Source organism: Pongo pygmaeus, chromosome 20 (genome assembly GCF_028885625.2).
Source record: "Pongo pygmaeus isolate AG05252 chromosome 20, NHGRI_mPonPyg2-v2.0_pri, whole genome shotgun sequence".
In the NCBI taxonomy this organism is placed as follows: Eukaryota; Metazoa; Chordata; class Mammalia; order Primates; family Hominidae; genus Pongo; species Pongo pygmaeus.
Window position 1 is genome coordinate 44,364,095 of NC_072393.2, and position 253,032 is coordinate 44,617,126.

A 253,032-nucleotide genomic window follows, 5' to 3' on the forward strand; every position below is an offset into this window, starting at 1 on the left:
AGAGACAGGGTTTCACCATGTTGGCCAGGCTGGTCTCGAACTCCTGACCTTAAGTGATCCGCCCACCTCGGCCTCCCAAAGTGCTGGGATTACAGGAGTGAGCCACCGTGCCCAGCCCACTTTTTTAATTTTTGTAGACAGGGTTTTGCCATGTTGCCCAGGTCTCAAACTCCTGGCCTTAAGTGATCTGCCTGCCTTGGCTTCCCAAAGTGCTGGGATTACAGGCATGGGCCACTACATCCAGCTATATATATCCTTTAACCCAGCAATTCCACTGGCAGGAATTTACCTCCTGATCAGTATCAGAGAAGTTGGCAAAGATATTTGTATAAAGATACGTGTTACAGCGCTGCTTGCAACGGCAAAAATAGACCTGGAAATTACCCTTTGAGACCAGGTTAAATCATGACACATCCACACAATGATACTCCAAGGGTAAAGACAAGTCACTCTGAAATCATACACAACACAAAGGTTTTGGGTTTTTTTCACACCCTGTTGCCCAGGCTGGGGTGCAATGACCCCATCACAGCTCACTGCAGCCTCACCCTACTGGGTTGGGGTGATCCACCTCAGCCTGCTAGGTAGCTGGGACTACTGGCATGCGCCACCATGCCCGGCTAATTTTTGTATTTTTAGTAGAGACGGGGTTTCACCATGATGGCAAGGCTGGAAACCTTTTTTTTTTTTTTTTGAGATAGGGTCTCACTCTGTCACCCAGGTTGGAGTGCAGTGATGTGATTTTTTCCTGCGGCGGGAGAAGTGGACTGAAGCCAATTGATTAGGGTGTTTAGCTGTTAACTAAATGTTTGTGGGTTTAAGTCCCATCGGTCTAGTCACTGCAGTGTTAACCTCCTAGGCTCAACTGACCCACCTGCCTCAGCCTCCCGAGTAGCTGGGACTACACGTGTTCCGCCAAACCCACCTCAACTTTTTTTGTGGTGACGTTTCACCATGCTGCCCAGGCTGGTCTTCAACTCCTGAGCTCAAAGTATCTGCCCCACCTTGGCCTCCCCAAAGGAATTATAGGTGTAATGACCCACTGCGCCCAATAGAGCTTGCTTGGGCAGGGCCCAGTAAGAATGCCACTAAGCCTGCTGGATTCTCCTCAAAGACTGAATTGCTAGCACCATTCTCAGTCTGCAGCCCACCCTGCTCCTCTTGGGTCTCTGTATGCCTCCAGAGGGCCTGTGACTGTGCTCAGGCCTGCCTGTGTCTTCAGGATAGAGAGGGAGGAAAGCAGACATGCTGGAATCCCAGCAAGTGCTGTGTTTATTTTCCAAACAATTTTATTGAAATGTGCCAAGAGTACATGGGCAGCACAAATGTATGAACAGGAAAAAAAAAAAAATCACATGTACAATAATTTTTTTAAAGTGAAGGTTAATCTTGGGAGATATCAGTTCCCCTCTCCCTCCCCCTGCAGACCTCCAGCGTTTCCATTAAGGTTAAGCCTCTACGAACCTAGCATTTAAAAAAAAAAAAAAAAAAAAAAAGGAATACAAGATCTTTTGCAAATAACAAAAACAAAAAACAAAAAATGGCATAAAGGAAAGAGAAATGTCTTCCTGCTCAGATGGGACTCTTCCTAGGCACCTAATTAGGAGGCGTGCTGAGCGGTGGAGAAACACAACTTCAGAGTGTAAGGGTATGGACCATCTGTAAAGGAGAGAGAAGTTTGGTTGGTTCCCGTCTTTGGAGGCTCCCCAAACCCAGGTCCCCTCAAGTTTGCACCTATCTCCCATTTTCTGCAGGTCAACTGCAGGGGTCTAAGGAGTGACTGCCCAATGTGAGGCTTCAAGATGAGCCAATTACCAATTATGTACGGAGTTTCTCCTTCTCTTCCTTCATTCCCATAGAGAATCCCATTCCTATCTCCTTCGCCAGCCCAAGGCTATGGGCCTCTCCCAGCAACTGGGTGGGCAAGTTTTACCTGCTGGATAGTGTTGCCTCTTTCCTAGGTAACAGAGTGGCTTTCCTACCTAAGCCAGTCTCTGATGCAAAGAGAGAATGAATGCCACCTCCCTGGAGGACAAGCCTGAGCAACTCCCAAGCTGGCAGAGTGAGTGGCAGCAGGTAGTCAGGCTGGCTCTCCCATGAGGAGAGGCTGCTCTCCTGGTGAGCAGGTCCCACCTGCCTGTGTCACCAACAGTGCGAAGATCCCCGGGGTCCTATCTCAAGGGCAGGAAGGACATCCCTGGCCTGAAGCCAGCCAACCCATTAGGTCACCAGGTTGATGCCTGCAGGACACACAGATACTCACTTGGGTTTTTCATCTGGTAATGGTTCAGGAAGCCCAGAGTCTCCAGGGCATCGCTCTTGGATTCCCACTCCAGCAGTCCAGAGGAGCTGCGCTCACCTGATTGCAAAGCAAGGGGAAAAGCAAAGGATTTAGACTGACCCAATAGGAACTAGGCAGCTGCCCACCAACCACCAAGCAACTAGGGGAAGGAGGTGGGCACACTCGACTCACTTTTGCCTGAGAATACTTTCACAGAAGATGGCCGCTTCACTCCCAGCTCATCGCAGATCTGCAAAAGAAACAGGTAGTAAATGAACTCTGAAACAAAAGGGCCGCCACACAGGATTCAAGCAGACCAGGCCCTGCATGACTCAGTACTTGAAGTTTTCAGGAGAAAAGGTCTGTAGATTTTATCACATACCCTAAGGCATCCCTGTGTCATAAAAATGCCAGCAACAATGCTCTTAAAAGTTGCCTGAGACTGGGAAGCTGCTTTTTCGTTCCCAACTTCAACAGCTATCTGGATATCTGCACCCTGGCTGTTTGCTGAACGCTGTTTGCTGAATGCAAGGTCAACATTTCAGACCACAGCCAGATCCACTTGAGTTCCTCCTCCCTTCCACTGCCTCAGTTCCCCCGACTGAGCTTTAAAGGGCCCCACCTTCTGATGATATCAGGGTGATGGCACCCGAAGCCTACGCCAATGCGGTTCTTGTGAAATTGGGCCCTCATCGCTGGGCCTGTGAAGCAGCTTTCCCAGCAAACGAGCAGTTGCCCTGCTTGCCAAAAACGTAAAAGGAAGGAATGCGGCAAACAGTGCTGCCAGAAACTTGGTGCCATTCTCACCCTGTCCAGTTTGAGAGCACGGACCCCTATCTGTCCTGGCCTCTGCTGTGTCCCTAGCACTCAACCCAGGGCCAGGCAGGAAAGGAGTTCAACAGCTATTTGCAGAAAAGACCGAAATGAATGGCCTACTCAGACGGCCGTGGCAAGGACCCGACTGCCTGCTCACAGCTCCACAGCACACACCTCAAAGAAGTTCTCCTCGGTCACCTCCAGCGGGGCGTTGAAGAAGTGCAGCACGTTGCTGGGGTGCTGGATGCGGTTCTTGGCTGCCTGCTCTGGGGTGGAGAAGCGATTGTTCCGGGATTCACTGAAGTCTTTGTAACTGCAAGACCCGTCTTCCAACCCGTATGACTGACCGGGCATGATGGCTGGCTGCTTGGAGACACTGCAGCAGGGAAGAAAGGGGAGTCTTTGTCATACCCAAAGTTGTCCCCCAAGCTTTCCCCTATGGCCTCCAGAGGCTCAGCTTGCCCTGTGTGCCTTGGGGCATCGCTCTACAGCTGAGGCAAGGCTGACCCACTTTCTCCTGTGGCGTCAGAGACACGTCTGGGAACACACCTGCCACATCCCATTTCTGTGTGAGTCAACACCTCGGCCTCACTGTGCTCCTCTGCTGGGCCCCGTTCCCCTCTTCTCTCCCCCCTGTACCTCTGCCGCCCTCCCTAGCCTGAGCACCTACCAGACATTCAGCTTCTGCCCAAACATGAAGTTGTTGTTGAGGTGAGTAATGGCCCGGTCCACAGCGTAGCCATCAGCCATCTCCACCATGGCGGCCCCCGGCTTGCTTTTCATGAATTTCACCTTGGGGAGAGTAGCTGCAGTCAGCACCTCTGTCCAGCTGCCAGGGTCCCCCTCTCCTGCCCCTCCCAAGTTCGTGATAATAACCCCTGCTCTGGCCTCCCATGTCCTCACAGTGAATCGGGACCACTAGAAAAACATGCCTGGCCCACACCAATTGCTCAACCCATACTGAGAAGCAGAGCCTGGACCATGTTTTTAACTGTGGGACATAACCCACCAGTAAGTCATTTAGTGAAGCATGACAGAAAACTGTGCAGGAATCAGAAATCAAATCAGCCATTTTCACCATTTTGTCTGTTACACACAGACATGTGTGATCTATGGATGGTTGTGTCTACGGTCACAAGGTAAAATACTCCTTCAGCTGGGTTACAACAGAGCAGTGCTAGCTCTGGAGCCAGGCGGTCTGGCTCTGAGTCCTGCTTCACATAAAGACTATGTGAACCCGGGAGGGTTATTTAAGCCCCCGTCCTCCACTTCCCCCGTCCATCTCATTAAGGATTAATGTGAGAAATTACACAGGTCACTACATGTAAAGCATCTTTAACAATGCCTGGTAACTAACAACACTTCACCTGTGTTGCGAACTACTCTAAGTAATGGGCCAAGTCAGGAGCTGCACAAAGGCCCCCAAGACCCAGACGGGTTTAATGTTAAGCAAAACGCCACCTGGTTTCAGGTAGACACTCAGCCACCACCAGCCCCAGTCAACTGTCCCATGGGAAGGCAGAAGGCCCAGTGTTGCCAGGTCTCAAGTTTTCAGGAGGAAATCCTTCAACGATGGTGTTTCACTATAATGGATTCATTTTTATGTTTTATAAATATGTTCATGTACTTTTATGTGATAAGGTCTTTTTTTTAAACATTGGTAATTCAAAAACAAAACACCCACATACAGTGAGGACCAAACAAAGCCCGTCTGCAAGCAGGCTGCCTGAGCTCACTGAGTCACTCACTTGGTGCCTGCCTGCCCAGCGCCACACCAGGCTCCCCCCTGGTTCTTCCCCGCGCTGACTGGCAAGATACGAGGCTCAGCAAGGAACCCAGTGGGTCCGGCGGCAGCTCACCTTCTCCACATTGCCATACAAGCAGAAGACATTGAAGACTCGGTCACAGTTCATCTTAGATTGATCCAAGCCATAGACCATGAGCACAGGGCTGTCGGCGTGAGGGCCATACTCGGGTGGTGGGGGAGGGGGTGGGGGGTGCCCATACTGGGGGCCGTAGCGACTTGGGCCCCGACGGTGACCCCCCACTGGTGGACCCATCCTTCTCCCTTCGTAGTGAGGTGGGGGGGGCCCGTAGCCCTCATCATGATAATGGCTGTGGTACCCACCGTGGGGCCCTCCTGGGGGGTGGGAAGGAAAGAGAGGGAGGACGGGTGAGAATTTGCACGGCGGGCGGCGGGCAGGGGCACATGAGCCACGGGAGTCCACGGAGGGGAACCCCCTGCCCTCACCATATTCTGCGGGGTGATCTCCCAGGAGAGGGGGCTGCCTCTGGCGTTTGTTGGGGTTGCTGCCAGGGTCACCTGTGGACAGAGAAAACAGTTAGGAGTCTCACTCAGAAATTGGGGTCTCTCCCTCCCTCCTGACTGCACAGGCTGATCTGAGCCCCCAGCTCCTGCAAACTGCAAGCCCTCCCTTCCTCAAGGGCTGTGGGGCCTCCTTTTGTGATCTGACCTACGACGGGCATGAAGCCCAAGCCTCAAAGCTGCTGCCCACTCTCCTTCCCCTGCTCACACCAAAGGGCTGGTCTTGTTTTGTGAAGGACAAGGCCAGGTTCTCTGTGCTCTCACCTGCCCTGGCCCTGGGAGAAAGCCCAGCTCCCAGGCCCTCTGGGGAATGTGCAGCTGCTACAGAAGCTGATATATTACGGGGGGCCAAAAGCAGCTTTCTAAACTGACTCCCAATGAAGGGAGAGTAGATTAAGAACAGGAAAATAACCCACGAGGGAAGCAAGCAAGCTTGACCCCCAAAGCCCCCCAAGGTTCTAGGAGCCCCAGACTGTCTCTGTTAGATCCCTTCTTTCTTAATCCTAGTCCCCCCTCCCTCCCAGTCCCGCCAGCCCAAGAGGGACTGACTGTAGGAGCTAACAAGCAGGGCAACAGCAGAATCAGTTCAAAGAAGCAATCATGTACAAGGCATCGACATTCCCACACCCAGCAATGGCGCAGATCCACCCCAACCCCAGCAGTTCATAATCACTGCCGTTAACTTAGCGCTTAAGTGGCAGGCACTGGGCTAAGCGCTTTACAGACATCACAGCTTCTCAAATTCCTCACAACAACCCTATGAGGTAGGTTCTGATATTTCACCCCATTTTACAGATAAGAAGACTGAGTCGTTAACTTTTAACTGAGCAGTTAAAAGACACTTTGGCCCAAAGTCACAAAGCAAGTCAGTGGCTGAGCCATATTTGAACCCACGTCTGGCTGACTCCAAAACCCAGGGCTCAAAACCACTGCCCTTTCCTGCCACCCGGCCTGGGTTTTGTTACCAGTCATTACAAAGATGGAAAAGGACTACTTACAGCAGAAGTACAGAGTACAATGTCCATTTGTCACAAAAAACAAATCTGTATTTTCTCTTACCATTGGACGCTTCAACAGTGAGTTAGCACAGTTCTGAAAGATGGCGTCCCATCAAACATACACTGCGACCCTGCATCACATGGTTTTACAGTCATAAATACAAGTCACGGTACACATCCGCTACAATTTTTTTAAAGAATTGTTTTAAAAGTCAATATTTTGATTAAATCAAAAATGGCTCACAGATGTTCTGTCCTCAGAAGATATCAGAAAAGTGGAAATAAAGGTGTATGAAGTGGGTAGTGTCCCTCCGTGTTGTCACCTCCTCACATATGTGCTGCAGTGCGGTGGTGCGGTGCTTCTGGCTGTGTAGCGCTCCGTGTGCGTGTCTCCTGGTATGAGGTGTGCCAGTGGCCCCACTACGCTCGCGCTTTTGGCCTTGGGAGCGCGCCTGGTTACCCAGCAGCAGGTAACTGTGTGCCTCTGAGCTGTTTGGCTGTCTGGTTTTAGGTCTGTTTTGTTTTTTTTGATTTTTTTTGTTGTGGTTAAAATTTTTTTTTTTTTTTTTTTGGTTTCTGATCTCCAGTTGGTGCAGATTATGTTGGCAGCCGGTGACTGCAGAAAAAATAAAAATATCAAAACAGAAAAAAAGAAGGCCCTCCCCAAACCAAATGACTTAAAAAACAAAACCCATATGGCGAGGAATGGAGAGAGGATCCTATTGTCTTGGAGGCCCATGGAATCTACTTCCGTCTATGAAACGTTCTCCGAAAAGAGCACCGCTCGCTGGCTGGCTGGGACAGCTCTGTTCTCTGTGTTTCCTACTTCTGTGTACATTCTCGGGTTCAAGTTTGCTTGGATTTTGACCTTTTTTTTAATGTTTAATAAAAAAAGCAGTGTCTGCTGCCATGTTGCGTCTCTTTCTCTCTTTGTCTCTGTATGCCTCTGTCTCTGTGCTTGTAGCTGTTCCTTGGAGCGCGGTGTGGTGTTCTTGATGTAGTGAGCTCAAGTCTGCGGCTGTTTCTGGGGACGTGGTGGAGGCTGCATGTTCTGTTCTCTCCAGGAAGAGCTAGTGGTTTTCTACCCTGTGTGTTGGTGAGCAATGTGCAGAGGCAGAGCCGCTGAAGTATGGTTCCTGAGGGGTGGCGAAGCACCGCCCTCACTCCAGGTCACCTCATCAGCCCTCGTTTTTTTTTGGGCCCCAGCCTTGGGGCTGCCAAAGCTGAGAGGCATCAAAACCAATGCACAGCCAGCCCCCTGCCACTAGCCCCTGCCGGTCTGCACATCTTCTATTTATGTTCCTTGGAGAAGAAATGGTTGTTGCCATGTTTCTGTTAGCAGTCATGTAATGCCATTGCCCGCTCTGGTACATTCACTTGGTCACCAATTTGCCTCTGACCTTTGGAGGGAGCAGCCAGGCCCACAGGGCCCACTGTGAGGATCCTGGGGAAGAGTCTAGCCCACCCTGCCCACTGCTTCCCAGATGCAAGGGCAAGCAAGACAGGCCTGCCTAGGAATGGGGGGCTCTGGCCTCTCAGGGCCTGTGCGATGTCAGCATCGAGCCTCCTCCCTCAGCCCATGGCCTGGTCCGACGTATCAGACCAAGACAGACACAGAGATGGATGGTCTTGCTGGGGGGCTGCCGCTGTTTCTCATAGGCAATCCTCCACCTCTCCCTGCTACCAAAGGCAAACCATTCTTGACAGACACTAGGAAGGGAGTTGTCCATTTGGGCCACCTGTAGAGATGTTGCGTCCCCTCTACAAATGATGTGAGGCATGTCCGCCCTGGTCCAATCCAGAGTGTCTCACCTCCACAGGGTCAGCTTGCTCAAAGGCTCACTGCAAGAGCCCGGGAGACCTCATTGCCCCCCACACTGTCACTCCCCCAAATCAGACCCTCTCAACAGCGCAGAACAAGAGGACAATTCCTGGCCCAGCAAGAATGGAGTGAGTGACCCTAACCAGACTCTCAAAGGAGCCACTGCTGGTTTCTAAGGCCGCCCCCACGCCTCATCCTCATTGAGGCCCTGCTCCCCGCCCGTCCAGGCTTCTGCTTTGCCTCTGTATCCTGAGCAGCATCGGAGGGCCCCAAGCAGCAGTGAAGACCCATGGAGGCCTCTCACTCCTCCATCCCACTAAGGTGTCCAAGAGCTGACCCCAAGGCCCTCCCATGTCCATGGGGGGCCCAATGGCATTACATAACCCTGAGCCCACGTCTATGAAGTGCGCTAGTCGAGTGAAGGCAAGGCGGGTATGTTTAGAACAAAGTGGCCGTCAAGATTACCTTGTCCACTGAGATTGGGGTTTGTGTAGTCCCAAGTATCCTGATCATTCTTGAACACATTCAAGCGTGTAGGCTGCAAGGACAAGACAAGACTTGAGGTCAGCCATGCCCCAGCTCACCTGGAAGCCGACAAGGGGCAGTCAGTCACCTCCCAGATGTACCTTTGCGTATTCGATCTTCAGAGTGCAACAGCCAGAATAGATATCAGCCCCATTGAGAGAGGCCTTGGCCCGCTGGGCACTTTGAACAGAGTCAAATGTGAGTCAAGTTAAGGAAAGTCCCATCACAGGAGATCTTTGAGAAGGGCTTCAAGTTACCCCAGAGAGGGATAATGACAAGGTAGTACCCCAAGACTGTGGTACAGGCGGAGGCTTTGGGATTAGCTCACTGCCCAGCCACTAGCCTCAGGTTGAGAGACCAAAACCGTGTTGACAGACTCAACGCTGCCCTGGGTGAGCAGTTATTGGCCAGAGTTCTCTCATAATCTGCACCCTGACCCATGGCCACCAGCAACCTCTTCTGCCACACCACTTTCTCCGTATCAGCCCTCTCACGCCCTTCGACTAAATCTGAAACATCAACTTGATTATAGCTCTGCCCTGAAAGTCCATCAGTGGCTTTTTCCTGCCCCTACCCCAAGCATCACATCGCTGTCTAGGATGCCCTAAAAGCTTCTTCCAATGTCTATTCCAAACCCGTCTGCTTGCCAGCTACTCTGCAATCCTCAGGTCTTTCAATTTCTCCATCCAACAGAAGCTCTTTCTGACTTAACAACCTTTGCAGAGGCTGTTTCCTCCACCTTGAGTATAAGCTCCTATTTGCTCACAGAAATAGGACATCACCTCCTCAGAAACCTTCACACATGCCCCGCCTTTTTTTTTTTTTTTGGATATGGAGTCTCGCTGTGTTGCCCAGGATGGAGTGCAGTGGCATAGTCTTGGCTCACTGCAATCTCTGCCTCCCAGGCTCAAGCGATTCTCCTGCCTCAGCCTCCAGAGTAGCTGGAATTACAGGTGTTCACCACCATGCCTGGCTAATTTTTGTATTACTAGAGACAGGGTTTCACCACGTTGGCCAGGCTGGTCTCGAACTCCTGACCTCAGGTGATCCACCCGCCTCGGCCTCCGAAAATGCTGGGATTGCGGGCATGAGCTACTGTGCCCGGCCCCACATCCCCTTTTAAATCAATTCCTTTTCCCAGGGGCACATTTTCTCAGGACCTCTTGAGACTATGTTCCCCAAACCTTTGTCACTCATATTTGGCTTAGAATAAACATCTTTAAAAATAAATTCCTAGCCAGGCACGGTGGCTCACGCCTGTAATCTGGGAGGCTGAGGCAGGTGGATTGCCTGAGGTCAGGAGTTCGAAACCAGCCTGGCCAACAAGGTAAAACCACATCTCTACTAAAAAATACAAAAAATTAGCTAGGCGTGGTGGCAGGCACCTATAATCCTACTAGGGAGGCTGAGGCAGGAGAACTGCTTGAACCCAGGAGGCAAAGGTTGCAGTGAGTTGAGATCGCACCACTGCACTCCAGCCCAGGCAACAAGGGCTAAACTCCATCTCAATAAATAAATAACTAACAAAAAGAAAAATAAATTCCTTTGTATCTCCTAACACACTGCTCTCTCCCCTAAGATCTGCACGTCCACACGATATGCCTGGTCCTTTAACTGCCTCCCCACTCAGTCACTGGGCTCTGTGAAGGCATCTGGCACATGGCAGCCACTCCCGTGGTCAGCAGACACATGCTGGCTCAAAGAATGGCCACTGTCAAGCCCTGCAAGAGTCCCTACCCTAAGGAACACCTGTTTTCCAGCAAAGGATATTCCACCATCGCCTGAACTCCATTCTTCCTGAAAATGACAATTCTCTGGACAGGGCCACAAGGATTACAGATAGTGTAAAGAACATCCTGCAAAAGCAAACACAGGCAAGATGAAGGGGCACTGGCAGGTCAGTCTGGCTTGCGGGAGGGAATAGGGGGAGAAAAGGAAGGGAGACCTCACAAGAAATGCCTGCTGGCACGCACCGTGGTGATCGAATAAATGGGGTTCAGGATGGTAAAGAGAAGCACACTGTTCACGCTCCGGGAGTCATCCGAGTCCCCGGGGCGGGAGATCTTCTGGCTGGTAGAGTAGTTGACAAAAGCTGGGTGACCAGCAATGTATATTTGGTTGTCGGCTGCGTAGTTCACTGCGTTGCAAGCCCCCAACACATCTTCAAACTCCACCAGTGCTTGTCTCTTTTTAGGCATTACCACCACATAGCTGGCAGAGAGAACACAAGTTTCAATCCTCTCAGGAAAATGGAGACAGGAGAAGGGTATCATTTGATTTTTTGAGAACTGACTCCTCCAGGGCCTCTGGACTCCTCTGCAACCCTATCATGGTTCCCCGACCTGAACACCCCGTGCCACAGGTAGTACCAAAGGCCAAAGAGGTCTAGCTCAGCCATCACATCCTCTGGGAAGCCTTCCTGACCTCTCCTCACCAGACTGTCAGATGCCGCCCACAGACAGCTTCTTGAGCTTACACTATCACAGTGCAAATCACTCTAGGAGGGCAACTTTCTAAGAGAAAGAATCCAGATACAGCTCACTACTGTATTTGCAGTATATAGCATGCACCAAATATTCAGTAACTACTTGCTGAATGAAAGAACACTGGCCAGGAGCAGTAGCTCATGCCTGTAACCCTAAAACTTGGGAGGGCTAGGTGGGCAGATTGCTTGGGCCCAGGAGTTTGAGACCAGCCTGGCCAACATGGCAAAACCTCACCTCTACAAAAAAATATAAAAATTAGGCCGGGTGCGGTGGCTCACTCCTGTAACCCTAGCACTTTGGGAGGCCGAGGCAGGTAGATCACGAGGTCAAGAAATTGAGACCATCCTGGCTAACACAGCAAAACCCCGTCTCTACTAAAAATACAAAAAATTAGCCGGGTGGGGTGGCCGGCGCCTGTGGTCTCAGCTACTCAGGAGGCTGAGGCAGGAGAATGGCATGAACCCAGGAGACAGAGCTTGCAGTGAGCTGAGATTGCCACTGCACTCCAGCCTGGGCGACAGAGCGAGACTCTGTCTCAAAAAAAAAAAAAGAAAAAAAAAAAACTATATATACATATATATATATACACACACATATACATATATAAATTAGCCAGGCATGGTGGCGCATGCCTATAGTCCCAGCTACTCAGCAGGCTGAGACAGAAGAACTGCCTGAGCCTGGGTGAGACTGCACCACTACACTCCAGCCTGGGCCACAGAGTGAGACCTTGCTCTGTCTGAAAAAGAGAACACTGACCAGAAACTACAAGGCAGAGGAAAAACGAAGGAAGGAAACGGGTCATGGAACTTGCTGTAATCTGACACAAAGTACAACGGCCAACCCAAAAGCAGAGGGGCCACAGAATCTAGACCAGGACGGCAACGAAATCACTGTTTCCAACCAGAAATCGTGGACACACAAGGACACCAAGGAGTCAATTTTGGAAGCCCAACACTTGGCCTCTGAGCCCAGTACCTGATGGGTCCAAACTCCTGCAAGGCCTCCACAAGGTCAGCTTCCACCACACCGTCAATCAGGCCCCTGATGTGGACAACTGGGGAGGCAGGGGTTTTGTGCGGGTCATCGTAGTTCTCCTGAGAAAGGAAGCAAAAACAAGAATTCTTTTCTTGCTGTACAAGATGACGCCCCACTGGCCTCTGCGCTGTTGCAGACCCAGTCAGATAAAACAGTTGGATGTCATCCATGAAGGATGCACAGGAAAGACTAGGGGCAGCAACTGAAGCCAATCAGCCCAGAAGGATTCTGGGTCAGCAGAACAGTGGTCCTGAGTGGGTGGTCACTTGCCCACTGGCTCTTGCTGTAGCTTCTGAGGAAGGCAGAATGGAGGGAGGACCACACAAGTCCCAAATCTTACGTTCTTCCAGGGACCCCCCCTTTTCCCACTGGTCCACTCGACCAAGGAAACATGGGAAAAGAGTAGCTGGAAAAGGAGACACACTGGCAGCAAGGGCTCTAACAGCTATCTGCTACAGTTTGAATGAGGACATCCCCTTTGCATGTGCCCCAAATTCCTTGCCCCTTAACTGGCTGAGCCACCATCACCTAGCTAAGCACACGTTCCCCACCACTCACACCCAGGTTCAGTCAGGGCAAAAAACAACACATGCCCCAGAAACTGGGGCAGCCAGGCCAGTCTTGACCCTTTCTAGTCTTGAATCACCCTCCCACCAAAATCTGCTTTGGAAATTACTGCCTAGATCAGACTAAGAAAAACCAGACAAGAAAGGTCTTTTATTTATTTTTTGAGATGGAGTCTCACTCTGTCACCCAGGCTGGAGTGCTATGGCGTGATCTTAGTCCACTGCAACCTCCGCCTCCCAGGTTCAAAAGATTCTCCTGCCTCAGCTTCCCGAGTAGCTGGAATTACAGGCCCTCGTCACCATACCTGGCTAATTTTTTTGTATTTTTAGTAGAGATGGAGTTTTGCCATGTTGGCCAGGCTGTTCTCGAACTCCTGACCTCAGGTATCTGCCTGCCTCAGCCTCCCAAAGTGCTGGGATTACAGGCATGAGCCCCCACTCCCGGATGGAAGGTCTTTTAGAAAGACCAGAAACTCCAACCCATACCTTTAAGAACCGACTGCTCCTTCCTAAGAGAAGTATCTTACACACACCGACAAAAGCCTCTGGTCATCAGGAGAAAGATGAACTCTTCCACCTCTCCTGGGCTCTGGGGCCGGCCCCCTGAGAATCACTGGGCAGAAGTGCGTGGAAGGGGGTAGAATCGGATTCTATTTCAGGAACGATCCACTCGAACCACAGGGGGAGGCACTCCCGCCAGGTTAGCAGCTCCCACAAATGGGAGTTCTAACTGCAGCCCTGCCCCTCACTAGCTGTGCCACCTACAGTAATTCACTTCATCTCTCTCCTGGCCCATTTCCTCCTTTCTAAATCGGGAATCCCAGTATCTCCCCCAACCTCACGGAGGAGCGTTAAGAATTTTCAATTAAGATGTCTTTAAAATGTGTGGGACAAGGCCAAGATTAAAACGCTAGCAACTCGTAATCCCTAAACCCTGGAAAACCCTGCAAATAGACGGCCCTGTAAGACTTCAAGATTTTGGAAAGAGTGGGGACTGGCCCCCACTCCAAAAGCAACGACTGGTGTTTTCGGAGGGAATGATTACAGGGGGGTCAAAATGCTTCCAGCATGGCCAAGGAAGTTTGGTTTATCAAATCCTCGGTACCCAGTGAAACCCCGGAAACTGTAAGCAAACTTCAAAGCTTCGCTCAACTCCTAAAAGGCTAAAAGTGCATTTCACAAGTCCTCTTCCCATTTTCAATGCCTACAAAAATGAGGGAGATACTCTGTTCTAGCATTTAGGCTCAAACACATCCATTTCTGTATAGAGACAAGACTGGGCCTTAGAGATTAAACTGCCATCGGACGGAATTCCCCACTCCAGAGGACAAGGCCGCCGCCCACCCGTTCCCGCTCACGAGGCGCTCCCCCAACCGCCCACGAGGCCGGGCGGGAACACTGCGCCTGCGCATGGGGCCAGCGAAGAAAATGATAAAGGGGAAAAAAACCGGCCGGGCCGCGTGCCCGGCCCCCACACGCCAGCCCGCCGCGCCTGCGCACTGGGCCGTTCGCCGCACGAGCTACTTCCTCTGCGCTCCCCCACACCCCGCTCCGGACCCCGCGCACGCGCAGGCGCCTGTCCTCGCGCAAACCCCGCCGTTTGCCCAACGGCCGCCCCTCCCCCACACCGTCAACGGCGCGATGGCCTGGGCGCGTGCGCAAAAGCCCCCCTCAAAAAATAAAATGCCCTCAAGCTGGGAAATTGTCCCCCACTTTCCGGCCTTCCCGGCGACTAGGGCCCTGGCCTCACCCCGCCGCCGCCGCCGCCGCCCGCCGCCCCGGCTCCTCCACCGCCACCGCCGCCGCCTCCGTGCTGGTCGCCGGCGTTGTCTGTCTTGAGCCGCTTAGGGGCCCGGCCGCCCTCACTGCCGCCGCCGTAGTAGCGGCCACCGCCGCCTCCGCCGCCCGCCGCCGCCATCTTCACCATCGCTCCCGACCGCCTCCGCTGCTCGTCCGGCTGCTGCCTCTGCTCCAGCCGCCGACGCCGCTTCTCCGCCCGGGGCAGCAGCCTCCGCGACATGGCGGCGCAGAACCCGCCTCCCCCCGCCTCTCATTGGGGGAGGGACACGCCCGTCACCCGCCGCCCCCACCCGATAGGGGGAGCCACTGGTCCCGCCGCGGGGGGAGGGTAGGCTTCCACACGGCTTGCGCGCTTATTGGACATTTCCCACGCCGTTCTGCGGGAGGGCCCGCCCTTGTTTGTTTGAGACACTCCTTATAGGTGGTCGCTTTCTGCCAGTCATTCCGTCGACCCCGCCGCCTTAAAATAAAATCCAATTTGATAGGTCGGATTTCTGGCGCCGCTGGCCTCCCTAAAAGCACCTGATAGGAGCGGCGCTCTAAACCTCCCAAGAATCCCCGCCTCCCTCCCACTTTCATTGGTCTCCTCGCTAATCCGTCAGCATGAGTCACAATGACTACCTCCCCAAGCCACTTCGCAAGGAGAGAAGGAAGCCCCGCCCTTTTTTGGTCTCTCTTCAGTGGTTAGTACAGATGCCCATTCTTCTGCGTCTCCACTGATTGGTCAATGGAGAGCGGAGCGCACCCTCTCACCAGATGGTAGGACTATTGATACGCTCTGATTGGATGAAATGGGGAGCCCCACTCCAGGGTAGGCGCTCTTTGGTGCAGTATACGAAACGAGCAAAGGCGAGAACGCATGCGCAAATACGCTTTCAGGCACCGCCCAGAGGCGGGGCCCCCCTCAAGAGAGTGACAGCCTGGAATACCCGGAGTATTTATGGAGCGACCGCTGTGTGTGCGCCGGAAGGCTCGACCAAGATTGACAGGAACTCCCAGGGTATCTCTGTCGCCATCACTATACTGTGTTCATCTGTACCTCTAGGAGGAATTCTTAAAATCCCAAATCTGAGCCTTTTCTTCAGTAGAAAACCACTCGCTGCTGCCGACTGTCTTCGGACCCTGTCCAGTTCTAAATTCAGCCGCAACCCCTTTCAGTTTCCCTTGGGAGAAGGCTCTTCCGCACACTCTCCATCTGTGCCCGTGCAGTCCCTTCCACCTGGAATAGTCCACTACCTCTCCTGCAGGAGCTAAGGGCCAAGTCATCTTGTCCGTGCGATCCAAATTCACAGGTCCCTGCCATCCCAGACCCCTAGGATTCCCCTCAAAGCCATAACTCGGGCCAGTGATTTTCATCTGACAGTTCGACCCCTCTGAGCACCACAGGAGGTCCTGGCCCCGACCCTGGAGAGGGTGGCCACCTACCAAGCGCCCAGTACAGCACCTGGCACAGTGCAAGCCCCTTGCACAGTGCAAGCCCCTTGCACAGGGGAGGCGTTCTTGTGATCTGTGCTTGCGTCGGGCCTTTCTTCCTCAAGGGCGGGGTAAGACCACCCGGCATTGCCCCAAGAGAATGTCGGAGGGTATCTCCAGACTCCAGCGAAGCCAACTGGCCGAGCCTAGGGGGTGGAGAGGAGCGCGCCCCAGTTATCACGCGCAGGCGGCGGGGTCAAACGGGGATTAACCCGGGATCCCGTCCTACGGAATTTAACGTTATGGGGCTGCCCGCGCAAGGTGTGCGGGGGAACACCTTAGCGAAGCTATTGGCAAGTGACGATGTCGCCAAAGGGGGGAAAAATAAAAGCGAAGCTAGCGTCGTGAGAAACGCGGCGGACGCCCCAAAAGTGCTCCAGGACCTTTCTGCCCGGCTGATGGGGGCTTTCGAGTTGAGGTCCGGGTGGAAACTAAGTTTCAAATGGAGGCCGTGTGTGGTGGCTCACACCTGTAATCCCAGCACTTGGGGAGGCCGAGGCGGAAGGCTCGCTTGAGCCCCGGAGTTCGAGGTTGCAGTGAGCCGTGATCGCGCCCCTGCACTCCAGCCTGGGCGACGGAGCGAGACCCTATCAGAAAAAATGGGGTCTATGGCAATACAAGAGGGGGACGGGCCTCGTGGCTCTGCCGGTGAGGGGAAATAAAGTTGGGGGAAGGGACCCTGCTGGGGACCTCGATCAGCTCCCCCGGAAGCTGACCGGGAAGATCCGACCACGCCGACGGAACAGAGACGGGGGCGGGGCCGCGTCTGAAGCACGTGACCCGCGTGACGGGAGGAGGCGGGGCCGGTCACGACGAAGGGCGGGGTCGCTCGGTCCCAACGTCAGAGGAATGCGGTGGGGGGAGGGGGAGAGAGGGGGCCCCTCCCCTCCCCGCCCCCGCGCCCGGCCCGGACGCCCCTCGCGCCGGCGCGCACGGCCGGAGCGCGGCGGAACGGTCTCCCCGGCGCTGCACGTTCCAGGCCGCCGGCCCGGCCTGGTGACCCGCACACCCCGCGCTCCCGGCCACCGCCCCGCCCCCACCCCGCTGCTCGGACCCCGACCCCCGGCCGCGCGCGGCGCCGCCCGCCAGTGCCCCGGTCACCCTCCCGCACCCCTCGCCCCCAGCCCCTACCAGCTCGGCGGCGAGCCTGACCGGCCGTCCCGGATCGAAAAGAGCAGACACTGGGAAGTTTTGGGAGAGGGAGGGGCGGGCCTTAAAGGGACCACGACCTTTTTTCAGCCCCGTGGGGGGAAGAAAAACTGGGGGCAGGGGGCGCGGGAGCGGGGACACAGCAGGAGACCGAGGGTCGCCTCGCGGGGGAATGGAGGAAACCAGGCGAGAAAGGAGCGGGAAGACCTTGGAGCCGCGGTGTTCGGGCTCGCGTCCCTTTTCCCCAAAAATCCATCCCCGCCCCCCGCAGACGGAAAGTCACGCAGTTGTTTGAGACTCGCGCATCTCTCCTCCTGGTCAGGCAAGTGTTGTGTTGGCTGAGGCAAGTGTTTGGGGTGTACCTTGCTCACATAAGGAAATGGGCTGAAGGGAGGCAAGTGACTAACCCAGGATGCCACAGCTTGCAAGTGGCATGGCGGGGCTGGTCTGACGCCGGAGCAGACGGATCATCACTGCACTGCAGGGCCTATTAGGGTGATGGGGTAGGCTGTAGAGATGGGGGGTTCAGAGCAGGGGACTGGAGCCACCCTACCGCGGTTCCAACGTGGAAGCTGCATTTACTGGCTCTGTGGCCTTAGGAAAGTAACTTAGCCTTCCTCATCCGTTAGGGGGATGGCAGTAGCAGCTTCGTCTGGGTGGTCATGAGGAATGCAAAGAATGGAAACAGGAGACCTTAGAGGCCTACCCCCATTTCACAGTTGAAGTAAAACTGTCCCAGAGAGTGGAAGAACCGCGAAAAATTACCACAGCTGGGCAGCCTCTGAAAGAGCAGGTCTCTCCCGTTCTTAATACACACAAAGCTTAATGTGACCCTTGCAGATCCTTGTAAACCCATGCCAGCCGGGCACGGTGGCTTCCCCTGTAATCCCAGCAGTTTGGGAGGCCGCGGTGGGCAGATGGTTTAAGTCCAGGAGCTCGTGACCAGCCTGGGCAACATGGTGAAACCTTCTCTCTACATAAAATACAAAAAATTAGCTGGGCATGGTGGCATGCAACTGTAGTCCCAGCTACTGGGGAGGCTGAGACAGAAGGATCACTTGAGCCCAAGAGGTGGAGGCTGACAAAGCGAGACCCTGTCTCAAAAACAAACAACACCCCAAAAAAATATGGCTGGGTGCCGTAGCTCACACCTGTAATCGTAGCACTTTGGGAGGCCGAGGCAGGAGAATCGCTTGAGGTCAGAGGTTCGAGACCAGCCTGGCTAACATGGCGAAACCCGGTCTCTACTTAAAATACAAAAATTAGGCTGGCGTGGTGGCAGGCGCCTGTAATCCCAGCTACTCAGAAGGCTGAGGCAGGAGAATTGCTTGAACCCAGGAGGTGGAGTTTGCAGTGAGCCGAGATTGTGCCACTGCACTCCAACCTGGGCAACAGAGTGAGACTCTGTCTCAAAAAACTAACATAAATAAAATAGGCCAGGCACGGTGGCTCACGCCTGTAACACTAGCACTTTGGGAGGCCGAGGCGGCTGGATCACGAGGTCAGGAGATCGAAACCATCCTGGCTAACACGGTGAAACCCCGTCTCTACTAAAAATACAAAAAAAAAAAAAATTAGCTGGGCGTGGTGGCGGGCGCCTGTAGTCCCAGCTACTGGGGAGGCTGAGGCAAGAGAATGACGTGAACCCAGGAGGCGGAGCTTGCAGTGAGCCGAGATCGGGCCACTGTACTCCAGCCTGGGCGGGAGAGCGAGACTCCATCTCAAAATAAATAAATAAATAAATAAATAAAAGAAAAAATAGTAATGCTGCTGTGACCATTCCTAGTGATATCTTCTTGTGTCCAAGTGTGCGTTTTAAGGGCATGTACGTAGGAGTGGGATTGCTGGGTCATGTAACATATTTTGATATATTGGGTAGTAACAAATTCTTTTTCAATGTATCTGTACCATATATTCCCACCAGCAGTATATGAGAAGGTCTCATTCTTTTTTTTTCTTTTGAGACAAGAGTTTCAGTTTGTCCCCCAAGCTGGAGTGCAGTGATGCATACACAGCTCACTGCAGCCTCGACCTCCTGGGCTCAAGTGATCCTCCCACTTCAGCCTCCTGAGTAGCTGAGACCACAAGCACATGCCATCATGCCCTAATTTTTTTTTTTTTTTTTTTGAGATGGAGTCTCACTTTGTTGCCCAGGCTGGAGTGCAGGGGTGTGATCTCCACTCACTGCAACCTCTGCCACCCAGGTTCAAGTGATTCTCCTGCTTCAACCTCCTGAGTAGCTGGAATTACAGGCACACGCCACCATGCCAGGCTAATTTTTGTATTTTTAGTAGAGATGGGGTTTCACCATGTTGTCCAGGCTGGTCTCAACTCCTGGCCTCAAGTCATCTGCCCACCTCGGCCTCCTAAAGTGCTGGCATTACAGGCATGAGCCACAGTGCCTAGCCACTCTAATTTTTTTTTTTTTTGTAGAGGCAGGGGTCTCACTATGTTGCCCAGGGTGATCTTGAACTCCTGGGCTCAAGCAATCCTCCCACCTCAGCCTCCCAAAGTGTTAGGATTATAGGTGTGAGCCATGACACCAAGCCTAGGTTTCTTCTGCTGTTCTTTTCCAAAACTTCTTAAATTTTGATACGTCTTTCTCTTTTTCCAATATAAGCACCGAGGCTCTGAATTTCCCTCTCCATTTTAATTTGGCTGCATTTTACAGAAAGGTGTTTTGGAACTTCCATTCTAATTTCTCTCAGACAGATGGCATTTTTAACTTATTTTGTTGTTGTGGATTGCTAAAATACTTGCAAGTTGGTACATTTTGCATTTTGAAAGATTTCACCAAATTATCCTCCATTAGCACTGTAACAATTTGAGTTCTCAGCATTTCTGTGTAAAAAAGGAATTTTCCCCACTATCTCAAAATACTGCACATTTTGTTTTACATTTGTCAATCTGAGGTAAAAACTGGTTTTAATTTTCATTTACTTTATGTTTACCTTATTGAATGAATCGTGTGTGTGTATGTGAGCGTATACCATATGTGTTCACATGGGAATTGGAACAGCTAGAGAAAAAACATCCCAGGGAGAAGAAACAGCAAATGCAAAAGCCCTGAAGTCAGCTGGGCATGGTGGCTTACGCCTGTAATCCCAGCACTTTGGGAGGCCGAGGCGGGCAGATCACGAGGTCAGGAGTTCAAGACCAGCCTGGCCAACATGGTGAAACCCCGTTTCTACTAAAAATACAAAAATCAGCTGGGCATCGTGGTGGTTGCCTGTAATCCCAGCTACTCAGGAGGCTGAGGCAGGAAAATCACTTGAGACTGGAAGGCTGAGGTTACAGTGAGCCGAGATCACATGCCACTGCACTCTAGCCTGGGCAACAAGAGTGAAATTCCGTCACACACACAAAAAAAAGCCCTGACATGAGAACTGAAGACCTTTGTGGCTGGGCAGAGGGAGTGACAGGGTGAGTCTGAGGGGGACAAGGTCAGAGGGGTGATGGGGGCATGTTATGTGGGGCCCGCTGAGACAGGCTGAGGATGAGGACTTTGGTCTTATTACTAAGTGAGAAAAGAACCACGAGAGGGTTAAAAACCAGAATGACAAGCTGAGCATGGTGGCTCAAGCCTGTAATCCCAGCACTCTGGGAACGTTAAGGCAGGAGGATCCCTCGAGGCCAGGAGTTTTAGATGAGCATGGCTAACATAGTGAGACACCATCTCTGCAAAAAAAAAAGTAAAAGGCCAGGTACAGTGGCTCATACCTGTAATCCCAGCACTTTGTGAGGCCAAGGCGAGTGGATCGCCTGAGGTCAGGAGTTCGAGACCATCCTGGCCAACATGGTGAAACCCCATCTCTACTAAAAATACAAAAATTAGCTGGGCATGATGGTGGGTGCCTATAATCCCAGCTACTTGGGAGGCTGAGGCAGAAGAATCACTTGAACCTAGGAGGCAGAGGTTGCAGTGAGTCAAGACTGTGCCATTGCACTCCAGCCTGGGCAACAAGAGTGAAACTCCATCTCACAAAAAAAAAAAAAAAGGAAAAAAATTAGCTGGGCATGGTGTAATGCCCCTAGTCCCAGGTCCTCAGGAGACTCAGGCAGGAGGATCACTTGAGCCCAGGAGTTTGAGGCTGCAGTGAGCTATGATTGCACCACTGCACTTTAGCCTGGGCAACAGAGTGATAACTTCTTTCCAAAAAACTCCACAAAAAACAAAAAACAAAAGAGTGATCAGGTCAGATTTTTTTTGGATTAAAAAATATAACATCTTTATTAAGCTATATTTCACATACCATAATATTAACTCTTTATTTATTTATTTATTTATTTATTTATTTGAGACACCATCTCACTTTGTTGCCCAGGCTGGAGTGCAGTGACGCGATCTCAGCTCACTGCAACCTCTGCCTCCTGGGTTCAAACGATTCTCCTGCCTCAGCCTCCCAAGTAGCTGGGATTATAGGCACCCACCACAATGCCCGGCTAATTTTTGTATTTTTAGTAGAGATGGGGTTTCTCCATGTTGGCCAGGCTGACCTCAAACTCCTGACCTCAGGTGATCCGCCCGCCTCAGCCTCCCAAAGTGCTGGGATTACAGGCATGAGCCATTGCACCCAGCCAAATATTAACTCTTTTAAAGTGTATGTATGATTGGCTGGGCTGGTGGCTCACACCTGTAATCCCAGCTATGTGGGAGGCCGAGGTGGGTGAATCACTTGAGGTCAGGAGTTTGAGACCAGCCTGGTCAACATGGCAAAATCACATCTCTACTAAAAATACAAAAATTAGCCAGACGTGGTGGCGCACGCCTGTAGTCCCAGCCACTCTGGAGGCTGAGGCACCAGAGTCACTTGAACCTGGGAGGAGGAGGATTTTTGTGTGTGTGTGTGTGTATGTTTGTGTGTGTGTATGATTGAGTGTTGAGTGTTTTTTAGTTGCTCACGTAGTCATACAACCATCATCACTGTCTGATTCTGGAATATTACCCTCAAAAGGAACTCCATACCCCTTTTTTGTTTTTCGAGACAGGGTCTTGCTGTGTCACCCAGGCTGGAGTGTAATGGCGTGATCTCGCCTCACTGCAACCTCCGCCTCCTGGTTCAAGCGATTCTCCTGCCTCAGCCTCTGGACTAGCTGGGATTACAGGCGCCCACCATCATACCCTGCTAATGTTTTGAATTTTTAGTAGAGACGGGGTTTTGCCACGTTGCCCAGGCTGGTCTCGAATTCCTGAGCTAAGGCAATCTGCCCACCTCAGACTCCCAAAGTGCTAGGATTACAGGCATGAGCCACCGCGCCCAGCCTCCATACCCTTTAGCAGTCACTCCCCTCAGCCCCTGGCAGCCACCAATTTACTTTGTGTCTCTGTGGATTTGTCTAGTCTGGACATTTCATATTGTAGCGTCCAGCCCTACGGGGCTTAGCAGGTGTTCTCCCCGTGTGTGGAGATGAGAGATTGTAATAAATAAAGACACAAGACAAAGAGATAAAGAGAAAACAGCTGGGCCCGGGAGACCACTACCATCAAGACGTGGAGACTGGTAGTGGCCCCGAACGGCTGGACGCGCTGGTATTTATTGCATACAAGACAAGGGGGGCAGGGTAAGGAGGGTGAATCCTCTAAGTGATTGATAAGGTGAAGCAAGTCACGTGATCGTAGGACGGGGGGGAGGGGGGCCCTTCCCTTTTAGGTAGCCGAAGCAGAGAGAGAAAGCAGCATACGTCAGCGTTTTCTTCTATGCACTTATAAGAAAGATCAAAGACTTTAAGACTTTCACTATTTCTTCTACTGCTATCTACTACGAACTTCAAAGAGGATCCAGGAGTACGGGAGGAACATGAAAGTGGACAAGGAGTGTGAGCATTGAAGCACAGCACCACAGGGAGGGGTTTAGGCCTCCGGATGACTGCAGGCAGGCCTGGGTAATATCCAGCCTTCCACAAAAAGCTGGTGGAGCAGAGTGTTCCCTGACTCCTCCAAGGAAAGGAGACTCCCTTTCGCGGTCTGTTAAGTAATGGGCGTCTTTCCAGACACTGGCATTACCGCTTGACCAAGGAGCCCTCAAGCGGCCCTTATGTGGGCGTGACAGAGGTCTCACCTCTTGCCTTCTAGGTCACTTCTCACAATGTCCCTTCAGCACCTGACCCTTTACCCGCCGGTTATTCCTAGGTTATATTAGTAATGCAACAAAGAGTAATATTAAAAGCTAATGATTAATAATGTTTATAATAATGATTGATAATTGTCCATGATCATCTCTATATCTAATTTGTATTATGACTATTCTTATTCTAACTATTTTTTTTTATTATACTGAAACAGTTTGTGCCTTCAGTCTCTTGCCTCGGCACCTAGGTAATCTTTCGCCCACATCATATATATGGAAAAATATAGTATGTAGCCTTTTGTGTCTGATTCTCTTAGCATGTTTTCAAGGTTCACCCATGTTTTTTAAATTAAATTAAATTTTTATTTTTGGGGGACGGAGTTTAGCTCTTGTCACCCAGGCTGGAGTGCAATGGTGCAATCTCGGCTCACTGCAACCTCTGCCTCCAAGGTTCAAGCGATTCTCCTGCCTCAGCCTCCCAAGTAGCTGGGACTACAGGCGCCCGCCACCATGCCCGGCTAATTTTTGTAATTTTAGTAGAGACTGGGTTTTGCCTTGTTGGCCAGGCTGGTCTCTTATCTCCTGACCTTACGATCCGCCCACCTCGGCCTCCCAAAGTGCTGAGATTACAGGCATGAGCCACTGTGCCCGACCTGCTTTCTTCTTTTTTGTTGTTAAGCCTCCTCCGGCTCCAAGCAGAAATAGCTTCAAGGTCTACTGCGCTTCAGATTGAAAACTCAGACACCCTCAGGGACCAGTGGGGAAAGCCACCCCTTAGAGGAAAGTTTCTCATTTGCATTACGCAGTCCTGACCCTTTCCCTACCTTTCCCTGCCCCCAGCTTCAATCAGGTCTAACTGATATGCAAGAAACCAGACCTTTAAAGTGTACAATTGATGAGTTTTAACTTACATATACACCTGGGAAACCATCACCACAAATCAAGATAGTGACCACAAGGTAAAAACAGTATTCATCATCCCCAGGAAGTGTTTTTGTTTTTTGTTTTTTGTTTTTTTTTTGAGATAGTCTTGCTCTGCTATCCAGGCTGAAGTCCAGTGGTGTGATTATAGCTCACTGTGGCTTACTCCCAAGTAGCTGGGACTACAGGTTCCTGCCACCCCATGGCCATTATATGTGTATATATATATATATACACTATAAATATATATAATATATATACTATATAATATATAGTGTATATATATACTATATAATATATATAGTGTATATATACTATATAATATATATAGTGTATATATATACTATATAATATATACTATATTATATATGTTATATGTATACTATATAATATATAGTATATATAACATATATATACTATATGTTATATATACTATAGTATATATAACATATACTATATATTATATAGTATATATATATTTTTTATATATATATATATAGTTGGGTTTTTTTTGTTTTTTTTGTTTTTTTGGTAGAGATGGGGTCTTGCTATGTTGCCTAGGCTGATCTCAAACTCCAGGCCTCGGGCAGTCCTCCTGCCTCAGCCTCCCAAAGTGCTGGGATTACAGAAGTGAGTTACCACACCCACAGAAGTTTTCTTTTCGTTTTTGAGATGGAATTTTGCTCTGTCGCCCAGGCTGGAGTGCAGTGGCATGATCTCAGCTCACTGCAGCCTCCACCTCCTGGGTTCAAACGATTCTCCTGCCTCGGCCTCCCTAGTAGCTGGGATTACAGACATGCACTACCACGCCCAGCTAATTTTTTTTTTTGAGTTGGAGTTTTGCTCTTGTTGCCCAGGCTGGAGTGCAATGTTTTGCCCAGCTCAGCAATGGTGTGATCTTGGCTCACCGCAACCTCCATCTCCCAGGTTCAAGCGATTCTCCTGTCTCAGCCTCCTGAGTAGCTGGGATTACAGGCATGTGCCGCCACACTTGGCTAAATTTTTTTGTATTTTTAGTAGAGATGGGGTTTCTCCATGTTGATCAGGCTGGTCTTGAACTCCCGACCTCAGGTGATCCGCCTGCCTTGGCCTCCCAAAGTGCTGGGATTGCAGGCATGAACCACCACGCCCAGCTGCTAATTTTTATATTTTTAGTGGAGACAGGGTTTCAACATGTTGCCCAGGCTGGTCTTGAATTCCTGACCTCAAGTGATCCACCTGCCTTGGCCTCCCAAAGTGCTGGGATGGGTGTGAACCACCACGCCTGCAGAAGTTTTCTTGAGCCTCCTTGTAAACCTTCTGTTTTTCACTGTCCCCCGCCCAGTGTTACAGACCACAGGTTCTTGGGATCTGAATGCAACTGAAATTGACTTGAGGCCAAAAGAGTTTTCCCAGACAAGACTTCATTGGAGTTTATGCCTGGGTATGAGGGAGACAGCACAAGAGAAAGGGAGCGAATTTGCTGGCTGACTCTTGGAAAAGAGCCAGTAGGGCTTTTTTATTAGGCAAAGCTCTGGAATTGACATTAGTGGGAGGATATACAGGCTGAGCTGGGCAAAACATGTGAGGAGTAGGGCACTCATGAGGACACTTGTCTGGCTGCGATGGTTATCTTGAGTAATGGGCCACATGGTGTTCTGGCAGGTGCAACAAGGCTGTAAATCAATTGTTCAGCTTTCCTTCCGGAGTTGGGACACGCACACCCTTGGTTACTTCCTAAGGCCAGTTCCTGAAATTCTTTTTTTTCTTTTGTTTGAGACAGAGTCTTGCTCTGTCGTGCCCAGGCCGGAGTGCAGTGGTGCTATGTTGGCTCACTGCAACCTCCTTCTCCCAGGTTCAAGTGATCCTCGTGACTCAACCTCCCGAGTAGCTGGGATTACAGGCGCCTGCCACCATGCCCAGCTAATTTTTGTATTTTTAGTAGAGATGGGTTTCACCATGTTGGCCACGCTAGTCTCGAACTTCTGACCTCAAGTGAGCCACCCGCCTCGGCCTCCCAAAGTGCTGGGATTACAGGCGTGAGCCACCGCGCCTGGTCTCGCTATTGATTCTTTTTGCTTCCACGGACAACTTTTTATTTCCTATCTTCCATCTGTGAGGGCATTCAGGACTTTTGGGCCTTTGTGTGTAAAGTCAACTCTGTGGAGCTGAGACCCTAGAGAATATGGCCAGAGAGAAATGTGAGCTGTACTCCATTTGCAGCTAGCAAAACTTTCCTTTCTTTGAGCTGTCCTTGGAGTGGTTCTAGATCTTGGGAGGACGGCTGTAGATGCCCTGCATCCTTGGTTAAGTCATAACCTTGGTTAAGGCTTATAGGTTTCACTTGGGAGAGTACCTGTGGTGAAGAAGTTCAAAAGCCAGGAATACCAGCTGTTTGTCCCAGCTAAAAGCTGATAATACGGCTGGGCACTGTGGCTCATGCCTGTAATCCCAGCACTTTGGGAGGCCAAGGAGGGTGGATCACCTGAGGTCTGGAGTTCGAGACCAGCCTGACCAATATGGTGAAACTCTGTCTCTACTAAAAATACAAAAATTAGCCGGACATGGTGGTGTCTGCCTGTAGTCCCAGCTACTTGGGAGGCTGAGACAAAAGAATTGTTTGAACCTAGGAGGTGGAGGTTGCAATGAGCTGAGATTGCACCACTGCACTCCAGCCTGGGCAACAGACAGAGACTCCATCTCAAAAATAAAACAAATAAATAAAATCTGGTAATAAGAAATTTAAAAGTATTTATTTTAAAGAGCTCTATAGTTAGAAGTCAGCTTAATCAAAAGCTAATATCCAAGTTTTTTTTTTTTTGAGACTGAGTCTTGCTTGTCACCCAGGCTGGAGCGCAGTGACACGATCTCGGCTAACTGCAGCCTCTGCCTCCTGGGTTCAATGAAGCCATTCTCCTGCCTCAGCCTCCCCAGTAGCTGGGATTACAAGTGTGCACCACCACGCCCAGCTAATTTTTGTATTTTTAGTGGAGATGGGGTTTCACCATGTTGGCCAGGCTGGTTTCGAACTCCTGACCTCGTGATCCGCCTGCCTCGGCCTCCCAAAGTGCTGGGATTACAGGCATGAGCCACCACGCCCGGCCCCAAGTTATATATATATATATATATTTAAAAGGGCTTTCTGACTTTTCTCTTTGAATCTTTTTTCGTGGACTAGAACTTTTTTTTCAAAAACAAAGATACCCTGTGTGCTTGGTATGACCACTTCTTTGTTCACTTCCTCCCTTTTTCTTTTTTTCTTCTTTCTTGAGGTGGGGTCTTGCTCTGTTGCCCAGGCTGGAGTGTAGTGGTGTGATCACAGCTCTGCAGCTTTGACCTCCTGGGCTCAAGCAATCACTCCACCTTGACCTCCCAAAGTGCTGGGATTACAGACATGAGCTTCTATGCCCGGCCCATTTCCTTTATTAAAAATTATTTTTCCATGATGTGAGTGAGAGCCCAAGGAGAGACTTCTGGCATGAAGCCCAGAGCTCCACAGCAAACAGGAGCTTGAGTTTGACCCTAAGACCTCAACCAGCGATACCCCAAACAGCTGCCATTTGAGTTTCACGTCCCATTTTTTTTTTTTTTTGCCACACATTCATGCATCACCTGCCCACTGCACTGCTTAATAATTTTCTTTAAATCAACCCACTTTTCTGTTTTTAATTCAACACATTTATTTAAACAGGAGATGTCATTTCACTCCAGGAAGTGGAAAACCAGTGTCAGTTGGCACACATAGACTCTAATAGTACAAATAAATCCAATGATTCAGCAACAACAAAGAAGTGCTAAAAGCATTGGGTGAAAGGTTGTTGGGGAACAGGTTGGTCACCAGGTCTCAAGGTGACACCCACAGATGATGCAAGAATTCAAAGGCTCACGCCTATAATCCCAGCACTTTGGGAGGCCGAGGCGGGTGGATCACTTGAGGTCAGGAGTTCAAAACCAGCCTGGGCAACATGACGAAACCCCATTTCTACAAAACATACTGAAAATTAGCCGGGCATGTTGGTGGTGTGCACCTGTAGTCCTAGTACTACTAAGCTGAGGTGGGAGGATCGTGGGAGGTGGAGATTGCAGTGAGCCTAGATCACACCACTGCACTCCAGCCTGGGCGACAGAGTGAGACCCTGTCTCAAAAACAAACCGACAAACAACAAAAAATAAAACAAAAAACAAGGGGAGAAGATGGCCATCTGCAAGCCAAGGAGAGAGTCCTCAGAAGGAAGTCTATAGTGCTGACACCTCGAACTGGAACTATTGTAACCGCCCAAGGGGTTCACGTTTCCTGCTGCCTAGACAGAGCCCATACATCAAAACAGGGGAATTGCAATAGAGAAAGAGTAATTCGCTGGACGCGGTGGCTGACGCATGTAATCCCAGCACTTTGGGAGGCCAAGGCGGGCGGATCGTGAGGTCAGGAGATCGAGACCATTCTGGCTAACATGGTGAAACCCCGTCTCTACTAAAAACACAAAAAATTAGCCTGGCGTGGCGGCACGCGCCTGTAGTCCCAGCTACTTGGGATGCTGAGGCAGGAGAATGGCGTGAACCCGGGAGGCGGAGCTTGCAGTGATGCAATGAGCTGAGGTCACGCCAGTGCACTAAAAAAAAAAAAAAAAAGTAATTCACGCAGAGGAGCCAGAGCCCGCTGTGCGGGAGACCGGAGTTGTATTATTACTCAAATTAGTCTCCCTGAGCATTCTAGGATCAGAGCTTTTAACAACAACTCGGTGGGTGGGGGGAAGCTAGTGAGCCAGGAGTGCTGATTGCTCAGGAATGAAATCATAGGGAGTCGAAGCTGTCTTCTTGAGCTGAGTCAGTTCCTGTATAGGGGGCCACAAGATGAGAAGAGCCAGTTTATTGATCTGGTGGTGCCCACTGATCCATCAAGTGCACGGTCTGCAAAATATTCCAAGCACTGATCTTAGGAGCAGTTTAGGGAGGGTCAGAATCTTGTAGCCTCCAGCTGCATGACTCCTAAACCATAATTTCTAATCTTATGACTAATGTTAGTCCTACAAAGGCAATCTAGTTCTCAGACAAGAAGGAGGTCTGCTGTTGGGCGCAGTGGCTCACGTCTGTAATCCCAGCACTTTGGGAGGCCGAGGCGGGCTGATCACAAGGTCAAGAGATCGAGATCATCCTGGCCAACATGGTGAAACCTTGTCTCTACTAAAAATACAAAAATTAGCCAGGTGTGGTGGCACATACCTGTAGTCCCAGCTACTCAGGAGGCTGAGGCAGGAGAATTGCTTGAACCCGGGAGGCGGAGGTTGCAGTGAGCCGAGATTGCGCCACTGCACTCCAGCTTGGGCGACAGAGCCAGACTCTGTCTCACAAAAAAAAAAAAAAGAGGGAGGTCTGCTTTGAGAAAGGGCTGTTTTCAACTTTGATTAAACTATAAACTGTTTCTCTCAAAGTTAGTTCAGCCTACATCTAGGAATGAACAAGGACAGCTTGGAGATTAGAAGCAGTTACGTTAGATCTCTTTCACTGTCTCAGTCATAATTTTGCAAACACAGTTTCACTGTGAGGAAATAAATTTCTGTTGTTTAAGCCACGCAGTCTGTTATCTTTTCTTTTTTTCTTTTTTGAGACAGAGTCTTGCTCTGTCACCCAGACTGGAGTGCAGTGGCACAATCTCAGCTCACTGCAACCTCCACCTCCCAGGTTCAAGCGATTCTCCTACCCCAGCCTCCTGAGTAGCTGGGATAACGGGTGTGCGTCACCATGTCTCAGCCTCCCAAGTAGCTGGGATTACAGGCACGTCACCATGCCCAGCTAATTTTTTTTTTTTTTTTTAGTAGAGACGGGGTTTCACCATGTTGGCCAGGCTGGTCTCGAACTCCTGACCTCGTGACCCGCCCGCCTCAGCCTCCCAAAGTGTTGGGATTACAAGCGTGAGCCACTGCACCCGGCCATCTGTGGTCTTTTTGATGGCAGCCCTAGCCGACTAGCCTATCTCCTTAGCTCAGTGGTCAAAGTTAGCATTACCAGTCAGGGCCCCTGATGGGATTCAGGTACCGAGAAGGACACAGCGTCCCTGTGGAGTATTCTTCCCCACAGCTGCAAGACCAGATTTTAATCATGAGGAAGCAGCAGACAAGGCCAGAAACTGGGACTGTCCACAGGACAACTGGCCAGGGCTCTTCAAACAGCCAGGGTCAGTCCAGCTGCTACACATGCGAAGTAAGGGGAAAAAAAGCCAACGTCAGGAGCCTCTCTGAACCTATTGTGGTTTGGAGGCTGTCCAGTTTATTTACAAATTGAAAAAAAGTTATATATATATAAATTATTATGTTATATTATTGTTTTATAATATTTATATTATTTTATAAATCAACATAGTTATGATTATAAATTAAATATTTTAATTTTTATATAAATTATTTTTTATTTTTGTAAATAATATATAAATCTATCTACATATAGATATATCTATATGTATAGATACAGATATAGATATCTAGATATATCTATACGTATAGATACAGATATAGATATCTAGATATATCTATACGTATAGATACAGATATAGATATATCTAGATATATCTATACGTATAGATATAGATATATCTAGATATATCGATATATATGATATATATGTATATATGATATATATACGTATAGATATGTCTATACGTATAGATATATCTATAGATATACGTATATACATATAGATATATCTATAGATATCTCAAACGTCAGGCCAGGCATGTGCCACTGTGCTCAGCTTGTTATATATATATAAATTATTATGTTATATATATATTATGTTATATATATTATGTTTTATATATAATGTATATAACATATGTATATATGTATATAAATATATATTATGTTATATATGTTATATATAAAAATTATTATGTTATATTATTTTATAATATTTATATCATTATTTTATAAATCAATATAGTTATAATGATTATAAATTAAATATTTTAATTTTTATATAAATTATTTTTTATTTTTGTAAATAATATATAAATCTATCTATATATAGATATATCTATACATATAGATAAAGATATAGATATATAGATATATCTGTACATACAGATATAGATATATAGATATATCTGTACGTACAGATATAGATATATAGATATATCTGTACGTACAGATATAGATAGATAGATCTATCTGTACGTACAGATATAGATAGATAGATCTATCTGTACGTACAGATATAGATAGATAGATCTATCTGTATGTACAGATATAGATAGATAGATCTATACGTACAGATATAGATATATAGGTAGATCTGTACGTACAGATATAGATATATAGGTAGATCTGTACGTACAGATATAGATATATAGGTAGATCTGTACGTACAGATATAGATATATAGGTAGATCTGTACGTACAGATATAGATATATAGGTAGATCTGTACGTACAGATATAGATATATAGGTAGATCTGTACGTACAGATATAGATATATAGGTAGATCTGTACGTACAGATATAGATATATAGGTAGATCTGTACGTACAGATATAGATATATAGGTAGATCTGTACGTACAGATATAGATATATAGGTAGATCTGTACGTACAGATATAGATATATAGGTAGATCTGTACGTACAGATATAGATATATAGGTAGATCTGTACGTACAGATATAGATATATAGGTAGATCTGTACGTACAGATATAGATATATAGGTAGATCTGTACGTACAGATATAGATATATAGGTAGATCTGTACGTACAGATATAGATATATAGGTAGATCTGTACGTACAGATATAGATATATAGGTAGATCTGTACATACAGATATATAGGTAGATCTGTACGTACAGATATAGATATATGTAGATAGATCTGTATGTATAGATATATCTATACCTGTATCTATATGTATAGATACAGATATAGATATATGTAGATAGATCTATATGTATAGATATAGATATATATATACATATATATAGATATACGTATATATGTATAGATATATCTCTAGATATCTCAAACGTCAGGCCAGGCATGTGCCACTGTGCTCAGCTTGAATTTTGTATCTTTTTATTGTATTTTATTCTATTTTTTTGAGACAGGGTCTTGCTCTGTCACCCAGGCTGGAGTGCAGTGGCATGAACACAGCTCATTGCAGCCTCAACCTCCACCTCTTAGGCTCAAGGGATCCTTCTGTCTCCGCCTCTTGAGTAGTTGGGACCACAGGTGCTCACCACCATGCCTGGCTATTTTTTTTTATTTTTGTAGAAACAAGGTCTTGCCATTTTATCCAGGCTGGTCTTGAACTCCTGGGTTCAAGAGATGCTCCCACTATAGCCGCTCAAAGTGCTGAGATGATAGGCGAGAGCCACCGCACACAGGCACACAGCCTGGATTAGATTGGATTTTATTTTTTATTTATTTATTTTTTGGATTAGATTTTAGATTGGGAAAAAACACAACAGCTATTTTGGGGAAACAATTGGAGATATCAGACTTTGGAGCATATATCAGATAACATGACTGAAACAATGTTAAAAAGACATACATACATATAACCTAAGCCTATAAAATTCATTGACAAGGCCAGGCACGGTGGCTCACACCTGTAATCCTTGCACTATGGGAGGCCGAGGCGGGTGGATCACCTGAGGTCAGGAGTTCGAAATTAGCCTGGCCAACGAGATGAAACCCTGTCTCTACTAAAAATTCAAAAAATTAGCTGGGCATGGTGGCGGGTGACAGAGCAAAACTTGGTCTCAAAAACAAAAAAACAAAAAACAAAAAAACAGGTATCAACAGGTATCTTTTGGGGATCTGTTTTCCAGCCTACTATAGAAACTTTGTTCATTGATTCATCCAGCAGGTTTGTTGTTGTTGTTTTGTTGGTTTTTTTTTTTTTGAGATGGAGTCTTGCTCTGTCGCCCAGGCTGGAGTGCAGTGGCGCGATCTCTGCTCACTGCAAGCTCTACCTCCTAGGTTCATGCCATTCTCCTGCCTCAGCCTCCGGAGTAGCTAGGACTACAGGTGCCTGCCACCACGCCCAGCTAATTTTTTTGTATTTTTAGTAGAGATGGGGTTTCACCATGTTAGCCAAGATGGTCTCGATCTCCTAACTTCATGATCCACCTGCCTCAGCCTCCCAAAGTGCTGGGATTACAGGCGTGAGCCACCACCCCTGGCCCATCCAGCAAGTATTTACTGAACTGTGTACCAGGCACTGGTCTAGGCACTCAGGAAGATGCAGGTATAAACAAAACAGAGATCCCCAACCTTCTCGAGCTGACATTCGAAGGCTGTGCTGTCCAAAATGGTAGCTAGAAACCTCATGTAGCTAGTGCATACTTGAAATGTGACTAGTCCAAACTGTGATGTGATTAAGTGTAAAATGCACAGTAAATTTCAAAGCTTTAGCATGCACACACACAAACATACGAAGTTTTAAATATCTCAGTAACTTTTTAATATGGATACATGTTGAAGTGATAATATTTGGGATACATTGTGTTAAATCAAATATATTATTATTAATGTTAACTTCACTTGTTTCTTTTTACTTTTTTTTTTTTTTTTTTTTTTTTTTTTGAGATGGAGTTTCACTCTTGTTGCCCAGGCTGGAGCGCAATGGCGTGATCTCGGCTCACTGCAATCTCCGCCTCCCGGGTTCAAGCCATTCTCCTGCCTTAGCCTCCGGAGTAGCTGGGATTACAGGCATGCACCACCACGCCCGGCTAAGTTTCTATTTTTAGTAGAGACAGGTTTCTCCGTGTTTGTCAGGCTGGTCTTGAACTCCCGACCTCAGGTGATCTGCCCGCCTCGGCCTCCCAAAATGCTGGGATTACAGGCGTAAGCGACCGCACCTGGCCTCACTTGTTTCTTTTTAGTTTTTTAAATTGTAGTTACTATGAACAATGAAATAAATAAATATATGGTTTGTTAGCAAGTGATACATTCTTTGGGAAAAAACGATCACAACTGGGCATGGTGGCTCACGCCTATAATCTCAGCACTTTGGGAGGCTGAGGTGGGAGGACTGCTTGAGGTTAGGAGTTTGAGACCAGCCTGGGCAACAAAGACAGACCTCATCTTTATAAAAAATTTTAAAAATTAGACAGGCATGGTGGTAGGTGCCTGTAGTCTCAGCTACTTGGTAGGCAGGGGGATTGCTTGAGCCAGGAGGTTGAGGCTGCAGTGAGCCGAGATCATGCCACTACACTCCAGCCTGGGGAACAGACAGAGATCTTCTTTCAAAACAAAACAAAACCCCCTGTTCCTCAAGCAAGATGCCAGACGTACCTGGGTCAGTCCAGACTCCTGATCCATGTGGTTTAGGAGCAGCAAGGAGGAGGGAGGGGGTCCCAGGAAAAGGGAACAGTCTACCTCTGGGCCTTTGCATTGGCTCATCCTGCTTCCCGGAATGCTCTTCCTAATATCCACTCTGCTCCTCCCCTCCTCTCCCCTCCTTCAGGCCTTTCTGCAGATGTCACCTCAGTGAGGCTTTCTCTGATACCCCTCTCTAAAACTGTAAAGCCTCCTGAGTAGCTGGTACCACAGGAGTACGCCACCACGCCCGGCTAATTTTTGTTTATTTTTTTTGGTAGAGATGGGGGTCCCACTGTTTTGCCCAGGCTGGACTGAAACTCCTGGGCTCAAGCAGTCCCCCCACCTTGGCCTCCCAAAATGTTGGGATTACAGGCGTGAACGGAGGGGTGTGCGGAGGGGTGTGAAACCCCTAGTTGTCACTGGTCCCTGGCACAGTCTCTTCTGCCCATGGCTCCTTAAAGGGCAGGTTGGCCTGTGGGGAGAGGTGGGAGCTGGGTCAGAAGGGCACCAGGTCTCACCCTCCCTTCTACTTGCACCCAGATGGGCAGTCACCTGGGCTCTGGGATGATCCTTTCTGTGCAGTGTCCGCCTGCGGTGCCACTGGTGCAGGGAGGCACGGGCCTCGGAGCTGAGCCCCCGGGGAGCGCGGTCTGTTTCGGGCTGGTAGTGGGCAATGTGGTGCAGTGCCCCAAACCACGTGGTCAGGTAGTACCCAGCTGGCGACAGAAAGGGAGGTCAGCTCCGCCCTCTCGGCTTCCCTGGTCGCCCCCAATCCGCCTGCAGTTTGCCTGCCGTCCCTCCTGCTGTGGGGGGAGGCTGTTTGGGATCCCGGAGGTACTGGATCGCTGGGTTCCAGCATTCTAGAGTTGGGGGCTCACCCTCTCCCCGCAGCTCATCTGGATCTAAGAGCTCCATAAGAAACTCCACGTCCAGCTGCGTCTCCCCAATGTCCGGGCTCCAGATGAGTTCCTCGGTCAGCGCCGGCAGGAAGGCGTCGGCCCCCAGGGGATCTGGGAAAACCCGAGGAAAGGTCCTGAGATGGATGGGGGCGCATAGACACCTTCCATTCGATCCCCAGGACCACGAGGGCTGGCTGCTCCTCCACCTTGTCAGGCATGACAGCGCCTCCTACCAGAATCCCCAGGACCGCATAGACTCCTCCCACCAGTGCTACCCTCTCCCTCGACGTGCGCCTGCATACTCGCCTCCCGCCTGGCTCCCCCAACACTCAAGGCTCTCCCCACCACGCTAGACGTTGACCCCTCCCTTACCTTGGTTCTCGCCCCGAGCCAGGCCCGCATAGACATCTCTGCACACCTCCAAGAGGAGCGCCACCTTGCGGCGCGGGGCGCAGGCAGCGTGGAGGTGCGCAAGGCGCTCGTGGATGCGGCTACGCAAGGCGGGGGCGGGGCTCTGCCCCTCCGGTCCCGGCCCCTGTGCCCCCGGAGGCCCCGCCCCCGCCCGCAGGGCTGTTTGTCGCCGCCGCAGCCGCCGCAGCTCCGGTGCTCGGAGTGTGCGGAGTCGTGTCCATAGGGCCGGCTTCAGGGGCGCCAGCACCGCCTGGCACACCGCCGTCTCCAGCGCGGGGCCTGCGGGGTGTGAGGGACGGGTGAGCACAGGACCGCCAAGTTGTCCCACGCGCTCCAACAACCCACCCTGGCCACAGCCACCCCTGCCTAGCTCTGGTCACCCGTAAGTGTAGACATGGTTGTGAACATGTGTGGAAGAGTGAGCCTGGGTGTGAACTTGCGCGCACACGTGGGCGATAGAACGCGTGGGATGTGTAGGAAGGGCGTGTGGGTGCAGAAGGAAACGTGTGCCCGCCGATGGAGAGGACGAAGTTGCACACTTGAACCCGTGGGGGCTCCCTTCCCGTCCTCCCATTACCTGGATCCTCGTCCTTCTTGGGGACCCCAGGACTCCTGCTTCCAAAGACAGCCCTGATGTAGGAGTCCTTTGCCAGGTGATCCTGGAGGTCAGTAAGGAGGTGCCGCACATCCTGAAGCAGCTCCGTGGCCGGGTCCCCAGACCCGTGGGGACCCCCAGAATCTGAGGCGATGCGCACCCGAAGGCTTCGGTACTGCCTGGCCACGTAGCTGCTTCGGGCCCTGACCAGAGACTGGACGTGAATGGTGAGCACGTCCTCAGGGCCTTCCTCTTCAGGGTCGTCCTCCCTTCCTTCCTCCTTCCCTTCAAGGTCTTCCTCCTCCTCTTCCAGGAGGCTGGCGAGAGACGGCCCAGGATGGTCCACTTCCGGGCTGAGCGGGCCTTTCACCCAGGAGACCCCGTGAGGCGCAGGGTTCCTGGGGGCTGGAAGTGAGGAGGGCGTTCGGTCCCCTAGAACAGGAGCAGCAGCTCCCTCCCCTCAGAGGCCCAGGGCCCCGCCCAGCTAACCTGGATCACGTCTCTGCGCAGCCTCTGGCTCTGTTTCTTGAGGGGTCTGCTCCCTCCCCCAGCCTCTGTGTGTCTCCAGGTAGAGCTGGTTCACAATGAAAAGCACCTTCCCTGGGGTGTCCTGTTGGACCCTGCCGATCTGCACAGGATCTGGGGCCAGCAGAAGTGAGAAGGTGTCCTAGGTATCCAAGGGACCAACCCTGGTCCCCTCAAGGCGCCAGGAGATTTACTTCCCAGCTTCATTGCTGGAGGTGCTGAGGCTTAGCTCCTGGCCCCTCCTCAGTCAGACCCAGGAGTCCAGGCCCCCAGTCCCCTTCTCACTTAGGCCCAGGCGTCCGGGACCCCCAGTTCCTTCCTCCTCCAATCCCCTCCTCTGTTAGGACCTAGGAATACAGGCCCCCATCCCCTCCTCCCTCTGGGACTACAAAGTCCAGGCCCTCAGCTCTCTCTAGTCTCCAGTTCTATATTCCCCTCAAACCCAGTAGTCTGGGCCCCAAAGCCCCATTCATTCCCTTGGAGCAAGGAAATTGGCAGGTTGGCTGTGCCCTCTTTAGAGAACCATGCCTCACCTGTGTGTTCATCTCTGGGCCCTAGAGTGGGAGGGGGCAAGAGCAGGGTTCTGGGCAGAACATCCCTGAGAATAAAGAGGTAGGAGCCGCAGTGTCAGTGGGGTGTCTTAGGGAAGGGTTCCCCTTAGTGCCTCAGTTGGGTGACCTGTACCTGCTGGCTGATAGAAAAGCCAGGAGATGGGGCAGGTCTGGCATGCAGAGGTTGGAGGATTCCAGGGACACACCTGTGGTGGGGGGAGGAAGAAGGAGAAAGTAAACTTGAGTGGTGGCAGTCTTCTGTCCCCTGGGACGCTCTTGCTCCCCCATTCCTTCAGAATCCCCCCAGGGACCTTCAGAACAGGGAAGTTCCCACTCCTTGGAGTCTCCATCTTTACTCCTGTGTACCACTTATGCCACCAACAAGGATTCATTCATTAGACAAACATTTACTGAGCCCTTAGTCATTTCCAGGCACTGGAGATAGAGGTATCAAAAGGCAGACAAGTTCACTGCCTTCCTGTAGCTTACCTTTTAGTGGGGGGCGGAGGGGGAAAAGGCAGAATATAAATGAGTAAACAGTCAGGGTATGGTGGCTCACGCCTCTAATTCCAGCATTTTGGGAAGTCGAGGTGGGCGGATCACCTGAGGTCAGGAGTTCGAGACTAGCCTGGCCAACATGGCGAAACCCCGTCTCTACTAAAAATACAAAAATTAGCTGGGCATGGTGGTGGGCGCCTGTAATCCCAGATACTTGGGAGCCTGAGGCAGGAGAATCGCTTAAACTGGGGAAGTGGAGGTTGAAGTGAGCTGAGATTGAGCCATTGCACTCCAGCCTGGGCGACAAAAGTGAGACTATCTCAATAAATAAATAGATAAATAAAAATTTAAAAAATGAGTAAACAAAGTGGATATTGTATTGAGTGCTATGAAGGAAATGGAGTGATTGAAAGTGACCAAGAGGCTAGGCATGGTGACTTACGCCTGTAATCCCATCACTTTGGGAGGCTGCGGTGGGCGGATCACTTGAGGTCAGGAGTTCAAGCCAGCCTGGCCAACATGGCAAAACCCATCTCTATTAAAAATGCAAAAAATTGGGAGGTGGGGGCCTAGGGGAGGGCTAGCATTAGAAGAAATACCTAATGTAGATGATGGGTTGATGGGTGCAGCAAACCACCGTGGCACCTGTATACCTATGTAACAAACCTGCACGTTCTGGACATGTATCCCAGAACTTAAAGTGTGATAAAAAAATAAATAAAAATAAAAAGAAGCAAAAAAATTAGTTGTGTGTAGTGGTGTGCACCTGTAATCCCAGCTACTTGGGAGGCTGAGGCATGAGAATTGCTTGAACCTGGGAGGTAGAGGTGGCAGTGAGTCGAGATTGGGCCACTGCACTCCAGCCTGAGTGACAGAGTGAGACTCTGTCTAAAAGAAAAAAGAAAAAGAAAGTGACCAAGGTGCCATCTTTTAACTATGATGGTCAAGAAAGGTTACATTTCTGCAGAGGCCTGGAGGATGGAGACTAAACCAGCCCCTCCAGGAAAAGCATTCATACAGGACGAACCCAAGCAGAGGTCCTGAAGCTGGAATGCACTTAGCATGCTAAAGACACACAGAGGGGAACAGTGTGTCTGGGGCAGAGTGAATGAGGGGCAATAGATAGACAGGCAGGAACTACATCACACAGCACCTTATAGATCATGACAAGGAGTTTGCATTTTGTATCTAAGGATGTTGCATGTTCTTTGCAGGATTTGGGGCAGGGGTGTATAACATCTGATTGATACTGAAAAATATCTTGGGCTCAGAATGGATTGCCAGAAGGAAAGGGAGACAGGATTGGAAATATTCATCAGATATTTTGGAAACAAAGCTGACAGGTATTTTTGTTTTGTTTTGTTTTGTTTTGTTGGCAGGGTTTCCCTCTGTTGCCAAGGCTGGAGGGCAGTGGTGTGATCTTGGCTCACTACAACCTTCGCCTCCTGGGTTCAAGCTATTCTTGTGCCTCGGCCTGCCAAGTAGCTGGGATTACAGTCGCGCTTCACCAAGCCTGGCTAATTTTTGTATACTTTGTAGAGACAGGGTTTTGCCATGTTGGCCAGGCTGGTCTCGAAATCCTGGCCTCAAGCGATCCACCAGCTTCAACCTACCAAAGTGCTGGGATTACAGGCGTGAGCCACTGCGTCGGTCCAGCTGACAGTTCTTAGTGATCAATTGACTGTGGGCTGGAACCTCAGGGGAGGTGCCTTACCTCTGGGAATCTTCTGGATCTGGTAGGTGTTGACTTCTCCTGGTAAAGGTCCTGTCCTCAACACCAGGACCTGGCTGGGGTCACGTCCCGTGACCAAGAAACTCTGGGGGATAGAGACAAAGGCCAGCGTGACAAAGGTGTGCGCAGATGTCTGTTACTTTTGCCTGACTAGCATCCATTTCCCTTATTTTGGGTTCCACACCCCAAATTTCCTTTAGGGAAACCCTCTCCCTACTTTCAGTCCTTGTGTGTTGGGCTGACTTCCCCCAAGCCCTGGGGGTGGGCCCATGACCTGATCTAGCCAATAGGATGAGGGTGCTCTCGGTCCACTGTTTGGTCCAGGGACAGGCATGTGACTCAAGCTCAGTGGATGGACATCTTCCACAGGATTTTTTTTTTCTTTTTTTGAGACGGAGTCTCGCCCTGTCGACCAGGCTGGAGTGCAGTGGCACAATCTCTGCCCACTGCAACCTCCGCCTCGTGGGTTCAAGCGATTCTCCTGCCTCAGCCTCCTGAGTAGCTGGGATTACGGGCGACTGCCACTACGCCCGGCTAAGTTTTTGTATTTTTAGCAGAGACAGAGTTTCACCACATTGGCCAGGCTAGTCTTGAACTCCTGACCTCAAGTGATCTGCTCTTCTCGGCCTCTCATAGTGCTAGGATAATAGGCGTGAGCCACTGCGTGCTGGAGCTCTTTTGGAAAGACTTCATTTGTTACACTGGTGTTGCTAAACTGGTGGGATACAGCTCTGAGCTGGGAAGGATGATACCCTCCTGAGGAGGAAGCTGTGGTAGCCCCCGTTTGCTGTCCTCTCCAAATCTATTCCACATTCCTTGCAGAATTCCTTGTTCACGGCATTAATATACCCAGCCATGAGTATGATTGATATATGGATCATGATTGATATAGGTGGTGGGTCTTAGCTCTGGTTGTATATGTCCCAAGAGAGCTGTTAAAAATATTGCTACAGCCGGGCACGGTGGCTCACGCCTGTAATCCCAGCACTTTGGGAGGCCAAGGCGGGTGGATCACCTGAGGGCAGGAGTTTGAGACCACCCTGGCCAATGTGGTGAATCCCAGTCTCTACTAAAAATACAAAAATTAGCCAGCTGTAATGGCAGGTGCCTGTAATTCCAGCTACTCGCGAGGCTGAGACAGGAGAATTGCTTGAACCCAGGAGGCAGAGGTTGCAGTGAGCCAATATCGTGCCACTGCACTCCAGCTTGGGTGACAGAGGGAGACTCCATCTAAAAAAATAATAATAAAAATAAAAAATTAAAAAATTAAAAATATTGCTACCTGGGCGCCATCCTTTTTTTTTTCTTTCTTTCTTTCTTTCTTTCTTTTTTTTTTTAATAGAGACTGGGCCTTGCTCTGTTGCCCAGGCTGGTCTTGAACTCCTAGGCTTAAGCGATCCTCCTACCTCAGCCTCCCAAAGTGCTGGGATTACAGGCGTGAGTCACCACACCCGGCCAGCCATCTATATTTTCTGAATCAGTTGTGAAAACTTTTATTTTGGCCAGGGACAGTGGCTCACACCTGTAATCCCAGCACTTTGGGAGGCTGAGGTGGGTGGATCACCTGACATCAGGAGTTCGAGACCAGCCTGGCCAACATGGTGAAACCCCATCTCTACTAAAAATACAAAAAATTAGCCGGGATTTGTGGCAGATGCCTGTAATCTCAGCTACTCAGGAGGCTGAGGCAGGAGAATCACTTGAACCTAGGAGGCGGAAGTTGCAGTGTGCCGAGATCATGCCATTGCACTCCAGCCTGGGCAACAAGAGTGAAACTCTCAAAATTAAAAAAGAAAAGAAAAGAAAAGAAAACCTTTATTTTTCCTGTAAAATAAACAGATGCAAGTGGTGCCTCCGTTCTTCCTGCCTGGAATGCACACGGGTGCTTGCGCCTGGGGCAGCCCCCGGGCAGCTGTGAGGGAAGTCCAAAAGAATTATAGCTATGCTGGCCTCGATGTCACTACGCTGCTGATCTAAAGCCAGCAGCCGCCTTTTTGGTTATGTTAGGAAGATAAATGCCTATTTGTTTAAGCCGCTGTAGGACAGGTGTTTGTTATATTCAGTCCCAAATATCCAAAACTCCCCGCAGTTGAAAGCAAAGCCAAGAAATTGGATGAAGAGGAATTTACAGGTGTTCTGAAGTTCAGGATCCAGACCTTCTGGAAATTACTTTTTTTTTTTTTTTTTTTTTTAGACAGGGTCTTGCTCCATCACCCAGGCTCAAGTGCAGTGGCGTGATCTCAGCTCACTGCAGCCTTGACCTCCTGAGCTCAAATGATCCTCCCACCTCAGCCTCCTGATAGCTAAGACTGCAGGCATGAGCCATTGCACCCGGCAATAAATAGCCTTTTTGGTTTGCCCAATTTGTGTCATGTTTGTCGCTAGTAGACAGCAGAGTCCTAATCTAGGGTGTCATGGGGGGTCAGAATGGGCCCCCAGCTGTGAGTACTCACCCCTAGTGGCCACAGCCCCACAAGGGCCTCCGCATCCTGGGTATCCAGCTCTGGCACATTCCACACCCCCCATGTCCTCTGCAGGCGAATAAGTGGCTCTAGGGTGCTGAGGACCCCTAGAGGGGTCCTGTCTGCTTTGTTCACCTGTGGTGGGACCAGCCTGGGATGGACAGTGTCCAGGGAGTCAGGGGTCAGAGGTGGGCAGTGGGACATTGAGGTGAGGTCAAAGGTACAGGAAGGGGCAGGCCCAGGGCAGAGGCTCAGAGATGTGATTCAGGATTCTGTAGTGAGGGAAGTATTGGATGGAAAGGGTTTCTGGATGTAGGGGAAGGAGGGCATAGCCTCAGCCCTAGTAGCCTCACCTCACCCCGTCTGTGGGGACTTCAGGTGCCTTGTCCTCTGGCTGGGCCATCCTCAGGTTGCAGGAAGCCAGTGAGTCATGACCTGGCCTCTAGCAGGGAGAAAGGTAAGACTCAAGGCTGCTCTAGCCCTCGGGTCGTGTTCAAGATATTTACAATCAATATGGCAGAGACCCTAACCAATCAGAATGGTCCCCAGAGGCCGCTTGCCGTGGAGGGGTTAATTCTTTATTTTATTTTTGAGACGAAGTCTCACTGTATTGCCCAGACTGGAGTGCAGTGGCACGATCTCAGCTCACTGCAACCTCCCCCTCCTGGGTTCAAGCGATTCTTGTGCCTCAGCCTCCCGAGTAGTTGGGATTACAGGCGTGCACCACCACGCCTGGGTAATTTTTGTATTTTTTAGTAGAGACAAGGTTTTGCCATGTTACCCAGGCTGGTCTCAAACTCCTGACCTCAAGTGATCCCCCCGCCTCAGCCTCCCAAAGTGCTGAGATTACAGGCATGAGCCACCACACCCTGCCGGCAGGGGTTAAATCTTTAGTACTGGATGGTGGGGAGTCTGGGGATCCCAGGAGAGAGGCCAGTGTGTCTTGCGGTGTGGGGAGAGGACTCAAAACAATAGCTCTTTACTAAAGTGGTAGGAAATATTTTAAGATTTTTAACAGCCATGGCACCTGTGTGAATCTGGGCCAGCCCTTGGCAAAACCCAGTCAGTGCCTGGAAAAGTTCTTGGCCCACAGTAGGCAGTCCATATATCTGCAAAGGTAATAACATCCCCTCTTCCTCCCTTCCCACACCATGGAAGGGCCACTGAATCTCTTCCCCCAGCATTTTATTATGAAAAATTTCAGACATAGAGAAAAGCTGAAAGAATTGTACAGGAAATATCCATATGCCCACTACCAAGATTCTGCCATGAACATTTTACTCATCTTGCTTTATCTCACATCTGTTCCTCTCTCTCTCCATCCACCCATCAGGCCCCAGCTCCTAACCAGGTACAGAGTCCTATGCAGGTTATCACTTAGGGTGGCACTTATCCCAGCAGCAGTCCCAGGGGCAGGAGACCTGGGTCTGGGGAGGATCTATCCTCCCTCCATCCCTCCCTCCCTCCCTCCCTTCCTTCCTTCCATCCATCCAGTATTTACTGAATACAGGCTGGAATTAGGTGCCTCTGCCCTGGAGAGAGGGTGATGAACAGGACAGGCTCCTCCCCTCAGGGCCTTCCATTCTTGTTTGGGGCAGGTGTAGCACATGGATAATAGGCAGCTAAACAAATACATTAGGCCATTGACCAGAAGCCCAGGGTGTTATTAGGAAGGAGGGAGGTGGGGAGGGAGGCGCAGGTGCCCTGCCCAGGCAAGAGCAGGAAGGAAGGGAAGGGAGGATAGGGGAGAGGGAAGCAGATGCCTGCTTGGGTACCGTGGCAGGGGAGGAGGCTGTGGGCAGTGCATGGCAGGGGTGGGTCAGGGCAGCTGCCTCATACCAAAGGGAGGCAGCGGGGGCTGAAGATGCCAGATGCTTGGTCCCCGGGGGCCCTACCTGTTCTCGGAGGAGAGGCCTGCAGTAGCAGGAAGTAGAGAGAGGAAGCTGAGCAGGCAGGGGGAAGAGGCGGGGCTGGGGTATCTGAAGTCAACTTTCCTCCCTCTTTCTGGGGCCTCGGCCTTCAGTGACGGGGCTTAGAGGAAGGGACACTGGCAGGCTGGAAGTCCAGGGGTCAGAGCCACGAGGGGCCCCCGTGAGGACCCTCTTGTTACCCCTCACTCTGGATCCCGGAGACTTTCTGGTTCCTTAATGGCCCAAGGTCTAACCCCCTCCCTTCAGAGATTTCCCTGGGTGCCCACAGAAACAGGAGGCCAGACAGGATTGTTAGTTGTTTTTGTTTTTAATTTGTCTCCAATAAGCAATGTCTTCTGCCCATCCAGCACAGGAAGCGAAAGCGGGTCCCACGTGAAGGGGGCCCACCACCCATTTTGGGAGCTGAAGGCAGAGACTCAGGAGCCCTCCCGGCTCAGACTCCCCCTATGCTGGGTGTGGGTTATTTTCAGAGGCCCACACCCACACTGGGGTAGGTTAGGTATGGTTTACTTAGCCACAGGCCCCTGGGGGCAGGAGACAGAGTAGGGGCCCGAAGCTCCCTGTCCTGGAAGAGTTAAAAGTTCTGGGGTAGCCCTGGCCCCGTGGGGGCAGTTAGAGATGAGGGAGGTTACTCCTTAACCCAGGAGTGGTTAGAAATAGTGGGGCTGGTAGAGATGCCTGTTTAAGCCTTGGCCTCTAGGAGGTGTTAGAGATTTGCTGGGGTTGGGGGGGCAGGGTTGCTGGAACCCCAGTTTTGGGGAGGGAGTGGTAAGAGACTGGGGGATGTTCTGAGCTCCCCAGACAAGAACTGCTGGTTAAGAGGGGGCCAGGCCTGGTTGAGGCTCAGCTGTCCCTGAGGAGCTCGGCATCCCGCCTGGGAGATACAGCTGTCACTGGGGTTTCTCCCTCTCTGTTGTCCTGGCCTCGTCCTTGGCAGGTGGCGGGGACTTCTTGGGGGAAGCTGAAGTGCTGGGGTTGGGGGCCCCCGCCCCCGACTGGGCATCTATGCTGGCGTGCTCCCTCCGGACAAGGTCCTCCAGCTCCTTCTGCAGGAGCAAAGGTCACAGAAGTCAAAGGTCACTGTGCATCATGGGGTCAGAGGACCCACAGGGTGGGGAGAGGTTCCAGGGACGGGGCTCAGGACAGGCTCGGGTTGCCCAGCTCCTCACCTTCCATCCGAGGAGCTCAGCAAGGGCCAGGCAGCCCTGGTCGCAGTCACCCAGCCAGGCCACGTCCCTGCGGCGCAGCAGGAGATCAGAGTTCCCAGGCGGGCTCGCCCCTGCCTGCTCCTCTCATCTGCCCTCGTGCCCTCCCTCCCACCTCACCCTGTCCCTTCCAGGCTGCCCCCAACCCCAGGCGGGGCCTCACCTGTAGGCCTTCTTGGAGTCAAAGTCCATGCCTCCTCCGAGGCCCATAATCATCCCCAGGAAAGGGTCCGACTGTCAGGGAGGGGGTGGGGCAGGGGCAGGGGCAGGGGCAGGGAAGGGAGAGCTAAGAGCACAGACCCTGGAGCCAGGTGGCCTGGGTTTGTATCCTAGCTCTGTGACTTTGGTTTTTTTTTTGTTTTTTGGTTTTTTTTGAGACAAAGTTTCGCTCTTGTTGCCCAGGCTGGAGTGCAATGATGCGATCTCGGCTCACTGCAGCCTCCACCTCCTGGGTTCAAGCGATTCTCCCACCTCAGCCTCCCGAGTAGCTTGGATTACAGGTGCCCGCCACCATGCCTGGCTAATTTTGTATTATTAGTAGAGACAGGGTTTCACCATGTTGGCCAGGTTGGTCTCGAACTCCTGACCTCAGGTGATCCACCCGCCTTGGCCTCTCAAATTGCTGGAATTATAGGTGTGAGCGATTGCGCCCAGCCAGCTCTGTGACTTTGGTCAAGTGACTTGTCCTCTCTGTGTCTTAGTTTCCTTATCTGTAGAATAGGGGTCATCACGAAACCGTGATGGGGTTGTGGCATCAGTGAGTTCACGCAGGCTAAGGCTTGGGACAGTGTCTGCCCACAGTGTGCGCTGCTTGCCTGGTGACCCTGCCTACTTCCCCTGAGGGGAACACCCAGGAGGGAGCACCTGCCCTAGAGTGAGGCTGCCCGGGAAAAAGAGACCTGAGAGACCCGGAGTGTGGACCCACCCCCCGTCCCCCGCACTGTCTCTCCTGACCCCCACACCCCCTCCCACCTCCTCAGTCCCTGGAAGCCTGGCCTTCCTATCTGGCTTCAGCTGGTTTGAGTTGGAATTCTATCACTTGCTCAAAAGGGCAGTGAATGTCCCAGAGGCCTGGAACCTGACCCCTCTGGATTCTAGAGCCCCAGGTTCTGAGCTGAGGAATGCAAAGTGCTGGGGTTCTGCAGTGGGGGTTCCCTCTGAGGAAAAGGGTGAGAGGGAAGGGGGAGCCTGTGAGGAGGGGGGTGTGAAGAAGGGCTCTTACCTGGCCAGCTTTCTCCTTGTTGATGAGCAGGCGAGGGGTGGAGAGGGGTGCCCTGTGGGGAGGGGGAGCTAAGGGGTCAGGGTCTGTCCTGGCCCTGGGTGCCCAGCTATCCTCCCAGCCACAGCCCCCAACCTACTTGCTGATGAGGGAGGCAAAGGGCTGCACCTGCAAGGAGGTGCCCATGATCAGGAGGAGGTCCACCTTCAGGAAGTCCTGCGGGGAGGGGTGTGAGCTTGGGAGCCTCTGCCCAGGCTGCACCACCACTCCCTCCCCAGCCCCCCAGCAGCAAACCTCCCTGCCGCCCTCCACAGCTGGGGAGGTGACCTTTTCCTGAGGCAGGGCCCAGGCTGCCCCCATGGGGCCCAGCACAGGTGGAGGCGGCAGTTGGGGAAGCAGGGAGGGCAGGGGGCCACTTACTGACTGCATACAGGAGAAGAAACGCGCTGGGAGGCTCTCGCCAAAAAAGACGATATCTGAGGTGGAGACAGATGGACGGACAGAGACAGTGACATGGGGAGGCAGAGAGGACAGGTGGGAGCAATGGCAGACCCGGAGGCTGTGGTGGGAGTTGGGAGCAGTGGGGACCGGCCAGGCGCACACACCCCATTCTCCCCAGGGTGGATCTGGGGCACTGTTCAGAGAGACAGAGGTGGCCAGATGTGTGGGGGTGTGGCCTTTGGGAAGGGGTCGGGGGAGGAGGGGACCCCCACCCAAATCCACCTGGGCAGGTCCCTGGCCCGAGGCTCACCAGGCTTCACAAGGCTCTGACAGTCCTCACACTTGGGCGTCACCTCAGAGAAGATCTTCTCTGGGTGTGGGGAAGGGGAAGAAAGAGAAGGCGGTAAGAGGATCTGGGCCGGAGTCTGGAGGTGCAGCACCCCCACCCCTCTTCCACTGTTAACATGAACACACCTCCGTCACTTGGAGTGTGATGGGTGTCTCCTGAGGTGTCCACTCTGCTCAGAAAAGACCTCTCTTCTTGTTGTTGCATTTTGTTTTGTTTGTCTTGTTTTGTTTTTTTGAGATAAGGTCTCACTCTGTTGCCCAGGCTGGAGTGCAGTGGCACGATCATGGCTTACTGTAGCCTCAACCTCCCAGCTTCAAGTGATCCTCCTGCCTCAGCCTCCTGAGTAGCTGGGATTACAGGTGCATGCCAGCACGCCTGGCTAAATTTTGTATTTTTTGTAGAGACAGGGTTTTGCCATGTTGCCCAGGCTGGTCTCAAACTCCTGGGCTCAAGCAAATCTGCCCACCTTGGCCTCTCAAAGTGCTGCGATTACAGGTGTGAGCCACTGCACTCGGCCTTATTGGTTTGTTTGTTTTTTTGAGACAGGGTCTCGCTCTGTTCCCCAGGCTGGAGTGTGGTGATGCAATCATAGTTGAGTGCAGTGGTGTGATCATGGCTTACTGCACCACCGACCTCCCAGGCTCAAGTGATCCTCCTGCCTTAGCCTCCTGAGTAGCTGGGCTCACAGGCATGCACCATCACACCTGGCTACATTTTATTTTTTGTAGAGATGGATCTCCTTATGTTGCCCAGGCTGTTCTCAAACTCCTGGGCTCAAGTGATCCACCCACCTCGACCTCCGAAAGTGTTGGGTTTACAGGCATGAGCCACTGTGCCTGGCCTTATCGCTTATTCATTTAGGAAGCTTGAAAGCATTTCTGGCCAGGTGTGGTGGCTCACACCTGTAATCCCAGCACTTTGGGAGGCTGAGGCGGGTGGATCATCTGAGGTCAGGAGTTTGAGACCAGCCTGGCCAACATGGTGAGACCCCGTCTCTACTAAAAATATAAAAATTATCCAGGGGTTGTAGCATGTGCCTGTAATCCCAGCTAGTCGGGAGGCCGAGGCAGGGAGAATTGCTTGAACCCTGGAGGCGGAGGTTGCAGTGAGCCGAGATTGCGCCACTACACTCCAGCCTGACTGACAGAGCAAGACTCCATCTCAAAAAAAAAAAAAAGAAAAACCAAAAAGAAAGCATTTCTGTCACTTGCAACCCACTGAATTCTAAGTCATTTGCTCAACTGTCCATTCATTCATTCAGCACACATTTAAAGAGCATTGTTTCAATGTCAGTAGTCGGTAATTTTCTTTACAATATTTCTGCATGGACAGCATGACACCGTGGATGCTGCCTGTGATGCTGCCGTCAATGACACATAATGGGGGGTAATGTGAATTGTACACTGCCCCCAGCTGCTTGCAGTTGGCCTATTCAGGAATCCTCAGCCCAGGGGCACTCAGCTGGCATTTTACCAGAACGGCCACACTCCAGAGGCCCTTCTGCAAATGCTGCAGCTGTCCTTATCTCACAGGGACACCAGAGGCTTTGTTAAATCAGCATAAAGAATGTCAGAAATGGCTTTCCATGAGTGGAATAAGTGACTTCTTGTTTTTTTGTTTTTGTTTTTGTTTTTTTTGAGACAGAGTTTTGCTCTTGTTGCCCAAGCTGGAGTGCAATGGTGCGAACTCGGCTCACTGCAACCTCTGCCTCCCAGGTTCAAGCGATTCTCCTGCCTCAGCCTCCCGAGTAGCTGGGATTACAGGCGCATGCCACCACACCAGGCTAATTTTTTTTTTTGTATTTCTAGTAGAAACGGGGTTTCACCATGTTAGCCAAGCTGGTCTTGAACTCCTGACCTCAGGTGATCCGCCTGCCTTGCCCTCCCAAAGTGCTGGGATTACAGGTGTGAGCCACCGTTCCTGGCCTACTATTGTCTATTAAAAACAGCCAAAGACAGGAAATCAGTCAGGCAGGTGGGCTGCAGTGAGCCATGATCACCCCACTGAACTCCTTGCGTGGGCGACAGAGTGAGACTCTGTCTCAAAAACAAACAAACAAACATACAAAACAAAAAAAACACCAAAGACTTGAGCAGGACAGAATGGGTGCCCACTGCATGGAGACACTGGTCCTGGTGCTGAGAGGAGGCCTGCCCTCAGGATGCCCTCCAACCTCACCTTTCATCCAGCTTAGCGGGTATTCGTGCCGGCAGCTGACGCTGACGCAGTGCGATGTGTAGAAGGTGCCATGGGCCTCCACCAAGTCCTCCTGTTCCAGCCCTGCTATTCGCTCCAGGGTATCTATGTTCTAGAGGGAGAGATGGAGGGAAGAGGGGTGAGGAGTGAGCCGCCCCTTGTAGGCCAGAAGACACAGTAGGGAGTTGAGGCCACGAGAAGCAGTGAGGTGGTTGGGACAGGCGGAGAAGGGAGGGAGGAGAAGCAAGTGGCAGGGTTTATCTGAAGACTCTTCTGTTCATCCCAATGGTGCCACTTAAAGGGTGACAGTCAAGGCTGCTTAAAGGCAGGGGCCAGGCTGGGCGTGGCGGCTCACACCTATAATCCCAGCACTTTGGGAGGCTGAGGTGGGAGGATCACTTGAGGCCAGGACTTGAAGACCTGCCTGAGCAACATAGCAAGACCCTGTCTCTACAAAAAATAAAAAAATGCAAAAAAAAAAAAAAAAAAAAAAAGGGCCCAAACCTAAATATCTATGAGGCCAGGCCCACAGCCACTCCACAGCCTGTGTGGCTTTTATTCTGCAAATTCAGGCCATTTGCTTCCATGGCCTGAAAAAAAAAAGTTTCAGAAAAACTTTCTGAAAAAAAAAAAGTTGTTTTATTAGAGCCAGATGCTTTATTTCCACCTGTCATTAATTACTGAAATTAACATACATTTACAATGTCTCTGTTATTAATGGAGCCCCCTCAGATGTGGCATCCTTGTGCAGTGCGCAGCCTACACAGCTGCATGTGGCAGCTCCGGGCAAGCATTAACATAAATGAATCAGGAGGGCTTACTAGGTGTTTTTTTTTTTTTTTTTTTTTGAGATGGAGTCTTGCTCTGTCACCCAGGCTGGAGTGCAGTGGCACAATCTCGGCTCACCGCAACCTCCGACTCCCAGGTTCAAGAGATTTTCCTGCCTCAGCCTCCCAAGTAGCTGGGATTACAGGCACGTGCCACCACGACCGGCTAATTTTTGTATTTTTAGTAGAGATGGGGTTTCACCATGTTGGCTAGGCTGGTCTCGAACTCCGGACCTCGTGATTTGCTTGCCTTGGCCTCCCAAAGTGCTGGGATTATAGACATGAGCCACGGCGCCTAGCCATGTTTTTTAATGTATTTGAGACAATGTCTCACTCTGTCGCCCAGGCTATAGTGCAGTGGTACAATCATAGCTCACTGCAGCCTCCAACTCCTGGCTCAAGCAATCCTCCCACCTCAGCCTCCATATCTGGCTGATTTTTAAAATTTTCTGTAGAGATGGGGTCTCACTGTGTTGCCCAGGCTGGTCTAGAGCTCCTGGGCTCAAGCGAGCCTCCTGCCTTAGCCTCCCAATGTGCTGGGATTACAGTGTGAGTCATCATGCCTGGCCCTTCCTTGGCTTTAATCACTATCTTCCCCTTTAGTAGCCAGGGTCCTTTCTTACTATGGCCTGTTTCATAGATGGCATATTCACCTGTATTCTTTTCTTTTTTTGGAGGCAGGGTCTTGCTCTGTCACTCAGGCTGGAGTGTAGTGGTCTGATCACAGCTCACTGTAGCCTTCACCTCCTGGGCTCAAGCCATCCTCCCACCTCAGCCCACTGAGTAGCTGGGACTACAGGCAAATGCCACCATGCCCGGCTAATTTTTTATCTTTTTAATTATTTTTGTAGAGATGGGGGGTGGGGTAGTCTCCCTATTTGCCCGGGCTGGTCTTGAACTCCTGGGCTCAAGTGATCCTCCCACTTCAGCCTCCCAAAGCGTTGGGATTACAGGCGTGAGACACCATGCCTGGCCACTGTTTTCTTTTCTTTTTTTTTTTTTTCCAGACGGAGTTTCACTCTTGTTGCCCAGGCTGGAGTACAATGGCGCGATCTCGGCTCACTGCAACCGCTGCCTCCTGGGTTCAAACAATTCTCCCTGCCTCCGCCTCTGAAGTAGCTGAGATTACAGGCACCCGCCACCATGCCTGGCTATTTTTTTTTTTTTTTTTTTTTTTGAGACGGAGTCTTGCTCTGTTGCCAGGCTGGAGTGCAGTGGCGCGATCTTGGCTCACTGCAAGCTCCACCTCCCGGGTTCAAATGATTCTCCTGCCTCAGCCTTCCAGGTAGCTGGGAACACAGGCGCGCGCCACTATGCCTAGCTAATTTTTGTATTTTTAGTAGAGATGGGGTTTCACCATGTTGGCCAGGATGGTCTCGATCTCCTGACCTCGTGATCCACCCACCTCAGCCTCCCAAAGTGCTGGGATTACAGGTGTGAGCCACCGCGCCCGGCCCCTGTTTTCTTTTAAGACAGTGATACTTTCCATATTAAACAGGTGGGAATGTTCTTTTCTGCACAGATATTTGTGTGCCCTCATTTTTCTTAAAACACCCACCCGCTTTGGAGCAGCTGTTGTTTGCCTGTGAGGAATGCTGCTAAAGCAGGTGCTGACAGAGGACACCGGCAGAGGTTACGCTGAGAGATGGCTCGTCACGTGTGGCCCAGGGCCAAACTGACAGCGTTTAACAGAGACTCCACGAACAACAGGAAGGGTTTGTTTCCCTTCAAGGGCAGAATGAATGTTCTAACTGCCTTCTGGGCTCCCTACCAGCAACCACCTTATCTCCAAAGCCTACAGACAAGAGTCACTGTCACTGTTCCCACACGCCCTGTAACTTTCCTCCCTTGCCCGCTATTCTAAATCTTGGTTTTGCCTTTGGTACTTGACTCAGTCTACCCACTGACTCCCTCACATGTGAGTGAGCAATTTGCAGATAACTGAACAGTAAGCAAATAACTGAACAGCGTGGAAAAGAACCACCGAAATACCTCTGCGTTCTGTGTTATTCTTTGACAACATGTTTTTTTTTTTCTTTTTTCTTTTGACAGGATTTTGCTCTACTGGTCCAGGCTGGACTACAGTAGCTTGATCATAGCTCACTGTAGCCTTGAAATCCTGGGCTTAAGCAATCCTCCTCTCTCAGGCTCCCAAGTAGCTGGGACTACAGTTGTGCACTACCATGCCTGGCTATTTTTTTTTTTTTTTTTTTTTTTTTTGAGATGGAGTCTCGCTCTGTTGCCCAGGCTGGAGTGCAATGGCACAATCTTGGCTCACTGGAACCTCTGCCTCCCAGGTTCAAGTGATTCTCCTGCCTCAGACTCTTGAGTAGCTGGGATTATAGGCACGCACCACCACACCCGGCTAATTTTTGTATTTTTAGTAGAGACAGGGTTTCAACATGTTGGCCAGGCTGGTCTTGAACTCCTGACTTCGTGATCCGCCCACCTCAGCCTTCCAAAGTGCTGGGATTATAGGCGTGAGCCACTGCACCCGGCCTCACTGAACTATCCTTAAGCTGAGAAGAGTAAAGTGGTGGTGAGGTGGGCTGGGGTACCCTACCCAGCTGTGACATTTACATTTAAACCTGAAAACAAAAGTGAAGTGCCTACAATAGAATCAGACTAAGCTTTTAAAAAGCATGAAGTGGGCCAGGCGCGGTGGCTTACGCCTGTAATCCCAGTACTTTGGGAGGCTGAGGTGCACGGATCACCTGAGGTCAGGAGTTCGAGACCAGCCTGGCCAATGTGGTGAAACCCTGTCTCTACTAAAAATACTAAAATTAGCCAGGTGTGGTGTCGGGCACCTGTAACTACTTGAGAGGCTGAGGCAGGAGAATCGCTTGAACCTGGGAGGCAGAGGTTGCACTGAGCGGAGATTGTGGCATTGCACGCCAGCCTAGGCGACAGAGCAAGACTCTGTCTCAAAAAAAAAAAAAAAAAAAAAGCATGAAGCTGCAATGTGGGTGTGGAGATGGAAAGGTCTTCCAGATAAGAGGTTAAGTTAAAAAAAAAAAAAAAAAGCCAAATACAGAACCTCTTGTATAGTATAAATATCATGAATATAATTTATTTATTTATTTATTTTGTGAGACAGGGTCTCACTCTGTCACCCAGGCTGGAGTGCAATGGCATGAGCTCGGTTCACAGCAACCTCTGCCTCCTGGGTTCAAGCAATTCTCATGTCTCTGCCTCCCAAGTAGCTGGGACCACAGGCGCATACCACCATGCCCAGCTAATATTTGTATTTTTTTGTAGAGACAGAGTTTCACCATGTTGGCCAGGTTGGTCTCGAATTCCTGACCTCAAGTGATCCACCTGCCTTGGCCTTAAAGTGCTGGGACCACAGGCGTGAGCCACTGTGCCCGGCCTAAATATCACGTATATAATTTAAAAGAACTATAAGCCTTTTTGCTGGGGACATTACAGCAACTCGAGTGAACAAGACAACTATCCAAATGTTTGAATGGATACTTGTATCTTAAAAGAAAATAGCATCATACATAGCTTCAAAAAGTGCTGCATCCTCACAATTCAAAAAGGAGCAAAGACTGTGTTCCCCAAAACTGGGTCAGTAGCAAAAAGCGGCTGAGATTGAAGAACAGGGTGACATGTTTGAATAAAGCGCTTTCATGAGACACGAGAGTGCAACATTTTTTTCCACCTTTATATAACATATTGCATACAATAAACCTTTTTTTTTTTTCTTTTGAGACAGGGTCTCACTCTGTTGCCCTGGCTAGAGGGCACTGGCATGATCTCGGCTTTCTGCAACCTCTGCCTCCCGGGTTCAAGCGATTCTCCTGCCCCAGCCTCCCGAGTAGCTGGGATTACAGACGCCCGCCACTACGCCCGGCTAATTTTTTGTATTTTTGGTAGAGACGGGGTTTCACCACGTTGGCCAGGCTGGTCTCAAAAACTCCTGACCTTGTGATTTGCCTGCCTTGGCCTCCCAAAGTGTTGGGATTACAGGCGTGAGCTACCGCACCTGGCCAAAAAATATGGAACGCTTCACGAATTTGCGTGTTATCCTTGCGCAGGGGCCATGCTAATCTTCTCTGTATCATTCCAGTTTTTAGTATATGTGCTGCCGAAGCAAGCACTATTTCTTTATTTTATTTTAATATTTTGTATTTTTTTAGAAACAGAGTTTTGCTCTGTTGTCCAGGCTAGAGTGCAGTGGCCTGATTATGGTTCATGGCAGCGTTGAACTCCTGGGCACAAGCCAACCTCCTGCCTCAGCCTCCCTAGCAGCTGGAACTACAGATGTTTGCTACCATATCTGGCTTACTTTTTTATTTTTTGTAGAGACAGGGTCTCGCCATGTTGCCCAGGCTGGTCTTGAACTCCTGGGCTCAAGCAATCTTCCCACCTCACACCCGGCCCATTTTTTTTTTTTAAACAGTATCACTCTCTGTCACGCAGGCTGGAATGCAGTGGTGTGATAACAGTTCACTGCAGCCTTGAACTCCCAGACTCAAGCAATCCTCCTACCTCAGCCTCCCAAGTAGCTGGAACTACAGGCATATACCACCATGCCCAGCTAACTTTTGTATTTTTGGTAAAGACAGGATTTCATCATGTTGCCCAGGATGGTCTCAAACTCCTGAGCTCAAAAGATCTGTGTGCCTCAGCTTCCCAAAGTGCTGGGATTACAGACGTGAGCCACCTTGTCCAGCCAGCAATATGCCATTTTCAATATGTATGTGTAGTTAAATCTATACATTAAATATTGCAAGTAGTGGAGAGATGCCTGGGTATTTCACGTTGACCCTGGAACATACTTATGTTGGTTTTGGTGTGGCAATGGCTCTCCATTGATGCACCATCACGGTTAAGGGCATGGGTTTTTGCTTCTGATGGACTTGGGCAGTGACCACGGTGAGCATCCTGACAGAGTACTTCATCCCAGGCCTCAGTTTGTCATCCTGTCTGGTGAGTTTAATCATCATCTAACAAATTAGCAACAAACTAACACAAGAACAGAGCTGGATCTTTCTGCTCACCAAGCAGATGGTGACCCTGCACGAATGCACAACCTTTTTGTGCCCCAGTTTCATCCTCTGTCCAGACTCCCGAGTCCGGCTGGCTGGCTGGTCAATCAGGCCTTTCAGCTTCCACAAGCCAATCCCTCATGTATCCCCAGCACCATTCCCTGCCCCCTCCCGTCATCTCAGAACAAAGCAGCCGGCACCAGGCTGCGAGCTCTCAGGTGGTCCTGGGCTCTTTCTCTCACAGCCACAGCCCCTCTATCAGGAAGTCCTGTTGCTCCATCTTCAAAACAGATCATAACCTGCCCACTTCTCCCCGCTGTGATGACTCCTGCCCTTGTCCAGCCTCCACCCTCTCCTGCTTGGACCATCGCGGCGGCCTCCTGTCTGGTCTCTGTAGCTCCCTCCTCACTGCCCCCACAGTCTGTCCCCAAGACCGCCAGAGGAGTCTGGGAACGCCTGAGTCAGGTCACGTCCCTCTCGTGCTCAGAACCTGCCCATGGCCCCATCTCACTCAGGGTAAAGGCCAAGTCCCTCCCTGCGGCCCACAAGGCCCTGTAGGAGCCATCCTCATCACTCATTCACATTCTGCTTCTCAGGATTCTCCGAACTGACCAAATACGGCTCGTAACTAGTGGAATACAGGCTTGCCTCAGCACCTGTACACTGGCCATCCCTTTCCCGGAACACACTCTTACCCCAAATAACCCCAAGGCACTCTCCCTTTCTTCCTACAGGTCTTTGCTTAAATGTCACCTTCTTAGAAAGGCCTCCCCTGACCAAGACACATATCTGCATGAATACTTGGGTCTTGAGAGAAAAATAGCATCATACATAGCTTCAAAAGTGCTGCATCCTCACAATTCAAAAAGGAGCAAAGATAGTGTGTTCCCGAAAACTGGATCAATGACAAAAAGTGGCTGAGATTGAAGAACATGGTGACATGTTTGAATAAACGTTGGTTTCATGAGACATGAGAGTGGAACATTTTTTTCCACCTTTATATAATATACTACATGTAATACACCTTTTTTTTTTCTTTTGAGTCAGGGTCTCTCTCTGTTGCCCAGGCTAGAGTGCAGTGGCGCAATCCCGGCTCACTGCAACCTCCACCTCTTGGGTTCAAGCGATCCTCCTGCCTCAGCCTTCCGAGTAGCTGGGACTGCAGGCGCAAGCCACCATGCCTGGCTAATTTTTGTATTTTTAGTAGACATGGGGTTCTGCCACATTGGCCAAGCTGGTCTGGAACTCCTGACCTCAAGTGATCTGCCCACCTCGGCCTCCCAAAGTGCTGAGATTACAGGTGTGAGCCACTGTACCCAGCCCAGTTTTTTTTAAAGACAGGATCTATGTCATCCAGGCTGGAATGCAGTGGCGTGATCACAGCTCACTGCAGCCTCGACCTCCTGGGCTCAAAAGATCCTCCCAGCTCAGCCTCCCAAGTAGCTGGAACTAAGGGTGTATGCCATCCTCTCCCAGCTAATGTTTGTATTTTTGGTAGAGACGGAATTGCACCATGTTGCCCAGGCTGGTCTCAAACTCCTGAGCTCAAGTGGTCTGCATGCCTCGGCCTCCCAAAGCACTGCGATTACAGCCGTGAGCCACTTTGTAATTTTCAATATGTAAATGTAAATCTATACATTAAATATCGCAAGTAGCAGAGAGATGCCTGCGTATTTCACGTTGATCCTGGAACATGCTTATGCTGGCTTTCGTGTGACGGTGACTCACTGTTGATGAACCATTAGAGCGGGTTTGTGGGCACGGGGTTTTGCTTCTGACAGACTTGGGCAGTGACCATCGTGAGCATCCTGACAGGGTACTTCATCCCAGGCCTCAGTTTCTCATCCTGTCTGGTGAGTTTAATCATCATCTAGATGCTGCTTCTCCAGCTGGGATCTTTCCACTCACCAAGCGGATGGTGACTCTGCACCAAGTCACAACCTTTTTGTTCGTCTGTCCAGACTCCCATGTCCAGCTGTCTCCCCGGTCTGTTGGATGTCTCAATCTCCACAAGCCTCCAACCAACTCCTCATCTGATCCTGGCACCGTTCCCCGCCCCCTTCCTGCCATCTCAGAAATAAGCCTGTGCTCGGACTGCAAGCCGTCAGGTGGTCCTGGGCTCTTTCTCTCACAGCCACAGACCCTCTATCAGCAAGACCTGTTCTCCATCTTCAAAATAGTCATAGGCCGGGCGCGGTGACTCACTACTGTAATCCCAGCACTTTGGGTGGCCAAGGTGGGTGGATCACTTGAAGCCAGGAGTTCAAGACCAGCCTGGCCAACATGGTGAAACCCCGTCTCTACTAAAAATACAAAAATTAGCTGGGTGTGGTGGCAGGAGCCTGTAATCCCAGCTACTTTGGAGGCTGAGATGGCAGGATCACTTGAGTCCTGGAGGTGGAGGCTGCAGTGAGCCAAGATGGCACCACTGCACTCCAGCCTGGGTGACAGAGCGAGACTCTGTCTCAAAAAAAAAAAAAAAAAAATAGTTGGGTGGTGGCCCCTGCCCTGGTCCAGCCTCCACCCTCTTCTGCTTGGACCATCATGGCCGCCTCCTGTCTGGTCTCTGTATCTCCTTCCTCACTGCCCAATAGTCTGTCCCCGACACTACCAGAGGAACCTGGGAACGCCTGAGTCAGGTCACATCCCTCCGGTGCTCAGAACCCGCCCATGGCTCCATCTCACTCAGGGTAAAGCCCAAGTCACTCCCTGTGGCCCGCAAGGCCCTGTAGGATCCATCTTTGTCACCTCCCTGACCTTGCCTCCTCCACTCTCTCCTGCAATCTCTTCATCGCTCATTCACATCCCGCTTCTTGGGACTCTCTTTTTTTTTTTTTTTTTTTTTGAGATGGAGTTTCGCTCTTGTTGCCCAGGCCGGACTGCAATGGTGCAATCTCGGCTCACTGCAACCTCCGTCTCCCGGGTTCAAGCGATTCTCCTGCTTCAGCTTCTTGAGTAGCTGAGATTACAGGCATGCACCACCATGCCCACCTAATTTTGTATTTTTAGTAGAGATGGGGTTTCGCCATGTTGGTCAGGCTGATCTCGAACTCCTGACCTCAGGTGATCTGCCCACCTTGGCCTCCCAAAGTGCTGGGATTACAGGCGTGAGCCATCATGCCCAGCTGGGACTCTATTAACTAGCCAAATACAGGCTCATAACTAGCGGAATACAGGCTCATCTCAGCACCTGTGCACTGACCATCCCTTTCCCGGAACACACTCTTCCCCCAGATAACCCCGAGGCACTCTCCCTCTCTTCCTACAGGTCTTTGCTTAAATGTCACCTTCTCAGAAAGGCCTCCCCTGACCAAGACATCTGTTTAAATGTTTGAATGGATACTTGTGTCTTGAGAGAAAACAGCGTCATATATAGCTTCAGAAGTGCTGCATTCTCACAATTCAAAAAGGAGCAAAGATAGCGTGTTCCCGAAAACTGGATCAGTGACAAAAGTGGCTGAGGTTGAAGAACAGGGTGACACGTTTGAATAAAATGGTTTCATGAGGGTGGGTGCGGTGGCTCATGCCTGTAATCCTAGCACTTTGGGAGGCTGAAGCGGGCAGATCACGAGGTCAAGAGATTGAGACCATCCTGGCCAACATGGTGAAAGCCCATCTCTACTAAAAATACAAAAAATTAGCCGGGCATGGTGGCAGGCGCCTGTAATCCCAGCTACTTGGGAGGCTGAGGCAGGAGAATTGCTTGAACCCGGGAAGTGGAGGTTGCAGTGAGCCGAGATTGTGCCATTGCATTCCAGCCTGGGCTACAAGAGCGAAACTTTGTCTTAAAAAAAAAAAAAAAATGGTTTCATGAAATATGAGAGGGGAACATTTTTTTCCACTTTTATATAATATATTGGTTTTTGTTTTGTTTTGTTTTGTTTGAGATGGAGTCTTGCTCTGTCACCCAGGATGGAGTACTGGAGTACAGTGGTGCGATCTCAGCTCACTGCAGCCTCTGCCTCCCAGGTTCAAGCGAACTTTGTGCCTCAGCCTCCTGAGTAGCTGGGATTACAGGCACCTGCCACCACACCCAGCTAATTTTTGTATTTTTAGTAGAGACAGGGTTTCGCCATGTTGTCCAGACTGGTCTTGAACTCCTGACGTTGACTTCGGCCTCCCAAAGTGCTGGGATTACAGACGTGAGCCACCGCGCCTGGCCTTTATATAATAGTTTGTATGCGGTGTCATTTTTTTTCCTTTTTTGAGATGGAGTCTGTCTCTGTCACCCAGGATGGAGTGCAGTGGGGCAATCTCGGCTCACTGCAACCTCCACCTCCCAGGTTCAAGCAACTCTCATGCCTCAGCCTCCCGATTAACTAGGACTACAGGCATGTGCCACCACGCCTGGCTAATTTTTGTATTTTTCATAGAGATGGGGTTTACAACAGCACCCCCATTCCCGAACACATACACCGTTTCTGACTCCCCTTCTGGCTTAACTGTGTTCCAGGGACCCATGACCATCTTATATGCTCAGTATATGGTGTCTCCATCTTGTCCATCATCTCCCTCCCTGCAGTAGGGAATCAACTCAGTGAACATTTACTTTGACAGAAGCTGACAAACAAGGGCCAGCAGGGTCTTGGGGTGAGTGTCATGACATCAACCACAGAAAGCACTTGGCTTCAAGCAAGCTGTTATCATATCTGAACCACGTCTTGGAATAATGGTGACTCTCTGGGCAGAAGGTTTATTCTGAGCCCAGAGTCTCCCTATGTTGCCCAGGCTGGTCTTGAACTCATGGGCTCAAGCGATCTCCCACTTTGGACTCCCAAAGTGCGGGGATCATAGGACTCCTCCTCTTGGAAGAAGGAGGGCTCCGCTGCCCTCTGCCTCCTACCAGCCCCAGGTGGGAATACCTCACCCACCTGAGAAATCTGAACCTAAAGCCAGTTGTTCCTCCCCCTGGCGGTAGCTTTCGGAGCTGCAGGTGCCAAACTGCCAGGTACAGGGAGAAAACACTAGAACACTTAATTTTCAAGGTTACCACTCTGTTTTGTTTTTTTGTTTTTTTGTTTTTTTTAATTGCGATAGAGTCTTGCTCTGTCACCCAGGCTGGAGTGCAGTGGCACAATCCTGACTCACTACAACCTCCGCCTCCCAGGTTCAAGCGATTCTCCTGCCTCAGCCTCCCGAGTAGCTGGGGTTACAGGCACCACCACACCTGGCTAATTTTTGTATTTTTAGTGGAGACGAGATTTCATGATGTTGGACAGGCTGGTCTTGAACTCCTGACCTCGTGATCTGCCCACCTCGGCGTCCCAAAGTGCTGGGATTACAGGCGTGAGCTACCATGTCCAGCCACCTGTTTTATAATTCGGGGTTCTGAGGTGTGATCTAGAGCTTGAATGAATACTGTTGTAGTGCATCATGTCATTTCTATACATATTCATAAAACAGGTAGAGGCAGCAACATTTTGTTGTTGTTTTGATTTGTTTTCTGTTTCTTTGAAACCAGATCTCCCAGGCTAGCGTACAGTGGCACCATCACAGCTCACTGCAGTCTTGACTTCCTGAACTCAAGCAATCCCCCTACCTCAGCCTCCTGAGTAGCTGGGGCTGCAGGCACATGCCACCCTGCCCAGCTAATTTTTGTATTTCTTGTAGAGACAAGGTCTCCCTATGTTGCCCAGGCTGGTCCCGAACGCCTGGGCTCAAGCGATCTCTCGCTTTGGCCTCCCAAAGTGCTGGGATTACAGGTGTGAGCCACTGTGCCCAGCCCATCAAGATTTTTTTACTGTTAGGGGTGTGAGAGTCTCCAAACCAGAAGCCAACAACGTGAGCCATCCTTGCTTGAATGCCCCAGGGAGAGGCCCTTGGCTAAGCACCTGACGTGTACGAGACATGTTTATAATTGGGCAAAGCACAAAAAAGTATAAAAAGGTGCCCCTTCCTTAAGGCACAACATCTACTTGTTGGACACGTGTCATAGTGTATGGATTTTGTTAGATGAAGTCACTTTGGAAACTCTCTCATAACCAATGTGAAATCTGGGGTGCCTATAGTGCACACAGAGTCCCTTCAGCCATAGGATCCTTCCACATCACACATGGGATGGCCCTGAGAGGAGGTCACTGCCACCGCACTGCAGACCTGAGAGGGCAAACCTGTTCTGGCCCCTGCTTGATGGAAGGGGAAACTGAGGCAGAGAAGACGTGACTCACGGCAGGTCATGCAGCAAGGAGGCAGTAGGCCAAGCCCTGGCCCTGCATTGCTGGAGTCCCCGCCTGAGCTCTTGGGCACACAGCTCTGCTCCTCCGCTGAGGACACCATGCCCGTTCCATCTACCCATCCTCTTCCCAGGATGCTCGCATCCGCCTACCTGCGTGTAGCAGCGCAGGAGTAGCCCCTTGTCCTTCAGCAGGCGCATGAAGTAGTGACAGATGGTCGGCTGCAGGGAAGAACGACAGCACTGCTGATGACCGTAGGGAACAGCCACAGGCCACTGCCACGTGCCAGGAACTGTTCTAGGCACTGCGACTGTTTTACCCCCAGGGAACCATCACAGCAGCTGTGTCAGGGAGAGACCACCCCTATCCCCAGATCACAGATGAGGAAACTGAAGGACAGGGAGGGGGATTGTGTTGCCAAAGTCACATGGTGGGTAAGCTGCAAAGCTGAGATTCGCATCCACGCAGCCTGGCTGCAAGGTCCCAGGCTCTCAACGGCATCATTAGTGCAGCTAAGCCTCGCAGCAGCCCTCTTCAGACAGTACCATCAGCTTCACTTCACAGGAGGCAAATCGGAGGCTCAAGGTCGTAAGATGAAGACATGAGGAACCAGGACTTGAACCGAGGCAGTCTGGGCCCAGCACCCATGTACTTAATGGCTACATACTATTTGTCTGCAGGGCCCTGGGGGGCTTCTCATGCGTGCCCTCCCCCAACCCTTCCTGTTTTGCCCCCTGAAAAAAAAGATCTCACCTTGAACTGCCCAGGATAGAGTTCCTTGGCGAGGGCAAAGAAGGGTTCCGGATGTTTCTGTAGGAGAGACAGCCAGAGGGCCAGATGCCCCAGGTAGGATGAGGGTTGGAGCCAGGTGACCCCATCCCCACCCCTCACAGATGCCCCTTCCTGGGGGAGCACAAACCTTGAAATAGCTGATCTCGAAGATGGCCTCTGGGTAGGGAAGATGGTACTTCTCTAGGTTGTCATAGAGGCCGGTGGATGGAGAGCGAAAGTCGGGGATGCCTGCAGCTAGGAAAGGGGGGTCAGGGAGCAGTTGGTCTATACCATACTAACCCTCCCAGGACAGGGTTCAGATAGGGCTCCTCCCTGGCCCTTGGGAGGGTCTCCCCAGTTCCTGGGGGTAGCTGCTGAGGGAGTAGGGTTACTTACATGTGGAGATTCCAGCTCCCACCAAACAGATGACTCTGCGACCTGGAGGAGAGGAACTTATGCACCATATGACACCGTTTGCTCAGTCCTACAATAGCACCACCCATCACAGCCCCTGACACCATTTACTCCATGCCAGGCCCTGGGGCAAGCATCTCAGATGCATGACGGGCCTTCCAATCATCTAGACAGGGATGGTGTTAACATCCCCATTTTATAAATGAGAAAACTGGGGCTCAGATAGGGGAAGAAGTCACACAATCAAATGTGGAAGAGCCGGCCAGTGGATAAAGAATCCAATGTTGGGCTGGGCATGGTGGCTCATGCCTGTAATCCCAGAACTTTGGGAGGCTGAGGCAGGCGGGTCATCTGAGGTCAAGAGTTTGAGACCAGCCTGGCCAACATGGCGAAACCTCATCTCTACTGAAAATACAAAATTAGCCAGGCGTGGTGGCACGTGCCTGTAATCCCAGCTACTTGGGAGGCTGAGGCAGGAGAATCACTTGAACCCAGGAGGCGGAGGTTGCAGTGAGCCGAGATCATGCCATTGCACTCTAGCCTGGGTGACAGAGCAAGACTCCATCTCAAAAAAAGGAAAAAAAAAAAAAAAAAAAAAAAGAGAATCCACTGTTGGAAATTACACCAACTTGGACTTGAGAAAAGGCCACTTGAGGATAAGAACTCTGGGCTGAGCAGAAATAGCTGGTGGCTGGTGAGAAGCCACCAGGCCATAGTACCCTGGCATCTGCCCATCAGCTGATAGACAGGCACAAGTGTGACATGCTGTGGATCAGAAGCCTCTGGGATACCCTGTCCAAGGGAGGACAGCAAAGGTGAACAGAGCACAAAGCCTGCCACAGCTTCAGCCCTGAGCTTCAGCTCTGAGATGCCATCAGGCCAGGCCTGGTTGAATCCAGTGGTGGCTACATGTGGTCTGGATTCAGGGGACCTGGGGTCAAATCCTGGCTCTGCCACTTGGCAGCTGTTTGACCCTACACTGAGTTGTGACCTTTTTGTGCCTCCTTTTCCTCCTCTGTCCAGATCACTTCCATAATGATCTTACAGGTATAATGTGAAGATCAAATAATAGGACACTTGTAAAGTGCTGAGCCCGGTGCCTGGCAAATAGTGAAGGCTCAATTAAGTGGTTAAAAAGACATTTTTAAGGCCGGGCCCGGTGGCTCACTCCTGTAATCCCAGCACTTTGGGAGGCCGAGGGGGGCAGATCACCTGAGGTCAGGAGTTCAAGACCAGCCTGGCTAACATGGTGAAACCCCGTCTCTACTAAAAGTACAAAAATTAGCCGGGCGTGGTGGCAGGTGCCTGTAGTCCCAGCTACTCGGGAGGCTGAGGCAGGAGAATCGCTTGAACCCGGGAGGCAGAGGCTGCAGTGAGCCAAGACAGTGCCACTGCACTCCAGCCTGGGTAACAGAGTGAGACTCTGTCTCAAAAAAATAATAATAATAAATGTTTAGAGCAGTGAGGTGAGGGTTGGAGCCTCACCTTTAAATTTTTGCAGAGAGGGGGTCTCGCTTATTGCCCAGGCTAGTCTTGACCTCCTGGCCTCAAGCGATCCTCCTGCTTTCAGCCTCCCAAAATGGTGGGATTATAGGCCTGAACCACCACTCCTGGCCTCAATTAATCGTTATTATTCATTACTCTCTCCTCCTGGGCACCCTCATGAGCCAATTACCCCAGAATCCAGGTGCAGGAGGACACAAGGAACAAATGCTTTGTAGCCACTGCCTGTGTTGTCTTTGGGGCCTGCCCAGGCTAAAAGATGGCTGCAGACAGCTGCTCACCTGCCGCAGGAGAGGGAGGCTCAGGGCAGCTGGCCTGGCTGCCCGAGGAGGGAGACAGTGGCAGCTGGAGGACAGGGACATGGGAGAAGATGTCCTCAACAAAAGGCTGCTCAGGAACCACAAAGGGTCGATTGTTCTAGTTGAGGACTGCCAAGGGCCTGGTTTCTCAGACTTTGGTGACCTCAACTCATGGCAAGAAATATAAATTTCAGGCCGAGAGGGGTGGTTCACGCCTCTAATCCTAGCACTTTGGGAGGCCGAGGAGGGTGGATTGCCTGAGCTCAGGTGTTCAAGACCAGCCTGGGCAACATGGTGAAACCCCGTCTCTACTAAAATACAAAAAATTAGCCAGTCGTGGTGGTGTGCGTCTGTAATCCCAGCCACTCGGGAGGCTGAGGCAGGAGAATTGCTGGAACCCGGGACGTGGAGGTTGCAGTGAGCTGAGATTGTGCCACTGCACTCCAGCCTGGGCAACACAGCAAGACTCCATCTCAAAAAAGAAAAAGAAATATATGTTTCGTGGTGACTCAGTAAGTGGACACCTATCCACCACGTCTGAAATAAGCCTCCTGTAGTAATAACCACGGCGCACCCTGCCAAAGCTCTTGCTATGTTCCAGGCCCCGCTCTAAGCATTTGCATTTTTATTTATTTTTTAAATTTCATTACTTTTTTTTTTTTTAGAGTCAGAGTCTCACTGTGTTGCCCAGGCTGCAGTGCAGTGGTGCCATCATAGCTCACTGCAGCCTCCAATTCCTGGGCTCAAACAATCCTCCCTTCTCAGCCTCCTGAGTAGCTGAGACTACAGGCAACGCTCCCACATCTATTTTTTTTTTTTTCTTGTAGAGATGGTGGGGGGGGGTCTCACTATGTTACCCAGGCTGGTCTTGAATGCCTGGCATTGAGTGACCCTCCCACGATGGCCTCCCAAAGTGCTGAGATTACATACGTGAGCCACTGCACCTGGTCCTATATTAATTTATTTAGCCCCCCCCAATAACCTTATGAGTTAGATACTATAATCATTATCCTCATTTTATGAAACAGGCCTGATAAATCAGAGTGCAGTAATTCACTCAGCAATGGAGAAGCGACCCAGGTCTGGCCAATCAGAGGCATGGGGGCAGGCATGTGACTCAACCTGGACCAATGGGAGCCAATCTCTGCTGCTGGGTTTGAACTACTGGGAAAAGGTGCTCTCTCGGTGGCAGCTGCTAGGCTAGTGGAACCTGCATTTGCAGCTGCCAGGAGTTACCGTTACCCCAACACAAGAAAAGCAGCATCAGAGAGAGTGATGATATTTAACAAAGTGGAAGCACCTGGACCCAGCCGTGCTTCAAGGTGGATTAGAGCCAACACACTGCTTTTTAGCTTAAGCCAGTTCCAGTTGGGTTTCTTGCTACTTGTAAAGAAAAGGTTTCAATAAATGGTTCAAGTGGCTGGGGATGGGAGGTCACTTGGGGCCAGGAGCCGGGCAAAGTGGCCCAATCCTGACAGGGGACTCACAGCGTTCGCTCTGCATGTACCGGGCCACCCCTTCCAAGGTCAGCTCGTCCAGCAGACGCTCCTTCTGGCTGCCCAGGCTGAGCGTCTGGGAGAATAAGTTCCGCAGGAAGTCCACTGACCGGAAAGAAGAGAGACAGCGGCAGGACGGGCATTCAGCCAGGGGGCATGGATGTCTCCAGCACCCTGGCCCCAGCCCTGGGGTCCCCGGCCTCCCCACATCTAAAGGCACGAGGCCTGGCCCAGCCAGGGGCCTCCAGGAGCCTGCTGTGGCACTGGTACCCAACCCATTGCTACATACTTTGAATGTCACTCCTGACGGAGTTGAGGAGGTATCACCCACACCCCTACCCTGAAATCTGCCCACCCCCCCCCCCCCCCCAGAACCCTGTTCCCTGTCCCTCAAGGAAGATACTCACTGTCTACTTCTCCACCAGCGGCTCCTCCCTCAGAGTCTGAATCTGAGTCCTGGAAGGGGTGGGGTGGAGTGGCCAGGCCCGAGAGGTGGGATTAGGGAGGGAGGAGAGGGGGTGATACCAGGTTTTGGGCAAAGGCTCTGGCGGGAAGGTGGCCTGAGGAAGTGCCGGGTGGTGGAGAGACTGCACTGGGGCTAGCTCGAGGGCTCTGGGACAGGCTGCCAGGGTTGGAGTCCTGGCCATGCCAGTCCCCAGGAGCACGACCTCATGTGAGTGGCTTCGCTTTTCTTTTCTTTTTTGAGACAGTGTCTCGCTCTGTTGCCCAGGCTGGAGTGCACTGGCGCAGTCACAGCTCGCTGTAGCCTCAACCTCCCAAGCTCAAGGGATCCTCCCACCTCAGCCTCCCAAGTAGCTGGGACTACAGGCGTGAGCCACCACGCCAGGCTAATCTTTTTGTTTGTTTTTTTGTAGAGACGAGGTCTCCCTGCATTGCCCAGGGTGGCCTTGAACTCCTGGGCTCAAGCAAGTCTCCTGCCTCGGCCTCCCAAAGTGCTGGGATTACAGGCACGAGCCACTGTGCCTGGCTGTGACTTTGATTTTCTAAGTCTGGGTGTCCCTCACCTTGGAAAGGGAGCTCGGGTGCTGGGCGCAGCACCAGGGGCAGGGGAAGTGCTCAGTAAGCGCTGGCTGTTGCTGTTATTATCACAGCCTGGGTTCTTCCCTTCGTTCCGGGGTCCCCTGGAGTGTGGGCCTGCTGTCCCTTCCCAGCAGCCCTGGGGGCCTCTGAATAATGTCCCAAGTCACTCTGGGAATGATTCCAATGCAAAGCCTCGGTGCTCACAGCAAGGACCTATGTGCCCCCTGCTTGAGGCCTCAGACACTCTGCCCACCTCTCCAGCGACCTCTGTCTCCTTCCTCGAAGCCTCCCCTCAGCCCAGCTCCAGACTGGCAGGTCTCTGGGACTCTGTCCAGGGCCTCTCTGCTTTCTCTTTCCACTTTCCTGGGGTTACCTGTCTCATCCATGCCAATGGCCTCTGCCTCGTCACTCATGATACCATCTCTCTGCCCCCAGATCCGGGGTTCCCTGGCTTCCTGGACACCTTGCCCTAGGTGCCCCCCAGCCTCTCACTCCTACTATGTCCCAAACGGACCCTGCCATCTCCTCCAAGCCCATCCTCCTCCCAGGCCTCATCTCAACGCGATCGTACTGTCCCCCCTGTCAGCCAGATGTTTCCTGCCCCCACCTCCCTCCTCACCCTCCTGCCACAGCCCTTCAGCTCCAGAGCATGTACGCTTAGCCTCCTAAGGGTCTGTCAACCAAGCCCCTTTCCCTCCCCAGGGCTCCACCTGGTCCAGCCTGTCCTCTCCTCCGGGGGTCCTGCCCCAGCCTCCTCCCCCAGCTTCCCAGCCTCAGTCTCCACCTCCCATCCGCCCTGCTGCCCTGCATGTGAGGCTGTCTGGGTCAGCTCGCCCCTCTCCACTTCAAACGCCCTTCTCTCTGGCTTGTCCAGTCTTCCCAGACATCTGTGGAATTGCCAGGATGTCCACAAGGGCAGGGACTTTGTCTGGGTGCCCAGCACTGAGAACAGGGTCTGGCTCCTGGCAGGAGCCCCAGGAGCTCCTCCACCTCGGAATGAATGCCTGCTTCAGGCTGGACCACGGCTGGGCTCTGCAATGGATTTCACCAAAATGCCGTTCTGACCAAGCCACCACCTCAGACAACTCCCTTCCCCGGACACTCACTGCTCTGCGTCCAAGCCTTTTTGAATAAGACCCTCCCTTCCAAACATATGACAATTTAAAAAATTGCTTTTTAACACTGTGCAACTCTGGCTGGGCATGGTGGCTCATGCCAGTAATCCCAACACTTTGGGAGGCTGAAGCAGGAAGATTGCTTGAGGCCAGGAGTTCAAGACCAGCCTGGGCAACACAGTGAGACTCTGTCTCTATTTAAAAAGAGAGGAGAAAGGCTGAGCACGGTGGCTCACGCCTGTAATCCCCACACTTTGGGAGGCTGAGGTGGGTGGATCACGAGGTCAGGAGATCGAGACCATCCTGGCTAACACGATGAAACCCCGTCTCTAATAAAAATACAAAAAATTAGCCAGGCATGGTGGCACGTGTCTGTAGTCCCAGCTATTCAGGAGGCTGAGGCAGGAGAATCGCTTGAACCTGGGAGGTGGAGGTTGCAGTCAGCGAGATCACCCCACTGCACTCCAGCCTGGGTGACAGAGCGAGGCTCCGTCTCCAGAGACAGAAAGAGAGAGAGAGAGAGAGTGAGAATGAGAGAGAGAGAGACAGGGAGAAAGAGAGATTGGACAACCTCTGCAAAAACCTTGACTATACTCGCGTATACTTCAACAACATATAACTTGGGGCACTCGCCTTGTAATTGCCCAAGCCCACCCTTATAAAGATAACCACTGTTAGCTAAGCTTAATGGAAATTACTCCAGTTTTCTCTGCATAAAACTAATTATTTTTACAGAAATAGGTCATAGTACAATACAACATCTTGAGTTTTCGGCAGAACAATATACTACAGACCCACCTAATTTAAAAAATAATTTTTTAAAAAAGAGACGGCATCTTGCTATGTTGCGCAGGCTGGTCTCAAAACTCCTGGGCTCAAGTGATCCTCCTGCCTCCCAAAGTGCTGGGATTACAGGTGTGAGCCACCGTGCCCGGCCTCACCTCATTTTTCAGAGCAGCTACATAGTATTGGATTGTATGGATGAACCATAGTTCATTTAACCCATCCACTGACAGCCATTTGGACTGTTTCCAGTTTTGCCCTGTGATAGACAATGCTGCATTTTACATCCTTACATCTCTCTCTTTGGGACTGAGGATCCTTTTTAACATTCAACCTTTTTCTCTGACAGTGGTCGTGCTTTGGGGGCCAGGCGAGTGAGTTGCCACAGCCTAACAGGAGGCTCTTATATCCTTAGCAAGGCTCCACTGTGCATTTGTGAGGTATTCTGATGCCCGCTTCTGCACCACCCCACGTCTGAAAGGCAATCTCGGGGGTGTGGGTAGGCTGGCACTCTTTCAGGCTGTACACAGTGAGGCTGTGTGGAAGGCCTGTGCCCAGCATGTGTCTGCAGCTTGGCCTAAGGGAGAGCTGGAGGTGCTGACGGGGGCCTTCAAGCTCCTATGAGACTGCCTGTCCACCTCTCCTGGCAGCCTCTGATAGGTGGTATGCCCAGTGCTGGGGGACTCAAACCCTTCCCTGCTCCTGTAGCCGAGGGACAGGGGATAAGTGACTTAACAACTCTGCCTCAAATTCTGCATCTGTAAAATGGCCGTGATAGGCGTTTCTCTTCACAGGGATGCCAGGAAGATGAAATGAGATGAGGCACGTTTGGCACTAAGCAGTGGGCCCAGCTTTAGTAAGCCGTCAGTAAATGCTAACCACGACTATAACAAGCTGACCACCACCAGCCACCCAATTACGGAACACATCACACTTCTTCATGCCCCCCAGGTCTTTGCACAAGCGATACCTGTTGTGTGGATCACCATTTCTCACCTTGTCTAAGAAAATTCTAAGTCACTCTTCACTTATGCTGTGTCTGTATCTTGGTCTGACAGCTAGACCAGCCTGTGGATTCCTCCAGGGAATGGCCTGGCTAGAATCTTCTTTGACCAAGAAAGTTTTCTCTGTGCTCCCACAGTGCCCTGAGTTTCTTTACTTTTCTTCCTTTTTTTTTTTTTTTTTTTGAGACCGTGTCTTGCTCTGTCGCCCCGGTTGGGGTGCAGTGGCACAGTCATGGCACACTACGGCCTTAACCTCCTGGGCTTAAGCAATCCTCCCCCAACTCAGCCTCCTGAGTAGCTGGCCATGCAGGCATGCACCACTACACATGGCTAATTTTTAAATTTTTTGTAGAGATGGGGGCCTCCCTGTGTTGCTGAGACTGGTCTGGAACTCCTGGGCTCAAGTGATCCTCCTACCTCAGCCTCCCAAAGTACTGGGATTACAAGCATGAGCCACTGTGTCTGGCCCTGAGTTACTTTCTTTCTTTTTTACTTTTTAGAGAAAGGGTCTTGCTCTTTCACCCCGGCTGGAGTGCAGTGATGCAATCATAGCTCACTGCAGCCTCAAACTCCTGGGCTCAAGCGATCCTCACGCCTCAGTCTCCTGAGTTATTGGAATTACAGGCATAAGCCACTGCATCTGGCCCCCTGAGTTACTTTCATCATCACACTGTCAGATCATTTTTTCCCATCACTTGTCCACGAGATCTGTGCGTTCCAAGACCAAATGGGACACCTGTCTCTTCCAGTCCCAGGACAAATGTGGTTCAGAAGGGATGGCAGGCCGTGGCAAGGAAGAAGGAAAGTTTGGGAGGACAGGCCTGGACTTGAGGCTGGAAACTCTTCTCTGACAATCCTCAGAATCTGCCTTTCCCCAGAAAGCTGCACTGGGTGGTGTGAGGGACTGGGGCAATGAGCCGAGGGCCCTGGGGTGACTGTCTTCCCTTTGCCACCTCCCCCCAGTGTGGGATGTGGAACAAGTCCATCTCTCTCCTCCCCTCCACCCTTTCCCCCATCTCACCTGAGCCTCCTGCACCTTCCCTGCCTGGGTCTCCAGAGGGTGAGAGGCTGGGGGAGGGGAGCAGAGGCGGTTACAGTGGGGAGAACGATTAAGGGGGGAATAAAGGGGTTCAAATGGTCAGTGAGGGGGCGAGAACACCCACCAACCTAGTTACACTGGGATGGGATGGTGGTAAAAATGGCACAGAGGGAGGGAGGGGACGGAGAAAAGATCTTATCCGCATGCAAAGTGATGCCGGGAGAGGTGATTAGTGAGGGGCAGAGAGGCTGGAGAGGAAGATTTAGGAGGAGAGGGAGAAAGTAGGGGCTTTTGCCCAGGCTGGTCTTGAACTCCTGGGCTCAAGCAATCCAACCACCTTGGCCTCCCAAAGTACTGGCATTACAAGCATGAGCCATTGTTTCTGGCCCTGACTTACTTTCTTTCTTTTTTACTTTTTAGAGAAAGGGTCTCGCTCATGTCACCCAGGTTGGAGTGCAATAGTGCGATCATAGCTCACTGCAGCCTCAAATTCCTGGGCTCAAGCGATCCTCCTCCTCCTCCCTAGGGGATTCAGGGCACGAAGGAACACTCAGGAGGAGTTAGGAAGGACACGACAGTGTGTGAGTGTGTGTGCGGGGAGGGTTAGATTTACAAGGCAGAGGGAAGTTTAGAAAGGAAGAGAGAAGGGAAGAGACGCTTTGGCTGGGAGGCAGATTTAGGAGGGAGGTGCAGTGGTGCAGTGGAGGCGGTAGGTTTAGGAGAGGCGCGGAACAAGGGGAAGCCATAGGAGGGGACAGCAGGGGTCCTTCAGCATCCTCTGGTTGCCTCTAACAATCAGGTACCCTTAGCAACCGGGACCGGGGCAACTTATGTTCTTTGCAGCGAGGGTCCTTAGCAACCAAGGTGCGAGAAACACGCGATCATTGGCAACTTGGCAAGTGGATGTGGTAAACGAACCCTGAACACACTGCGACCCAGAAACCCACCAGCCTAGCGATACAGATCGCTTAGCAACAGCCCTCAGAATCCCACTCCCCGAAGCGCTCCCTACTTCCCGCCCCACTGCAGCCGCCCTTGGGCCCCGGGGCCTGCAGCATTCAGCCAGGCCCCGGCGCGGCCCGACCCTCCTACCCGGATCCCCGACTCACGGTCTGGCTCTGCCATGGGCGCGGTGCTGAAGCCCTTGAGGCTGTCACCGATCGCTCTGTCCCGTCACCAACCACTGTGTCCCGTCACCGACTGCTCTGTCCTGTCACCGACTGCTCTGTCCCGTGACGGCACCAGAAATGGGAGTGGCCGTGATAGGCACAGAACTACAACTCCCAGCAGACACTGCGGCCGCAGACGCGCTTTCGTACAACACCCAGAGCGCCCCAGTTAGGTAAGAAAGCGCGCGAGGACGGGACTACGAGTCCCAGAAGGCGTGGCGTCAGCAGCCATGTTGGTAAAGGGCGCCCGGAAAATGTGGGAACGGCTAGAGAGTCGTAGTCCTCCTGAATATTCTGATTGGTCAGAATGCAGTACGAGGGCGGGGTGCGAGCGATTCAGCATATTATCATTGGATGAATCAGGGGGCGTGGTGGGGAATTTCCCGCAGGGCGGAAGCGCCAGAACTCCCGGCAAAGCCCAGCTACAGGCGCGCGACTGCGGGGGGCCCCTGAGGCGGTGGGGGCCATGGCTGGGGTCGCGTGCTTGGGAAAAGCTGCCGACGCAGATGAATGGTGCGACAGCGGCCTGGGCTCCCTGGGTCCGGACGCAGCGGCCCCCGGAGGACCTGGGTTGGGCGCGGAGTTGGGCCCGGGGCTGTCGTGGGCTCCCCTCGTCTTCGGCTACGTCACTGAGGATGGGGACACGTGAGTGAACCTTAGGCTGCCAAACGGAGCCCTAGGACCCGGCGTCAGATTCCCCATTAATCTCTGATCCTTGAGGCTTCCTAACCTCATACTCCTAAATCTGACTTCCGACGCTGAACTTCCTGACCTCTAACCCCCGAGTCCTAACTTTTAACAAAACCAATCTTCTATCTAGCTGTGATCCTAACCCAATCATTTCTTACTCTCTTTTCTTGAACTATGATTCTCAGCTCCTGGAATCCACATTGTATCCACTGATACCCAAACCTGACTCCAGTCCTGAGACTTCTGTTAGAACTGTGGCTTCTCCTGACTTCTAACCTCCAAATATGATCTTTGATTCTTAGTTCCCGATTTGAGCCCTAGAGTTTGATTTCCGAAATTAATACTTGGTCCCTGACTCTAAGATCCTGTCTTCTGAGCAGTGTTCTTCAAATCTTAAATTCAAAGAGAGAGAATGTAAGCTCTTCTATGTTGAATTCCTAATTAAAGTAAAAAAAAGGAAAATTAAAAAAAAGAATGTAAGCTCCATGAGACCAAGGATTCATCTGTTAAACAAATATTCTTTACACATTACCACGTTCCAGGCTCCGTTTAGGTGCTAGTGATAAAGGCAGTGAAGAAAACAGACAAAAACTTAAGCCCTTGTGGAGCATACATTTTAGTGGAGCTAAATAAACAGATTGATAAGACCGCAAGGAAGGAAAGAAACGGAAAGACAGGAAGAAACAAAGAAAGACACGCAGAAAGAAAGAAACATAGAAAGTAAGAGAAGGAAATAAAGTCAGAGGTAGTAAGTACTTTGGAGAAAAATAAAGCAGGAAAATGAGGCAATAGATAAACAAGATAAGAGCATTTCAAGGAGAAGGAACTGCAGTTGCAAAGGCCCAGATGAGGGACTGTACTGGGTTTTTTGTCTGTTGTGTTTACTGCTGTATGCCCAGTGATGCAAGCAGTGCCTGACCCAGGAGGCACTGAATAAATATTGATCTCAACCAGCTTTATAGTCTCCTTAATTTTCATTAAATTTCATTAATTGATTTTGGTTTCATTAATTTTTTTTTACTTTCTATTTAACTGGTCTCTGTTCTTTTTTTTTTTGCAACGGAGTCTCACTCTGTCGCCCAGGCTGGAGTGCAGTGGCACTGTGTCGGCTCACTGCAACCTCTGTCTCCTGGGTTCAAGCAATTCTCCTGCCTCAGCCTCCTGAGTAGCTGGGATTACAGGGGGGTGTCACCACGCCCAGATAATTTTTGTAATTTTTTGGTAGAGACAGGGTTTCACCATGTTGGCCAGGCTGGTCTCAAACTCCTGACCTCAAATAATCTGCCCACCTTGGCCTCCCAAAGTGCTGAGATTACAGGCATGAGCCACCACACCCAGCCTAATTCAGTATTTTTTTTCTTTTTTTCTTTCTTTTTTTTTGAGACTGGAGTCTTGCTCTGTCGCCGAAGCTGGAGTACAGTGGAATGCTCTCAGCTTGCTGAAACCTCTGCCTCCCGGGTTCAAGCAATTCTCATGTTTCAGCCTTCCACGTAGCTGGGATTACAGGCGTGCACGACCACATCCGGCTAATTTTTGTATTTTTAGCAGAGATGGGATTTCACCATGTTGGCCAGGCTGGTCTCAAACTCCTGACTTCAAGTGATCCACCCACCTCAGCCTCCCAAAGTTCTGGGATTACAGGTGTGAGCCACCACGCCTGGCCTAAAAATATTTGTATTTCTTTCTGTCTGTCTGTCTATCTATCTATCATATCTATCTATCTGTCTGTCTGTCTGTCTATCTATCTATCTATCTATCTATCTATCTATCTATCTCTATCTACCTGCCTGCCTGCCTGCCTACCTATCGACAGGGTCTTACTCTGTCACCCAGGCTGGATACAGTGTCTCAATCACAGCTCACTGCAGTCTTGAGCTCCTACCAAGCCATCCCCCTACCTCATCCTCCCAAGTAGCAAGGACTACAGGTTTGTCCCACCATGTCTGGGTAATTTATTTATATCTAAAGGGTATTTCTTGTAGACAGTGTATAATTGGGTTTTGCTTTCTTTGTAATAGAGGCGGGATCTTGCTATATTGCCCAGGCTCATCTTGAATGCCTGGGCTCAAGCAATCCACCTGCTTCAGCCTCCTAAAGTGCTAGGATTATGGGCATGAGCCACCACCCCTGGCCTTTGCTTTTTTATTCAATCTAACAATCTCTACCCTTTTTTTTTTTTTTTTTTTTTTGAGGCAGGGTCTTGCTCTGTCACCCAGGCTGGAGTGCAGTGGCATGATCATGGCTTACTGTAGCCACAACCTCCTGGCTCAAGTGATCCTTGCACCTCAGCCTCCTGAATAGCTGGGACCACAGGCACATGCCACCATGTCTGGCAAACTTTTAAATTTTTTTGTAGAGACAGGGTCCCCCTATGTTCTCAAACTCTTTTTTTTTTTTTGAGACAGAGTCTCGTTCTGTCACCCAGGCTGGAGTGTAGTGGCACTATCTCTGCTCGCTGAAACCTCTGATTCCTCCTGGGTTTAAGCAGTTCTACTGCCTCAGCCTCCCAAATTTGGGATTACAGGCGCGTGCCCCCACACCTGGCTAATTTTTGTATTTTTAGTAGCAACAGCAGTTTCACCATGTTGGCCAGGCTGGTCTCAAACTCCTGACCTCAGGTGATCCACCTGCTGTGGCCTCTCAGAGTGCTGGGATTACAGGTGTGAGCCACTGTGTGCAGCCGTGGTCTCAAACTCTTGAGCTCAAGCAATCTTCCCACCTTGGCCTCCCAAAGTGCTGGATTACAAGGATGAACCACTGTGCCCAGCCAGTCTCTGCCTTTTAATTAGTGTTTAGACCATTTACATTTAATTTGATATTGATATGATTGTGTAAATTTATCCCATGTCTATTATATATATTCTACTTACCTATGTTTTCTTTTTCCTCCCTCCTTTTTGCCTTTTATTGAGTATAGTTTTTGTTACTTTTTTTTTTTCAATCCTGCTCCTTCTGTATAGTGTTTTTCATTTTATTTCTTTTTTTTTTTTTGAGATGGAGTCTTGCTCTGTCACCCAGGCTGGAGTGCAGTGGTGCAATCTCGTCACTGCAAGCTCCGCCTCCCGGGTTCACGCCGTTCTCCTGCCTCAGCCTCCCGAGTAGCTGGGACTACAGGCACCTGCCACTGCGCCTGGCTAATTTTTTTTGTATTTTTAGTAGAGACGGGGTTTCACCGTGGTCTCGATCTCCTGACCTCGTGATCCGCCCGCCTCAGCCTCCCAAAGTGCTGGGATTACAGGCGTGAGCCACCGCGCCCAGCCTCATTTTATTTCTTTTGTTTGCTTATTAGATATTCCTCTTTTTGTTATGTTAGTGGTTGCTTTAAGGTGGGGGTTGGCAAACTATGGCCTCCAGGCAAAATTTAGCCAGCCATCTGCTTTTGTATGGTTGTGAGCTAAGAATGGTCTTTACATTTTTAAACAGTTTCTAACAATCAAAAGAATAATAATATTATATGGCAAGCGAAAGTGTATGAAATTCATATTTCAAGCTCCATAAATAAAGTTCTTTTGGAATGCAAGCAAGCTCATTCATTTACATATTGTCAGTGGCTGCTTTTGCACTGACACAGCAGAGTCGAGTAGTCAAAAGAAACCATATGACTGCTGGGCTCAGTGGCTCATGCCTGTAATCCCAGCACTTTGGGAGCCAAGGTGGACGGATCACGAGGTCAGGAGATCGATACCATCCTGGCTAACGTGGTGAAACTCTGTCTCTACTAAAAATACAAAAAATTAGCCGGCCGTGGTGGCGAGCGCCTGTAATCCCAGCTACTTTAGAGGCAGGAGAATCGCTTGAACCCGGGAGGCGGAGGTTGCAGTGAGCTGAGATCACGCCACTGCACTCCAGCCTGGGCAGCAGAACGAGACTCCATCTCAAAAAAACAAAACAAACAAAAAAAGAAAAACAAAAACAAAAAGAGAAACCATATGACCTACAAAGACTAAAATAGTTATCTGGCTCCTTACAGAAAAAGTTGGCTGACTCCTGCAGTAGGGTTGATAGTTTACAACTTTAAGTTGTCACGGGCTACCTTAAGGTGATATTATGCCATTTCACATAGAGTAAAAGAAATTTATTTTATTTTATTATTATTATTTGAGACGGAGTCTCACTGTGTCGCCCAGGCTAGAGTGCAGTGGCACGATCTCAGCTCACTGCAACCTCCATCTCTCAGGTTCAAATGATTGTCCTGCCTTAGCCTCCTGTGTAGGTGGGATTACAGGCACATGCCACCATGCCTGGCTACATTTTTTTTGTATTTTTTGTAGAGACGGGGTCTCATCATGTTGGCCAGGTTGGTCTCAAACTCCTGACCTCAAGTGATCTGCCCGCCTTGGCCTCCCAAAGTGCCGGGATTACAGGTGTGGGCCACCGTGCCCAGCATAATGAACTGTTTTAATATTCTTGTTTGCAAATTCTAACATCTGTGTCATTTCTGGGTCAGTTTCAATTGATTGATGGTTCCTATTATGGATCATGTTTTCCTGCTTCTTTACATGCCTGATAATCTTTGGTTAGGTGCCAGACATTGTGAATTTTACCTTGTTAGTCTGGAGAGTTCTGTATTCCTATAAATATTCTTGAGGCCAGGCGCAGTGGCTCACACCTGTAATCCCAGCACTTTGGGAGGCCAAGGCGGGTGGATCATGAGGTCAGGAGTTCAAGATCAGCCTGGCCAACATGGTGAAACCCTGTCTGTACTAAAAACTACAAAAATTAGCCAGATGTGGTGGCACATGCCTGTGGTTCCAGCTACTCGGGAGGCTGAGGCAGGAGAATCGCTTGAACCCAGGAGGTGGAGGTTGCAGTGAGCCACGATCGTGTCACTGCGCTCCAGCCTGGGCGACAGGGCAAGACTCTCTCTCAAAAAATAAAAATAAAAATAAATAAATAAATAAATATTCTTGAATATTATTCTGGGATGGAGTTAAATTACTCGGAAGTAGTTTGAGTCTTTCCAGTTTTGCTTTTATGATTTGTTAGGTGGGTGTTGAGCAGTGCCCCATCTACAGTTAATTATTCCCCACTATTGAGGCAAGACCTTCCTGAGTATCCTACCCAATAGCCTGTGATGATGTGTTTCCAGCCTGGCTGGTGGGAACCCTCACTATTCCTGGCCCTGTGTGAGTAATGAGCACTTTTCTGAAATCCTTTTGGATGGTTTTCCCATCCCCACAGACTCACAGGTATGGCTGATCCGTATTCTCCGGAATACACAAGAGAACCTCCTGCAGTTCCCCAGCAATCTCTCCTTTGGCAACTCTCTTTGTTTTGCTGTGACTCTAGCCACCCTGTCCTCCACAGACTCTTCCTCCATATCCATCTCCTGACCTCAGACAAGCTGATGGGCTCTGCTTGGATTCCCCTCTCTGCACCGTGGCTTTGAAACTCTCTCAAGACAATAAGCTGTGGCAGTCGAGTGTGGGGCCCACCTCGTGTTTCCTGTCTTTCAGGGGTCACTGTGATTCATTGCACGATGTCCAGTGTCTTCAACACTGTTGCTTCATATACCGTATTTCGTCTGACTCTTGTTTGTTTGTTTCACGTGGGAGTGAATTCTGGTCCATGTTACTTCATTTTGGGCAGAAGTGGAAATCCCACTGAATAAACATTGATTCCACGAATTTGCTGATGAAACTCTGACCTCTGACCTCCCAGATAGCTGACGGGGGTTCCAGAACTGTGGTCACAAGGCCTAGCATACAGTAGGCGCCCCATGTTTGTTGAATGAAGGAATGCAAGACGACTTGAACTTTGCCCTCTGACCCCGGTCTTTGTCCCCAGGGCACTGCACTTGGCTGTGATTCATCAGCATGAACCCTTCCTGGATTTTCTTCTAGGCTTCTCGGCCGGCACTGAGTACATGGACCTGCAAAACGACCTAGGCCAGGTGAGCCACGAGGGATGGTGTAGGGCTTGGGGTCCAGGGTTCCCAGTGTGACTCCCTACCGCCTGTCCTCTGCTTCTGCAGACAGCCCTGCACCTGGCAGCCATCCTGGGGGATGCATCCACGGTGGAGAAGCTGTATGCAGCAGGCGCCGGGCTGTGCGTGGCGGAGCGTAGGGGCCACACGGCGCTGCACCTGGCCTGTCGTGTGGGGGCACACGCCTGTGCCCGTGCCCTGCTTCAGCCCCGCCCCCGGCGCCCCAGGGAAGCCCCCGAAACCTACCTCGCTCAGGCCCCTGACCGTACTCCCGACACCGACCACACCCCTGTCGCCTTGTACCCCGATTCCGACTTGGAGAAGGAAGAAGAGAGTGAGGAGGACTGGAAGCTGCAGCTGGAGGCTGAAAACTACGAGGGTGAGGGTCGTCACCAGGGAAGGACTCAGCTCCTGGGCTAGGCGAGAGCACCTGGCCCTGGGCTCAGCTTCCCTCATTTGAGACTGAGCTCCTTGGGAAATCATGCCTAGGCTTCAGGAGCCCAGACATCTGGACCAGGGACCTCCACTCAGGGCCCAGATGATTGAGAATTGGATATGTATGACCCAGGACCCCCACCTGGAGGCCCCAGGTCACTTGGGATGCAGACCTGTCACCCACAGACCCAGAGCTGCCAGGATCCAGTTGTCGGGCCCTCGGGCTCCCCAGCTGCAGAGTGTATTGCAGCTGGGACCCCTACCCCACCCAGGACCAGGGAATGCAGAGCTTAGGCCCTCTGTGAAACTCTGGCACCCCAGGTTCCCAGCGATGGGCAGCAGGGTTCAGAGACAGCCCTCCTCAGCCTCATGGGAAGAAGGGCTCATCTGCCCACAGCCCTGACATCCAAGTTTCTGCTCCCCCGCCTATAAGCCCAGCCACCTGAGACCAGACCCCTCCTCAGATGGACTGACGTCATTCAGGACCCAGTGTTCAGGGCCTGCATCTCGCCCTCAGGTCACAGGCTTTTCAGCTACTTGGTACCTTTTTTTTTTTTTTTTTTTTGAGACAGTCTCACTCTGTTGCCCAGGTTGGAGTTCAGTGGCATGATCTTGGCTCACTGCAACCTCCACCTCCCAGGTTCAGGTGATTCTCCTGCCTCAGCCTCCCGAGTAGCTGGGATTACAGGGATTACAGGCACATGCCACCATGCCCAGCTTATTTTTGTATTTTTAGTAGAGAAGGGGTTTTACCATGTTGACCAGGCTGGTCTTGAACTCCTGGCCTCAGGTGATCTGCCTGCCATGGCCTCCCAAAGTGCTGGGATTATAGGTGTGAGCCACCGTGCCTGGGCAGGAACCTTAATTTAAGGTTTTTTTTTTTTTTTTTTTGACATGGAGTCTCACTCTGTTGCCCAGGCTGTAGGGCAGTGGCGCCATCTCAGCTCACTGCAAGCTCCGCCTCCCGGGTTCACGCCATTCTCCTGCCTCAGCCTCCCAAGTAGCTGGGACTACAGGCGCCCGCCACCACGCCCAGCTAATTTTTTCTATTTTTAGTAGAGACGGGGTTTCACCATGTTAGCCAGGATGGTCTCGATCTCCTGACCTCGTGATCCACCCGCCTCGGCCTCCCAAAGTGCTGGGATTACAGGCGTGAGCCACCGTGCCCGGCCAATTCAAGTTTTTTTTAAAGACGATCTCACTCTGTCACCCAGGCTGGAGTGCAGTGGCACCATCACAGTGCGCTGCAGCCTTGATCTGCACTTAAATGATCCTCTGGTCCCAGACTCCTGAGTAGGTGGGACTACGGGCGTGCACCACCACACTTGGCTAATTTTTTATTTATTGTTTATTCTTTTTTTTTTTTTTGAGATGGAGTCGCGCTCTGTTGCCCAGGCTGGAGTGCAGTGGCGTGATCTCAGCTCACTGTAACCTCCGCCTCCTGGTTTCAAGCGATTCTTCTGCTTCAGCCTCCTGAGTAGCTGGTACTACAGGCACGTGCCACCATGCCCAGCTATTTTTTTGTATTTTTAGTAGAGACAGTGTTTCACTGTGTTAGGATGGCTTCGATCTCCTGACCTTGTGATCTGCCCTCCTAGGCCTCCCAAAGTGCTGGGATTACAGGCGTGAGCCACCACACCCGGCCTATTCTTTTTTTTTTGAGACGGAGTTTTGTTCTTGTCACCCAGGCTGGAGTGCAAATGGTGCACAATCTCGGCTCACTGCAACCTCTGCCTCCCGGGTTCAAGCGATTCTCCTGCCTCAGCGTCCTCAGTAGCTGGGATTACAGGCATGTGCCACCAGGCCCAGCTAATTTTTGTATTTTTATTACAGACAGGGTTTCACCATGTTGGCCAGGCTGGTCTGCAACTCCTGACCTCAAATGATCTGCCTGCCTCAGCCTCCCAAAGTGCTGGGATTACAGGCGTGAGCCACTGTACCTGGCCTTTAGTTTTTATTTTTAGTAGAGACGAGGTCTTGCCATGTTGCCCAGGCTGCTTCTTGAACTCCTGGGCTCAAGTGATCCTCTTGCTTTGGCCTCCCAAAGTGCTGGGATTACAGGTGTGAACCAGCGTGCTAGCTCAGGTCCTTTGAGTGATAAGAGCAGAGACTTGGGTGTCCTCCTGGCCCCAAAATCCAGGCTCCCCATCCACAGACCCCAGGCTCTTTACCTACGGGCCCCAGGCTTCAAACAACTCAGGCACTAGCACTTGCCAGCAAGCTCAGGCCATCTGAGACAGGCATTTGGCACCCAGGTACCTCTTTGCCATACCCAAGAATTCAGGAACCAGCCCCCAAACCTGATCACCCTCATGCCACATGACCCACCCCCAGGATCAAAGCACGGGGGGGGACCCCTCCCCTCATCATCTGATGCCAATCATTCTGTCCCCAGGCCACACCCCACTCCACGTGGCCGTTATCCACAAAGATGTGGAGATGGTCCGGCTGCTCCGAGATGCTGGAGCTGACCTCGACAAACTGGTGAGCCCCAACCTCGGGGAAGGTGCCGTCAGCGGGAGGGGGCTTGTCCCCTCTTCAGGCCCTCTGACCTTTCTGTTGCACCCCCACAGGAGCCCACGTGCGGCCGGAGCCCCCTTCATTTGGCAGTGGAGGCCCAGGCGGCCGATGTGCTGGAGCTTCTCCTGAGGGCAGGCGCGAACCCTGCTGCCCGCATGTACGGTGGCCGCACCCCACTCGGCAGTGCCATGCTCCGGCCCAACCCCATCCTCGCCCGCCTCCTCCGTGCACACGGAGCCCCTGAGCCTGAGGGCGAGGACGAGAAATCCGGCCCCTGCAGCAGCAGTAGCGACAGCGACAGCGGAGACGAGGGCGTGAGTCAGGAGGAGAGACAGGGCAGCACAGCTGGGGGGTCAGGATAGACCGGCAGGCAAGAAGCCCAAGAAGATAATTAGGCACCGACCTTGGACTGCTGTTAGAGAACTCAGGCAGCAGCGCCAGTGACACGGGGCACTAGTCAGGAGAGACCTAGACAGGGGTGGTGGGAAGAGCTTGGGCAGAAGTGGCTGAAAAACTAAGGCAGTGGCAAAGGTAGAACTCAGGCAGGGGTGGAGAAAAGACCTTGGTCGCAGTGATTGGTGAACACAGGCGGGGGTGGGTGGCAGCGCCGGGGGTGATTTTAGGCAGCAAGAATTAGAGAACTCACACTGCGAAAAGAAAACCTTGGGTGGCAGTGATTTGAACACCGGCAGTGGTGGGGCAGGACCCGAGCCAGCGGTGGGGAGAGATATAGTCAAGAGAACCCAGCAATACAGATCCGTTCTTGGGCAAGGCGCGGTGCTGAATGATGGGTGTGGAGGAATTTGGGTAAAGGCAGAGGGAAGGGGTGGAGGAGGGCCAGCTCAGTTGCCGAAACTCTGGAGTGGCGGCTGGCTAGAAATTGGTCTGTAGAAGTGACCTTGAAAACGGAGTTCTGGCCAGGTGCGGTGGCTTACGCCTGTAATCCCAGCACTTTGGGAGGCCAAGGCGGGCAGATCACGAGGTCAGGAGTTCGAGACCAGCCTGGCCAACATGGCAAGACCCTGTCTCTACTAAAAATACAAAAATTAGCTGGGCATGATGGCGCATGCCTATAATTCCAGCTACTTGGGAGGCTGAGGTAGGAGAATTGCTTGAACCTGGGAGGTGGAGGTTGCAGTGAATCTAGATCACGCCACTACACTCCAGCCTGGGTGACAGAGTGAGACTCCATCTTAAAAAGAAAAAAAAAAAGAAAGAAAAGAAAATGGAGTTCTGAGAGCTAGGAAACTGGGAGGTTGAGCCAGGAGCAGGGGAATTTGGGCTTTGAGGCGAGACCTAATTCTTAGGGTGCTCTAAAAGGACATGGGTGGTGGGCAAACAGACAGCCGCCTGAGCCCCTCTGCCTGGCCCCCTTTGCCCCCAGGATGAATACGACGACATTGTGGTTCACAGCGGCCGCAGCCAAACCCGGCTGCCTCCCACCCCAGCCTCAAAACCTCTTCCTGACGACCCCGGCCCCATCTGATTCGTTTCATTGTTAATATAATTTCCAGTTTAATAAATAAAACCCTAGTTCTGACAACCAGAGACCAGATTGATCTTGTCTGCCCAGTCCTCCGGGTCCTTCTGGGGCCCGTCCCTGTCACATCAAGTGCTGTTCACGGAGGCAGGGTGCGTTTCTTTGTGCTTTATTCACTCAGAAGGGTTGGAGTGGGAGTGCATAGGTGTGGGGGTGCTTCCTGTGTCAGGGCTGAGCCCACCCCCCGGCCCAGCTCAGACTTGCCTCCTTGGGTGTGGTTCCAAGGCACGTCCGTCTCCTCCCCTGTTTGGGTAGGGGTGGCGTGGGGTGCTAGGTGAGGTGGAGGCTTCGGGGTCAACAGTCCTAAGCCACAGGGTGTGTCGGGAGGAAGGAGGGCCTGAGGCAGGGGTCAGCCCTCCCTCCTGAGCTGCTCCCCCAGCGTCTCTGTCACCTTCTTCAGTTCGTCTCTCAAGTGCTCCAGCTGCTCCACCTCCTTTTCCTGGTGGGGTCAGAAACGGGATGGTCAGCACCCACCTTCAAAGGCAGGCCACCTCGGTCACTGTGATTGTGGGCCATGTCGGTTCTCATAGTGGCATCCAGCAGCGGTCGTTCTGATCGTCGTGGACCGCGATGGTGACCATGCTGACTGCCATAACCCCGGAAGAGTGGTGCTGGCTAACGTGACCACAGCCAACAGCAGTGGCTTGGGACTGGCAAAGGTGCCTGGGATGAGCACCTTGTGATGGTGCTTTATTTTTATTTTTAAGATGGAGTCTCGCTCTGTCACCCAGGCTGGAGTACAGTGGCACGATCTCGGCTCACTGTAACCTCCACCTCCCGCGTTCAAGTGATTCTCCTGCCTCAGCCTCCCGAGTAGCTGGGATTACAGGCAGGCAACACCATGCCTGGCTGATTTTTTGTATTTTTAGTAGAGACAGGGTTTCACCATGTTGGCCAGGCTGGTCTCGAACTCCTGACCTCAGGTGATCCTCCCGCCTCAGCCTCCCAAAGTGCTGGGATTGCAGGTGTGAATCACCGCGCCCAGCCTTTTTTTTTTTTTTAAGATGGTTTTGCTCTGTTGCCCAGGCGGGACTGCTGTGGCACAATCATGGCTCAATGCAGCCTCAACCTCCCGGGTTCAAGCAATCCCACCACCTCAGCCTCCTGAGCGCTGGTACCACAGGCGTGCGCCACCATGCCTGGCTAATTTTTTAAATTATTTGTAGAGTCACGGTTTCACTATGTTGCCCAGGCTGGTCTCAAACTCCTGGCCTCAAGGGATTCTCCCGCCTTGGCCTCTGAAAGGATTGACCCTCCCTAGGATTACAGGTGTGAGCCACCATGCCCAGCCTGTTATGGCACTTTTGGTGCCACCAATCATGGTGACACCTTGTTTTCCATGACCCAGCAATGGTGTCTGTCTGTCACCTAGTGAAGTAGGCACAGCAGCCACTTTTCACAGTGGCCAACTTGCTAGTGATGGTGGCTTGCTTCTGTGCAATGGCGCCCTCTTGGTTGCTGTAGTCCATACAGTAGTATGGAAGTATGAGGTAGAGGCCTTGCACGGAAGTTGTTACCTAGTCGTGGTGTCAGTCTTGGCCACTGTGATCCACTAGTGGTGGATCTGGTGGTGCAGGGCCAACACCGGTGACTATTGAGTTTGTAACTCCACTGACCATCATCAACCCCGCCTCCAAACTGTTTTGGTGTTCCTCCTTCATCCCCCTACTCACCTCCCTCTCCGAAGCCTCCTCCTTCTCCTGCCTGGGCTCAGCCTCTGGCTGGTGGTGGTGGTGGTGGGGGTGGGGTGAGTCCTCGTGCCTCTCTCCTCCGCCTCTCTCGGCCCCCTGCCACAGGCTGTGGTCCCCACCCAGCACCCGCACCCCCTCCTCCTCTGCCTGGAACTGGGTCGTCTCTTTGTCACTGGCCTTCTCTGCCACCCGCTTCTGGAGGTCCCCTCCATTCTCTAGATGCCGCTGCCACAGGTCCTCAAAGGTCTCCACGGGCCCCCTCTTCCTCTCCTCCTTCTCCTCCTCGTCCTCCTTCTCCTCCTTCTCGTCCTCCTCCTGGTGGAGCTGGTGGTGCCCTTGCGTGCGGATGGCTTGTTCCTGGACCTCAGACTTGTGGGTCCTCTCTGCTACCTCCTCCTCTTCCTCATCCCTCACCTCCTGGCTGGACCTCGTCTTCCCAGCCTCCTGCTTCTTGAAATCCCCAAGCAGCAGGCCTTTCTCCTCGGTGGACGCACAGCCGTGGGGCTCTATCCCGCACAACTCTGGCAGAAAGGGAAAGGACACTGTCTAAGCATCCAATTGGGAAACTGAAGCCGGGCATGGAGGCTCACGCCTGTAATCTCAGCACTTTGGGAGGCTGCGGCGGCCGATCACCTGAGGTCAGGAGTTCGAATTGGGAAACTGAGGCCTTGAAGAGTTCTGGGCCCTGCCGAAGGTCTCACAGAGGGGCTGCCCAGACTGCAAGGGGAGGGTCTGATTTCATCCCACCCGGGAGGGGATGATCCCTGCCCCATCCGGTCCCTCTGCAGGGAGCCACAAGGGTGTTGCTGGTGGCCAGGCTCTGTCAGGTGTGAATGCTGGGCAGTGCCCTGCTGGTCCAGGCAAAAGGGCTTTGGGAATGAGGACCTCTTCCTCCAGGTAGCCTGGGCAGGAGAGCATGTGGGCACCTGGGCAGGACCCTGGGTGGGGTGGGATAGGGTCCCATGGGGCTCTGGAGGGCAAGTGGGGCCCGGGGCCTCCTTACCCTTGTGGAGAAGAGCAGTGCAGGATCCTCTCTGGACGTGGCCCACCGTCAGCACCTCTGTGACCACCTCTGCCAGACAGCGGGTCAGCTAGGGGGCAGGGGTGCCGGGTCAGAGGGGAGGTTGAAGGCAGGGGAGATGGGGAGGAGAGCAGCTGGTTTGAGGGCAATGAGGATCATGGGGCAGGCTGTGCAGGGAGGGCAGGGCCCCAGCTAGGTGAGGCAGGGCAAGGGCTCCACACTCCTCACCTCCTCCTTGGAGGGTCTCGGTGTCAGGGGAGCAGCGGTGGCTGTGGAGAAAGGAGATGGCACCAGGCTTCGCCGCCCTGGCTGCTGTCCCCGGTACCGACCCCAACTCCATGGGTGTCCCTGAGGTCCTCACACATCCCCTCCCCATCCCATCTGGCAGGTGTACTGTCCCCAGCTGGAGGCTCGGCCCCTGAAGCCTCCACTGGGTGCACTGCCCGCCCACTCCCACTGGAGTCCCTGCTCCCTGGTCCCTGGCGGGTCCCGCACTCACCTGCCCCCAGCAGGAGCAGCCGCAGCAGCAGCAGCAGCAGCAGCAGCTCAGAGGCTGGCCCTCGGGGCAGCATGGTGGGCGTCCAGCGGGTCCAAGGCGCTGTGCGGGCCAGGGTTGCAGCGCCTTATAACCCACGTGGGGACCCCGCAGGGGAGGAAATGATGTCACCGCCGCCCCCTCCCTGCCCGCGGCAGGGCGACATCTGCGTGGCGGCCGCCTGCCTGAGACCCTCAATTATTTATGAGGCCTCCGCCCTGCACACACTCCCCTCGAGGCTTCAGGCCAGGACCGCAGCGCAGAGGGTGGGGGCCTCCCTTTTTTTGTTTTTTTGAGACAGGGTCTGGCTCTGTCGCCCAGGCTGGAGTGCAGTGGCGCCATCACAGCTCACTGCAGGCTCCTGAACACAATTGATCCTCCCACCTCAGCCTCCTGAGTAGCTGGGACCACAGGCGTGCACCACCATATCTGGCTAATAATGTTTATTTTTTGTAGAGGCAGGGTCTCACTTTGTTGGCCAGGCTGGTCTCAAGACTCCTGGGCTCAAGTGATCCTCTCGTCTGGGCCTCCCAAAGTGCTGGGATTACAGGCCTGAGGGGGATCTCTTCCCAGAGCAGCAGGGTCTGGTACGCTTGCCCTCCATGCTGGCAGGTGGACCTCGGTGGGAACCCAGAGGCAGCCACTCACAGATGGACCTCAGGCAACTCCTTCCCTTCCTGGGCCCGTTTTCTCATCCAGAGAGTAGGTCTTTTTCTTTAAGAGACAGGGTCTTGTTAGTTGCCCAGGCTGGAGTGCAGTGGCGCAATCAACACTCACTGCAACCTCAAACTCTCACACTCAAGGGATCCTCCTGCCTCAGCCTCCAGATCAGTTGGGACTGCAGGCTTGCATTATCATGCCACAGTAATTTTTTTCATTTTTTGTAGAGAGGGGTTCTTGCTATGTTGCCTAGACTGATCTCAAACTCCTGACCTCAAATGATCCGCCCACCTGGGCCTCCCAAAGTGCTGGGATTACAGGCGTGGGTGAGCCACTATGCTTGGCTGAGAGTGGGTCTCATAAACCTGCTTCCTCAGAGGCTGCAGTTGGCTTCTGGCCTAAGCCCCAGCTCCACCACATGCCAGCTGTGCAGCCCAGGACAACCGCTTAACTTCTCTAAGACCTGTTTCCTCACTGTAAATAGGGTTGGTGACAACCTACTCTACAGTTGGACAGTGAGGATTAAATAGTTGTGTGTACGGTGTTTAGGGAAGTGCGTGGTACTGGGAACTGCACACGTCCAAGCATCTTCAGTCCAGTAATTTTTGTTGAGCATCTACTACATGCCAGGTCCTCTTTTAGACCTGAGGCTACAGCAGTGAGCCAATGGGTGGATACCTCTGTCCTCCTGGAGCTAGTATTTGACACACATCAATATATATTAAGGAAGGCAGAAATGCATCAAAAATATAGTATCTCAGGCCGGGCGTGGTGGCTCATGCCTGTAATCCCACCACTTTGGGAGGCCAAGGCGGGCACATTACCTGAGGTCAGGAGTTCAAGACCAACCTGGCCAACATGGTGAAACTCTGCCTCTACTAAAAATACAAAAAATTAGCCGGGCATGGTGGCACTTGCCTGTAATCCCAGCTATGCGGGAGGCTGAGGCAAAAGAATCTCTCAAGAGGTTGCAGTCAGCCAAGATCACACCACTGCACTTCAGCCTGGGACGGTGAGACTCCATCTCAAAAAAAAAAAAAAAAAAAAATATCTCAGATGTAGATACTGAGTGCTGGGGGGGGGTTTTACTGTGGTCACGGAAGACTTCTTGGAAGAGGTGACATTTGAGCTAAGGCCTGAGTGGTAAGATGGAGGCCAGCACACACCATCTAGGGGAAAGATAGCCAGAGAGGGAGACTCACTGATGCAAATGCACGAGTCAGGAAGGAGTTTGGAGAGTTTCAACATCAAGGCGGGTCGGGTGGACCGAGCAAGACAGAAAGATGGGCCGACGAGGAAGGTGGAGCGGTTCAGGTGGGGTCTTAGGGGCCTCGATGACCACTTTACCCTTTTACTCTGAGATGAAGCCACAGGAGACCTCTGAGTAGGGGTGGGACACCCAGCTGAGGCGCTCACAGGTCCCTCTGGCTGTGTGGCAAGGATGGAGAGCAGGGAGCCAGTGAAGAGGCTTCCAGGGTTAACCAAAGGGGAGGGATCGGGGAGCAGGGCCAAGGTGGGGTCAGGGAGGAGAGAACAGTAGGCAGAATCTGGAAATCTTTTTTGAGACGGAGTCTCACTCTGTCGCCCAGGCTGGAGCGTAGTGGTGTGATCTCAGCTCACTGCAACCTCTGCCTCCCGGGTTCAAGAATTCTGCCTCAGCCTCCCGAGTAGCTGGGATTACAGGCGCCCGCCAACATGCCCAGCTCTTTTTTTTTTAAAAGGAGTCTCGCACTGTAGCCCATGCTGGAGTGCAGTGGCGCGATCTCCACTCACCACAACCTCCGCCTCCCAGGCTCAAGCGATTCTCCTGCCTCAGCCTCCCGAGTAGCTGGGATTACAGGCATGCACTACCACGCCCAGCTAATTTTTGTATTTTTAGTAGAGATGGGGTTTCACCATGTTGCCCAGGCTGGTCTTGAACTGACCTCAGGTGATCTGCCTGCCTCAGCCTCCCAAAGTGCTGGGATTACAGGCGTGAGCCACTGTGCCTGGCCAGATTCTGGAAATATTCTGAAGGCGGTGTTGCCAGGGTTGCTAATGAAGTGGATGTGGATATGAGATAAAAGTCGAGGCTAACCTGAAGGGTTGTGGCCTGGGAAGCTGGGAAAACGTCCTGGGATGGGCATGCCTGAGGAGGAGCAGGTGCAGGCAAAGTGATCAGAGGACCAGGTGGCTTCCCTGAGTTTGGGATGCCCACTGGGCCCCTACCTGGAGCTGCAGAAGGGACAGCTGCATGGGGAGCTGGGGACTGAGGGGTGAGGCTGGGGCTGGGGTCAGCTCGAAGGAACCCTCAGAGGGTGACTCTGTTCTGGCTTGTCCCAGAGGAAGGGGAGAGAATTCAGCATCCTCTCAGCAACCCTGGTGGCCCCTAGGCCAGCCTCCATGTGCACTGGGGTGTGGCTAGGCACTTCCAGCCATGGTCTTTGCAGCCACAGACCCTTTGAGGACAGTGCCTCCAAGCGGCTGCCCAGCAGCTCCTAGAGAGCCGGGCATCTCCCTTGTTCACAGATCCACAGAGGCCTTCGTCCTGACCATTTATTGGGGACTTTTTGCTCAGCACTGTAGGAGGAAAGAAGGAAGGAGGGATGGAAGCCTCTTCCTCTGCTTCTCCTGTCCCTAGAACCGTAATGCCCAGATGTCCTGCTTCCCACTGGGACCCTCAATGATAACAGGGTCAGTGACTGACTCTGAGGCAGCAAGGACAGAGAAGAGGTGGACCCCGGGGTCCAGGGGCCCGGGCGTGAAGCTGACAGGAAGAACACAGATGTTAGGATGGGCTCAGGAACACAGGTCCCAGTGTCCGGGGTCTCCTGAGCTCCAGGAAGCAGTGACACCCCCGAGGGCTGCTGTGGGTGGGTTCTCAGCTTACAGCAGGCTGGCCAGGCAGCCCAGGCTTCCGGGGCTGGTTGGGGCCGATGTACTGGAGAGGCACGTGGGTAGGGGCTGTGATACGATCAGTGCCGAGGTAGGGCTGGAGGGCAGGGGGCACGAGCACTGAGCCATCCTGGGGACAGAGCAGACCTCAGGACATTGCGGATGCCCCAGCCCTCCCCGGCGCTGAGCTGCCTCTCTGGGTGGGCCCCTCGGCCCCTCACCTTTTGCTGGTTACTCTCCAGGAGTGCGATGAGGAGGCGGGGGACAGCACAGGCGGTGGCGTTCACCTGTGAGACAGCCATGCTCGGAACCAGGCGCCCACCCCAAGCTGAGCCTGGGGAGGAGCCAAGGTGGGTGGGTCTAGGGTGGCAGAGGCTGTGGGCGAGGGCACGTGAGCAGGAGGCTGTGCGGGCCTCACCGTGTGGGCAAACTGCAGCTCCCCAGTCTCGGTCTGGAACATGATGTGGAGGCGGCGGCTCTGGAAGTCTGTGCAGTTGGAAGCACTGGTGACCTGGCGTGGAGGAGCCGCAGGCTGAGCAGATCAGGGATGGGGAGCAGGCCCGTCCTCCTGCCCACCCCGTCCCCAGCGGCACAGGGCTCACCTCTCCAAAGTGGCCTCGGCCTGGCATCCAGGCCTCAATGTCAAACTTGCGGTAGGTGGGGAGGCCCAGTTCCTGGGTGGGCATATCTAGGACCCTGCAGTCAAGGACAAAGGTGTGGGGAAGGCCAGCGGGTGAGAGGAGCAGCAGGAGGAAGAAATGGAAATGATGGAAAAGAAGGCAGCCAAAAAGCAGGAGAAAGCCCAGGAGTTTGAGACCAGCCTGGGCAACATAGGGAGACCTCATCTACTCAAAAAAAAACAAACAAAAAAAAGGAGATGATAGTGCCAAAGAAGAGTTGTGAGGCCAGGGGTGGTGATGGAGAACGTGGCACATGGAGGGGGAGGCACAAAAGAGGTTGATGGGAGGGGAAAAAGGCACGTGGCAGGGTCCACCGGCTGTTCACGGTGGCCATTCGTACATCTGCACCTTCTAGGCACCCTTGTTTTTTTTTTTTTCTTTTTTTTTAAGACGGAGTCTGGCTCTGTTGCCCAGGCTGGAGAGCAGTGGTGTGATCTCGGCTCACCGCAACCTCCGCCTCCCAGGTTCAAGTGATTCTCCTGTCTCAGCCTCCTGAGTAGATGGGATTACAGGTGTGTGCCACCATGCCCAGCTAATTTTTATATTTTTAGTATAGATGGGGTTTCACCATGTTGGCCAGGCTGGTCTTGAACTCCTGACCTCAGGTGATCCGCCTGCCTCGGCCTCCCAAAGTGCTGGGATTATAGGTGTGAGCCACCGTGCCTGGCCTTTATTTATTTATTTTTTTAGAGACAAGGTCTCACTCTGTTGCCCCAAGCTAGAGTGCAGTGGCATGATCACAGCTCATTGTAGCCTCTACCTCCTGGGTTCAAGCAATTCTCCTGCCTCAGTCTCCCGAGTAGCTGGGACCACAGGTGTGAGCCACCATACCCGGCTAATTTTAAAAAATGTAAAGACGAGCGCTCGCTGTGTTGCCCAGGCTGGTCTTGAACTCCTGGCCTCAAGCAATCCTCCTGCCATGGCCTCCCAAAGTGCTGGAATTACAGGCGTGACCCACCACACCCGGCCTACGCTCCCAGTTTTTTACAATGGGTCACCCAGAAAAGAAGTCCACATTTCTCAGCCTCTCTTGAAAGCTGCGTGTGACTGACAGGGTGAGAGGAAGTGGGGCTCGCAACCTCTGGCTCCCCCTTTTCCCACCCTCACTCCCCACTGGGAGGTGAAAAAGCATCTTGGGCTGCACAGATGAGGCAGTGGCCCAGAGAAAGGAGGAGCAGCAGGAGGAAAGGGGCCCAGATCTCCACTCTGGCACACCGTGGGCTGTTCATGCTTCTGTTACAGTCCTGTGAGGGGCCACCGGCACACGGCAGACAGACTGGGATCCTGTATATGCTCCTGTAATCCTTGTACAGGAAAATGGGGGCAACGAGGGGGCTGGAGAGGTGGTTCCAGAGCGAAGAGCAGCTAGCCAGCCCCTCGTCCCTCCCGTACCCCACCCCTGCCATCCCTGGGCCCCCGGCCCCTCTCCGCACCGGAAGTGCAAGCCCAGCTCTGTCAAGATCTCCATCTGAAGGGACAGGAACTCCTCCAGCAGCTGTGAGCTCTGCTCCAGCCCAGGGCCTGTCACCCCAAACATCTCCACCTGGGACAGAGGGCACAGGAGTCAGGAGGCTCTGAGCTCTTGGGGTGACGCCCCACCCCAGCCCCGGTTAGTCCCAGCGACACCAGCCTTGGTGAAGTGGTGTACTCGGTACAGCCCCCAGGGTTCCTGTCCCGTGTTCGTCTCCGCCCGGTAGCAGGTGCTGGAGCAAACCATCCTGGCAGAGAGCAGGGAAAGTCGGGTCAAAGAGGGAAGAGTGATTGTCACAGGTAGGGTCAAGGTCTAAGGAAACCAGGTGTCACCTGACTGGCAGGTCCCTGAAGGCCACGGCGTGGTCCATGAAGTAGCCTGGGAGGAGAGAGCACAGGGTGAGACAGGGCTGCCAGTGACCAGAGGAAGCCTTTGGGAGAATAAGAGGCACTCCCTCTGGTGGATGCAACCCCAGGTCAAGGCCCAGGGCTGGATTGTCACTGTTCTGCTATGCAGTAAACAACCTACACAGCCGTACATGTTGGCCCTGGGGCTGCTGAGCTGCTCTGGGCAAGTGGTCACCCCCAGCGCTCCCTGGATGCTCCCAGTTGTCCTTCCACATCCTTCCTGCTCCTCCCCACCACCCACACAGGTCCTCACCTGCAAGCCCCACCTCCGCTGTTCCAGCCAGGTTGAGATCTTTGAAGCGAGCAGGGTCGATGTTGTAAATTTGGGATGGGTTGGCATTTGGTGTCATCCCACAGCCTTCCTGGGGGAGGAGGCCAGGCCACAGGGGTCAGGGGACAGGTAACCCTGGCCTCTCGTTTTACAGTCACAACCCCAGCTCCTCCCCTGAATACATCTGGAGCTGCCCTGGCCTCCCTGGTATAGCCTGGCCCCCTCAACCCAGCCCCAGGGCGGTCTCCTCAGGTTTCCCTGCCTCGGGCACCCACGGCAGGGCCTGACACCCAGGTGGGCGAGGGAAGCGGAGAGGCCTTACTCACAAACACTGCTCCGCGGAGAAGGTCTGGCACCGTCATGGGGGTGAAGCCCTGTTCAGGGGAGAGGATGAGTGAGCAGAGCTGGGACCCCTACCAGACCCCAAGCTCAGCCCCGAAGAAGGGGTGCTGCAGAGTGAGCCAGCGGCTTCCAAAGCCCCTTCCTCCTCAGATGAAACTGAGGCAGGGGCTGGTGCAGTGGCTCACACCTGTAATCCCAACACTTTGGGAGGCTAAGGTGGGCGGATCACTTGAGGCCAGGAGTCTGAGACCAGCCTGGCCAACATGGCAAAACCCCCTCTCCACTAAAAAGACAAAAATTAGCCGGCATGGAGATTGTGCTACTGCACTCCATTCTGGGCAACAGAGCGAAACTCCATCAAAAAGAAAAAAAAAAAATTAGCCAGCATGGTGGCATGTGCCTGTAATCCCAGCTGCTCAGCAGGCTGAGGCAGGAGAATTACTTGAACCTGGGAGGTGGAGGTTGCAGTGAGCCAAGATTGCGCCACTGTACTCCAGCCTGGGTGACAGAGTGAGACTCCGTCTCAAAAAACAAAAAAGTACAGATTTGGCCATACCCTCCCCTGCTTAAAAGCCTCCCATGGCTCCCTAGTACCCTCTGGAAATGTCTGAGTCCCTCACGGTGACCAGTGCTCCGTGCAAGCAGTCCTTGCCATGTTTCAATGGATGCTGTGATTCTCAAATGCTCCCTCTAGACCGCGAGCAGGCAGTGAGGTGCAATGATTACAAGCACAGGCTGTACGCCCAGCTCCAGACTGGCTGTGGGACGTTGGGCTATAGGTACCTCCCCTCTCTGGGCCTCAAGCCCTCTCTCTAAAGTGGGGATGATGACAGCACCCACTTCATAAAGTTGTCGTAAGGACTAAATGTGTCAATGATACACATGAAGCTCTGAGAGCAGTGACTAGGGCAGAGCAGAGGTCACCCCCATCCCCATTGGGCCTTCTGAGCTCAGCTTCGATGCCACCCCCTCCAGGCAGCCCTCCTATCTTGGCCCATACCCGGTGGAGAAGCTTGTTGAATGTGAAGTTGACCAGGCCGTGCTGCAGGAGGGCTCCAGCCCCACGCAGGTAATAGGAGCGGTGGCCAGACACGTGGGACAGGCGCCTGGGAGACAGACAGACAGGCGGGTGCACATGGGCCAGGCTGGCAGGCAATGTGGGGACGCAAACACCCAGGGGAAGAGGCCCGGCTGCTGGGTGGGGCTGGGGCATCAAAGATTCATGGTATTTCCACATCTCACGCTGAGGCCAATGAGGCAGGAGCCAGCTGTCGGGGTGCAGGCAGCTGGGAGAGGGGCGCGGGGAGCCAGGGGAGGGGCTCACTTCTGACGGATGATGTCGAGTTTCTCGCCAATTTCCAGGTGGCCCCGAGGTTGGAAGGAGAAAACTGGATGTGGGTGAAAAGTACCGGTGTAAGGCAGCGGGGAGAGAGGGATGGGGCCCAGATAGAAGCTTCCAGAGACAGCAGAGAGGAGGGACGGTGAGAGAAAGTAAACGAGGGGCAGGAGGAGAGAAGGGAGAAGAAGACACGGAAAGAGAGGGAAAGGGAAGAAGAGAGAGACAGGGAGGGAGGGAGAGAAAAGCAGAGACAGGGAGAGGAAATGAGAGGAGGCAGAGAGGGCAATAAGAGGGTGCGGGGTGGGGAAGGCAGAGTTAGAAACAGAGGAGAGAGGCCAGAGGAGAAGGAAACACCACGAGGAAGGGAGGAGGAGAATCAGAGAGAAGGAGGCACAGAGTTGGGGAGAAAAAGCCCTGGAGACAGGGACCAAAGCAGGGGGGTCAGAGAGAGAGACAGAGACAGAGACACACTCACACTCACACACATACATACACAAACAGAGATACACACAGAGGTACGCAGACACACACACAGATACAGACACATACAGATACACAGACACACAAAGACAGACACGCACACACAGATACACACAAATACACACAGATACACAGACACACAGATACAGACATAGAGATATGCAGATACACACACAGATGCAGACACACACAGACACACAGAGACAGACACATACACACAGACACAGAGAAAGACACACACACACAGATACACACAGATACAGACACAGACACACACACACAAACACAGATATACACACACAGAGATACACACACACAGATACAGACATACACACAGACACAGATACAGACACACACAAACACAGACACACAGATACAGACACACACAGATACACAGATACAGACACACATGACACACACACGTCACACAACACATACATACACGACACACACTCACACACATACGATACAATCACACAACACAGGGTGAGACTGCCCAATGGTGAAGGGGGAGAGAATGAAAACCCAAGGACTGCCTCGCAGAGACAGCTCGAGCCAGGCCAAGGCAGGAAGCTGGAGCCACCTCCTGTACCGCCAGGAGTTCTCCAGGCTCCAGACATGTTCCCAGACCCCAGGGGCCCCCACCCCGAGACCCCAGAACCCCCACAATGCAGGGCTTGTCAGCTCCTAGGCCTGGGGTGTGGCCCACCTGGCTTGTCTCCGACCACGTGGAGCACTCGAGCCTGGCTCTCATCCCCGACGGGCTGCAGGGACACAGCAGGAGTCATGGGAAGGTGGCACTAGGCGGGCCCCTGGCCTCCCTGCCACCGAGCATGGTGCTCACCACGTCTGGGTGGGTCTGGTTGGGCAGCTTCAGCGCCTGCAGGTAGAACTGCTCCTCAAGCTGGGCCTCCCTGGGGTACAGGTGAACAAGCTCCTTCCGGATCTCCCGGCCACGTGCCCGCAGACCCTGGTACTTGGGATCCTGGGGGCAGCACAGGTGGGGTCAGCGCGGGAGAGGGTCAGGACTCCCTCAACCAGTGAGACCTTGATCCTGACCGGCAGAGCCCCTGTGGCGGACATTCATGCCTCTTCTCCAGGCCCAGGATCTTGCATGTCTTTCAGAACTTCCCTTACCACCACATGGCAGGTTTGTGGGGAAAAGAATCAGGCCTGGCCAACTAGAATGTTCTATTGCCTTGGCCACAATGACTGGCTCAGAGACAGGCACCTGATGTCAGCTGAACTCATGCGAATCAGCCCCAGGACTTTAACTGGAGCTATCAGGGAAGTATGCTTGACTTTGCCTCCCACTTACACAAGGAGAGAAAGCTGGCCTGGGAATGGGAGGGACGTAGGACCAAATATGGAGCCAGCACCTGGATCCAGCCGCACCTGAAGCCAGTTTTAGTTTCATGCATCAATAGACCCTATTTTTTTTTTCTCTTAAACCTGTTTGAGTTGTTTTCTGTTACAATAGTAGAATCGTGACTGGCAGGGTATCCTCCCTGCCCGCCCCCAACCCTGGATAGGACATCCACTCTCCACAGTACCTGCTGCACTTCACCACTGTCCTGGTTTGCCTGGTAGAAAAGAGACAGGGTGGGTGATTAGGTTGATAAAGTCGAGGGTGGGGAAGAGAAAAAATGGTGAAAGGTCAAACAAGGCCAGAGGATCTTAGTCTCCTGCTCTGTCAGTGCCTAGCTGGGTCCCTCTGCAACTCTTGTGTTTCCGTTTCTCTATTGCTAACGCATAAGGAGGCAAGATAATTAACAGTAATCACAGCCGCAGCTCCGTGTAGGAAGTGCTGCCTCCACCCCAGGCTCTATGTACAGGGCTCTCCCATGCCATGATTTCTTTATAATCCACTTTAGGAGGTAGGCATTCATGTAAACCCTGTGATATGGTTTGGCTGTGTCTCCACCCAAATAATATCTCAAATTGTAATTCCACCTGTTGAGGAAGGGACCTGGTGGGAGGTGATCGGGTCCTGGGGGCGGTTTCCCCCATGCTGTTCTCCTGATAGTGAGTTCTCACGAGATCACTTTTAAACACTGGTTTAAAAGTGTTTGGCATTTACCCCCTCTGGCTGTCTCCAACCATGTGGAAGGGAAAGTGCCTTGCTTCCCCCTCTGCCATGATTGTAAGTTTCCTGAGGCCTCCCAGCCATGTGGAACTGTGAGTCAATTAAACCTCTTTTCTTTATAAATTACCCAGTCTCAGGTATTCTTTTTTTTTTTTTTTTTTTTTTGAGATGGAGTCTTGCTCTGTCGCCCAGGCTGGAGTGCAGTGGCGCTATCTCGGCTCACTGCAAGCTCCACCTCCTGGGTTCATGCCATTCTCCTGCCTCAGCCTCCTGAGTAGCTGGGACTAAAGGTGCCTGCCACCACGATCGGCTAATTTTTTTTTTGTACGTTTCGTAGAGACAAGGTTTCACCGTGTTAGCCAGGATGGTCTCGATCTCCTGACTTGGTGATCCGCCTTGGTCTCCCAAAGTGTTGGGATGCTGGGATTACAGGTGTGAGCCACCGCGCCCAGCCCAGTCTCAGGTATTCTTTATAGCAGTGTGAAAATGGGGTCAGGCGTGGTGGCTCACGCCTGTAATCCCAGCACTTTGGGAAGCTGAGGTGGGCAGATCACCTGAGGCCAGGAGTTGGAGACCGGCCTGGCCAACATGGAGAAACCTTGTCTCTAAAACCTTGTACTAAAAATACAAAAATTAGGCCGGGCACAGTGGCTTACGCCTGTAATCCCAGCACTTTGGGAGGCCGAGGCGGGCGGATCACGAGGTCAGGAGATCGAGACCATCCTGGCTAACATGGTCTCTACTAAAAATACAAAAAAAAAATTAGCTGGGCGCGGTGGCGGGCGCCTGTAGTCCCAGCTACTCAGGAGGCTGAGGCAGGGGAATGGCGTCAACCCGCAAGGCGGAGCTTGCAGTGAGCCGAGACAGCGCCACTGCAGTCCGGCCTAGGCGGAAGAGCAAGACTCCATCTCAAAAAAAAAATTAGCTGGGTGCGGTGGCACATGCCTGTAATCCCAGTGACTTGGGAGGCTGAGGCACGAGAATCCCTTGAACCTGGGAGGTGGAGGTTGCAGTGAGCCGAGATCGTGCCACTGTACTCCGGTCTGGGTGACACAGTGAGACTCTGTCTCAAAAAAAAAAGAAGAAAATGGACTAATATACCCTGTCTGTAGATTCGAAAATGGAGGCTCAGAGAGGTAAAGTCTATCAGTGTGCATTTGAGGGCCTGCAACCAAGGCCCCTTGACATTCTGAACCTTCCATGATCCTAAGCAGCTGAGGGAATCGAACAGCCTGGGTCTGAATGTTGGGCACCTACGTGCTGTGAGCCCTTGGGCAAATCTCTGCCCCCTCTGAGCCGCAGTATCCCCATCTGTGAAGTGGGATGGTAACAGGACCTCCCTGGGCAGGGCTATCGTGCAGCTTCCCTAAGAAGATGAGTTAGCACTCAAAGAACATTAAATGATCCATTGTGTTGCTTTCATTGGTTGTCCATGATGTAGACAGCTCGAGGCTGGCCACTCAGTAGGTGCTGGGAGATGTGATTCTTGGTGGCAGAGGCCTCCAGAGTGGTAAAAACCAACTGCCTGGGTGCGAACCTTGCCTCTCCCACTTCCTGGCTGTGAGACTTACGTACTTTTTCTGGTTGTTTTTTCTCGGAGACAGGGTCTCGCTCTGTCGCCCAGGCTGCAGTGTGATGGTGCGATCATAGCTAACTGCAGCCTCAAACTCTCGGACTCAAGCGATCTTCCTGCCTCAGCCCCAGAGTAGCTGGGACTACAGGTGCGTACCCCTACACCCGGCCATTTAGGCCCGTTTTAACCTCTTAGGGTCTCACTTTTTCCCAGCTGTAAAATTGGGTTTGTATTGTTCCTGTGTGACAAATGGCTGCGAGGATTAAGAGTATGGAAAGCACCTGGTATGGTGTGTAGCGATTTCTACATAAAGGTCTGCTGTTGTTTTTATGCCGTCTGTGGCAGACACTGTTGGTTGTCTAACCCTTGTCTAACCCAAGATACCTCCTTCCAGGCCAGGTGCAGTGGCTCACACCTGTAAGCCCAGCACTTTGGGAGGCCAAGGCGGGTGGATCACCTGAGGTCATGAGTTTGAGACCAGCTTGGCTAACATGGTGAAACCCCGTCTCTACTAAAAATACAAAATTAGCTGGGCGTGGTGGCACATGTCTGTAATCCCAGCTACCGGGGAGGCTGAGGCAGAAGAATCACTTGAACCCAGGAGGCCTAGGGTGCAGTGAGCCGAGATCATGCCACTGCACTCCAGCCTGGGTGACAGAGTGAGACTCGGTCCCAAAAAAATAAAAACAAAATAAAGATCCCTTCTTCCTCCTTCCCCACAGAACTCTAACTCAGTTCACCCTTCCCTGGTAGCCTGTAGTTCAGGGGAAGTGGGCCCAGGTGGAGGATGGCCTCTGATCAGCCTATGCCGGCTGCTGGAACTCCATTCCTTCGGCTGACAACTGGAGTGGGGTGGGGGTCTGGGCCCAGGGGACACGAGGGGACTCTGCTGGATGCTTCAGGAAAGGTGTACTTGCTCCTGAAAAAGGAACTCAAGCCAGAGAAGTCTCTGTCTCCTTCCCGTGGCAGAGTCATGTGAGGAGATGCTGGACTACAGCAGCCATCTGGAAACCCTGGTGGGGAAACTGAGGAAAGATCAGTGCAGTGAAGTTGCCAGTGCAGAGAGAAGGAAAGGACCTGGGCTGGGGATGCTGGAAGAACCGCTAATTAATCAGCCCTAGGGATGCCAGGGTCCTGCACAGCTCGCTACATGAGGTAATGCATGTCCACGTTGTTCACGCTTGCTTATTTATTTATTTATGGAGTCTCGCTCTGTCGCCCAGGCTGGAGTGCAGTGGCGCCATCTCAGCTCACTGCAACTTCCGCCTCCTAGGTTCAAGCGATTCTCCTGCCTCAGCCTCCCAAGTACCTGGGATTACAGGTGCCCGCCGCCATGCCGCCTAACTTTTGTATTTTTAGTAGAGATGGGGTTTCACCATGTTGCCCAGGCTGGTCTCAAATTCCTGACCTCAGTTGATCCACCAACCTAGGCCTCCCGAGTAGCTGGGATTACAGGCGTGAGCCACCGTGCCAGCCTGTTCAAGCTCTTTAAATTCAGTTTCCTGTTACCTGTGTCTAGAGACACCCTCGCGGCCACTCCCCACCTACTCAGGGCCCCATGCTCACCAGCAGGGCCCGCACTCCCTCAGTCACAGCTGCCTTCTCTTCCTCCAGGCTCCGGATCTGCTCCCGCAGCTGCCTCAGCTCCTGCCATGTCGAGATCTGGGGTGGATATAAGAGAAAAGGAGGTGAAGCAGCCATCGCCCCTACCCTTCTCTCTGGAGCCCACTGGCCACCTGGACCTGCAGGGGAGTGAGGCAGAGATCCCTACCTAGCCCTCAGTGGCCATCCTCCCCTCCTCCCCTTCAGTACTGGAATGCCCTGAGGTTCAGCTGGCCACACAGATGTCCAGAATTCAGACACACTGGCCGAGCATAGTGGCTCATAACTATAATCCCAGCATTTTGGGAGGCCAAGGTGGGTGGATCACTTGAGATCAGGAGTTCAAGACCAGCCTGGTCAACATGGTGAAACCCCATCTCTACTAAAAATACAAAAATCACCCGGGCGTGATGGCAGGCACCTGTAATCCCAGCTACTCAGGAGGCTGAGGCACAAGAATCGCTTGAAACCAGGTAGCGGAGGTTGCACTGAACTGAGATCGTGCCACTGCACACTCCAGCCTGGGCAACAAGAGTGAAACTCTGTCTCAAACAAACAAACAAAATCTGTAAACTAGCACTTTAAAAAATCATGGCTGGGTGCGGCACTTTGGGAGGCCTAGGTGGGAGGACTGCTTGAGTGAGCCCAGGAGTTCCAGACCAGCCTGGGCAACATAGGGAGACCTGCCTCTAAGAATTTTTGTTTGTTTGTTTGTTTCTGAGACAGAGTCTCACTCTGTCACCCAGGCTGGAGTGTAGTGGCACGATCTTGGCTCACTACAACCTCTGCCTCCCAGGTTCACATGATTCTCCTGCCTTAGCCTCCTGAGTAGCTGGGACCACAGGTACGCGCCACTGCACCTGGCTAAGTTTTGTATTTTTTAATAGAGGCAGGGTTTCACCATGTTGGCCAGGCTGGTCTGGAATTCCCGGCCTCAAGCAATCTGCCTGCCTTGGCCTCCCAAAGTGCTGGGATTGCAGGTGTTAGCCACAGCACCCGGTCTCTACAAAAAAACTTTTAAAAAATTAGCTGGGTGACAGATTGACACCTTGTCTCAAAAACAAAAAAAATTGTTAAAATATACATAATATGGGAGGCTGAGGCAGGTGGATCATTTGAGCCCAGGAGTTTGAGACCAGCCTGGGCAACATGGAAAAACCCTGTCTCTACAAAAATTAGCTGGGCATGGTGGCGCACGCTTGTAATTCCAGCTACTTGGGAGGCTGAGGTGGGAGGACTGCTTGTGCTTGAGCCTGGGAAGTCTCACGGAGCCTGAGAGGCTGCCGTGAGCCAAGATCATGCCACTGCACTCCAGCGTGGGTGACAGAGTGAGACCTTGTCTCAAAAAAAAAAAAAAAATTATTATTTTTTTGAGGAACTGCCATACAGTTTTCCATGGCAGCTGTACCACTTTGTACACATTCCCAACAGCAATGCACAACGATTCCGACGTTTCCACAACACAATTCTTGCCAATACTTGTCCTTTTCTGTTTTGTTTTTAATAATAGCTACTTGAGGCCGGGTGTGGTGGCTCACACCTGTAATCCCAGCACTTTGGGAGGCTGAGGCAGGTGGATCACAAAGTCAGGAGTTCAAGACCAGCCTGGCCAAGATGGTGAAACCCCGTCTCTACTAAAAATACAAAAATTAGTTGGGGGTGGAGGCGGGCGCCTGTAATCCCAGCTACTCGGGAGGCCAAGGCAGGAGAATCACTTGAACCTGGGAGGCAGAGATTGCAGTAAGCCAAGACTGCACCACTGCACTCTAGCCTGGGCGACAGAGCAAGACTCCATCTCAAACAAACAAACAAACAAACAAATAGCTGCTCAAATGCACATCTAAACTACCACTTTGAAAATGAAGAGAATAGCCAGGCGCAGTGGCTCACGCCTATAATCCCAGCACTTTGGGAGGCCGTGGCGAGTGGATCATTTGAAGTTAGGAGTTCGAGACCAGCCTGGCCAACATGGCAAAACCCGTCTCTGCTAAAAATACAAAAATTAGTCGGGTGTGGTGGTGCATGACTATAACCCTAGCTACTTGGGAGGCTGAGGCACGAGAATCGCTTGAACCAAGGAGGCGGAGGTTGCAGTGACCGGAGATTGCACAACTGCACTCAGGCCTGGGCGACAGAGGAAGACTCAGTCTTAAAAAACAAACAAACGAACAGACAACAAAAAAAATACCCCGGCCCCCCAAAAAAACCAACAACTAGCACTTTACAAACGAAAGAGAATATAATTAAACAACAAGAATGCATCACACATGGTAAGAGCAATAATTGTTAATGAAACTGGTTTCAATTTTGGGTGTGTGTACCGGGTCAGGATGTGAAATGTATTTCTTACTCTTGGCCACAAAGTTTGAAAAAGCCTGCTAAAGGATGTGACGCTCTAAATTATCTACATGGCCATCAAATGGAATTTTCCATCCTACCTCCAGGCTTTTGTATATTCTGGTCCCCTACTTGGGATACTCTTCTTCCCTCTTCCCTGGTGATTTCTCAATCCACAGATCTTTGTTTAATGCCACCTCCTCTGAGAAGTCCTCCCAGGCTGTCCTCCACTTTGCCTTCACAGCATTTACGACAGATTATAATGAGTATATCTGTCTCTATGAATTCGATTACTCTAGGTAGTCAAATTTACCAGAGATTGTAATTAGTATATACGTATAGTTGTATATGTTAAATGTCTTTTAGTGGGGTGTGGTGGCTCACATCTGTACTCCTAGCACTTTGGGAGGCCAAGGCGGGTGGATCACTTGAGGTCAAGAGTTCCAGACCAGCCTGGCCAACATGGTGAAACCTCATCTCTACTAAAAATACAAAAATTAGGCAGGTGTGGTGGCACGTGCCTGTAATCCCAGCTACTCGGGAGGCTGAGATGGGAGACTCACTTCAACCTGGGAGGCAGAAGACGCAGTGCACTCCAGCCTGGGAGACGAGCAAAACTCCATCTCAAAAAAAAAAATGTCTTTTACTAGACTGTGAACTCAGATTATGAGAGGGCACAGCAGGCTACTTAAGATTGTGGAGTCTGGGTGTGGTGGCTCATGCCTGTAATCTCAGCATTTTGGGAGGCCAGGGTGGGAGGATCACTTGGGCGCAGGAGTTCAGGACCAGCCTGGGCAACATAGTATGTCCCTGTCTCAACAAAAAATACAAAAGTTTAGCCGGGCCTGGTGGTGTCTGCCTGTAGTCCCAGCTACACGAGAGGCTGAGTGGGAGGATTATTTGAGCCCAGGAATTCAAGGTTCCAGTGAGCTATAATTGTACCACTGTACTCCATCCTGGGCGACAGAACAACACCCTATCTCAAAAAAAAAAAAAAAAAAAAAAAAAAAGTGGATTCTAGGCCAGAAAGCACAGGTTAAAATTCCCACTCTGCCACTTCCCAGTTGCATGACCTAGCGCAAGTGAATTAGCTTCTGGAAGCCTTAGTTTCCCCTCTGATAACATGGGAGAAATAATGACACCTACTTCATAGAGTTGTTGTGAAAATTAAACGAAGTTAAAGTGAATAAAGCACTTCAAACAGGCTGGGAGCGGAGTCCAAGAGAGGAATGGGAAGACGTGGGGACCCCACTATCGTTAGCACCTCAACACAGAGATATCGTGAACCTGGTCCTAATTCCCTTTTATAAGTGCTAGCAATTTTATTATTATTCACCGCATATTTGCAACATCTAGAACACCGGAATATAGCAGTTGCACCTTAAGTATCAGTTTAATAGAACCATTAATTAATGGATTCATTCATTCATTCATTAACTCTATTTAACTGCCTGCTATGTGTGGCGGAGGTGCAGAACTCTCCCTACCTCTCTCTCCAAAGGCAAGAGCTCCACCACACCCCAGCTCTGACCCCGTCCGATTCACACTTGGCTCCCCATTTTCCTTTGTGGTCTTAGGGAAAGGCTGGCATGAGGTTGCAGCACGGAGGGCAATGTCACATGGCAAGTTCCTAGAGGACAGTAGGTACCCAGCGAGCAGTATGAAACAAGCGCATAATGGGTGTCTAGGACACAGTAGGCATTCTTGGCACATCGTAGGGCCTCAGCACTCACTGAACAACTGGCACTTAAGTGGGTGCCATGCACTAGACGTTGGCTAACTTGGGAAAGAACTAAAATTCCTACTATAGGTTCGCCCCCTGCCGGAGGGCATCTTGCAAACCCAATTCTTCCGTAAAGCAAACGCCTGCTTCCGCAGGCCGGCGCAGGCGCACTCACGATCGCGGGCAGGTCCGCCGAGCGCAGCTCCCCCTTGCGGAGCTCCAGGGCGTGTGCGGCCTCTTCTGGGCATGCGGAGAACCGCTCTATGTCCAGCTGAGGGAGTGCACTGTAGCCCTCGCGCGCATGCTCGTACAGGAGGTTCCGGTTTCGTTTCTCTGTAGCGAAACTTCTCCTTGGACTATCGTTGGAGATGCAGCCTCCCCGGCGCCGGAGCCCCCGACGAGTCAGCAAAGGCCACAAGCGCCGCGCCAAGGACGCAGCCATCTTGGACCGGGAACAAGGCGGCACTTCGTCCCGCCCACTCCACGTTTAGACCAATTGCAAAGCAGCGAACCTGATTGTGACGAGCCAATCAGATCCTGAGGAAGTTGACCGCAGTAGAGTCGGTCGTCGCCCAATCGTTGTCTGTGTCCCGCCTCTTCAGTGACGCGAAGGCAGAACCAGCCAATCCCTGCACGGATAGCGCCCGGAAGAGGCTAGAGGCAGGATTCAGCGTGTCCGCGACCTCCCCGTTAGGGCCTGTGAGGTCGGTGGAATCCTGGGGTCCTCCAAATCTACCAGGCCATCTCTTCAGTTTCCCACTTCTTTATGTGTGCGGGCGAGAGTGGTTGGGCCCTCGGGAACCCACTCAGAGCGAGGCTAAATTTACGGAGGGACTTTCTGTTAGCAGCATGAGGGCCTGTGGTTAGACCTGTAGAGGTATTTCCTTTGATTTAAGCCAGAAAGTCCTGAGAGCGGATCGGGGGGCATTTGCGGATCGGCCACTTTTTCCTCCTTTCTGAGTCTTTTATCCCCTACCACAGGGACGGCCCAGGCGGCAGGATGTCCTGGTCTGGCCTTCTCCGTGGCCTCAACACGTCCCTAACTTGTGGTAAGTGGGGGACTTGGGCTTCAGGGACGAGGCTAGAGGAGGAGGGTTACTCGCTCTTGGACTTGTGTGCCTCCGTCGGAGCACCGAGGGAAACGGGGGTGGAAAAACGCGGTGGGGTTTTGGCAGAGCTAGGGCTGCTAGAGCAAGAGGTGGGAAGCAGCTGCATGGAGGGCTACTGCGTGTCAAGCGGCGTTTGGGTCAGTTTTATTATTTATTTATTTAAGATCTCTCTCTGTCGCCCAGGCTGGAGTGCAGCGGTGTGATCACAGCTCACTGCAGTCTCGACCTCCTGGGCTCAAGTGATCCTCCCGCCTTAGCCTCCCAAGTAGCTGGGACCACAGGCCTGCAGAACCACAACCAGCTAACTTTTTGATTCTTTGTAGAGAGGGAGGTCTCCCTGTGTCGCCCAGTCTGGCCTTAACTCCTGAGCTCAAGTGACCCTACACAGCCTCCAAAAGTGCTAGGATTACAGGCGTGAGCCACTGAGCCTATTATTATTTTAAACAGCGTTAAAAATAATGCTTCCTGGCCAGGCGTGGTGGCTCACGCCTGTAATCCCAGCACTTTGAGAGGCTGAGGTCAGGAGTTCGAGACCAGCCTGACCAACATGGTGAAACCCCATCTCTACTTAAAAATACAAAGATTAGCTGAGCGTGGTGGTGGGTGCCTGTAGTCCCAGCTGCTCAGGAGGCTGAGACAGGAGAATTGCTTGAACCCAGGAGGCAGAGGTTGCAGTGAGCCGAGATTGAGCTACTGCACTCCAGCCTGGGCGACAGAGTGAGACTTTGTCTCAAAAAAAAAAAAAAAAGGTAATGCTTCCTTGAAGAATAAAGAGTTACTTTTGTCTGTAAATAACACTAGACGTGAACAAATGCATCCTTGTAAAGTGCTTTAAACAATGCCTAAAACACCAAAATTGAGTAGCTACTACACTAGGATCTGTTCTGTGGGATAATAACCTCTTTCGGCCCTCTCCAGGCCCAGCTCTGGTTCCCCGGCTCTGGGCCACCTGCTCCATGGCTACCCTGAACCAGATGCACCGCCTGGGGCCCCCCAAGCGGCCGCCTCAGAAGCTGGGCCCCACGGAAGGCCGGCCGCAGCTGAAGGGTGTGGTCCTGTGCACGTTCACCCGCAAGCCAAAGAAGCCCAACTCGGCCAATCGCAAGTGCTGTCGAGTGCGGCTCAGCACTGGCCAGGAGGCCGTCTGCTTCATCCCCGGGGAGGGCCACACCCTGCAGGAACACCAGATTGTCCTTGTGGAGGGCGGCCGCACCCAGGACCTGCCAGGTGTCAAGCTCACCGTTGTGCGTGGCAAGTACGACTGTGGCCACGTGCAGAAGAAGTGACGGTTGGGGGCACAGTGGGCCGCAGGGTCCTCCAATGCTGGCCTTTGCGCCTCTAGAGGCAGCCACTCATGGATTCAAGTCCTGGCTCCGCCTCTTCCATCAGGACCACTGTTAAGCCATAGGAGTCCTGGAGGTGCAAAGGGTGTCCCTCTGTCAACACCCTTGGCTCCTGTGTTTAGAGGGGTGGCCTGAAGGACCTTTTCTGCTGGGACAAGACACTGTATTGCCCTCTGCTGGGAAGGGGTTTTAATAAACAGACCCTGGCACTTGTGATGTGAATCCCCTTGTGGAGTATTTGCCCTCCGTGTGGCTGTGGCAATGGACATCTCTGAGCTTCAGTTTCCTCCTCCAGAAAATAGCTCCATTAGTGGTATCTCCTTTGTTTGGTTTGGTGAAGATTAAATTCGATGCTCTATGTGCATAACACGCATGGAGGGCTACTCTTTTTTTTTTTTTTTAGACAAAGTCTCGCTCTGTTGCCCAGGCTGGAGTGCAGTGGCGCGATCTCAGCTCACTGCAACCTCTGCCCCCCCGGGTTCATGTGATTCTCCTGCCTCAGCCTCCCGGGTAGCTGGGATTATAGGCGCATGCCATCAGGCCTGGCTAATTTTTGTATTTTTAGTAGAGACAGGGTTTCACCATGTTGGCCAGGCTGGTCTCAAACTCCTGAGCTCAGGTGATCTGCCCACCTTGGCCCCCCCAAAGTGCTGGGATTATAGGCATGAGCCACCACGCCAGGCAGAGGGCTACTGTATTTTAAGCTTAGGAGTCAGGTAGGTGGCACGGAGGCCCAGGTCACCTTCCTGGAGGCCATGGGTTCTGGGCACATAAACTCTGCCCTCAAGCATGGACATCTGGAAAATGGCAGTAATTGTAATGTTGATGTGGAAGGGGTGTGGAAAGGATTCAATGGGGTGTGCTGCTCCACACATGGGAGCTGTTCTTTTATACGTGTGTGTGTGTTTCTATGTGTAGAGAGAGAGAGAGAGACAGAGTCTCACTGTGTTGTCCAGGCTGGAGTGCGGTGGTATGATCTAAGCTTACTTTAGCCTTGACTTCCTGGGCTCAATAGATCCTCCCGCCTCAGCCTCCTGAGTAGTCGGGATCACAGGTGTGTGCCACCACACCTGGCTAATTTTTCCATTTTTTTAGAGTCAGGATCTGCATCTGCAGACTATACAAAGACAAACAACACAGATTAAAAGCACAATCATCATTGAAATCACAGAGCCTCCAAGTGTTTCTATCAATTTGAATGAGTTACTAGCTGCTAATCTGTCTGCAGCTCCTTCAAGCACTCCAGTTCCTGGCATTAAGGTCAGGTGTGCCTGGGATACTTTAAATATTTGTTCTTTCAATTTTGCAATATCCAAAGACAAGTTTGTAGAGTGGCCTTGTAGATGCTTTTTTATTCTTTCCCAAATTTTGATTTTATTAAGAGCTATTAACAGTTTCCACAAATCCTTACATTTAGCTCCTAGAGCAGGCCATATCATTTGAGGTTGAGGTGCCACTATACTGCCATGGGTCCAGATAATAGGAATTCTTGCTGTACTTCTTACCATTTCTACCATCTGACCATTTTGTTCAGACCAGCTGATCACAGTGTGGCCGTGGCACGCAGACTGAGAGGTGCAGTTCAAGCTAAACATCCCTTAGGGGACCAATCAATAATGATTCCTTAGGAATCATTGTGCAGCACCTCTGCCTGTTCTGCAAAGCAATCTTCCTAAACAAGTACGTTCATTTTTTCTAACTGGGTCCAATCCTGTTTACAAATATGTTTTTGAGGGCAGTATGCCTCAATTATAGGAGCAGATTTATTATGAGACCAGAAAGCTTGTATAACTGTGTCATAGAATGATTACATCCAGGCATTATTGCCAGCCAAGATTGATAAATATGCCCAATAAGTATAATTGTTCTCTGTGTCAGCCCTTATTGAAGGAATACTCATGGCAATGGTGATCATCGCTATCATAGCTACCATTAAATTACTCATTGTGACTGGTTGTCCCACTTTCCTCAGGTTTTCTTCTGCCATCTGTGACAGCTTCTTGATCTGTCTCCAGGTGGGTGGCTGTGTTTGACAGGTGTTGCTCGTGACAGTTGGGGTCTTCCTCAGCGTCAGTCTCGACATAGCTGCAACTGGGGGGGTCCTCAGTTTCCTCCCAGAATCTCTTCCTCAGCATTTGGCTCATGATAAGGTTTTAGGTGTCTTGATGGTGTCCAAATGGGCTGTTGAGTCAGTCCTGGAGAAACACAAGCATAACCTCTACCCCGTTATTATTTTACCTATTTCCCAACTTTTTGTTATTGGATCTCTCCACCAAACTAGTTGTTCTGCTTCTGTCTTTGCAGCTGGTTTCTGTAGATGCTGTTCAGCTGCTGATAGGATCTGGCCTTTAGGCAGGCTCAAAAAATTTAACAATGCTAGATTCAGTTGCATATGGGGCGTCCCGCAGTCCTTGTTTTCCCCCCTTTTTTTGCTTTTGCAACTGCTGTTTCAGGGAGAGATTCATTCTTTCCACTATGGCTTGTCCTTGAGAATTATATGGGATACTAGTAATGTGTTTGATATTCCATATAGAGAAAAATGTAGCTACAGCTTGGCTAGTGTAGCCTAGGGCATTATCTGTTTTAATAGAAGCTGGAATGCCCATCACCGCAAAACACTGCAAAAGGTGACGCCTTGAAGAGCCGTATGAGCCCTAATGTGAGTGATGTAAAAAGGGTGCATTCTACTCCTGACTGCTGTTTGCAGTTGGGTAAATAAAGTCATCAGTTGTTCATCTGTAGGAAATCGTAACTGAGCATTTTCAGTTAATTGTGTGGACTGAATCACGTATGAAGAATCAGAAATCACGTTAATAGGCATATGAAAAGCAGTCAATACCTCAATTACAGCGACAAGCTCCACTTTTTGAGCTGAAGTATAGGGCATCTGAAAAACTTTACTTTTCGAGCCAGAATAAGAAGATTTACCATTACTAGACCCATCTGTAAAAACATTTTCAGCACCTTCAGTTGGTTTAAATTCAGTTATTTTAGGGAGAATCCAATTAGTTAATTTCAAAAATTGAAACAGTTTTGTTTAGGAAAATGGTTATCGAGAATACCCACAAAGTCAGCTAAATGGGTTTGCCAAGTAAGACTATTTATAAAAGCTTGCTGTATTTGTGCCTTTGTGAGAGGGACAATAGTTTTTCCAGGATCATATCCATGTAATTTAACAATCCGAGTTCTCCTATTTCCTATCATAGTAGCAATTTGATCCGAATAAGGAGTTAGAGTCCGTGAATTAGTATGTGGAAGAAAAAGCCACTCTAGAAGATCTCGCTCTTGAACAATAACACCAGTAGGTTAATGCTGAGTTGGAAAAATTAGCAAATCTAGAGTCTTCTCTGGATCTAATCTATTTATTTGAGCTTTATGGACTTGCTTTTCGATTAGCTGCAGCTCTGCCTCAGCTTCTCTTGTTAATTACCGAGGGCTTGTGAGACCAGGATCTCCTCTAAGGATAGAAAATAGATAACTCATGGCATAGGTAGGAATGCCTAGAGCAGGTCGTATCCAATTAATGTCCCCTAGTAATTTTTGAAAGTCATTTAATGTTTTCAATTGATTCCTATGTATGGTTGCTTTCTGTGGCACAATGGTAGTGTCATTTACTAAGGTCCCCGAGTAGGAGTAAGGAGTAGTAGTCTGAATTTTGTCAGGAGCTATAATTAAACCAGCACGAGAAATCGAATTTTGTAAGTGATCATAACATTGGAGTAATATTTCTCGAGTGGGGGCAGCACAAAGTATACTGTCCATATAATGAATAATGTAACACTGTGAAAATTTTTAACGAGTAGGTTCAATTGCTTGCCCTACATAAGTCTGGCAAATTGTGGGACTGTTTAACATGCCTTGTGGCAATACTTTCCAGTGAAAATGCTTAGCAGGCTGCAGGTTGTTTACTGCAGGAATTGTAAATGCAAACCGTTCACAGTCTTGCTCAGCTAAGGGGATAGTAAAGAAACAGTCTTTTAAATCTATGACTATTAAAGGCCAATTTTTTGGAATCATAGCAGGAGAAGGCAATCCTGGCTGTAATGTACCCATGGGTTGTATAACTGAATTAATGGCTCTTAAGTCAGTTAACATTCTCCGTTTACCTGATTCTTTTCTTAATTACGAAAACTGGAGAATTCCAAGGGGAAAATGTTGGAGCTATGTGTCCGTTTTCTAATTGTTCAGTAACTAATTCCTTTAAAGCCTTCAGTTTCTCTTTACTTATCGGCCATTGTTCTATCCAAATTGACTTATCTGTTAACCATTTTAAAGGTATAGGTTCTGGAGGCTTAACAATGGCCGCCATCAAAAATGATTTCCTAAACCTTGGTGGGAACTTTGTATTTCCACTTGAAGCGATTCCTTCAAACCTTGTAAATTTTTTCCTAGTCCCATACTAGGGACATACCCCATTTCATGCATCATATGTTGACTTTGAGGGCTATATAATTGTTCTGGAATTAGAACTTGTGCTCCGCATTGTTGTAATAAGTATCTTCCCCATAAATTTATAGGTACGGAAGTTTTGGTTGAATAGTCCCAGGTTGTCCATCAGGCCCTTCACAATGCAAAATATAACTACTTTGATATACTTCAGGGGCTTTACCAACTCCAACTATGTTAAATTGAGCAGGTTGAATTGGCCACGTGGATGGCCAGTGCTATAGAGAAATGACTGAAATGTCCGCTCCTGTATGTACCAAACCTTTAAATTTCTTTCCCTGAATAGTTATTTCACAGGTAGGATGTTTATCAGTAATTTGATTCACCCAGTAAGCTGCTTTGCCTTGTTTATTTCTGCTTCCAAATCCTCCTGTTTGTTTAATTTCACTTTTTCCCATCCCCACATATGGCACATTGAGGAGCTGTGCTGTGCGCTGTCCTGGCTCTGCTTTCCAGGGAACAGAAGTAGATACAACAATTTGAATTTCCCCATTGTAATCTGAATCTATGACTCCTGTTTGTACTTGTACCCCCTTTAAATTTAAACTAGACCTCCCTAGAAGTAATCCTATTGTCCCCGCTGGCAAGGGTCCACAGACCCCTGTTGGAACTTTTTGCAGGGGTTCCCCAGGCAGAAGGCTCACAGCTTTTGTGCAGCATAAATCTACTGTGGCACTACTGGCTGTGGCAGGGGACAGACATTGTACAGGGGTGAAGGAGTGGCCTAAGCCGGAAATGCCCCTGGTTTCGAATGGGGCCCGGGATGGGCCCCTCATGGCATTTCCCGAAATCGGGTTCCCATCTTTATCAAACTTAGAGTGACATTCATTAGCCCAATGTTTTCCTTTTTTTACATTTTGGACATATTTTAGGCTCAGCAGTTTTCTTTTATCCCCTATCTGCCGGCCTGACTTGCTGATTTTTTCTGCATTCTTTTTTAGTGTGCCCATGCTTCCCACAGTTAAAACAAGCTCCAGGAAATGGAGTATTTCCTTTATCCACTCTCAGTCCTGCCATTGCCTGTGCCAACAAAGTAGCTTTATGCAGATTACCTCTGATACCGTCACAGCCTTGATGTAATCAACTAAATGTGCTTTCCCTCTAATAGGTCGCAGAGCAGCCTGGCAATTGAGATTAGCATTGTCAAAAGCTAATAACTGCAACACTATATCCTGAGCAGCCGAATCTGCAATCACCTTTTTAAGATACTCCTGTAACCGAGCGTTACATAAAATCTGCGTACGGTTCTTTTGGTCCCTGTTTTACATCACCAAAGGAAGGGTACTGTTCTCCACCTGAAGTGATTTTTTCCCAAGCTCTGATGCACACTCCTCTAAGCTGCTCCGTGGCATCATCCTGCATAACCACTTGTGCATCTAAACCAGCCCAGCCGCCAACCCCCAAGAGTTGGTCTGCAGTTATATCAATTTGAGGTTGGGCCCAGGTGTTGCGAGGGGCCTGAATGGAAGCTGTATCTGCCCACCAAGTTTTAAATTGTAAGAACTGAGCAGGAGTTAGACAAGCTCAAGAGCGTCCCAGTCAGAAGGAATCATCCGACTGGAAACAGCAACATTCTTTAACAGTCCCGTTACAAAAGGAGAACCTGGTCCATATTGATTAATAGCTTGTTTAAATTCTTTGAGTAATTTAAAAGGAAAAGGCTCAAATGTAGCTGTAATATTTCCCTGTTGATCTGGGGGATGTATTCTAACAGGGAACTGCCAAGCCTCTAAATCACCCTCTCTTCTAGCTTGCTGAATTCCTACCTGAATGGAACTGAGAGCGGTTGCTCGAGGCACTGCTCGAACAGTCACTGGGGCAACTACTTTCCGCCCAGTGTCCTCTGGAAAAGAAAGATCTGGAGGGTCAGGCCACTCGTTTTCTTCACACTAAGGAGGGGATGCAGAAGGGTAGGGATGAACCTCTTCCTCCTTTGCCACTTTAGCTTTAGCTGGCAAACAAACCTGCTTTGTTACCTCTTCCGTTACTTCATTATACTCTCCTTTCTCCTCATCATCAGTGTGAAAAGGTTCCAAGGTGGAATGAACCAGAACCCACACCTGTCCCATTGTTATCCTGATGCTTCCGAGCTCCCCTTCTTACTCACCATTTGGATTGCTTAAGCGTACTCGGGTGTCCTCTAGCTTAGTTCCACGTTCTCCAACTGTCGCTCCAATGATTCTTCGACCCGGATTCGAGCCCCCACGTGTGGGCGCCACTTGCCGAGACCAGCTCGGTCGTGGAGACCCTAACCCAGCGGTGCTAGAGGAATTAAAGACACACACACAGAAATATAGGGTGTGGAGTGGGAAATCAGGGGTCTCACAGCCTTCAGAGCTGACAGCCTTGAACAGAGATTTACCCACATATTTATTGACAGCAAGCCAGTGATAAGCATTATTTCTATAGATTATAGAATAACTAAAAACATTTCTCACAGGAAATAAAGAGATGGGCTGAAATAAAGGGGGGTCTGGCTAGTTATCTGCAGCAGGACCATGTCCTTAAGGCACAGATCACTCATGCTATTGTTTGTGGTTCAGGAACCCCTTTAAGCGGTTTTCCGCCCTGGGTGGGCCAGGTGTTCCTTGCCCTCGTTCCGGGAAACCCACAACCTTCAGGGTGGGGGTCACGGCCATCACGAACATGTCACAGTGCTGCAGAGATTTTGTTTATGGCCAGTTTTGGGGCCAGTTTATGGCCAGATTTGGGGGCCTGTTCCCAACACCAGAGATTCCCCCAAACAGCAGATGACTTTGTTAGTCTCAAGGACAGACTGCCTCAGCGGACCTCTGCTCCCTGCCCACGATCATTACCCCCAAAACATGCCGGCAAGTCTCTGCTCCCTGCATTGGCAGAGACGGATTTAGAAGCCCACTCTTATAAATCCTGGTTTAGCCTTTGTTTTGTGACTGAGTCTACCGAGATCTTTGCAGGAGAAGAAAATTTGCAGGAAAATGAACTAAATGTCTCTTCCTGACACTCCCCTTCTGGGGGGCTGAGGAAGCTGTGAACAGCCTGGTTTGTCACACAGCACGATGGCCACCACGCTGAAGCAGCAGCAAGCAGGTTCATGGAAGGTGTGCTGAGAACCAGCCACATGGGAGCCCTACTGTCCTCTGGGTATCCTCTGGCTTCTGGCTGCAAGGCTGGTCTTTTTTTTTTTTTCTTTGATATAAGGTCTTGCTTTCTCACCCAGGCTGGAGTGCAGTGGTGAAATCACGGCTCACTGCAGCCTCAACCTCCTGGTCTCAGGCAGTCCTCCCACCCAAGCCTCCTGAGTAGCTGAGACTACAGGCGGCACCACCATGCCTGGCTAATTTTTTAAAAATTATTTGTGGAGACGGTCTCACTTTGTTGCCCAGGCTGGTCTTGAACTCCCGAGCTCCAGTGATCCTCCCACCTTGGCCTCCTGAAGTGCTGGGATTCCACAGGTGTGAGCCACTGCACCCGGCTGCAAGGCTGGTCTTGACTGACAACGTCAGGCGGTAGTCCAGTCGCTAGGACAGACGGATCCTGACCCTCACACTGGAGTGGGTCACAAGGGCGCCGTAGTGCCCCACCCAGGAACTCACGTCTCTCCCATACTGCTCAAAAGATACGTAGCGGATGCCCTTGCCAAAGTTGGTGAAGACGTGGGAGACCTGCAGGGGGAAGGGGAGTGAGAGGGTGAGGGCCTGCGGGCCCCTTCTCTTCCTCCACTTCAACAGATAGGCCCGAAGGACTGAGGAGGTGCCAGTCCTGCACGAGGTGCTGGGGACGGAGCAGTGAATAAAGCCGGAAAAGGACCCCGCCCCAGTGGAAGCGTCATTCTAGCAGGGGGCCCGGTCACTGGAGATGGGGGGGTGAGGGGCCGGGGCATTCTGCCAGGAAGGTGGCAGGAATGTGAGTAGAGTGAGTTAGCAAAGGCCCCACAGAGGTGACACCTGAAAAGGAGGAGAGGGAGCCAGGAGGGGCTCTGGAGGGAGGGTGTCCCAGGCAGCGGGAAGGGCCTGCGCAAAGGCCCTGAGTGGGAGAGTGCCTGGAGCTGAGGGAGGGGAGAAGTAAGAGAGGGGTCAGGGAGGTCACGGGCAGATCATGGCCTTGTGGGCCACAGGAGGACTTTGGCTTTTTTTTTTTTCCAATTTAAAAAAGTCAAGATAAAATTTTCATAAAACAAACTTTTTATTTATTTATTTATTTTTGAGATGGAGTCTCACTCTGTCGCCCAGGCTGGAGTACAGTGGCATGATCTCGGCTCAATGCAACCTCCACCTCGCAGGTTCAAGCGATTCTCCTGTCTCAGCCTCCCGAGTAGCTGGGATTACAGGCACGCACCACCACGCCCGGCTAATTTTTTATTTTTAGTAGAGATGGGGGTTTCTCCATGTTGGTCAGGCTGGTCTTGAACTCCTGACCTCAGGTGATCCACCCGCCTTGGTCTTCCAAAGTGTTGGGATTACAGGCGTGAGCCACTGCGCCCAGCCAAAATTTACCATTTTATTTTATTTATTTATTACGAGGCCAAGACTCGCTCCATCACCCAGGCTGGAGTGCAGTGGCATGATCTCAGCTCACTGTAACCTCCACCTCCCCCGGTTCAATAAATTCTCCTGCCTCAGTCTCCCCAGAAGCTGGGATTCCAGACGCCCATCACTGTGCCTGGCTAATTTGTGTATTTTTAGTAGAGACGGGGTTTTACCGTGTTGGCAGGCTGGTCTTGAACTCCTGGCCTCAAGTGATCTGTCCGCCTTGACCTCCCAAAGTGCTGGGATTACAGGCATAAGCCACCACACCCGGCCCAAAATTCATTTTTTAAAGTGTACAATTCAGTGGTTTTTAGTTGATTCACGATGTTATGCAGCCATCACCGCTACCTAATTCCCATCACCCCAGGAAAAGCTCTGCATCCATGAGCTGTCATTTCCAAGTCCTCCCTCCCCCAGCCCCTGGCAGTCACCAATCTTCTTAGTGTACATTTCATATATGTGGAATCATACAGTATTTGTCATTTCATGTCTGGCCTCTTTCAGCATCATGTTTTCAAAGTTTATCCATGTTGCAGTGTTAATTGGTGCTTCATTTCTTTTCCGTGGCTGCATAACTTTGGCTTTTACTGTGAGATGTAGCCACAGGAGCATTACAAGCAGGGAGACTTGTGATCTGACTCATTATTATTATTATTATTTTTAGTTAGGGTCTCAGTCTGTTGCCCTGGCTGGAGTGCAGTGGGACCAACTGGGCTCCAACCATCCTCCCACCTCAGCCTCCTGAGTAGCTGAGACTGCAGGTGCAAGTCACCATACCCATCTAATTTTTAATTTCTTTGTAGAGATGGGGGTCTCACTATATTGCCCAGGCTGGCCTCAAACTCCTGCCCTCAAGCTGTCCTCCCATCTTGGCCTCCTAAAGTGGTGGGATTACAGCTATGTGCCACCGTGCCCAGCCGAAACATTTACTTTGATAACTGAGGTGTGAGGATCAAGACAGCACAGTCTTGGGGCCAGACTGGGCTTGAGTCCAGCTCTGCACTGGGCCAGTCACATAACCTCCTTGTGCCTCTGTTTCCTCAACTCTAGAATGGAGACAGGATTTTGCTTCACCGCTGCATTTCCAGCACATACAGCGGTGCCCAGCACACAGTAGGTGCTCAATCAGTGTTTGTTGAACATTAAGGAGTTGTGCTAATGAAATGAATCAATATGTAACCCTATTGACACAGAGCTTGGGATGTAAGAAGGGCTCAATACTTCTTAGCTGTTATGATTATAGATATCCAGCGGTGATAGAAGGGAAACTGAGCAGACGAGAGGCTGGGTGTGTGTGCCTTTAGCGGGTCAGAGGGGAGCTGGAAGGTAGTCTGGACCCACCTGTCGGCAGCCCCTCTCAGTCCACTGAAGGACCGGGTCAGGTGAGGCTGAGAACTTGACCACTTCCTTTTCATACACGTCCAGAAGGCGGACCCGGAGCTGGTAGACGCAGCCGCAGTTCTCCCGAGCACCCCACCTGCCAGGCAGCAGTCAGCCTGTATGCCCCCGTCACCCAGCCAGCTCTCTGGGTTTCGGGGCGGGAGGCTGAGGGCTGGCTGCATCTTGATGAGGGTCCTGCACATCTGGACCACATTTGGAGACGTCCTGGCCTGGGAACCTCTAGGGGAGGAGCCTTGGGGGTTCTGGGGTGGAACCAGAGCAGGGGAGGAGCCTGGGTGGCCCTGAGGTGGAGCCAGAACCTGGGGGAAGAGCCTGGGTGGTCCTGGGGTGGAACCAGAATCTGGAGGAGAAGGATGGGTAACCCTGGGGTGGAGCCAGAGCATGGGGGAGGGGCCTGGGTGGTCCTGGGGGAGGAGTCTGGGTGATCCTGGAGTGTAGCCAGAACCTGGGGGAGGAGTCTGAGTGATCCTAGGGTGTAGCCAGAACCTGGGGGAGGAGCCTGGGTGGTCCTGGGGGAGGAGCCTGAGTAGTCCTGGGGTGGAGCCAGAGCCTTGGGAGGAGCCTAGGTGGTCCTGGGGGAGAAGCCTGGGTGGTCCTGGGGTTGATTCTGGAGGCTTTTGGGTGGGTAGTTGGGGGATGGGAAGGGATGCTCTGGGGAAGAACCACAATGCAGGGCACGTGCCTGATGACTTCAGGGAGGAGCCAGAGCCCCAGGGAAGAGACCAGATTTTCCACAGCCTGAAGGAGGAGCTGGAATGCTTTGGGGCAGAACATGGGTGTTTTGGGAAGAAGGCATTCCTCCTAAGCCTGCAGGCTCTGAAGCCAGTCCTGTCCCAACTATGCTCCCTGAGCCTCAGCTCACAGGGCACCATGCTCCCACCCCTTCAGAGACCCTGGGCATCCACAAGGGGGTCAGGGGAGGTGTCTCATTTCAGAGGGGTATCAAGCCAGTCAGTGGCCCCCTGTGGACCACCCCAGCCTGCTGGGATGAGGGTGGGCAGGAGTGCAGAGTGGGGGCTCTGGCTTCTCCAAAGCTCTATGCTCCCCGGCTCTGCATCACTTACCCTCTCAGCCTCATCACAAAGGGTGCAGTGACAGCCGCTACCCGTGGGGTTGATGGGGCAGGAAATGAGCCCCTGCTGCAGAGCTGCTGCCAAGCCTGCTGCTGCTCTGGGGCAGGGTGCCACTCCTTACTCACCAGTCAGCCACACAGATCTCAATCTGGGCGCTGTCCAGCAGCTCCTGCCACACCCCTTCCATCACCAGGTCCACAAGCTGCCTCTTGGAGCACCATCTAGGAAGGAGAGATGGCAGGGGGCAGGGCAAACAGTCCTGGCATTCACGTCACAGTCAGAAACCACCTTCTCCAAGAAGCCTCCCTTGATAACCCTCTCTAAAGCAGCCCTCAGGGTTTGCTCTAGCAGACCTGAAGATGTATGATGGGCTATACATCTCTCCTTGGCCTCTTGGATTCCCTTTGCCATTCTCCACCCTGCTGCGGGCTGCAGGCAGCTGACCTCTATGAAAGCCTGACCCTCATCTTTGTGGGACAGAACATGACTGCAGATGAAGGCCACATACTAGACATGTGAGCGGGGAGCTCTGTGGCCTCCTAAAGTGCGAGGGCCCCGGGTCTAAAGCCGAATGGCTTCGTCTCTGTCAACCATTGCTTCCTGTTGGATCAGCCAATGGGATGCTCCAGTAGGGGATGGAAGTGAAAGAGGTGACTAAAATCAGGGTATTTATCCTCTTAGGTCCTTCTCAAGGGACTGCCTTGTCCCCCAAGGAAAAAGCAAAGCTCCATGGCACTCTCTCTTCATTTTCCAGTAACTGTTTCCTCCCCTCACCTCTAGCAGTCTAGGGGTGGTAACGTTCCTTTCCTAACTGTTACTAGCTCAGGGGCTCCTGCCTACAACTTTGTAAACAGTCCTTCTCCTCAAACTAGAATGTGCCATAATAACATAAATTGTGCAGTATTGGTGGAAGGATGGGTAAGTTGAGCAATGGAATAGAACAAAGTGCCAGGAACGGCCGAGCGCGGTGGCTTAGACCTGTAATCCCAGCACTTTGAGAGCCTGAGGCAGGCGGATCACCGGAGGTCAGGAGTTAGAGACCAGCCTGGTCAATACGGTGAAACCTCTTCTCTATAAAAAATACAAAAATTAGCCAGGCATGGTGGCGCACCTCTGTAGTCCCAGCTATTCGGGAGGCTGAGGCAAGAGAATCATTGGAACCCAGGAGGTAGAGGCTGCAGTGAGCCAAGATTGCGCCACTGCACTCTAGACTGGGCAACAAAATGAGACTCTATCTCAGAAAACAAAAACAAAAACAAAAAAACAGAGTGCCAGGGACAGACGTAGGTATACATAGAAACTTCATAAACTGTAGAGGTGGCACCATCATTCCATGGAGAACAGATTCTTTCTCATTTTTTTTTCTTTTGAGTCAAGGTCTTATTCTGTCACCAGGCTGGAGTGCAGTGGCATGATCCTAGGCTCACTGCAACCTTGAACTCCTGGGCTCAAGAGATCCTCTCACTTTGGCCTCCCAAAGTGCTGGAATTACAGCTATGAGCCACCATGCCCAGGCTTCAGTTTCCTATTATAAAGTGGGGGCAATAATAGGATCTATGTCACAGGGTTGTTGCCAGAATTATACGTAAAGTGTCTAGTATAGAGTAACTCCTTGTGGAGGCAAGTGACTCCATCTTGGATGTTAATCTGCCATGTTCACTTTTTTTTTTTTTTTTTTTTTTGAGACAGAGTCTCACTCTGTCGCCCAGGCTGGGGTGCAGTGGTGCAATCTCGGCTCACTGCAACATTTGCCTCCTGGGTTCAAGCGATTCTCCTGCCTCAGCCTCCACGTCCAGCTAATTTTTGTCTTTTTAGTAGAGACGGGGTTTCCCCCTGTTGGCCAGGCTGATCTCGCACTCCTGACCTAAAGTGATCTGCCCGCCTCAGGCTCTCAAAGTGTTGGGATTACAGGCGAAAGCCACCGTGCCCAGCCCAAAACCCTGTCTTTAGATCAAAGCTGTCTTGCTGTTGTCTCACAAACTGCAGGCGATGATGCACAGAGCATTGCTGCCTGTGGCTGCTAACCTTCCTGATCTTTCCTTGTGTCCCTGGCATACGAAACAGTACCCTCAACAAGTATTTGTTGATTGATAGAATGAATCAATGAATAAATAAATGGGGGAAGGAGAGGGCGAAGGTGACGATGAGGACAGTGTGGGGGGTAGGGTCCCTTTCTTTGGGGCCCTTGCCCCAGGGATCGGGGCCTCTCACTTGGGCCACTCACTCGAAAGAGGTCACGAAGCAGGTCTGCGAAGGAGCCCCAGGCACCGGTGTTAGGTTCTTTTCTATGGCCCAGCCATTCCCGCCATGCTCCACCTCCCAGCCTCTGAAGCCCTCTGTGGGAAAACAAGAGTTGAACATAGGGTTCACCTGCCAGCCTGCCCAGAAGAGACCCCGCAACCACCCAGCTTGTGCTGTCCACCAGCCTCTCCCTCTTGTGCTCCAATCCTCCCTGGCTTCTCCTACCGACTCCCCCTCCCATTATCCTGTATTCCTGGTCCTACCCCACAACTATGACTCTCAGCCTTGCCCATCCACTCAGCTTCTCTTCAGCCACCCTTACTTGCTCTTTCTCCTTCAGTCCTGCTCTTCATTGTGTGTGTGAGAGACAGGGTCTCACTCTGTCGCCCAGGCTGGAGTGCAGTGGCTCCATCATAGCTCACTGCAGCCTCAAACTCCTGGGCTCAAGCGATCCTCCCACATCAGCCTCCAGAGTAGCTAGGACCACAGGTGCATGCCACCACGCCTGGCTAATTTAATTTTTTAATTTTTTTTTGAGACGGAGTTTTGTTCTTGCTGCCCAGGCTGGAGTGCAATGGCATGATCTCAGCCCACTGTAACCTCTGCCTCCCAGGTTCAAGCAATTTTCCTGCCTCAGCCTCCTAAGTAGCTGGGATTACAGGCGTGCACCACCACACCTGGCTAATTTTGTATTTTAGTAGAGATGGGGTTTCCCCATATTGGTCAGGCTGGTCTCGAACTCCTGACCTCAAGTGATCTGCCCCCACCCCCCCGGGCCTCCCAAAGTGCTGGAATTACAGTCGTGAGCCACTGCGCCTGGACTAATTTTTAAATTTTTTAGAGACAGAGTCTCACTTTGTTGTTCAGGCTGGTCTCAAACTCCTGGCCTCAAGCGATCCTCCCACCATAGCCTCCCAAAATGCTGGGATTACAGGCGTGAGCTACTGCACCCCACCCTTTTTTTTTTGAGACAAGGTCTCTGTCACCCAGGCTGTAGTGCAATGGCGCGGTCATAGCTCACTGCAGCCTCGAACTCCTTGGGCTTAAGCGATCCTCCTGCCTTGGCCTCCCAAAGCATTGCCATTCCCACCGCGCCTGGCCCCTGTCCTGTTCTGCATCCCCTCTGCATACCAAACTACTTGCTTTCTCCCCTGGCCCAGCCAGGGTCTTCCTGCCTTGCCCCGCCCACTCGTTCGGATTCCCGGCTCCACCGTCTCCAGCCCCGCCCACCGGGCCTACCGCCCAGGCACTTTGTCCCTCAGCCCCGCCCCCTGGCTCCTCTATTGGTCTCGCCCATTGGCTACATCTCTCAGACTCTGTCCCGGCCCCGCCCCTGCCTCGCTCCTCCCCCACCCCGCAGCCTCCTGGGCCCCACCCCCGTCACCCACGCTCTCCGCAGGAGTTGAAGATGAGATTGCGGCCGAAGGGCGCTCGCAGACAGTAGCGCGCCAGGGCGCACAGCGGGAACTCCTCCTTGTCTTCGTTGCTGGGCAGGCAGCGTTGAGCCACTGCATAGAGTGCGCGGCCCTCGGCGCTGCGGTCGCGGGCCAGCTGCAGCAACCACACAGTGGGCCCGTCCACTATGTCGCGCCAGGCGCGGCACACTGGGCGGCATCGCGTGACCAAGGCGCGTGGCGGCACGTGGCTCAGCAGCTGCACCAGCAGCTCCGGGGGCAGCGCGTCCAGGGTCAGGGACGGGTCCGCCGGCAGCCGTCGCCGCGAGAGCCGGGCGCCCATCTCCAGCAGCCAGAGTCCTGCAGGTCGAGAGGGGTCGGCAGGTGGGTCAGCGCAGCCAGGCCACCCCCTCCCTACCTTGCCTCCCAGGGCGCAAGGCCTCTGCTGCTCCAGAGACCCCATTAGGTCCATGGGCAACCAGGGACCCATTTCCGTCTCTGATCCTAGGCCTCTCCCAATCTTCCCCACTTGGGTAAAAGACCCCTGGTCTGACTCTGACCCCTGTCAGGACCGCTGATCACAGCTTCCGTCTGGCGTTTACTTGTGTCAGGCTAAGCGCTTCACGTATATGGCCAGTGAAATGGCAAAAGAACTAACATAACTAACCCCATTTTGCTTAAGGGGACTTTACCCATTCCTGCACATGGCTAGGTTAATTTTAGACCGCTGAGATAATATGCAAAAACAGCAATCATGTAGTTTTTTAAACTAACTCTGGGATTAAAGAAGTATGTAAACAACTATGTTTTGTCAAAGATTTTTTTTTTTTTGAGACAGTCTTGCTCTGTTGCCCAGGCTAGAGTGTGCAGTGGCGCAATCTTGGCTCATTGCAACCTCCGCCTCCTGGGTTCAAGCGATTCTCCTGCCTCAGCCTCCCGAGTAGCTGGAACTACAGGCGCCCGCCACCATGCCCGGCTAATTTTTGTATTTTTAGTAGAGACGAGGTTTCACCATCTTGGCCAGGCTGGTCTCGAACTCCTGACTTCGTGATCCATCCACTTCGGCCTCTGAAAGTGCTGGGATTACAGGTGTGAGCCACCATGCCCAGCCTGTTTTTTCAAAGATTTATAGGGGCATTGTGACCCAACCAAGGACAAAGAAGTCACCAACCTTCTCGGACCCTAGCTGGCACTCAGATGTCTGCAGTGGTCACCTCCTTATTTTTATTATTATTACTTTTTTATGGAGCTAGAAACCAGGACTATAGCCTCTACCTCCTGGGCTCGAGTGATCCTCCTGCCTCAGCCTCCTATGTAGCTGGGACTATAGGTGCATGCCACTATGCCCAGCTAGTTTTTTATTTTATTTATTGTTTTGTAGAGATGGGGTCTCACTACATTGCCCTGGCTGGTCTTGAACTCCTGGGTTCAAGTGATCCTCCTGCCTCAGCCTCCCAAAGTGCTGGAATCGGTATGAGTCACTGCGCCTGGCCTGTTGGTCACCTCTTGATCACAATGCCCTTCTCTTCCCTCTGCCCTTAAAAAAAAAAATTGTACTGATTTAAGATGGTACTTTAGGATGATAGTCCACTGTGTTCTCGGTTTGCTGGCTCTCCAAATAAACTTGCTTGCTTTTCCTCCCACCAACTGTCATCTCTCTTGAGTTTGGCTTTCTTTTTTTTTTTTTTTTGAGGCATTCTCACTCTGTCACCCAGGCCGGAGTGCAGTGGCCTGTCTCGGCTCACTGCAACCTCTGTCTCCCAGGTTCAAGTGATTCTCCTGCCTCAGCCTCCTGAGTAGCTGGGACTACAGGAATGCACCACCACACCTGGCTAATTTTTGTATCTTTAGGAGAGACAGAGTTTCACCATGTTGGCCAGGCTGGTCTCGAACTCCGGACCTCAGGTGATCCACCCACCTTGGCCTCCCAAAGTGCTGGGATTATAGGCGTGAGCCACTGTGCCCGGCCCGAGTTTGGCTTTCTTTTCTGAAACTGAGTCTTACTCTGTTGCCCAGGCTGGAGTGCAGTGGTACAATCTCAGCTCACTGCGACCTCCGCCTCCCGGGTTCAAGCAATTCTCCTGTCTCAGCCTCCGAAGTAGCTGGAATTATAGGTGTGTGCCACCACACCGAGCCAGTAATTTCTGTAGTAGAGATGGGGTTTCACCATGTTGGCCGGTTGGTCTTGAACTTCTGACCTCAAGTGATCCACCTGTCTCAGCTTCCCAAAATGCTAGGATTTCAGGCGTGAGCCACCACGCCTGGCCTGAGTTTGGCTTTCGAGTGTCGAGCAGCCAAACCTGGGTTGGGTTACAGACCCACAAGGAAACCCACTGCGGAAAAAACCATTTCTACCCCATACCCCAATGTGTTCCAACTACTGTGACCTTTGGAACCCATGACCCATCTTCAGCAAAATCTCTTCTTGCCTCAGTTACTTCTCTGAACATTCCTGCCACCTCCTTGCTCTAACTGGAACCCAGCTCTCCTGTGGCCTTCCAAGTGGGGAGGTCTCCGTGCTCCTGGGAGCTGCTTTCTGACCATTCTCCCTCCACCCTCCCCAAAACCCCCAGCGACGAATCTCATCACTACCCTGCTTCATGCGTCATCTGCTGACCCAGATCATGACTCCTCTCTTCTCCCTAATTTTAGCTCTGGGCTCACGGCCGCTCCCGCTGCTCTTAGCATCATTCTCAGTGATTTCTATAACCAGATAGATAGTTCTTCCGCAGCCCCAACCTCTCTGTTCCCTGACCTCCCTCTAGTGACTTTATCTTTCCCCAACCTCTCCCGCTCATGGTCAAACCCAGACCTTGTTTCAATAACAGCAGCCTCTTCAGAACCTCAATTTCACACACTCACTCTCCACCCATCACTTTCTCTTTCCCCCTCATTCCCTCCAGTGCCCGACTCGCACGATCCTTCCAACCCACTGTGATCTCCCATCCGTTGTCCCTTTCATGTTTTACTCCCCCTCACCTCCCATGCCCTCATTTCTTCCTTAGCCAGCTTAAATTCCATGGTTAATCATTAAAAACATTCTTGACCTGGCACGCTGGCTCATGCCTGTAATTCCAGGACTTCGGGAAGGCAAGGTGGGAGGACTGCTTGAGGCCAGGAGTTTGAGATCAGCCTGGGCAACACAGCGAGACTCCACCTGTACAAAAAATAAAATAAAAAAATTAGCCGGGTGTGGTAGTGCACACCTGTAGTCCCAGCTACTCCAGAGGTTAAGGTGGGATGATCGCTTGAGCCCGGGAGTTGGAGGCTGCAGTGAGCTATGATTGTGCCACTGTACTCCAGCCTGGGCAACAAAGCGAGACCCTGTCTCTAAATAAAATAAAAAGAATAGCAAAAAAAGTGGGGCTGTAGCTAGAAGGGGAGGTGAAGTCAAGAGAGGGTTTGGGCTGGGCACGGTGGCTCACACCTGTAATCCCAGCACTTTGGGAGGCCGAGCGGGCAGATCACTTGAGGTCAGTAGTTTGAGACCAGCCTGGCTAACATAGTGAAACCCCATCTCTACTAAAAACACAAAAATTAGCTGGGTGTGGTGGCGCACCTGTAATCCCAGCTACTCGGGAGGCAGAGGCAGGAGAACTGCTTGAACCCAGGAGGCAGAGGTTGCAATGAGCTGAGATCGCGCCACTGCACTCCAGCCTGGGCGGCAGAGTGAGACCCTGTCTCAAAACAAAACAAAAACAAACAAAAAAAAAAGAGAGAGGGTTTGTTTTGAGATGGGAGACAGGACGCTGTGTGGGCTAACAGGAGATCCAGTGCATGGGGGAAACTGAGTGAGCAGCAGAGAGAGGTGAGACCCAGGGACGGTGGCTGGAAGTGGGCGGGAAGGTGGGAGCAGGTGATGGGACAGTCACAGCAGGAAAACGGGTGTGGGCAAGGGTGCAGGTAGGTGGTAGAGGCGGGGGTGGCTGTGGAAGTTCACTTCTCATCTCTTGCATTTTCTCTGCAAAATAAGAAGCCAAGGGGAGAGTGAAAGTGGGGGAGGAGGTGTTGGAAAGGATTAGAGGAGAAGGGAAAAAGTGTGAATTAGTTGTCTAGAAGATAGGAGGAAGGAGGGGATCGGAGAAATGTCATATGGCTGCCAGGCAGCATTGGGGTCCGCCTGAGGGTCAAGTTCACAGACTTGAAGTTAGCCTGGACAGTGTTGTTTTTTAGCTCACTCGAGCTGTGTGGGTGCAGGCACAGCAGAGAGGAAGGCTGGATTTAACCAGGGTCGCATGCAGGAGGAAGCCAAAGGGGGCAAGGGTGTGTGCAGAGAATGTGTTATTTTTTATTTAATTACTTTTTTGAGATGGAGTCTCGCTCTGTCGCCCAGGATGGAGTGCAGTGGCGCGACTTCAGCTCACTGCAACTTCCGCCTCCTGGGTTCAAGCGATTCTCCTGCCTCAGCCTCCCAAGTAGCTGGGATTACAAGCCTCTGCCACCACGCCTGGCTAATTTTTATATTTTTAGTAGAGACAGAGTTTCACCATGTTGGCCAGGCTGGTCTCGAACTCCCGACCTCAGGTAATCCACCTGCCTCAGCCTCCCAAAGTGCTAGGATTACAGGTGTGAGCCACTGTGCCAGGCCGAGAATGTGTTTTGTTTTTTTTTTGAGACAGAGTTTCACTCTTGTTGCCCAGGCTGGAGTGCAATGGCGCGATCTCAGCTCACTGCAACCTCCACCTCCCAGGCTTAAGCAATTCTCCTGCCTCAGCCTCCCGAGTAGCTGGGATTACAGGCGCCTGCCACCACACCTGGCTAATTTTTATATTTTTGGTAGAGACAGGGTTTCACTATGTTGGCCAGGCTGTTCTCAAACTCCTGACCTCAGGTGATCTGCCCACCTCAACCTCCCAAGGTGCTGGGTGCCGGGATTACAGGCGTGAGCCACTGCGCCTGGCCTGAGAATGTGTTATTTTTTATTTTTATTTATTTATGTTTTTTGAGACGGAGTCTTGCTCTGTTGCCCAGCCTGGAGTGCAGTGGTGCGATGTCGGCTCACTGCAAGCTCCGCCTCCCAGGTTCACGCCATTCTCCTGCCTCAGCCTCCCAGGTAGCTGAGACTACAGGCGCCTGCCATCATGCCTGGCTAATTTTTTTGTATTTTTAGTAGAGATGGGGTTTCACCATGTTAGCCAGGAGGGTCTCCATCTCCTGACCTCATGATTCGCCCGCCTTGGCCTCCCAAAGTGCTGGGATTACAGGCGTGAGCCACCGCGACCGGCCTTTTATTTTTATTTTTGAGACAGGGTCTTGCTTCTTCACTCAGGTGGGAGTGCAGTAGTGTGATCACAGCTCACTGCAGCCCCAACCTCCCAGGCTCAAGTGATCCTCCCACCTCAGCCTCCTAAACTGCTGGGATTAGAGACATGAGTCACCACATCCAGCGTCTTTGTTTCTCTTTGTGGTAAAACTTCTCAAAAAAGCTGTCTACCCAGTATTTTCTGCTTCCATTGTTTCTAAAACATTTTCTTTCTTTTTTCTTTTTTTTTTTTTTTGAGACAGAGTCCCCCTCTGTCACCCAGACTGGAGTGCAGTGGCACAATCTCAGCTCACTGTAACCTCTGGCTCCCAGGATCAAGTGATTCTCGTGCCTCAGCCTCCCGATTAGCTGGGACTACAGGTGCGTGCCACCATGCCCTGCTAATTTTTGTATCGTTAGTAGAGACAGGGTTTCACCATGTTGCCCAGGCTGGTCTTAAACTCTTGGGCTCAAAGGATCCTGCTGCCTTGGCGTCCCAAAGTGCTGGGATTATAGGTGTGAGCCACTGTGCTCAGCTCCAGCTCCACTTCTTGCTATAAATTATATGACCAATGGCAAGTCACTGAATCTCTTTATACCTCAGTTTCCCTTTCTGAAAATAGGGCTGTTAATGGTGCCTCCATCATAGGGCTGTTGTAAGGATGAAATGAGTGTTTTAAAGCACTTAGGAAAAGCCCCTGTAGGCTCCTAAATAAGAGTGATATCAATTTAATATTAGTCCAGGCATGGTAGCTCACACCTGTAATCCCAGCACTTTGGGAGGCTTAGGTGAGTGGATCACCTGAGGTCAGGAGTTCAAGACCAGCCTGGGCAACATGGCGAAACCCCATCCCTACAAAAAATACAAAAAGTAGTGGAGCGTGGTGGTGGGCACCTGTAATCCCAGCTACTCGGGGGGCTGAGGCAGGAGAATCACTTGAACCGGGGAGGTGGAGGTTGCAGTGAGCCGAGATCGCGCCTCTGCACTCCAGCCTGGGCGACAGACTGAGACTCTGTCTCAAAAAAAAAAAAAAAAAAAGTCAGGAATTTTTGCTACATTCATGGACTACTTGCCTGACATAGGCTTATTTCTTTTTTTTAAGTAAAACCTTAATTTGTTTAAAAATGACAATAGCTGACATGAATTGAGCACTTATTGGGCGCATGCGGATAACAAGCATTAGATCATTAAAGCCTCTTAACCAAGGGCACCCTCAAAGGAGAGTTTTGCCCATTAAACAAGATGATAGAATTCACGAGCTGATCCAGCTTAAATGCTCAGCACAGTGGCTTAATAAGGGCCAATAAATGCCACTAAATGAAAACGTCACAGCTAAAATAGTTGCTGTCAGCCAGGCGCAGTGGCTCGTGCCTGTAATCCCAGCATTTTGGGAGGCGGAGGTGGGTGGATCACTTGAGGTCAGGAGTTCAAGACCAGCCTGGCCAACATGGTGAAACCTGTCTCTACTAAAAATACAAAAATTAGCCGGGCGTGGTGGCGGGAGCCTGTAATCCCAGCTACTCAGGAGGTTGAGGCAGCAGAATCGCTTGAACCTGGGAGGTGGAGGTTGCAGTGAGCCAAGATCATGCCACTGCACACAGCGAGACTCTGCCTCAAAATAAATAAATAAATAAAATAGTTGCTGTCACTTTTTAGAAATGATGTGTCATAATAATGGCAACTAACATAATTTAGTGTTTCACATTAATTTTTAAAATATTAATACTAATTTTCACAGGTGTGAGCCACCATGCCCAGCCCCTGACATCATCTTTATTCCTACTGCAGAAAGAATGAAGCTGTGGAGACAGACTTTACAAAGACCAAGCTGTGCTTTTCTCCAGGTGGTTCTGAGTTGCATTAATAGTTCACTGAGGCCCGGCGCTTGAACCCAGGAGGTGGAGGTTGCAGCGAGCAGAGATCACACCACTCACTGGACTTCAGCCTGGGTGACAGAGCGACTCTGTCTCAAAAATAAATAAATAAATTCCCTGAGGTTTATAAACAAGTCTACCAGCCTGCCTGGCATGGGTGTGATGTTCACCAGAGTTTAGTTTCCTGGAGTTCTTCTTAGGAGGAGTTCTTAGTTCCCACTCTTCTTCTTTTTTGTTTTTTTGAGACAGAGTCTCACTCTGTCGCCCAGGCTGGAGTGCAGTGGCACGATCTCGGCTCACTGCAACCTCTGCCTCCCAGATTCAAGCGATTCTCTGCCTCAGCCTCCCGAGTAGCTGGGATTACAGGCACCTGCCACCACGCCTGGCTAATTTTTGTATTTTTAGTAGAGACAGGGTTTCACCATGTTGGCCAGGCTGGTCTCGAACGCCTGACCTTGTGGTCCGCCCGCCTCGGCCTCCCAAAGTGCTGGGATTACAGACTTGAGCCACTGCGCCCGGCAGTTCCTATTCTTCTTAGGAGTGTGTTCCCACTGGCAAAAGGAGGATCTCTGGGGCTGGGGGTAGGCCCCTCGCCCAACGAGGACAGCCAGACTTCACCAAGGAGCAGAGATGTTCAAGAAATGTACTGTATGACCCCTCAGCTATACCATACAAACCATATTAAATGCTTGTATGGGGCCCCGGTGTGGTGGCTTACGCCTGTAATCCCAGCAGTTTGGGAGGCGGAGGCGGGAGGATTGCTTGAGCCCAAGCAATCGTGGTCCAAGACCAGCCTAGGCAACCTGACGAAACCCTATCTCTACAAAAGAAATACAAAAAAATTAGTCAGGCATAGTGTCATGCACCTGTAGTCCCAGCTACTTGGGAGCTGAGGAGGGAAGGATCACCTGAGCCTAGGAGGTTGAAGCTGTGGTGAATCGTGAAGGGGCCACTGTATTCCAGCCCAGGCAATAGAGTGAGATCCTGTCTCAAAAAAAAAAAAAAAAAGTTTGTGGCCAGACACGGTGGCTCATGCCTGTAATCTCAGCACTTTGGGAGACCAAGGTGGGTGGATCACCTGAGGTTAGGGGTTTGAGAGCAGCCTAGCCAACATGGTGAAACATGTCTCTACTAAAAATACAAAATTAGCCAGGTGTGGTGGCATGCTCCTGTAGTCCCAGCTACTTGGGAGACTAGTGGGAGAATCCCTTGAACCCAGGAGGTGGAGGATGTGGTAAGCTGAGATTGTGGCACTGCACTCTAGCCTGGGCAACAAGAGTGAAACTGTCTCAAAAAAAAAAAAAGGAAAGAGGAAAGAAACACGAAAAGTGGCTCAACAGTCAAAGACAGGCTTATTTTGGAGAATAAGCCTGAGAGGGGCTTCTGGCCAATTTGGGGAAAGGTTGAAAAGTACCCACTGCAAGATTGAATGCCAACTACTGGCTGGGTCACAATAAGACAAGTAGGGCCTAGTACTGCCTGCTTCCAGGGTTTTTGGGAGAGTGTGTGTTTGGAGGAAGGTTACTGGCTGTCAGAGTGACCGGGGAATGCTACTGGTACTCAGCTACCCAAAGGGACCCAGGATGCTACTACAGCAGACTGTATTTTTCAAAAGTGGCTATGAGAACATTTCCTATCTGACACACTCTTTCAGTTCACCACTGCTCGTGAAGCTGTGGGGTCCACATTCCTCCCCTGGGCACGTGCAGGCTTTTGCAACTGCCTCAACTTTCAAAGCACTGCAGAAGTGACATTGCTAAGGGATTTCATTCTCTCTCTCTTTCTCTCTCTCTCTTTTTAAGAGACAAAGTCTCACTCTGTTGCCTGGTTGGAGTGTAGTGGCGTGATTATGGCTCATTGAAGCCTCGAACTCCTGGGCTCAAGCGATCCTCCCAACTCAGCCTCCTGAGTAGATGGGACTGCAGACACATGCCACCATGTCCAGCTTAGTTTGTTTTATATTTTTTTTCTGGAAATGAGGGGTCTCCCTATGTTGCCCAGGCTGGTCTCTTCCTGGGCTCAAGTGATCCTGTCGCCTCGGCCTCCCAAAGTGCTGGGATTATAGGTATGAGCCACTGTGCCCGGCCTGCTAAGGGATTTCTGAGGCTGGATCATAAAAGAGTATGCAGCCTCTGCCTGTCTTTCTTTCTTTTTTTTTTTTTTTTTGAGACGGAGTCTTCTTCTGTTGCCCAGGCTGGAGTGCAATGGCCCGATCTCGGCCCACTGCAATCTCCACCTCCTGGGTTCAAGCAATTGTTCTGCCTCAGCCTCCAGAGTAGCTGGGATTACAGGCACACGCCACCATGCCCAGCTAATTTTTGTATTTTTTTTTTTAGTAGAGATGGGATTTCACCATGTTGGCCAGGCTGGTCTCGAACTCCTGACCTTGTGATCCGTCCACCTTGGCCTCCCAAAGTGCTGGGATTCATTAGGCTGTGCAATTTGTGCACTTTCTATAAAAGGTTTGCTAAAAGTGGGCTGGGTACCATGGCTCATACATGTCATCCCAGCACTTTGGGAGGCTGAGGTGGGAGGATCGCTTGAACCCGGGGGTTCGAGACCAGCCTGGGCAACATAGTGAAACCCCATCTCTAAAAAAATAAACATTAAAAAATTAGCTGGACCTGGTGGTGTACACTTGTAGTACCACATACTCGGGAGGCTGAGGTGAGAGGATTGCTTGTGGCCAGGAGTTCAAGGGTACAGTGAGCTATGATTGCACTACTGCATTCCAGCCTGGGTGACAGAGTGAGACTCTGTCTCCAAAAACAAACAAACAAAAAACACCACCACCACCACAAAACAGAACACATATCCAAAACCCTCAACGTTTGCTAAAAATGATGAAAACAAGAAAAACAGATATGGCAGTCCATGGAAAGGAACAAAAAGATGTCCAAAAACTTTCCTCAAAGCCATCAAACAAAAGATGTGACTATTTTAAAATAGAAGAATCTGTGAAAATGATTAAGAGTTAGCTTATAAGTATCTCCTCAGCAGATTCTCAAATTGTATAGTTTTTTTGAGGCCAGAGACCTTTTTATACTGACTGGAAAATTCTGCACAAAAAATACCTCTGTGAATCATGATACCAGTTTGTTTTTGGTCTGTCCAGAGTATAATTTTGCCAGAGTATATTTATAATAAGCCATTCTTCTTTTTTTTTTTTTTTTTTTATGGCTCTGGGGACTGGGATCAGCTATGCGGTCCTCACTTAGGGAACTTGTGCCTTTGACGTCAGATGGTGGATGGGGCTGGGTCATCTGAGGCTTCTTCCATCCTAGTCTAGAAGCTGAAGTGAGGAGACCCGAACAGCTGGCACTCCTTAGACATTTCTCTCTATTTTCACCTGGTCTGTCCAGCTACTTTCGGAAATAAACCAAATAATATATATATATATATTTTTTTGAGACAGAGTCTCACTCTGTCACCCAGGCTGGAGTGCAGTGGCACGATCTCGGCTCACTGTAACCTCCGCCTCCCAGGTTCAAGGGATTCTCCTGCCTCAGCCTCCCGAGTAGCTGGGATTACAGGTGCGTGCCACCCACACCCGGCTAATTTTTGTATTTTTAGTGAAGACAGTGTTTCACCATGTTGGCCAGGCTGGTCTTGAACTGCTGACCTCAGGTGAGCCACCCGCCTCGGCCTCCCAAAGTGCTGGGACTACAGGCATGAGCCCAGGCTGGAGTGCAATGGCATGATCTCCGCTTACTGCAACCTCCACCTCCCAGGTTCAAGCAATTCTCCTGCCTCAGCCTCCAGAGTAACTGGGATCACAGGTGCGCACCACCATGCCAGGCTGATTTTTTGTATTTTTAGTAGAGACGGGGTTTCACCGTGTTGGCCAGTCTGGTCTCAAACTTCTGACCTCAAGTGATCCTCCCGCCTTGGCCTCCCAAAGTGTTGGGATTACAGGCGTGAGCCACTGCGCATGGCTCAAATAATATACTTTCATCTTCAAGGTTCATTGTATTGAACGGGTTTTACTAACACAGCAGCAGCCTCAATTAACTGTGTTCATTTTATAAAGTATTGTTTTTACTTTATTAGTTAAGTTTTATTAGTTGTATCTGTTTAAAGTGTGCAATTTTATTTCAATTGATTTTAAATCTTTTTTTTTTTTTTTTTTTGAGATGGAGTCTTACTCTGTCATCCAGGCTGGAGTGCAGTAGCGTGATCTCAGCTCACTGCAATCTCTTCCTCCCAAGTTCAACCAATCCTTCCGCCTCAGCTTCCCAAGTAGCTGAGCTTACAAGCGTGCGCCACCACACCCAGCTAATTTTTATATTTTCAGTAGTGATGGGATTTCACATGTTAGCTAGGCTGGTCTCAAACTCCTGACCTCAGGTGATCCACCCAACTCGGCCTCCCAAAGTGCTGGGATTACAGGTGTGAGTCACCACTCCCAGCCGATATGGAACATTTCTATTGCCCCAAAAGGTTTATCCCTTCCCAGCCAACCTCCCCACTCCCACCCAACGTCAACTACTATTCTGTTTTGTTTTGTTTTTTTGAGGAGTATTGCTCTGTCCTCCAGGCTGGAGTGCAGGGGCGCGATTTCGGCTCACTGCAACCTCCGCCTTCCGGGTTCAAGAGATTTTTCTACGTCAGCCTCCGGAGTAGCTGGGATTACAGGTGCGCACCACCACGCCCGGCTAATTTCTGTATTTTTAGTAGAGACAGGGTTTCACCATGTTGGCCAGGCTGGTCTTGAACTCCTGGACTCAAGTGATCCGCCTGCCTCGGCCTCCCAAAGTGCTGGGATTACAGGCGTGAGCCACCGCGCCCGGCTGCTTTCTGTTACTATAAATTCAATTTTTCTATTCTATAATTTCACGTAAATGGAATCATAGTGTGTCGGCTATCAACCTACGACCTCATTGTTCTAAGCTGCGAAACTGGAGTTTGGTTCTAGCCCACCCAGGGACGCTGTTAAAAAAAAAAAGCGCCTGGAACGGTGGCTCACGCCTGCACTGCTGCCTGGACAACAAGAGCGAAACTTCGTCTCAAAAAAAAAAAAAATAATAATAATAATAATTGGAGTTTGGCCCTTTAAATCTTCTTCCTTTGCTGACTGACATGATGCTAAATTTTTTTCAGTAGAGGGCGCTGGAGAGACGTTGTAGGAGGAAAGGGTTTGGCTTCCAGTTTCCAGACTTGGCTCCTGCAGGGCCGCTACTCCTGCAGCGAGCATGCTTTTCCAGCCTCTGACTCCTACATGCGTGCGGTTTCTTTAGTGTCAAGAAGTTTCTCTGGCACATGGCTCCTGAAATATGGCAGTCAGCAGCACCCACCTCAGCTGAGACACTTCCCTGTCAGCTGCTTTCCCCACCATCTTACTGGATGGACTTCTGCCGCATTCTACTGGTGCCGCACCATAGGGATGCCTTTGTCCTTCGGTGAGCCATGGCCAAGACTACTCCAGCAAGGTCGGGGTCTCAGCCTGGGGCTCTCATCTTTCTCGGGCTATCTTAGACTTAGGAGGAGTGGCTGCTCCTTGTATCTGCTATTTCTTTCTTTCTTTTTTCTTTTTCTTTCTTTTTTTTTTTGAGATGGAGTCTCTCTCTGTCACCCAGGCTGGAGTGCAGTGGCACGATCTCGGCTCACCGCAACCTCTGCCTCCTGGGTTCAAGCTATTCTCCTGCCTCAGCCTCCTTGAGTAGCTGGGACTACAGGCACACGCCACCACGCCCAGCTAATTTTTTGTAGTAGAGACGGGGTTTCACCATGTTGGCCAGGATGGTCTCGATCTCTTGACCTCGTGATCCACCTGCCTCGCCTCCCAAAGTGCTGGGATTACAGGTGTGAGCCATTGTGCTCAGTCTATTTCTACATTCGTTAGCATTCTCTTTATTTCTTAGTAACCAGTTCCTCTTACTCTAATCCCCTATTATAGTTAACAATTCTGTATACTAAACAATCGCTGTTTAAATTACTGTGTGAATTTGTCTCCTGGTTGGATCCTGACTGATACACACAGTATGTGTCTCCTTGTGAAGAAGGCATCTGGGCCAGGCGCAGTGGCTCATGCCTGTAATATTTCTTGGGTTGTAGGCATGGCTTAGGGTTATTTGTCCTCTCCTTCAGCATAATGTCTGTGTGATTCATTCATACTCTTTTTTTTTTTTTTTTTTGAGGCAGGGTCTCACTCTGTTGCCCAGGCTGGAGGGCAGTGGCGCCATCATAGCTCACTGCTGCCATGACCTCCCAGGCTCAAGCAATCCTCCCATCTCAGCCTCCCAAGTAGTTGGGACCACAGGTGCACCCCACCATGCCTGGCTAATTTTTAAATTTTTTTTGAGACAGGGTCTTGCTATGTTGCCCAGGCTAGCCTTGAACTCCTGGGCTCAGCGATCTTCCCAGCTTGGTCTCCCAAATTGCTGGGATTACAGGCATGAGCCACTGCGCTTGGCCCATCCACTTGTTGTGTATCAATCAGTAGTCTATTCCTTTTTATTGCTGGGTAATAGTCCACTAAACACATAATCTACAACCTGTTTATCCACTCAGTATGATGGACATTTGGGTTGTTTCCAGCTTAGGGGTATTATGAATAAAGCTGCTATGAATATTCATGTACAAGTGTTTGTGTGGACATATGTTTTCATTGCTTTTTTTTTTTTTTTTTGTAGACAGTCTTGTTCTGTCACCAAGGCTGGAGTGCAGTGGTGCAATCTCGGCTCACTGCAACATCTACCTCCCGGGTTCAAGCAGTTCTCCTGCCTCAGCCTTCCAAGTAGCTGGGATTACAGGTGTGCACCACCACGCCTGGTTAATTTTTGTATTTTTAGTAGAGACGGGTTTCACCATGTTGGCCAAGCTGGTCTCGAACACCTGACCTCAAGTGATCTGCCTGCCTCGGCCTCCCAAAGTGCTGGGATTATAAGAGTGAGCCATCGCGTCCAGCCGTTTTCATTGCTCTTGAGTAGATACTTAGGAGTAGAATTTTTGAGTCACATGGCAGGTGTATATTTAACGTTACAAGAAAATGCCCAGCAGTTTTCCAGCATGATTGTGCCATCTGCATTCCCAAAAATTCTATATGCATTGCAGTTGCCAGCACCTGGCATTGGTATTGTCAATCTTACAAAAAGTTTACACAGAATGGTTTCCTTTTCATACCTTCCGGATACTTTCCTCTACCCGATTCTCCCTTATTAATTTTTGTTTGTTTGTTTGTTTGTTTGAGACGGAGTCTCACCCTGTCACCCAGGCTGGAGTGCAGTGGCGTGATCTCGGCTCACTGCAACCTCTGCTTCCCAGGTTCAAGTGATTCTCCTGCCTTAGCCTCTCATCCCTTATTAATTTTTAACTATTTTGGCTGGGCACGGTGGCTTATGCCTGTAATCCCAACATTTTGGGAGAATGAGGCAGGGGGATTGCTTGAGGCCAGGAGTTCCAGACCAGCCTGGGCAACATAGCAAGACCTCCATCTCTACAAAATATAAAATTAACCAGACATGGTTGCAAGCACCTGTAGTCCCAGCTACTCGGGAGGCTGAGGTGGGAGGAGTGCTTGAGCTCAGGAGGTGGAGGCTGCAGTGAACTATGATCACACCACTGTGCTCCAGCCTGGGTGACAGAGTGAGACCCCATTTCAAAGAAAAAAATAAAAGAAAAAAAAATTGCACAGAGCCCCTGGGAAGTGTGAATGCTGCTGGTGTTACTGAGTAAAGCCCTCCCCATCTGGCATCCGGGAGTGAGCTCCCAGCACAAAGACTGTTTTCCTCCCTGCTAACATGAATAAGTGCTGTCCACAGAACACAGAGTTCACAGTCATCCATCCAACTTGACCAAGAGGCCACTGGGAAAGGACTGTATTTATAACAGCCCCAAATCTCATACCACTGACTTAAAAACAAGCAAACAAAAAACCACAATCAGTCACCCAGCCTCTTGTTTGAAAAACTGACAGATAGCAAGGACCATCAGATGTTTAAGAAAACTAGCAGCCTGAAAGAGAAACATTAAAGTAAACAAGCAGAAGGAAAGTGAACTGACCCCAGAGGAAACAGAGACAATTCACAGGACCAAAAGAACATGGAGGAAAAGAAAAAACCCTAACTGGTACACTCAGGGCATGCAACCTGTGCATTCACATGTGGCCCACCCTCTTTTCAATGCTCCACTGTGGCCATCTCAACATTCTTTTTCTTTTCTTTTTTTTTTCGAGATGGAGTCTTTCTCTGTCACCCAGGCTGGAGTGCATGACACAATCTCAGCTCACTGCAACCTCCGCCTCCTGGGTTCAAGTGATTCTCCTGCCTCAGCCTCCCAAGTAGCTGGGACTACAGGCGCCCACCACCACATCCGGCTAATTTTTTTATTTTTATTTTTATTTATTTTTGAGATGGAGTTTTGCTCTTATTGCCCAGGCTGGAGTGCAATAGCATGATCTCAGCTCACTGCAACCTCCACCTCCTGGGTTCAAGTGATTCTCCAGCCTCAGCCTCCCGAGTAGCTGGGATTACAGGCACGAACCACCAAGCCAGGCTAATTTTTGTATTTTTAGTAGAGACGAGGTTTCGCCATGTTGGCCAGGCTGGTCTCGAACTCCTGACCTCAGGTGATCCACCCGCCTCAGCTTCCCAAAGTGCTGGGATTGCAGGCATGAGCCACCGTTCCCAGCTCATTTTTGTATTTTTAGTAGAGACAGGGTTTCACCATGTTGGCCAGGCTGATCTTGACCTCCTGACCTCAGGCAATCTGCCTGCCTCAGCCTCTCAAAGTGCTGGGATTACAGGCATGAGCTGTCACTCCCAGCCTCAACATTCTTTTTATTTATTTATTTTTATTTATTTATTTTTTGAGATGGAGTCTTACTCTGTCACCCAGGCAGGAGTGCAGTGGAGTGATCTTGGCTCACTGCAACCTCCACTTCTGGGTTCAAGCGATTCTCCTGTCTCAGCCTTCCAAATAGCTGGGACTACAGGTGTGCACTACCATGCCCGGCTAATTTTTGTATTTTTGGTTGAGACGGGGTTTCACCATGTTAGTCAGGCTGGTCTTGAACTCCTGACCTCAGGTGATCCACCCACCTCGGCTTTCCAAAGTGCTGGGATTACAGGCATGAGCCACCATGCCCGGCCAACATTCTCTTAAATTAAAAATTGTGTGTGTGTGTGTGTGTGTGGAGACAGGGTCTCACTATGTTGCCCAGGTTGGTCTCAAACTCCGGACCTCAAATGATTCTCCCGTCTCAGCCTCCCAAAGTGCTGGGATTACAGGCCTCAGCCACTGAGCCTGGCCTCAACATTCTTAATTATTTCTGAACAAGTGGCCTTGCATTTTCATTTTGCAATGGGCCATGCAAATTATGTAGCTAGTCCTGGGAACACTTAGATTTGCAAAGATGTTCTAAACAGAGTAAGAACAGGATACTATAAAAGGAAGAATGTCTACAAGAAGAAAAAGAAATCCAAAGAAATGGATTGGATGAGTTACCAACAGAAAAACGCCTCTTTCAAAATGGAAAAATTAAAGCTATGAGAAATTCTAGGAAAAACATAAAACTGTATCTGTGTTACAGCTATTTGATAAAGTTCACAAAAAAGGAATCCTTTTGACCTGGAGGCTAGGGGCATTCTCTTTACATTGGCTTTACTTATGGGTTTTCTTGGGAAAAAGACTCTTTTCAACAAATGGTGCTGGGACAACTGGAAATCTGTATGCAAAAAGATGAATTTAGACCATTACCTCATACCAGAATCAACATGAAATTAATCATACATCTAAATTTAAGAGTTAAAACTATAAAACTTTGAGAAGAAAACAGGAGAAAATCTCATGATCTTGTGTTAAGCAGAGATTTTTTAGATCCAACACCAAAAACTATGATTCATAAAAGAAAAAATGGATAAATTAGGCATTATCATAAGTTAAAACTTTTGTACTTGCACATTATAGATCTGATAAAGCACTTGTGTATAGAATATATAAAGAACTCATACAACTCAATGAGATAAACCAGTTTAAAAATGGACAAAAGGCTGGGCACAGTGGCTCACGCCTGTAATCCCAGCACTTTGGGAGGCTGAGGCAGGTGGATCACCTGAGGTCAGGAGTTCAAGACCAGCCTGGCCAACATGGTGAAACCCTGTCTCTACTAAAAATACAAAAAATTAGCCTGTAATCCTAGCTACACAAGAGGCTGAGGCAGGAGAATCGCTTGAACCTGGGAGGCAGAGGTTGCAGTGAGCTGAGATCACGCTATTGCACTCCAGCCTGGGCAACAAGAGCGAAACTCCGTCTCAAAAAAAAATAAAAAAGAAAGAAAGACAAAAGATTTGAGTAGACATTTCACCAAAGAACATATACAAATGAGTAATGAGCACATGAAATGATGCTCCACTTCATTAGTCATTAGGAAAACACAATTTTTTTTTTTTTTTTTTTTTTTGAGATATGGTCTTCTCTGTTGCTCAGGCTGGAGTGCAGTGGCATGATCTTGGCTCACTGCAGCCTCAACCTCCTGGGCTCAAGTGATTCTCCCATCTCAACCTCCCAAGTAGCTGGGACTACAGATGCACCCACCATCACATTCAGCTAATTGTTGAATTTTCTATAGAGATGGATCTTCCTATATTGCCCAGGCTGGTCTTGAACTCCTGGGTTCAAGGGATCCTCCTTCCCTGACCTCTGAAAGTGCTGGGATTGTGGGCATGAGCCACCATGCCCAGCTGGGAAATGTCAATTAAATTCACAATGAGACACCACTTCATACCCACTACCCTGGCTATTATTCAAACTGACGATACTGACAGGTGTAGTTGAGGATACAAAGAAACTGGAACCCTCAGACATCGCTGGTGGGGATGTAAGATGTACAGCCAACCTGGAAAACCATTAGGCAGTTTCTTTAAAAGTTGAGGCCAGGCTCGGTAGCTCATACCTGTAATCCCAGCACTTTGGGAGTCCTGAGGTCAGGAGTTCGACACCAGCCTGGCCAACATGGTGAAACCCTGTCTCTACTAAAAACACAAAAATCAGCCGGGTATGGTGGTGGGCGCCTGTAATCCCAGATACTTGGGAGGCTGAGGCAGGAGAATCACTTGAACCTGGGAGGTGGAGGTTGCAGTGAGCCAAGACTGTACCACTGCACTCTAGCCTGGACAACAGAGCAAGACTCTATCTCCAAAAAAAAAAAAAAGTTGAACATGGCTGGGTGCAGTGGCTCATGCCTGTAATGTCAGCACTTTGGGAGGCCGAGGTAGGAGGATCGCCTGAGTCCAGGAGTTTCAGGCTGCAGTGAGCTACGAATATGCCACCACCCTCCAGCTTGGGAGACAGAATAAGACCCTGTCTCCAAAAAAAAAAAAAAAAAAATTAAAAAAAACTTAAACATAAACTTACGTGAGACCCAGCAATTCTACGACTAGATTATCTACCCAAGAGAAATGAAAACACACCTTCTACCTCCATACAAACTCTCATCTGCTAATGTTCATAGCAGCATTATACATTTGGAAATACTCCAAATGTCTATTAGCTGATAAATGGATACATAAAATGTGCCATGTCCACAAAATAGAATATTGTTAAGCAATAAAAAGGAATAAACATGCTATAGTATGAATAAACTCCAAAGCAATATGCTACATGAAAGAGGCCAGATGCAAAAGGCCACATATTATATGATGTGCTTCTATGAAATGACCAGAAAAGACAAATCTATTTGATCAGAAAGTAGATTAGTAGTTGCCTTGGGCTAGGCTGGGAACAGAGTGACTACAAATAGGCACAAGGGATATTTTGGGGATGATGAACATGCTTTGTTACGGTGGTGATGCTTGCACAACTCTGTAAAGTCACTAAAAACCACAAAGTTGTCCACTTTAACAGGGCTGAATTTTTTGGTATGTAAATTACACCTCAAAAAAGCTGATTAAAAAAACACGGCAAACTTTGCAGTTAAAGCATGTAGGGCTTAAATATGGAAACAGAACAGACTGTAGATGTTTCCACCTTGACAATGTAAAAGCAAATGTACAGCCGGGTGTGATGGCTCATGCCTGTAATCCCAGCACTTTGGGAGGCTGAGGTGGGATGATCGCTTGAGACCACGAGTTCAAGACCAGCCTGGGCAACATAGTGAGAACCCCGTCTCTACAAAAAAATTAGCAGGGCATGGTGGTGCGTGTGTGTAGTCCCAGTTATTTGAGAGGCTGAGGTGGGAGGATCGCTTGAGCCCAGAAGTTGAGGCTACAGTGAGCCGAGATTCCGCCATTGCACTCCAGTCCGGGTGACAGAGTGAGACCCCATCTCCAAAAAAAAAAAAAAAAAAAAAGAAAGAAAAGAAAAGAAAAAAGAAAATGAGCAAACACAAAACAGTGCAATGTTACTGCAATTCACTAAAAATACTATCAGAGAACTCCCATACATTCCTGGTGGAATCCATTTGGAATCACTTTGGAAACCGTTGGGCTTTTTTTTTTTTGAGACTGAATCTCACTCTATCGCCCAGGCTGGAGTGCAGTGGCATGATCTCGACTCACTGCAACCTCCACCTTCTGGGTTCAAGTGATTCTTGTGCCTCAGACTCCCAAGTAGCTGGGATTACAGGCACCTGCCACCATGCTCTGCTAATTTTTGTATTTTTAGTAGAGACAGGGTTTCACCACATTGGCCAGGCTGGTCTCAACCTCCTGAGCTCAAGTGATCTGCCTGCCTTGGCCTCCCGAAGTGCTGGGATTATAGGCACGAGCCATTGTGCCTGGCCCGTTGGACATTTTTTACTGAAGTAAAAATGAAAATGTGCCAGCCCCGTGACCCAGCAACTCCACCCCAGAGCCAGAAAACACATACAAGAATATTCATGGTGGTGGTGTTCCTAACAGCTTCAGATTGGAAAAGTCCCAGATGCCCGTCCACTGTAGCACATACAAATAAGTCATTAATAAGGTAAGATGGACTACTATATAGCACAATAATACAAATATTACAAATACAAATATTATAAATAATACAAATACAAAATAAGGAATAAGCCACAAGTACCCAGAACGTGAATGATTATCAAAAGCAAAAAAAAAAAAAATTTTTTTTGAGATAGGGTCTCACTGTGTTGCCCAGGCTGGAGTGCATGGCCGTGATCATAGCTCACTGCAGCCTCCAATTCCTGGACTAAATCGATCCTCCTGCCTCAGCCTCTTCTGGACCTGGGACCACAGGCACACACCACCATGCCTGGCTAATTTTTGTGTTTTTAGTAGAGATGGGGTTTCACCATGTTGGCCAGGCTGGTCTAGAACTCCTGACCTCAAATGATCTGCCCACCTCAGCCTCCCAAAGTGCTGGGATTATAGGCATGAGCCACCACGGCTGGCCCTTTCTCTCTTCGTGTGTTAGGATACCCCCTCTGCAAGACGGGAAATATGCAGGTCTACATCTGTCATCCACAATCTACATGTTCAAAAGCTCAGAAAACCGAGTTTTTCCCAGACCCATTTGGTGGTAGGAGCTGACTCGAGCTGTCATGAGGTTTTGTATAGTCTTTAGTTACTCCCCTGAGAATGAACGTGCATTTCACTGAAGGCCTATAGTGTTTGATTACACAAATGCTCCTCAGCCCTACTAGGGGACTTATGTAACATACCAAATGGGCGCCGTACAACTTGCTTAATAGTCAAAGTCTAGGCTGGGCATGGTGACTCACGCCTATAATCCCAGCACTTCGGGAGGTCAAGGCAGGCAGATCACTTGAGGTCAGGAGTTCGAGACCAGCCTGGTCAACATAGTGAAACCCATCTCTACTAAAATACAAAAATGAGCTGGGTGTGGTGGTGCGTGCCTATAATCACAGCTACTTGGGAGGCTGAGGCAGGAGAATGGCTTGAACCCAGGAGGTGGAGGTGGCAGTCAGCCGAGATCACAACACTGCACTCCAGCCTGGGTGACAAAGGAGAGTCTGTCTCAAAAAAAAAAAAAAAAATTCAAAGTCTAGATTCCCAAATGCATCTGGCCTCAAGAGTTTTGGATCAGAGATGATGGACCTCTAATAACCCCTGCCCCTCACGGTTGTAGGGAAATTTCATGAGATCAGGGCCTGGCCCTCGACAAATGTTTGCTGCCACTGTGAGGAGTTACTATGATTAGCAGCAAATGCCCAGCTATGGGATTGGAGGAGTCCACGTGGGCACCTCCATATGCTGCCATCAGAGACTAGAAGAATGTGGGATAAGGACAGACGTGCTTAGGAAAAAACAAGGCGAAACACAGCAGGACAAAAACTGAACCTCTGGCATGATCATTCGATGAACTTGCAAAAGGAAAAAGAAAATACCAAGTTCCAAATCTATCCCTAGAAAAATAAGTGGTGACTGGGTGCTGTGGCTCACGCTTGTAATCCCAGCACTTTGAGAGGCCAAGGCAGGAGGATGGCTTGAGCCCAAGAGTTTAAGACCGGCCTGGGTAACATAGTGAGACCCCTGTCTCTACAAACAAAATTTAACAATTAGCTGGGCATGATGGTGTGCACCTGTGGTCCTAGCTACTCGGGAGGCTGAGGTGGGAGGATCACTTGAGCTCAGGAAGTTGAGGCTGCAGTGAGCCAAGACTGTGCCACTGCACTCCAGCCTGGGTAAGAGTGAAACCCTGTCTCAATTAAAAAAAAAAGAAGAAGAAAAGAAAAAGAAAGGGCCCAGCTGCAGCAGTTATGTTGACAGTATCAGTCATAGGTGAACAGGCTATAATAGTTAAGGAAATGCCCTCACAGAATACTAACAGCTATTGTTAACTGAGCACTTACTTTGCTCTAGGCATGTGGGAATTGCTTTACAAAATCTCACGGAAGCCTCAAACCATCCCATGAAGTAGGCACATGGGGAAACTGACACATGGGGAGGATGACAGCAACGTGCCCAAGGTCACCCAACAAAGAAGCAACAGAGCCATGTCAAAAGACAAAATTACAACAAATTTAGTTATAGATCTAATGGGCTTTTATTCAAGATTCCTGAATGGGGCAGCCTCCATTCTACGAAACAGACTGAGACCCCCACTGGGTAGTAAGAGAATGGTGGGTTTTATAAGCTGGGACCAAGGGAAAAGAATGATAGAAACAAACAAACAAACAAAAAAACTAGGCCGGGTGCAGTGGCTCACTCACACCTGTTATCCCCAGCACTTTGGGAGGCCAAGGCAGGTGGATCACCTGAGGTCAGGAGTTCGAGACCAGCCTGGCCAACATGATGAAACCCCATCTCTACTAAAAATATAAAAATTAGCTGGGTGTGGTGGCGCACACCTGTAATCCCAGCTACTCAGGAAGCTGAGGCAGGAGAATTGCTTGAACCCAGGAGGTCAAGGCTGCAGTGAGCTGTGATTGTGCCACTGCACTGCAGCCTGGGCAACAGAGTGAGACCCCATCTCAAAGTAAAAAAAAACCTGCTGGGATTTGAATCCTGGTATATTAGACTCCATAGTTTGTGCTACTGTGTACATGTCTTCTGTCTCTTTCTTTATTTCAAAATAATCTTACTTTATTTTCTCCCCATTTTTACTATGAAATTTCATTCTATAGACAAGTTGAAAGAGTAATCAAATGAACATTGCTATATGCTCCCCATTTTGCCATATTTGCGCTCTCTCTCTCTCTTTTATTTTTGGACAGAGTTTTGCTCTTGTCACCCAGGCTGGTGTGCAATGGCGCGATCTCGGCTCACTGCAACCTCCACCTCCTGGGTTCAAGCGATTCTCCCGCCTCAGGCTCCCGAATAGCTGGGATTACAGGTACCCGCCATCATGCCCTGCTAAATTTTTATTTTTGTCGAGACAGGGTTTCAACATGTTGGCCAGGCTGGTCTTGAACTCCTCGGCCTCCCAAAGTGCTGGCATTACAGGCGTAAGCCACCGCGCCTGGCGGCCTTGATGAACTACTCTTCAGTACTTCCTAATGAATCTCCTAAGATTAAGGGCAACCTGGCCAGGCGTGGTGGCTCACGCTTGTAATTCCAGCACTTTGGGAGGCCAATGTGGGTGGATCACAAGGTCAGAAGTTCGAGACCAGGCTGACCAACACGGTGAAACCCCGTCTCTACTAAAAATACAAAAAAATTAGCCGGGCGTGGTGGCACATGCCTGTAATCCCAGCTACTAGGGAGGCTGAGGCAGGAGAATCGCTTGAACCCAGGAGGTGGAAGTTGCAGTGAGCCGAGATTGTGCCACTGCACTCCAGCCTGGGCGACAGAGAGAGATTCCACCTCAAAAATTCATTCTGCCATGAATACTCACTCCTTGAACAATTTCCCCTACAGTCTCTGGCAGGTCTTCTGTAGCTGTTTCCTCCTAACAAGATCCCCGTGGGGGCTCAAACACCAGTGGGGGTGGCAGGTCTCACTCATCTCTTTTAATCTAAAACACTTCGTTTTCCATTTTTCTAAAAGAGATTACATTACTTTTACTATACAAAAAAATTAAAGCAAACTTTTCTATTTGATTTCTAGGCCATATGTAGAATTTGATTAGAATTGAAGAAATTAATATTTACATAAATACAAAAATGTTACTTTAAAAATATATCTTTTTGTCTGGGCGCCGGTGGCTCACACCTGTAATCCCAGGACTTTTGATGGCCAAGACGAGCAGATGGCTTGAGCCCAGGAGTTCGAGACCAGCCTGGGTAACACGGCAAAACCCCGTATCCACAAATAATACAAAAGTTAGTGGTGTTTGGGGGGGGGCGTGCGCCTGTAGCCCTAGTTACTCAGGAGGCTGAGGTGGGAGGATCTATTGAGCCCAGGAGGTTGAGGCTGCAGTGAGCCATGATTACGACACTGTACTCCAGCCTGGGCAACACAGTTTTTATTTGATTTGATTTGATTGAGACGGGGTCTCAAATATATATGTGTATATATATACACACATACATATTCACACACATATATATATGTACATATATACTTTTTTTTTTTTTGAGACAGAGTCTCGCTCTTGTCACCCAGGCTGGAGTGCAATGGCGCAATCTTGGCTCACTGCAACCTCCACCTCCAGGGTTCAAGCGATTCTCCTTCCTCAGCCTCCTGAGTAGCTGGGATTACAGGCGCCTACCACCACGCCCGGCTAATTTTTGTACTTTTAGTAGAGACGGGGTTTCATGTTGGCCAGGCTGGTCTTGAACTCCTGACCTCAGGTGATCCGCCCGCCTTGGCCTCCCAGAGTGCTGGGATTACAAGCCTGAGCCACCGCGCACACCCGGCCCAAAAATATATTTTTTAAAAAGAAGCTCCTTAGCCAAGTCTTACAAAAAGAAAGTCAACAGATACTAGGTATATTTAATGGAACAATAAATACAAGTTAAAAAAATTATTTTATGTTAGAAAAGTAGCCAATAGAGAAGCCGAAAGTAATGTCCTGACTATACAGGGAGGTGATTATATAGGGAGGAGGAAAACCACGGAGATGATCAAAGTTGTCTCCTATTTTTAGCAAGGGATCCATGGACGCGTTGTTTAAAAGTTGTTGAAATAAGAAATAACAATCCAAAAATCTACTGTAAAGATTTGGAAATAGATACCAGAGGAATAAAAAGTGGAAAAAGTTAAAAACGAGGCACCAGCGATCACGAGTTACTTCTTGCCATTTTTGAAAAGTAATGTAGTTACAAAAAAATGTATTTGGCCGACAGGGGTTGGGGGCGGTGGTGAGGGAGAGGTTGTTGTTTAAAGGCGTGTTGTTTTCCATGCAAAGCTCTGTCCTGTCCTACGTGTCTGAGAGTCGTGTATTACTGGAACATTTTTAAAGAAGTATTATTTATTTTACAACTAGACTCCCATAATGTTTGTCTTTCAAAATATGGAGTAAATAGACGCTGTCTAAAGTTGAAGAGGCAGTACACAGAGCTTTAGAACATATCACTGAACATTGCAAAAGTAACTTGGCAGAACAAAATTTAAATTGAGAGTTGGGGCCGTAGCGAAACACATAATGTGCCCAAGTTGCTAAATCAAGAAACCGCCCTCCAAGGCTTCTGATTCACAGATTCTGCGAAGGGACTGACGGCCAGAAGACAGAAAATCCAGCAACGGTAAAAAGCGGCCTGGCCTTCCCCGGGCTGTTGGCGCCCACGTGTTGGTTTGCAGCGTTTGTCAGGGGTTTTGGATGGTGGACTCCGCGGACGAGCGCAGGGGTGGAGAGGCCTGGGCGTTCGAACACCCACGTTCAAAGCAAAGCCCTTCCAGATTTAGGGCTTTCTAACGTGCATTTGTATAACTTTGGGTTTAAAGGAGCCTCAGGCCGAGGGAGGGCCCGAGGAAGGGACGCTGCGGGTTATGGGACTCCCAGGGACCCGCCCCTCCGGGCAGGCCTGGCGCGGGAATCCTTCCCGGGGCGCCGCAGCTGTGGTCGAGAACGGGACTGACGCTTGGGTCCCGACCTGGGTCCCCTACCTGTCCCGGCGCTCACCTGGCGGGCTGCTCGGAGGCGGCAGCGGCGGGCTAAGCTTCCCTTTCCCACTTTGCTCTGGGAGGCAGTCGGGGGGCTCCTCGTGATCGGCGTGGCCCAGGGAGCCCCGGGACCGGCGGTTTGGGCAGTCGGTCCTCTCCCGGGGCGTGGCGGTTGCAGCCTGGCGCCGGGGGCGGTGACTCTGAAATCCAGCGGGCGGGGGCGGGGGCGGGGGCGGGGGCGGGGGCGGGAGGCCGCCCCTCCTCCGGCTGCGGGGCCCAGCGGGAGCGAGGGCGGGCGGGGAAGCTGCGAGGGTTGCGTGCGGCGAGGGAGAGGCCCAGCTGCCGCGAGGCCGGCGGGGAGCGGGGCCAGCCCCGCGCCCCTAGGATCCGGGGCCCGCCCCTGGGAGAGACACCTCCTCTGGGTGTGCGAGTTCCACATCTCCAAGACGCCCCCGCGGGGGGACTGGTCCTAGCTCCCCACCCCCACCCAAATTCCGTTTCCTTCTGGTTCTGGCCTCCTGCTTGCGGCCGTCTCCACCCCTCACATCTGTGGGATCCTACACAGGTCCACGGTTGGTAAACCGCTTATCTGTGATCCCGACCCAGGGCCTGATTCGAAACACTTGGATCAAAGTCCCTGGCCACAGGGATTTTCTTGTATTTACGTTGCTTCCCAGGGCCAGATTCTCAGAAGCCCGGGCCTGATCTTAAATTAAATCCCTTCACCACACGCACTCTCTGTGGCAATGACAAACCTGTACCCTCCCACCTTAGGACTCCCGTGTCCTCCCCATCCCCCCAGCTATAGACAACTGAATTAATCCGGAGGTTCAGTATCGGTCAGGCTGGGGCCACGACCCATTTTCTTCCTTTACGTCTGCCCTTGGGTCTTTGCAGTCCCTTCTGATGGCCCTAGATTGCACCAGGGACCTCAAGGTGACTGATCTCAGACACCCCAGAGCTAGTTTTCTGGAAGCCAGGCCTCTCCCACACTGGTAAATCATTCTCCAGGCCCACTGGCTCGTATCTGCCACTGTGCTAAATGCTTTGTATGCATGACCTCCTCATGGACGCCTCTCTTGAGAAACTGAAGTCCAGAGATACCTGGTCTGTTGCACGTAGTCCAAGTCGCTAGCTTGGAGGGGTCACACAGCCAGAGAGCCTGGATTCCCCAAGGCCCCTTCCTCTAGAAACCTCAGCCAGGCCCCACAGCGCCATCGTGAGGACGGCGTGAGACTGCGTGTGCAGCGCGGAGCCCAGTGCTGGACTCAGAGCCAACGCTAATTTGACTACTATTACATTATTTGTAACAACCTCCTTTGAAAGCATTTTCTGCTGTGGGTTGTAAAATTACTGTATTATTGGTAGAGTTTTTAGCACAGATCCACACGCAGTTCCTTATGTGAAAGGCGTAGGCCTAGGTTTGTTTTGCATTCCGGATTTTGGGGGGGTTATTTATTTTATTTTATTTTTTTGAGACGGAGTCTCGCTCTGTTGCCCAGGCTGGAGTAGAGTGGCGTGATCTCGGCTCGCTGCAATCTTCGCCTCTCGGGTTCAAGCAATTCTCCTGCCTCAGCCTCCCGAGTAGCTGGGATTACAGGTGCCCAGCACCACGTCCAGCTAATTTTTGTATTTTTTAGAAGAGATGGGGTTTCGCCATATTGGCCAGGCAGGTCTCGAACTCCTGACCTCAGGTGATCCACCCGCCTCGGCCTCCCAAATTGCTGGGATTACAGGCGTGAGCCACCATGCCCGGTCTTATTTTATTTATTTTTTATTTATCTAGTTTTTTTGAGACAGGGTCTCGCTCTGTCACCCAGGCTGGAGGGCAGTGGCTCGAACATAGCTCACTGCAACTTTGAATTCCTGGGCTCAAGGGATCGTCCTGCCTCGGCCTCCCAAGCAGCTGGGATTACAGGCGTGAGCCAGGCCTGGATTTTAAAATACAGTTCAGATATCCATACAGTGTTCTGCAATATCCCCCGGGGGTAGGGGCAGTACTCCAAAGTGCATGATATTTCTGCTTCAAAGTCTGTGTGGAGGCCGGGCGCGGTGGCTCACGCCTGTAATCCTAGCACTTTGGGATGCCGAGGCGGGTGAATCACTCGAGGTCAGGAGTTCGACACCAGCCTGGCCAGCATGGTGAAACACTGTCTCTACTAAAGATATAAAAATTAGCCGGGTATGTGGTGCGCGCCTGTGGTCCCAGCTACTTGGGAGGCTAAGGCAGAAGAATCGCTTGAACCCGGGAGCCAGAGGTTGTGGTGAGCTGAGATCTCATGTCACTGCCCTCCAGCCTGGGCGACAGAGTGAGACTCTGTCTCAAAAAAAAAAAAAAAAAAGCTTGTGTGGAGAGAAATACACACTTAGTGGAAGAGAGGGTATAAATAGCCTAATGTGAGTGCAGGCAGGTCTCACTATTTGAAGAGTTGGGGGCCTAATTTATGAAGAAACTATAGGTTTTCAGATAAGAGATTTTAGCCCTGGCGCTGGGATGATTTTTAAAATTAATACCGTTATTAAGTGACTGCTGTGAGCCAGATGCAGTCTACATACTTTTACAGGCACTAAACAATTTACTTCTACAGATAATATATGTTTATTACAGATAAATTAAAAGAAACACAGGGGGTCCCAAGTTAAATAATTTGGATCATCAAAGGATGCTAAAGCATTGGTAAGAGGTTGTTGGGGAGTAGTCCAAAATTATCACCCAACAGATGCCTTATTCATTACAAAGGGGAAAAAATGTACCTATGCAGTGAGGTGGGGGAACTCTGGAAAGCACCTTCTTAACCAAGTGATGGAACAGTATCCCAATAATGGGACATTGTGATGCCAGTGTCTCTTGATGTGACACAAAATTTCCTACATAAATTTTTTTTCTTTTTTGAGACAGAGTATCTCTCTGACACCCAGGCTAGAGTGCAGTAGTGTAATCACAGCTCACTGCAGCCTTGACCTCCCAGGCTCAAGTGATCCTCCTACCTCAGCCTCCCTAGTAGCTGGAACTACAGGTGTGCACCACCCCATCCGGCTAGTTTTTGTATTTTTTTTGTAGAGATGGGGTTTCACCACGCTGCCCAGGTTCTATATGCAATTCTTATTTTTAAAAAGTGTTAGGCCTAATTTTTTTTTTTGAGATGAAGTCTTGCTTTATAGCCTAGGCTGGAGTGCAGTGGCATGATCTTGGCTCACTGCAACCTCTGCCTCCCAGGTTCAAGGGATTCTCCTGCCTCAGCCTCTTAAGTAGCTGAGATTACAGGTGCACACCACCATGCCTGGCTAAGTTTTTTGTATTTTTAGTAGAGATGGGGTTTAGCCATGTTGGTTTGGCTGGTCTCAAACTCCTGACCTCGGGTGGTCCACCTGCCTCAGCCTCCCAAAGTGCTGGGATTACAGGTGTGAGCCACCTCGCCTGGCCTGACCTAAATTTTGAACCTAAATTTAATAATGAGGTAATAGGCAGGGCCTGCTGACTCATGCTTGTCATCCCAGCACTTTGGGAGGCTCAAGTGAGAGGATCACTCGAGCCCAGGAGCTCGAGACCAGCCTGGGTCACATAGCGAGTCCCTATTTCTAACAAACAAACAAACAAACAAAAAACTAGCCAGGTGTGGTGGTACACACCTATAGTCCCAGCTATTAATACTTGTGAGGCTGACATGGGAGAATTGCTTGAGCCCAGGAGGTCGAGGTTATGCTGAGCTATGATTGCGCCACTGCACTCCAGCCTGGGCAACAGAGCAAGACCCTGTCTCAAAAACAAAAACAAACAAACAATAAAAGGGAAATCATCATGCATTGAGAATGGGGGACATCCCCAAGATAACTGGCCAGGACTCTTCAAAAAGTCAGTGTATGAATAATCACAAAAGAGACCAAAGAGATCTTCACAACCAAGTACAGTAGTTGCACCTTGATTGGGTCCTGAATTAGCTGTTGACTTTGGGTTCCATTGGTTGGTGCTGATTTTTCTCTTCCTATTTGGTCAGCCTTGCTTGTCTCTTGACTTTCCCAACAAGGGACAAGGCTGGTATTTGTAAGTGATGGGGGTGCGCTTCCTATTCTAAATATCAGACAGTTTTCCTGCCTGCTCGGGCCTGCGTTAGAGCATGAATGGAGCTTTGTGTCTCAGGCAGGGGGCGGGGGGTGCTTGCTGACAGGCTGGTCTCACTTGTGGGCGGAGAAGGGTCCAAGAGCCCCACCTCCAGCTGCCTCTCCCCTCTGCCCCAAGTGCCAGGGTAGGACTGGCTGCTTTTTTATTTTTTTCCATTTCAGATGCCAGCATCTACCATAGTTACCACCTCAGGCTGTCAGAGTTGGATCTCTTTAGGGAACCACCCTTCTGTTCTTGTTTTTCCTACACATAAATGTTGGGTGGCCTGTTCTCTGGGGAGGAGGGTGAGAAGCGGGCACAGAAGGCTCAGACAGACAGACAGGCAGACTCTCATCTGGGCCCATCTTCTCTGCCTTTTGCCTTTTTTTTTTTTTTGAGACAGGGTCTCGCTCTGCCACCCAGGCTGGAGTGCAGTGGTGTGATCTCGGCTCACTGCAGCCTTGACCTCCCCAGTTCAAGCAATTTTCCTGCCTCAGCCACCTGAGTAACTGGGACCACAGCACTCGGTCCCAGTATTTTTTGTAGAGATGGGGTTTTGCCGTGTTGCCCAGGCTGGTCTCGAACTTCTGGGCCCAAGAGATCCTTCTGCTTCAACCTCCCAAAGTGCTGGGATTATAGGTATGTGCCATCACGCCTGGCCATTTAATAAATTTTGAGGCTCTTTCCATATCACTATATAGGGAGCTTCCTTATTTTATTTTAATTAATTCATTTTATTATTATTATTATTTATTATTATTAATTATTATTATTTTGAGACAGAGTCTCGCTCTGTTGCCCAGGCTGGAGTGCAGTGGCTAGATCTTGGCTCACTGCAAGCTCCACCTCCCGGGCTCAAGCAATTCTTGTGCCTCAGCCTCCCGAGTAGCTGGGATTACAGGAACGTGCCACCACGCCTGGCTAATTTTTGTATTTTTAGTAGAGAGGGAGTTTGGCCATGTTGGCCAGGCTGGTCTCGAACTCCTGACCTCAGGTAATCTGCCTGTCTTGGCCTCCCAAAGTACTGGGATTACAAGCGTGAGCCACCGCACCTGGCCATAAGTAGCTATTTCTTCATGCTGCTTAATTCTCTGACATCCAGGGGCTTGCGTATGTAGGGACAAGAATACTAACTAATCTTTGTTCTTTGATAAAATCATTAAACAGTTGTTCCTCTAAATCTTCCTCGAAACCAGATTTCCCTAATCATTTCAACATTCCTTCCAAAGGCCATCGCTTAAAGCCTTCACAAATCTGATGTCAGATGTTTGCGATTGTTGTAAATACCTTAACAAATAGACAAAGCAATTGTGTGTTATTATAATGATTACAAAGCTAATGCATACTTGTGCTGATACATGTCACCAGTGTGCTGATACCCATGGATTTGAGCTTGTTTCTTTATTATTGTTATTATTACAAAAAGTGGAATTGTTTATTTTTCATTTATGTATTTATTTTTGAGACAGCGTCTGGCTCTGTTACCCAGGCTGGAGTGCAGTGGCATGATCACAGCTCACTGCAGCCTTGATCTCCTGGGCTCAAGTGATCCTCCCACCTCAGCCCCTCAAGTAGCTGGGACTACAGGGGCACGCCACCATGCCCGGCTAATCTTTGTATTTTTTGTAGAGATGAGATTTCACTGTGCTGCCCAGGCTGGTCTTGAACTTATGAGCTCAACAATCCGCCTGCCTTGGCCTCCCAAAATGCTGGGATTACAGGCATAAGCCACCGCATCTGGCCTTGTTTCTTTATTATTGGTATTCTAGTTTTTAGGCTTCTTTCCTGCAGGGAGTGTGATTTGACTCACCCAACGTAAGGAGCCCTGGTTACCGCCTTGGACCTGCTGAGGTTTCGGCTGTAGGTCGGAGCCAGTTTCAGGAAGGCTGATGATTCAGGACGGGTGGAGAGGCCTGGGGAACCTCTAGCAGGGAAGCCCACTGAATGTGGTTGTCACTCAGAGCCTGTCCACGTGCTTGGATCTGAACAGGAAGGGAGGTTTTATTTATGGTCTTGGTCGTGCTTTCCCTCGGAGTCACATTTGTTCCTGGTGTCTCCTCACATGGTGCAGGCTGATGTGCCTACTTTGCAGCTCTTTCTGCTGAGCAAGGCCTGTTTCTACCCTGTTAAATCTAAAGCCTTCCATCACAATAAAACCCCAACTGTCATTCCCATCAACCATGAAGAACTGAACTAGGAGGCCCTGACATTTGCCAATCTGATGTGCTATCAAATGTTTACATTGGCCGGGCATGGTGGCTCATGCCTGTAATCCTAGTGCTTTGGGAGGCAGCAGGATCACTTGAGACCAGGAGTTCAAGACCAGCCTGTGCAACATAGTGAGACCCCCATCTCTACAAAAAATTTAAAGATTACCTGGTTATGATGGTGGGTGACTGTGGTTCTAGCTACTTGGGAGGCTGAGGCAGGAGGACCACCTGAGCCTGGGAGGTTAAGGCTGCAGTGAGCTGTAATTGTGCCACTGTACTCCAGCCTGAGTGACAGAGCAAGACTCTATCTCAAGACAAATAAACAGGCTGGGTGCGGTGGCTCACGCCTGTAATCCCAACACTTTGGGAGGCCAAGGCAGGCGGATCACCTGAGGTCAGGAGTTTGAGACCAGCCTGGCCAACATGGCGAAACCCCGTCTCTACTAAAAATACAAAAATTAGCTGGGTGTGGTGACGCGTGTCTGCAATCCCAGCTACTAGGAGGGCTGAGGCAGGAGGATCACTTGAACCTGGGAGGCGGAGGTTGCACTGAGCCGAGATTGTGCCACTGCACTCTAGCCTGGGCAACACAGCAAGACTCCATCTCAAAACAAACAAACAAACAAAGTTTACATCTTTGCCTATCTAAGAAGTGAAAAGAAAACAAAAAAAGGTATTGCCCTGGTATCTTCCTTCGCATTTCTCCTAAGATAAGGACATTGGTCATCTTTTCATGTGTTTAAGAGCTATTTGCATTTCTTTCTACATAATTTGTCTGTTAATCACCTTTGCCCATTTTTCTGCACTTACTGGTCAGGTGTGTTTTAAAAATGGTGCAGTGGGCCAGCGGAGTGGCTTACTCCTGTAATCCCAGCACTTTAGGAGGCCAAGGCGGGCAGATCAGAAGGTCAGGAGTTTGAGACCAGCCTGGCCAACATGGTAAAACCCTGTCTCTATTAAAAATTCAAAAATTAGCCAGGGGTGGTGGCGGGCACCTGTGGTCCCAGCTACTTGGGAGGCTGAGGCAGGAGAATCACTTGAACCCAGGAGGCGGAGGTTGCAGTGAGCTGAGATCGTGCCACTGCACTCCAGCCTGGGTGACAGAACAAGAGTTTGTCTCAAAAATAAAAAAATATTAAAAAATACAAATATAAATACAAAAATTAGCCTGGGGTGGTGGCACATGGCTGTAATCCCAGCTACTTGGGATGTTGAGGTGTGAAGATCGCTTGAACCCGGGAGGTAGAGGCTGCAGTCAGCTGAGATTGCTCCACTATATTCCAGCCTAGGCGACAAAGTGAGACTCCGACTCAAAAAAAAAAAAAAAAAAAAAAAGGCACAATGATTGCAAACAGTGAAAAATGGGCGGATGTCACATACAAATCTAACTTTCCAGCCTCTGGAGAGATGGCCCACGCTATAGGGCACGTGTTCTCACAGTCCCTTACCTTGTGCAGTGCATTGCCTGGGCCCATCATCCATCACGTTAATATCCTGGCTTGTGGTTATCTGTGGTGGTGATAGTGGCAGGAGACAGTCAAATCCCTTGGCAGATAGGGGTGATTCCCCAGTGAAACCTCATCTTCAAGCCAAAGACAGTTTTAAGCCTGAAGGCCAAGCTGCAAGTCTCAGATAAATCCACGGACCAGAATGAGAACTTGTCTTCCCGTTTGGTGCACTTTCCTCTGATTCCTCCCTACCCTTCATCTATTTTACGTGTACCTACCCTTCCCTAATAGTTTTTTTCTTTTCTTTCTTTTTTTGAGATGGAGTCTCGCTCTGTTGCCCAGGCTGGAGTGCAGTGGCATGATCTTGGCTCACTGCAACCTCTGCCTCCTGGGTTCAAGTGATTCTCCTGCCTCAGCCTCCCAAGTAGCTGGGATTACAGGTGCCTGCCACCACCCGTGGCTAATTTTTGAATTTTTAATAGAAACAGGGTTTTACCATGTTGGCCAGGCTGGTCTCAAACTCCTGACCTCAGGTGATCTGCCTGCCTTGGCCTCCCAAAGTGCTGGGATTACAGGCATGAGCCACCGCGCCCAACCCGTAATTGATTTTTTACACTGTCATGCCCATCTTTGAATGGTGCCTTTGTTTTAGCCTCTTTTGCATACTCACAAACCAAACAGCATGCACTTCCCCATTCTAAGTCCATAAAAGCCCCAGACCCAGCCACACTGAGGGAGAGACCACCTGACTTCAGGTGGGGGACTACCCTCACGTCCCCTCTCTGCTGAGAGCTTCTACGTCACTTAATAATAAAACTCTTCTCCACCCTTCCCACCCTTGGAGTCTCAGTGTGATCTCATTCTTCTTGGACGTGGGACAAGAACTTGGGACTCTGCCGAATGTAGGTACAAAGAAGGCAGTAGCACCGTAGCTCCCCTCGATTGGTGCCTTGTGGCCACCCCATGCAACAGAAAGCAGTGGCAAGACCAGGCCAGCCCTGGAGCTACAGGCCAGAGTGGGGCAACATGACAGAACTGCTAACATGCCTCCATTTGTCAGGCTGTGGAGGGACTAACAGAGCTGTTAGCATGCTATAACACCACCTCTGGGACTTCAGGGTCATGGGCTTCCCTGTTTGAGTGCTGCCGTGTTCTCCTTGTCTGAACGCCAGAGTACACAGTGGGAGCCACTTGCAACACACCTGGTCCAGCCACAAGCCCTACATGGAGCCTGCCCCTGTGTCAGTGCTTGCAGGGGCCAATGGGACCCCACACTTGCTGGCTCACACACCCCCTCCCACCAGGGGATGAGCGCAAAGTCACGGTGGCTGTGGGATCCATGCCAGAGTGCAATCCAGCTGTGCCCCGGCGGGCCGAGTGGGCGGGGTGCCTCCTGCAACAAACCTGGAACAGCAAAAGGCCTGGGCAGTGGCATTGCCGGCCAGAGGTCTCTGGCCAGCAATGTGGCTGAGAAAAATCCTGCGTCGGTGGCAACTCCTGGGATGATCCTCTCGAAGCACTCAGCCGGGAGCCTGGCCCTGCAGACTCCTACATTATGAGCCTTTAGAAGACAAAAGAAATGCCCAAAACAAAGCTGTCCAGCTTTGCCTTAGTGATGGCTGTCAAGGGACCCAGTTAATCAATTAGAGATACATCTGCACTGGGAAGATGTGCATAGTTGGAGGGCAGAAAGTTAAAAATTAAAAGCATACCAGATAGAGGAAAATCTTTTTTTTTTTCAGGTGGAGTCTTTCTCTGTCTCCCAGGCTGTGTGCAGTGGCGCCATCTAGGCTCACTGCAACTTCCGCCTCCCGAGTTCAAGCAATTCTCCTGCCTCAGCCTCCCGAGTAGCTGGGATTACAGGCGCCCACCACCACGCCTGGCTAATTTTTCTATTATTAGTAGAGATGGAGTTTCACCATATTGGCCAGGCTGGTTTCAAACTCCTGACCTCGTGATCCACCTGCCTTGGCCTCCCAAAGTGCTGGGATTACAGGTGTGAACCAACGTGCCCGGCCAGGAATATTTTCTGAACAAAAAAGGAAACTTGCAAGGAATCCTCTTGGAAAATGTAGGGCACAAAAAATATCCATGTAAATATAGATAGAGACATAGAGACACAACCCCTAGTAGGGATAGAGACAGGTACACACACACACAGAACTGAAGGCAGACACACACACACACACACACACACACACACACTTTTTTTGTTTTGTTTTGAGACAAGGTCTTGCTTTGTTGCCCAGGCTAGAGTGCAGTGGCATGATCATGGCTCATGACAGCCTCGACCTCCTGGGTTCAAGTGATCCTCCCACCTCAACCTCCCAAGTAGCTGGGACTACAGGTGTGCACCACCACACCTAGCTTTTTTTTTTTTTTTTTTTTTTTTTGGTAAAGATAGGGTATAACCATGTTCCCAGGGCTGGTCTCCTGGGCTCAAGCAGTCCTTTTGCCTCAGCTTCCCAAAGTGCTGGGATTACAGGCGTGAGCCACCACACCTAGACAAGGTACAGACTCACAGAGTAAGCTCCAAAAAAATTCTCAAACCACATGCCACCTGGAGAGACTACTGTCTGCAAGGGTGTCACAGGAGGCCATGTGGGGGTCTGGGTTGCCTCCGACCTAGATACTCCAGGATAATCTTCTTGTCTCAAAACCTGTAACTTCGGCCAGGTGTGGTGGCTCGCACCTGTAATTTCAGCAGTTTGGGAGGCTGGGGTGGGAGGATCACTTTAGCTTAGGAATTTGAGACCAGCCTGGGCCACGTAGGGAGACCTCGTCTCTAAAAAAACAAAGACCTCCCCCCACTCGCCTTAACGTCATTATATCTGCAATGTTATTTTTGCCATATAAGGAAACATTCACAAATTCCAGAGGTTAGGACCTGGATAATTTTGGCAGAGGGGGGGATTATTCAGTCTACCATACACCATAGTTATTTATTTACTTTTTTTTTGAGACACAGTCTCACTCTGTTACCCAGGGTGGAGTGCAGTGGTGCGATCTTGGCTCATTGCAATCTCCACCTCCTGGGTTCCAGCAATTCTCCTGCCTCAGCCTCCCAAGTAGCTGGGATTATAGGTGTGCTCTGCCACGCCTGGCTAATTTTTGTATTTTTAGTAGAGATGGGGTTTTACTATGTTGGCCAGGCTGGTCTCGAACTCCTGACCTCATGTAATCCACCTGCCTTGGCCTCCCAAAGTGTGCTGGGATTACAGGCGTGAGCTACCATGCCTGGCCTTTTTTTTTTTGAGACGGAGTCTTGATCTGTTGCTCAGGCTGGAGTGCAATGGCATGATCTTGGCTCACTGCAACCACCATCTCCCAGATTCAAGCAATTTTCCTGCCTCAGCCTCCCTAGTAGCTGGGACTACAGCCGTGTACCACCACATCCAGCTAAATTTTTTGTATTTTTAGTAGAGATGGGGTTTCACTGGTGTTGGCCAGGCTGGTCTCCTGACCTCAAGTAATCCTCGGCCTCCCAAAGTGCTGGGAATACAGGCATCAGCAACCACGCCTGTGGTCTTGCTATGTTGCCCAGGCTGGTATTGAACTCCTGACCTCAAGTGATCCTCCCACCTCGGCCTCCCTAGGTGCTGTGATTACAGGCGTGAACCAACATGTCTGGCTCGGACCATAGTTCTTTTATAATAATAGTGGTCATCATTCTAGTAGTTGTTATCTAATCACATTTTATAATTATTAGTTCTAAAATCTTAAGTGCCAAAATAAATAAAGAAAAAAGAAAAAAATAAAAATAAAATCTTAAGTGCCAGGTTCTGGGCTAAGAGATCTAGGTACAGTATCACATCTAATTCTTCCAGCAACTCTCTGGAATAGGGACCTTTGCTACCCTGAAGAAACAGGTAGAGACAATAGTGCTAAGAAACAGAGAAGCCTAGGCCGGATGCAGTGGCTCACGCCTGTAATCTCAAGACTTTGGGAGGCCTAGGTGGGCGGATCACCTGAGGTCAGGAGTTTGAGACCAGCCTGGCCAACATGATGAAACTCCATTTCTATTAAAAATACAAAAAATTAGCCGGGCGTGGTAGCGGGTGCCTATAATCCCAGCTACTTGGGGGACTGAGACAAGAGAATTGAGGTAACGGTTGCAGTGAGCAGAGAGAGTGCCACTGCACTCCAGCATGGGCGACAGAGCAAGACTCCATCTCAGAAAAAAAAAAATAAATAAAATAAATATAAAAATACAAAAAATTATCCAGGCATGGTGGTACATGTCTGTAGTCCCAGCTACTTGGGAGGCTGAGGCAGGGGAATGACTTGAACCTGGGAGGTGGAGGTTGCGGTGAACCAAGATCGCACCATTGCACTCTGGCCTGGGTGACAGAGCAAGACTCTGTCTCAAAAAAAGAAATTATATATATATATATATATTTGTTGAATGAATGAGTAAATTAATATGTGAAAGAAGTTGTGGTGTTAAAAAATGTTTTAAACAAAAACGATGGCCGGACACTGTGGCTCACACATTGAATCCCAGCACTTTGGGAGGCTGAGGTGGATGGATCACTAAAAATACAAAAATTACCCATCTCTACTAAAAATGCAAAAATTAGCCTGGCATGGTGGCACATGCCTGTAATCTCAGCTACTCGGGAGGCTGAGGCAGGAGAATCGCTTGAACTGGGCAGGCAGAGGTTGCAGTGAGCCGAGATCGTGCCGCTGCACTCCAGCCTGGATGACAGAGTGAGACTCCATCTCAAAACAAAAAAACACATGAAAAAAACAAAAGAAAACCACAGTGAAGTCTGGTCTGACCCCGGAGCCCTTAATCACCACCCCAGGATACCCCATTCACAAGCACAAGAACCACAGTTACACTCAGATGCCCCCTTCTCTGGGCAGAGGTTTCCTAAGACTTTGTATATATTAAGTTTTGTTAATTGCACCTCACTGAAAGGCGTTGGCCCTCCGTGCTCTCCGCCTGCCATGATTCTGGGATTTGATTCTCCCTGGCATCGACCCTGCTGAATCCAGAGAGTAGAGACTGGGGAGTTGCTTGTTGGTGTCAGGGGATCTCTGAAAACCATGGGCTCAGGTCATGACTTTGCAAATAATAGTTTCCAGGGGAACACTGGGCATAGCATTTTTTTTTCTTTTTTTGAGACAGAGTCTTGCTCTGTGGCCCAGACTAGAGTGCAGTGGCATAATCATAGCTCACTGCAGCCTCAACCTCTTTGGCTCAAGTGATTCTCTCCTCTCAGCCTCCGGAGCAGCTGAGACTACAGGCATGTACCACCGTGGCTGGATAATGTTTTGCTTATTTTTTGTAGAGACAAGGTCTCACTAGGTTGCCCAGGCTGGTCTTAAACTCCTGGCCTCAACTGATCCTTCTGTCTTGGCCTCCCAAAGTGCTGGGATTCCAGGTGTGAGCCTGGGCATAGATTTTTTATAAGTCAGTGTTTGCCAGATGTCAAATATTTGTGCTGTGGCCTGAATGTTTGTGTCTACCCAAATTTCTGTGTTGAAAGCTAATCCACAGTGTGATGGTATTAAAAGGTGGGATCTTCAGGAGGTAATTAGGTTTTGAGGGTGGGCCCCTCGTTAATGGGATTAGTGCCCTTGTAAGGGATTGAAGAGACCAGAGTTCTCGCCTTCTGCCACGTGAGGACAGAGTCCAAAGGCACCATGGGCTGGGTGCCGAGGCTCATGCCTGTAATCCCAGCACTTTGGGAAGCTGAAGAGGGAGCATCGTTTGAGCCCAGAAGTTCAAGACCAGCCTGGGTAACAGTGTGAAACCCCATCTGTCCAAAAAATATAAAAACTAGCCAGGTGTGATGGTGGGTGCCAGTAGTCCCAGCTACTCAGGAGGCTGAAGTGGGATGATCGCTTGTGCCCGGGAAGTTAAGGCTGCAGTGAGCTGAGATCGTGCCACTGCACCCCAGCCTGGGGGACAGAGCAAGACCCTGTGTTAAAAAAACAAAAACAAAAACAAACCAAAAAAACCCACCATCTATAAACCAGAGAATGTGCCCTCACCAGACACCAAATCTACTGGTGTTTTGGTCTTGGACTTCCTAGCATCCAGAACTGTGAGAAATACATTTCTGTTGTTTATAGAAATACCCAGCTTATGGTGTTTCACTACAGCAGTCCAAAGGGACTAAGACAGTTTGTAAGTGGATCTCCTTTGAAGATCCAGGCTCAAAAAGAAAGGCAGCCAGTGGCTTTGGTCTAGCTGGCCAGCTGGGGCACCAGGGACCTGTGCATTCCCAGAGGGGCTAGCCCGTGGGAAGAGGATTTGAAAAGAAATGTGAGAATCTTGCTTCATAGACAATATTTCCCTAGGGGAAAGAAAGAGAAGAGCGTGTTTACATGACCAGTTTCATGTGTATTAGTGGTGGGTTGCCCTACCACTAGAAATACACATTCCTAGGAGAGAATGTAAATTTCCTTCCGTCCTTCCTTCCTTCCTTCCTTCTTTCCTTCCTTCCTCCCCCCCTTCCTCCCTTCCTTCCTCCCTCCCTTCTTTTCTTTCTTTCCTTCTTTCTCTCTTTCCTTCTTTCTCTCTCTCTTTCTCCTACTTTCTTATTTCTTTCTTTTTGAGATAGGGTCTTGCTCTGTTGTCCAGGCTGGAGTGTAATGCTGCAATTATGATTATGATCTTTCTTTTCTTTTCCCTCTCTTCCTTCCTTCCTTCCTTTTCTTCCTTCCTTTCCTTCTTTCCTTCCCTTCCTTTCCTTCCTTTTTTTTTTTTTTTTTTGAGACAGAGTCTCACTCTGTTGCCCAGGCTGGAGTGCAGTGGTGCGGTCTTGGCTCACTGCAACCTCTGCCTCCTGGGTTCAAGCGATTCTCCTGCCTTGGCCTCCCGAATAGCTGGGATTACAGGTGCTCACCACCACACCCGGCTAATTTTTGTGTGTGTGTGTGTTTTTTGTTTTTGTTTTTTTTTTGAGACGGAGTCTCGCTCTGTTGCCCAGGCTGGAGTACAGTGGCATGATCTCAGCTCACTGCAAGCTCCGCCTTCCGGGTTCACACCATTCTCTTGCCTCAGCCTCCCGAGTAGCTGGGACTACAGGCACCCACCACCATGCCCGGCTAATTTTTGTATTTTTAGTAGAGACGGGGTTTCACCGTGTTAGCCAGGACGGTCTCGATCTCCTGACCTCGTGATCCACCCGCCTCGGCCTCCCAAAGTGCTGGGATTACAGGCGTGAGCCACCGCGCCCGGCCAATTTTTTGTGTTTTTTGTAGAGACAGGGTTTCACCATGTTGGTCAGGTTGGTCTCGAATTCCTGACCTCATGATTAGCCAATCTTAGCCTCCCAAAGTGCTGAGATTACAGGCATGAGCCACTGTGCCTGGCCCAAACTCTTTTAAACATTGCAAATACTTAAAGCACCAAATAGCACAGATGATTCTTTTTTTTTTGAGATGGAGTCTTGCTCTGTCACCCAGGCTGGAGTGCAGTAGTGCGATCTTGGCTCACTACAACCTCCATCGCCTGGGTTCAAACGATTCTTCTGCCTCAGCCCCCCAAGTAGTTGGAATTACAGGTGCACACCGCCACTCCTGGCTAGTTTTTATATTTTTAGTAGAGATGGGGTTTCTCCATGTTGGCCAGGCTGGTCTTGAACTCCTGACTTCAGGCAATCCACTCGCTTCAGTCTCCCAAAGTGCTAGGATTACAGGCGTGAGTCAACGTGCCTGGCCTGATGATTCTTAAATATAACATAAAAGTTTTAATTCTGGGGCTTTGATTTCCTTCATCTCTGTATTCAATTTTAAGCCTTCCTGGCTGAACATGAAAAGACACGTAAGAAAACAATTTTACTGGCCAGGCACAGTGGCTCACGCCTGTAATCCTAGTACTTTGGGAGGCCAAAGTGGGAGACTCACTTGAAGCCAGAAGTTTGAAATCAGCTTGGGCAACAAAGCAAGACCCTGTCTCTGTTCTTATTTATTATTATTATTATTATTTTATTTATTTATTTATTTATTTTTTTGAGACGGAGTCTTGCTGTGTCGCCCAGGCTGGAGTGTGGAGTGCAGTGGCGTGATCTCAACTCACTGCAACCTCTGCCTCCCGGGTTCAAGTGATTCTCCTGCCTCAGCCTCTGGAGTAGCTGGGATTATAGGCACCTGCCATGACGCCCGGCTAATTTTTTTGTGTATTTTTAGTAGAGATGGGGTTTCACCATGTGGGCCAGGCTGGTCTTGAACTCCTGACCTCAAATGATCCATCTGCCTTGGCCTCCGAAAGTGCTGGAATCACAGGCGTGAGCCACCGCGCCCGGCCTCTTATTTATTATTGTTTTTTGTGGTGGGGACAGGGTCTCACTCTGCAGCCCAGGCTGAAGTGCAGTGGTGCGATCACAGTTCAGTGCAGCCTCAACCTCCTGGGCTCAAGTGATCTTCCCGCTTTCGCCTTCTGAACAGCTGGTACTACAGGCGCGTGCCACCACATCCAGCCAATTTTTCTATTTTTTGTAGAGACAGGGTTTTCCCATGTTGCCCAGGCTGGTCTAGAACTCCTGACCTCAAGTGGTCCACCCACCTTGGCCTCCCAAAATGCTGGGATTACAGGTGTGAGCCACCGTACCTGGCCTCCTGTCTCTATTCTTAAAAAAAAAAAAAGAAAAAAAAAAAAAAAAAAGAAAGAGAAAAGCTAACAATTTTGTTAGCTAGGTGAGATTAATTCTTGGCCAGATAATTTATTATTGGAAAGGGAGTTCTGACTTTCTAGTTATGGAAAAAAAAACCTTAGCCTGGCATGGTGGCTCACACCTGTAAGCCCAGCACTTTGAGAGGCTGAGGCAGGAGGATCACTGGAGCCCAGGAGTTTGAGACCAGCCTGACCAACCTAGGGAGACCCCCATCTCTACAAAAAATTTAAAAAATTAGACGGGCATGGTGGCACACACCCATGGTCCCGGCTACGTGGGAGGCTGAGGTGGGAGGATCGCTTGAGCCCAGGAGGTCAAGGCTGCAGTGAGCTGTGTTCGCACCATAACATTCTAACCTGGGCAACAGAGCGAGACCCTGTCTCAAAACAAAACAAAACAAAACAAAAATCTTTTCAAAAACGCTGCTGAGCCCTTCTAAAATTGTTACCATAACAAGTGGGCTTCATGGGCTACAGAGGTTTGGTCCTCTGGCCTTCAGTCTGGGTTCATGGTGTACCATCAGCTCACTTTCCTAACCAGTGACATTAGAGGGAAGTCTGTAGCTACTCAGGTGGCTCGCGGCTGGACTGGCATCAGCCGGTCTCTCTGTCGCCCAGCTCTATTCTGCATTCTTTCTGCATTCCATCTCACTGTCTGGCCTGGCCACGGCCACTGAGAGTAGTTACATGATGCCTGGCGTGCCGATGATATTGCCTGTCACCCCTTTGGCCAGCTTTCCTCCTGGCCAGGCTGATGTTGGGGTTGTGACCCAGAGATGAACAGGCAGGTCTCAGAGGGCCCCTTGGGGAGGCTGTAGATTGTTCCTGGGAGGGATCAGCTCTCATAGTGTCAACAGAGTGCAAGGGGGATGCAACTCATCTGTCATCTACCAGCCCAGGGGCGGCACCGTGTGTGGCTGCCGGGCTCAGCTTACAAACCTCAGAGTCTGGAGTCTTGGAGGAGGGGAGGCAAGGAGCCCATGTTGGGGGAGGTCAAATAACAGGCTCTGGGCAGGCTGGAGGGAGACAGAGGGAGGAGGCTGGCCAAGCAATCTCCAAGCCCAGCCCTGCCACCAGTCAGTCCACAGATGAGCGCCTACTGCATGCAGCCCGCCCTTCCTTCCTTCCTTCCTTCCTTCCTTCCTTCCTTCCTTCCTTTCTTTCTTTTCTTTCTTTCTTTCTTTTCTTTCTTTCTTTCAGACAGGGTCTCACTCTGTTGACCAGACTGGAGTGCAGTGGTGCCATCATAGCTCACTGCAGCCTCCAATGCCTAGACTCAAGCATTCCTACTGCCTCAGCCTCCTAAGTAACTGGGATTACAGGTGCGCACCACCACACTCAGCTAATTTTTTTATTTTTATTTTTTTAATAGAGACAGAGTTTCACTATGTTGCCCAGGCTGGTCTTGAACTCCCGGGCTCAAGTGATCCTCCTGCCTCAGCCTCCCAAAGTGCTGGGATTACAGGTGTGAGCCACCACGCCCAGCCTAACACCTGTTATGTGCAGTGCGCTCTCTCAGGGTTCTGCTCTCTTGAAGGTGAAGGAGTGATAACCCAGCTGTGGGGTGGTCCTGTCTGAGGGGTGATGGCAGAAGTCAGGCGTGTTTTGAATGTCCTTTGAAGGAAAGATAAAAGGATTTGCTGCTGGACTGGATTTGGTGTGAGAAATAGGGAGAGACAGGAGTCCAGGACAAGGCCAGGCTCTTGGGTCTGGCAGCTGGTGAAATGAGAGTGCCGCTCCCTGGAGATGGCGTGCGGAATCTGAATAGGTTCAGAAGGTTGCAAAATCTTTCTGGGTGTGTGCTATGAACTTCAAGGCCAATGTTTCTCCAAATTTTGTAACCATAGCCTGAGTAAGAAATGCATTCTGGCCGGGTGCGGTGGCTCACACCTGTAATCCCAGCACTTTGGGAGGCCGAGGTGGGTGGATCACCTGAGGTTAGGAGTTCAAGACCAGCCTGGCCAACATGGTGAGACCCCTGTCTCTACAAAAATACAAAAATTAGCCAGGTGTGGTGGCGGGCGCCTGTAATCCTAGCTACTCGGGAGGATGAGGCAGGAGAATTGCTTGAACCTGGGAGGCAGAGATTGCAGTGAGCCGAGATTGTGCCATTGCACTCCAGCCTGGGTGAGAGAGCAAGATTCCATCTCAAAAAAAAAAAAAAAAAAAAAAAGAAATGTATTTTACACAACAATCAATACACCTAAAAGTAGAATTTCTGCAGCAATGTTTACCCCTTGCTGTGTGCAGTGCACTCTGATGTTTTCTATTGAATTTCATTTTTTAAAAATTGTGCTGATTGTGACTTTTATCCATTGGTCATGATCTAAAATTTGAAAATTATCATTCTAGGTTCTACCTTTTCAAGACTTAGCTTGAGTTCTTTACTGCCCTGGAGAAGTCTGGGAATGTGGCCGGGTGACCACGGGGCAGCTGGGGTCTGGCAGGGATGACTGGAGGGAGGGGAGCTGAGACTTTGCAGTGTTCCTCCAGGGATGATGATGTAATCATGGAAGGGCTCAAAGACTTTTCCCAAGGACAAGGACAAGGCTACTGAGTCCAAGTAGCAGGGGACAGGCACAGCCCGGCCAGTAAGGGTGTGTGGCCCGGGGCTGGTGCCTCCCTTACTCCCTGCTCCTGCAGAGGATGCCTGGGATCTGCAGCACTGTGGCAATGACATGTTGGAGAGAAGAGACCCTCGCAGGCTCCCAGACCTGCTTTGTGACTTACTGAGTGAGTGCCCAACCCCTGCCTCACCAGCCCTGGGCTTCAGAGCCTGAGAATGAAACCTGCCCTTCTTCCACTTCCTCTCCTCCTCATCTCCTTCCCTCCTTCCTCTTCCCAGCTGGTGCCATGAGGAGCTGGCAGACCTCCAAGAGAATGGGCCAAGAATGCAGCCTCTGGACAGTGACCTGGGTGAGAATCATCACAGTGGCTCACCCCAGATCCAGGAATTTCACTTAGTCCTTGTCATCATCCACCAATGGGGGACAGCTCGGCCCAGATTGTTCATGGCTCAAGACTCCCACCCCACCCCATTCTGCTTGGTTGGGCTGTGTTGTTTATTTTATTTAATGAATTAATTTATTTATTTGAAACAGAATCTTGCTCTGTTGCCCAGGCTGGAGTGCAATGGCATGATCTTGGTTCACTGCAACCTCCGTCTCCCAGGTTCAAGTGATTCTCCTTGCCATGGTCCCCTGAGTAGCTAGGATTACAGGTGCCCGCCACCACACCCGGCTACTTTTCATGTTTTTAGTAGAGACAGGGTTTCATCATGTCGGCTGGGCAGGTCTTGAACTCCTGACCTCAGCTGATCTGCCTGTCTCAGCCTCCCAAAGTGCTGGGATTACAGGCATGAGCCACCGTGCCCGGCCACACTGTGCTGTTTTTAAGCCTCTTGAATATCATCACCTCTCTTTGGACCGAGTTTACAGATGGGGAAACAGGCTTAGAGGGGAAAAATACCTTTTCAGGGTTTTCCAGGCAGAGAGTGGCAGAGCAGAGACCAACCTCCGCCTGGCCAAAGCCCTTCTCTGCTTCCTGTCCATTTGTGGGTGATCTGGTGGTTTCTCCTTTTCTCTCTCTCTCTCTCTCTCTCTCTTTTTCCTTTCTGACAGAGTCTTGCTTTGTCGCCCAGGCTGGAGTGCAATGGTGTCATCTCGGCTCACTGCAACCTCTACCTCACGGGTTCAAGCGATTCTCCTACCTCAGCCTCCCAAGTAGCTGGGACTACAGGCGTGCACCACCACACCTTGCTTTTTTTTTTTTTTTTTTTTTTTTTTTTTTGTATTTTTAGTAGAGACGGGGTTTCACCATGTTGGCCAGGCTGGTTTCGCACTCCTGACCTCAAGTGATCTGCCCACCTTGGCCTCCCAAAGTGCTGGGATTATAGGCATGAGCCACTGCTCCCGGCCAGATCTGGTGGGTTTTTTTTTTGAGACACAGCCAGATCTTCACAGTGCCAGGTGGGGCGATGTGCAGGACTGCAGCTGTGTCTGGATTCTGGACAAGGCTCCAAATGATCACCACCATATCTTGGCTGTTCAGTTAGGTGGGTCTGGGCTAGAGATGAGAAAGGAGGGGTGAGGGAGGAGGAGAGGAATCTGAGCCTCCGATCTGAGGCTGCAGGCCTCGCTGCATCACTCCTCTTCCACATGGTACCCACTTTTGGGAAAGGCATCCAGATGTGTGCATTGAACAGTATACAAGGGCCTGTGGTCCTGGGACAATATTTTAACACAGGCTTTATTATTATTTGGGTGTAGTAAAACCAAGAGATCCTGAGATGACGGTTATTAGAAAAATTGTTGTACTTACAAATGGCAAGAGGAGGGGGCATGCCATACCATGGGGGCCACACAGGGACTCACCGGGGTAGGTCAGGAGGCAGAGGGAACACAGGGAGCTCTGGGCAAGAGCCTTTATTGTGGGCAAGATGGGGACACACAGTAAAAGTTTACTTCTCATTCCTGTTATTGCCCAGGCTGCCTGGGCAGATGCTCTACTCCATGCGGTCATTTAGGGATCCAGGCTATTTCCATCTGGTGGCCCCACCATCCTCCCGGGCCTCGTAATATTCCACTGGATCAGTCCAGCAGGTGAGAGGGATGAGGGCATGGGGAGTTATGGAGGAGATATTTGTGGGTCAGGCCCAGAAACTTAACATATCACTCCTGCCCGCATTCTCTACTGAACTGCAGAGGAGGCTTGGAAGTGTAGTCAGGCTCTGTGTGCCCAGAAGGAAAACAAGACTGGGCTTGATGAACACAGATCCCAGTCTCTGCATTGAGAGCATTTCCCAGAAGCCACCGTAAGGGCTTCTCCTTTTGAGTCACGGATCAGAGCTGAGTCACATGCACACTGGCAAGAGGAACCAGGATCACCCTGATATCTAAACCATCAGGATTTCCTTCCAGACTTGGGAATGGAAGGATATGCCAACAAACTCAAGGCTGTATTAGACAGGAAGTAGGGATGGCTAATGGATAGGTGATGGACAGTGTCAGCCCCTTCTTCTCACAGCTCCCTGCCATTTCTCCTCACCACTCCACAATCCCCATCCTTTTTTTTGAGACGGATTTTTGCTCCTGTCACCCAGACTGGAGTGCAATGGCGTGATCTCAGCTCACTGCAAACTCTGCCTCCCGGGTTCAAGTGATTCTCTTGACTCAGCCTCCTGAGTAGCTGGGACTACAGGCACACGCCATCATACCTGGCTAATTTTTGTATTTTTAGTAGAGACATGGCAGCAGGCAAGAGAGAAATGAGAACCAAGTGAAAGGGGTCCCCCCTTATAAAATCATCAGATCTTGGCTGAGCGTGATGGTTCATGCCTGTATTCCCAGCATTTGGGAGACTGAGGCAGGCCCATTTTGGGAGACTGAGGCAGATCACTTGAGGTTGGGAGTTTGAGACCAGCCTGGCCAACATGGAGAAACCCCGTCTCTACTAAAAATACAAAAATTAGCTGGGTGTGGTGGTGCACGCCTGTAGTCCCAGCTACTTGGGAGGCTGAGGCAGGAGAATCACTTGAATCTGGGAGGCAGAGGTTGCAGTGAGCTAACACCATTGCACTCCAGCCTGGGCGACAAAGCAAGATTCCATCTCAAGAAAAAAAAAAAATCAGATCTTGTGAGACTTATTTACTACCATGAGAATAGTATGGGTGAATCTGCCTCCATGATTCAATTATCCCCCCCAAATCATTCCTATAACACATGGGAATTATAGGAGCTACAATTCAAGATGAGATTTGGGTGGGGACACAGCCAAATAATATCACCCCCTCCCTCACTAACCTCCATTAGTCCTTCTTCCCTGAGGGTTGAACAGAAACCAGCCTTTTGTGTTTTGTTTTTTATTTGTTTGTTTGTTTTTGAGACGGAGTCTCGCTCTGTTGCCAGGCTGGAGTGCAGTGGCATGATATCAGCTCACTGCAACCTCCGCCTCCTGGGTTCAAGCGATTATCCTGCCTCAGCCTCCTGAGTAGCTGGGACTACAAGTGCGTGCCACCATGCCCAGCTAATTTTTGTATTTTTAGTAGAGACGGGGTTTCACCATGTTGGTCAGGATGGTCTCGATCTCTTGACCTCAAATGATCCGTTCGCCTCTGCCTCCCAAAGTGCTGGGATTATAGGCATGAGCCACCATGCCCAGCCAAACCAGCCTTTTTGAAAGGCTTATTCCACTGTTGATATCAACCAATTGCCTGATGCTACCTGTTTTGTGATTTTGACACAACTGACCAGCATTCCTTCGTGATAAGATACTATCAGTCACAGAGTGGTTCTGGCCAGTCTACAGAGTTTGCACACTGAGGGCCCTCATGTCCTCGGCTTTGCCTTTTTTTTTTTTTTTTTTGAGAGAGTCTTACTCTGTCTCCCAGGCTGGGGTGCAGTGCAGTGGTGCGATCTCAGCTCACTGCAATCTCTGCCTTTCAGGTTCAAGCGATTCTCCTTCTTCAGCCTCCCCAGTAGCTGGGATTACAGGCACCTGCCACCATGCCTGGCTAATTTTTGTATTTTTAGTAGAGACAGGGTTTCATCATATTGGCCAGGCTGGTGTTGAACTCCTGACCTCAAGTGATCTGCCTGACTTAGCCTCCCAAAGTGCTGAGATTACAGGTGTAAGCCACTGCACCCAGCCCTCTGCTTCACCTTTTGATGTATAGGGCCTAATTGTAATATGTTTAAATGTTAAATTGTAATACATTTAAATATTCACCCCAGATGAACATGGGATGCAAGTGCATATGTTGGCCTACTATGCATGCACATGTTTCCCCTTTGTGAATATTCATAGCTCCTCCTGTAACCTGTTGAATATGTATATTTGGCCACCCCATTCAGCATAAACCCCTGTCTTCATCTTCCCACCTTTGAAGTGCCTGTTTTTGGCTTCTGGCCAGAGGCTACGCTTCTGAGCTTGTCAGAATACACCACCTGCAGGCTGCAACCCCTTATGAGAAATAAAGCTCGCCTTTCCAAGTGTATGAACCTCATCATTCTTCAGCTGACACAGCTAAATTTCAGGGAACACTACAACTAAAGGGAAGAAGGGAAGAAAGGCTGTGGGGGTGCTGCTTAGTTTCTACCATGACATGATAGCAGGCACAGTGCTAAGCTTGCTCATGTATCTTTTTTTTTGAGACAAAGTCTCACTCTGTCACCCAGGCTGGATTGCAGTGGCACAATCTCAGCTCCCTGCAACCTCCACCTCTCAGGTTCAAGCAATTCTTGTGCCTCAGCCTCTTGAGTAGCTGGGACTACAGGCGCCCGTCACCACACCTGGCTAATTTTTTGTATTTTTAGTAGAGGCAGGGTTTTGCCATGTTGCCCAGGCTGGTCTCGAACTCCTGAGCTCAGTCAATCTGCCCGCCTTGGCCTCCCAAAGTGCTAGGATTACAGGCATGAACCACTGCACCTGGCCGCTCATGTATCATTTAATTGAACCTCCCACAATCCTATGAGGAGGCTGGATCAGGGAAAAGGACTTTGGTTACAAGCAGCAGGAAGTCCAGTTAACAGTGGGGCCTGCTAATAAAAGGGTACTTATTGTTTATTTAACAAGCACTCTTGAGATAAGCTATGTTGGGATCTTGGGGTTGGTCTAGCAGCTCAGTTATGTCTTCAAGGAGCCAGCCTGCTTCTCTTCCTTTCCAACATCCTCAGCATGTTGGTGTTTGTCTTAGAGGTTGGCAGCCTCAGCGGCTGGGACCATAACTGCACACACAAAGGCAGGAAGACATGGGAAGGGAAGGGCACCCAGCACACTTCCCCTGATGCCTTCCTGACCAGAACTGGGTCAAAGGGCTACCTTTAGCTGCAAAGGAGGCTGTGAAAGCAAACATCCAGCAAAGGGGAACAGGCTGGCCACATCTAGTGTATTCTTTTTTTTTTTTTTGAGATGGAGTCTCACTCTATTGCCTAGGTTGGAGTGCAATAGCACGATCTCAGCTCACTGCAAACTCCGCCTCCTGGGTTCAAGCAATTCTCTTGCCTCAGCCTCTCAAGTAGCTGGGATTACAGATACCCACTACTATGCCCAGCTAATTTTTTGTATTTTTAGTACAGACAGGATTTTGCCATGTTGGCCAGGCTGGTCTCGAACTCCTGACCTCAGGCGATCCACCCGCCTTAGCCTCCCAAAGTGCTGGGATTACAGGCGTGAGCCACTGTGCCCGGCCACGTCTGGTGTATTCTAATTCATCATCCATGGCTGGGCATATGGCTGCACCAAAAAAAAAAAAAAAAAAGAAAAAATAGCTGCGTTCTGTTAGCCAGGAAGTGGGGGATGGCCTGCAAGTAACAAAATCTGCCACAGTAGGAACAAGGTGACATCTACAGTGTTTAATAATGGCACGGTATGGCAGTGGCCATCATTGCTGACATAGTCTGGGGCACCCGATTAGGGTCTCAGATACTCCCTTGTGTGCCCCTTTGATTATGGAGAGACAAGGAGGTTCCAAAGAAGGAGCAAAAGAAGGAGGGCACTTGGCAGTGAACACTCAACAAGCAGTGTAGAAGATTTTAACATTTACTGCAATCCCAGCACTTTGGGAGGCTGAGGCGGGCAGATCACTTGAGGTCGGGAGTTCGAGACCAGCCTGGCCAACGTGGGGAAACTCCATCTTTACTAAAAAAAATACAAAAATTAGCTGGGCGTGGTGGCACGCACCTATAATCCTTACTGCTTGGAAGGCTGAGGTGGGAGAATTGCTTGAATCCGGGAGGTGGAGGTTGTAGTGAGCCGAGATCGTGCCACTGCACTCTAGCCCGGGCAACAGAGCAAGACTCCATCTCAAAACAAAATAAAACAAACTTAACATTTAAATGACCTGTTTGGCTGATAAAGAGGTCCCACTCCAGACCTCCATGAAGGCAATCAAGAGCCCTCTGGTTGCTCTGTGACCCCCTAGGAATGTTCACAAAGGCAGAACATCACTGTCTCCGTCTGTTTGTGCTGCTATGACAAAATACCTATGACTGGGTAATTTACAAAAAACAGAAATTTATTTTCTCACTGTTCTGGAGGCTGGGAAGTGCAAAATCAAGGTGCCAGAAGATTCAGTTTCTGGTGAGGATCACTCTCAGTTTCCAAGATAACAGCTCTTTTTTTTTTTTTTTTGAGATAGGATCTTGCTCTGTCACCCAGGCTGGAGTGCAGTGGTGCAATCATGATTCACTGCAGCCTTGAACTCCTGGGCTCAAGAGATCCTCCCCTGGCCAGGCGCGGTGGCTCACACCTGTGATTCTAGAACTTTGGGAGGCCAAGGCAGGCAGATTGCCTGAGCTCAGGAGTTTGCGATCAGTCTGGGCAACATGGTGAAATCTCGTCTCTACTAAAAACACAAAAATTAGCCAGGTATGGTGGTGCATGCCTGTAATCCCAGCTTACTCGAGAGGCTGGGGCAGGAGAATTGCTTGAACCCAGGAGACAGAGGTTGCAGGGAGCTGAGACTGCACCACTGTACTCCAGCCTGGGTGACAGAGCGAGACTCTGTCTCCAAAAAAAAGGTCCTCCCATCTCAGCCACCTGAGTAGCTAGGACTACAGGTGCATGCCACTGGGCCTGACTAGTTTTTTAATTTTTTGTAGAGACAGGGGTCTCACTATGTTGTCCAGGATGGTCTCAAACTCCTGGACTCTAGTGATCCTCCCGCCTCAGCCTCCCAAAGTGCTGAGACTACAGGTGTGAACCACCATGCCCAGCCAATAAAAACTACAATAATCTAACAGTCATCCCCTGGGCCAGACCTTGTTCTAAGCACATTGCACATATTAATATGCAGCTTGTGCAGGTATATACTGTTATATTATATAGGTAGGTAGAGTATATAATATATATAGAATAATAAGTAGATACTGTTATTGGCACTATTATGTAGAGGAGAAAGGTCTTAGAAATTAAGCAGTTTGTAGCCAGCGCAGTGGCTCATGCCTGTAATCCCAACACTTTGGGAGGCCGAGGAGGGTGGATCACTAGAGGTCAGGAGATCGAGACCAGCCTGACCAAAATTGTGAAACCCTATCTCTGCTAAAAATACAAAAATTAGCCAGGCGTGGTGGCTGGCGCCTGTAATCCCAGCTACTCGGGAGGCTGAGGTAGGAGAATCACTTGAACCCAGGAGACAGAGGTTGCAGTGAGCCGAGATTGCGCCACTGCACTTCAGCCTGGGCGACAGAGCAAGACTCCGACTCAAAAGAAAACAATAAAAAATAAGTGGTTTGCCTAAAGCAGTGGTTTTCAATTGGGAATGATTTTTCCCCCTGGGGATATTTGGCAGTATCTGGACACATTTTTTGGCTGTCACAACTGAGGGGCAGGGGTGCTATTGGCATCTAGTAAGTTGAGCCCAGAAATGCTGCTACACATTTTCCAATTCCCAGGGTGGCTCCTTCCAGCCAGAATTATCCAGCCCCAAATATCACCAGTACCAAGAATGAGAAACTCTGCCCTACAGACATTGCTGCCCATGGCCCCTGGAGGAAGGTAGATAATGTTCACAGCAGCATGGGTGAGAAATAGTCCCCAAACTGGGGGCACTAGCACATTAAGGACACAATGACGCATAGATTGTAGTCCACTCCCATAATGGGCAAAATTAATGAACAGTAGTTATCTTCATCAAAATGGATGAATCTCATATTAATGTTGAATGAAAGATGCAGGTCACAGAAGAATCCAGGTGGTATGCTTTCATTTATATCATTTATATCATTTATATCAAACACTGGCCAGGCACAGTGGCTCATGCTTGTCACCCCAGCACTTCAGGTGGCCGAGGTGGGTGGATCACTTGAGGTCAGGGGTTTGAGACCAGGTGTGGTGAAACCCCATTTCTACTAAAAATACAAAAATTAGCAGGACGTGGTGGTGGACACCTGTAGTTCCAGCTACTCGGAAGGCTGAGGCAGGAGAATCGCTTGAATCCGGGAGACAGAGGTTACAGTGAGCCGAGATCACGCCACTGCACTCCAGCTTGGGCAACAGAGTGAGATTCCATCTCAAAAAGAAACAACAACAACAACAACAAAAAACTACACACACACACACACACACGATAGATGACCAAACACTAAAAAAAAGCCAGCAAGAGATTATTACAAAAAATTAGGATATTGCCAAGCATAGTGGCTTTCACCTGTAATCTTAGTGACTTGGGAGGCTGAGATGGGAGACCAGAAGTTTGAGACCAGCCTGGGCAACATAGTGAGACCCCGTTTCTGCAAACAAAAAATAAAAAGTTAGTTAGGCATGGTGGTCCACGCTTGTAGTCCCAGCTACTTGGGATGTTGAGGTGAGAGGATCACTTGAGCCCAGGAGTTTGAGGCTGTAGTGAGTCGTGATTGCATCACTGCACTCCAGCCTGGAAAACAGAGTGAGGCCTCCCACTCTAAAAAAACAAATCAGGCCAGGCGTGGTGGCTCAGGCCTATAATTCCAGCACTTAGGGAGGCTGAGGTGGCCAGATCACTTGAGGTCAGGAGTTTGAGACCAGCCTGGCCAACATGATGAGACTCCATCTCTACTAAAAATGCAAAAAATTAGCCGGGCATGGTAGCACATGCCTGTAATTCAGCTAGTCGAGAGGCTGAGGCAGGAGAATCATTTGAACCCAGGAGGTGGAGATTGCTGTGAACCAACTTTGAGCGGAGGTTACACCACTGCACTCCAGCCTGGGTGACGGGGTGAGACTCCACCTAAAAAAAAAAATATATATATATATAAAAAATATATATATTTTATATATTATTATATATTATATATTTTATATATTATTATATATTATATATTTTATATATTATTATATATAATATGTTTTATATATTATATATAATATGTTTTATATATTATATATAATGTTATATATTTTATATATTATTATATATTTATATGTTATATATAATATATTAGATTATATATTATATATTTTTAAAAATATATATTTTAAAACATATATTATACATATTATATATTTATATATTATATATTACATATATTTTTAAAAAAATAAATAAAAATAAAAATAAAAATCAGAGGCCGGGCATGGTGGCTCACGCCTGTAATCCCAGCACTTTGAGAGGCCAAGGCAGGAGGAGCACTTGAGCCCAGCAGTTTGAGACCAGCCTCGGCAACACAGTAAGACCCCGTCTCTACAACAACAGCAAAAACAACAACAAAAATTAGCCAGGTGTGCTGGCTCACACTTGTAGTCCCAGCTAGTTGCGAGGCTGAGGTGGGAGGATCCCTTGAGCCCAGGAGATGGAGGCTGCAGTGAGCTGAGATCACACCACTGCACTCCAGCCTGGGTGACAGAGCAAGACCCTGTCTCAAAAAAAAGATCAGATTATTGATGATCTCTGAGTATGATGGAAAAGAAAGGAAAGCAGGCTTCTAAAGCACTGGTAATATTCCATTTCAGAACTTAGTTGGTGGACAGATAAGTATTTTATTATTGTTTAAAAATAAATACACAAGCACACACGCTTTTTTACTTATGTAGGGTTTCCTGGGAAACAGATTCTGAGGTGGAGATTTGCAGGCAGATGGTTTTGGAGGAGTGCTCTGTGGGGGGAAGCTTCTAAGGGAGAGAGGAGGGCAAGGTGGGTAGAGGGAGATGTGGAAGCGTGATGTGCTTGCCACCAGAGCCTCAGCCAGGCTGGCAGAAAATGCGGAGCTGGGGTGGCCTGTCTGAGGGATCCCTGGTTGAGGCATGGGGCCAGGCCTTTGTACTTCCTTATGAACCAGATATAGAATGTGGGCTGCCCCTGGGGATTGGGGATAACCTTGAGCCAGATGGCTTTCTTCAGCTAAAGTCCCAGAGAGAGGTGCAGCTGTAAGCCATCAGCTACCAACACCCCAGGCTGTTGGCACAAAGAATGCCTCAGTCCTAAAGAGGGGGTGTGGGTGGCATATTACAGCATCCAGCATGCCTTTGTACCTACGATGTATTTGACAACAAAAATTTAGAAAGAGGCCGGGTGCAGTGGCTCACGTCTGTAATCCCAGCACTTTAGGAAGCTGAGGCAGGTGGATCACTTAAGGTCAGGAGTTCAAAACCAGCCTGGCCAACATGGTGAAACCCCCTCTCTACTAAAATACAAAAGTTAGCCGGGTGTGGTGGCGGGCGCCTGTAGTCCCAGCTACTTGAGAGGCTGATACAGGAGTATCACTTGAACCCAGGAGGCGGAGGTTGCAATGAGCCAAGATCTTGCCCCTGTACTCCAGCCCGGGTGACAGACAGATACTCCGTCTCAAAAAAGAAAAAAAATTTAGAAAGAAAATATATTCATGTAATACATCATATTAACAGATGAAAAGATAAAAATCCTTTGATAGAATTTGACACTCTAGGCTATGCGTGGTGGCTTACACCTGTAATCCCAGCCCTTTTCGAGGCTGAGGTGGGAGGATCAGTTGAAGCCAGGAGTTTGAGACCAGGCTGGGAAACAAAGAAAGACCTTGTTTCTACAAAAATTAAAAAATTAGCCAAGTGTGGGGGCACACTCCTGTAGTCCCAGTTAATCGGGGGCTGAGGCAGGAGGATTGCTTGAGTCCAGGAGTTTGCAGCTACAGTGAGCCATAATAGTCTTCAATCTGATAAAAGGAACCTACCAAAATCCTGTAACAGGTATCCAACTTAATTAGAAAAATTACCTTTAAAGAACTGTCTTAGTCCATTTTATATTGCTATGACTGAATACCTGAGACTGGGTAATTTATAAAGAAAAGAGGTTTATTTCTTACAGTTCTGGAGGCTGGGGAGTCCAAGGTCGAGGGTTTTTTTCTGGTCAGCCTCTGGTGAGGGTCTTGTACTGCGTCATAATATGGCGAAAGGCATCATGGCTAAGAGGGGTGCACTGAAGGCCAAACTGGCTTTTTATACCAAACCCACTGTGGTGATAACTCACCCACTCCCACGATAACTCATTCAACCATTAATTTTTATTTTTTTTGAGACGGAATCTTGCTCTGTCACCCAGGCTGGAGTGCAGTGGTGCGATCTCAGCTCACTACAACGTCCGCCTCCCAGGTTCAAGCGATTCTTCTGTATCGGCCTCCTGAGTAGCTGGGATTACAGGTGCATGCCACCACACCCGGCTAATTTTTGTATATTTAGTAGAGACAGGGTTTCTCCATGTTGGCCAGGCTGGATTTGAACTCCTGACCTCAGGTGATCCCCCTGCCTCAGCATCCCAAAGTGCTGGGATTACAGGCGTGAGCCACTGTGCCTGGCCAATTTTTGTATTTTTAGTAGAGATGGGGTTTCGCCATGTTGGCCAGGCTGGTCTCAAACTCCTGACCTCAAGTGATCCACCTGCCTCGGCCTCCCAAAGTGTTGTGATTACAGGCGTGGGTCACTGTGCCCAGCCTCACCCCCAGTCTTTCATTTGATGCCTGACGATGTCCAGGCAACGTGGTAATAATCATCCAGTTCCGTTTTCCTTGTATTTAGTGTTCCTGCCGTACATCTCAAAAGGCTGAATTGACTCATTTGCCCATGCATCTCCTCTGCCAGCACATTCTCCCAAGCCTCCACTGGTGACAGTTTCAACAACTGGACTGTCACCTGTGCCAGGGACTGTGCTTCCCCTACCCCCTGGGACAGTGTCCTCATTGTCAGCCAGGCGCCAAGAGATTTGTTCCCAAGCCTCATGTTACCATCTGCCTTCTCAGACCACTCCTGGTAGAAGCTGTGCGGTTCTGCTTCACTAGGAAGCAATCCTGAGATGGATTTTGAAGTGCAGGGCAGAGACGCTGCCTCACACTTATAATCCCAGCACTTTGGGAGGATCACTTGAGGCTAGGAGTTTGAGACCAGCCTGGGCAACATAGTGAGACACTGTCTCTACAACAAATAAAAAATTACCTGGGCATAGTGGTGCACATGTAGTCCTACTTACTCAGGAGGCTGAGGCAGGAGGATTGCTTGAGCCTGGGGGGTTGAGGCTGCAGCAAGCTATGATTGTGCCACTGCACTCCTGGGCCTGGGCGACAGAGCAAGACCTTGCTTCCAAAAAAAAAAAAAGTGCAAAAGCTTTTTCAAGGAGTAACACTTGTGAAATGAAAAGTATTGATGGGTGCTGTGGCTCAAGCCTCTAATCCCAGCACTTTGGGAGACTGAGGAGGGTGGATCACCTGAGGTCAGGAGTTCGAGACCAGCCTGACCAACATGTTGAAATCCAGTCTCTACTAAAAATACAAAAAATTAGCTGGGTGTGGTGGTGCATGTCTGTAAAATATATATATATATATATATGTGCATATATATATATGTAAAGAGTTAGATAAATAAATATCTTCTGCAGTAGGGCTGTTAAAAAGAAAAATTAAAAAGAAAAAAATAAAAATAAATATAAATAGAATGTGTGTTTATCTCCATCTATCCATGTATTCATCTATCAACATTACACACACACACACACACACACACACACACACACACACACACACACACAGAGTCCCTAGTTCTGTCCACTGAGAGGTCCTGGGAGTGGTGACACCCCAGTAGTAATGAACACACCAAGCACCCAGATATTGGCTTCTACATCCCTCCACTATGGAAGTATGACAGGAACCCGGCACATATTGTTGTGCCGGAAAAGTAAGGAAGTGCTTGAGGAATGATGAGGACATATTAAAATGACATAGGAATCAGCCTGAAGGATCTCTCAATGGCCGAATCTGGGGCAATTTTATTTATTTATTTATTTTTTTGAGATGGAATCTCCTTCTGTCACCCAGGCTGGAGCACTATAGCATGATCTTGGCTCACTGCAACCTCCGCCTCCTGGGTTCAAGCAATTCTCCCACCTCAGCCTCCCGAGTAGCTGGGATTACAGGCATCCGCCATCACGCCCAGCTAATTTTTGTATTTTTGTAGAGACAGGGTTTCACCATGTTTGCCAGGCTGGTCTAGAACTCCTGACCTCAGGTGGTCTGCCCTCCTCGGCCTCCCAAAGTGCTGGGATTAGAGGCGTGAGCCACCACTCCCAGCTAATTTTAGAACCAAAATAAATAAGAAGAGTGTGGTGAACGGAATTGTGTCTCTGTCCCCAGATTCATATGTTGAATCCTAATCTCTAGAGTGACTGTATTTAGAGACAGCGTCTTTAGAGAGGTAATTAAGATCACATGAGGTCATGAGGGTGGAGCCCTACTCCATTATGCTTTGGGTTTTTTTTTTTGTTTTTTTTTTTTTGAGATGGAATCTCGCTCCATCACCCAGGCTGGAGTGCAGTGGTTTGATCTCGGCTCACCGCAACCTCCGCCTCTCGGGCTCAGATGATCCTCCCACCTCACTCCCCGAGTAGCTGGGACTACAGGCATGCGCCACCATGCCTGGATAATTTTTGTATTTTTAAGTAGAGACAGGGTTTTGCCACGTTGGCCAGGATGGTCTTGAACTCCTGACCTCAGGTGATCTGCCCACCTTGGCCTCCCAAAATGCTGGGATTACAGGCGTGAGCCACAGCACCCGGCCAATTATGCTATGTCTTTATAAGAAGAAGGAGAGAACAAGGATGTGTGCCCATGAAAGAAAAGCCATGAGACAGGGGACACAGCCAGAAGGCGGCCATCTGCAAGCCGAGGAGAGGCATTGAGAGAAACCAAGCCTGCCAGGCTGGGCACCGTGGCTCATGGCTGAAGTAGCAGGATCACTTGAACCCAGGAATTCTAGATCAGCCCGGGCAACAAAGAGAGATCCCATCTCTACAAAAAAATTTTAGAAATTAGCCGGGCGTGGTGGTGCACACCTTGTAGTCCCGGCTACTCTGGAAGGCTGAGGCAGGAGGATGGCTTGAGCCCAGGGAGCTGAGAGGTTGAGGCTGCAGTGAGCTATTGTCACACCAGTGCACTCCAGCGTGGGTGATAGAGCATGACACTCAAAAGAAACAAAAACCAAAAAAGACATCAACCTGCCAACACCTTTTTTTTTTTTTTTTTTTTTGACAGAGTCTCGTGTCCTCCAGGCTGAGGCTGGAATACAGTGGCGTGATCTTGGCTCACTGCAACTTCTGTCTCCCAGGTTCAAGTGATTCTCATGCCTCAGCCTCCCAAGTAGCTGGGATTACAGCATGAGCCACCATGCCCATCTCATTTTTTTGTATTTTTAGTAGAGTCGGGGTTTCACCATGTTGGCCAGGCTAGTCTCAAACTCCTGACCTCAAGTGATCGCCCACTTCGGCCTCCCAAAGTGTTGGGATTACAGGCGTGAGCCACCATGCCTGGCCATGCCAACACCTTGATCTTGGATTTCCAGCTTCTGGAACTGTGAGAAGTAAATTTCTGTTGTTGAAGCCCCCAAGTCTGTGAATTTTGTTACAGGAGCCCAAGCCAATGTATACAGAGAGTAACATTGCAGCCCACTGAATAAAATAGGAAACCACAAGTCAATACTGATATATGTAGATAAATGAATGAATCCAAAGGTTGATGAAGAATGGGATATTTACACTGTTTTAAAGAACTTATGAAACACTAATTACAAAGAGTAAAGTAACTTGACAGTGAAGGTTGGCCGATGCCACTTTAAATCAAGTGATCAAGGTGAAATGTCATCAATACTGGGACGAATTGAAATCGTGCAGCACATGATAAATGCAGTGGGGACACACAGAAAAGTCTCTTCTGTGATATTCTTGCCAAAGATGTATAATCTGAATCTAATTATAAAGAAACATCAGACAAAAGCAAAAGGAGAGACATTGTACAAAGTAAAACTGGCCTGGCCAGGCGTGGTGGCTCATGCCTGTAATCCTAGCACTTGGGCAGCCGAGGTGGGTGGATCACTTGAGGTCAGGAGTTCGAGACCAGCCGGGCAAACATGGTGAAAAACCCGTCTCTACTGAAAATAAAAAAAATTGGCCAGGCACGGTGGCTTACTCCTGTAACCCCAGCACTTTGGGAGGCCAAGGTGGGTGGATCACCTGAGGTTGGGAGTTCGAGACCAGCCCGACCAACATGGAGAAACCCTGTCTCTACTAAAAATACAAAAAATTATCCTGGCGTGGTGGTGCATGCCTGTAATCCCAGCTATTCGGGAGGCTGAGGTAGGAGAATCGCTTGAACCCGGGAAGCGGAGGTTGCGGTGAGCCGAGATCACGCCACTGAACACCAGCCTGGGCAACAAGAGCGAAACTCCTTCTCAAAAAAAAAAGAAAAAGAAAAAAGAAAAAAAAAGCACATCCCACTAACCACAGAGATCTAGCTTCGAAAGCCAAGTGGCTTCCTCCTTGTTTCTGTATGAATTGTTTTTGTGGTTCAACACATTGACTCAGGCACAGCAAGTACAGCTGACCAGTAAGTTGAAGCTGATCTGAACAGTGTTCAGGGCTAAGACAGTGTCCTAATAATCAGGGGACAACACACACATGAAATATAATCCCAGGCCAGGTGCGGTGGCTCATGCCTATAATCCCAGTACTTTGGGAGGGTAAGGCGGGAAGATCACTTGAGCCCAGGAGTTCAAGACCAGCCTGGGCAACATAGAGAAACTCCATCTCTACAAAAAATGCAAAAAAGGCATGGTGGTGTGCGCCTATAGTCACAGCTCCTTGGGAGACTGAGGCGGGAGGATCACTTGAGGCCAGGAATTCGAAGCTGCAGTGAGCTGAGATCGTACCACTGGACTCTAGCCTGGGTGTCTCCGAAAAAAAAAAAAAAAAAAAAACCCAGAAAAGTACAATCCCAGAGGGCACATGTGGTGCCCCCTGGAGACGGAGAGTTTACAGTTTTTAGGGAACCCCAGGCAGGAGGTGCATTCATTAGAGGTTCAGGGGCCCCATTGTGGTCTTCCAGCCTGGGCCCTCCAGCCCTAAAGTTGCCAGACCAGTCCAAACAGATCTGCTCAGTCCTTGCTGTCAGAGGGAATGCCCAAGGCAGTCAATTCCAGATGGGTTTTGCATGTCCATGACAACAGTGTCTCTGCCTGAGGAGTGTGGACAGCAACCCCAGCTGGGCGTTCTGGTGGAAGATCCAGGAGCTGGGCCACCCCAGGTGGCAGGTGAGCAGGTGGAAGGATAGGTATCAAATGGAGGGTCACGGTCAATTTGAATTCAAATCAGTCCAGCAGCTTGGAAAGGCAAGACCGGGTGTTTCTTCTTATTTTTCTTTGGGAGGAGGGGAAAGTTTCCAGGAGTAGTTCTGAAAGACAGAGGTCATTACTGCCCACCCCCAACTCTGCACCTCCCCAGATGCCAAGTTTGTGTTTGGGCTATTTTTCAAACATTAATTAATTAACTAGTTAATTTTTAGAGACAAGTTCTCTCTCTGTCACCCAGGCTGGAGTGCAATGGCACGATCTCAGCTCACCGCAACCTCCGCCTCCCAGGCTCAAGCAATCCTCCCACCTCAGCCTCCCAAGTAGCTGGGACTACGGGCACATGCCACCACGCCTGGCTAATTTTTGCATTTTTTGTAGAGATGGGGTTTCCCTATGTTGCCCAGGCTGCCCAGGCTGGGCTCGAACTCCTGGGCTCAAGAAATCTGCCTGCCTCAGCCTCCCAAAGTGCTGGGATTACAGGTGTGAGCCACCGCACCCTGCCTGTGTTTTGGGTATTTAAAAATGTTTTATTGGCTGGGCACGGTGGCTCACATCTGTAATCCTAGCAATTTGGGAGGCTTAGGTGAGCGGTTGCCTGAGCTTAGGAGTTCGACACCAGCCTGGCCAACATGGTGAAACCCCATCTCTACTAAAAATACGAAAAATTAGCCAGGCATGGTGGTGCATGCCTATAGTCCCAGTTACTTGGGAGGCTGAGGCACGATAATCACTTGAACCTGGGAACCAGAGGTTGCAGTGAGCCGAGATGGTGCCACTGCACTCCAGCCTGGGCAACAGAGTGAGACTCTGTCTCAAAAACAAAAAGGAGGTTTTATTTATTTAAATATAAATGGGGTCTCACTATGTTGCCCAGGCTGGACTTGAACTCCTGGGCTCAAGCAGTCCTTCTGCCTCAGCCTTTTGAGTAGCTGGGATTACAAGCATGTGCTAATGTAACCGGCTCTGTTTTTGCCTTTTTGTTACAAAATCAGTATGTCTCATTCGGTCATTATAACTTTAGATTTTTTTTCCATTTTTACGGAGGTAAAATTCATACAATATATAAATCACTATTTTAGCCATTTAAAAATGTATATAACTCAGTGGTTTTTGGTACATTCACAATGTTGTACAACCATCACCACCATCTAGTTCCCGAATCACCCTAAACAAACCGTGTACCTGTGAGCAGTCACTCTCCATCCTCCCTCATCCTCCCTGGCAACCGCTAATCTATTTCCTGTCTCGACAGATTTTCCTATTCTGGGCAATTCATATAAATGGATTCATACAATATGTGGACTTCTTTCATTTAGCATGTTTTCAAGGTTCATCCATATTGCAGATATATCAGTATTTCATTCCTTTTTTGTATGTTTGTTTTGAGACAGAGTCTCGCTCCATCACCCAGGCTGGAGTGCAGTGGGGTGATCCTGGCTCACCACAACCTCCGCCTCCCAAGTTCAAGCAATTCTTCTGCCTCAGCCTCCTGAGTAGCTGGGATTACAGGCGCCCGCCACCATGCCCAGCTAATTTTTTGTATTTTTAGTAGAGATGGGGTTTCACCATATTAGCCAGGCTGGTCTCAAACTCCTGACCTCAAGTGATCTGCCCTCCTTGGCCTCCTAAAATGTTGGGACTACAGGCGTGAGCCTCCACGCCCAGCCTATTCCTTTTTATGATGGAATAATTTCCCATTGTATGGGTGGACCACTTTTGGTTTATCCATTCATCAGCTGAAGGACATTTGGTTGTTTCCACTCTTTGTCTCTCATGAATAATGCAGTTATGAACATTTGTGTATAAGATTTTATTTGAACACTTGTCTTAAATCCTCTTGGGTATATATGTAGGAGTGGAATTGCTGTGTCATACAGTAGAATTCTACGTTTAGCTTTTTGAAGAAATGACAAACAGCTTTCTAAAGCAGCTGTGCCATTTTACATTCCCATCAGCAATGTGTGAGGGTTGTAATTTCTCCATATCATCACCAACACTTGCTGTTTTCTTCTTTTTTTCTTTTTGCTCATATTCATCCTACTGGGTAGGAGGTGGTATTTCACTGTAGCTTTGACCTGCATTTCCCTAAGGATTAATGCTGTTGAACATCTTTTCATGTACTTACCGAACACTGGTATATCTTCTTTGGAAAAATACCTATTCAAGTCCTTTGCTCATTTGAAAACTGAGTTGCTTATCTTTTATTGTTGAGTTGTAAGAGTTCTTTATATATTTTGGATACTAGACCCTTATCAGATATATAATTTGCAAAACATTCTTTCCCGGTCTATGGGTTGTCTTTTCTTTATTTTGTTGTGTCCTTTGATGCACAAAAATTGTGGGTTTTTTGGTTGTTGCCGTTGTTGTTTGTTTGTTTTTGAGACAGAGTCTCACTCTGTCCCCCAGGCTGGTGTGCAGCGGCGTGATCTCGGCTCACTGCAACCTGCGCCCCCTGGGTTCAAGTGATTCTCAGGCCTCAGCCTCCCGAGTAGCTGGGATTATAGGCAGCCACCACCACTCCTGGCTAATTGTTATGTTTTTAGTGGAGGCGGGGTTTCACCATGTTGGCCAGGCTTGTCATGAACTCCTGGGCTCAAGTGATCCTCCTGCCTCAGCCTCCCAAAGTGCTGGGATTAGAGGTGTGAGCCACTGCACCCAGCCTAAAAATTTAAAATTTTGATGAGGTCAAAGTTACTTTTTTTTTTTTCTATTGTTGCTTGTGCTTTTAGTGTTATCTAAAAATCAATTACCAAATCAAGGTCATAAAGATGTATCCCTGTATTCTTCTAAGAATGTTATAGTTTTAGCTCTTAGTGTTTGAGGCACTTTGATTTAATTTCTGTATATGGTGTGAGATAGGGGCCCAGTTGCACTCCTTTGGATGTGGTTATCCAGCAACATTTGTTGAAAATATGATTCTTTCCCCCACTGAATGGTCTTGGCACCGTTGTTGAAAATCAATTGATCATCGATGTATGAGTTTATTTCTGGACTCTCGATTCTATTCCATTGATTTACGTCTCTCCTTATGAGGTAGGAGGTGGGACTTAACTCCAGAGGCAGGGCTTGGACACTGGACCAAATTGAGGACTAGCTGAAACAGGGCTGGGGTGGAATGAGCTTTCCATAAGACACGCCCATCAGTGCGCCGTGTCAGTTTACCGTTGCCATCGCAACACCAGGGAGTTATCCCCCCTCTCTTCCACGGCATTGACTCGATGACCCAAAAGTTATTACCCATTCCCTAGAAATTTTTGCACAAATCACCCCTTAATCTGCATGTGTTAAAAGTAGATATAAATGACTGCCAAACTGCCCTGAGCTGCTAGTCTCTGCCTACAGCCCTGCTGTGCAGGAGTAATCAGAGTTGTAACAGGGCTGGAGCTATAACACTGCCCCTTCAATAAAGCTGTTTTCTTCTACCATTGTCTTGGCCTTGAATTCTTTCCTGGGCAAAGCCAAGAACCTCATGGGCTAAGTCTCACTTTGGGGCGCACTTGTCCAACATCACTTATGCCAGGACCACAGTGTTCTGATTACTGTAGCTTTGTAGTAAGTTTTGAAACTGGAAAGTGTGAATCCTCCAACTTTGTTCTTTTTCAAGATTGTTTTGGCTATTTGGAACCTCTTGCGATTCCATGTGAATTTTGCGATCAGCTTGTCCATTTCTGCAAAAAAAATGGCTCTTAAAATTTTGATAGGTGGCGGGGCAAAGTGGCTCACGCCAGTAATTCCAGCACTTTGGGAGGCTGACGCGGGCGGACCACCCGAGGTCAGGAGTTTGAGACCACCCTGGGCAACATGATGAAACACCGTCTCTACTAAAAATACAAAAAATTAGCTGGGCATGGTGTCACCCACCTGTAATCCCAGCTACCTGGAAGGTGGGGGCACGAGAGTTGCTTGAACCTGGGAGGCGGAGGTTGCAGTGAGCTGAGACTGTGCCACTGGACTCCACCCTGGGCAACAGAGCGAAACTCTCTCTCTCTCAAAAAATTTGTTTTGATAGGCATTGCAACTGAATCTGTAGATCAATTGAGGGAGTATTGTCATCTTAAAAATATAAAGTCTTCCAGTTGATGAACATGGGGTATCTATTTATTTAGCTCTTATTTAATTTCTTTCAGCAATGTTGTAGTTTTCAGTGTAAAAGTAGAATTGTTTTCTTAATTTCATTTTCAGATTGGCATTGCTAGTGTATTGAAATACAACTAATTTTCTTTTCTTATTTTTCGCAGAGATGGGGAGGGGGTCTCCCTTTGTTGCCCTGGCTGGTCTTGAACTCTTGGCCTCAAGCAATCCTCCCACCTCGCCTCCCAAAGTGTTGCGAATTAGCCACTATGCTGAGCCCTGATTTTCTTTCTTTTTTTCTTTTTTTTTTTTTTTTTGAGACGGAGTCGCGCTCTGTCATCCCAGGCTGGAGTACAGTGATGCGATCTTGGCTCACTACAAGCTCCACCTCCTGGGTTCACGCCATTCTCCTGCCTCAGCTTCCCGAGTAGCTGGGACTACAGGTGGCCACCACCATGCCCGGCTAATTTTTTGTATTTTTTTTTTTTTAGTAGAGACGCGGTTTCACCGTGTTAGCCAGGATGGTCTCGATCTCCTGACCTCATGATCTGCCCGTCTTGGCCTCCCAAAGTACTGGGATTACAGACGTGAGCCACTGTGCCTGGCCGAGCCCTGATTTTCAATATTGATTTGTATCCCAGAAATGTCCTGAATCTGAATTTATTAACTTTTTTTTTTTTTTTGAGACAGTTTCGCTCTTGTTGCCCAGGCTGGAGTGCAATGGCGCGATCTTTGCTCACCGCAACCTCAGCCTCCCGGGTTCAAGCAATTCTCCTGCCTCAGCCTCTCGAGTAGCTGGGATTACAGGCATGGGCCACCACGCCTGACTCATTTTGTATTTTTAATAGAGATGGGGTTTCTCCATGTTGACCAGGCTGGTCTCAAACTCCCGACCTCAGGAGATCCACCCACCTCGGCCTCCCAAAATGTTGGGATTACAGGCGTGAGCCACCGTGCCCAGCCACATTTTCAAATTCTCATCTAAATGTTTCATCCAGAAGAGCTGGATACAAAAGGGATGGAAGCATTTTACAGAAGAAACATTTTTATACAAGTTGACTAGAAAGACACATCACATCCAGGAATTGGTCAGGATGAAATTCTAAATTTTCTTCTTCTTCTTCTTCTTCTTTTTTTTTTTGTTACCAGCTTATATATCAAGAACAGAAGCGGGGCACGATGGCTCATGCCTGTAATCCCAGCACTTTGGGAGGCCAAGGAGGCCGGATCACCTGATGTTGGGAGTTTGAGACCAGCCTGGCCAACATAGTGAAACCCCAACTCTATTAAAAGAATACAAAAATTAGCCAGATGTGGAGGCACGGGCCTGTAGTTCTAGGTACTTGGGAGGCTGAGGCAGGACAATTGCTTGAACCTGGGAGGTAGAGGTTGCAGTGAGTCAAGATGGCGCTACTGCACTCCAGCCTGGGCAACAGAGTGAGACCCTGTCTCAAAACAAACAAACAAACAAACAAAAAAACACAGAAATCCTAAATTTTCAAAATGGTTTTCTACAACATCTTTCCCGATCATCATCCAATGCACTTCCTGCAAAAGCTCAATCCCTTTCTGGGGACCGCTGCATCAGTAATCAAACTGCCTTCCTAAGGTGTGTGGTGTAGCAGGAGAGAAGTGAGGAAGTAGAGACAGGCTACAGGCCACAGTTGCAACCTGCAACTAATCCAGAAAGTTGAGCACAAGGCAACAGAAATGAAGCATCTCCCAAGTGTCCAACCTGTCAGAAGCAGCCAGAAGGGTCACAGTCCCTGAGACGTGCCCTCGAACTTACAGCTTTTGGCAGGAATCACAGGTTAGAAATACATTCGATGGCCAGGGGCGGTGGCTCATGCCTGCAATCCCAGCACTTTGGGAGGCCGAGGCGGGAGGATCACCTGAGGTCAGGAGTTCGAGACCAGCCTGGCCAACATGGTGAAGCCCTGTCTCTACTAAAAATACAAAAATTAGCCAGGCGTGGTGGCATATGCCTGTAATCCCAGCTACTCGGGAGGCTGAGACAGGAGAATTGCTTGAACCCAGGAGGTGAAGGTTGCAGTGAGCTGAGATCACACCATTGCACTCTAGCCTGGGCGACAGAAGGAGGCTCTGTCTAAAAGAAAACATAAAAAAAAGGAAAAGAAAAGAAAAAGAAAGAAATATAGAGCCAAAAAGCCAGTTGATTGTAGATGGTTTCCTCAAAGAAGAAGCCCTTTCCTTGGCCCGGAGTGGTGGCTCACGTCTGTAATCCCAGCACTTTAGGAGGCCAAGGCAGGCGGATCATGGGGTCAGGAGATCAAGACCATCCTGGCTCATATGGTAAAACCCCGTCTCTACTAAAAATACAAAAAATTAGCCGGGCGTGGTGGCAGGCGCCTGTAGTCCCAGCAACACAGGAGGGTGAGGTAGGAGAATGGCGTGAACCCGGGAGGTGGAGCTTGCAGTGAGCTGAGATCGTGCCACTGCACTCCAGCCTGGGCGAGAGAGTGAGACTCCGTCTCAAAAAAAAAAAGAAGCCCTTTCCTGTGGGCATTTTTATATGATCCAGATGGTTCAGCCAGCATCCATGATGTTTTCAGTTTAGGTCCCACAGAGGGTGCCCTAAGTCTGCAATGGTCTCATAGTCAAAGTCCTGTTCCTGGAGTGTGCGCCCGTTTTTAATGTAGCACAGCACATGCTGAGACTGAAACAGCAAAGAGCAGACAGCAGTATCAGGTTTTGGCTTACACTCAGGTCCAGGCCATTAGGATCTGTGAATTCAGGAAGCCACAAGTCAGTGGCTGTTCTTTGGCAGCAGCAAAGCCAAGACGCTGCAGGCTAGAAGGTTCTGTTTCAAGTTCAAGTGACAAACAAGGCTTTCCTAAGCCCTTTTACCTTGTCAATCTTAGAGCTGGAATTGATGCACTCAAAAACATGCACGGGCTGGACGCAGTGGCTTGTGCCTGTAATCCCAGCACTATGGGAGGCTGAGGCGGGAGGATTGCTTGAGCACAGGAGTTCAAGACCAGCCCAGGCAACATAGTGAAACTGTGTCTCTACAAAAAAAAAAGAAAAAAAATTAAAATTAACTGGGCGTGGAGGTGGGCACCTGTAGTCCCAGTTACTTAGGAGGCCGAGGTGGGAGGATTGCTTGAGCCCGGGAGGTTGAGGCTGCAGTGAACCATGACTGCATCATTGTACTCCAGCTTGGGTAACAGAGTGAGACCCTGTCTAAAAAACAAAAAACAAACAAACAAACAAAAATGCATACCTTCAAGAAAAAGAGAAGACAACCACAGACTGGGAGAAGGGATTTGCAGAAGACATATCTGATAAAGGACTATTATTCAAAATGTACAAAGAACTCTTAAAACTCCTAATAAGGGTGGTGTGTGCCTGTAATCCCAACTACTTGGGAGGCTGAGGCAAGAGAATCACTTGAACCTGGAAGATGGAGTTTGCAGTGAGCCGAGATCACGCCATTGCACTCCAGCTTGGGCAACAGAGCAAGACCCTGTCTCAAAAAAAAAAAAAAAAAGGTTGCGGGCAGTGGCTCACACTTGTAATCCCAGCACATTGGGAGGCCAAAGTGGGTGGACTGCTTGAGTCCAGGGGTTTGAGACCAGCCTGGGCAACGTGGCAAAACCCCATCTCTACAAAAAAACAAAAAACATTAGTTGAATGTGGTGGTGTGCCCTTGTGGTCTCAGCTACTCAGGAAGCTGAGGCAGGAGGATGGCTTGAGCCTGGGAGGCAGAGGTTGCAGTGAGCCATGATCACACCACTACACTCCAGCCGGGGTGACAGAGCAAGACTCTGTCTCAAAAATAAAAACAGGCTGAGTGTGGTGGCTCATGCCTGTAATCCCAGCACTTTGGGAGGCCAAGGCGGGCGGATCGCTTGAGCCCAGGAGTTTGAGACCAACCTGAGCAACAAAGCAAAACCTCATTTTAAAAAAAAAGTATTAGCCAGGTGTGGTGGCATGCGCCTGTAGTCCCAGCTACTTGGGAGGCTGAGGTAGGAGGCTCGCTTGAGCCTAGGAGTTTTAGGCTGCAGTGAGCCATGGTCTGATCAGGCTACTGCACTTCAGCCTGGGCAACAGAGCGAGACCCTGTCTCTAAAAGTGATCTATCAGCCATGAAAAGACCTGGGGGAACCTTAACTACATATCACTAAGTAAGAGACCAATTAGATAAGGATACATACTGCATGATTCCATCAATATGACATTCTGGAAAAGGCAAAACTATGGAGTCAATATAAAAATCAGTGGTCGGCCAGGCGAGGTGGCTCACGCCTATAATCCCAGCACTTTGGGAGGCTGAGGCGGTTAGATCGTTTGAGGTCAGGAGTTCAAGAACAGCCTGGCCACATGGTAAAACTCCGTCTCAACTAAAAATACAAAAAAATTAGCCAGACGTGGTAGCAGGCACCTGTAATCCCAGCTACTCGGGAGGCTGAGGTGGGAGCATCTCTTGAACCCAGGAGGCGGAGGTTGCAGTGAGCCAAGATCATGCCACTGCACTCCAGCCTGGGTGGACAGTGTGAGACTCCGTCTCAAAACAAAAACAAAACAAACAAAAAGACCAGTGGTCATCTGGGGTTGAGGGAGGGAGGATTGAATTGGTAGAGCACAGAGGACTTTTAGGGCAGTGAAACTAGTCTGTGTGATACCACAATGGTAGATACATGTCATTACACGTTTGTCCCAACCTAGAGAATGTACAACACCAAGTGTGACCCTAATGCAAACTATGGACTTTGGGTGATAAGAATGTGTCAACATAGGTTCATTGACTATAACATGTACCACTCTGGTGGGGGATGTTGACAGCGGGAAGGGGGTGTGTGTGTGTGCGTGAGGGGCTGGGGGAAACAGGGTATATAGGAGAACTCTGTACTTTCTTCTCAATTTTGCTGTGAACCTAAAACTGCTCTAAAAATAAAGTCTAGGCTGGGCACGGTGGCTCACGCCTGTAATCCTAGCACTTTGGGAGGCTGAAATGAAATGAGTTCATAACTTGAACTCAGGAGTTCGAGACCAGCCTGGGCAACATAGTGAGACCTTGTCTCTAATTTGAAAAAAAACAACCAAAAAACAAAAAAACAAAAATTAGCTGGGTGTGGTGGCACACACACCTGTAATTCCAACTACTCAAGAGGCTGAGGCGGGAGGATTGCTTGAGTCTAGGAGGTCAAGGATGCAGTGAGATGAGATTGCACTGTTGTACTCCAGCCTGGGCAACAGAGTGAGACCGTCTCAAAAAATATATATATATATTAAATAAACGAAACTTTTTCAGACATACAAAAAAATATGCACACCAGACTGCCTCATCAGCTGCCTTTAAGGGTTCAGCATTTGATTTTAACAAGGGCTTATTAGCAAACTAGAAAGTGTTTTTTAAAACTCTAAAAGTAGCTAGGTGTGGTGGCATGTGCCTGTAGTCCTAGCTACTCAGGAGGCTGAAGCAGGAGGATCATTTGAGCCCAGGAGGTCGAGGCTGCAGTGAGCCATGATCGTGCCACTGCACTCCAGCCTGGGTGAGAGTGTGAGATCCTGTCTCAAAAAATAATTTTTTGTTTTAAAGTGAAACTCCAAAAGTTTATTTCCATCCAGAGATTGCGTCGCTCTTTTTACTGCTTCTTACTTTCTCCAAAGGCTCCAGTAAGCCAAAATCATGGCAGAAATCATCATTTACAGAGACTGTACTTGTTCTGTTTCCAATACTCAGAGAATTTAAATTCCAATCCTCCCATTGTTGGCAAAAAGCAAGGGATTTGTTTTATACACACGCAATGATTTTTGCAGCTTTCCCTAATCCAGATGATCCTCACAGTGTATAGTGCAAGCATAAACATTTTACATTGATTTAAAAAAATCATACGTTTAGCCCAGGTGTGGTAGCTCACGCCTGTAATCCCAGCACTTTGGGAGGCCGAGGAGGGTGGATCATCTGAGGTCAGGAGTTTGAGACCAGCACAGCCAACATAGTGAAACCCTGTCTCGACCAAAAATACAAAAAATTAGCTGGGCATGGTGGCACGTGCCTGTAATGCCACTTACTCGGGAGGCTGAGAATCACTGGAACCTGGGAGGTGGAGGTTACAGTGACCCAAGATTGAGCCACTGCACTCCAGCTTGGGCAACAGCGAGACTGTCTCAAAAAAAAAAACCAAAAAAACAAAAAAACATATATCTAGATGAAACAGTCACAAAATACAAAGGAGCTTTTCAAATTTCTCCCTTTTTTTTTCTCATTGCAAACCTACTCAAATGTCTATCAATAAATTCAACACTTAATAGTTGGAATAGAAGGCAGGGTTGCTGCAACCTGTAGGCTGAAGAAATGGGTAGAATCTACAGTCAGCCTTTGGTATCCATGGGATTGGTTCCAGAAACTCCCACGGATCCCAAAATCTACAGATACTCAAGTCCTTATATAAAATGCAGTGATATTTGCATATAACCTCCACGCATCCTCCCATATACTTTATTTATTAATTATTATTTTTTTGTGATGGAGTTTCACTCTTGATGCTCAGGCTGGAGTGCAATGGTGCGATCTCACTCACTGCAACCTCCACCTCCTGGGTTCAAGCAATCCTCCTGCCTCAGCCTCCCAAGTAACTGGGCTTATAGGCGCCCGCCACTATGCCCAGCTAATTTTTTTGTATTTTTAGTAGAGATGGGGTTTCACCATGTTGGCCAAAACTTACACACATAAACACAGACTTTACATGGTACCATTTGCAGTTGAGACAAATGTAAATCAATGCAAAGATGCAGAGTGAAATCATAATTGCACGAAATTAACTGAAGTAATATTGTACTATTGTAATAATTTCATAGCCACCTCCTGTTGTTATTGCAGTAAGCTGAAGTGTTGTATCAGCTTAAACACCATGTGATACTAATCATCTCCAGGGAGTTCGTTTCTCCAGTAAATTGCATAGCACAGTAAACAGTGATATCTTCCGGTTCTCGTTCATTTTTCATCTTGTTGAGTGTAATATCGTAAACCCTGAATAACCCCACGGGACCCATACAAAGAGCCACTGGTGAAACTGAAAGTGCTCCCAAGAAGTAGACAAGTCATGACATTACAAGAGAGAGTTGATTTGCTTGATATGTACCATAGATTGAGGTCTGCAGCTGCAGTTGCCTGACATTTCAAGATGAATTCAGCATGGAGGAGCATTGTAAAAAAAAAAAAAAAAAGTGAAATTCCCGAAGTGATCACAGTTATGCCAGCAGGCAGGAAATCCTTGCACTTTTTGTGAAATACCTTTTTATCTTATACAGAAAATGCAAAGCCAGGTGTGATGGCTCGCGCCTGGAATCCCAGCACTTTGGGAGGCGGAGGTGGGTGGATCACTTGAGGCCAGGAGTTTGAGACCAGCCTGGCCAATGTGGCGAAACCCTGTCTCTACCAAAAATACAAAAATTAACTGGGCATGGTGGTGGGTGCCTGTAATCCCAGCTACTTGGGAGGCTGAGACACAAGAATCACTTGAACCCGGGAGGCGGAGGTTGCAGTGAGCCCAGATCATGCCACTGCACTCTAGCCTGGGCGACAGAGCAAGACTCTATCACAAAAAAAAAAAAAAAAAAAAAAAAGAAATAAAATGCAGTTTTTCTGTGGGTGCAGAATTGCTGTAAGAAAGGCATACCTGCCAGGCACGTGGTTCACGCCTGTAATCCCAGCACTTTGGGAGGCCAAAGTGGGCAGGTCACGAGGTCAGGAGATCGAGACCATCCTGGCTAACATGGTGAAACCCCGTCTCTACTAAAAATACAAAAAAATTAGCTGGGAGTGGTGGCAGGCACCTGTAGTCCCAGCTATTAGGGAGGCTGAGGCAGGAGAATGGCGTGAACCCAGGAGGCGGAGCTTGCAGTGAGCCGAGATCGTGCCATTGCACTCCAGCCTGGGCAACAGAGTGAGACCCTGTCTCAAAAAAAAAAAAAAAAAAAAAAAAGAAAGAAAGACATACCTATAGACTCTAATATAATTCTAGAAAAGTGTAGCCATTATATGACAACTTAAAGCTAAAGGAAGGTGAAGGACATAAATCTGGAGAGTTTAATGCCAGCAAAGGATGGTTTGATAATTTTAAAGAGTTTGGCTGAAAAAAATATCAAGGTAACAGGAGAGGTGGCTTCTACCAACCAAAAGGCAGCAGATGGGTTCCCAGGTGCCAATGAGAAAATCAGGAGAAAAGTTATCTGTCTAAAGAGGGTTTTTTGTTTGTTTTGTTTGTTTGTTTGTTTGTTTTTGAGACACAGCCTTGCTCTGTTGCCCAGGCTGGTGTGCAGTGGCTCCATCTCAGCTCACTGCAACCTCCGCCTCCTGGGTTCAAGAGATTCTACTGCCTCAGCCTCCTGAGTAGCTGGGATTACAGGTACCCACCACCATACCCAGCTAATTTTTTGTATTTTTAGTAGAGATGGGATTTCACCATGTTGGCCAGGCTGGTCTCGAACTCCTGACCTCAAGCGATTCTCCCCACTTGGCCTCCCAAAGTGCTGGGATTACAGGCAGGAGCCACACCTCGCCTGGTCATGAAGAGGTTTGTAATGCAGACTAAAGTGCCCTATTCTGGAAAAAATGCCTCAAAGGACATTTATTAGTAAGGAAGAGAAGCGAGCACTTAAGGCAGGTAGGGATAGGCTGACTCTACTGTTGCGTGCAAATGGTGTCAGATTTATGATGAGGCTGCCCTTACATAGAAAACTGCTAACCTCCAAGCCTTGAAAGACAAGGCTGCCAGTCTTTCAGTTGTACAATAAGAAGGCCTAGACAACGAGAATCCCTCTTCTGGATTGGTTCCACCGACGCTTTGTCCTTGAAGTTAGGAAGTACCTTGCCAGTTAGTTAGTTTGATATTAGACAATGTCCCTGGCCACCAAGAACCCCATGAATGCAACAATGAAAGTGCCGAAGTGGTCTCATTGCCCCCAAACACAGCGTCTCTAATTCTGCCTCTAGATCAGGGGGTCATAAGGACCTTTAAGGCTCATTACACACTGTGGAAAGGACTGTCAACACTATGGAAGAAAAGCCTGATGTAGAGAACATTAGAAAAGTCTGGAAGGATGACACCACTGAAGAGGCCATCCTTGTTAGAGAAAGGCTACAAATGCCATTGAGCCAAAATAATAAATTCCTGCAGGAGAAAACTGTGTCTATATGTTGTACATGACCTCACAGGATTTATAACAGAGCCAATCAAGGAAATCATTAAAGAGATTGTGGATATGGCAAAAAAAAAAAAAAAAAGAAAAAAAAAAGGTAGGAGGTGAAGGTTTCAAGCTATGGATCTTGGGGAAATTCAAGAGCTAATAGATACCACACTGGAAGAATTAACAGAAGATTTTTTTTTTTTCCTGAGATGGAGTCTCGCTCTGTCATCCAGGCTGGAGTGCGGTAGCAAAATCTCGGCTCACTGCAACCTCCGCCTCCCGGGTTCAAGCGATTCTCCTGCCTTAGCCTCCTGAGTAGCAGGGATTACAGGTGCCCACCACCACGCCCAGCTAATTTTTGTAGTTTTAGTAGAGACGGAGTTTTGCCATGTTGGCCAGGCTGGTCTCGAACTCCTGACCTCAGGTGATCCACCCCCCCTCCTCCCAAAGTGCTGGGATTACAGACGTGAGCCACCATGCCTGGCCAGAAGATGTTAACTGAAGATGTTTTTGACTTCTTTCACAACATGGACCCCTCTGTGATACAGGAATTGACACTAAAGCAAACCGTGGAAGAAGTTTTGGTGCCATATAGAAACATTTTTAGAGAAATGAAAAAGCAAAAAGTCAGACAGAAACTATGATGTATTTCTGTAAAGTACCTGCCTGTCCTGCCTCCCCCTCCACCTCCATCACCTCATCCACTTTTGCCACCTCTAAGACAGCACGACCAGCCCTCCTCTTCCTCCTCCTCTTCAGCCTACTCATTGTGAAGATAACGAAGATGAAGACTTTTATGACGACCACCTCCACTTACTGAATAGTAAATGTACTTTCTCTTCCTTATAATTTGCTTGACAACATTTTCTTTTATTTAGCTTACTTTATTGTAAGAATACAGTATATTATATAAGAACATACAAAATATGTGTTAATTGACCATTTATGTTATCAGTGAGGCTTCTGGTCAAGAGTAGGCTATTAGTAGTTAAGTTTTGGGGGAATCAAAAGTTATACTCGGAATTTTTTTTTTTTTTTTGAGATGGAGTCTTGCCGTGTTGCCCAGGCTGGAGTGCAGTGGCACGATCTCGGCTCACTGCAACCTCTGCCTCCTGGGTTCAAGCGATTCTCCTACCTCAGCCTCCCAAGTAGCTGGGATTACAGGTACCTGCCACCACGCCCAGCTAATTTTTGTATTTTTAGTAGAGATGGGGTTTCACCATGTTGGCCAGGCTGGTCTTGAACTCCTGACTTTGTGATCCACCTGCCTCAGCCTCCCAAAGTGCTGGGATTACAGGTGTGAGCCATCACATCCAGCTATCCTCAGATTTTTAACAGCAAGGAGGGTCAACACCCCAACCATCACGTTGTTCATGGGTCAACTGTATAATGTTTGCACATCACTTCATTCTCATGGAGTCAACATGGTACTTGGCGTGGGGCAAATTCAAGTTTTTACTTTTTGGAACTTTGTGGAAGTTTTTTTTCCCCAAATATTTTCTACTCTTTTTTTTTGGAGAGAAGGTCTCGCTCTGTCTCCTAGGCTGGAGTGCTGTGGTCTCAATATCCGGGGCTCCAGTGATCCTCTCACCTCAGCCCGTCAAGTAGCTGAGACTACAGGCACACGCCCCCCACCACACCCAGCAAATTTTTAAATTTTTTTGTAGAGATGGGTCTCTCTATGTTGCCTAGGTTGGTCTTGAACTCCTGGGCTCAAGCAATTCTCCTGCCTAGGCTTCCTGCAGTGTTGGGATTATAGGCGTGAGCCACCACATCCAGTCTTTCCCGAATATTGTCTTTTGTTGGAGACAGAGTTTTGCTCTGTCATCCAGGCTGGAGTGCAGTGGTGTGATCTTGGCTCACTGCAACCTCCGCCTCCCAGGTTCAAGTGATCCTCCCACCTCAGGCTCCTGACTAGCTGGGACTACAGACGTGTGCCGCCATGCCTGGCTAATTTTTTTGTTTGTTTGTCTGTTTTTGAGACAAAGTCTCTGTCGCCCAGGCTGGAGTTCAGTGGAGAGATCTTGGATCACTGCAACCTCTGCCTCCTGGGTTCAAGCGATTCTCCTGCCTCAGACTCCCAGATAGCTGGGATTACAGGCACCTGCTGCCATGCCTGGCTAATTTGCATTTTTATTTTATTTATTTATTTTTTGAGACAGAGTTTTGCTCTTGTTGCCCTGGCTGGATAGCAATGGCGTGATCTTGGCTTACAGCAACCTCTGCCTCCCAGGTTCAAGCAATTCTCCTGCCTCAGCCTCCCAAGTAGCTGGGATTACAGGTGGCCACCACCATGCCTGGCTAATTTTTTTTTGTATTTTTAGTAGAGATGGGGTTTTGCCATATTGGCCAGGCTGGTCTCGAACTCATGACCTCCGGTGATCCATCTGCCTCAGCCTCCCAAAGTGCTGAGATTACAGGTGTGAGCCACCACGCCCAGCAATTTTTGTATTTTTAGTAGAGACGGGGTTTGACCATGTTGGCTAGCCTGGTCTCGAACTGACCTCAAGTGATCCACCTGCCACGGTCCCCCAGAGTACTGGGATTACAGGCGTGAGGCACCAGGCCCAGCCTCCCGAATATTTCCAATCTACAGTTGGTTGAATCCACAGATGCAGAAGCCAGCCACATGGAGGGCCAACTGTGTATGTTTTTCTTATTCTTTTTTTCCCATCTGGCTTATCGAAAGCTTTGAGCTGGCCAGCAATAGATTTAACCTCTTTTACTCCCAGTTGGAGGAGAGAGCAGCTATAAACTGTTTACTGTCTTTGACCCACCAAAAACTCATTTTGGGAAAGTCTTGGCCCTTTCTCTTGCAGCCTGCAGAAGAGAGGGAAAAAAGCCAAAGGTGTCACTTGGGCCATGCTTTTTTTTCCTCATTGTAGCCAGCACTCACCAAAATCAGCCAGGGGATCCAGGGAGTCAGCTCTCCAGAGGCTGGACCTATTGTCTTTTTTTTTTTTTTTTTTTTTTTTTTGAGACGGAGTCTCGCTCTTTCGCCCAGGATGGAGTGCAGTGATGCAATCCTGGCTCACTGCAACCTCCACCTCCTGGATTCAAAGGATTCTCCTGCTTCAGCCTCCCGAGTAACTGGGATTACAGGCGCACGCCACCATGCCCGGCTAATTTTTTGTATTTTTAGTAGAGACAGGGTTTCACCATGTTGGCCAGGCTGGTCTTGAACTCCTGACGTCAAGTGATCCGCCCACCTCGGCCTCCCAAAGTGCTGGGATTATAGGCGTGAGCCACCACGCCTGGCCTCAGCTGGTGTACAGTTTTCCCTCCTCAACTGGGACTACTTATGATTCTCAACCAAGGCAGTAACACTGCATTTCTATTAAAAAGATCTGAAGCAGTTTTGGCAAAATAAGAAATTTATTACATATGATTGGCAGATACATGCTGCTGATATATTATTCTTACTGTTTGAAAAAAAAGTCAAAATGAAAAATAATGTTATTTTAATTTTAAATACCACACAATTACAGGTCCTTGAGGATCAGGGTTGGGCTCAGGGAATTACCTCGTTTTTCAGAGAAATCAGAGTGGGCAGAACCATCTCCAAATTCTTTTTTTTTTTTTTTTGAGACAGGGTCTCGCTCTGTCACCCAGGCTGGAGTGCAGTGGTATGATCATGGCTCACTATAGCCTCAACCTGGGCACAAATGATCCTCCCACCTCAGCCTCCCAAGTAGCTTGGACTACAGGTGTGTACTACCGCACCTAGCTAACTTTTGTATTTTTTGTAGCAATGGGGGTCTTACTACATTGCCCAGGCTGGTCGTGAACTCTGGGGCTCAACTGATCCTCCCACCTTGGCCTCCCAAAGTGCAGGGATTACAGGTGTGAGCCACCCTGCCTGACCCAAACTTTTTTTTTTGAGACGGAGTTTCGCTGTGTTGCCCAGGCTGGAGTGCAGTGGCATGATCTTGGTTCACTGCAGCCTCTGCCTCCCGGGCTCAAGCAATTCTCCTGCCTCAGCCTCCCGAGTAGCTGGAATTACAGGTGCACACCACCATGCCTGGCTAATTTTTTGGATTTTTAGTAGAGACGGGGTTTCACCATGTTGGTCAGGCGGGTCTTGAACTCCTGACCTCAGGTGATCCACCTGCCTCGGCCTCCCAAAGTGCTGGGATTATAGGCATGAGCCACTGTGCCCGACCCAAACTTTTTTTTTTTAATGTAGACTTTCAGCTGCATGACCTGGTCCCAGCCCTGTAGCTCAGAAGCCCCAGGAGGTGAGGTTCACACCCTTAGGGCTGGGACTGTCTGAGCCCTAAGGGTGAGATTCTAAGTTCAGAGACGAGTTGAGGGCTTCCCTGAAGGGACCAAGGAAGTCCCTGTGGCAGAAACAATAGGAGACAAGAGGTCAATGGTGCGGAGGGGAGGGGATGGTACAGAAGGGCCTGGGGCTGGATCGGAGGGTTTTGGTTGGGAGGAGAAGAGAGGGGAGGGCGAGAATTCTCCTCCAGGATGGGTGTTCCCCGATGCTCACTTGTGGGGTTCCCCTCAGTAGAGTAGGGCCCCCCCAAAGCAGCAGCTGCAGTAAGTAGATAAGATGGAAGAAGCTTCTTCTGGTAGTTTCTAGAACCTGAAGATGGGGCCCGTCAGGGCGTTTGATTGGACCCAGGAATTCCCAGTATGCCAGGGAGGTACAAGTGCTTGGCTGGTTAATGAGGGGTCTCAGCCAATGGTCCCAGGCCCTGGAAGGCACAGTCAGGCTCTCTTGCAAGAAGGGTAGTCCTGGACTAGGACAGACGGACTCGCACGATCACACTGGAGTTGGTCACACGGGCTCCATAGTGGCCAGCCCAGAACTGTGTGTCCTGGCCCCGGTGTTCGAAAGACACAAAGCGGACACCCATCTTGATGTTGGAGAACACGTGGGTGACCTGTAGGCAGAGGAGGGGCTCAGCTCCATTGTGCCACAGCCTCCCCTCCAAAGCTGAGGTTGGGGCCTTCTGGCAGATGGTTATTTTCCAAGGATGGCTATAAAATCTCCCATTGGGCCACATGTTCTTCTAGAATCTTATAGAATCTTCCACTCCCTCATTAAAAAGTGGAATCTGGTCGGGTGCAGTATGGCTCGTGCCTGTAATCCCAGCACTTTGGGAGGCCGAGGCAGGTGGATCGCTTGAGGCCAGGAGTTCGAGACCAGTCTGGCCAACATGGCGAAACCCTGTCTCTACTAAAAATACAAAAAAAATTAGCTGGGCATGGTGGCACGTGCCTGTAGTCCCAGCAACTCGGGAGGCTGAGGCAGGAGAATCACTTGAACCTGGCAGGCGGAGGTTGCAGTGAGCAGAGATCATGCCACTACACTCCAGTCTGGATGATGGAGCAAGACTCTGCCTCAAAAAAAAAAAGAAGTAGAATCTAACTCCCTTCCCCATGAATCAAGGTGGGTTTGCTTGTCACCAAGAATGTGGTGAAAATGATGCTCAGTGACTTTGGCCAAGTGACTTTTTAAGGCTAGGTCAGAAAAAGCAAGGCAGCTTCTACTGTTTCTCTAGAACCCTCCTCCCTGAGCAACCACATAAGCATTCTGACTGCCTAGGAGCCGCCACGCTGTGAGGAAGCCCAAAGGAGCCCAAGCAGAGAGATCCCATGGAGAAGTTCTGAGAGTAAATGAAGAAAGAGTTGTTTGGCCAGCCACCAACTGCTACACACACACCACCCACCACCCTGGCCTGCAGCTCCAGGCATCATCGGAATGTCACTGTCTGAACGCTGAAAGACAGGAGCCAGAACCGCCCAGGTGAGCCCTCCTGAAATTACTGACTTATAGAAATCACGAGAGGTAGTCAAATGACTGTCATTGATTTTTTTTTTTTTAGACAGAGTCTCGCCCTGTCACCCAGGCTGGAGTGCAATGGCACGATCTTGGCTCACTGCAACTTCTGCCTCCCGGATTCAAACGATTGCCTGCCTCAGCTTCCCGAGTAGCTGGGATTACAGGCATGTGCCACCACGCCCAGCTAATTTTTGTATTTTTAATAGAGATGGGGTTTCACCATGTTGGCCAGGCTGCTCTTGAACTCCTGACCTTGTGATCCGCCTACCTTGGCCTCCCAAAGTGCTGGGATTACAGGTGTGAGCCACTGCACCCAGCCAGACTGTCACTGATTTTAAGCCACTAAGTTTTGGGGTGATTTATTTCGCAGCAATAGGCCCCCAACATCCTTTCCCCAAACCCCCATAGGAGACTCACGTGAAGGCAGGCATTGTTGTTCCACTGCGGGATGGGATCAGGCACAGCAGAGAATTTATCTAGAACAGTCTGGTTGGCGTCTAGAAGTTGGACAAGGAGTCTGTACATACAGCCGCTGTCGTGTCGGGCTCCCCACCTGTGGGAGGAGGGAGGCCATGAAGGCTGGACCTGCCACCCCATCTCTTTGGGTGTCTGCCTACCTTGTCCTGCCTTGTCCGAATGCCCTTCCCATGTGTGCAAATCCAGTTCCTCTAAAGAGACTCCTGGGAGGTGATCTCTGGACCCTTGGAATGTTGTGTCAGACAGGAGTGTCTTTGATGGGCACCCAGGTGGTACTGGATAATCTACCAATATGATTTAGGGCAGAGGCCAGCCACACTCATATACATAGTCTCAGTGGGGAGTCTCCGGAAAGACCCACAATGTGACTTTCGGTGGGGGCTGGGAGTCGGGGAACATCAGTTGACCTGGAGGCTGAGATTAACCACGTGGGCAATCGATCAATCCATCAGGCCTAGTGATGAACCCAAGAAACACTCTGGACACCGAGGCTCAAGTGAACTCCCTTGGTCAACAAAATTCCATGCATCTTGTCACACATCAGCACCAGCATGGTAACATGTCCTGATGCCATGGGAGGACAACAGAAGCTCTGTGTTTGATCTTTTCCGTGGATGCTGCTCTATGCCCTCCTTTTCTTGGCTGATTTTAATCTGTATCTTTTCCCTGTAGTGAACCAGAAGTGTGTAGTAGCTTTCTGTGAGTTCGTCCAATGAATTATTGAATTGTGAAGGTGGTTTTGGAAGTCCTCCAAACTTGTAGTTGGTAAAGATGTAGAGATGGGGTTTTGCCATGTGACCCAGGCTGGTCTTGAACTCCTGGACTCAGGCGATCCTCCTGCCTCCGCCTCCCAAAGTGTTGGGATTATAGGCGTGAGCCACCATGCCCAGCCAGATTTTGTTTTTAATTATTACTCATCAAACTACATAACATATTTGTGTTGTTGTGACATATTGTGTCAGAAGTGAGGATGGTCTTAGGGATTCCATCCCCGAAATTTGTAGCGAGCTCTGAACTTCTCAGAAATATTGATGCCTGTCCGGGCGAGGTGGCTCATGCCTGTAATCCTAACACTTTGGGAGGCCAAGGTGGGTGGATCACTTGAGATTAGGAGTTCGAGACCAGCCTGGCCAACATGGTGAAACCTTGTCTCTACTAAAAATACAAAAATTAGCCAGGCGTGGTGGCAGGTGCCTGTAATCCCAGCTACAAGGCAGGAGAATCGCTGGAACCCAGGAGGCAGAGGTTGCAGTGAGCTGAGATCACGCCATTGCACTCCAGCCTGGGCGATAGAGGGAGACCCTGTCTCAAAAACAAAAAACAAACAAATATTGGTGCCTGGCTCTCACCCTCAGATGCTCAGATTTAATTGGTATGAATGGTGCCTGGGCATTTTGTTTTAAAAGCTACCTTTATGATGTGCAGCAAAATTTGGGAGCCACTGATTATCACAATCAAATAGTATCCCACTGATCAAAACAACACAAATATGTTACATAGTTTGATAAGTAATAATAAAAAATAAAATCTGGCCAGCCATCGTGGCTCACACCTGTAATCCCAGCACTTTGGGAGGCAGAGGTGGAAGGATTGCTTGAATCCAGGAGTTCAAGACCAGCCTGGGTGATATGGCAAAACTCTGTCTCTACAGAAAATATGGCTGGGCGTGGTGGCTCACACCTGTAATCCCAGGACTTTGGGAGGCAGAGGCGGGCAGATCACCTGAGGTCAGGAGTTCGAGGCCGGCCTGGCCAACATGGTGAAACCCCGTCTCTACTAAAAATACAAAAATTAGCCAGGTGTGGTGGTGCACACCTGTAATCCCAGCTACTCGGGAAGCTGAGGCAGGAGAATCACTTGAACCTGGGAGGCAGAGGTTGCAGTGAGCTGAGATTGCACCATTGCACTCTAGCCTGGGCCACTGAGTGAGACTCTGTCTCAAAAAAAAAAAAAAAAAGTGAATTTGCTAAGGCCCCAAATTTCCAATGGCCACTTTGCCTGGCTCCCCAGTAGTCCTTACATCTGGGGACCACACCTTAGTGAGAGACTTTTTTCCTATAAAACTAGAGAAGGGGGACACTGAGAGAGATTGGGGAAGGAGAATCATATGATACTTCCCACACAGATGTAACCTATAGCAGATTAATTGTGTAATAGGGGGCTCATGGCTGTAGTGGACCTGGAATTTGACTCCCATTAAACCATCTGGGTCATATACCCCCTGGAAAGTCTTCATGCACCCCAGTTTCAAGACCATCACTACAGAGGACAAGCTCTAGAGTCTGACTCTGGGCCTTATGCCAGGTTCTGCCAAGCCCAGGCTGTGTGACCAGATCAGGGCAAGTCATCTCCCCTTTCTTTTTTTTTTGATGGAGTCTCGCTCTGTTGCCCAGGCTGGAGTGCAGTGGTGCCATCTCAGCTCACTGCAACCTCCACTTCCCGGGTTCAAGCGATTCTCCTGCCTCAGCCTCCCGAGTAGCTGGGACTACAGACACGTACCACCACGCCCAGCTAATTTTTTGTATTTTTAGTAGAGATGGGTTTTGCCATGTTGGCCAGGCTGGTCTCGAACTCCTGATCTCAAGAGATCTGCCCACCTCGGCCTCCCAGAGTGCTGGGATTACAGGCATGAGCCACCGTGCCCAGCCTGCCATCTCCCCTTTCCCAATCTCTCAATTTCCTGCGAAGCTCTGAATGATCTGAGGGCTTGAAATACACCTTCCCACAGGATCAAGGTTCAAAAAAGGTACGCACATAAAGTACTTGCTATGTGCTTGCCATATAATAATTGTCTTTGCAAGAGCCCTATCTTGTAAACAGGGGAAACAGAGGTATGCTGTGACTTGCCCAAGGCTACAAAGCCGCAGAGCTAGGGTTTGAATCTGGGAGGTCTGGCTCCAGAATCTAAGCTCTTGGCCAACCATGCTGTTTTCTCCTCCTAAGGCAAGGAGCATCTCATTCATTCACAGACAAGACTGAGCTGGGCCAAAGGTCTCTGTACTGGATCTCATCTTCTATTTTCCAATCCACATCCTTTTGGGCATGAGCAGAAAGTGTGTACTCTGCTAAGTACTAGAACTATGAGTGTGTTTGTCACTTCACCTCCCTGAACTTGTTTCTTTTTTTTTTTTCTTTCCAGGACTGAGTCTCACTCTGTCGTCCAGGCTGGAGTGCAGTGGTACAACCTCCGCCTCCTGGGTTCAAGCGAGTCTCCTGCCTCAGTCTCCCAAGTATGTGGGACTACAGGTGCGCACTACCAGGCCCGGCTAATTCTTTTTTTGTATTTTTAGTAGAGACGAGGTTTTGCCATGGTGGCTGGGCTGGTCTCGAACTCCTGACCTCAAGTGATCTGCCTGCCTCGACCCCGCAAAGTGCTGGGATTATAGGTGTGAGCCACCATGGCCGGCCTGAACTTCAGATTTTTTATCTGTAAGGAGGGGTTAGGAGGCCTAAATTAAGTCACCCATAAAAAGGTCATGTCACATGCAGTCAGTGCTTAGCAAAGGGCTATTTTAATCATCACACTCACCAGTCAGAGACACAAATCTCAATCCTGCCACTATCCAGCAGTTCAGGCCACAGACCCTCCTCCTCTAGGTCCAAGACCTGCTTCTTGCAACACCAGCTGGGAATGCAGGAGACAGGGTAATGAGAACAGGCAGGCCTTTCTCAACGAGGGGCCGGACCTTTGGATAGCAGGGGCATTCACCTGAATGAAGTCACGAAGCACGTCTGAGAAGGGGCCCCAGGCACGGTTGTCCTGTTTTCCTCCACCACCCAGCCGTCCCCACCGTGCTGCACCATCCATTTTCGGAGGCCTTCTGTGAAATAAAAAAGGCTTGTGCCCAAGTTCCAGTCGCCCGCCTGTTGGTTCCTAGTAAGACTCCGCCCCTAGCCCCTCCCACGTGCTCACTGTGCAGCTCACTCTCCTGACCCTTCCCACCGAGGCCCCGCCCCCTTCCCCTCCCACCAGCTCAGGGCGAAGCCCCGCTCCTCTGGCCCTTCTCACTGATTTGCAGCAAAGCCCTGCCCCTCCAGCCCCTCTCTCTGGCTCCCAGAACTGCCCCACTCCCACCCCTCCCACAGGCAACCGGTGAAGCCCTGCCCAGCCAGCCCTGCACCCTGCGTGCAATGCTGCCTCGTCCCTCCGACACCTCCCACCGGCTTCCAATGCTGCCCCGCCCCTCCGACACCTCCCACCGGCTTCCAATGCTGCCCCGCCCCTCCGACACCTCCCACCGGCTTCCAATGCTGCCCCGCCCCTCCGACTCCTCCCACCGGCTTCCAATGCTGCCCCGCCCCTCCCACTCCTCCCACCGGCTTCCAATGCTGCCCCGCCCCTCCGACACCTCCCATCGGCTTCCAATGCTGCCCCGCCCCTCCGACTCCTCCCACCGGCTTCCAATGCTGCCCCGCCCCTCCGACTCCTCCCACCGGCTCGCAATGCTGCCCCGCCCCTCCCACTCCTCCCACCGGTCCCACTGCGGCCCTGCCCCTGCGGCCCCTTGTACCGGTCCCAGTGCGGCCCCGCCCCTCCGGCCCCTCCACCGCTCCCACTGTGGCCCAGCATCCTGGACTTCCTCTTCCGAGATCCCACCTTGGCCGCAGGGGTTGCGAATAAGGTTGCGTCCGATGGGTCTGCGCGCGCAGAAGCGGCCCAGGGGGCAAGGCCTGGCGTTACGGGCGGGAGACTGGCAGCTGCGGGCGAGGTGCAGCAGCGCGCGGCCGGTGGCGCCGTGGTCGCGGGCCAGGATCAGCAGCCACAGGGCCTGGCCGTCCACCAGGGCTCGCCAGCCCCGGCACACTTGGCGGCAGCGCCCGAGCAGCGTGCGCGGGGGGACGTGGCTCAGCACCACCAGAAGTAGCTCCGGGGGTAGTTGGCTCAGGTCCAGCGCCTCTTCGGGTTCCGGCTCCGGCGCGGGGACCCGGGCGGCCCGGCCCCTGGAGACCGAGGCGCCCATGGTCCCCCCGCCAGGCCCAGCTGTGGCTGCGGGAGAGGAAGGGTCAAGGCGTCAGGGACCAGCAGCCTCCGCGGCGCGCAGCCTCTGCCTGCCGTGATTCTGCCAGCCGCACCCCTATCTTCACCATCCCTGGGCCCTGTCCCCAAGTCCCCATCCCCCAGCCCGTCCTTGATAGCCCCAATATCCCGAAGACCCCGCGGTCTGTGTGTATGCCCCGAATTGCATGCAATCAGCCCCCCTCGGCGGCCCCACCGACACCCCACCCCAAGTCCTACCCCCGGGGCCTGGCGGCGCTCCTCGCCGGGATGCCCTAGGTGTGCCGCAAGCTCCCCACGCCCCTCTGCGTCCTTTTTACTCGCCGGCCCCACCCCTCTTACTAGCTAGCTTCACCCACCCCTGCATCCTCCTTCTTACTCGCCAGCCCCTCCGGCTTGCTCCCTCCCCTTCTCCAAACCCAACCTGCTTCCCGCGAAAGGGCCAGGTGCAGCCAGGAGCTAGGGTCTGCCGCTCACAGCCGTCCTCTCCAGCCGGCCTCCAGCCGGCCCCTTGAAATGTCCCTAATTCGTTAGTAGCAATGAGACGTCTGGCTCTGAGCAACCATTGTTATTTTGGTCAGGCTTCTAAGTGGGAGGCCTCATATCCGTTAACGTGTTAAAAAATTTCCATCACCTTTAAGGTTGGGCATGGTTATCTTCATTTCACAGGAGAAAACAGGCTCCGGCTGCTAAAAATTAATGCAACCAATAGTAACACCAGCCAATTTTTATGGACGGTTTTACTGCCAGCCAGGGTGGCAACCCCATGAAGTAGGTGCTGTTATGCCCTTTACTTCACAGGTGAAAAAACTGAGACCAGCAGAGGCCAAGTGACTTGTCTATGATCACCGGCTAGTAGGGATTTGAATCCAGCCAGCCTAGCTCCGGAATTCCTCATTTTAACCTCTAGATCAGCTCTGTCCAATAAAAATACAATTGTGGCTGGGTGTGGTGACTCATGCCTGTAATCCCAGCACTTTGGGAGGCCAAGGCAGGCGGATCGCTTGAGGTCAGAAGTTCGACACCAGCCTGGCCAACATGGTGAAACCCCGTCTCTACTAAAAATACAAAAATCAGCTGGGCGTGGTAGCACGCGCCTGTAATCCCAGCTAATTTGGAGGCTCAGGCAGGAGAATCGCTTAAATCCGGGAGGGGGAGGTTGCAGTGAGCAGAGATTGCACCGCTGCACTCCAGCCTGTGCAAAAGAGTGAGTGAGACTCCGTTCAAAAAACAAACAGAAAAAAACAATTGTGAAAGTTGATCATGTGAATTGGATCCTTCTTGTCGTATCCAACTAAAACAAAGTTGAGAGGCCAGGGGGAAAAAACACTTAGGGCAGATAACATTGCTCCAAGAATGTGATTCTCTGCAAGCCTGGCTGTTAAAACTGCCTGTTGTAACCTGGAAGCAGTCTAACTGGTACTGAAAAAACCTGCTGTGACTCTAAGACTAGTTTTTCCCTCTGCTGTCACTTACCAATCAGAACTTGCCAGCTCCACAAAATGTTGCTAGTGTCAATGAACTTTCTTGCAAAACAATACCTAACATTTCTGTTTCTTATAAAAACCTGTAACCTCTTTGTTCTTTGAAAGTACTGAAGACTACCTGGTCTGTGTGGATGCCTCGAATGTCAATTCTTGCTTCCCAAATAAAACATTTTATTATTTTTTTGAGACAGAATCTCGCTCTGTCGCCCAGGCTGGAGGGCAGTGATGCAATCTCATCTCACTGCAATCTCTGCCTCATGGGTTCAATCGATTCTCCTGCCTCAGCCTCCCGAGTAGCTGGGATTACAGGCGCGTGCCACCACGCCCAGCTAATTTTTGTATTTTTAGTAGAGACGGGGTTTCACCATGTTGGCCAGGATGTTCTCAAACTACCGACCTCAGGTGATCTGCCCGCCTCAGCCTCCCAAAGTGCTGGGATCGCAGGCATGAGCCACCATGATAAAACATTTTAAATTGAGAGATTTGTCTCTATATCTCTATATTTTATTTGGCTTCGACATAATTTGAGCCGTATACATAGTTTAAGACATCAACAAACAAAACCAGACATGGATTCTTCCCCACAAAGAACTTACCTTCTAGAGGGAGAGACATGATAAACAGTTGGCATAATGAGTAAATTACATAGTATCAGGGAAATAATTAAATATAAAACCTCCAGGCCAGGCATGATGGCTCACGCCTGTAATCCCAGAACTTTGGGAGGCTGAGGCAGGCGGATCACTTGAGGTCAGGAGTTTGAGACCAGCCTGGCCAAAATGGCAAAACTCCGTCTCTACTGAAAATACAAAAATTAGCTGGGCATGGTGGCGCATGCCTGTGATCCCAGCTACTCGGGAAGCTGAGGCACAAGAATCACTTCAATAAGGGAGGCAGAGGTTGCAGTGAGCTGAGACCTCACCACTGCACTCCAGCCTAGGCGACAGACTGAGATGCTGTCTTAAATAAATAAAATAAATAAAACCTCCTTTTGACCCTCTTAGAATCCTCTCCACAAATGCAGAAAAGAATTAAATGGGTCCTGGCATGGGGGCTCACACCTGTAATCCCAGCACTTTGGGAGGCCAAGGCAGGAGGATCTCTTGAGCCCAGGAGTTTGAGACCAGCGCTGGCAACACAGTGAGACCCCGTCTCTACAAAAAATTTAAAAAGTAGCTGCAAATAGTGGTGTGCCCCTGTAGTCTCAGCTACTTGGGAGGCTGAGGTGGGAGGATGGCTTGAGCCCGGGAGGTTGAGGCTGCAGTGAGCTGTGATCATGCCACTGCACTTCAGCCTGGGCTACACATTGAGACCCTGTCTCAAAAAAAAAAAAAAAAAAAAAAAAAGAAAAGAAAACAAGAAAAAAAAAGAATGAAACAGTTGTATTAGTGTATACACTTTAAACTAGCCTGTAATGTGCATCTGCCATGATGAACAGTAAACATAAGAAGTGTGTGTGTGTTAAAAAGTGATTATTTGCTATGAAAAATTAGAGCAGAGAAGGGAAATGGGGCATAGCGAGGCTGGGTTGGGTGGATAGGAGAGGGAGACCCCGAATTAGGAGAGATGGATGAACTATTATGCTGGTCTAATTTCTTCTCAATATGTATATTTTCATTTTTAAAATTTTGTTTCAACTGGGCACGGTGGCTCACGCCTGTAATCCCAACACTTTGGGAGGCTGAGGCAGGTGGATAAACTGAGGTCAAGTGTTTTGAGACCAGCCTCACCAAAATGGTAAAACTCTGTCTCTACTAAAGATACAAAAACCTGGGCGCAGTGGCTCATGCCTGTAATCCCAGCACTGTGGAAGGCTGAGGTGGCAGATCACGAGGCCAGGAGTTCAAGACCAGCCTGGCCAATATGGTGAAACCTCATCTCTACTAAAAATACAAAAAAAAAAAAAAAAAAAAATTAGGTGGGCATGGTGGCGCTTGCCTGTAGTCCCAGCTACTCAGGAGGCTGAGGCAGAAGAATCACTTGAACCCATGAGGCACAGGTTGCAGTGAGCCGAGATCGTGCCATTCCACCAGCCTGGGCGACAAGAGTGAAAATTTGTCTAAAAAAAAATGTTTATATATATTTTTTGAGACCAGGTCTCACTCTCTCATAGCTCACTTTAGCCTCAAACTCCTGGAGTCAAGCCATCCTCCTGCCTTAGCTTCCAGGGTAGTTGGGCCTAAAGGAGAGACAAGGTCTTGCTGTTGCCCAGGCTGGTCTCGAACTCCTGAGCTCAAGTGGTCCTCTCGCCTCCACCTCCCAAAGTGCTGGGATTATAGGCATGAGCCACTGTGCCCACTAAAACTAATATATTAGTTTTAATGTAATGTGTAAGCAGTGGGAATCTTGTTGATAATGAGATATGATGACTCAGGTATTTGACTTTTTTAAAAACTTTTTTCACTTTGTCACCCAGGCTGGAGTGCAATGGCTTGATCTCGAACTCCTGACTTCAGGTGATCTTCCCGCCTCAGCCTCCCAAAGTGCTGGGATTACAGGCATGAACCACTGCACCTGGCCTGATTTTTTTTTAACAGTTAAAAGATTTAAAAAGTTTGAGTAGGTTGGCCAGGCACTGTGGCTCACGCCTGTAATCCCAGCAATTTTGGAGGCTGAGGCAGGAAGATCACTTGAGGTCAGGAGTTTGAGACCAGCCTGTCCAACGTGGTGAAACCCCATCTCTACTTAAAATAAAAAATTAGCTGGGTGTGGTGGCACGCACCTATAGTCCCAGCTACTCAGGAGGCTGAGGCAGGAGAATCGCTCAAACCTGGGAGGCGGAGGTTGGAGTAAGTTGAGATTGAGCCACTGCACTCTAGCCTGGGTGACAGAGCAAGACTCCATCTCAAAAAAAAAAAGAAAAAAAAAAAAATTCCAAGTAGGTCAAAAGGGCAGATACTGAAAAGTCAGTGTCCTTTTCCAGTCCCTGGTTCTCCTCCCAAGGGCAAGACTTTTGGTGTCCACCCCAAAGACACCACACCCAGACAGGATTCACCGATCTCTTTGAGGGCTGCTACCTGAGAGACTTTATCTGCAAATAAGATGACATTTGTTCTCAGTGCAGTTCCGCCCCTCACCCTACTTTAGCTTGTCACCACCATGGTCCAGAAGCCTCCTAGCCCCTATCTATTTCTGTATCTCAAAATGCTATTTAAGCTTCAACCATCTGGCCCTTCTTTGAATCTCATACTTTGTGGGGTTTCTCTGTGTGTGCACATAATGGATTTATGTGCCTTTTCTCTGGTTAATTTGTCTACTGTCAAGTTTATTTCAGAGACTCAAATTATCAAGCCTTCAGAGACGGTGGATGGAAAGTTGCACTTGTCCCTTCACTTGTTAAACATTTTATAAAGTTCTTTTGAGATGAGATCTCACTCTGTCACCCAGTTTGGAGTGCAGTGGTGTGGTCCTGGCTCACTGCAGACCTGACCTCCCAGGCTCAAGCCATCCTCCCACCTCAGCCTTTCAAAGTGCTGGGATTGCAGGCATGAGTCAGGTCACTGCAGCCTTGACCTCCCAGCCTCAAGTGATCCTCCCATCTCAGCCTCTCGAATAGATGGGATTATAGGCACAGCTATAGTCCCACCATGTCTGGGTAATTAAAAATTTTTTTTTGCAGAGATGGGGTCTTGCTACAATGTCCGGTCTCATCTCAAACTCTTGGCCTCAAGTGATCCTCCTGCCTTGGTCTCCCGAAGTGCTGGGATTACAGGTATAAGCCATCACACTGGCCTTGTCCCTATACTTTATAGACAGAAAAGGGCTGAGGAAAGCAGAAACAGAACAAGAAAAAGGATTGGCACTTTCAAAATTACCTTCCTTGTAATGGATAAAGCAGAGTTGTTCTTCAGTTCAGCAAACCAGGAAATCTCTTAATTTAGGAGGGCCAGCTGTGGGTTTTATGGAGCTGTTGCTTCAGAGACTCCACACAGAGGGAGAAATGTTCTAGAGATATACCAAACCCCCTGGGGATTCCAAATCATCAGGTCCACATTTGTAACAAATTCCCAGAAGATGCCGAAGCTGATGCTCCCAGGATGAAGCATTGAGTAGTTGAATCTTACAGGAATCAAGCCAAGCATCCGTTGCATGTTGATACACATTTTTTTTTTTTTTTTTTTTTTTGAGATAGAGTCTCTTTCCGTTGCCCAGGCTGGAATGCAGTGGCACGATCTCGGCTCACTGCCACCTCTGCCTCCTGGGTTCAAGTGATTCTCCTGCCTCAGCCTCCCCAGTAGCTGGGATTACAGGCACATGCCACCAGGCTCTGCTAACTTACATTTCTCTCCTTTTATTTCCCCTTTACCTTATAGTTAGGGCATTTTGGAGCTAGGTTTTATTATCTAAGTGTTTCATTTCAAGGTAATAAAGAAATTATTTGCTATACATCGGGGGCATTGGCTCTGATGAGGTTGAGCAACACTGATGCAAAGCAAGAGGTGAGTGGGGGCTGCAGTCTTCTCTCTCTGCTAAGGGTGTGGGTGGGAAGCTGGGGAAAGTCCTGCTGGTCCAGTTTGCAGAAGTAGAAGTGTCATGGACCTCCGGGAACAGAGAAGTGGGCTGCACAAATAATTCCAAGGGTGTTAGAGTTTCCACCAATGCTGCTTTCTGGACTACAGCTCTCCCTGGAGGCCATTGTTAACAGGATTAGAGTGAGGTAGGAGGCGGGACTCGACTCCAGAGGCGGGGTTTGGACACCAGATCAGACTAAGGACTTGGTAGAACAGGGCGGTGGAGGACAGCAGGAGGGTGGGAGGGTGGGAAGCAGTTTTATTTATTTATTTATCTATTTATTTATTTGAGATGGAGTCTCGCTCTGTTGCCGGGCTGGAGTGCAGTGGCGCGATCTCGGCTCACTGCAACCTCAGTCTCCCAGGTTCAAGCGATTCTCCCGCCTCAGCCTCCCGAGTAGCTGGGACTACAGTCATGTGCCACCACGCCCGGCTAATTTTTTGTGTTTTTAGTAGAGACTGGGTTTCACCGTGTTAGCCAGGATGGTCTCCATCTCCTGACCTCGCAATTTGCCTGCCTCGGCCTCCCAAAGAGCTGGGATTACAGGTGTGAGCCACGGCGCCCGGCCAGCTTTCTTTATTATTATTATTATTATTATTATTATTATTTTTGAGACGGAGTCTTGCTCTGTCGGCCAGGCTGGAGTGCAGTGGTACAAGCTCAGCTCACTCCAACCTCTGCCTCCCAGGTTCAAGTGATTCTCCTGCCTCAGCCTCCCGAGTAGCTGGGATTACAGGCACACCCCACCACACCTGGCTAATTTTGTATTTTTAGTAGAGACGGGGTTTCACCATGTTGGCCAGGCTGGTCTCGAGCTCCAGACCTCAGGTGATCCACTCACCTGGGCCTCCCAAAGTGCTGGGATTACAGGTGTGAGCCACCGCGCTCAGCCCGAAGCAGCTTTCTATGAGACAGGCCCACCAGTGTGCCATGTCAATTTACCATCGCCATGGCAACACCATGAGTTACTGCTCCTTTCCATAGCAATGACCCAGGGATTACTCCTCCTTCCCTGGAAATTTCTGCACGAACCGCCCCTTAATCTGCATGCAAAATTAAAAGTGGGTATAAATATGACTGCGGAACTGCCCTGGGCTGCTACTGCCTGCCTATGAATAGCCCTGCTCTGCAGTAGTGGCCACCGAGCTGTGACACTGCCACTTCAATAAAGCTGTTTCTTCTACCTCTGGATTGCCCTTGAATTCTTTCCTGGGTAGGCCAGGCATAGTGGCTCATGCCTTATTCCCAGCACTTTGGGAGGCTGAAGGGGAGGTGGATCATTTGAGGTCAGGAGTTTGAGACCAGCCTGGCCAGCATGGCAAAACTCCATCTCTACTAAAAATACAAAAATTAGCCAGGCATGATGGTGCACACCTGTAGTCCCAGCTACTCAGGAGGCTGAGACAGGAGAATCGCTTGAACCCAGGAGATGGAGGTTACAGTAAGCCGAGATGGCGTTACACTGCACTCCAGCCTGGTTGACAGAGCAAGACTCCATCTCAAAAAAAAAAAAAGAAAAAGAAAACCTTGACAAATAGCGCCAGGGAACGCCATAAAGACAGAGTTCTCATGTTTATACGCCTGATAACAAAAATGATTACAAAAGACTCTACAGAAACCATAAACTTGCCCAAAGGGCTTTACAACTTTACACAAAAAATGGTTCTACAAAGCCCTTCGTGGAAGAGCTGCCTGTCTGACCTCGAACTGGCATCACCCTTGATCTTGATCTTTGTAGTCAAGGATAATTATTTCAAAACAATTATGTACTCCTCCTCATTTTTCCTTGTAAGAGCCTTTGTCTTCCTTTACCTTCCTGAATCCGCACATAGTTCACTATGGCATGCAGATTCTCATTGCGGTGCTGTATTCCCAAACAAACATCTTTTCTCTCTCTTTTTTTTTTTGAGATGGAATCTGGCTCTGTTGCCCAGGCTGGAGTGCAGTGGCACAATCTCGGCTCACTGCAACCTTTGCCTCCCCAGTTCAAGTGATTCTCCTGCCTTGGCCTCCTGAGTGGCTGGGATTATAGGCGCCCACCACCACGCCCAACTAATTTTTTTGTATTTTTAGTAGAGATGGGATTTCACCATGTTGATCAGGCTAGTCTTGAACTCCTGGCCTCAGGTGATCCGCCCACCTCAGCCTCCCAAAGTGCTGGGATCACAGGTGTGAGCCAACGTGCCTGGTGCAAACATCTCTTCTTTTATAGAACCTCTCTCTGTTTGTTAATTAGGTTGACACTGCAGCCTCAATCTCCCTGGGCTCAGGTGATCCTCCAGCTGAGCCTCCCAAGTACCTGGAACTATAGGTGTGCACCACCATGCCTAGCTAAGTTTTTTATTTTTTGTAGAGACAAAGTTTTGCTATGTTGCCCAGGCTGGTCTTGAACTCCTGGGCTCAAGTGTTCTGTCTGCCTTGGCCTCCTAAATTGCTAGGATATAGGCATGAGTCACTGTGCCCAGCTAGCTTCTTTTTCTCTTCTTCTTTTTCTTGTGATGGAGACTCGCTCTATCTCCCAGGCTGGAGTTCAGTGGCATGATCTCAGCTCACTACAACCTCTATCTCCTGGGTTCAGGAGATTTTCCTGCCTCAGCCTCCCAAGTAGCTGGGATTATAGGCACCCACCACTGTGCTGGGCTAATTTTTGTATTTGTAGTAGAGATGGGGTTTCACCATGTTGGCCAGAGTGGTCTCAAACTCCTGACCTCAAGTGACCCACCCACCTCAGCCTCCCAAAGTGCTGGGATTACAGGCATGAGCCACCACGCCCAGCTCCAGCTGGCTTCTTATAATTATAAAAACTAAATATTTTGGAGTCTATTAATACACTAAAATTATGGGAAAACATGTTTGTAAAGTTATTAAATGATTTTCATTTATAAAATACTCATATGTGACAGGCAATGCAATATTTCCTGCTTCCCAGGTTTTCACTAAAATTTAAGGTTACTGTATTAGTCCGTTCTCAAGTTGCTATGAATAAATACCCAAGACTGGATAATTTATAAAGGAAAGAGGTTTAATTGACTCACAGTTCTTCAGCATGGCTGGGGAGGCCTCAAGAAACTTACAATCATGGCAGAAGAGGAATCAACATGCCTTTCTTCACAGGGCAGCAGGAGAGAGAAGAGCTGAGCAAAAGGGGAAAAGCCCCTTATAAAACCATCAGATCTTGGCCAGGCGCGGTGGCTCATGACTGTAATCCCAGCACTTTGGGAGGCCGAGGCGGGCAGATCACTTGAGGTTAGGAGTTCGAGACCAACCTGGCCAACATGGTGAAACCCTGTCCCTATTAAAAATACAAAAATTAGCCGGGCATGGTGGCACACACCTGTAATCCCAGCTACTTGGGAGGCTGAGGCAGGAGAATCGCTTGAACCCAGGAGATGCAGGTTGCAGTGAGCCAAGACTTTGCCATTGCACTACAGCCTGAGTAACAGGTGATAGAGCCAGACTCCTCAAACAACAACAACAACAACAACAACAAAAGGTGAAAGCATTTGCTTTTTCTCCTCACTTGATTCCTCCAAAATCTGGAAACTATTCGTGAGTATTCTTATTTTTATTTACATAAGTTCAGAAAAAGTCTGCCCTTTCTTTATAAGCAAGATACAATAGAAAATACTGGCTATATCACCAAGGCTTTGACTGAAGTGTCATATTTTATTTTAATTAATTAATTAATTTATTTATTTATTGAGACCGAGTTTCACTCTGTTGACCAGGCTGGAGTGCAGTGGCACGATCTCAGCTCACTGCAACCTCTGCCTCCCAGGTTTAAGTGATTGTCCTGCCTTAGCCTCCTGAGTGCTGGGATCACCTGTGTGCACCACCATGCCCAGCTAATTTTTTTTTTTTTTTGTATTTTTAGTAGAGACAGGGTTTCACCATGTTGGCCAGGCTGGTCTCGAGCTCCTGACCTCAGATGATCCACCCACCTTGGCCTCCCAGAGTGCTGTGGTTACAGGTGTGAGCCACCATGCCTGGCCTGAAGTATTATATTTTAAAATATACATAAATGCCTGGCTTCAAGAGTTCCCAGTCTTACAATGAATGAGTAAAAATGGCCCCTTTCTGGCAGGCCCAAGAACCTTAAGAACCTGTTGGTAAAATCTAAAGTCTGCCTTGGTTTGGCTTCAGAGCCTCAAGAGGTTTTTAAATCTGAGATTCCTATATGATAAATGTGGAGAGAAAAAGTTACGTTTCTAAAGAAAAACTATAATATACCTATTAATAGATTGCAGCCCTGTGCATTGTTTTTAAGCTCTTGTTATCTACCTATAGACTGGATGAGTTCCTGAATTCTCCCGACTTCCTCCAATATATTGCTACAACTCTCCAACTAAAAGCAACAGCTGGATGGGCGAGGTGGCTCACACCTGTAATTCCAGCGTTTTGGGTGGCCGAGGTGGGCAGATCACCTGATGTTGGGAGTTCGAGACCAGCCTGGCCAACGTGGTGAAACCCCATCTCTAATAAAAATACAAAAATTACCCAGGCGTGGTGGCATGTACCTGTAGACCCAGCTATTCGGGAGGCTGAGACATGAGAAGTGCTTGAACCTGGAAGGTGGAGGTTGCAGTGAGCTGAGATTGCACTGCTGCACTCCAGCCTGGGTAACAGAATAAGACTCTGTCTAAATAAATAAATAAATAAAGTAAAAGCTGCTCTGTTTCCAAAGCCCTATAAGCTGAAATGAGACCAATTTTAAGGAACAAACTTTGTGCCCAATGTATGGGCCACACAAAAGCTCACCAAACTGTCTGACGTCATGACCAAAGACACACAAACTGAAAATCAGAAGTTGATGTTTTCACATTGCAGACAGCTTTTCCCAAGACATTTGGAACAAGACTAACTCATAATAAGATTTTTACCCCCTTAATGCTATCTTTTTCATTTGGCAGGATAATGATGTAATTGAAATTTCACGACCAATAGCTTCCACTGGCAACTTAACAAAACCCTAACTTAAGAAATCCTTTAGTATCCATTGGTTAACTAAGACATGTCTGCGCTATTGCTAATACTACATGCTGTACCTGTAGTACAGGCCAGTTCTTCTGGGAAAAGTTGAGATCCATATACATAAAAGAAGACACCAGATCACTTGGTTACAGTTGGTCTCACATAATTTCCTAAGGCCTTTTGATTCATTCAATTAGTTGTCTGTAAGCCTATGAAGTTGTCTGAAAGCATTATGAAGACTGGAATTTTCATATTACTACTAATTTTACTTTGTATGTCTCCATTTTAAAACTCTGTATGTGTAATTCCAACGCTTTGCGGGGCTGAGGTGGGAAGATTGCCTGAGGCCAGGAGTTCGAGACCAGCCTAAGCAACACAGCCAGGCCCCGTCTCTAGAAAGAAAAAAGAAAATTAGCTAGGTAGAGTGGCATGGGTCTGTAGTCCTGGCTACTTGGTAGATGAGCAGGAGGGTCACTTGGGCCCAGGAGTTGGATGCTGCAGTGAGCTAGGATCATACAACTGCACTCCAGCTTGGGCAACAAAGCAAGGTCCTGTGTCTAAAAAACAAAACACGAAACCAAACAAAACGACTTTGTATGTTGTTAAATTTTTGCATTAAGTACAACTCCTAACAAAATAATGTTGGCCCAACATTTTGAGATGTTAATAAAAGACTATGGAACAGATAAAACTGAACTTAATAACAGATGCCATGAAAACTTAGTCTGAGAGCCACTCCCATCACACTTCCCTTGTTGTTCAAATATGTTGTTTTTTTCAGTTCCTTCTCAGGCTTTAGATTAAAAGGGTTTTGAGGCTGGGCGCAGTGGCTCATGTCTGTAATCCCAGCACTTTGGGAGGCCAAAGCGGGCGGACCTCTTGAGGTCAGGAGTTTGAGACCAGCCTGGCCAACAAGGTGAAACCCCATCTCTACTAAAATTACAAAAATTAGTCAGGTGTGTTGATGTGTGCCTGTAATCCCAGCTACTTGGGAGGCTGAGGCAGGAGAATCGCTTGAACCTGGGTGATGGAGGTTGCAGTGAGCCAAGATTATGCCACTGTACTCCAGCCTGGGCGACAGAGTGAGTGAGACTGTCTCAAAAAAAGAAAAAAAAAAAAAAAAGGAGAGGGGTTGATAGGGTTTTGATACTGACTTCTAGACACCAGTCACTCCCCCACAATATGCATTGAGATCAGCAACTGGGACAGGTACATCACAGCATCAAGATACATCAAAACCCAAATACAGGATGATCAATCAGTGATGCTTTTGGAGAAAGATCTTAATCAAAAAGGGGAAATGTGAAAGTTGTCAGAGTCACTATGGAGTCACTAATATTAAGAAAACCCTGAAAAACAGAGCTGAGGAAGGCCATGAAGAGAGGGTTCTCACACTTGAGTGCCTGATTATAAAACTATCGCAAAAGACTCTGCAAAAACCACAGCCTTGGCCAGGCACAGAGGCTCACATCTGTAATGCCAACAGTTTGGGAGGCTGAGGAGGGAAGACTGCTTGAGGCCAGGAGTTTGAGACCAGCCTGAGCAAAATAGCAAGACCGCCTGTCTACAGAAAAATATAAAAATCAGCCAGGCATGGTGGCATATGCCTGTAGTCTCAGCTAGAGGCGAGAGGATTACTTGAGCCCAGAAGGTTGATGTTGTTGTGAGCCAAGACCATGCTACTGCACTCCTGCCTGGGCAAAAGAGCAAGACTCTGTCTCAAAACACAAAACAAAAAGCACATAAAGCAATGCTATACAGTGTAATAATTTTGGAACAACAATATGTAGAAAAAGGAGAAAATAACCCAATGTATATCATTTATGGGAGAGGAGAGTCTTCCCAGCAAGGCTGAGCTGACCTTTGAAGCAAGAACAGATGAGGCAGAAGGGAATAAGGACTTTTGAAATCATTACTTCTGCCCATCACATATTTCCAGCTGGCAGCAGGATGCAGTGGTGTGTGCCTGTAATTCCAGCTACTTGGGAGGCTGAGGCAAGGGGATCACTTGAGCCTGTGAGTTCGAGACCAGCCTCAGTAACACAGCAAGACCCCATTAAAAAAAAAAAAGGAAAAAAGAAATCAGAAGTAGAAGGTCGGGCGCAGTGGCTCACTCCTGCAATCCCCACACTTTGGGAGGCCAAGGCGGGTAGATCACCTAAGGTCAGGAGTTTGAGACCAGCCTGGCCAACACGACGAGATCCCGTCTCTACTAAAATACAGAACTTAGCCAGGTGTGGTGGCGGGCGCCTGTAATCCCAGCTACTTGGGAGGCTGAGGCAGGAGAATCGCTTGAACCCAGGAGGCAGAGGTTGCAGTGAGCCGAGATCATGCCACTGCACTCCAGCCTGGGTGACAAGAGCGAGATTCCATCTCAAAAAAAAAAAAAAGAAACTTCTTCCTGAATTAAACATGGGCTGTCACCTTTATTCCCATAGCCAGGCAATGATTTCCTGACATGGCCCGTAACTGTCCTCATGTGGCAGCCCCACACAGAAGCTAGTTAAAATGAAACCATGGCCTTGTGAGGAAGTGTCATCCTCACTCACATTCCACAAGAATTTGCTGAGCACCAGCTGTTTGCCAGGCTTTGGGTTAGGCACTGGGGACACAGCAGTGAAAGAGAGGGGTAAAATGTCTGCTCTCCAGGAACTGATGTTCTGTAGCATAAAACAGGTGGTAAGGAAGGATGTAAATAAATAGAACCTAGAGGGTGGTAAGTGCTATGGAGGCAGAAAGCAAACTAACCCAGGGAGGCGGTAGGAAGAGGGGGAAGGAGTTGTAAGTTTCAGGCAGGGCACCCAGGGAAGGCCTCTCTGAGAAGCTGACCTTTGAGCTGAGATCTGGAGGGGATAAAGGATTAAGCCAGATTGAGGTAGGAGACCAGCAGGACTTGTTTTCTGGTCACAACCTTGCTGACCAAAACAGGATCTGGTCCAGACGGGATGAAGTGAAGAAACTGGCAGGAACCAGCCGACCCCTAGGCAGCAATCCCTAGCTGCTCTCATTGTCTATTAGCATAAGACACTCCTACCAGAGCATGACAGTTTACAAATGCCATGGCAATGACCTGGAAATTACTGCCCCTTTTCTACCTGGAAGTTATCTCCCGTTTCACACAGTTCTAAATGACCCACCCTCTCAATTTGCATTAACTCACCCCCTAATTTGCATGTAACTGAAAGTAGTAGAAGTGAGTATAAATAGTTGCCAACAGCTCATAAGTTGTCTATTCTGGGTGCACTGCCTATGAGCCAGCTCTGTTCTGCAAGGAGCAGCACTGTTCTATGAAAGATTGCTGTCGAACACCACGGGCTCATCCTTGAATTCCTTCCTGGGTGAAGACAAGAACCCTCCCAGGCTAAGCCCCAATTCTGATGCTTTCCCGTCCAGCATCAAGATCACTATCTGGGAAAGGAGTGCTCTTAGAATAGAGAACAGCAAGTGCAAAGGCCATAAGGCAGGAGCAAGGGACAAGAAGGCCATGGGGCTAGAGTCAAGGGGAGATTGGCAGGAAATGCACTCTGAGAGGCGATGGGTGCAGACTGTGGGGGCTTTGTGGTCTGTGGTGGGAACTTACTTTTCCTCTGAGTGAGATGCAGCCATGGGAGGGTTTGAAGGAGGGACGTGATCTGATTCAGGCATTGTGATATTGTGATTTACAATAAGATATATGTACAATTGGCTGGGCGTGGTGGCTCGGTGGGAGGCCAAGGCAGGAGGATCACTTGAGGTCAGGAGTTCAAGACCAGCCTGGCCAACATAGTGAAACTCCGTCTCTCCTAAAAATACAAAAATTAGCTGGACATGGTGGTGTGCCCCTGTAGTCCCAGCTACTCAGGAGGCTGAGGCAGGCAAATCGCTTGAACCTGGGAGGTGGAGGTTTCAGTGAGCCAGGATCATGCCTCTGCACTCCAGCCTGGGCGACAGAGCAAGACTCCATCTCAAGTAAAAAAAAAAAAAAAAAAAGAAACATCCTTATCATATCTTGCTGGACAAAAGTCCAAGGAACGCCATGATGACATCCTACTGGAACAAGGGCCAGAACTGCCTTATCATGGGAGCGTCTTATCAATATCCTGCTGGGCAGCAAGCCATACTGCCCAGACCCCTCCCACCCATACCTATAAATTGCCCCAGCCTGTAAGCAGTGATGGGCTCTGGCATTAGGCTGGTCTCCCACTTCTGTAGGTTTTATGCTGGACATAAAGCCTATATTTGCTGTCAAGCCGCCCTCTTTCTGTGTGTCTTTCTTTAACCCTCACCTTCACTTCAAAACCTAACAAAGACAAGTTCTCACTATGTTGCCTAGGCTGGTCTTGAACTCCTGAGCTCAACCAATCCTCCCGCCTTGGCCTCCCAAAGTGCTAGGATTACAGGAGTGAGCCATAGCACCTGGCCTGAAGTTGTTTTAATTAATTAATTATTTTGTACAGCCAGGGTCTTGCTATGTTGCCCAGGCTGGTCTCAAACTCCTGACCTCAAGTGAGCCGCCCGTCTTGGCCTTCCTAAGTGCTGGGATTACAGGCATGAGCCACCACACCGGCGAGTGTCAGAACTGAACTGAATGAGAAGACACCCAAATGGTGTCTGCTGTCGAATTGCTTGGTGTGGGAGAGAAAACCCCTCTATACATCCAGAGTCCCTGAAGTATTCTGTGTTGTGAGAATACAGCAGGAGAAACTGGGTTTGTTTTTCTTGTGTGGGGGGACAGGAGGAAGTAAGGAACAGAGAAAGAAGGACGCTGCTCAGAGACAGGTGAGAGAGGAGGGTGGACCAGCCCAGTACCGGGGCATAGGTGCTGGGAGAAGTGGCTAATTCTGGATAGATTTGAGGGTGCGCACAGGATTTGCCAAAGAATTGGGCATGGGATGCTGGGCCACACAGAACACATTCAGGATATCAGGCGATGTTTTTTGTGAAGTCCCTGTCTATAGAAACAGTTTGATTGAAAGATGTGGCCAGGTGTGGTGACTCATGCCTGTAATCCCAGCACTTTGGGAGGATGAGGTGGGAGGATCCTTTCAGGTCAGGAGCTTGAGACCAGCCTGGGCAACATGGAGAGAGCCCATTTCTATTTTTTTTAAAAAGGGAAAAAGCAATTTAATTTCTTTTTCTTTTTTGACTAGAGACAGGGTTTAGCCATGTTGCCCAGGCTAGTCTGGAACTTCTGGGCTCCAGGGATCTGCCCACCTTGGCCTACCAAAGTGCTGGGATTACCAGCACCCTAAAAAAAGGAAAATTTTAAAAACAGAAAAATTTGTTACAAAATTCATGGACCCAAGTGAGGTATAGTGATTTATCAGTGATAGAGAATAATGCATAGAGAAGAGGTACTTAGATATTTCCTTATTGTTTTTTGTTTTTGTTTTTGTTTTGAGACACAGTTTCACTCTGCCTCCCAGGATGGAATGCAGTGGCGTGATCTCATCTCACTGCAACCTCCGCTTCCCAGGTTCAAGTGATTCTCCTGCCTCCGCCTCCCGAGTTGCTGGAATTACAGGTGCCCGCCACCATGCCCGGCTAATTTTTTATTTTTAGTGGGGTTTCACCATGTTGGCCAAGCTGGTTTCAAACTCCTGACCTCAAGTGATCCACCCAACTCGGCCTCCCAAAGTGCTGGGATTACAGGCAAAAGCCACCACACCCTAAAAACTGAAAATTAAAAAAAAAAGAAAAATTTGCTACAAAATTCATGGACCCAAGTGAGGTACAGTGATTTATCAGTGATATAGAATAACGCACGGAGAAGAGATACTTAGGTATTGCTTTTTGTTGAACCCACCACCCTGAAATCCACCAGAGCGTCCAGGTACCATCTCCTCATGTTCCTTTTTTGTCATCCTTTGTCATTTTGGGCTAATTTAATATACCTCAGCATGCAAAAGAGGCAGCATTGCTGTTACACTCAACATCCCTGCCTCTGCTGACCTTTTTTTTTTTTTTTTTGAGACGGAGTCTTGCTCTGTCGCCCGGCTGGAGTGTAGTGGTGCGATCTTGGCTCACTGCAACCTCCGCCTCCTGAGTTCAAGTTATTCTCCTGCCTCAGCCTCCCAAGTAGCTGGGACTACAGGCAAGCGCCACGACACCCACTAATTTTGGTATTTTTAGTAGAGACGGAGTTTCACCATGTTGGCCAGGATGGTCTCGAACTCCTGACCTCAGGTGATCTGTCCACCTCAGCCTCCCAAAGTGCTGGGATTACAGGTATGAGCCACCGCGCCTGGCCACCTCTGCTGATTTCTAGGGCTATCTGTTTAACACTGGTTACATCGTTCCTCATGACACTGCCTCAGGAGGCTGCTTCATCTGTTGTGACATCCATGAATACCGGCTTCTGGCGACTTTGTCAGAGGTTTTCTTGGGCTGGGTGGATGACAGACACAAATGCCAATGCCAGTCTTTATTCTTCTTGTCCGACAGTAATGTGCTGATGTCATAACAAGGCTTAAAAGGGAGGCACATTGTATTACTCCGTTTTTACGCTGCTGATAAAGACATACCTGAGACTGGGTAATTTATAAAGAAAAAGAGGTTTAATGGACTCACAGTTCCACGTGGCTGGGGAGGCCTCACAATCATGGTGGAAGGCAAAGAGCACGTCTTTTATGGCAGCAGAGAAGAGAGAGAATAAGAACCAAGTGTAAGGGGAGAAACACTTACAAAACCATCAGATCCGCCGGGCACGGTGGCTCACACCTGTAATCCCAGCACTTTGGGAGGCCAAAGTGGGCAGATCACGAGGTCAGGAGATCGAGATCATCCTGGCAAACACAGTGAAACCCCGTCTCTACTAAAAATACAAAAAAGTTAGCCGGGCCTGGTGGTGGGCGCCTGTAGTCCCAGCTACTAGGCAGGCTGAGGCAGAAGAATGGCGTGAACCCGGGAGGCGGAGCTTGCAGTGAGCTGAGATCGCGCCACGGCACTCCAGCCTGGGCGAAAGAGCAAGACTCTGTCTCAAAACAAAAACAAAAACAAAAACAACCCATCAGATCTCATGAAACTTATGCACTACCGTGAGAACAGTATGGGAGAAACTGCCTTGATGATTCCATCGTCTCCCACTGGGTCCCTCCCAAAACACATGGGAATCATGGGAGCTACAATTCAAGATGAGATTTGGGTGGGGACACAGCCAAACTATTTCACGCATCTCACTTAAGAGCATGGAAACCCAGTCATCAAATTTATGAACTATAAAAGGATCAAATGCCAGTCTTTTAATTTTTTTTCTTTTTTTGAGATGGAGTTTTACTCTGTCACCCAGACTGGAGTGGAGTGGCACGATCTTGGCTCACTGCAACCTCCGCCTCCCGGGTTCAAGCAATTCTTCTGCCTCAGCGTCTTTTAAAAATTTTAAAAATATTTTTTAAGCAGAGGTGAGGTCTTGTTATGTTGCCCAGGCCGGCCTCGAACTTCTGGCCTCAAGCAATCCTCCAGCCTCTGCCTCCCAAAGTACTGGGATTACAGGCGTGAGCCACTGCACCCAGCCAAAAGCAAGTTTTTGTTTGTTTGTTTGTTTGTTTTCTGAGACAGAGTCTCGCTCTGTCACCAGGCTGGAGTGCAGTGGCATGATCTCGGCTCACTGCAACTGCTGCCTCCCAGGTTCAAGCGATTCTCCTGCCTCAGCCTCCCGAGTAGCTGGGATTACAGGCATGCACCACCACGCCCAGTTAATTTTTGTATTCTTAGTAGAGATGGGGTTTCACCATGTTGGCCAGGTTGGTCTCGAACTCTTGACCTCATGGTCTGCCTGCCTCGGCCTCCCAAAGTGCTGGGATTACAGGTGTGAGCCACCACACCCGGCCCCAGAAAGTTTTAACCAGAGTAATGTGAGCAAGAACTTTTCTGGTCATGTTAAATGATCATATTTGGAATTTCCTGGTGGAAATGTAGAACCACACACCTTCCACCCAAATCTGTCTTTAGGCTACCATCCCTGCCTTCAAAAAGCCTTTTTTTTTTTCTTTTTTTTTAGACAGGGTTTCACTCTGTCGCCCAGGCGGAGCGATCTCAGTTCACCTAAGCCTTGGCCTCCCAGGTTCAAGCAATTCTTTCACCTCAGCCTCCTGAGTAGCTGAGACTACAGGCGCATACCACCACGCCTGGCTAATTTTTCTTTATTTTTAGTAGACACAGGATTTCCCCGTGTTGGCCAGGCTGGTCTCAAACTCCTGACCTCAAGTGATCCGCCTGCCTCGGCCTCCCAAAGTGCTGAGATTACAGGCATGAGCCACAGCACCCAGCCAAGATTTTTAAAACTTTTTACAATTTTATTTTTAGAGCTGATGTCTCACTCTGTCACGCAGGCTGATCTCAAACTCCTGGGCACAAGCGACCCTCCTGCCTCAGCCTCCCAAAGTGCTGGGATTACAGGCATGAGCCATTGTGCCTGGCCCCTAGAGTCCTTCAACACTGACCTTGTCTTAGCCTTCAATATCCCTGCAACCTGTGAGAATAAGCAAAGCAAATACAGTGGCCACGTGTCTGTCCCTCCTGGAGCCCAGCTGTAGCTGACCCGAGAGCATCGGGCGCCCATCATGTCGTGGAGTCACGGTCTCAAAAACTCTGGGAGGGGAGAGGCACAATTTGCCCATTATGGAGAAGAAACTGGCCAGTTCTTCAAGAGCTTGATGTCTCTCTTCCCGGCAGCAGGAGTTACAGGCCATGAATACTAGTTTCTGTGGGAGAAATAAAGGAATCTTTGCAGATAGCAAGGGAAAAAAATAGCTCCTTTCTAAAAGGACATTGCCTGCCAGGGACGGTGGCTCACGCCTGCAATCCCAGTACTTTGGGAGGCCAAGGCAAGCAGATCGCTTGAGCTCAGGAGTTCAAGACCAGCCTGGGCAACATGGTAAAATCCTATCTTTACAGAAAAATACAAAAATTAGCTGGGCATGGTGGCACACTTCTGTAATCCCAGCTACTGGGGAGGCTGAGGCAGGAGGACTGCTTGAGCCCGGGAGGCGGAGGTTGCAGTGGGTGGAGATCAGGCTGCTGCACTCCAGCCTGGGCGACAAAGTGAGACTCTGTCTCAAAAGAAATAACAATAATAAATAAAATAAAATAAAATAAAATAAAGGGGCATTGCCTTATTGTAAATCCAAGTTTACTAAGTAACTAGCCTCAGTCTAAACACTGGGGAAAGTACAATTCTGAGATGATAGGCCATTTAGATATGAAGTACCAGAAGACATCCTACATGTATATAATCTGTATTTTGGCTGGGCATGGTGGCTCATGCCTGTAATCCCAGCACTTTGGGAGGTCGAGGCAGGTGGATCGCTGGAAGCCAGGAGTTCGAGATCATCCTGGCCAATATGGCAAAAACCCGTCTCTACTAAAAACACAAAAATTAGCTGGGCATGGTGGCACGCGCCTGTAATCCCAACTACTTGGGAGGCTGAGGCAGGAGAATCACTTGAACGCTGGAGGCAGAGGTTGCAGTGAGCCGAGATCGCGCCATTGCACTCCAGCCTGGGTGACAGAGCGAGACTCTGTCTCAAAAAAAAGAAAAAAAGAAAGTTGATACATGGACCCATCTACCTGGCTCCATGCTAAGAGATGGTCATGGACCATTGATGACCCAGTGTCCTGAATGTGTCCTGTGCCCAGGTACATCCAGAATCTTCGTGGCAGCACCATTCTTGTGGCCGCCAGGGGGCGCCATGAGCTTGCCAGGCAGCAGTCCTGGAACTGGGGTCCAGCCACAGAGCCCCAGGACCACGCCATAGGGCAAGAGTCCTAGAGTTCCTAGTAGTTTCCAGCTGAACCTATGCACACAGGGGCGGTGGTGGAGGTGGAACTAGATCTCTGCAGAGCACCCTAAAGGGGAGACACGGGACAGGCCCGCACAGGTCCTGGTCTGAACTGGGCGTACCCTGCCCTGAGAGCACTGTGGCTTGGCTGGCCCCAGCTGCTGGAGAGGGACTTAGAGGAAAGTGCCACACAGTGCAGGATGCCCACTTGCCTGGTCCAAGGATGCTCCTGGTGGGTGTGAGAGAAACAGCAAAGTCCAGCATCTCCAGACTTGGATTTCTCCAAGATTTCCAGTCATGTTGCCATTTACTGGGAAGGGGAATGGGGCAGGACTGGGGGAAGGAATAGGAAAATCAGGGCTTAATTTTGGGGAAACTGAGGCTTAGAAAAGCCCACAGGCAGCGAGCAAAGATGTGAAACCATTTCCCTCGTAACCCCCGGGCGACACCCTCTGCCCCAGTTCCACATGAGGTTGTAAAGCGTTGATGATGCTAAACATTTTCACAAATGACTTCATTTAGTCTCATCAACAATGAGCATTTTGATCCCATTTAGGGGGAACAAAGGGAGGCTCGGAAAGACCTTGCCGAGGCCTTAGACGGAGGAGGTGGCAGATTTTAGTGTGCTCTGAGTCCAGGCCCACTTTAGGCTCACAGAACCACCTCAATCCCTTTCTGCCCTAGGCTGGGCTTTTCCGAGCCTCCCTTTGCCCATTTCCCTCCTCCTTCCAGGAGTCAGGGTACTGGGGGGGCTTCCTGCCTGCGCCCAAGGGGCCATAGGGCCTCATTCCCATCCATTCCTGCCTCTGTGCCTTGCTCTAACCCAGCTGGCCACAGCCCCACCTCGCCCAGGTGCCACCGGCCCTGCTTGGTCCCCATACAAAGGCCTGTGTGAGAGCTGGGAAATTGCCATCCGCCTGGGGACAGTGGTAGTCATCGTCAGCCTGTCCACACCCAGGACACCGTGCTGCATCCTGGCTCACAATCAGGAACCAGAAGGCAGCACGGCCCCCACAGGGCTGGCACAGGCAGCCTCATTGTGGTCTGTGCCCTGGACAGTACCAGGCAGCTCCATCCTGCGGTGCCCAGGCTGAGTCCGTCTCTCACGCTCACGCCCAACCTCTCAGCAAACCCAGGCAGCTCCAGCTGCACAAAACCTGCACAGCACCTGCCCTTTCTCGCCCGACCATGGCCACCGACCTGGGCCCATCCACCCCTGTCTCCATCTGGACCATCCCTCCCATCCACAGACTCCCTGCTCCTCCCCACCCCACCCTCGCAATCTGTTCCGCAGCCACAGGGAGACTGTGAACACCTGTGTCACTCCTCTGCCCAGAACCCTCCCGGGGTGCCATCCTGCCCCGAGTAAAGGGCAAAGTCCTCCCCCGCGGCCCACCAGGCCTCACATGGTCTGCCCCGCCCCACTCTGACTCTGTAGCCTCCCACAGCCTCCTTGCTCACTCAGCCTGGCCACTGCTTATTGTTCTGTTCCCACCACGGGGCCTTTGCTTGGCTGCCCCTCCCCATAGGTCACTCCCTATCCTCCTTCCAATGTTTGCTCAAAGCTTCCCCGACCACTGCCTTTAATACTTTAACCACCCTGCCTTTTCTTGAACTCCTAATTTTTTATTTTTATTTTTATTTTTTGAGATAGGATCTAGCTCTGTTGCCCAAGCTGGAGTGCAGTGGCGTGATCATGGCTCACTGCAACCTTGAACTCCTAAGCTCAAGCGATTCCTCCTGCTTCAACCTCCCAAGTAGCTGGGACTATAGGTGCACACCCAGCACTTATAATTGTAATTTTTAATAGAGATGGTGTTTCACTAGGTTGCCCAGTCTGGTCTCAAACTCCTGGCCTCAAGTGATCCTTCCACCTCAGTCTCCCAAAGTGCTGGGATTGCAGGTGTGAGCCACCACACCTGGCCACCACCCTGCCCTTTTTACCCCCTTTGCCTACTCTGATTTTCTCAGAAAACTTCCATAGACTTCACAGCTTCCTCTCACCGTCCCACTCATCCAGCCACTGGCCATGGCCACCTTCCCTGTCACTGTGACTAGTCAACTGTATGCAGGCTCCAGGAGGGCTGGTCAGCTCAGCCTCTCTGCTGGAGTCCTGTATTAGTTTCCCATTGCTGCTATAACGAATTATCACAAACTTTGTAGCTTCAAATACAGGCATTTATTCTCTTGCTACTCTGGAGGCCAGAGTCTAAAATCAGTTTCATTGGGCTGGAGTCAAAGGAGCAGCAGGACTGCCTGCCTTCTGGAGGCTCAGGGGAGCCATTCATTGCCTCTCCTGGCTTCTGGAGGCTGCCAGCATTCCTTGGCTTGTGGCTGCATCACTCCAATCTCTGCCTCTGGATTGATTTTGCCTTCTCCTCTTCTGTGTGCAACCTCCTTCTGCCTCTAATTTATAAGGACACTTGTGCCAGCATATATGGCTGACCAGGTAGTCCAGGATAATCTCATCTCAAAATCATTAACTTGGCCGGGTGTGGTGGCTCACACCTGTAATCCCAGCACTTTGGTAGGCCAAGGCAGGTGGATCACCTGAGGTCAGGAGTTCAAGACCAGTGTGGCCAAAATGGCGAATCCCCGTTTCTACTAAAAATACCAAAATTAGCCAGGTGTGGTGGTGCGCGCCTGTAATCCCAGCTACTTGGGAGGCTGAGGCAGGAGAATTGCTGGAACCTGGGAGGTGGAGGTTGCTGTGAGCTGAGATTGTGCCATTGCACTCCATCCTGGGTGACAGAGCGAGACTCCCTCTCCAAAAAAAAAAACATTAACTTACATCTGCAAAGACCCTTCTTTTGTATAACATAACATTTATAGGTTCCAGGGATTGGGCTCCTGTCTTAGTCTGTTCAGGCTGCTAGAACAAAATACCATAAACTGGGAGGTTAAAACTCAACAGAAATTTATTTCTCACAGTTGTAAAGCCTGGGACATTCAACATCAAGGTGCTGGCAGATTCGCTGTCTGATAAGGGACCCGCTTCCTCATAGAGGAGGTCTTCTCCCTGTGTTCTCACAGAATGGAAGAGGCAAGGGCTCTCTCTGTGACCTGTTTTATAAGGGCACTAATCCTATTCATGTGGACTTTGCCCTCGTGACCCAATCGCCTCCCACAGGTCCCACCTCCTAATACCATCACCTTGGGGGTTGGGATTTCCATATATGAATTTTGGGTTTTTTTTCTAGAGACACGGTCTCTCTCTGTTGCCCGGGCTGGAGTCACAGATCACTGCAACCTCGACCTCCCAGGCTTAAGTGATCTTCCCACCACAGCCTCCCAAGTCTCTGGGACTTTAGGTGCATCCCACCATGCCTGGCTAATTTTTTTGTAGAGATAGGGATCTTACTATGTTAGCCAGGCTGACTTTGAATTCCTGGGCTCAGGCGATCCTCCTGCCTTGCCCTCCCAAGGTGCTGGGATTACAGGCGTGAGCCACTGCTCCTGGCCTCAGTATGTGAATTTCAGAGGGGATGCAAACATTGAGACCATCGCAGACTTGAATATATTTTGGGGCCGTTATTTAGCCTACTTATAGTCAGGTCCTGACTGATGGTGGTTCTAGGAGAACAGAGCCTTAGGGAAGGGCATCTGCAGCCGGTTCTGTAATCTGCAGGGCTTAAAAGCATCATCAACCCTGTTGCCATGGTTAAGGGGGCACTGGTAGTTCACAACATGCAGAGACAAAATGGTGACTTATATTGTCACCTGTGGTCACCTGTCATTTACAGGGTCAGGTCCATTCTGCACTGGTCTCCCTGTTGAGCAAGGACGGTGGTCATTGTCAATCCAGGCTGCCCACTTTCTTGTTCTTTTTTTTTTTTGACGGAGTCTCTCTCTGTCACCCAGGCTGGAGTGCAGTGGCACGATCTCTGCTCACTGTAACCTCCGCCTCCCAGGTTCAAGTGATTCTCCTGCCTCAGCCTCCTGAGTAGCTGGGATTACAGGCGCCCACCACCACGCCCAGCTAATTTTTGTATTTTTAGTAGAGATGGGGTTTCACCATGCTTTACAAGCTGGTCTCGAACTCCTGACCTCAGGTGATCCGCCCGCCTCGGCCTCCCAAAGTGCTGGGATTACAGGCGTGAGCCACTGCGCCTGGCTGCTTGTTCTTATTCCTTTTTTTTTTGAAACAAGGTCTCGCTCTGTCACTCAGACTGGAGTACAGTGGCGTGATCATGGTTCACTGCAGCTTCAACCTCCTGGGCCCAAGCAATCCTTCTGCCTCAGCCTCCTGAGTAGCTGGGACCACAGGTGCACGCCACCACCTCCGGGTAGGTTTTTCCAATTTTTTTTTTTTTTTAAGATGGAGTCTCACTCTGTTGCCCAGGCTGGAGTGCAGTGGCACAATCTTGGCTCACTGCAACCTCTGCCCCCCCGAGTTCAAGTGATTCTCCTGCCTCAGCCTCCTGAGTAGCTGGGATTACATGCACATGCCACCATGTCCAGCTAATTTTTTGTATTTTTAGTAGAGACAAGGTTTCACCATGTTGGCCAGGTTGGTCTTGAACTCCTGACCTCAGGTGATCTTGCTGCCTCGGCCTCCCAAAGTGCTGAGATTACGGGCGTGAGCCACCTCGCCTGGCCGATTTTTACAAAATTATTATTATTATTTTGTAGAGGCAGGGTCTTTCTATTTTGCCCAGGCTGGTCTTGAACTCCTGGCCTCAAGCCATCCTCCCATCTCAGCCTCCCAGAGTGCTGGGATTACAGGCATGAGCCACCACGCCCAGCCAACAAGGGGAGTCTTAAGTACAGAGCAAAGTCTCCTTGTAGCTCACCAGCCAGATGGTGGACTGGTATTGGGGAGTCCACCCCAGTGGGGACTCACTGAAGCAGACCAGTATGTGGGAAAAACGTGGACATGACCCCCAGATCTAAGAGCAGTGGACACTAGGGAAGACCCTCTACTCCCACTCAACCCCTTCTCCGGTAAGGACTCAAGAGGGCAGAGGCCTAACCCAGTCCCCTGCGTTCATCCTGATTCATCCAATCAGTCTAATCTTCTGTGGCGTGATTGGTTCAGGAATGGGCATCCAACCTAGTTCTGGCCAATGGGGTGCAAGGGGAGGAAGATGTTCTGAAAAACTGTAGAAAAAAGAGGATCACAGATCTAAGGTTTGTAGTAAGAGTCTGTGGTTTCCCAGAATGACATAGAAGAAGGAATGAGGGAGAACACCTACAAGTTAGATGATGGCTACACCCCAAGCCTTCAGAGGTGTGGACTGAAAGCCACAAAAGGAGGAAGTAAAAGATCAGATAATGCATTTCCTTCAGGAACATAAGTCATGAGGCCAGCTGACCACGGTGAAATCTTACATTGGGAAATAGCGTGGGCTGTTGACTTGACAATGGAGCCATAGGTTAGCCGCCATTTTGCAGCGCTATCTGTGAAGGTGCTGATAACACTCTTGAAAGGATCCCAGTACTGGTCGAAGGTGAAGAAGACACAGGAATCCATCATGTGGTGAGATTCTAACTTCACCCCTAACTGGTGGTCTACGTTACATGTAGATCTGTTTACTAAGGCAGTTGATCTCTTCTCTGATGTGTCTTTGAAAGGGGTTTTCTCATTCCTCATGTTACCAAATAAAGGAGGTGTTTTTATTGCACTCTCCAGGAAGGACAAGTGGAGGAAGAACAGCTGCAGTTTGTCTCTGTCCTTCATGCCTTCCCTGGGGGTGGCGGTGGGGGAGGACCCATGGTTTAGTGGAACTTATTCTTGTGCCTATAAACCAGCTAGAGAGGAGCCGCCATTATTTATTTATTTATTTATTTAGAGACGGAGTCTTGCTCTGTCACCCAGGCTGGAGTGCAGTGGCGTGATCTCGGCTCACTGCAACCTCTGCTTTTTGGGTTCAAGCGATTCTCCTGCCTCAGCCTCCCTCCCGAGTAGCTGGGATTACAGGCGTGTGCCAACAGGCCTGGCTAATTTTTTTTTTTTTTTTTTTGTATTTTTAGTAGAGATGTGGTTTCACCATGTTGGCCAGGCTGGTCTTGAACTCCTGGCCTCAGGTAATCCACCCATCGCGGCCTCCCAAAGTGTTGGGATTACAGGTGTGAGCCACTGCGCCTGGCCAAGCAGCCTCCATTTTAGACGGTAAATTCAATTTGGGGGTGTTGGGAAGCCCCCTGTGGCCACCCAGCTAAGCCTTTGCCAACAGGCTGATACATATTTTTTTTTAATTTTTAATTTTTGTAGGTGTACTTATTTATGGGGTACATGAAATATTTTGATATGAACATGGAATGTATAATAATCACATCCTGGAGAATGGGGCATCCATCCCCTCAAGCATTTATCCTTTGTGTTACAAACAATCCAACGAGTTATTATTGACTATAGGTGCCCTGTTGTGTGATCAAATAGTAGGTCTTATTCATTATTTCTATTTTTTTTATACCCATTAACCATCCTCACCTCCCCCCAACCCCCACTATCCTTCCCAGACTCTCTATGTCCATGAGTTCAATTGTTTTGATTTTTAGCTCCCATAAATAAGTGAGAACATGTGATGTTTGTCTTTCTGAACCTGGTTTATTTCACTTAACATAATGGTCTCCAGTTCCATTCATGTTGTTACAAATGACTAGATCTCATTATTTTTTGTGGCTGAATAGTACTCCACTGTACATATGTACATTTTCCTTATCCATTCATCTGCTGATGGACACTTAGGTTGCTTCCAAATCTTGGCTATTGTGAGCAGTGCTGCAATACATATGGGAGTACAGATATTTCCTTAACGCTGATATCCATTCTTTGGGGTATATACCCAGCAATGGGATTGCTGGATCATATGGTAGCTCAATTTTTAGGTGTTTTGTTTTGTTTTGTTTTGTTTTTTGAGACAGAGTCTAGCTCTGTCCCTCAGGCTGGAGTACAGTGGTGTGATCTTGCTCACTGCAACCTCTGCCTCCCAGGTTCAAGTGATTCTCCTGCCTCAGCCTCCTGAGTAGCTGGGATGACAGGCACTCACCATGATGCCTGGCTAATTTTTGTATTTTTAATAGAGACGGGGTTTCACCACGTTGGCCAGGCTAGTCTCAAACTCCTGACCTCAAGGGATCCGCCTGCTTTGGCCTACCAAAGTGTTGGGATTACAGGTGTGAGCCACTGCACTCGGCCTCAATTTTTAGTTTTTTGAGGAACCTCCAAATTGTTCTCCATAGTGGTTGTACTAATTTACATTCCCACCAACAGTGTGCGAGGGTTCCCTTTTCTTCACATCGTTGCCAGCACTTGTTATTGCCTGCCTTTTTGGCTATAAGGCACTTTAATTGGGGTGAGATGATATATCTCACTATAGTTTTGATTTGCATCTCTCTGATGATCAGTGATATTGAGCCCCTTTTCATATGCCAATAGGCAGATATTTCGAACTGTCTGTGTGACTCCTGGGTCTACTTCTCCAAAATAAGACTGGAAGCAGAGAGGCAGTGTGGGGAGCAGATAAGAGCCAGGGCTCCGCTGCCAGATTGCCCGAGTTCAAATCCAGGCTCCACTTCTGGCTCACTGGGGGGACTTTGAGCATGCCACTCAGTCTTTCTGACCTCAGTTTCCCCCTGTATAAAATGCGGATGATAATGCTACCTACCTCATAGGGTTGTGGAGAGGACCAAATGAGCTAGTATGGGGTATTTCATGGATCCACGGAATTGGGATGGGTGTTAAAATAGATGATCTGTTGTGGTTTAATCAACAGTTTTTTTTTTTTTTTCTTTTTTTTTTTTTTGGAGATGGAGTCTCGCTCTTGTTGCCCAGGCTGCAGTGCAGTGGCGCAATCTCAGCTCACTGCAGCCTCCGCCTCCTGGGTTCAAGCAATTCTCCTGCCTCAGCCTCCTGAGTAGCTGGGATTACAGGCATGCACCACCATGCCTGGCTAATTTTGTATTTTTACTAGAGATGGGGTTTCTCCATGTTGGTCAGGCTGGTCTCAAACTCCTGATCTCAGGTAATCTGCCTGCCTCGGCCTCCCAAAGTGTTGGGATTACAGGCGTAAGCCACCGCGCCCGGCCTTTTTTTTTTTTAAAGATGGAGTCTTCCTCTGTCGCCCTGGCTGGAGTGCAGTAGCACGATCTCGGCTCACTGCAACCTCCGCCTTCCAGGTTCAAGTAATCCTCCCGCCTCAGTCTCCTGAGTAGCTGAGATTACAGGTGTCTGCCATCATGCCCAGCTAATTTTTGTCTTTTTAGTAGAGACAGGGTTTCACCATGTTGGTCAGGGTGGTCTCAAACTCCTGGCCTCAGGTGATCCACCCACCTCGGCCTCCCAAAGTGTTGGGATTACAGGTGTGAGCCACTGCACCTGGCTGCTTTTTTTTTTTCTTTCCAAGATGGCTCTTATGCACAGAGCACCTTAGAGTTGGTGGAATAGGGCACATGGAAAGGCTAAGAGCAGTGCTTGTAGCACAGAAAGTAGCATGTGACTGTTGATCGGTATCATTACTGTTAGTTCCCCTCAAACACCCCACAGCTCCCTCCGCACTCTTGAGGGAGTCCCCCAGGAAGACAGCTCCTCTCTCTCTCATTCTGTCTTTCTCTCTCCCTTGCCTCTGCTGAACTCAAACGAGAAAGCACGTTGCAGTGGTGTTGGCAGCCTTTCACTTACAACCTTATCTTCAGGATGAAGATAAAAGTAGATAGAGATCACAGAGCAGAGAAACAGGAACCCGGGATGCCAATGACATCAGTGAGCATCTGGACAGACTACACATCTCTGTGGGTTTCCTGTTACTTGCAGCCCAAAGCATTCATATATGGAGTGTGTGTGTGTGTGCGTGTGTGTGTCTGTGTGTGTGTGTGTGTGTGTGAAATGTTCTCCCGAAAGCACTGGGGGGTTTCTGAGACTGCTGAACATGGGCTATTTTTACTAGTGTTTCTTCAGGCCTGTCTCCCACTCCTGAGCCCCCTAAGCCAGTATTCTCTCCAACAAGGCCTCTTTCCCTACCCCATGCTACAGATCTCTGGGAAGCTGAGCCCAGTGGTCTGACAGGTGACTCCAAGATGTTGCTTGTTCAAAGATGCTGAGATCTCTCTGGAAATTGTCACTAATTTCCACTTAGAACAGCATTTCCCAAAGAGTGGAATATGCTAATGAGATTTTACACATTTAGGTGGTACACAAAACCTTTGTTATGTGAATAGCTCTGTGTTTTCTTTCTTTTTTTCTTTTTTAGAGATAGGGTCTCACACTGTCACCCAAGCTTGAGTGCAGTGGTGCAATCTTGGCTCACTGCAGCCTCGGCCTCCTGGGCTCAAGTGATCCTCCCACCTCAGCCTCCTAAGTAGCTTGGACTACAGGCGCATGCCACAGTGCCCAGCTAATTGAAAAACATTTTTTTTGTAGTGATGGGGTCTTGCTATGTTGCCCAGGCTGGTCTTGAACTCCTGGCTTCCAGCAATCCTCCTGCCTTGGCCTTCCAACATGCTGGAATTACAGGCATGAGCCACTATACCCAGCCCAGCTCTGGGTGTACAGGCGCCTGGGTGTTTGTTTGTTTTTTTTTTTTTTGAGACAGAGTTTCACTCTTGTTGCCCAGGCTGGAGTACAATAGCTCGATCTCGGCTCACTGCAACCTCCGCCTCTGGGTTCAAGAGATTCTCCTGCCTCAGCCTCCTGAATAGCTGGGATTACAGGTGCCTGCCACCATGCCTCCCTAGCTAATTTTTTGTATTTTTAGTAGAGACGGGCTTTCACCATGTTGGCCAGGCTGGTCTCGAACTCCAGACCTCAGGTGATCCACTCGCCTCGACCTCCCAAAGTGCTGGGATTACAGTCGTGAGCCACCACGCCCAGCCCTGTATTTTCTTTGAAAAAGTATTAAATGATTTTGGTTTTCTCTTTATAGTAGTGATACAATGTTGCCTTCACAATGAATTAAGTCTAAACATTATTTAAAGAAATTAAGTAAATGAGAGTTCAAGTAGTTCTTGAATAGGACAAAAAAATCTCGAGTGGTATGTGAGCCACTGAAGTTTGGGTAACTTGGTTTTAGAGATACCCTGCACTATTTTTTCCCCCTGACGACGGTCCCCAGTTTGTCTGGCCTGGGGGTGAGACTCACTCTTCTTTCTTGGGTTTTCTTTTCAAATGTACAGAGCAGGGCACTCAGCCGACAACGAGGGCTGATGGTTGTCACCGAGCAGCAATGTCTCTCCACTGCGAGCCTTTAAAAAGGTTACACTTGGCCGGGTATGGTGGTTCACGCCTGTAGTCCCAGCACTTTGGGAGGCTGAAGGGGGCGGATCACCTGAGGTCAGGAGTTCGAGACCAGCCTGACCAATACGGAGAAACCCCATCACTAAAAATACAAAATTAGCCGGGCATGGAGGCGCATGCCTGTAATCCCAGCTACTCGGGAGGCTGAGGCAGGAGAATCGCTTGAACCTGGGAGGCGGAGGTTGCAGTGAGCCAAGATCGCACCATTGCACTCCAGCCTGGGCAACAAGAGCAAAACTCCACCTAAAAAAATTTTTTAAAAGGCTACACTTGCAGTGATTTAAAATAAACTGAGGCTTTTAGGAAATCTCTGCTGAAGCAGAAGGCTTCAGCAGAAACACCTGTGTGTTTTAATGCTGAGGATGGGTGGAGTACAGAGCCTTGGGTGCGGCTGCAGACTGGGAGAGACCTGGACCAGTTACAAGCTGTGTAATATCAGACAAGCTACCTGTATTTGTCTGTTCTCGTACTGCTATAAAGAAATACCTGAGAGGCCCGGCGTGGTGGCTTACGCTTGTAATCCCAGCACTTTGGGAGGCCGAGGCGGCAGATCATTTCAGGTCAGGAGTTTGAGACCAGCCTAACCAACACAGTGAAATCCCATCTCTACTAAAAATACAAAAAAAAAAATTAGCCGGGCATGTTAGCGGGCGCCCGTACTCCCAGCTACTTGGAAGGCTGAGGCAGGAGAATCACTTGAACCCGGGAAATGGAGGTTGCAGTGAGCCGAGATCACACCACTGCACTCCAGCCTGGGCGGCGGAGTGACTCTGCCTCAAAAAAAAAAAAAAAAAAAAAGAAAGAAATGTGCCCAGGCCAGGCGCAGTGGCTCACATCTGTAATCCCAGCATTTTGGGAGGCTGAGGCAGGAGACTCTCTTGATCCGGGGAGATTGAGGTTGCAGTGAGCTGAGATTGAGCCACTGTACTCCAGCCTGGGCAACAGAGTGAGACTCTGTCAAAAAAAAAAAAAAAAAAAAAGAAAGAATAAATAAATAAATAAATAAATTAATTAATTAATATGCCCTGGGGCAGACACAGTGACTCATGACTGTAATCCCAGCACTTTGGGAGGCCACGGTGGGAGGATCGCTTGAGCCCAGGAGTTTGAGATTACAGTGAGCCATGATCACGCCACTGCACTCCAGCCTGGGTGACAGGGCGAGACCCTGTCTCAAAACAAAAAAACAAAATTACCTGAGCCCAGCATGGAACTCCATTATACTCATAACCAGGTTTGTTGTCGTTGTTGTTAGACACAGGGTCTCACTCCGTCACCCAGGCTGGAGTGCAGTGGAGTGATCACGGCTCACTGTAATCTCAAGCTCCTGGGCTCAAGTGATCCTCCCAACTCAGCCTCCCAAACTGTTGTGATTACAGGCGTGAGCCACCGCACCGGGCCCGTAAACAGTTTTAAGTTTTTCAGGAATGCAACTACTGGGTAGAACCAGGGATGTGTGTTCATTGTTCACCATTTGGTGCCTGAGTCACAAAGCTGTGTCTGTCTCCATTTGTGGCTGTCCAGCTGGCATTCACAAAGCTTCTGTCCCTGGCACACCCCTAACCCTTTATTATGTTTTATAGCTTAGTTAAGTCAGAGCTTTTTGAACATTTTACTATAAATTACTTTCCGCTTATTCTTTCTTCATTATAATAAGGACATCATCTTGATTAAAATTTTTTTTTTTGTATGTGGGTGGGTTATATTATCCATAAACCTTATTTCAGGGTGGTAAAGGGAGCATATAAAATATTTATTATAACACTAATCTATGCTAAAAATCAAAACAGCCGTTACCCCTGGGGGTGGGGGGTGGGCGGTAAGAGGATTGACTGCCAAAGGGCACAAAGGAATGTTCTGGATAGAAATGTTCTCTGCCTTGATTGAGGTGGTGTACAATTGTCAAAACTCATCCAACTGCACACTTAAAGTAGGCGCGTTTTACCGTAATTATAATGTAATTTATACCTCACTTGAGTGGAATAAAACAAATTTTAAAATATCTGCATAGAAACTTTAAAAACATAGACTTGGACAAGCATGGTGGCTCAGGCCTGTAATCCCAGCACTTTGGGAGGGTGAGGTGGGTGGATCACTTGAGGTCAGGAGTTCAAGACCAGCCTGGCCAACATGGAGAAACCCCACCTTTACTAAAAATACAAAATTAGCCTGGTGTGGTGGTGGGAGCCTATAATCTCAGCTGCCTGGGAAGCTAAGACACAAGAAGTGCTTGAACTCGGGAAGCGGAGGTTGCAGTGAGCCAAGATCTCACCACTGCACTCCAGCCTGGGCAACAGAGCAAGACCCTGTCTCAAAAAACAAAAAACATAGACTTGTTCTAGAAAGCAGATAGGGATCTGCTAAGGCCTTGAAATCAATTAAGTGGATTTAGAGCAGCATTTAAAAACAAAAGCAAAAACAGAAGAGATTAGAGGCTGGCACTGCCCACATTGTGAGTCTTGCACAAGTTATATAAATTTTTTTTTTTTTTTTTTTTTTTTGAGACAGAGTCTCATTCTGTCACCCAGGCTGGAGTGCAGTGGCACGATCTCAGCCCACTGCAACCTCCGCCTCCTGGGTTCAAGCGATTCTCCCACCTCACCCTCCCGAGTAGCTGGGATTACAGGTGTGCGCCACCATGCCTGGCTAAATTTTTTTGTACTTTTAGTAGAAATGGGGTTTCACCATGTTGGCCAGGCAGGTCTTGAACCCCTAACCTCAAGTTATCCACCTGCCTTGGCCTCCCGAAGTCCTGGGATTACAGGCGTGAGCCACTGCAACTGGCCAAGTTTTGTAAACTTTAATTACGTAATAGATATACATATATGCATGTGTGCTAGGTTGTGATGTAAGTACATGTCTTATTTTGAATTGTAGTCAAAAACATTGAAAATACTAAAATGGTACTTGCCAGACTTTCAAACATAGATCTCTTACTTCTTTTGCAGCAATGTCTGAGATATGATTAGATCATCATGATTTTATCCGAGAAGACTGACAGTCAGAAGCTTGTGTTTGAAAGAGGTTTAAATGTGGTAGAGTGAGTTCTAATAACAGAAATCACAGGGATGGGGAATAAAAAGAGTGTTGCGGTGAGAGCTGAATGTTCATCGTTCATAATAATGTCTATATTTGATTAATCCAGAATTAACATGACAAACCTGGAAAAATACTTCCAAATTGCATCACATGCAAAGGGTTAATTTTAATAGATTTCCCACAAATGAATAAGAAAAGGAACAATCTCATCGGGAAAAAATGCACAGAGAATGTGAACAAATAGTTCATAGAAAAGGAAATAAGAATGGTTCCTAAGGCCGGGCGCCGTGGCTCACGCCTGTAACCCCAGCACTTTGGGAGACCGAGGTGAGTGGATCACTTGAGGTCAGGAGTTCGAGACCAGCCTGGCCAACATGATGAAACCCTGTCTCCACTAAAAATACAAAAATTACTAGGGCATGGTGGTGGGCGCCTGTAATCCCAGCTACTTGGGAGGCTGAGACAGGAGAATCGCTTGAACTCAGGAGGCAGAGGTTGCAGTGAGCCGAGATCACACCACTGCACTCCAGCCTGGGCAACAGAGTGAGACCATCTTTTTTTTTTTTTTTTTTTTTCTGAGACAGAGTCTCGCTCTGTCACCCAAGCTGGAGTGCAGTAGCACGATCTCGGCTCACTGCAAGCTCCACCTCCCTGGTTCACGCCATTCTCCCGCCTCAGCCTCCCGAGTAGCTGGGACTACAGGCGCCTGCCACTGTGCCTGGTTAATTTTTTGTATTTTTAGTAGAGACGGGGTTTCACCGTGTTAGCCAGGATGGTCTCGATCTCCTGACCTCATGATTCGCCCGCCTCGGCCTCCCAAAGTGCTTGGATTACAGGTGTGAGCCACCACGCCCAGCTGCCACACACTTTTAAATGACCAGATCTCTTGAGAACTCACTCACTACCAAGGGGATGGTGCTAAGCCATTCATGAAGGATCCACCCCATGAGCCCATCACCTCCCACCAGACTCCAATTGGAAATTGCAATTCAACATGAGATTGGTGGTGATAGCACTTAGACTATATCAGCCATGGTACCTAGAGCATAACGTGCAGTCATGAAAAACAAAGCCAAAGCTTGTCAAGGTCATCAGTGACTTCCATGGTGCCAAATCCAAAGTTCAATTCTTTTTTTTTTTTTGAGTCCCTCTCTGTCACCCAGGCTGGAGTGCAGTGGTGCAATCTCAGCTCACTGCAACCTTTGCCTCCTGGGTTCAAGTGATTCTGCTGCCTCAGCCTCCTGAGTAGCTGGGACTACAGGCATGTGCCACCACACCTGGCTAATTTTTGTATTTTTAGTAGAGGTGGAGTTTCACCATGTTGGCCAGGCTGGTCTCGAACTCCTGACCTCAAGTGATCCGCCCACCTCGGCCTCTCAAAGTGCTGGGATTACAGGCATGAGCCACTGCGCCCAGCCTCAATTCTTCTTTTCTTTTCTTTTCGAGACAGTCTCACTCTTGTCACCCAGGCTGGAGTGCAGCGGCGCAATCTCGGCTCACTGCAACTTCTGCCTTCTGGGTTCAAAAGATTCTCCTGCCTCAGCCTCCCAAGTAGCTGGGATTACAGGCGCCCGCCACCATTCCCGGCTAAGGGCCTTGTCTTATAAGAATATTTGTCATTGCATTTGGAACCTACATGGATTATCCAGGATCATCTCCCCATTTTAATATTCTTTTTTTTTTTTTGAGATGGAGTTTCGCTCTTGTCGCCCAGGCTGGAGTGCAATGACACGATCTCAGCTCACTGCAACCTCTGCCTCCCGGGTTCAAGTGATTCTCCTGCCTCAGCCTCCTGAGTAGCTGGCATGTCCGCAATTTATTCCTTCCGATTGGTTCTTGGTCTTGCCGACTTCAAAAATGAAGCCGCGGACCTTCCTTCGGGGTGAGTGTTACAGCTCTTTAAGACGGTGTGTCTGGAGTTTGTTCCTTCAGATGTTCAGATGTGTCTGGAGTTTCTTCCTTCTGGTGGGCTCATGGTCTCGCTGACTTCAGGAGTGAAACTGCAGGCCTTCACAGTGAGTGTTACAGCTCTTAAAGGTAGTGTGGACCCAAAGAATGAGCAGCAGCAAGATTTATTGTGAAGAGTGAAAGAACAAAGCCTCCACTGCGTGGAAGGGGACCAAAGCGCGTTGCCACTGCTGGCTCCAGTGGCCAGCTTTTATTCCCTTATTTGGCCCCGCCCACCTCCTGCTGATTTGTCCATTTTACAGAGTGCTGATTGGTCCATTTTGCAGAGTGCTGATTGGTCCATTTTACAGAGTGCTGATTGGTGCGTTTACAATCCTTTAGCTAGACGCAGCACTGATTGGTGTGTTTTTACAGAGTGCTGATTGATGCGTTTACAATGCTTTAGCTAGACACAGAGCGCTGATTGGTGTGTTTTTACAGAGTGCTGATTGGTGCATTTACAATCCTTTAACTAGACACAGAGCACTGATTGGTGCGTTTACAATCCTTTGACTAGACAGAAAAGTTCTCCAAGTCCCCACTCGACCCAGGAAGTCCAGCTGGCTTCACCTCTCACTGGGATTACAGGCATGTGCCACCACACCCAGCTAACTTTGTATTTTTAGTAGAGATGGGGTTTCTCCATGTTGGTCAGGCTGGTCTCAAACTCCCGACCTCAGATGATCCACACACCTCAGCCTCCCAAAGTGCTGGGATTACAGACGTGAGCCACCACCCCCAGCCTCTGTTTCTTTTTTCTGGGCACCTGTAATCCCAGCTACTCGGGAGGCTGAGGCAGGAGAATCACTTGAACCCAGGAGGCAGAGGTTACAGTGAGCCAAGATGGCGCCACTGCACTCCAGGCTGGGCAACAGAGCGAGACTCTTGTCTCAAAAAAAAGAAAAAAAAAAAAAGAGAGAAAAAAACCTGAGGGTGCTGTTATAGAAGGTGCAAACGTGCAAATGGCCACTGTGAACAGGCGGTGGACCCTGCCGCACCTTTCCTCCCCTCCCATCAACCTCTTTTGTGCCTCCCCCTCCGTGTACCACCTTCTCTGTCACCACCCCTGGCCTCATGACTCTCTCCTTTGCCACTATCATCAAAAAACAAACAAAACAAACAAACAACAACAAAAACCTCAGACTTCTCAAGAACAATACTGCAAACAAGATGAGAGAAAAATGCCTTTAAATTCTGAAACAAATGGAGCTTGGTCCCTGAATTCTGTGGCAAGTCAACTATCAATCAAGTCAGAGGGGAGGTTGAAGACATTTTCAGACGTGTAAAGTCTCAAACGTTTACCTCCCATGACCTTGCTCAAGAAGCTCCAGGATGGCCAGGCACGGTGGCGCACGCCTGTAATCCCAGCACTTTGGGAGGCCGAGGCGGGTGGATCACAAGGTCAGAAGTTCGAGACCAGCCTGACCGACATGGTGAAACCCCGTCTCTACTAAAAATACAAAAATTAGTTGGGCATGGTGGTGTGTGCCTGTAATCCCAGCTACTCGGGAGGCTGAGGCAGGAGAATCACTTGAACCTGGGAGGTGGAAGTTGCAATGAGCCGAGATCGTGCCACTGCACTCCAGCCTGGGCGACAGAGTGAGACTCTGTCTCACAAAAAAAAAAAAAAGCTCCAGGATGCACTCCACTGAAATGAGAGCACCACCAAGGAAAAGGGGAGCACTGAGATCCAGGACACAGGGGACCTGACACAGGAGAGAAGTGAAGGGGCACCTCAGGATGGCAGTAAAGGAGGTGGCATCAAAGTCAGCCTCAAAGTCTGAAGGCAGGCTGGGTATAGTGTGGTGTGCCTGTGATCCCAGCTACTGGGGAGGCCGTGGCAAGAGGATCACTTCATCCCAGGACCTCGAGGCTGCAGTGAGCCATTATCACGCCACTGCACTCCAGCCTGGGTGACAGACAGAGACGCCACTGCACTCCAGCCTGGGTGACAGACAGAGACACTTTCTTTAATATAGACATAAAAATATTATATAAAAATAAATATATAATATTTATTTCTATTATATAAAAATAAATGTATATTTATTTCTATTATATAAAAATAAATGTATATTTATTTCTATTATATAAAAATAAATGTATATTTATTTCTATTATATAAAAATAAATGTATATTTATTTCTATTATATAAAAATAAATGTATATTTATTTCTATTATATAAAAATAAATGTATATTTATTTCTATTATATAAAATAAATATATATTTTTTCTATTATATAAAATAAATATATATTTATTTCTACTATATAAAAATAAATATATATTTATTTCTATTATATAAAAATTATTTCTACATATTTCTATAATTATATACTATACAAATTATTTATTTATTTCTATTATATAAAAATAAAATAGGAAAGGTTAGAGGGCAACCAGTCCAGATAGGACCGTGTGACTCATGAGGCCGACGTAGGGGCAATCATCGCCAGCATGCCAACTGCCATTGTACTTTTTTTTTGGTTTTTTGGTTTTTTTTGAGACAGTGTCTCAATCTGTTGCCCAGGCTAGAGTGCAGTGGTATAATGATCTCAGCTCACTGCAGCCTTGACCTCCTGGGCTCAAATGATCGTCCCACCTCAGCCTCCCAAGTAGCTGGGATGACAGGTGCATACCACCACACCTGGCTAGTTTTTGTATTTTTTTGTAGAGACGGGGTTTCACTGTGTCACCCAGGCTGATCTCGAACTCCTGAGCTCAAGCAATCTGCCCATCTTGCACTGTGGCCTCCCAAAGTGCTGAGATTGCAGCTTGAGCCACTGCACCTGGCCTTTGTTTTGTTTTTTAAGTTGAGGAGAGTATGGCTGGGTGAACATGAACCACATTCTTCCTTTCTTTTTAACTAGAGACAGGGTCTCACTACATCACCCAAGCTACTCTTGAACTCCTGGGCTCAAGAGATCCTCCCACCTCAGCCTCCCAAAGTGCTGGGAGCCACCACACCCGGCCCACATTCCTGTCTATACTTGACTTGCCTTGACCGTGGCAGAGAGCCTGTTCTCCCTGCGTGACCTGCCATGGACCCAGGGGTATACTCGTTTCCCTCTACTAACTGTGCTGCTGGGTCCACGCCTGAAAGCCTGTGGAGGGCTGGGGTGTTCCTGGAGGTAGGATACACAGAGCTGACCGCACTCCTGCTGACCATGCACAGCGTGACCCACGCTTCAGCCCTGACAGATCCCCCCATTGGTGGTCAGTCATGTGCCCTCTAGGACTCAACTCCTGTTCTCACCCACTGAACTCACGAGGAAGGGTTTGTGTAGACCCTAGGGAAGGTCACACCAGATTTGACCTTGATATGACCCAGCTGATCCTTCAAACAACAGGGGCCAGGCTGCCCTTTCCTCACACAGAAGGATGAGCCTTGCTCTCCAGTGGGTTTTTATTTATTTATTTACAGACAGGCTCTACCAAGGCTGGAGTGCAGTGGTGAGATCTTGGCTCACTGCAACCTCTGCCTCCCTCCCAGGCTCAAGTGATCCTCCCACCTCAGCTTCCCGAATAGCTGGGACCACGGGTGCACACCACCACACCTGGCTAATTTTTGTATTTTTTGTAGAGGCGAGGTTTAGCCATGTTGGCCGGGCTGGTCTCAAACTCCTGGGCTCAAGTGATCGGCCTACCTTGGCCTCCCAAAGTGCTGGGATTACAGGCGTGAGCCACTACATCCAGCCTAATAAGATATTTTTTAAGGCAGTTTTTTTGGGGGGACAGGGTCTTGCTCTGTTGCCCAGGCTGGAGTGCAGTGGCATGATCACAGCTCACTGCAATCTCCTGGGATCAAGTGATCCTCTCACCTCAGCCTCCCGAGCACACCCCTGTAGGACTTTAAAATCCTCCAACACTCCTCAATGTGACTCCAGTGGAAAATGGTGTACCCAGCAATGGTATAATAAATAGTTGGGGCCAGGCATGGTGGCTCACACCTGTAATCCCAGCACTTTGGGAGGCTGAGGTGGGCAGATCATTTGAGGTCAGGAGTTCAAGAGCAGCCTGGCCAACGTGGTAAAACTCTGTCTCTACTAAAAAAAAAAAAAAAAGGCCAGGCGCAGTGGCTCATGCCCGTAATCCCAGCACTTTGGGAGGCCGAGGCAGGCGGGTCACGAGGTCAGGAGATCGAGACCATCCTGGCTAACAAGGTGAAACCCCCGTCTCTACTAAAAATACACAAAAAAATTAGCCGGGCGTGGTCGCGTGCACCTGTAGTCCCAGCTACTTGGGAGGCTGAGGCAGGAGAATGGCATGAACCCGGGAGGCAGAGCTTGCAGTGAGCCGTGATCACGCCACTGCACTCCAGCCTGGGTGACAGAGCGAGACTCTGTCTCAAAAAAAAAAAAAAAAAAAAAAATTATCCAGGCATGGTGTCATGTGCCTATATTCCCAGCTACTTGGAAGGCTGAGGCAGGAGAATCACTTGAACCCAAGTAGCAGAAGTTGCAGTGAGCCAAGATCACACCACTGCGCTCCAGCCTGGGCGACAGAGCAAGACTCCGTCAAAAAAAAAAAAAAAAGAAAATAATAATAATAAAAAAATAAAAATAAATAAATAATTGGGCCAATATTTACAAGAGCTCATGTTTGTTTGAGGGTTTAGTCTGTCCCTGGCCTCAATTCCGGATTTTATGGAACTGTTATGTCCACCCCATCATACAGTTACGCTTGGAGGCCACGTGCGGTGGCTCACGCCTGTAATCCCAGCATGCTGGGAGGCCAAGGCAGGTGGGTTGCTTCAGCCCAGGAGTTTGAGACCAGCCTGGTCAGCAAGGCGAGACTTTGTCTCTACAAAAAAATTTTAAAAATCAGGTGGGTGAGGTGGTGTGAAACTGTAGTCTCAGCTACTTGGGAGGTTGAAGTGGGAGCTCACTTGAGTCCAGGGGTTCGAGGCTGCAGTGAGCTATGATCATGACGCCGTGCTACAGCCTAGGCAACAGAATGAGATCCTGTCTTAAAAAACAAAATACATGGCCAGGCAGGGTGGCTCACGCCTGTAATCCCAGCACTTTGAGAGGCCAAGACAGGTGGATCACCTGAGGTTGGGACTTCGAGACCAGCCTGACCAACATGGAGAAACCCCGTCTCGACTAAAAATACAAAATTAGCTGGGCATGGTGGTGCATGCCTGTAATCCCAGCTACTCGGGAGGCTGAGGCAGGAGAATCGCTTGAACCTGGGAGGTGGAGGTTGCAGTGAGCCAACATCGTGCCATTGCACTCCAGCCTGGGCAACAAGAACAAAACTCCATCTCAAAAAAAAAAAAAAAGAAAAGAAAAAAGACAAAAACAAAACCATGCTGGGAGATGACACTGGACCTGAGGCCTGAAATCCAGGATGAGATGGCAGAGGGATGAATTGGAGACAGTGGGGCCTGGTGGTTAAGGCCAAGGGTGCAGAAGGGAATGAATCTCAGCTCTTTTTTTTTTTTTTTTTTTTTTTTGACACAGAGTCTTGCTTTGTTGCCCAGGCTGGAGTGCAATGGTGCAATCTCAGCTCACTGCAACTTCCACGTCCCAGGTTCAAGAGATTCTCTTGTCTCAGCTTCCTGAGTAGCTGGGAACACAGGCGTCCATCACTATGCTTGGCTAATTTTTGTATTTTTAGTAGAGACAGAGTTTCACCATGTTGGCCAGGCTGGTCTCGAACTCCCGACCTCAGGCGATCCACCCGCCTCGGCCCCCCAAAGTGCTGGAATTACAGGCGTGAGCCACCGCACCTGGCTTAGCTCTTCTTCTTACTGACAGTGTGATGTCAGGTAAGTGAGCTCACTCCTCTGAACCTCAGTTTCCTCTTCTGTAATAGCAAATGGGACCATGTGAAGCGGTGAGGAATCCATGCAATCATACATGGTTCACAGGGAGCCTCCAGCAAACTGGCTGTGGCTGTGATTATGAGGTGAAGTGTGGGGGAGGCTGTCCTGGGTCCATCACAGGAAGCCTCCACATCTGAGAGGGTGAGTCACTCTTCCTTCCTGCTGTAATTTGAAGCAGGGTGGCATCTCTCGGGAGGTGAGCTGTGCCCTGGGCATGCTGCTCACCTCCGGTGGCTCACAGGTCCCCTGACGTGTGACATCATATGCAGTCAGGATGAAATCATGGAGCTCAAAGTTTGGGATGAAAGGAAATGGTTCTGCTGGGAGGCAGAGGTTGCAGTGAGCCAAGATCACTCCATTGCACTCCAGCCTGGGCGACAGAGTAAGACTCGGAAAAATAGAAAAGAAAAAGAAAAGAATAAAAGAAGGAAAGAAGGAGGGAAGGAAAGAAGGAAGGAAGGAAGGCAGAAAGGAAGGAAGAAGAGAGAAAGAAAGGAAGGAAGGAGAGAGAGAGAAGGAAGGAAGGAAGGAGAAAGAAAGAGAGAGAAAGAAAGAGAGAGAGAGAAAGAAAAGAGAGAGAAAATGATTCTGTGCTCTTCTCCTCCTCCTCCCAATCTCAAATTCTAGGGTCCAGCACTTAGCCAGGCAGCAAGAATGGATTCATGATCCCAACAGTCATTAGGATTCATCCATGTATTCGATCATTTAATAAATCCTTACTGCACACCTGCTATGTGCCAGACAGCCAACATCCCTGCCTTCCTGGAGCTGTTAGGAAGCTGGGGCTGATAGCTCCAGGGGAGATGCTAGACAATAAACATAATAAACAAGTAAATATTACAGTCTGTTAGAGGGTGATGAATGCTATGAAACAAATATTAGCCAGGGTAAGCTTAGGGCAGGGGTCAGCAAACTACAGTCAGGGGGCCAAATCCAGCCTGTCATTTGTTTTTGTACAGCCTACAACCTAAGAATGGTTTTTACTTTTTTTTTTTTTAAAGACAAAGTCTCTCCCTGTCACCCAGGCTGGAGTGCAGTGGTGTGATCGCGGCTCACTGTGACCTCTGCCTCCCGGTTTCAAGTGATTCTCCTGCCTCAGCCTCCCGAGTAGCTGGGATTACAGGCAAACACCACCATGCCCAGCTAATTTTTGTATTTTGAGTAGAGATGGGGTTTCACCATGTTGGCCAGGCTGGTCTCAAACTCCTGAACTCAAGCGATCTGCCTGTCTTGGCCTCCCAAAATGCTGGGATTATAGGCATGAGCCACCACGCTTGGCCTGGTTTTAACTTAAAAACACTTTTTTTTGAGACAGGTTCTCACCTCTGTCACTCAGGCTGGAATACAGTGGTGCGATCATGGCTCACCACAGCCTCAACATCCTGGGCTCAGATAATCCTCCCACCTCAGTCTCCCAAGTAGCTGGGACTACACGTATGCGCCACCACGCCCTGCTAATTTTAGTATTTTTTTAAGAGATAGGGTCTTGCTGTATTGCCCCAGCTGGTCTCAAACTTCTGGACTTAAGTGATCCTTCTGCCTCAGCTTCCCAGAGCACTGGGATTACAGGCATAAGCAACCATGCCCGGTTGATTTTTACGTTTTTTAATGGTTGGAAAACAAAAACGAAAGAAAAATAATATTTTCTGGTATATGAAAATTATATGAATTTTGGCTGGGCGCGGTGGCTTACGCCTGTAATCCCAGCACTTTGGGAGGCCAAGGCGGGCGGATCACCTGAGGTCAGGAGTTTGAAACCAGCTTGGCCAACATGGTGAAACCCCGTCTCTACTAAAAATGCAAAAATTAGCCTGATGTGAGGGTGGGCGCCTGAAATCCCAGCTACTCAGGAGGCTGAGGCAGGAGAATCGCTTGAACCCGGGAGGCAGAGTTTGCAGTGAGCCGAGATCGCGCCATTGCACTCCAGCCTGGGCAAGAAGAAAGAAACTCCATCTCAAAAAAAAAAAAAAAAAAGAAAAGAAAAGAAAAGAAAATTATATGAATTTCCAATTTCAGTGTCTGTAAGTTTGTTTGTTTTTTGGAGATGAGGTCTCACTATGTTGGCCATGTTGTTCTTGAACTCTTGGCCTCAAGTAATCCTCCTGCCTTGACCTACCAAAGTGCTAGGATTACAGGCATGAGCCACTGCGCCTGGCCTCCATAAAGTTTTACTGGAATACACCCACACTCATTGGGTCCTGTAATGTCTATAGGTGCTTTTGTTTGATGACAGAGCCCAGTAGCTGTGACAGAGGCTACGTGGCCTGCAAATCTTAAAATATTTAATATCTTGCCCTTTACCAAAAAACTTTTGCAGACCCCTGGCTTGTGGGGTGGGGAGTAGTGTGTGGAGGTGGATTGTAATTTTAAACTAGTCAAGGGGAGGGCTCCTGAGAAAGTATCATCTGGGTAAGGCCTGAAGGAAGGAGAGAAGGGGCTACATGGGCACCTGGGGAAGAATGTTCTAGGTCGAGGGAACAGGCAATGAGAAGGCCCTGAGAAGTTGGGACATGACTAATATGTTCAAAGAACACTGTAAAGGCCAGGCACAGTGGCTCACACCTGTAATCCCAGCACTTTGGGAGGCCGTCGTGGGCGGATCACTTGAGGTCAGCAGTTCAAGACCAGCCTTGGCAACATGGTGAAACCCCGCCTCTACTAAAAATACAAAAATTAGCCAGGCATGGTGGCATGCACCTGCAGTCCCAGTTACTCGGGATGCTGAGGCAGGAGAATCGCTTGAACCCAGGAAACAGAAGTTGCAGTGAGCTGAGATCGCACCACTGCACTCCAGCCTGGACAACAGAGCAAGACTCCATCTCAAAAAAACAAAACAAAACAAAAAACAGTGTAGAAGCCTGGTGCCTGAACCAGTGTGGGTGAGGGGCAAGTAGTAAGAGATAAGGAAAGGGAACTGATGGGCAGGTCATGTGGGGTCTCGTGGGCCATAGGGAGGTCTCTGGCTTTCCCCTGAGTAAGAGGATCAGGAGGGCTTTGAGCGGGTGAGAGACGTGATCTGACTCAGGTGTTCACAGGACCCCTCTGGTTACATGTGAGGGACAGAGTGCAGGGGGTGAGGAGGGGTACAGGATGGAAGCGGGAAGACCAGGGAGGGGCCTGCTGAGACAGCCCAGGAAGGAGAGGATAGGTAGGGGCTGCAGAATTGGGCAGGTTCTGGATAGATTGGAAGGTGGAGCTGACAGCACTTCACACTGGATAATATTATAAGCAGGGAAGAGTCACTCCTAAAAGTATTCACACACCTGTAATCCCAGCAGTTTGGGTGGATCACCTGAGATCAGGAGTTTGAGACCAGCCTGGCCAACATGCCGAAACCCCATCTGTACTAAAAATACAAAAAATTGACCAGCCGTGGTGGCGCACATCTGTAATCCCAGCTACTCCATAGGCTGAGGCAGGAGAATCGCTTGAACCCAGGAGGCGGAGGTTGCAGTGAGCCGAGATCATGCCATTGCACTCCAGCCTGGGCAACAAGAGCGAAACTCTGTCTCAAAAAAAAAAAAAAGTTTTCACACACCAGGCTTTGAAATCAGGCACACCAGGGTTCTAGTCCTGGCTTCTCTGCCACACACCAGCTACGTGATTTTAGGTAAATTGCTCAATGTCTCTAGCCTCAGTTTCTCCATCTATAAAATGGGCTTAATAAGCAGCATGCAGCATCAATGGGATTGTTCATGCAGAGCATTCAGCACACAGCCAAGCACTCCATACAGGGAAGCTGCGATAACGGGGATCATTCCCAGGGGGACCCCAAGACCTGTTAGCCCCGGTCTCTGTCCCCAGGTGCATGCTACCCTTCCTTCTGGAAGGGAGCTGTCCCTCTACCATTCACCTTGTCTGCCCCCCACCCAGTCAGTGACCTGAAGGTCACACAACAAGGTGCTT

At 49.6% G+C, this 253,032-nt stretch overlaps 9 protein-coding genes and 1 non-coding gene across 31 annotated transcripts; 2 read left to right on the forward strand and 8 right to left on the reverse strand.

Moving 5' to 3' along the window:
* Nucleotides 1-1,271: 1,271 nt before the first annotated feature.
* Nucleotides 1,272-17,390, reverse strand: HNRNPL (heterogeneous nuclear ribonucleoprotein L). 6 transcript variants are annotated; one of them, XM_063658166.1, is made up of 13 exons: nucleotides 14,609-14,896; nucleotides 12,233-12,348; nucleotides 10,742-10,979; nucleotides 10,537-10,624; nucleotides 8,870-8,964; nucleotides 8,709-8,781; nucleotides 5,349-5,420; nucleotides 4,957-5,237; nucleotides 3,768-3,889; nucleotides 3,272-3,473; nucleotides 2,474-2,531; nucleotides 2,264-2,359; nucleotides 1,272-1,659 (listed from the first exon to the last, which is right to left on the reverse strand). In XM_063658166.1, the coding sequence occupies exons 1-13, from the start codon at nucleotides 14,876-14,878 to the stop codon at nucleotides 1,601-1,603; spliced, it is 1,770 nt and encodes a 589-aa protein (XP_063514236.1). In that variant the 5' UTR covers nucleotides 14,879-14,896; the 3' UTR covers nucleotides 1,272-1,600. The 6 variants fall into 6 exon arrangements, with proteins under 6 accessions (XP_063514236.1, XP_054318584.2, XP_054318585.1 ...); XM_054462609.2 differs by having other exon boundaries at nucleotides 12,233-12,351; XM_054462610.2 differs by lacking the exon at nucleotides 14,609-14,896 and adding an exon at nucleotides 17,263-17,390 and having other exon boundaries at nucleotides 4,957-5,420; nucleotides 12,233-12,351.
* Nucleotides 17,391-33,778: 16,388 nt separating this feature from the next.
* Nucleotides 33,779-44,170, reverse strand: RINL (Ras and Rab interactor like). 2 transcript variants are annotated; one of them, XM_054462612.2, is made up of 12 exons: nucleotides 44,127-44,170; nucleotides 42,585-42,673; nucleotides 42,223-42,382; nucleotides 39,752-39,854; nucleotides 37,673-37,745; nucleotides 37,522-37,586; nucleotides 36,953-37,102; nucleotides 36,446-36,868; nucleotides 35,830-36,147; nucleotides 35,437-35,568; nucleotides 35,111-35,274; nucleotides 33,779-35,030 (listed from the first exon to the last, which is right to left on the reverse strand). In XM_054462612.2, the coding sequence occupies exons 2-12, from the start codon at nucleotides 42,632-42,634 to the stop codon at nucleotides 34,968-34,970; spliced, it is 1,701 nt and encodes a 566-aa protein (XP_054318587.2). In that variant the 5' UTR covers nucleotides 42,635-42,673; nucleotides 44,127-44,170; the 3' UTR covers nucleotides 33,779-34,967. The 2 variants fall into 2 exon arrangements, with proteins under 2 accessions (XP_054318587.2, XP_054318586.2); XM_054462611.2 differs by lacking the exon at nucleotides 44,127-44,170 and adding an exon at nucleotides 44,071-44,089.
* A 280-nt stretch (nucleotides 44,171-44,450) lies between these two features.
* On the reverse strand, nucleotides 44,451-72,299 carry SIRT2 (sirtuin 2). 4 transcript variants are annotated; one of them, XM_054462622.2, is made up of 16 exons: nucleotides 72,141-72,286; nucleotides 71,014-71,060; nucleotides 66,457-66,505; nucleotides 66,041-66,154; nucleotides 62,734-62,775; nucleotides 62,486-62,592; nucleotides 62,320-62,376; nucleotides 61,719-61,787; nucleotides 49,555-49,684; nucleotides 47,338-47,397; nucleotides 47,007-47,062; nucleotides 46,726-46,802; nucleotides 46,590-46,641; nucleotides 45,531-45,601; nucleotides 45,332-45,398; nucleotides 44,451-45,208 (listed from the first exon to the last, which is right to left on the reverse strand). In XM_054462622.2, exons 1-16 carry the CDS (start codon nucleotides 72,154-72,156, stop codon nucleotides 45,053-45,055), a joined length of 1,170 nt encoding a protein of 389 aa, XP_054318597.1. In that variant the 5' UTR covers nucleotides 72,157-72,286; the 3' UTR covers nucleotides 44,451-45,052. The 4 variants fall into 4 exon arrangements, with proteins under 4 accessions (XP_054318597.1, XP_063513752.1, XP_054318598.1 ...); XM_063657682.1 differs by lacking the exon at nucleotides 71,014-71,060 and having other exon boundaries at nucleotides 66,457-66,609; nucleotides 72,141-72,269; XM_054462623.2 differs by lacking the exon at nucleotides 71,014-71,060 and having other exon boundaries at nucleotides 72,141-72,238.
* LOC129021262 (U6 spliceosomal RNA) lies at nucleotides 54,395-54,502 on the reverse strand. Its single transcript, XR_008495992.1, has one exon. It is a non-coding gene; the product is annotated as a U6 spliceosomal RNA (small nuclear RNA).
* NFKBIB (NFKB inhibitor beta) lies at nucleotides 72,217-83,314 on the forward strand. Of its 2 annotated transcripts, none has more exons than XM_054462626.2 (6): nucleotides 72,217-72,373; nucleotides 78,678-78,783; nucleotides 78,865-79,195; nucleotides 81,647-81,735; nucleotides 81,825-82,085; nucleotides 83,156-83,314. In XM_054462626.2, exons 1-6 carry the CDS (start codon nucleotides 72,279-72,281, stop codon nucleotides 83,255-83,257), a joined length of 984 nt encoding a protein of 327 aa, XP_054318601.1. In that variant the 5' UTR covers nucleotides 72,217-72,278; the 3' UTR covers nucleotides 83,258-83,314. The 2 variants fall into 2 exon arrangements, with proteins under 2 accessions (XP_054318601.1, XP_054318600.1); XM_054462625.2 differs by having other exon boundaries at nucleotides 72,370-72,845.
* Nucleotides 82,286-87,272, reverse strand: CCER2 (coiled-coil glutamate rich protein 2). The gene is made up of 6 exons (XM_054462628.2): nucleotides 87,029-87,272; nucleotides 86,523-86,621; nucleotides 86,252-86,292; nucleotides 86,006-86,093; nucleotides 84,985-85,523; nucleotides 82,286-83,750 (listed from the first exon to the last, which is right to left on the reverse strand). The coding sequence occupies exons 2-6, from the start codon at nucleotides 86,593-86,595 to the stop codon at nucleotides 83,661-83,663; spliced, it is 831 nt and encodes a 276-aa protein (XP_054318603.1). The 5' UTR covers nucleotides 86,596-86,621; nucleotides 87,029-87,272; the 3' UTR covers nucleotides 82,286-83,660.
* SARS2 (seryl-tRNA synthetase 2, mitochondrial) lies at nucleotides 87,011-104,866 on the reverse strand. Of its 4 annotated transcripts, none has more exons than XM_063657681.1 (17): nucleotides 104,579-104,845; nucleotides 100,308-100,403; nucleotides 96,636-96,665; nucleotides 95,927-96,067; nucleotides 95,792-95,846; nucleotides 94,588-94,651; nucleotides 94,264-94,369; nucleotides 93,248-93,295; nucleotides 92,904-93,012; nucleotides 92,576-92,621; nucleotides 92,403-92,490; nucleotides 92,206-92,315; nucleotides 90,695-90,788; nucleotides 90,511-90,603; nucleotides 90,314-90,379; nucleotides 90,088-90,222; nucleotides 87,011-89,346 (listed from the first exon to the last, which is right to left on the reverse strand). In XM_063657681.1, the coding sequence occupies exons 1-17, from the start codon at nucleotides 104,843-104,845 to the stop codon at nucleotides 89,185-89,187; spliced, it is 1,710 nt and encodes a 569-aa protein (XP_063513751.1). In that variant the 3' UTR covers nucleotides 87,011-89,184. The 4 variants fall into 4 exon arrangements, with proteins under 4 accessions (XP_063513751.1, XP_054318590.1, XP_054318591.1 ...); XM_054462615.1 differs by lacking the exon at nucleotides 87,011-89,346 and adding an exon at nucleotides 89,740-89,964; XM_054462616.2 differs by lacking the exon at nucleotides 87,011-89,346 and having other exon boundaries at nucleotides 89,740-90,222; nucleotides 104,579-104,866.
* Nucleotides 104,589-107,069, forward strand: MRPS12 (mitochondrial ribosomal protein S12). 2 transcript variants are annotated; one of them, XM_054462630.2, is made up of 3 exons: nucleotides 104,589-105,107; nucleotides 105,385-105,452; nucleotides 106,431-107,069. In XM_054462630.2, the coding sequence occupies exons 2-3, from the start codon at nucleotides 105,404-105,406 to the stop codon at nucleotides 106,796-106,798; spliced, it is 417 nt and encodes a 138-aa protein (XP_054318605.1). In that variant the 5' UTR covers nucleotides 104,589-105,107; nucleotides 105,385-105,403; the 3' UTR covers nucleotides 106,799-107,069. The 2 variants fall into 2 exon arrangements, with proteins under 2 accessions (XP_054318605.1, XP_054318604.1); XM_054462629.2 differs by having other exon boundaries at nucleotides 105,083-105,280.
* A 6,526-nt stretch (nucleotides 107,070-113,595) lies between these two features.
* FBXO17 (F-box protein 17) lies at nucleotides 113,596-147,820 on the reverse strand. 2 transcript variants are annotated; one of them, XM_054462620.2, is made up of 6 exons: nucleotides 147,419-147,820; nucleotides 121,913-122,278; nucleotides 120,508-120,619; nucleotides 118,409-118,504; nucleotides 117,151-117,286; nucleotides 113,596-114,945 (listed from the first exon to the last, which is right to left on the reverse strand). In XM_054462620.2, exons 2-6 carry the CDS (start codon nucleotides 122,259-122,261, stop codon nucleotides 114,802-114,804), a joined length of 837 nt encoding a protein of 278 aa, XP_054318595.1. In that variant the 5' UTR covers nucleotides 122,262-122,278; nucleotides 147,419-147,820; the 3' UTR covers nucleotides 113,596-114,801. The 2 variants fall into 2 exon arrangements, with proteins under 2 accessions (XP_054318595.1, XP_054318596.1); XM_054462621.2 differs by having other exon boundaries at nucleotides 147,435-147,771.
* Nucleotides 147,821-181,185: 33,365 nt separating this feature from the next.
* FBXO27 (F-box protein 27) lies at nucleotides 181,186-208,226 on the reverse strand. Of its 7 annotated transcripts, XM_054462631.2 has the most exons (7): nucleotides 207,980-208,226; nucleotides 206,947-207,336; nucleotides 206,059-206,170; nucleotides 205,879-205,974; nucleotides 202,290-202,425; nucleotides 189,791-189,951; nucleotides 181,186-182,952 (listed from the first exon to the last, which is right to left on the reverse strand). In XM_054462631.2, the coding sequence occupies exons 1-7, from the start codon at nucleotides 208,005-208,007 to the stop codon at nucleotides 182,865-182,867; spliced, it is 1,011 nt and encodes a 336-aa protein (XP_054318606.1). In that variant the 5' UTR covers nucleotides 208,008-208,226; the 3' UTR covers nucleotides 181,186-182,864. The 7 variants fall into 7 exon arrangements, with proteins under 7 accessions (XP_054318606.1, XP_054318611.1, XP_054318609.1 ...); XM_054462636.2 differs by lacking the exon at nucleotides 189,791-189,951 and having other exon boundaries at nucleotides 207,980-208,222; XM_054462634.2 differs by lacking the exons at nucleotides 181,186-182,952; nucleotides 189,791-189,951 and adding an exon at nucleotides 199,435-200,970 and having other exon boundaries at nucleotides 206,059-206,167; nucleotides 207,980-208,215.
* Between the last annotated feature and the right edge of the window lie 44,806 nt (nucleotides 208,227-253,032).

Coding starts and splice junctions, on each gene's coding strand:
- HNRNPL (XM_054462608.2), bottom strand. CDS start 14,878: ATGTCGCGGAGGCTGCTGCCCCGGGCGGAGAAGCGGCGTCGGCGGCTG. Junction 10,980..12,232: donor CAGGAGTTTGGACCCATCAG/GTACTGGGCTCA, acceptor TCTCTCTGCCAG/CTATGTGGTGGTAATGCCTA. Junction 1,660..2,263: donor TTACCAGATGAAAAACCCAA/GTGAGTATCTGT, acceptor TCTCCTTTACAG/ATGGTCCATACCCTTACACT.
- RINL (XM_054462612.2), bottom strand. CDS start 42,634: ATGGCCCAGCCAGAGGACAAGGCACCTGAAGTCCCCACAGACGGGGTG. Junction 39,855..42,222: donor TGGGGCTGTGGCCACTAGGG/GTGAGTACTCAC, acceptor TCTATCCCCCAG/AGTTTCTTGGTCACGGGACG. Junction 36,148..36,445: donor CAAGAAGGACGAGGATCCAG/GTAATGGGAGGA, acceptor CACACCCCGCAG/GCCCCGCGCTGGAGACGGCG.
- SIRT2 (XM_054462622.2), bottom strand. Junction 47,063..47,337: donor TCAGAGCCTTGTGAAGCCTG/GTGAGCCTCGGG, acceptor TCTCCACCTCAG/ATATCGTCTTTTTTGGCGAG. Junction 46,803..47,006: donor TCTTCTCCTGTATGCAGTCA/GTAAGTGGCCCC, acceptor CCCTCCCCGCAG/GACTTCCTGAAGGTGGACCT.
- NFKBIB (XM_054462625.2), top strand. CDS start 72,667: ATGGCTGGGGTCGCGTGCTTGGGAAAAGCTGCCGACGCAGATGAATGG. Junction 78,784..78,864: donor TGCAAAACGACCTAGGCCAG/GTGAGCCACGAG, acceptor CTGCTTCTGCAG/ACAGCCCTGCACCTGGCAGC. Junction 81,736..81,824: donor GAGCTGACCTCGACAAACTG/GTGAGCCCCAAC, acceptor GCACCCCCACAG/GAGCCCACGTGCGGCCGGAG.
- CCER2 (XM_054462628.2), bottom strand. CDS start 86,595: ATGCTGCCCCGAGGGCCAGCCTCTGAGCTGCTGCTGCTGCTGCTGCTG. Junction 86,293..86,522: donor GCTGCTCCTGCTGGGGGCAG/GTGAGTGCGGGA, acceptor CTTTCTCCACAG/CCACCGCTGCTCCCCTGACA. Junction 85,524..86,005: donor CACTGCTCTTCTCCACAAGG/GTAAGGAGGCCC, acceptor CCTTTCTGCCAG/AGTTGTGCGGGATAGAGCCC.
- SARS2 (XM_063657681.1), bottom strand. CDS start 104,845: ATGGCTGCGTCCTTGGCGCGGCGCTTGTGGCCTTTGCTGACTCGTCGG. Junction 96,666..100,307: donor AGGGAGTGCGGGCCCTGCTG/GTGAGCATGGGG, acceptor CTTTTCTACCAG/GCAAACCAGGACAGTGGTGA. Junction 94,652..95,791: donor CGTGGTCGGAGACAAGCCAG/GTGGGCCACACC, acceptor ACCCACATCCAG/TTTTCTCCTTCCAACCTCGG.
- MRPS12 (XM_054462630.2), top strand. CDS start 105,404: ATGTCCTGGTCTGGCCTTCTCCGTGGCCTCAACACGTCCCTAACTTGT. Junction 105,453..106,430: donor CAACACGTCCCTAACTTGTG/GTAAGTGGGGGA, acceptor GGCCCTCTCCAG/GCCCAGCTCTGGTTCCCCGG.
- FBXO17 (XM_054462620.2), bottom strand. CDS start 122,261: ATGGGCGCCCGGCTCTCGCGGCGACGGCTGCCGGCGGACCCGTCCCTG. Junction 118,505..120,507: donor TGCTTCGTGACCTCTTTCGA/GTGAGTGGCCCA, acceptor TCTCCTTCCTAG/ATGGTGCTCCAAGAGGCAGC. Junction 114,946..117,150: donor CTGAGAGGGGCTGCCGACAG/GTGGGTCCAGAC, acceptor TTCCCCCTGCAG/GTCTCCCACGTCTTCACCAA.
- FBXO27 (XM_054462631.2), bottom strand. CDS start 208,007: ATGAAGATAACCATGCCCAACCTTAAAG. Junction 206,171..206,946: donor TCGCAACCCCTGCGGCCAAG/GTGGGATCTCGG, acceptor TTTATTTCACAG/AAGGCCTCCGAAAATGGATG. Junction 202,426..205,878: donor GAGATTTGTGTCTCTGACTG/GTGAGTGTGATG, acceptor CTCCTCCCACAG/GTGGGGAGCCCGACACGACA.